General features: G+C 44.2%; 7 protein-coding genes, 1 non-coding gene and 1 pseudogene across 24 annotated transcripts; 7 read left to right on the forward strand and 2 right to left on the reverse strand.

Moving 5' to 3' along the window:
- The first annotated feature begins 30,382 nt into the window (after nucleotides 1-30,382).
- On the forward strand, nucleotides 30,383-148,113 carry DNAAF9 (dynein axonemal assembly factor 9). The gene is made up of 37 exons (XM_090286105.1): nucleotides 30,383-30,532; nucleotides 48,961-49,040; nucleotides 53,435-53,554; nucleotides 56,465-56,589; nucleotides 57,335-57,431; nucleotides 58,315-58,421; nucleotides 62,867-62,944; nucleotides 75,551-75,649; nucleotides 79,927-79,982; nucleotides 83,918-84,053; nucleotides 86,021-86,102; nucleotides 87,092-87,128; nucleotides 89,956-90,043; nucleotides 91,226-91,302; nucleotides 92,868-92,912; nucleotides 93,236-93,281; nucleotides 94,902-95,013; nucleotides 95,758-95,828; nucleotides 96,781-96,831; nucleotides 98,125-98,212; nucleotides 105,318-105,421; nucleotides 108,904-109,050; nucleotides 110,120-110,208; nucleotides 110,626-110,727; nucleotides 111,251-111,368; nucleotides 113,383-113,471; nucleotides 114,152-114,310; nucleotides 118,926-119,051; nucleotides 126,079-126,116; nucleotides 134,218-134,353; nucleotides 137,396-137,482; nucleotides 140,409-140,515; nucleotides 140,835-140,909; nucleotides 142,691-142,896; nucleotides 143,929-143,994; nucleotides 145,388-145,481; nucleotides 146,041-148,113. Exons 1-37 carry the CDS (start codon nucleotides 30,450-30,452, stop codon nucleotides 146,151-146,153), a joined length of 3,534 nt encoding a protein of 1,177 aa, XP_090142231.1. The 5' UTR covers nucleotides 30,383-30,449; the 3' UTR covers nucleotides 146,154-148,113.
- A 9,484-nt stretch (nucleotides 148,114-157,597) lies between these two features.
- Nucleotides 157,598-167,115, forward strand: SLC4A11 (solute carrier family 4 member 11). Of its 6 annotated transcripts, none has more exons than XM_090286109.1 (20): nucleotides 157,598-158,086; nucleotides 159,589-159,633; nucleotides 161,894-162,046; nucleotides 162,178-162,227; nucleotides 162,484-162,715; nucleotides 162,797-162,878; nucleotides 163,121-163,244; nucleotides 163,607-163,822; nucleotides 163,899-163,992; nucleotides 164,103-164,228; nucleotides 164,308-164,421; nucleotides 164,511-164,643; nucleotides 164,887-164,960; nucleotides 165,313-165,577; nucleotides 165,654-165,760; nucleotides 165,854-166,022; nucleotides 166,119-166,292; nucleotides 166,472-166,667; nucleotides 166,752-166,921; nucleotides 167,051-167,115. In XM_090286109.1, exons 2-20 carry the CDS (start codon nucleotides 159,603-159,605, stop codon nucleotides 167,112-167,114), a joined length of 2,574 nt encoding a protein of 857 aa, XP_090142235.1. In that variant the 5' UTR covers nucleotides 157,598-158,086; nucleotides 159,589-159,602; the 3' UTR covers nucleotide 167,115. The 6 variants fall into 6 exon arrangements, with proteins under 6 accessions (XP_090142235.1, XP_090142237.1, XP_090142234.1 ...); XM_090286111.1 differs by having other exon boundaries at nucleotides 158,004-158,172; XM_090286108.1 differs by lacking the exon at nucleotides 157,598-158,086 and adding an exon at nucleotides 158,106-158,668.
- A 2,664-nt stretch (nucleotides 167,116-169,779) lies between these two features.
- Nucleotides 169,780-179,691, reverse strand: ITPA (inosine triphosphatase). 2 transcript variants are annotated; one of them, XM_090286112.1, is made up of 9 exons: nucleotides 179,548-179,691; nucleotides 179,012-179,122; nucleotides 176,795-176,852; nucleotides 176,641-176,705; nucleotides 175,976-176,049; nucleotides 175,181-175,212; nucleotides 174,449-174,564; nucleotides 171,639-171,715; nucleotides 169,780-170,267 (listed from the first exon to the last, which is right to left on the reverse strand). In XM_090286112.1, exons 1-9 carry the CDS (start codon nucleotides 179,611-179,613, stop codon nucleotides 170,126-170,128), a joined length of 741 nt encoding a protein of 246 aa, XP_090142238.1. In that variant the 5' UTR covers nucleotides 179,614-179,691; the 3' UTR covers nucleotides 169,780-170,125. The 2 variants fall into 2 exon arrangements, with proteins under 2 accessions (XP_090142238.1, XP_090142239.1); XM_090286113.1 differs by lacking the exon at nucleotides 179,012-179,122 and having other exon boundaries at nucleotides 179,548-179,690.
- A 6,838-nt stretch (nucleotides 179,692-186,529) lies between these two features.
- Nucleotides 186,530-187,164, reverse strand: LOC150003305 (small ribosomal subunit protein eS8 pseudogene; annotated as a pseudogene).
- An 870-nt stretch (nucleotides 187,165-188,034) lies between these two features.
- DDRGK1 (DDRGK domain containing 1) lies at nucleotides 188,035-203,094 on the forward strand. The gene is made up of 9 exons (XM_090286114.1): nucleotides 188,035-188,195; nucleotides 189,417-189,620; nucleotides 192,662-192,771; nucleotides 193,021-193,122; nucleotides 196,959-197,081; nucleotides 197,451-197,489; nucleotides 200,065-200,121; nucleotides 200,663-200,711; nucleotides 201,074-203,094. The coding sequence occupies exons 1-9, from the start codon at nucleotides 188,105-188,107 to the stop codon at nucleotides 201,238-201,240; spliced, it is 942 nt and encodes a 313-aa protein (XP_090142240.1). The 5' UTR covers nucleotides 188,035-188,104; the 3' UTR covers nucleotides 201,241-203,094.
- Nucleotides 203,095-214,256: 11,162 nt separating this feature from the next.
- LZTS3 (leucine zipper tumor suppressor family member 3) lies at nucleotides 214,257-224,789 on the forward strand. 6 transcript variants are annotated; one of them, XM_090286118.1, is made up of 5 exons: nucleotides 214,257-214,432; nucleotides 219,506-219,667; nucleotides 220,267-220,743; nucleotides 221,069-221,935; nucleotides 222,262-224,789. In XM_090286118.1, exons 3-5 carry the CDS (start codon nucleotides 220,285-220,287, stop codon nucleotides 222,958-222,960), a joined length of 2,025 nt encoding a protein of 674 aa, XP_090142244.1. In that variant the 5' UTR covers nucleotides 214,257-214,432; nucleotides 219,506-219,667; nucleotides 220,267-220,284; the 3' UTR covers nucleotides 222,961-224,789. The 6 variants fall into 6 exon arrangements, with proteins under 6 accessions (XP_090142244.1, XP_090142243.1, XP_090142242.1 ...); XM_090286117.1 differs by lacking the exon at nucleotides 214,257-214,432 and adding an exon at nucleotides 215,033-215,145 and having other exon boundaries at nucleotides 219,506-219,692; XM_090286116.1 differs by lacking the exon at nucleotides 214,257-214,432 and adding an exon at nucleotides 215,033-215,145 and having other exon boundaries at nucleotides 219,506-219,689.
- A 2,132-nt stretch (nucleotides 224,790-226,921) lies between these two features.
- On the forward strand, nucleotides 226,922-239,651 carry FASTKD5 (FASTK mitochondrial RNA regulator 5). Of its 2 annotated transcripts, none has more exons than XM_090286121.1 (2): nucleotides 226,922-226,989; nucleotides 236,927-239,651. In XM_090286121.1, the coding sequence occupies exon 2, from the start codon at nucleotides 237,115-237,117 to the stop codon at nucleotides 239,410-239,412; it is 2,298 nt and encodes a 765-aa protein (XP_090142247.1). In that variant the 5' UTR covers nucleotides 226,922-226,989; nucleotides 236,927-237,114; the 3' UTR covers nucleotides 239,413-239,651. The 2 variants fall into 2 exon arrangements, with proteins under 2 accessions (XP_090142247.1, XP_090142248.1); XM_090286122.1 differs by lacking the exon at nucleotides 226,922-226,989 and adding an exon at nucleotides 229,063-229,125.
- UBOX5 (U-box domain containing 5) lies at nucleotides 226,925-261,109 on the forward strand. 5 transcript variants are annotated; one of them, XM_090286123.1, is made up of 5 exons: nucleotides 226,925-226,989; nucleotides 252,092-252,186; nucleotides 253,469-254,669; nucleotides 257,664-257,825; nucleotides 260,367-261,109. In XM_090286123.1, exons 2-5 carry the CDS (start codon nucleotides 252,133-252,135, stop codon nucleotides 260,573-260,575), a joined length of 1,626 nt encoding a protein of 541 aa, XP_090142249.1. In that variant the 5' UTR covers nucleotides 226,925-226,989; nucleotides 252,092-252,132; the 3' UTR covers nucleotides 260,576-261,109. The 5 variants fall into 5 exon arrangements, with proteins under 5 accessions (XP_090142249.1, XP_090142253.1, XP_090142252.1 ...); XM_090286127.1 differs by having other exon boundaries at nucleotides 260,372-260,565; XM_090286125.1 differs by lacking the exon at nucleotides 226,925-226,989 and adding an exon at nucleotides 229,065-229,125.
- On the forward strand, nucleotides 252,825-252,957 carry LOC150003310 (U11 spliceosomal RNA). The gene has a single exon (XR_016512890.1). It is a non-coding gene; the product is annotated as a U11 spliceosomal RNA (small nuclear RNA).
- Nucleotides 261,110-263,531: the final 2,422 nt, after the last annotated feature.

Consider the following 263,531-nt stretch of genomic DNA (forward strand, 5'->3'; position numbering starts at 1 on the left):
ATTCAATTCATTAATTTATGCAACAAATATTTATTGAGTGGCTACTGTATACCAGAAACTGACCTAGGCTCTGGAGAGGCAGCAGTAAAAAAGAATATGAAAGCCCCACTGTTATTCACATCTATTAGAATGGCTAGTATCAAATACAAACAAACAAACAAAGCAGAAAATAACAAATGGCAAGAATATGGAGAAATTAGAAACATTGTACACTGCTAGTGGAATGTAAGATGGTACAGCCACTATGGAAAACAGTTTGGCAGCTCCTCAAAACAGTAAGAATAGAATTACCATATGATCCAGCAATACCACTTGTGGGTATACATCGTCGGCAGCCGTCCGTCTCGAGAGACGATGGTGTAGCTTCTTAAGTGTCTATCTGCACCGCCGAAAATGGTTGTGCAGTCCGACTCGGGAGTGACACGGTATCTGTCTCCTCCCGTGTTGAATCGACATCTTACGATGACGCTGGAGTGTCCTCTCCAGTGAAGCTGAAGCTACAGAGCCTGGGCAGGGTGATATGGAGGGTCTGCTGTTGCCCATGCAGCAGACCCCCCCTCTCTTCGCAGCTGAGGGATCCAAGGGAAAGACGGAGTCAATACAGCTTGGCTTCAGGTGCGCCGCAGGAGTTGCCGGTGTTGACTACAACGTCAAACCGCCTTAGGGACTCCGGCTCCGGATTTTCTGTCGGGGTTTACTCCCTTAGCCTTTCCCCTGAAGAGGTATGCCGCAAGGCAGCGGAGGTTTTTTGGAATCAGAGTTTTCCTTCTCTGATGTGCCCTGACTGGAAGATCGAACCAGCGACACTTAGCTCGCAGGCCGACGCTCAATCCACTGAGCCAAACCATCATGGCTACCATATGGCCATGATATTTACCTTCTTCTTTGGAACTCCATGCCATATTCCATCTGTAACATTCTATATCAAAATCAATTGTCCTGTGAAGTGTTGCTAGTAATATCCTTCATGAACACCTGAAGAGTAGTCCTCAGTCTCTGCTTCCTGAACCTCATGGTGGTACTTAACCCTGTTAATCATCTCTTCATGTTTAAAGCTCTTTCCTTCCTACACCATACATTGTTCTTCTCTTCCTCTCCACAATGGATACTCCCCTGCTCTTCTTCTTCCTGCTTCCTATGCCCACCCAACACCCGCGGCTCTGCTCTCTATGACCTCAGACTCTGTATGTCCATTATTTGATGGGCACGTCCTCTCCTATGAGTTAACCTATCACTTCTGTGTATGTGACTCTAAAATTTACAATATCAAATCTGTCTTTTTGTCTGCAATCCCATTCTAACAAAACTGAAAGCCTTTGTTATTTGTATGAGCACCCAAAAATACAATTAATCCAAATTAAACTCAACATCTCTAACTTTGCTAAAGCTTCACACCAAGCCCTGTGCACCTGCCTCTTCTTTCAAACATCCTGGTTTGTTCTGTGGAATCATAAGTATCTTTGTAGTTTATAATTTTTTATTACTATGTACACCCATCAACATGACTAATTCTTGACATTTTACATCTGACTTAAGCAGTCATGTATTTCTTAAGCTCAGAAGTGCTTTTACTTATGACAAATCAAGTTCTAAACTATTGAATTTCCATAGGCCACTTCGCTGTAATTCCCTTGTCCACTCAGTCTATCTGCCAAATGCATTTAGAACTATACCAAAAAGTTCATGAGGTGATGTTAATTTCTCCAACCAGGACCTGGATAATTCAGCTTCCTCACTCCCAACAAATGTCCCACTTTAACCTAGCTAATGTGTAATCTCTAGAAAAGTTTTTGCCTACACCTTTCCTTATTGCTCTTAGCCTCATAGCATAGTCCGAACTATTCCCCCACCTGAATGCCCTCAGTTTATCCGTATACCATAAAATGCTTCTTGGCCCAGCACATGTTCCGTGTCTTCCATGGCACATTCTCTAACCATGCTCATCTCTCTTTTTCTTAATCCTTCTACCACACCATAACTGCTCTTCACTTGTTTTAAGCATAATGTTTCTATTCTTTTTTAAAACACTGTTCATGATATATATGTATTTTGTCTCCCCTTTATACTCTTTAGCAGAGTGCTAGCACAACGTATGTGCTCAATAATTACCTGTTATTTGTTTACCAAAAGAAATATTTTAAATGAAATCTATAAATGAAGAAGAAATGATACTGTTAGAATATATCATTTTGAAACACCTAATCATATAATGCATCCTCATTTATGGTCATCAATGGCTACTAAAAACACCACATTAATGGCTGTTAATGTGGTGTTTTTAGTAGCCATTGGCTGTGGGTATACATATCTGAAATAATTGAATGGATCTGGAAGAGATCTGTGTACATCCATGTTCACTGCAATATTATACACAATAATGGAAGCCAGATGTCTATTGATAAATGAATGGATAAACAAAATGTGGTATATCTTCAGACTTAAGAAAAGAAATTCTGACACATGCTACAGCACAGACAAACCTTGAGGACATTATGCTAAGTGAAATGAGTTAGTCACAAAAAGATAAATGCTGAATGGTTCTACTTATATGAGGTACCTAGAGTAGTCAAGTTCATAGAAACAAAGTAGAATGGTAGTTACCAGGGACTGGGGTGAGGGGAGAAGAAAATGGGCAGTGGTTGCTTAATGGGAATAGAAGTTCAGTTTTGCAAGATGAAAAGTTCTGGAGATCAATTGTACAGAGATGTAAATATACTTTACACAACTGAACTGTACACTTAAAATGGTTAAGATGGTAAACATACAATTAAGCATTTTAAAATCATGTTAAAAAGTTCCTACCCTCATGGAACAAAGGATTCAGTAGACTTTCTTTTTTTTTTTTTAACTCTCTGCTGAAGTTAACATACATACAGGAAAGTGAAGAGATCATACATTTACAGTTCAATGAATTTTCAAAGTAAACATAATCATATCTCCAGGTCCAGTATCAAGAAAGAGAACATTACAGGGCCTCTCCCAGTTACTTCCTCCACAAGGAAACCACTCTCCAGACTTCTTACAATATAGATTCTTTTTGCCAGTTTTTTATTTTATATAAATGGAACATTATGGTAGGGACTCTTTTGTGTCTGGCTTCTTTCACTCAGCATTATATTTGTGATATCTACCCATGTTGTATATTGTTGGTCATTTATTTTCATTTCTATCTTCCATTGCATAAATACTTATAATATAATATGACAATATTTATCTATGCTACTGCTGATGGACATTTTGGCGATTTCTAGTTTGAGGCTACCATGAATAATGATGCTCTGAGCAGTCTAAGAATCTAGCACAGCTCTCTTGGTGAACATATGTACACATTTCTGTTGGGTATATACCAGAGGTATGCTGATAAATATTTAACAACCAGCTCACAAGGGCAGGGGTTGTGGGGAGCCCTCATGTGTGGCATTTTTCATTTCTATGGTGTAAATACTCCCACCATGACCTATTTCAAGCTACCAATATGATGTCACTGAATGCAGAATTGGAAAGAAATTCACAGAATCTGCTGTCACAGGCCAGTAGGAACCAGCTCCAGCACTGTGCATGCCTGGAAGGTCTACCAAGAAACGGATGCCAAAACATAATTAGACACACAAGAGACTTATTAAGGGAATGTCTGTGAATGATAAAGGGGAAGGAAACAGAAAAAAGGCAGGGAGAGGGTTCAGACTGGAATAAAAATTGACAACTGTAAAGAAGAAGAGAGGAAGGATAGATTAAGAACAATCTCAGACTACAGTATAGCTCCAAGAAAGGCTTGTTCAGAACAATGAGGAGGGTTGGAACCAGAGTTGCCAGTTGGAGTAACCCTTCATCTCGCAGGAATAAGCCTATGTTAGCACAAATGTGGTGGCAGAGCCACAGGGACAGCAAATCATCCGCCAGTCAATTCCACTCTCCTTAGCAGGAGACCTGAGCGACACATTTTCATGGCTGTTGTACATGGCAATATTCCTTTGTGCCGCCTCCCTGGAAATGAGTGGGATGGCTTCTCAGTGTCCCCTCTAGACATCCTCCCTTTCACAAGTTAGATGCAGAGCCCTGGCTTGGCTGACTTGTTTGGAAGCTGGACTGGCAACTTCAGACTGAATAAGCTCCAGGTTTCTTGTGTAATTCACTGGAAAAGAAAGATGGATTCAGGAAGAAAACACTGGATTTCCTCCTAATTAGGTCAGATAAGTGTTCTAATTATTCATTAAAAAACAGAATTGAACTATACTATATCTTAACTGATGACTTTGTACATTATTGATTATATAAGCAAAAGAAATTTAGTCTGAAATAGAAGCTGGAAAAGACCTTATAATCCAAATTAGAGTTAGCTATTGAACTAGAAGTAATGTGGTACTTTTTAAAAATGTCCACAAATTCCTTGGTATGCCCTTTAAAAGTTGGAGTTTAATTCCCCTTCCTAGGCCAGATTTATTACTCACTTCTAACAAATAGAACATGATAGAATTATGCTATGTGACCTCTGTGGCTAGGTTGTACAAAGGATAATCTCTCTCTCCCTTTCCCTCTGTCCTCCACCTCCCCCTCTTTTCACTTGTTATGGAGGAAGCCAGCCATTATGTAATGAGGACTTCCCAGCAGCCTGTGGAGAAGCCCAAGTAGGGAGGAACTGAGGCCTCCCACTAAGAGCCAGCACGAACTTGCCAGATGTGTGAGCCATTTTGGAAGTAGATCCTTTAGCCTCAGTCAAGGCTTCAGATGATGGCAGCTCTGGCCAACATCTTTACTGTGACCTCATGAAAGACCTTGAGCTAGAATTGCGTGGTAAAGCTGCCCTTGAATTTCTGACTCACAGAAACTGTGAGGATAATATATTGTTGTTGCTATAAGTCACTAACTTTGGGGGGTACTTTGTCTCACAGCAATAGATAACTAATAAAGTCAGTTAGAGTTTGGAAGTTCATCTACATGCACCCAACCCCATGACAGAAGATACTAATACTGAGACAATATAGCAAACCCATAGACAATGTCCATTTCCTCCTTTCTTATTTTGGCTCATAGAGAAGCCAGCACTTCCTTGAGCTAACTTCCATCAAAGCCTGCTGGCCAGAATCACCATCTTTATTTCTAGTGTTTGCCCAAAGCCCCGATACAGACAGCTACAAGTGTTGTGATCAAGGCTTCTGATGCCCGCGCAGAAGTCCCCATCTCATGTTGCTGCCGAGCCGCTGGCACCAACTCCTATTATCTGAGAAGTCACTGGCAGCAACACAGCATTCATTACAGCAAAGTGGTTCTGTACTGTGACTAAGGCAGGAACCCCAAGGTGGGGGATGGTGGCAGGTAAGTCGGTGTGCAGAACCAGCTGACCAAAAGCCTGGGCTGTAGTCAGACAAGAGGTGTGGCCCAGATTGCAATGTTTACCAAGTTAAACAGGCTGAAGTCAGAGCAGTATATCAAAAATGGCTCAAGGCACAAGGAACATTTAGCTATGAACCCCAGCAAGTCGGGGCCAAGGGCATTAATTATGGACAAGGTTCATTAATTAAGAACAGAAAAAAAGCAAACCTGCAGGAAGTCCATGAATCACAGCCCTGAGCTTGCTCTGAAGTTTGTGCCTATTGCCAGTGGTCTTGCCCTCACCATCAAGACTAGCATGATGCCATCAGGCCCCTTCTTCCCTATGCATTTCAAGGGAGGTTATAGCTTTTGCATGTGGAGAGTACCCACAGAGTTGGCAGGGCTCAGACTCTGTCTCTTACTGGCAAGAAAGCTTCAACAATTTTATATTAGTTTACATGTCCCTAGAAGAAATTCCTGAGGCAAGGATTCAAAGGTTAATGTGGGTCTTAACCCCAGGAAGCAGGTGGGAGGTGGGGAAGTAAGACCTGGAAGGGAAGGAAAGTCAACACAGGCTACTTATGAAGCTAGTTACTAGTGTGAGCAATTGGAGCTTAATTCCACAGGGGAAACTCTGGGGAAGGTGTGGGACACATGTCTTAGAGACAAGGAGGTCGGAGTATTTAGGGGTGTTTTATATGCCAAACCCAGTCAGTCATTGTTGGTGGTTATTAGGAAAGTGGGTGTTCATTACCGTGGGGACCAATACAGACATGCAGATACTGTATGTTTATTGGTCATCTAGGTGTCCCCTTCTGTGAATCATGCATTCATAGCATTTGATCATTTTTCTGTTGTGTTGTTTAACTTTTTCTCATTGATTTGTAGGAGTTACTTATGCATTCAGATGCTAATCTTTTCTTCATTATGTCTGTGGCAAATATTTTCCAAATTGTAGTTCATCTTTTCACTTTCTTTAAGGGATAATTCAATTAATTGTTCTTATTTTTAATGTAAGCGAATTTAACCATCTTATCTTTAGAGTCTGTGCCTTTGTGTCTTGTTTAAGAAATTCTTTCCTACCTTGAGGTAACAAAGAGGATAATTTACTAGGCACTTTTGCTTTTTTACAGATAGTCTTTAATCCACCTAGAAATAATTTATATAATGATGCAATATAGGAATTCAATATTTAATTTTTATCATGGAAAACATCAAACATATACACAAACAGAATAATACAATGAACCCAACACCCAGTTTCAACAATTATTGACTTATTTTAGTCAACCATTGCTATGTAACAAATTATCCCAACCTCACAAATTAAAACAGTAATAAACATTTCTTATTTCACACAGTTTCTGCAGTTCAGGATGTCAAGTGACTTCACTGGCTCAGGCTCTGTCATGAGGCTGCAGTCATCTGAAGCCTTACTTAACTGGGGCTAAAGGATCTGTTCCAAGGTGACTGTCACCTATGGCTGGTAAGATGTTGGCAGAAGGCATCTGTTTCTTGCCACATGGACATTTCTATAGAGTTGCTGGAGTATCCTCATGACATGGTGGCTGACTTCCCCCAGAACAAATGACCTCAAAAAAGAGTAAGGTGGAAGTTTCCATGACTTTTATGATATAGCCTTTGGAGACACAAGATCACTTCCTCCACATTGTGTTCATTAGAAACAGGTCACTACATCCCTGTAGTGAGGGAAATTAGGCTCCACCTTTTGAAGAGAAGAATGTCCAAGCTAGTGAACATTTTAAAAATCAGCACATAACTCATGGGTAATCTAATTTCAGCTATGCTTCCATCCACTCTTCTGTACCAACAGGATTATTTTGAAGAAAATTGCAAATATCATGTTATTTCATGTATAAGAACTTCAGTATGAATTTCTAAAAGAAATGCCCTGAAGAAATTTCATAACCACTATACCATTATCACACAAAAAGTTAACACTGTAACAATAATTCCTTCATATCCTGTCAGCATTCACACTTCCCTAATTCTCCCTCTGTCTCTCTCGCCCCCTCCCTCTCTCTCTCTCCCTCTCTCAGACATCTCTACATCTCTGTACACACTTCCAGCTTAACCTTTCCCATCCCCTTATTAACGTTTTCCATATTTTTATAAACACTACTTATGTTCTTAAACATATTCTACACTCTTAAACCTATGTAACTTTAACAACATACGTATACAGTACCACAAAATCCCACGATATAGCAAAAAATCCGCAATAGATAATTAAATATATTTTTAAAAATCCCACAATACAGTGAGGCCGCGATAAGTGAACTGCGATATAGAGAGGGACTACTGTAGTGCTGTTTATCATGCTATCTGTTCCCTGTATTTCCCAAACTGGTAGTTAGATCTAGAATCTTCATCAGATTGAGCTTTGAATTTTTGGCAAGAATACTTTGTGAATGGTATTATATACCTCCTATTGCATCACAGCAGGAGATGCAATGTCTGTTTGTCTCTTTTGGTGATTTTAACATTGATCAGTAAGTTCAGGAGTAGTCATTCTAATCCACCCATTATAACCTCCCCACCAGTCTTTCACCTAATAATTTTAGCAGCCAGACATAATCATGCCTTAGAACTGTGTTGTCTAGTAGAAAAGCAATTAAGCACTTGTGGCTATTTAAATTTAATAAAAATTGGATAAAATTAAAAATTAAATTCCTGGGGCTTCTGGCCAAAATGGAGGCACAGATAGACATAATACATCTCCCTCCACAACTAAAAAGGAATACAGCTATCTCAAAACTAGAGACAAGCGGAAGTTTCAGAAAACCTAGCTATATGGAATCCAACAAACAAAGATATAAAGAAGAAATACTCATCCTGACAGACCCCCTACTACACATACAGGACCACAACATGATGAAATGGGTTGCCCTGTACTTATGAATACCTAAGAATCTGCCCCTTACAACATAAAAGGTGTGACAGCTCTACTTAAGACACAGAAGCAAACATAGGAGCCTGTCAAGTTGAGGAGACAGAGAAGTATGGCCCAAAAGAGGGAACGGATAAAGGTTCCAGTGGGAGAAATAAGTGACAAGGAGGTAGCCAACCTAACAGATGCAGAGGTCAAAACACTAGTGATAAAGATGCTCACAGACTTGACAGGCATGCTTGAGTATGGCAAACACATAATGGAAGAAGTGAAGGCTATGCTAAGTGAAACGAAGGAAAATCCACACAAAACTAATGGTGAAGGGAAGGAAACCAGGGTTCAAATCAATGATTTGGAACATAAGAAAGAAATAAACAGTCAACTAGTACAGAATGAGGAAGCAAGAATTTAAAAAAATGAGGAGAGTCTTAGGAACTTCTGGGACAACTTTAAACGTGCCAATATCTGAATCATAGGTGTGCCAGAAGGAAAAGAGGAAGAGCAAGAAATTGAAAACTTATGTGACGTCGGCATGCAAGTCAAGTGTTGCTGGTTCGATTCCCAGTCAGGGCACATGACTCAGTTGCACAAGTGAGAGGTCCCCAGTTGGGGGCACAAGTGAGAGGCAACCACACAGTGATGTTTCTCTCCCTCTCTTTCTCCTTTCCCCTCTCTCTAAAAATAAATAAATAAACAAAACAACAAATAAATTATTTTTTTAAAAAAGAAAACTTATGTGAAAAAATAATGAAGGAAAACTTTCCTAATTTGGCAAAGGAAATAGACATGGAAGTCCAGGAAGCACAGAGAGTCCTAAACAAGCTAGACCCAAAGAGGACCACACCAAGACACATCATAATTAAAATGCCAAAGGTTCATGATGAAGAGAGAATCTTAAAAGCAGCAAGAAAAAAGAAGAGCATTATCTACAAAGAGGTGCCTATAAAACTATCAGCTGACTTATCAAAAGAAACTTTGTAGGCAAGAAAGGACTGGCAAGAAGTATTAAAAGTGATGAAAAGCAAGGACCTACAACCAAGACTACTCTATCCAGCAAAGCTATCATTTAGAATGGAAGGGCAGATAAAGTGCTTCCCAGACAAGGTAAAGCTAAAGGAGTTCATCATCATCAAGCCATTATTATATAAAATGTCAAAGGAACTTATTTAAGAAAAAAAGATAAAAACTATGAACCTTAAAATGACAACAAACTCACAACTATCAACAGAATCTAAAAAATAAAAAAAATAAAAAAAACTAAGCAAACAACCAGAATAGGAACAGAATCATAGGTATGCGGATCATTTGGAAGGCTGTCAGCTTGAGGGGGAAGGGGGAGAAATGGTGTAGGGACTAAGAAGCATAATTGGTAGATACAAAATAGACAGGAGGAAGTTAAGAATAATATAGGAAAGATGAAGCCAAAGAACCTATATGCATGGCCCATGGACCTGAACTAAGTTTGGTGGGATTGCTGGAGGGAAGGGCGATACTCTGTGGAGGGAAGCAAAGGGAAAGTAACTGGGGTAACTGTAACAGCGTAATCAATAAAATATATATTTTTTTAATGAAATTCCTTAGTCAAAGTAGCCACATTTTAAGTGCTTCATAGCTAGTGGCTTCTGTATTGGACAATGCAAATATAAAATGTTTCCATTATCGCAGAAAGTTATATGAGATAGAGCTAGACCAGACCATTATTTTATTTAACTCTAATATTCATAATTTCTAGTATTTCATCTTAAATCTATCACCCTTTATACATTTATTAGCTACAATTGTTCAATAAAGAATAATATTCCTCCATCAACTGTTACCTTGAGGTATAGTTCATACAGTAAAAGCTGCGAAAGTGCTTATTTGCCTTTATTTACCAGTATTTAAAGCCCTGGCTGGTTTGGCTCAGTGGATTGAGCGTCAGCCTGCGAGCTAAGTGTCGCTGGTTCGATCTTCCAGTCAGGGCACATCAGAGAAGGAAAACTCTGACCCCAAAAAACCTCCGCTGCCTTGCGGCATACCTCTTCAGGGGAAAGGCTAAGGGAGTAAACCCCGACAGAAAATCCGGAGCCGGAGTCCCTAAGGCGGTTTGACGTTGTAGTCAACACCGGCAACTCCTGCGGCGCACCTGAAGCCAAGCTGTATTGACTCCGTCTTTCCCTTGGACCCTTCAGCTGCGAAGAGAGGGGGGGTCTGCTGCATGGGCAACAGCAGACCCTCCATATCACCCTGCCCAGGCTCTGTAGCTTCAGCTCCACTGGAGAGGACACTCCAGCGTCATCGCAAGATGTCGATTCAACACGGGAGGAGACAGATACCGTGTCACTCCCGAGTCGGACTGCACAACCATTCTCGGCGGTGCAGATAGACTCTTAGGAAGCTACACCATCGTCTCTCGAGACGGACGGCTGCCGACGACCAGTATTTAGAACAATGAGATGATTCCCTAGCATCCTTCAAAGTTGATTAAAGCCTTTTTTTTTATTGTTTTGAATATTATTATGAACTGAAGAGTAATAATGTATTTGATGTCTTTTAGTTCATGGCAGTTATTGTTCTTTTTTTTTAAAGATTTTATTTATTTTTAGAGAGAGAAGAAGGGAGGAAGAAAGAGAGGGAGACAAACATCGATGTGCAAGAGAACATCGATTGGCTGCTTCTCACATGCCCCCAACCAAGGACCCGGCCTGAAACCTGGGAATGTGCCCTGACCTGGAATCAAACCAGCAATCTTTTGGTTTGCAGGACAACGCTCAATCCACTGAGCCACACCAGCCAGGGCATTTACCATTCCTTCTGATGTTCAAATTTTCTCATATGATAGGGTGGTTCCTAGTATAATATTTTATAGTTTTTTAAAATTTCTAATATAAAATATATCAGGCTTTTTTTGGTTCATTTTCTGTCCCAGACTTGGAATGAGACATTTCTTCAAATGGGCCTTGTTCCTTTTAGAGAAAAATGGATACTTATTCCTAGCAATTTGGTGGTTGTTTTGATTTTAAAAATATATATGTATATACAGAACTAGAAAATAATCACTTTTATTTTGTTTTTAGAAGAAAATACATCTTAGCTTCAAACTGATATGCCAAATTCTAATTTAGGACTACAAAGTTTTGCTTACCTCTTTGACTTTATATCTCTTTTCTCCTGGACTGAGATTCTTGGTTCCTAAGATTATCAACACAAGTACTCATTTTCTTTGTCTTCTAACACCTATAATAATTTCTCATTCAGCTGTGCCCATAATGTATTGACTGTTAAATATCTTAAATATCAGCCCTTGCCCTATGACCTTCAAATTCTGTGAATTAATTTTTCTCTGCCTGTATTTCCTCGTGTTAAGGGAATTGCTATTCTCCTACCACCCATGAATTAGTGAACCTGTCAGACAAGGAACTTGGCCTCCTCTTCTGTAGGAGTGGAAAATATTCCCAGACTTTGGCCAGTGCAAGATAAGAGACAGAAAGAAACCCCCAAATAGTCTTTCTCTTTTACCCCTCAGTGGACCACTCCATGACCTGGCGGGTGTGCAGAACTTTTTTAGGAAGACTTCTGTGTAACTAAATAACCAGGTATGTTTTCTTGAAGCTGCAGTGAGCCCAGTAATATACCACCTTAAATTTGTTTTTTCCTTCCCCTGTCTCTAACATCTGTTGTTCTGGATTATACCTTCCATTAAGACCCTCTTGCTCTGTTCTCTAGGGAATCCAGGCAAAGGCGATTTCTCAGGATCTTCTCCTTCAGAAGGGTGAAGAGCAGTACTGTGAATTTATGCATTTAATAACCACTCCAAGTAAGTCTTCTGGTCAGGCAAGTATGGCTGAAACTACCTTAAAATAGCCTCAGGCCTCAGATTTTGTATCAGCGAGAAATAAACTTCTAAAGCTGTACAGAATTCAGCAGGGACTCCATCCCAGAAACCCTCTAGATATGACCATGGAGAACAATGAACAAGGGGTATCCACACAGAGAGCAGTCCAGAGGCAGCCAGATGGCTGATCAAGGAACATTGCTGCCAAAGCAGAGCACTGGGTGTTCCTGTATTATGGGGAAGTGATGTGTGCTGTGAATTGGTGATATTCTCTCTCTCTTTCTCACCTTTTCCAAATATGACTTCTTCTTTTTTTTTTTTTTTTTTTTAAGATTTTGCTTATTTATTTTTAGAGAGAGGGTAAGGGAGGGAGAAAGAGAAGGAGAGAAAAATCAATGTGTGGTTGCCTCTCGCGTGTCCCTGACTGGGGACCTGGCCTGCAACCCAGGCATGTGCCCCATCTGGGAATTGAACTGTTGACCATCTGGTCTGCAGGCCAGCGCTCAGTCCACTGAGCCAGGGCCCAAATATGACTTTTTATTGCATGAAGTTTTTTTATCCCTCTTCCAACAGTTGGATGCTCTGTTTTGTATTTCTTGAGAGTGTTATTTATGTTGTTGGACAATGGGGAGCCACATCTGGACCTAAATTAAAAGAATGCAGCTAGTTAGCTTACAACTAAAGGAAACCACTCCCCACACCTGTGACACACATATCCACCCACACCCACCCACATGCACACACACACACACATACGCCCTCCTGCAGCAGACATGGCATGACCTGAGCTCTTTCTGTTTAGGGAGGGGATATTTTAGTTTGGGTGCCCCCACAAGCATATTCTGAGACAAGGAATTGACTACAAGTAGTTTATTTGGGAGGTAAAGGAAAATACTGGTAGGAAAGTAAAGACATGAGACAGGGAATGTAAGGCAACTAATACAGGGTTTACGATCAAGTCAGTGAACATTGTGTACAGTCACAGCTTAATCCCATGGGAAACTTAGAGCCAAAACATGCACCATAGTGTAAATTCACTATAAGGAGTGGTTGAGAGCAGCTCCCAGGGAGGGAGAAACATCAATATTCCTCTGCACTTCTGGTCTGCTGTGTAGGTGGCAAAGTAGAGAACAATCGGAGAGAGCCCTTATGCAAGGTGCACATTCTGGCAGCTGGAAGTTGGGCCAGTAGGCACTAAAATAGTAAGAGCACTGGACTTGGGGCAAGGCAATAACAGCATCCAGTGAGAAGTGAAAAAGTTTTCTCTTCCATTGTGAGCTAGCCCCATAGTCTTACATGAGGACATTTTAAAACTTGTACTCATGTGTGTGAGCATTGGCCAGTTAAAGAAACAAATGTAGACAACATCTGATTCTGCTTTTCAGAATTGCCCTTATCCCATTCCATATGATTCTGGTGGGACTGTCCCTCAAAAGGACCATCTGCCCTGTCACAAATATTACAAATGACCCAAACAGGCCAATCATGCCAATTCACTGTAGTAGGTACTGTTGGATCCTCAGTTAAATCTCCTTTACTGGCCAGCACCTGCCCTCCACACCTCTGGGGGCCATTCCACACCAAAAGGCAAGGAAATACAAAAGACAGCTCCTTTGCCTGAAGGGAAGAGGGGAGACAGTGCTGCAGTGCAATGTATGCTTCAGAGCGCCCCCAAGATATCAGGCTAAACTTAGACTGCAGCTAGACCTTCACCTTTGCCTAGTTTCTGCCATGGCCCTATCCTGCTTCCCTCCCTTATAGGTTTTCCTGAGAGCATGCCTCAGTTAATCAAGTGCAGCTGAATTCTTGTCTCAGGCTCTGCTTTTAGAATGCTCACCCTAAGGCCCATTTAATGGGATACAATGATGGATTGGCCCAGGGCTACATGTAAAAATATTTTAGTAGATATATGTTTACTTCCTAACATATATTTCACTCTACTTCTGGTAACAGTATACTCCTTTCTCTTATTCTTGGCTCCTCAACTTGGGTGGAGCTGGCTTCTTTTTGACTCCATAGGTGGGCATATAATCCACACTGACCAATCACATTCCCATGACCACAGATTTTGTTTAGGTTGGTCATGTGACCCAGTCAAAGCCATTGAAATATGGGATTGTTAAGAGTATCAAGAATGAGGGGCCATCATGAGGAAATTGAATATAAAGTCAACACAACAAAAGATAGGATACTGTGGTGGGAGTAAAATGAGTCCTACCTAGTTAACATTGTTGGAGCTCTTGGTTCCAGCACCACTCAGGCATTTCTACCTTAGATTACACAGGCTAATGAGCTCTCTCTCTCTCTCTTTTGGTTTAAGCCATTTTGGGTTGGGTTTTATAACACTTACAACCCAAACAATTATGACAGATGCAATGATGGCAAGCCTGAAGCTGCAGGAAAATACACTGCTGTCATGTGAGGAGACCCTGAGTGACAGTGAAACCTATTCACAAGAAAGAAAGAATTAGAACTAAGAGATGGAGAAAGGGAAGCAGAGCAAGTGATTGCAATGAGCAATATTCCTGTACTAGGATCCTGTCATTCTTGTCACATAGAGCACCTTGAGTTCTCAATTATTTGAACTAACAAATTCCCTTTTTTTTGCTTAAAGGAGCAAGAATTAAGCTTTATTTCTTTTAAAGGAAAGAGTTCTGACTTACACAATACCTTTTTTTCATTTTTCTTTTGAGTCATTTTATTTTTTTTCTTCCTGAGTTGAAGGCAACCTTTATATTCTCTGAACATTGACATTTTTTGTCCATTGTTTGCTGTAAATAACTTATTCTACGACTTATATTTTCCTTTGTTTATACTATTTCTCAGTGTTGAAAAAGCTGGGATTTTATGGAGTCTAAGTCAACAAGTTTCATTTTTAACATTTTTGGAGTATTAGATATGGTTCTTTTATTTGAAAGTGATGGAAACCCAACACAATCTAGTTTAAGTTCAAATGCAATACATTGGGTAACAAAATTGGGAATTCCAGAGATATTTGGTCCTAAGATGCAACTAGAATCAACTCCAACTCTGTCATTAGGACCATTTCTCTCTCAGTCTATCATTCTCTGGGCTTCACTGAAGTTCTCTTCATCTCTTTTGAAATGGCCCATATTCTTATAGTTTATAGTTCCAAAGGGGGAAAAAAAGGCTCTCTTTATAATTGGGCATAGGAACCCCAGGACAGCCTGATGGCTATTATGAGCACTCTAACAGATATGCATTATATGTCCACTCTTATGTATGGTGGCTGTATCAGTCATTTCAAATTACTCAATGTGCTCCACATAGATTGAAAAAGTTTTGTTATGAAGGATGGAAGAAGGGAAAACCTAGTAAGCATTTAATAGCTAACATACTCATCTCTGTCATCTATATTTAGTTTATGAAAACATTTCTCTCCCCAAATTATATTTGTATATATTTATATATGTATGTATTTTTTAATCCTCTCATATTTTTTCTTTAAAAATTTGTATTTTCATTTTAGAGCTATATTTTTATCTAGAATGTATTTTTATTTATGGCATGAAGTAGAAATATAAGTTAATATTTTTCCCTTTTGTAAAACCTATTACCTTAAAAACATTTGTTGAATAATCTATCTCTTTCCTCTACAAGCTGGAAATGCCATATTCATTACAAACTAAATTTTACATTTATGTGGTTCTGTTTCTTTACTATGCATTGCTCCACTGACAGGGTCTTCAATTCCTGAAATAATTCCATATTGTTCAAATAACAGTTAACTTCACTGGGAAGCACTGCTTTTTCCTTGTTTCTAAACTTCTTTTATCAAGCCTAGTTTGGACTGTGATTCTCTGATTCTATCTTCATTAATCTGATTTTGTCAAATTTTTATTTATTCAGTAATTAAAATTTTTATTTTAAATTGTTAGTTTTTACCAAAGTAACAAATGAAAATGATTTAAAATCTTGTTTGACAGATATAACATTTTCTCTGATCTCTCTGGGAATAGTAATTATAGGACATTTTTATAAGTTTGTTTTGCTCCTGTCATTGTCTTTGTTTCAAGTTCCTTCTTTTTCTGTTTAGGTCTCAGATTTTCCTGTTAGCAGCTTTCCACAGTAGGTGACTTTCAGCCCTCTGTTGATATGCATATGAACTGGAGCTTAAGTCTGAAGGTGAAGTGTATTGATTGGGGCCTCATGGTAATAGGATGGGCAATTACCTGGAAGCTTCATTGGCAGACCCCTCCAAATGCCAGTTTCTGTAGGTATTTTTCTTTGGGCTGGCCAATTTCTTAAGAGAAGCCTCCTCCTATATCAGCCTGTGAGAAGGAGTGTATGCATGAGTGGAAGGAAGAGAGTGGATAGTGATGGTATCTGCCTGGCTCAGAGAGCAAATAATGCCAGAGCCCCATTCAGAATGCAAACTTCATTCAATTTCGCAGTTTCCACCTCACCTTCAACTGGGCCAGATCTCACTCAGTTGAGAACTGTGGAGTCCAGCATTTTCAGATGACAAGCTGTAAGTTTTCTGTCCTTGTAGAGGAGAGCCAAGATTTTCAACTATATCCTCCATTTCTAGAACCAACCCTCACTCCTGACTTCAAAGATATGTGGTATTTCCCATCTCTGAGCCTTTCTGAGCTACTGAAGCACAAATTGGTTTTCCTCTTATTGATTCACCCCCATCTCCTTAGCAGAAGTGAGGAAATTACCGGCAATTTCAGAGCAAAATTCTGAAACCAAAGTATTGTGAGCTGTGATCAAAATTTTATTTCACTCATCAAAGAAGGAACCAGCAGGTAGATCACACACACACACACACACACACACACACACACACACACACACACACACACACAAAGCTGGTTTGCCAGTACTTGAAAAACAGAGGGGTTAGTGTGTGCGTACAGAGTTAGAGCTAATGAAAGGAATTCCAAAGACGATTTCCTAGGTAAGAATCAAGGCTGGTTAGCTTTTTGCAGGGCAATAAAATCCTTGTGTTTAACCACACAACCAGGCTATAAAACCATAGAACCTACTGGTTTCTAAAGTTAAACTATAACTATGTAGGACCATAAAATTGTCTGTTTCTTCAATAGCTATGACTCAGATAGATACACTCTGACAATAGAATTGCATTCCCCAGGATACAAGGTTCTGCTTTTATTCAAACAGGGTTTGAGAAGATGTTACCTTGAGATATCAGGAATCAGTCAATCATAATTTTGCTTTTTTTCCAAGAGTGGAATCACTTTCTCTTTCTTCCCTAAAATATTACTGACATCACTAACTCAGTGTTACCTCAATGTCTGTTATTTTTTCCTTATGGGTTTTGTTTTTTTCCCAATTTACTGTATTCTAGTAAGGTTTGGGGAAGAATTCAGCATTAACGCATGAGCTCAATTATTCATTTTTGACCACACATTTCTTTCTGCTCTCTATCTTTCAGGATTCTCTTAAAATGCCTGGCTTCTTGGTTTTTTCAGTTTCCTGATGCTATTATAGACCTATTAGGTTCTCTCTTTCATGTCTTTTCTGGATTTCATTGGGTGTTTTCAGCAGGAATGACAGTATGTACTTTTCACCATCTTGATCCAGTCCTTTTCCTGATTATATCAATGTTTGATTCCAAATATCAATCTCACCTTGGGGGATGGAAGCAAATGCTTCCCATTAGATAAACATTGCTGTAACTTGGCAAGAAAGCAAGAATTAGTAGGTATCTTGTCTCTCCACCTCTCTACTTCGTATTAGTCCCTCTCCACCCCTATAAGACAAACACCCCCTAAGATAGTCCTTTGGAGGTGCTTCACCTTTGTTTTTCAAACTTTAATGGCATAAGTAGCACTATTAAAAATGTAGAACCCCAGACCCCACCCTTAGAAGATTGGGAAGGTGCCTTGGAATCTACACTTTTTAAGAAAGATTTTATTTATTTATTTTTAGAGGGAGGGGAAAGGAGGGAAACCATCAATGTGTGGTTGCCTCTTGTGCACCCCCAACTGGGGACCTGGCCTGCAACCCAGGCATGTGCCCTGACTAGGAATCAAACTGGTGACCCTTTGTTCGCAGGCCAGCACTCAATCCACTGAGCCACATCAGCTGGGGCTGCAAGCTATATTTTAAAGAGGACACCATGTCAAATCTTGGGCAATGCCAGCTTCGAATAAATGATGCATGGTTGGACTATAATATATTGAATAAAAAGGAATTCATTAATCTATACTGATATTAACACAAAACATTTTAAGGGAGATTGAAGAGAAAGTTTTTCATAGGAAAATGCCAATAGTCAATGTAAAAAGATGATACAAATGGAAAAATCGTCATTTTACAAACATTCTAGTAATAATTGATTCAGACGGGACTCATCAATGGAAGATAAACTCATTGCAAAGAATGAGTTTGGGAAAAGAGTTCTGAAAGCATCACCCTCAAAATATTTAGTAATTACAGAGAGGAAAGGTAGCTTTACCATGGAGAGATCTGGTGGTCACCATCTTGATCAAGGGATTACACTTAGCATAATTACTAACGTGACAAACTGACTGATGTGATGCACTGAGATGAACACTCTATCACCTGATAGCTCTACCAAAATTCTGAGCAGAGATTTATTTTTTAGAAAATCAGATGAAATAAGGGTCCTATGCATTATGATATCATAGCGATTTTTCAGCACAATGGCTTATTTATTGGACAGGGTCAATACTTTGAAACTTTCAGTTCCTTTCTACTAGACTCTCCTGCATTCTGGAAATGACCAGGGAACCCTTGTGTAGTCCTCTCTGAATCCTCCAGCCTCCCTCTGCAAATGTCACCGGTTGGGCCTCTATCCTATGAAAACAATGAGCATTGTGTCTGCCCTTCTGTTTCTTATATCTTTGTGAAATATATCTGATGCCAAGGTCACCCTGTGCTGAAACTGCTGAAATATACCTTGAGGCCACTTTCTTACATGATAGTCCTAAAGGGACAACTTTAGACTTCTAGCATCTCATTAAGATTTTATGTGGCAACCACTCAGTTTCCGCTCTCAACCTCTCTCTCCCTACGACTAAGAAATGGGTCCATGGGGGCTTACTGGAGGACAGTGGCGTAGTCAGTACTGTCTTGCCAGAGTTGCTCTCTGAGCAGAGGCTTCTCATTCCAACCACCCACCCAGTCATCCAGCTCACTCTCGACTCTCTCATCTCTTTGGGATATTATAACACAAGAAAGTGTTCCACAAGAGGACCCAGAGATGTATGGATGAAATGGCTGGCAAAGTAGAAGAGGGGGAGGTGAGAGATTTCGGGAACAGCAGCTTCCCTAATCCCCACTTCTCTTTGTTCTTCCAGCAGGAGCTTCCCTTGTTTCCCTGTTATCTTGAGAAATAAACCTTTCTGAAAAGCCTTGTTCCCCTTAGTTATTCAAACTATACCCTTCCTTTTTTGGTTACACTAATGATAACAAATAGGCACATCATTCCCCATTTATTTTTTTATTTTATTTTATTTTATTTAATGATGTTTTTGGAGGGTTCTTGTTTATCAATACCTGTAGATGTTTCTCATTCATCTTTCTGGCTCCATAATATTTTATTGTGTGAGTGTACTATCATTTATTTAGCTTGTCTACTATTAAGACATTCAGATTGTTTTCAATTTTATTGGTATTAACTAACAATGTGGCAATTGATATTACGATGAAAATCTTTTGAGTCAGTGAGGATTATATTTGGCTGAAGGTAAAAGAAAATTTAACTTAAAAATGAGTTATATATATTTTTCTCATAGAAAGGCGTTGGAGGAAGGAATTCCAGGACAGGGACAGTTGCTCAATACCATTTTAGGGAGCCAGACTCTTTCTACACACTTTGCCTTCCTTAGTGTGTGTGTGTGTGTATGTGTGTGTGTGTATTTCATCCTCATACTCACAAAATGGCTCTTGCTCCTCCAGACATTGCTTCTGCATTGCAGGCCAGGAAACAAGACAAAGGGCAAGAGCTGAACGGCATGTTCGTGGGTGCTCTCCTTTGACTTTTCTGTGAAGTCCAACCAATGTCTTTGGCTTTTATATTTAATTGGCCAGAACTGTGCCATGTGGCTACCCTGGCTTCAAAATGATAGGTTTTTATTGAGCTTATTGTCACCATTGACAAAAATCAAGTTCTTTTTATAAAGAAAGAAAAGAAAAATGGATATTGGTGGACAATTAGCAGTACTTGCCACATACTTAAACATATATAATTTCACATCTGTATGAAAAAATCTGTGGGATGAATTTCTAGAAGTGGAAGTTTTTAGGTCAAAAGACATGGCCAGTGTGTACATTTGTGATTTGGTTAGATATTGTCAAATTGTCCACCAAAGAAGTCATATCAATTTCCACATTACCAGCAAATGTAAAAATGCGTATTATTTTAACTTTGTTAATCTTAGTGAAAATTAAATTTTAATTAGCATTTCTATTGTGAAGACTGTAGAATATATATAACTGGTTTAGTTTCTCAGGAGAAACCTGACTAATACAGCTGTTATATTGCAAATATTCTTTTGTAGCTCATTGAATTCTGTGTTTCTAAATTTATCCTTATTATTTTAACTGCTGTATAACTTTGAATGAACATTTCACATTGGATTCATATTTCACATTTGATCCCTATTGACAGATATTAAATGCCCCCTCCCAAATCTTACTGTTACAAAAATGTGCCATAAACATCTTTGGACTCACTTCACATGTTTCCATATGAAAGAATTTCTTTAAAAGTGGAATTGCTGGATATAGGACATATAAGCATCTTTTATTTTTCCTGGATATTACTAAATTGCTGTCCCAATTTACACTCCTACCAGAAGCATATGAGAATTCCCTTTTTTTCCATATCCTGACAACACTAAATAATGGCAAGCTCTTAAATATTTTTTCCAAATTCATGGGTGTGATGCTATCTCATTATTTTAATTTTCTTTTCCCTCATTTCTAATGATGGTGAGAGTACTTACATTATGTTTACTGAGTTTCTTCATCTTTGAACTGCCAATTCTAATTCTTTGTGTATTTTTATGTTGGGTTTGCCATTTTTATTGCTTTACAGGATTCCTTGATATAATCTGTCAGTAATATTTATTGCAAATATCTTCTCCTCAGGGTGTGTCTTGCCTTTAAAAAAGTTTTGTTGAGAAATAATCCCCATACCATAAGATTCACTCATTTATAGTGTACAATTCACTGAATTTTAGTTATAGTCACAGAATTGTGCAACCATTACCACCATTAGAGCATGTTCATCAACTCCAAAAGAAATCCTGTACTTATAATCTATCACTCTTCATTCCTCCTCTCCTCCAAATCTCTGGCAACTATTAATCTACTTTCTTTCTCTATAGGTTTGCTAATTTTGGACCTTTCATAAAAGTGGAATCATGCAATTTTGGCTTCTTTCACTTAGCATAATGCTTTCAAGTTTTATCCATGTTACAACCAGGGCAGTTAACTTGGTTATACTCTGCATATTGTACATATGTTTTGAATTTTGATTTGGTCAAATATATCAGTTTTTAGATTTCTGATTTTTCTGTCCCATTTAAGAAATCCCTCCCTTTCCCTGAGTTAAAAAGATGTTCTCTGGATATAGGATATATAACTCTGATAACTTCAAATCTTTATTTTTTTATTTAAATTATCTGCTGTTTATTTTGCATACTATGTTACAGAGATTTAATTCTTTTCCACACGGGTAATCAGTTGTTCAGCATACTTACTGAATAGTTCATCAGTTTCCCCCACTGTTTTGCAATGCCATGTTTATTATACAACAAGGTATCATATACGTTTAGGTCTGTTTTCCTCTCCTGGTACCATTATGGTAGCTTTATAGTAAATCTTATTACTAATATAGCTTTATAATAAATCCCATTCGGTAAGGCAAGTTTCCTCTCCTTGTTCTTTTCCACAACCTACTTTGCTAATAATGACCCTAGGGATCGGTTTTTAAAGTTCCATTAAAAATATCCTGTTAGAATTTTGTTGGAAATTGCAATTAATTCACAATTTGGGAAGAATAAACATTTTAATGAGCATTTAAAAAAACATGGGTTATATTACCTCTTATTCCACCTGTTTTACTTTGTAGTCCTTTCTCCTTCCTCAGAAGTAAACCCTGAGGTAAATACCTTATTTGAGAGGTAATCCCAGGACAAACCAGCAGGCATGTTGGGAAGAGATTCTGGAAAGGGGAAGTAGCTGATAGAGTATTCTCAAGTAAGTTATCAGTGTGGGCAATATCTACTGAAGAACTCTGAGAAATGTTCTAGAAGATGTATCTCAGAGTTGTCCCTCCTGAGGAGTGGGAAGTGGGGTGTTTATTCAACTCTCTTCAGACATGAGTGAGGGCTTCCTGCAGTCATTAATCCCCCAGCACTTCCAGCTTGCTGACATGGAAGGTGAGCCAGCAGGCCAGGAAATGGTTAAGTGCCAAGGAGCACCAACTGGGTCTGCTAAACCACCAAAGGGTCTTTTGAAAACTCAAATATAAGCAAGTCTCTCCCCTGCCTAACATTTTTTACTGCAGAGAAATCCAAAATTGTTGGTATGGTCTATAGGTTTCTTCACACCAGCTACCAGCTCCTTTCCTGCCTCCTCCTGCCACCTCCTGTCCCAGTTTAATCTATGGTTGTTTGACCCACTGTCCATCTGTTCCTTCAGAAGCAGCTGGATTCAATCAAACCCTCACTTCTTTGCATTTGTTGTTTTCTCTGCCTCTAATGCCCTTCCCTTATTTTCTCCTTAAAAAACCCTTCTAGAAGGCAGAGTGGTTAGTAACATGAACAGTGAAGTAATATAGAGCTAGAATCAAAAGTCATTTCTAGCCCTGGCTGGTGTGGCTCAGTGAGTGCTGGCCTGTGAACTGAAAGGTCTCTGGTTTGATTCCTGGTCAGGTCTGCAATTGGGGGTGTGTGACAGGCAATTGATGGAATATCTGTGATTCTCTCCCTCTCTTTCTCCCTCCCTTTCACTTTCTCTGAAAGTAAATAAGTAAAAAAAATTTTTTACAAATAGCCCATATTTGCTTTGCTTGGTGGAAAATGCAAGATGACAGGATACAGGAAAGGGAATGTAAAGTTGAGCAGGTCTGCAGGGTTTTGAAAGAAGATGATGGAACATTGGGATAAGATAAGAGAGGTTCAAGGAGGGCTGAGGAAATTTCCTATGTGTGATGTGATGTTTTTCCTTATTGTTTCTCCCTGGAAATTGTAAAGAAAAAATTTTTTAAATAATTTGTCATGGGAAAAAAACCCTGCTCCAATACTAATTTGGTCAACTCAACATTTCTGACATTCAGTTTCCTTATTTATATAATAGAAATATACCTGATTGTCACCTTTTAGAATTATTGTGAGAATGTATTAGTTATCTATAGCTGCATAGCAAATTACCCCCCAACATAGTAACTTGTAACAAAAAAAATTTATTATCTTAAACAGTTTCTGTTCAGAAGCTTAGCTGATGGATTCTAGCTGAGGATCTCTCCATGTGGCTGAAGTCAAGATGTCAGCTGGGGCTGTAGTCATCTGAAGATTTGACTGGTGCTGGAAGATCTCCTTCGAAGACATGATGACAGTCACATAACTGGCAATCTGGTGCTGGTTTTAGGCAAGAGGTTTCAGTTTCTCATCACATAGTTCTCAATAGAGCTGTTTTAGTGTCTTCATAGAAAGGCAATTGCCTTTTTCTAGAGCAGGTGATCTCAGGAAGATGCTGGATATATCTTTTATGACCAATATTTAGAAGCTACACATTGTGACTTCTTCCACACTTTATTGGTCACCAGAAATGATTCAGTGTGGGTGGAGATTATACACAGGCATAAATATGGGAGGTAAGGATCATTGGTGCCCATCCTGGAATTTGGCTACCACAAAGGTTTACATCAAAGGTGCTAAGAACACAGTGTTTTCAAATTATAGCTTTTTACTATCACTCATCTTCTGGACCCCTTGCACAAACATCCCTCTTTGGAGAAGTCCTCAACCACCACAGGAAGTTATGAAATAGTCTTGGCAAAAAAAAAAAAATTAAATCTGTTCAGATTTTTTATTACTTTGCACTTCAAGATCATAATTTGAAGCATGGAGGGGAAGGAAATAATTATCTCAGGTAAGGTCTCTTAGCTGGTCTAGGCCTTCTTACTTTTCTCTGTTCCCATACCCCCAAACACCATAGCCAGCTACATTTACCTCTTAAATAAATGAAAGAAGTCCAAACTATGGAATACTACTCATCAGTAAAAAGGAATAAACTGCTAATATGTATACGAGGTAAATGAATCTCAAAATCATTATGCTGATTCCATTTATATAAATTTTAAGAGCAGACAATGCTAATCTGTGGTCATTAAAATCAAATCATGGTGGGGGATTTGATTACAATAGGCCCCAGGGAAATTTCTATGGCCATGGAAATGTTCCATATCCTGACTGGGGGGAGGGGGGGAGGGCAATGATTCTACAACTGTATACATTTGTCAAAAGTCATTGAACTTTATATTTTATTATCCATTTTATTGTAAGGAAATTATAGTTCCATTAAAAAAAAAAAAAAGACGACTCGTGAAAAACTTTTAAAAGACCTTCGTTAATTGGAGTACAAATAGTATCTCAGATCATCCATGAATAGGTTGCCAGATTTAGCAACGAAAAACGGGGGGCCCAGTTAAATTTGAATTATATCTAATTGCTTATGCATATGTATACATACATGTAAAAGAAAAATAATATGGAATATACATTTAAAAAGCATTTGTTACTTTTAGGAAATGTTATAATTATCTAAATTATATACTTTCTCCTTTAATTATATCTTTCTGACCATTTGGTTCTCCTTAATAGTTCCTTGTTTTATGAAATTTGCTTATAAAATTCCTTGAAGATACAATCTATGATCATATCTAACTAATTACATTTTTTGTCTTTTGAACATTCATTAATGAGAAAAAATGCTCAACATTAGTTTTATGAGCCAGTAGACCTAACATGTACTAGGATAAAGTTAACAACCCTGAAAATAGCTCTTACAAATTTGGTTTGTTGAAGCAAATACCATCTTTCATGGTATGACTTGTATTTCCTTTCTTCAGTATTACATTGCTTCCCTTGGTCAATAACTTTTTAAAATGTGGTCAGGCCACTGACAAAAAAGAACATTGTTATCAATATTTATTCCTTTCTACTTCAACACTACACATGATGATTCCACTTGTCCCATGCTGGAAAAGTCTTAGTAATATCCATGTAAAAGAATCAACAAAATTCTTCATGAGATGAAATCCCCTTCAAAAGGTAGTCATGACAAGAGCTGTAATAATCACTCACTTCAAGTCAGAATTTTATTTTCACGTTCATAAGTAATGGTCCTATTAACAACAGCCTTAATACTTAAATGAATACATTTTTCCTCATCAATCATTTCTTTAATGAATTCATCAGTTCCCTTAAGCAATGGACTCACTTCAATAACATTTTTCTCTTCTTTCAGTTTGCATAGTCCTATTCTAAAGAGATCATTGTAAACTATGAACAAGAAATAAATAGGGTTGCCTTAATAGATTATTTTAAAAGTCACTAAGAATTTCGGAGGCCTTTTCTTTAGCAGTAAATTATGATTTCAGTGCTTCCAATAAATTGAGGGTTCTCTCAACTCCATTTGTTGAAGAGAGCTAATAAGTTTTCGAAAGCAAAAGAAATGAAGAATGCTGAATGCTAACAAAATCATAAAAATCCCTTAATTGGTCAATTTGAACAGTATAAATGCTGGTGTAAGAGAATAATTTCATGACAATTATATCAAACTCAATAGGAAGGACGTCAGAGGCTATTTGAGCAGCATTATGCAGAATACAAGCAGAATAGCCTATAGCTTCTACAGAATTATTCATGCTTTACTGCAACTTTGAATAAATGTCTGTACATTATGCAAATATCTACCAACATTTATATTTGTATTATTTCCACCAAAAGAGTACCATTTTCCTCATTAACTACTAACTCAATGAGAAAGTCTCTGCAAAAAATTGTTCTGGTTTCTGAACTCTCATCTGGAAGGGATTTTATTCAAAACAGCCTTACAAGTGAGCCTTTTTACCAAGAGTAATTCACAAGCAAAGGGAAGATCTTTTTTTTTTTTTTTTTGCATTGCAATTACTTGCATCCATGGTGATGCCATACAAAGATGAGCCATTTAGAGCTTTGATAATCACTGCAACAGTAAATGGAGTTATTAAATTTTTAATTATTGCAGTAATTTTGTCCTGGAATTTGAAACTTTGCTTGCAATTTTGGAATTAGAAAATACTTCCAGTAGCAGTACAGTAGTAGTCCCTCTCTATATCGCGGTTCACTTATCACGGCCTCAGTGTATCACGGGATTTTTAAAAATATTATATTTAATTATTTATCATGGATTTTTTACTATATTGCAGGATTTTGCAGTACTGTATATGTATGTTGTTAAAGTTACGTAGGTTTAAGAGGGTAGAATATGTTTAAGAACATAAGTAGTGTTTATAAAAGTGTGGGAAAGGTTAATAAGGGACTGGGAACGGTTTATAAGTATGTGGGAAGGGTTTATAAAGCCTTGAAATATATATAAATACTAAAATAAATGTAAGGTTCCTACTTGGCGGATTTTCACCTATCGCGGGTGGTCTAGAATGTAATATCCGCGATAAGTGAGGGAATACTGTACATTCAAAGAATCATCTGAGCTGAAAGCCTAATGACAATAAACAGTGTGGAAGGTCATTACAGCTTCTGCTGTGATTATTTTATCTTCATCTAAATGTCTCTTAATCAAATTTTTGTTTTATTGTTTACTTTGATACAGGTTCAAAAAGTCACATAGCTCTTATTTTTAGCTCTTACTATATGCAGGCTTATATCTGGCTTTCTACCATTTTGAATATTGAATGAACACTTGCATACTGCACAAAGATCTTCAAAAGGACTTCTTTCTCATTTAATAAATGTCCAGTGTCTAGAAAATTCATCATGAAATTCACACTTCCATTTTTGCATTTTGGGATTCAAATGAAAAAGAGGTAATAATTTTCAACAAGGGTGCCAAGACAATTCAATGGAAAAAGAATAGTCTGTTCAAGAAATGGTGCTGAAACAACTGGATAGCCACATGCAGAAGAGTGAAGTTGGACTCTTACCTACACTGAATATAAAATTTAAATGAAAATGGCTCAAATATCTAAATGTAAGAGCCAAAACGATTAAACTCTTAGAAGAAAATGTAGAGGAAAATCCTTATGACCTTCATTTAGGCAATGGTTTCTTAAATAAGACACTATAGAAAAAAATACGTAAATGGGATATCATCAAAATGAAAAATGTTGTGCTTCAAAGGATACAAGAATGAGGAATGTAAAAAGGCAACCCACAGAACTCTGACTGGTGTAGCTCAGTTGGCTGGGCATTGTCCAGCAAGGTAAAAGGTCACTGGATAAGGGTTGCAGGTTCCGTCCTGGTCCAGGCAAGTAAGAGAGGCAACAGATCAATGTTTCTCTCCCTTTCTTTCCCCCTCCCTTTCCCTCTCTCTAAAAATAAATAAATAAAATCATTTTTAAAAAAGGCAACCCACAGAATGGAAGAAAATTTTTGCAAATCATATATCTGATAAGGGATTTGTATCTAGAATATATAAAAACTGTTACAACTTAATAAAAAGATAAATAATCCAACAAAAATGGGCAATAGAGCTGAACAGACATTTATCCAAAAGGATATACAAATGGCTAATATGTACATGACAATATGCTCAACATCATTAACTATCAAGGAAATGCAAATCAAAACCACAATGATGGTGGTAAGAGCATGATTTTATATATACAGATATCAAATTATGATGTACACCTGAAACTTATGTTATAAACCAATGTTATCTCAATAAAAATCAAATCTAAATCAAACTAACAAATATAAAAAATGAGATAACTACTCACACCCATTAGGGTGGATAATCCGTATTGGCAAGAATGTGGAGAAATTGAAACTTGAATATGTTGCTGGTGGGAATGTAAATGATGCAGCCACTTTGGGAAACAGTTTGTAAGTTTCTCAAAAGGTTAAACACAGAGTAACCATGTGATCCAGTGATTCCACTTCTAGGTTATATACCCAAGATTTTTGAAAACATATGTCCACACAAAAACCTGCATGAGAATGCTCATAGCATTAGCTAAAAAACATAGTAAAAAAGTGGAAATAACCCAAATGTTCATCAACTGACAAATGGAGAAGAAAGATGTAATATATCCACATAATGGAATATTATTAAATCATTAAAAAATTAAATTCTGATATATGCTACAACATGGGTGAGACTTGCAAAAAGTATGCTAAATTAAGTAAGTCAGTCACAAATGACCACATATTGTATGATACTGTTTATATGAAATGTTCAGAATAGGCAAACCCATATGTAGAGAGAAAAATGAGTAGTTTCCCAAGGCTGGGATGGTTTGGGAGGAAAGGGGGAATGACCGCTAAAAGGCATAGGGTTTCTGGCTGGGGTGATGGAAGTGTTCTAAAATTGTTTGTAGTGGTGATAGCACCATTTTGTGAACATACACAGAAGTGTTAAAAAAAAAAAAAAAAAAAGGTAATAGCAGCCATAACAATAATTGAAACAGTTGTCCTTGATAAATCTCATGTCTGTGACATGACATTTGTCACAATTCCAAACTCATAAGTATCGGCAAGAATTGAATCTTGGAAGGGTTGAGAACTTCGAATTTGGGGGAGGGGGCAGGAATGTTGAACTCAGTATCTGATACAAAAGGAAAAGTGAATTTCTCATTGGTCAGCAAAGGAAAGCTGTACTTGTAAGGCACAGTCTCCCTAAACAAAGCGAGAACTGATCTTACAGATTTTGGGAAGCCTAGCGTTTAGGGTTTGACGGTTTCAGAAACGGGAGTCTCCAGCGATTGATGGACTTGCAGCTCTGTTAGTGTGGTCACTGTTGGTAAGGCAACTGAAGACCGGCTAACATTCAGATGCCTTGTCCCTGGAGTGAGACTCTTGCTGATTGGCTGTTGTCAGGAAGCGTGGAGCTGTCAACGATTGGTTAACTTTCAGAAGCTAGGGACTGTAATTGATTTACTAACTTTCAGAAGCATGGTTACGGGAGTGAAGCTGTTGTTGACTGGCTGATTTTCATAAGTAGCCACTGGAGTGAGGTTGTCGCTGATTGGCTGATTTTCAGAGTCTGTGTACTGATGTGAAGTTATCTCTAAATATCTTGTACACGACTTTGAACTTGAGCCAAAAGTCTTTTCCTTCCTTGGATATAAAAAATAAGTACTTTTAATTTCTAGTTCCTTCTTTTGGTCTTCCTTCAGTTAAACCTGCTGGAAACACCATAAGGATTGTTCAGATTTTTAAATTGTGGTGGTAGGATTTTTCAGCTAGTATTCCAGTTAAGTGATTTAAGCGCCAATTACTTTGGTGGAAAAAATAGCTTTTGCTATTGATTTCAAAAAGATTAATACAGGACATTTAAGGCATCCTGACAGTCAATACATGACGCAGAACAAAATCATTAAATACGTTCTGTATATACAGGATCCGGGAAACCCTGTCAACGAGGTACTTTCATCGTTTTACACACGAAAAGACTGAGACTCGGTGGGATTAGGTTTCTTGATTGTGGCCCTGCAGTCAGAAACCGGTCAAATCAAGATCTGAACAAAAAAGAGCCGGGGTCTTCTGGGATCTTAGGAACCTCTAACTCCCGTGTCCCGAGCACAGTTGAGCACGCATTGCTAACCTGAGGTTGGCTTGATGGTTGAAGGGAGGGTGTGCAATTGATTAGCTGCGGGTTTGAAAACAGTAGCGAGGCACAGGCCTGGAAAACGGCGGGGAAAGAACAGGGAGCTAAGGCGGTGCTGGAGCCCGGGTGCCATCTGGGTACCCAGCTGCTGCAGAGGAAGTCTTTGCTGGAGGCCCAAGCCGGCTCAACGGGGTGGGGCGGAGCGAGGCTCCACCCCCGGCCGCGATCCTGTGCGTGCCTGGGGGCGCCACCGAGATTCCCACTCCACCATGCTGGGCCTGAGGACAAGGCAGAGCGACCGCAAGGCACGGTAACCCTCTTTCTCCCAGGATATAGGCGACCGTCAGATCCCACCAGAATACCTCGCAGTTTAAGGAGGGCGCGGCCCTGCATCGGTGCTCCCGCCCCCAGTCCCAGCCAGGCGCCACGCCCCCATCCTAGCTCCCAGCCGGCATCCGTCTCCGCCCCCGCCTCCAACGTGCCCCCGCGTGCCGCGCCCCCCGCCCACCCGACACGCCCGGCCGCCCCGCCCGGCCACAGAGGCCCTGGAGCCGCCCTGCGGGCCTGTGCGACCCTCGCAGCGGTTCAGTTCTCCTGCGTCACCCGCCGTCAGCGGCCATGGACATGTACTCCCCGCACCGTCTGGGCTTGCCCCGCGCGTGGTCCCCCGGCGGCCCCGGCCGCGGGTCGCCCTCGGTCAGGTACGTGAGGCCGAAGCTGTGGAAGGGCGTCCGGGCCCGGGATTGCGGGTTGTTGGGGTCCGGAGACGCCTCCGGCACAGGGCGTGGCCGGGCATGGCTTCCTTGCGGATGGTTTTTCCTTACACTGCTTTCTGAGGAACGTTTCCCCAGGAACGGTACTAGAGGCTCCCACAACGGCTCCCCTGTAAAGGACCCCCTACTGTGAAATCCCCACCCCATAGAATGTTTCCCTCAGCAAGGACTGCCCTGTAGAGAATCTCCATAGTGCCTTCTCTGTGCATAGGTCACTTGCCTGCCCATAGATTACTGCCCCCAGAAACCGCTAGAGAGACACCCCCCCATAATAGCTCTCCTGTATAGAACCCCCATACAGCTTACCTCGAATGACCCCTGTCGTAGATCTCTTCTAGAACCTTTCCGTTTGATAGAGGCTTCCCTAAAGAGTACCCCCCTCCGGACCCCTTCGTGCACATAAACACTTGACAGTATCTTATTGCGCATTTTCTCACCTCCCGCTGCCCCAGCCTGCATCGCGAAGCCCCCTCACTCCACAATGGGGAGCTCAGGTTGTGGGGAGTTGAAGGTCATTAGGGGCGAAGGAGGGAAAACCAATGGATGGATAGGAAAAAGAGGCCCAGGAACCCCGAAAGCGGCGGACCCCAAGGCCCCTGAGCCTAGAGATAGAACTCCCGGGTGCCCGGGTTCGGGGAGGGTGATCGTGGCGAGGGTCCCCGCCCCCTTTCGATAAAAGAAGATCCGTTTTTTGATTTCTGCTCCTTGTGCTGCCTTTGGGGCTGACCTTGATAGGCTGAGCATTGTTTGTGATGGAGCTGGTTTGGGACCGCCTGCGGAATGTGGAGGTTGGAATGATGGAGGGGTTGCGGCAGAGACCGTGAAGAGCGAGGCAGGGAGAGAGAAGGAAAAGGGCTCTGGTACTGCTAAACTGCCATTAAACCAGAAAAGGGGTTTTTCGGTTTGCTTTTTCTCTATTTCAGCCAGTTAGTGAAGCAAATACGGTATTGTTCCCTTGAAAGGAGCTGTGAACTTAGATGTTCGAACTGCTTTTCCTACATCCTTATTATGGAGATTAAGGCATTGTATTTTTAACTGTTTGCTCACCGATCTGTTTTTTGTTCTTGTTTTGTTTTAACTAAATCAAATTCAAGTAGAGCAAGAACTAAATCTTAGAATCCTCTTCTCTTCCTGGCATTCCTTCCCAGACCCCAGCAATTAATGCATGTTTGTTGAATGAATAAAGGATGGAGGAGGTGAGGCTAGATTCCCATGGTTACATTTGGGAGTCCTTATTTGCTTTTAATTTCACAGGTTACATTGTTTGAACTTCTTTGCCCTTCACTGGAATTCCTTGTGGACTTAATAGTTCCGAAGGGTTTAGCTGCTTATGATAACCATCTCCAATCCATCCAAACATCCTAACACTTCTGGCAACCAGTTTCATTGTTAGAAAATATTTGAACGTTATATAGAATGAAACTGCACAGAATACTTTAGAACTTGGAGCAGCTATCTGTTAAATCTAGGCTCTGTGTAGACTTGGGGTTCATCCCAGATCATCTTGAACTTAGGAATCTTGAGTCTTTGAGACATATGGGGGAAAAAAAAGAGCATCCCAGTAAAATTCTCTAAAATAACTACTGCCTTCTCTGTTTTTGAAAACATGGCAGCATGCAGCTTTTTTAAAAGTAGTGTCTTTATGTTAAAAAGATAAATGTTGGTTAGCCTTATTAATGAAACTCTGACTCTTCCACCGACTGGTTTGAGTGAAGCTTGTTAGTCTTAAAGGGGTAGTGCAAGGAACCCCAAGACCTGGCTATTTTGTACCTTTGGTAAAAGAAATTTGGTGCAGGTTCCCCTCCATTCCCCACCTCTACATAACGGAACATGCTTTTCATACCCATTCAAGCCTTTTCCCTGACTTTGACGTTGAACATTTCTAACAGGTTTGGGCTCAACATTTTCCTGTTACCCATACTTGGCTTCTTTGCTGTACTCTGACTCCTGAGTGATGAAGGAGGCAGGCCTAACTGGTGAAGTTACATTCCTAAAGACTCATAGATAGCACTTTGCAAGTCAGTGGTTTAGCAGTTGTGTTTATTTTCATAGATGAGGAATAGAGATCAGGAGTTAAAATCTTGTTGCTTAGAACTAGAAGCTTCTTTTTAAGGATATGGTAGTCATTAGTGATGTCCGTCAAATATTTTTGGTTTCTATCTCCTGGGCATGTGGTACAATTATACTTGCTTGCCCCCTTGAAGTTAGGTTTAGGTATGGCCTTGTGAGTTGCTTTTCAGTCAGTGTAATGTGTGCAGGAGTGATGCGTATACCTCCTGGTATGTAATTTACCACTCTCTTCCCCTCTGTTATGGTGACTATTGGTGCTTCAGATGATGGCTAGTTCATCCTTCTGGGACCCAGAACAAGCTTCCAGGTGATTTATGTTTGACATGTAGAGTAAGCAAGAAGAGAACCTTTGTTGTTTTAAGCCACTGAGATTTTGGACTTATTAGCAAGTAACTATCTTGACTTCTACTAAGGGACCAGTGGAAATAGCCAAAATATGCTTTCCTACTTCAAAATCTTTTTCTGCAGAGGGATCTGATCATACTTAGTATTTGTTTAATTTCACTGCCTCTTTATACAAACAGTCGAACATTCACTGCTAGGTGTTGTGGAGTCAAACAAATAAGGCAGGCCCCTGCCCTCAAAGAGCTCCTTTATAAGTGGAGAAAGACAAAAACAACAAAAATTGTAATACTGTGTGGTAATAAATAAGTAGGAAGAAATAGGGCTGATGGAAGAAGAATGTAAGAGGGCACAGTCAATTTTGGGCTCAGTTGGTAGAAGAATGGAGTTGCCATTTACTGATTTGGGAATACTGGAATAAGAGCAAGTTTGTGGAGAAAAGGTAGTTCAGTTTTGGCCTTGTTAATTTTGAGTTGCCTAATAGGTACCCAAGTGGAGATATTGGATACATAGTTGGATATATAAGTCCGGAGTTCAGGAGGCAGATCGGGACTGGACATACCACCCATATGCCAACATTGAAGCTCTGGGGTGTCCTCTGTAGAAAAGACAAGTATAGTAGTGTCTTCCAACTTCTGAGGGAAAGTAGTTTCCTACCTCTGAGATAGGAAATATTCAAGGACAGTCATGGAAAGCCAAGTGATAAGTATTGTTGGTGTACTGATGAGGACTAAGAATAGACAGTCAGATTTGGTAATGTGGAGGTCATTGGTGACTTTAACAAGAACAGTTTTGGTGCAGTGGGTTCAAGAGAAAATAGGAGGAGGGGAATTGATGACAGTATAGATAGTCATAGTAATTTTTTTTCGAGGATTGTTACAGGGAAAGCAGAGTAATTAATAGCGCTATGGCTGGAAGGGCATCAGTGTTAAGAGTTCTGTTTGTTTTAAGTGGACAGACATTGTCATTATAGCATGCTTGTAAGTTGATGGATAGAGGCAAACTGTAAAGAGAGAAAAGACAATTGCAGGGGTGAATTCCTTGAACAGGTAAGAGGAATGAGATCTAGAACATAAATGGGTATGTTGACTTCAGGCTAGATTAGTGCATGGACAGTCCATGATAGGGGCTCAAATGTGGGTGCAGTGGTAGCTTTGTGGTGGGAGAAAGTGGAAGTTCTCTTTTGATTAATTCTATGCTCTCAGCTAAATTAGAAGGAAGTCTGTCAGCTAAAAATGAAGAGTGGGGGAGGTGTTGGAAGTTTGAGAAGAAAGATGGTGTAGCATTCATCCAGGAGAGTTGGAGGAAATTGAGCTGATAAGAAAATACTTTAGGATTGCCAGGCAGCACCAAAAGTACCCATTTGGTGTTTGTTGCCATAAATTTAAGGTGAAACTCAGTTATTATGGTTGTATGCTTTCCTTCAGCTGTGTTGAGCTGCTTGGATGTGGGCACTGTGGAAAGGACTAGCTGAGGGGTAGGATAGAGGACATCATTAGAAGATGGGAGTAAAGGTACTGAGATGTAAGGATAGTGGGAAGAGTATCTGCATATCGAGATTACCATGAGTTAAGGTGACAGTGGTAATAACAAAAGAGACAATGATCCAGAACCTAAAAATCTTTAGGGAATGTTGAGGACTGAATGACCCAGAGGTTTGTAAATGTCTTTAACAAGGAGGGATAGATGATCGTTATTGATGGCATGAAGAAATCGTGCAAAATAAAATAAAATTTCTCAAAACCATAAGACATGAGTTTCCAAAGTAGTTTAAAAACAGCCAAACCAAGGCACATCATCGTGAAACTTTTGAACACTACAAAGACAAAAGAATATCTACAAATCACATAGACAGGGTCAAGAATTATAGGATTGATTGGAAACTAGAAGATAATGGAGCAAGCAGTGCCTTCTGAAGGAAAATGGATTCCCACCCAGAATTCTGGATCCAATCAGACTCAGGGAAGGATAAAGACATTTAACACATGTAGACTCCCAAAGTTTGACCTTCCATACAAGCTTTATTGAGAAGCCATTGGAGGATGTCCTCTAGCAGAACATTCTAATTAAGGGTTTCCTGGGACTTCTGGCCAGGAAGACATGCTACGTTTCCCTCCACAACTAAGAAGAAATACAACTACTTCAAAACTAGAGACAACCAGAAGTTCCAGAAAATTGAGCTGCGTGGAAGTCCAACAAATAAAGGTATAAAGAAGAAATACTCATCCAGACAGGTAGGAGGGGTGGAGCTGGGGCAGAGAGGATGTGATGTGGTGGCAGCAGGGGCAGCGGCAGGCTGTAGGAAAGCACAGTAACACATTTTAAAAAGTAGGGCAGGACACCTGGGGAGTGCTCCTAGCACTACACCAGACCACACAGCTCACGGTTCCAGTGCCGGGGAAAATAAAGCCTCATTGCTTCTGACTGTGCAAACCAGTGGGGGTTGGGACGGAAGAAGAAACTGCTGGTCTCTCAGCAGAGCCTGCTTGTTTAAAGGGCCCCCACGGTCCTAGAATGTCCGCAGACCCACCCACTCTGGGAACAATGGCCAGGGCAACAGCTGGAAAGGCGCCAGTCCCATACGGAAGTGGGAGAAGTGCCTGGATAAGGGGTGAGTGCTGAGCAGGCGGCATTGTTCCCTCTCAGACACCTCCCCCACACACAGTGCCACAATGTGAAATGGGTCACCCTCTACTGACTAAGTCTCCACCCCTTACAACATCACAGGTACAATAGCTCTACCTAAGACACAGAGGCAGACGATCACAGGAGCCTGTCAAGATGAGGAGACAGAGAAGTATGGCTTAAAAGAGGGAACGGATCAAGGTTCCAGTGGGAGAAATAAGTGACAAGGAGGTAGCCAACCTAACAGATGTAGAGGTCAAAACACTGGCGATAAAGATGCTCACAGACTTAATAGATATACTTGAGTATGGCAAACATAAGGAAAGAAGTGAAGGCTATGCTAAGTGAAGTGAAGGAAAATCCACATGGAACCAATGGTGAAGGGAAGGAAACCAGGGTTCAAATCAATGATTTGGAACATAAGGAAGAAAAAAACAATCAACCAGTACAAAATGAGGAAACAAGAATTGAAAAAAACAAGTAGAGGCTTAGGAACTTCTGGGGCAACTTTAAACATGCCAATATCTGAATCATAGGGGTGCCAGAAGGAAAAGAGGAAGGGCAAGAAATTGAAAGCTTATGTGAAAAAATAATAGAGGAAAACTTCCCTAATTTGGCAAAGGAAATAGACATGCAAGTCCAGGAAGCACAGAGAATCCCAAACAAGCTAGACCCAAAGAGGACCACACCAAGACACATCATAATTAAAATGCCAAAGATTCAAGATAAAGAGGGTATCTTACAAGGAGCAAGAGAAAAGCAGAGAGTTACCTACAAAGGGGTGCCTATAAAGAAAGAAACTTTGCAGGCAAGAAGGGACTGGCAAGAAGTATTAAAGTGATGAAAAGCAAGGACCTACAACCAAGACTACTCTATCCAGCAAAGCTATCATTTAGAATGGGAGAACAGACAAAGTGCTTCCCAGAAAAGGTAAAGCTAAAGGAGTTCATTATCATCAAGCCATTATTATATGAAATGTTAAAGGGACTTATTTAAGAAAAAAAATCAAAATTATGAACATTAAAATGACAACAAACTCAGAACTGTCAGCAACTGAATATAAAAAATAAAAACAAAATCCAACGAAGCAAAACAGAATAGGAACAGAATCATAGGTATGGGGATCATTTGGAGGGTTACCAGCTGGGAGGGGGAAGGGGGAGAAATGGGGAAATGGTGCAGGGACTAAGAAGCATAATTGGTTGGTACAAAATAGACAGGAGGAAGTTAAGAATAATATAGGAAAGGGTGAAGCCAAAGAACTTAGATGCATGACCCATGGACCTGAACTAAGGGGTGAGGGATTGTTGGAAGGAGGGGAGGTACTGGGCGGAGGGGAGCAAAGGGAAAAAAAAATTGGGCCTGCTGTAACAACATAATCAATAAAATATACTTTTTAAAAAAGGGGATTTCCTGTGTGGGAGTTTTCTATTCCATGTATAAGTTGGATTTCTTCCTTGTTAAGGGACTCATAAGGAAGGAACATCTTTGTTACCCTGGAAATTACCAATGGGATGGGACCATTAAAGAAATATTTTTTTTACTCTCTTTTAGAGAGCGGGGAAAGGAGGGGGAAAGAGAGAGGGGAAAATGTCAATGTGTGTAAGAAACATCCAGTGGTTGTTCCTCTCATGCCCCCAGCTGGGGACCTGGACTGCAGCCCAGGTATGTGCTCTGACTGGGAATCAAACCCTCAGCCTTTTGGTCCCCAGGCCAGTGCTCAATCCACTGAGCTGCACCAGCCAGGGTGGGATGGAACCTTTTTATTTTTTTTCACCATTTTGCACAGTGCTTGCCCTAGTGCTTAGATCAGTGTCTGGCAAATAGTCAGGACTCACTAAATAAGAACTGCTGTTGTTAGCTGTTATAAAACAGTGCTTGCAGTAATTATGTATTGAATGGGTAGAGAATAATTACATGTGAAGCTGTGGGCTAGTTCAATTTCATGGATGTTCAGAAAATGAAGAATCACAGTTGTAAGCTAAATGGTGAGAAGGTGGTTCATAATAGTGATGTTCTGCAGAGGTGACATAAGTAAAGTCTCACAGAGGCAGGTGAGGTTTATTGGCCAGTTACCAGTGCCCTTGTTTCTCTTGGGTTTTTGCTGATGTAATACAGATGGTCCCTGCCTAAAGAAAACTCAAGATGCAAAGCAAGACTGTGACCTTGTCTGTCTGAAAATGTGCAAGTTTCACCTCCAGTATACTTGCTTGAATGCTGGCCCGGGAGGCTTGGTGTGATGCCTGTAGAAGGAAAAAATGATTGCTGAGTTAAGCTTTTATGGCCTTATTTCTGGACCAGAGGTCTAAGTATCTGCCTTTTCACTTGTGAGGGAAAGTAAGTGTGGATGCTTTCTGAATGAAGACTTTGAAATGGACTTTACAAAAAGCAGATTGTGTGAGGAAATGCTTAGAGAAAGATGGAGAAAAGGAAGAAAATGGAAAATAAGATGCTACACTAGAATATAGCAAACCGACTTCCAGATAACACCTTCCATTTGTGGTGGGCAGCATTTTCTGAAGCTCTTGAATTTAGTTTGTAGAGTTTCTTGGTGTACACCAATTCGTGAAATATGTATAAGCATGAACTGCACTTGGGCACAAGTTTTAACCATTTTAGATGAAGTGGCCAATCAGTTAGGAGCTACATTTGGCATCTGGTAAAAGACAGTTATGTTATTGACTTCACTTTGGGGTGTAGTCTCTCTTGCAGAAGATGTTAGAGGAGGGCAGGCTAGTCCTGGTATAAAGTCCTCAGGGAACCAGGCCTCTTCTGTGTATGTATATTGCTGTCTGGAGCATGAGAATTCCATTTTCTCTGTAGCATCACAGTCACAAAATGGTTGTGGGCCCTCCAACTGTCCTATCAGGTCTGACAGGCAAGAGAAGGAAAGAGGAAGGACAGCTCCCAGGTGAGTCAGTTCCTTCCCTTCAGAGAGCTTCTTAGGAAACATCCACCTAATGACTTCTGCATGTCTCATTGGTCAGCTCTAGAACTAGTGAGAGTTTAGCAAGTTGTTTGAAAAGTGTAATGGACTCGAGATGACATTCAAAATGGGAACAAAATCTATAAAATACCTAGGAATCAACCTAGTAAGGAAAGTATAAGACCTCTATAAATAAAAATTTTAAACTTACAGAAGAGTATAAAACAGAAATGAATGGAGAGATACATCATGTTCTTGAGTGGGGTGCTCAGTATTATCCACACCCAATGTGATCACAAAACAGAATCTCAATGGGAATTTTTATGGATCTTAACAAGCCAATTTTACACTTTATCTTTAAGAGAAAATGTTCAATGAAAGCCATGGGATCTTTGAAACAATGATAAGAAGGACTTATTAAAAATAATCCATATACTAGGAAGTTCAAGAGATAACATACTTCAAAGCTCTTGATTATTTTTTTAAGTGTACTGTTTCTGTGAGACTAGATAAATGGATCAAATAAAGATAAAAAGGATCCAGCTATTTAACATATGCTAAAAGGGGCATTCCATATCAGAGTATTAAAAGGATCCAATGTATGGTCTTGGGACAGTCATATTTTGGGAGGAAAATACAGTTAGATATCTGCTTCACAAAGATAGAAAGCAGATTATAGAGGAGCAAAGAGCTAAATGATTAAAATACACACACATAATATTGGCATTTTTATAAAAGATTTTATTTATTTTTAGAGGGGAAGGGAGGAAGAAGGAGAGGGAGAGAAACATCTAAGTGAGAGAGAATCATTGATTGGTTGCCTTTCATACATTCCCTGACAGGGGATCGGACACAAAACCCAGGCATGTGCCCTGGCCCGAGAATCTAACTGGCGACCTTGCACTTTGTGGAACAACTCCCAACCAACTGAGCCACACTGGTCAGGGTGTTGGCATTTTATTACTATACTTTTATCATACTAAGTGGGAAAGACACAAAAGGGACATGTAAAACCTATAAGCTTAAATGTAAAATTAAAACAGATTTAATTATATAAAACTTTTAAACTTCTTTCTGAAAAAGATACCATAATAAAGTCTAGAAGTTTGAAGAAAATATTGGCAACATATAGCCAAAACAACCTTTAAATTGTGATGTAATAGACAAACTACTCAGGGACAAACCAAATAAATAACCAAGGAGAAAATGGACAAAGAACATGAATATGCATTCGGAGAAAAATATAGATGGTCAATAAACATTTGACAACCTCCTTAGTCATTAGGGAGAATATAATTTTTACCTATGAAAATTCTAACCACTAGATTAACATTAGTTGAAGAGTGATAACATGATTTAGAAAGTTGTGGGGAACTAGGTGCTCTAAGAAATTGTAGGTGAATGTTTTAAAAAACAATTTGGCAGGATCTATCAAAATTTTAAAGGCAGTTATCTCTTAACCTGTCACTGCTACTTTTAAGTCTCTACCTTCCAGAAACTTTTGTACTTGTACCAAAGGTGATTGTATTAGGTTGCCCACCGAAGCATTGTTTGCTCTTGCAAAGTAATACAAATCCTGAATGGTCAATCCTAGTAGCCGGTAAATAAAAATAGAAGCCCTGACTAGTGTGGCTCAGTTGGTTGGGTGTCATCCTGTAAGGCAAAAAGGTCTTGGGCTCGATTCCTCAGACACATGCCTGGGTTGCAGGCCCGGTCCTCGTCCCAATCCCTGTTCCAGTCCCACTTGGGGCATGTGCAAGAGGTAGCCAATTGATGTTTCCCTCTCACATTTGTGTTTCTCTCCCTCTCTCTCCCTCCCTTTCCCCATCTCTAATAATAAATACATAAAGTCTTTATTTAAAAAAGCACAAAAGAATACAGTACAGTAATAAGGAGTTCTTCATCACCAAACTGTTATTCGTCGTCGGCAGCCGTCCGTCTCGAGAGACGATGGTGTAGCTTAAGAGTCTATCTGCACCGCCGAGAATGGCTGTGCAGTCCGACTCGGGAGTAACATCGTATCTGTCTCCTCCCGTGTTGAATCGACATCTTGCGATGACGCTGAAGCTACAGAGCCTGGGCAGGGTGATATGGAGGGTCTGCTGTTGCCCATGCAGCAGACCCCCCCTCTCTTCGCAGCTGAAGGGTCCAAGGGAAAGACGGAGTCAATACAGCTTGGCTTCAGGTGCGCCGCAGGAGTTGCCGGTGTTGACTACAACGTCAAACCGCCTTAGGGACTCCGGCTCCGGATTTTCTGTCGGGGTTTACTCCCCTAGCCTTTCCCCTGAAGAGGTATGCCGCAAGGCAGCGGAGGTTTTTTGGAGTCAGAGTTTTCCTTCTCTGCAAACTGTTATTATATGAAGCGTTAAAGGGACTTATTTAAGAAAGAGAAGATCAAAACTGTAAACAATAAAAACGGCAACAAATACATATCTATCAACAATTAAATCTAAAAATCAAACTAAGCAAACAATAACAGATACAGAATCATGGATACAGAGAGCATTTTGATGGTTCCCAGCTGGGAATGGGATATGGAGGAATGGGTGAAGAGGTGAGGGGATTTAGAAGTACAAATAGGTAGTTACAGAATAGCCATGAGGATGTAAAGTACAGTGTAGGAAATGGAGTAGCTAAGGAACTTAAGTGCATGACCTACAGACAGAAACAATGGTGGGGGGATTGCCTGAGGGAAGTGGGGTGCTGGGTGGAGGGGGGCAAAGGGGAAAATATTGAGACAACTAATAGCATAATCAGTAGAATATAATTTAAAAAATACAGTACAGTAGTTTTTAAAATGAGGTTGAGTTCTAAGTACTAATTTGGAAAGATCTTAAGGTATAATGGTAAGTGAAAATGGCATGTTTCAGAACAGTTGCATATCTCATGATTATGATTTTATATAAAAACAACTCCCCCAAAGAAAAACTCACACTAGCTATATATTTTAGTGAGAGAGTTACACCAAATTGTTCACAGCAGTTTTCTATGATAAGATGAAATCAGATTGGTATGAAAATTCAAAATACAGGGCATACATACAAGGAGAACACATTTGTGTTTTAATTATTAAGGGTTTTTTTTTTTAAGTATATTTTATTGATTATGTTGTTACAGTAGTTCCAATTTTTTTTCCCTTTGCTCCCCTCTGCCCAGTACCCCCCTTCCCTCCAGCAGTCCCACCCCCCCTAATTATTTAGTTTTGAAAGTCAAAAGTTTAGCATAAAATTATGGAGGAAAATCAAGCAAAAATAAAATTTTCAAATTGAAATACAAACAAGAAAATAAACTTGGCTGTGTGTACAGTAATTGTTATGAAAGCAGTGAGCACCAAACTAACTGTTACATTATAAATCAGAAGCTGGGAAGAATAGAGATGATTGTTTAGAATTTAAAATGTTATATTTGTGGCTGACTTTATTGTCAGGAAATAAGTGAGGTGAGGTGTATCAGAAAGAAGAGGTTAAAGAGTCAGGGTAGCTGGTTGCTCAGGTTCTGGTGCTGTTAATCTTTACTCAGCCTTGTGATCTTGGCCAAAGTGCTTCTGTTTAGGTTTTGGTTTCTTCATCTTGTCTTCTGTCTACATCCTGAGTCTGCATCCAAGGAAAGTTAGAAATAGAGTATACAAGCAGCATATTTAACACAAACTGCATTATTGTGTCTGCTGAGTCTACAGGTACCGTAAAGGAGGAACTTTGTTAAATCATGGGTGACCAGAGGCCATCTACCCAGGATGTGCCAGCTGCACTCAGGTAGACCTGGAAGCTAGAGGGCAGTACTTGGTGTATGTGTGGAAGTTTCTATTAAAAAAAAAAAGTCTGGATGAATACACAACAAACTCATAATGGTGACCTCTGGGAGTGAGGAACAATGAAAACTTTAGTTTTATATGTATTACTTCTTTTTTTCATCAAAAAGTATAACAAATTAATATTTTATATGCATAATTGAGAAAGGCACTAATGTAGATTAAAGCAAATGTGCCAAGATACTAATCGTGGTTAATTCTGGGTGATGGCACTATGGGTGATTGTGGTTTTCTTCATGTCTACCCACCAGTTATTTGGGTTTTTTTTTAACAGGCAAATATTTCAGTGAGTGACAAGTTTAATGATTCAGTGACAAATAATAGACTATGAGACTATGTCTGGTTAAAAATTAAATTTGGGAAGCGAGAAAATGTACAGAGGAAAAGGAGAACTGAATTTAGCTCTACCCATTTGACAAGAAAGTAAGAGATACCAGTTAAAATAAAGTTTCACTCTTCCAGAGTAAAATATTTTACGCACCCACTTTACTTGGCCAGGATACTTGTAGAAAAGAGGCTCTTTTTGTTTCTGTGTTCAGCATTGTCTTGGCTTTCCACAGCAGCAGTGGAGGAGCTGCTTGTCTCCTGGTCACGTGATCTATTTATGCTTTTGTCATTGGCTTCTTCTAAGTTTGAAAACCAAAGGGTTCTTGGTAACCTTGGCAGTCAGTCAGCCTACTGTCCAGATGGGTTGGGAAATGGGCCAAAGGACCGATTTGATGAAGTATTGCTAGTGTAGAGAATGATTGCAAAGTCAATCTTACGTAACCACAAAAAAGTGGGGAGAAACAGATAACCACTTCCCAGGGAAAGAAGTTTTCTTACTTTAATCTTGATCATGTTGCAGTTTCTGTTCTGCCACTTCTAAAACCCTAAATTACTCCACATATTCTGCCTACCTCCAGCCCCAGATTTTTATGATGAAAATATTCAGACAATACAGAAAAAGGTAAAAGAATAGCACTATAAATGCTTGTTATACCCACCACTTAGATTCAACAACTTTTAACATTTTGCCATATATGCATTATTTTTATTATTTTCTTTTCCTCTTCTTTTCTCTAAAACCTTTTACAAGTGAGTTGCAGACATCAGGACACTTCACTCCTAAGTAATTCCTCATGCATCTGCTAAGAAAAAGTACCTTCTACTATCTAACCATAATATCATTATCTCACCCAAGAAAGTTAACAGTAATTGCTTAATATCATCAAATGCCCAATCCATATTCAAATTTTTCCAGATGTCTCATGGATGTTTCTGTTTTTTAAAAAATCATATTAATTTCATACATTGCATTTACATTAGCAGAGTTTTCCCTCTTTGTTCTTTTTGTTTTGTATGACATTAACTTTTTATAACTTAAAAAACATTTTAATTGTGATAAAATACACATTTAATTTGCCATTTTAACTATTTTTAAGTGTACGGTTTAATGGCATTAAGCACATTCACGTTGTTATGCTACAATCACCACTATCCATCCAACAGAACTCTTCATCTTACAAAACTGAAACTCTGTACCTGTTAAAGAATAACTCCCCATTTCTTCCCTCCAGCCCCTGGCAACTACCATTCTACTTTCTGTCTCTATGAATTTGACTATTCTAACAACCTCATAGAAATGGAATCAAAATATTTGTCCTTTGTGACTGGTTTATTTCACTTAGTATATAGTGTCCTAAAGGTTTATCCATATTTTTAGCATGTGTCAGAATTTGTCCTTTTTAAGATTGAATAATATTCTATTGTATACACTGTATATCCCACAGTTAATTTATCTATGGATAGACACTTGCATTGCTGCTATGAACATGGGTGTGCAAACATCTCTTTGAGTCCTTGCTTTTAATTATTTTTGGATATACATCCAAAGTGGAATTGCTGCATCATAATGGTAATTCTATTTTTAATTTTTTGAGGAACCTTATACTGGCTTTCACAGAGGCTGTACTGTTTTACATTCCTGCCAACAGTCCACAAAACTAAGTTTCTCCCCATCCTTGTTAATACTTGTTATTTTCTCTTTTGGGTTGTTTTGTATTTTTTTAATAGTAGCCATCTTCATTTTTGTGAGAGTAGTATCTTTTAGGTTTTGATTTTCAATTCCGTAATGATTATTTATGTTGAGCTTGTTTTCATATGCTTAGGCCATTTGAATATCTTCTTTGGAGACATAACCTATTCAATTTTGAATAGTTTTTTTTTGTTGAGTTTTAGGACTGTTTATATATTCTGGATATTAGCTACTTATTAGATATATGATTTGCAAATATTTTTCCCATTCTGTGGGTTGCCCTTTCATTCTGGTAGTTGTGTCCTTTTATGAGCATAAGTTTCTAATTTTGATGAAGTCTGATTTATATATTTTTCTTTTGTTGTCTGTGTTTTTGATGTCATAAACAGAAATCATTGCCAAATCCAATGTCATGAAGCTTTTTACTTATGTTTTCTTGTGAAAGTTTTATGGTTTTAGGTTTACATTTAGGTCTTTATTTTAAATTAAACTTTGTATACAGTGTAAGGTAAGGGTCCAAATTCATTCTTTGCATGTGGATATAGTTTTCTCAAAACCATATTTTGGGAAAACTGTCCTTTCTCAATGAATAGTCTTGGTACCCTTGTCAAAAATCACCAGTACCACGCTGCTTTGATTACTGTAGCTTTGTAGTAACTTTTGAAATCAGGGAGTGTGTCTTCCAACTTTGTCCTTCTTTTTCAATATTGTCTTGGCTATTCTGGGTTCTTTGAGATTTCATATGAATTTTAGGATGGACTTTTCGATTTCTGCAAAAACATCATTAGGATTTTGATAGGGGTTGCTGTAGATTTCTTTGTGTAGTACTGACAGCTTAACAATATTAAGTATTCTTATTCACAAACACAGATGTATTTCTGTTATTGCTATCTTTAATTGCTTTCAGAAATGTATTAATAATCCAGCTTCTCTGAATCTTCACCAGTGTTTGGTATTGTCATTATTTGTTATTTTAACTTTTCTAATAGATGTGAGGTAATGTTCTATTTTTAATTTGCATTTCCCTAATGGATAATGATCTTGAACATGTTTTCATGTTCCATCTCTATCATCTTTGAAGAAATGTTTCTTCATGCCTTTTACCCATTTTCTAATTGGATTGTTTTTTACTGTTGAGATTTGAGAGTTCTTAATTTATGTATTCTACTTTGTTAGACATGTGATTTGCAAACATGCTCTCCCAATCTGTAGCTTGTCTTTGTATTCTTTCAACAGGGTCTTTCACAAAGCAAAGTTTAAAAATTTAATGAAGTCTATTTATTATATTTTTCTCTTTTAGATCATATTTTTGGTATCAAGTCTAAGAACTTCATCAAACCCTAATTCCTAAATATTTTTTTGTTTTCTTCTAAAGATTGCATACTTCTACATTAAAAAAATTTAGACATATGGTCTGTCTTGAGTTAATTTTTATATAAGATGTTAGGTTTAGGTTGAGGTTGTTTTTGTCAATGGATACCCATTTGTTCCAGCACCATGTATTGAAAAGACTGTCCTTCTTTCATTGAATTGCTTTTGAACCTCTGTCAGAAAATAATTGACTGTATTTGTGTGGGTCCATTTATGGCTACTCTCTTTTTCTTTCATTAATCTACGTGTCTGTCTCTCAACCAGTATCACTCAGTCTTGATTACTGCAGCTGTGGAAGTCTTGACATCAGGTAGAGTAATCCCTCCTCTTTCCCCTCCCTCCCCAAAATTGTAGTTCTTTCACCTTTTCACATAACTTTTAGAGTAATCTTGTCTATAGCTACAAAAAAATCTTGGTGGGATTTTGAAGGAGTTGTGTTCTACCTATACATCAATTGGGGAAGAATGGGCATCTTCACTATGTTTTATTTTCCAATCCATGGACACAATATGTTTCTTCATTTACTTAAATATTTTTGATGTAATTTATCAGTGTTTTGTAGTTTTTCATGTATGTCTTTTGCATGTTCTGTTAGATTTATATTTAAATTGTATTGTACTTTTAATTTTTATTTTCATGAGTTCATTGCCTTTATATGGAAATGCAGTTGATTTTTAAATTTTTATTATTTTTTAAGATTTTATTTATATTTTTAGAGAGAAGGTAAGGGAGGAAGAGAAATATCAATATATGGTTGCCTCTTGCATGCCCCCAGCTGGAGACCTGACCCTCAACCCAGGCATATGCCCCAACTGGGAATTGAACCACCAATAATACTGGTTCGCAGGCCAGCACTCAATCCACTGAGCCACACCAGCCAGGGCACAGTTGATTTTTATATGTTGATCTTGCAAACTTGTTGGACTCACTTATGAGTTCTAGGGGACTTTTGTAGACTCTATGAGATTACCTACTTCATTTTCAACCTGTATGCCCTTTATTTTATTGCCTTATTGCGTTGGCTAGAACTTCCAGTATACTGTTGACTGGAGTGGTAAAAGCAGATATCCTTTCTTCTTTCTCATTTTAGAGGAAAAATTTGTAGTCTCACTATTAAGTATAATCCCAAGCTTGACTTTGAAGGTCTTTGTAGAAGTACTTTATCAAGTTGAGGAAACTTATCTAGTCCTAGTTTTCTGAGTGTTTTTATTGTGAATGGGTATTAAATTTTATCAAATGATTTTTCTGTGTCAGTTATATGGCTGTACTGGTTTTTTTTTTTTTTTTTTCCTTCTTTAGCCTGTCAGTATGATGGATTACATTGATTGATTTACCCATATGAACCACCTTGCATCACTGGGATAAACCCCATCTCGTTCATGGTTTCTATAGTAGGTCCTCATTTAACAACAATGATAGGTTCTTGGAAACTGCAACTTGATGGAAAACAGCATATAACAAAACTAATTTTACCATAGGCTGATAGAAACAAGTGTTAAGTTCCTTTGGTATACTTCTGATCACAAGAACATCACCAGACTTGTAAATAAAGACCTAAAACACCTCTGATAATAACATTGAAATAAATGTGAGCTATAAAAACATTTAAGAACGATTAATAAAAGCAAGTAAGGTAATTATTTTCCAACCCACTCATTCCAGTCCAGGGTTGCAGGTGGCTGGAACATCTCCCAGCAGCTCAGGGCAGGGACCAACCCTGGACAGGATGCCCTTCCATTATAGGATGCATTCACCCACACACCCACACTCACACCCGCACCTACACTCACTCAGACTGGGACAGTTTAGACACACTAATTCACCTAATGTGCACATCTTTGGGGTGTGGGAGGAAACTGGAGTACGTAGGAAAAAAACATGCAGACATGTGAGAACATGCAAACTCCACACACTCAGTGGCCCTGGCTGCAAATTGATTTTCTTTCCTCATCAACATAACAACATTATTCGAGGAACTGATGTAATTTTTTGTATGTTGTTAGTTCTGTTTGCTAATATTTTATTAAGGGTTTTTTCACCTGTGTTCATGATAGATATTGGTCTTTTGGTTTTTTGGCAGTTTTTTTGGTACTCTCTTTGTCTGGTTTTGGTATTAGATGAAAGATTGTGAAGATCTTGAGGGAAGACAGTGATAATGATCACTAAGTCATGGAGTAGATGACTTGAGTGTGACGATATCAGAAAGAATCCAGGGGAGAAAGGGAATCCAGGGAAGGGAAATAATGTTGTTGGTTGGAAATATTGTTTGTTGGGTGAGTGTAGGGTGGTGTACCAGATCAGATTCATTAAGGGTTGGGGATGAAGTCTGATTATGAAGGATAAAATAGTTAGGGTAGTTGGTTTGCAGAGAATTTTAGTTAATATTGATGTGGTAGAGCTGGAAATAGATTGACTATAAGGAAAAAATTAATTATAGGAGTGCTAGCGATTGAATAGTGGAGGGAGATCCTGGACTTGGAGGTGACTGGAGGAAACCCAGTGGAAGGAAAGATCAGCTTGAGGAGGAAATTGAGCACCTCTCTCTCAGACTGCTGGGAAGGAGAAAGGGTTGATGTAGAGAGCATGTGTTCCTTAAAAGTGGTATGAATGTCTGGGAATGCCTCTCCTTAGGCTTTGTTTAGGAGGAGCAGGATATTCCTGAGGCCAAAGGAATAATAGATCTGCACCAAAACGGGAGCAAGTACTCTGTGCTGACATCTCTATGGGCAGAATTGTGATGGTGATTCGGAGCTTCGTTTAGGTCCTTAGACCAGATTTTTTGGTTTTTATCTGTTTTTCTTTTTGTTTTTGTTTTTGACAGACTGGTGAGGACCACAGTTAGGGCAATCAGTGTGGAAACTCTTTGATCATCCTCAAAAATAAGAAGTCATTGTAGCTCTTTTCTGCTAAACTGCTGAGTCCCAGTATTGCCCAGCATTGACCATTCCTTTGGCTCTGTCGTCTGTGGAGCCGGAGAGCCACTGACCATCCAGTTCGTAATCAGCACTTCATACTTACTCTTCTGACCAATCCTGCATAATCACTTCTGGAAAATAGAAGAGAAGGGAACACTTCCCAATTCACTTTGTGGTTCTGACACCAAAACCAGACAAGGACTAGTTTCCATCCCCAGCAGTCGTTCCTCCCCATGCCTCATGTGCTCACACTCAGGGAGCTGATTTCTGTTCTTGTTGCAGCTGCAGCCGACTCCGCCAGGTTCAGAGCATCCTGACCCAGAGCAGCAAGTCTCGACCTGACGGGATTCTCTGCATCCTAGGTCAGTGTTTTTAACAAGGTGGGACTCAGAGCTGGGGCAATCTGGCTTCTGTTCAAGGAAGATATTGATTATAGTATCCTTGTGAGATAAGCTGTGGGTTAATGCCCCCAGCTCTTGTTCTTCTGAAATCGGTTGCTGTTTCAGTGAGGTTGTGTGACGTATCAATAATATAGGGAACTCCTACCGCAGAGCTGGCACTTATCAGATTGACTACTTAGATATAGAATACTACAATGTTGCAGAAATTAATGTGTTTTAGGTTGGGTGTGAAGATGGAGGTAAAAAGTTAATAAAACTTTAGCACAGAACTTTATGTGAAGGGAAGCAAGAAATCTGTGAGGGGACTTGTATATCCTTAAACAGCTTCTGAGGTTTCGTAGATTCTTCTTTTCTGGGTAATGGGAATTATCATAACATCTTATTGTTGGTTGATTGGCTGGATCTAGCTTTCTAACCCCTGAAAACCCCTAGAGCAATTCTATTCCAACTCACCTCCACTTTAGCATTTGTCATTTAGTTATTATTGTGTAGGAAATGTTCTAACTGATTTTTCTGCTAACTTTTTAAAAACAGCTTTATGGCACAATAATTGACGTATAGTAAACTGCATATATTTAAAGTTACAATGCGATAGGGTTTGACGTGTGTGAAACTATCACCACAATCAAGGTAGAGCACATATCCATTATCTCCATGTTTCCTTGTGCCCTTTTGTAAATTCTCCATTCTGCCCCTTCCCCCCTCCCAGACAACTACTGATATGCTTTCTGTCACTATACATTAGTTTGCATTTTCTTGAGTTATATAAATGGAATCATACAGTATGTACTCTTTTTATCTGATTTCTTTCACTTAGCATATTTATTTTGAGATTCATCCATATTGTAGCATGTATCATGTAGTAGTTTATTCCTTTTTTATTGGTGATTAGTATTTTATTGTATGTATATACCAGTTTTTTTACCCATTCAACTGTTGATGGGAATCGTTTCTCTTGTTTGCCTATTACAAATAAAACTGCTGTAGACATTTTTATACAGAGTGGTTGTACCATTTTATATTCTTACCAGCAGTTCATGAGAGTTCCATTTCTTGTATCCCCTCACCAACACTGGGCATGGTCAATCTTTTTTTTTTTTTTTTAACAGTTTTAGTTACTTGAAATTGTTCCAGCTTTGGCTATTTGGAGCTCTATCAATTGCAAAAATAGCACAGAGTTCCCATGTACTCCTTGCCCAGTTTTCCCTATTATTAGTATCTTAAATTAGTATGGTACATTTGTCACAATTAATGAATCAATGTTAATACATTATTAATTAAAATCCATGAATCTTCACATTTCCTTAGGTTTTACCTAAAGTTTTTTTTCTGTTTCAGGATCCCATCCAAGATACCACATTACATTAGTGGCCATGTTTTCTCGGGCTCCTATTGACTGTGACAGTTTCTCAGACTTTCCTTGTTTGTTGATGACTTTAACAGTTTTCAGGAATGCTAGTCAAGTAGTTTGTAGCATGTTCCTCTAATTGGGATTCTTATATTTCTCATACTTCTCATTATTAGACTGGGGTTAGGAGTTTTGAGGTAGTAGACTGGTGAAATAACATGCCATTTTCATCACGTATCAAGGGTACATACTATCAACATTACTTTTCACTGTTTATAGTGACGTTGATCACCTAAGATAGTGTTTTCAGGTTCCACACTGAAATACTCTCCCTACCTGACTTTTCATACTGTCCTATTTGGAAGGAAGTCACTATGTAGCCCACTCTTAAGGAGTTGGAAGTTATGCTCCATCACCTTGAGGAGAGGGGAGTGTTTACCTAAATTATATGAAATTCTTCTGCATCAGAGATTTGTCTCTTCTCATACATTTATTTATTCAATCATTTATATCAGTATTTTATAGTTTGAGTTTTAAATCTAGTACTACTTCATTTATACAGGGTGGGGAAGAAGTAGGTTTACAGTTGTGAGTATACAACACAATTTATTCTTGTATTATTATTTATTAATTATAGTAGTCCCTCACTATATCACAGTTCACTTATTGCAGCCTCACTGTATTGCGGGATTTTTAAAAATATTATATTTAATTATTTATCATGGATTTTTCACTATATCGCGGGATTTTGAGGTACTGTATATGTATGTTGTTAAAGTTACGTAGGTTTAAGAGTGTAGAATAAATGTAAGGTTCCTACTTCATGGGGGAGCGTCTGGAATGTAATACCTGTGATAAATGAGGGAATACTGTATTGTATTATTTTCCACATGAACAACTGTAAACCTACTTTCGCCCCCACCCTTTACATTGAGTTATAATCCACTACTATTTCAGATTGCTCCAGCTTTGGCCATTTGGAGCTTTTTTAATTGGCTCCTGTGTCTGTGTTCCTCCCTTTGATACACCCCATCAAAGATTTTTTGTTTGTTTGGTTAGCATCTTTGTACTTTCTGGCACTATAAGATGCTCCTGGCTTATTGTGCATATTTCCTGTTCCAGTTCTAAAATCAGCCATTTTTCTAGGGAGCCCTTGTTTCTTTAATAGGGAATAGGATTAGAAACCAAGATCTGGACACTGAGTGTGCTTATTGCTGCTGGGGTGCTATTGCTTCTAGGCCCTGTCAGCTGACAGAGTAAGGATATATATGTGTGTACATTAATTGGTATGTATACATACACATCTGTTAGTGTTATGTAACCATCTGTATCTATATTAAGTTAAACATGAAATCACATTAATGCCTTCAGCTCTAACCCATTACCATGTGGATCATTCTAGCCGCCGCCTCTTGCATATCTATAAACTCCCATTCCACCAGTGAGAAACGAGGCACCTACATTCTACCATCCATTTAATTGTTTAATTCCAGTATACATGTGTAGTAATATCAGATTCGTTGTCCATAATACCTCTGTGGAAATCAATTTGATGAACTAGAGCACAGTGCTTACATATAGTTTCTTTTGCCTTTAATAATTTACATGGCCAATTTAATGTTAGCCATTTATGTAGCAATTTATGTAGCTGGAACCCTTAGAAGAGGACAGGCTAAGACTAGGCCTGCCGTTTCAACCTTTGGCATTATGTAGGCCAGGCCATTCCTGCTTTTGGTTCTTTTTTACCCCTCCCTTCACTGAAATGTTGGTTGGGAAAGAACAGGGCTGTGCTGTTTTGATTTCAGCAGAGAAGGGAGTCCTCCCAAATTACAAGTCCCCTGACACAGGCAGTCCCTAGGCCTCTCTGGTCTGAATGACCATTGGCAGTCTTTTTTTTCCCAGGTTCCAGCCATATTTCCATTCATGGAGCTCCTTCTGCCCCACCTCCTTCCTCTTAGTCTCACATAGATAACTGACCCCTGCCCTTAACACATCTCTCTTGCCAGAGCTATAGCTGTGGGCCTTCACAGATACCCAGGAACTAGGTAGTATATATGTCTGTGGCATTGAAAGGCACTCACCCCCGTTTTCAGTCACTTCACTCACTTCCGGTATGCGATTGGCTTCCTTCAGCTGCTGCCCTGGGGTTTGCATATGTTCTTAGACCATGTGGGCCCTTTTAAGTGGTGAAGATCTGGCAGTTTCTTCCTCTGCCCCAACCCCCACTGGTTTTTAAAGCCAGAGGCAATGGGGGTTCATCTTCCCGGTGCAGGAACTCTGATCTGTGTGGTCTGGCCTGGGGCTGGGATCACTCACTCCCAGGGTATCCCTCCCAATTTTTACCTACCACATGTGAATGTGGGACCGTCTGTTTTGCCACTGCTTCTCTGCGCCACGCTGCCCTTCCGCCCCCTACCCATCTGGATGAATGTGGCTTGTTTAAACCCTTGGTTATTGGACTTCCGTATAGCTTGATATTCTGACAGTTCTGGTTGTTATTTGTTTCTGAGGTCTGGCTGTAATTCTTTCTGTGGTCATGTGAGGAGGTCAAGTGTGTCTACCTATGTGCCTCCATCTTGACCGGACTGTTTCAAACCATCTTAATCCTTTATTTAATCCCACATGTTTTGGTAAAGGTCTTTTTGAGAAGTGAATATTTTCCTGACACCAATTCCTATTCCAACTAAAATATTCCAAAACCTTTAACCAACCATGACAGGACTTGGATTATATTTTCTCATTCCTTCTATCCTCAAGAATTGCTTTTTGGCAATTAACTGTTTCAATAATCTGTGCTGTTTGACTGTCTCTTGATTTCAAGTTAGGGTACTTAATTCTGAGGCCTGCTTCTTTCACAGAAAGTTGCTTAGTTTGGTTTCTGGTACAAAACTGGTCTAAGCTGTCACCTTTTACTTAACTTCAGTGTTTGCAAGCAGGGGCAAACTGGGATCATTTGCTCCCCATCGTACATACAGTACAGCTGATCAGAGCCTTCTTTGCCTTGCAGGAATTGATAGCAGGTACAATGAAGGCTGCAGAGAGCTGGCAAATTATCTTCTGTTTGGTTTGTATAATCAGAATACCATTGATTTTGAGAAAACGGGGTTTTCCGAAGAAGTTCTAGATGGTAAGTATATTTTGGTAAACTCTGTGTGAAAGAGTAATAGGTAATTTATTTCTTCAGATCCTTATTTCATGGTCTTTTTATGGAAAAATATGATCAAATTTAAAATAGCCTGAAGCCCCAATAAATTTTTACTTTTTTATTAGTAAAAAACATTTCTTCTTTGCTGATATATCAAGTTATATGCTCTTGTAGGTCACCTGCTGGATGATAAGAGACTAGCAACAAGTAGTTTTCAGAATATATTTGTTGGGTAAATCAGCTTTAGAGGGAAAAAAGTAAATATCAGTGTTTGGCTTTATATCTTCTTGACAAGGTACTGGTTTTCCTCTAAATTGCCTTCCGCCTCCAAATGCATTGTTTTGTGAAACCATTTTCAGCTGCGAGTCAAGGATGAGCCTGCAGGATACTCCTACAAGGAAGACTTCATGTAGATCTTCAGCTTAGGAACAAAGGCTCTTTGTCCTGCTCTGTCTTTGGGAATTGTTTCCTGTGTGACTTTAATTCATGACGATGCCCATGACTACAATGAAGGCTTTCTGCTTACATTCCCCTTTCCTCAGCTCTGAGACACTCACCCTGTGTTGATGCTGCTGTGGCTGATGCCCAGGAGCTATCTCTGATATCACATACTTAGCATCATGACTTGTCTGCCAGACGGGTCAGGAGACACAGGAATAGACAAATCAAATTGGACGAGAGACAGAAAGCTCTTGTGAAGCAGCTAGGGGACGCTTGAAAGCGAACATCTGATGTTGATATAATCCTGCTGTGTGGATGTAGTACAGTGGTTCTCAGCTGGGGTTAGTTTTAGCCCCTGGGGAATATTTGCCAATATTTGAAGACATTTTTGATGGTCACGACTCATCAGAGTGAGTAGAGAGTCCAGGGATGCTGCTAAACATCCTACAAGGCACAGAACAGTCCCCCACAACAAACAATTATCTGATCCAAACCATCACTAGTGCCAAGGTTGAGAAACCCTTGTTTAGTGTACATGATAATTCTTCTATAGTAAAGTCCTTAATAGTATCTGCCCTTAGGGATTGATTAAAGATTTCTTATTTGAAAGTGCAGAAAGAAGCTGAAATTATTCCTTTCTTTAAATTCAAATTTAGTTTCAGATTTTGATTCAAAAAAATGTTTCCGTACATGGGTACAGCATCTACTGGTTTGAAAGGAATTCATCTTGGCAGCTCATTAGAGAGTTATAAAAAGACAGATGCTTATACCAGCCACACATTTCACAGCAGCCAAGGTTGCTCAGGACATTATAGTACTGAAAATAAGGAAATAGTTTAAATCCTCAAAGGTGTGCTTGCTTTTTTAAATTTTCTTTGTCTGTCCTGTCACCTGGCACAATGAGTGCTTATGAAATGATAATTTTCTTAATAAATTCATATTTTAAATTTAAGTAGTTGGAAAGCTGAGATCACCGGATTTATGCTTATACATTTCAGTCTCTAATTATGTGAGAGGAAAAGAGGCCAACATGAAGGATTCATTTTAAGAGAAACTTTTAAAGAAGTTTACATCTTTATCCAATTCTCTTACGGTTGTTGCTTCTTTTACCCCACTGTGTACTCTGTTCAGCATTTTTCATAGTGATGATGTCAGTCCTAAGAAATCCTGAGAGTGCTTAATTAGGTTTAGTAGTTATTGCAATATTCCTTTTATTAAATTCTTTGCGGTATTTACACATTAGAATATTTTCTACACAGAAAGCCTCAGACTCTCTTAAGTGACATCAGACTCTTCACTCCTCAGCAGGTGATCTACAAGTGACTCAGGGCAGGGCTCTTTTAGAGGGCGCCCCTTTTCTATCCCTTGCCACCTTTTGACTCCAGGGCTAACCTGAGACAACAGTGAAGCTGCTTCGTACTGTGCTTCCTAGAGCACCTTGGGTCTGACCAGGTGTGTAGCTCAAAGTGGCTTAAAAGGTCACCATCATGGAGCTTTATTTTAAGAGGCCACCCAGCTGTGTGGTCAGCTGCAGTCAGTGTTTATCGGGCTCATGTTTTTGTAGATTACGGTCTGTCCCAGTGTATTACCGGGTTGGTATTGCCCTAAACATGCTGCCTCAGCCGCCTCCTACAGCAGCTTCCCTAGAATCATCTTGTTAATGGCTCTGCTTTCTGAGGAGCCATGGAATGGAGCCTCTGTTTTTCTACTGGAAGTATGACTGCTTTCTTTCTCAGTATTCATACTGCTTCAATAGTCATGCCCCATTCCACGGCTCTTTTTTTAGTTTATCTAAGTTTATTTACTTTATTTATTTGACCCACCCTTAGATGGTTACTCCTTAAATTTGTGAGCTGCTGATCTATTTATAGAAGCCCTGTCCACCTGCCTGTACTTCCTTCCTCCAGGCCTTTCCTGTGTACAGAGTTCACCCCTGTACACGGTAGCCCTTCCCAGAGCCAACAGTGTCCCTTGAGTCAGATGAGGCAGCAGCCAACAGCCTTAGACACTGATGGCTGTAGAACTAGTCACTGGCTATATTCAGTGCTGTTTTCTTGCCTCACTTGCTTCAGGCTGTGGAGTTTCCATTTGGAATTTATCTCTGCAGTGAAGTACACAGCTGAGTTTGGTACTACAGATTCGACTGTGTTGCACTTCGCAAAAACACTCTGAAGGCTGTTCTTATTACTTATCCTGTGCCTGCATTGCCATCGCTAGAGGGCCACAGTAGTGGGAGCATCCATCACAAGGGGACAAGGAAATCGTTGCTGTCCACACTTGAGTGTCCCTCAGTCATTTTGAAGCACATTGTCAAATCAAAGAATTTTCAGTTTAGAGTTTTGTTACACTGTCTTTGAAGTAGTTCTAATGGTTTTACTAACTATGTGGGCAGAAAATGTCTAAAGAAAATGCTTTTGACAATCTTGTATTTTAATTTTGGTTTCCTTACAGATGTAATTATATTGATTAAGTCAGACAGTGTCCATCTGTACTGTAATCCTGTAAACTATCACTATCTCTTACCCTGTGTGGCACATTGGAGAAATCTGCATTTCCACTGCATGACGGAAAATGAGGTGAGAAGAAATTACAGAACAGGCACTTAGACACACTCTTAAGAATATTCTCCCAGGGAAATGTGGATCCGGAACAGGAGTTCCCTAAAAAAATCAGACAGAATGTGGTTACAAAAAAGAAAAAGGTTTTTGGTTTAAGTGGAACTTCTCATATTTCATTATACGGCTACCTTTTGGATAAATTCTATGCCTGAAGGAGACAGAAGGGACTCTTCAAATCGGCACCTAGTATAGACTTGTGAACATGCCTTCCTGCCCTGCTTCGGCACCAGCCGGCACATACTCTCTCAGGGGACTAGTGCCTATGTACTGCTCCAGGAGAACTGGATAAGCTTTGTTTGGATTTCTTAGTATCTGTTTCTCTTTCCCTTTGGGCTATTTCAAGGGTTTGGCTGGGAATCAAATTGGGATTTGAGATTTATGATTTTATGGAAAATGTGACCTGATAATGGGTCAAGAACCCTTCTTGCCTTCTGAGCATTTGTGGAATTTTTGAGGACAAGTTTTCTCTGTTTCTTGCATTTAGGTGTTTGGTCCATTTTGAGTTGATCTGTGTGTGGTATGAAATAAGCGAATGACAGTGTTTCTGACCAGCAAACATAAAATGTTGGTATTGGAAACACCCTCTTGGGTGCAATCTTTTATAAATGTTATTTGGGGCAACTCTGATAAAATGCAGAGAAAATAGGGGACTTTGCATGATGTCCTGTCAGAGCTTGTTTTCCTTTTCCCTTTTCCTCTTTAGTATGAAGATGAGGAAGCTGCAGAGGAATTTAAAATTGCCAGCTTTGTGGACATGGTTCGAGACTGTAGTAGAATTGGCATTCCTTATAGCTCCCAAGGTGAGTGAGTGGCATGAGTCATTTTAACCTTGCCTGGATGGTATGTGAATCACATGTCCCTACTTCTTTCATTGGAGGCATTCAGCTGGGGAACCCATTGATCTACTTTCACTGAGTCAGAGGCTGAAGCAGAAAGGAATTTGGGAACTTTCCTGTGCCAACTTGTATTTTTAACTGAAGTTTGTGCAGCGACAAAGTTGACCACCTGCAGTCAGATAGAACTGATAAGGCATTTACCACAGTTGCCATCTAGTCTGTACCCTCTACTGTATGTAGAGTGTAGACGTGAGGACTCTTGGTGATAAGAAATAATTGAGTAGCTGTTTAAAATATGCTGACAGTAAGGTTAAGAAATTATGGGTAAAAATATAGGAAAAAGAACCAACAAATTTAACAGTGCTTACATCTTATTTGGGGCCGGGGGTGCGGTGGGGAAACCCTAGCACATTGAAGATATTGTAAGAAAGGAAACATTTTGATTTGGTAATTTTCCTTTGAGGAAGTTGTTTGGGTATGTTCCTTAAGGGAGAGGAAACAAGTTTGGGTCTGTTAATAATTATATCCACTAACTGATGCAAGTCAGATGAAATAGGCCACTATTTAATTGTGTGTTTGTTTATTTATTTACAAAACCAGAATGTGAAAATATACTATAGAGAAATCTGAATTTATGTAACTTGCTTATGGTTTGAGTTTTCCTTGGCTTTCACTTGGTATTTCTAGTGTTAATATCTAACCATTTTATCTGTTTCAATTTTATTTTGCTAGATGAGTCTGAGGTGAACTTGTGAGAAATGAAGCCTGTCTGACCACATTAGATCAGGTTTAGACTGTTATATCCAGGGTGGTATTTGATACATGTTGTTCTATTTGATTCCTCTAGGTCACTTGCAGATATTCGATATGTTTGTAGTGGAGAAATGGCCAATTGTACAGGCCTTTGCACTTGAGGGCATTGGAGGGGATGGATTTTTTACCATGAAATATGAGGTATGTATAAAAGCAGTATGCTTGGTTTTTATGAAGGGCCCACAACATAGGTGTGCATCATTATAATACTCTGAAAAGCTGTCAGTGACCTCTTGGCCTGGGGCAAATTAAAAAACTATTAAGGATAGAGTAAGTGGCACCTTTGGAAGCAAGGCCCAGCGCTAATTCCTACCCTCCTGAGAAGTAGCCGCGTCCCTAGGAAATGCATGGAAGTTTGCCTTGCAGACTCTAATGTGGAGGAGCATTGGCTGTAGGGAAGTGCTGAAGAGAAGCATACCACTCCACTCCATTTTTCCTGCTCCAAAACCACAGTATTCTTACATTGACTTGTAGTCACAGAGCATCAATGAGCTATGGGACCTGCCCCTAATAGGGAGTTATGCTCTCTAATTTAGAAGAGTAGGGGCTGGAATGGAAACAGGCCATAGGAGATAGAGAGAGGCAGTTTAACATTTTTAGTAATAATGATAATATTTATTATTAATTAATTATGTAAACTGGGCATTTATGGAGTGCCTCTTATATGCCAGGCACTGTCCTAAGCACTTTATATGAATTGACTTTTAATTTTTACAGTAACCGTCTGAAAAAGGTACTGTTACCATCTGTGTTTTACAAAGAGGTTAAATGAACTTCCCAAAGTCACAGAGCTAGTAGCCAGTGAGTGGCAGGGTTGGGCTGCAGTCCAGAGAGTGGCATCAGAGCCTCTGCTCTTAATCCCTGGGCTGCTGCTAGGTTAGCATTGGAAAGCAGTGCACAGGGGGTTGCTCAGTTCATGCAGCCCAAATGAGGCAGCCCTCTGGCTGCTGCCTTAAGGTACATCACACCATGAAGTCATAACCCAAAGGAATAAAAACCCTTACAAGGCCGTGTAGCTCCTTACCGTAGGGTAGTGGTCGTAGGAGATGAGATGTGCAGTGAGGAGGAAATAGGACCCATCATATAGTAAAAGCAGGGGAGGTGGGACAGGAGGGGCAGGGAGGGTAGAAAAGGATCTCAAGAGCCCTTTCTCAGATCCTTTTCATTCTCTCACATACTTGCCTTTGTCTTCACCTCATTCCCCGCTGCAGTCCCCCACGTTCAGTTCCCCTTCTTACCCCATCCTTCCTAGTCCTTTGAAGTATGGAGCAGTTTGGCCTGCTGGTCAGCTTTGCCATTATATTCTCTGCCCCACTCTGATTTATCTACCAAAGACCTGATAAAAAGGTTCTTGCCTTCTTTGAAGACTAAGAAGGAGAACTACAGTTATTTATAATTTAAGTTTTTAAAACTTCTCTTTTATTGCGTGGCCACACCTAGAGGAAAGCTGTTAACTCAGAGGCTGTTCTGTCCCTGATGCGGTGGATGCCAGAATGAGAAAGGAAGCCCAGGCCCTCATGGCATTTACGTGGTACTTAGGCTGCGCCACACTGAGTCACGGCCATAGAGAACTCTTCCCAGGAAGCGGTCCCGGGAAATTGCTCTGCTAGGGCTTTCCCTGCCTCCAGCTTCTTTCTTCTTCTTCTCCAACTGTTGGAGCTGTGACCTGGTAATATAAATTTACTTCAACTAGCTCCCCAAGGGGAGGATTCTAATAGCAAACTTCTGAATAACGAGAGCAACCATAGGGTAAGCATTCATTCACCTTTTTTATGGGCAAACATAGATCTTTGTATTGAAAGGTAGAATAAGACTTATGAAAAGATTCAACAAACACAAGAAAGAGATCATAGCATATCAGAGGCAGGAATAGATCAGCATGTCTTTTTTAAAAGATTTCTCCAGAAAATAAAGTTAAAAATTGAGAAAAATATCTCTTTTGTATTTTTAAAGAATTGAGTTTGTAAAAAAGAGAAATAAGATATTATAGGTAGAGCAAGCAAATTAAAAAGGGAGATGGATGACATACAAGGAAAGATAGTAATAAGTCTCAGAATTCATTAGTAGAGTTAAAATTTGAATTTAAAAAGAGAAATCAAATCCAGAATCTCACAAAAATCTAATCAGTTGACATACTTGAAAAGCTGTTCCAGAATACAGAGGAGGGGGCCAAATAGATTAAATCAGTATAAAGGAAGAAGATAAAATGGGGGATAAAGAATGGAAATTGGTGGTATTAAAAACGAAGGGATTGATTGGAAGTTGTTATATAGGAGTTTGTGCCTTCCCCCACCCCCTCCCCCCACACTGTCCCCCAAGTGACAAGCAGCCAGGCATTTACCACTGCCACCTCCACCCTAGGAAAAACAAGGAACAGTGGTGAGTGGGTAGGGGTTCTCTAAAGAAACTGAAAAATAAGACAAAAATAATAGAACTCATTGGCTAGTGTAGCTTTTGTTGCCTCAGAGTAAAGCCCTCCACATTTTCACATTTAGACTATTAACTGAGTAGGGACCCTGGAGTATAACAGCGTTCTGCCTATTTGCTGTCTCTAAAAAAATCTTCTTGGTAGTTGACTAATTCTGTTGAAAGCATAAAGCTTCAAATCAGTCTTACCATTTGAAAATATAAGCAGGCCACCAAAGATTATGAGACATTTGATTAAATACCTGTAACTTAAAAGAAAAAAAAGTCATGATTAAAAAAAGAAGGACCAATTGAATAAGACCCAAAGGTAATTTAAGATGTACAGGAAAACTTGATACAAACTCTTTTTAGGGTGCCCAGAGAAATGTAAGTTTCTGGTGACCATAGAACAAGTGTTATGATAAACAAATGTAAGGAAAATAGCTCTGGAATATTATAATTGATAAAATCAGTAGAGGATTGGAAGGTAGAGTTATAGATATCTCTACAAATGTAGAATAATAAAATATAAGAGATAGAAAATATGAGAAAAAAGTTAAGACATGGAGGGCTGATACACAAAATCTGATATCAAACAAGTGTAAGTTCCAGAAAGCTAGAATAGAGATATTAGAAAAGAGGAAGAACTTTTTAAAGGAACAAACATTTCCAGTGATAAAGAAAAATAAATGCTTTTAAATTAAATCACTTAGCAACCATCAATGGGAGGAAAAAACTTAGATCTGTCTATGCCTTTTTTGAATACTAAAGATAATGCCATAAAATGCTTCCAGTAAGAAAAAAAATAAATCACCTACAATATTAGACAACAGGAACTGGATTTTCCTCCTTCCTCCAACAAAACAAACAACAAAGAAATAAGCATACACCAAACAAAATACGAGATGAAATGATTTCAAAATACTAGACATGAGGCAATGAGGAAAAGCAATTCCCTGAAAGAAATAAATGAAGTAAACCCTGTGATTGCCCTAGCTTACTACTTGGAGAAAATTTCCAGACCGTGTCAGAGGAAGGGGGGTACCTAGGTGGATCCCAGTGTACTTCCTGAGTTGAGAGTCTGGTGAGACCAAGGAAGTAAGAGTAATAGAGGAGAATTACCCAGAGACAGAACTTCCAAAATCTACCAAGATTCCCCCGCCTCCCACCCATTCCAGATATTCAGCAGAGTATTGATCACTACATTCAGGCATGAGGTAACTACCAAAGCTGGGGGTGGAGGGACATATGAAAGTATTCAAGAACAGTGCCTGCTGCATGCTGAGAGCTGGGAGTGCCTACTCTTACCAGTCAGACTGAAATAACACATAATTCACAGGGCACTGGGTAGAGTCCTCAGGAGGATTTTACGTTGGGGAAAAATCAACCCTAGACTAAGCACTGCTCTAGAACCTCTGAAGAGGTCATAAAAGCGAGAGACCTGAAAAGATCAAACTGTTGACAAGTAATTTAACTGCATCCCAGAAGAAAGCTCAAGAATATTTATAGGAATACAAAAATACCTAGCACCCAACAAGGTAAAATTCACAATGCCTGGCATCCAAAGATTATCAAGTTTACAAAGAAGAAGGAAAACATGACTGATACCAAGGAAATCAGTCAGTCAGAACTGACCTAGAATTTACAGATATATTAGAAGTAGCAGACAAGGACATTAAAACAGTTATTCCAGCTGTATTCCATATGTTCAAAAAGCTAAAGGAAAGATTGAACATGTTTAACAAAGACAGGAGAAAAATTTAAAAGACCCAAATTGAACTTTAGGATTGAATTTTTTTTTTTAATTACACAAGTGAAAAAAGTGAAGCTGTTGGTAGCTCTAGGAAAAACAAAATTTGTTTAAAAAGCAAATGGTACTATTAGTATGTAGTTGGCCTGGAATAAATAAGGTACATATGGTCTTAATGTTATAAATAACAATTACTGGCATAATAAAAAATCATATTATAGTATTAGATGATGTTAGTGTGTGTGTGTCTGTGTGTGTATAGAGGAAAAGTGTGGGAATGGATATGATTGTGGTATCTTTGCCATAAGTCAGTATTTAATTTCTATCACTTATTTTTCACCAAGATGGTCATTTCTGAATGTCAGAAAATAATTCCGATTGTCCTAATGATATTGACTCTATTATTTTAATTTTTGCCCTTGTGTTGCAGTTGCAGGATGTGAGTTTGAATCTATGGAATGTCTACAGTAAGATGGATCCTGTGTCTCTGGAGAGTTTGCTTTCAGAAGTAAGGAGCCAAACTGTATTTTACTTACAAGTAATAGACATCTCACTTATCTGCTAATTACATTTAACTTGAAGAAATGCAGGATATATTTAGTTTACTTTAGTCAAAGAATTGAGCAGTTTCTTCTCTGATTGTTGTCTTGAACTCCATGAGGGTAGAAGGGGACCTGGAAAAGTGATACTACCTCTTCCACAATAAGGAAACCTCACCTGAGGTGAGACCAAGGCCGCTGGCCCGGTCCAAGGTTTAGGTTTTCATCTAAAGACATTCTTTCTGTTGGGCTGGACTTTAGAAAAGCAGTACAGAGGGTGTCTTTTTGCATTCATTATCTGGCAGGAAAAGATTTTTAAAAGATGGGGTATGGCTTAAAGGAATCAAGGATTAAAGAACGGGTCAGCAAACTTTTTCTGTAAAACACTAGATAGTAATGTTTTAGGCTTTGTGTACCCTGAGAGCAGCCACAGACGATGCTTAAACAAATGGGTGTGTCTGTGATACAAGGAAATTTTATGAAAATACGTGGCCTGCCCATAGGCCATAACTTGCCAGCTCCTGGATTAGAGAGTCAGACATACATTGTTCATCTGAATTTTGAGGGAAACATTTAGTGTGGGAAGAGCAATTTGCAATGAGGAGCAATAAACAAACAAAACTAAGAAATAGTGCTTTGGCTAAACAGCTCACTAGTGTCTCTTAGTGGTCATGGACAGGTATGCATGGAAACAACAGTTTGGAGCCTTTAAATTAAATTAGTTGTAATATCAAGCCCCTCCCCCAAATAAAACTACACACCAGTTTCACTTACAGATATTAATGCCTGTATTTTAAGTAAAATATTAGCTAACAGAACCTAATATCATGTTAAAAGCATGTTCTTTGATGAAGAGCGTTTACTAAAGGTTTAATATTTAATACTAGGAAATCTATTAATGCAATCACTGTATTAATTTTTCTTTTTGGAGCCATTTATGACTCCATAGATGCCAAAAAGACATTTGACAAAATTTAACATCTATTTAAACGTTTCCAATAAAATATAAATTAACAGAAAAATAAAACCTGAACTTTTTGTGTTTTTTGAAAAGGTCTGATATCATCATCATCAACCACCCATGGCTAGCCTAATTATGGAAAAAAGTGAAAATTGCAAAAAATTACAACATTAATAGTGTAATAAGAATGATAGAGAAGCCCTGGCTGGATAGATCAGTTGGTTAGAGCATTGTCCCATTAGGCCAGGGTTGCTGGTTCAATCCCCAGTCAGGAAACATACAAGAATCAACCAATGGATATGTAAATGAATGGAACAACAAATCGATATTTCTCTCTTTCTCTCTCTTTCTCTCTCCCCCCTCCCTCCCTTCCTCTCTTCTTCAAATCAATAAGTAAAAAAAAAAAAAAAAAATTTAAGTGATAAGAAGGTTTAAGCACAGATAAAGAAGAGAGAGATAAGTAGTTTAGGTGTTTCTGAAAGTGTCTGAGACCCATGTCCCCCTTGCAGGCAGTGCCCTCAATGTGAAGAAGCTGCAGGTCTCACGGGAAAGCTAGACATAGTGTTATAGTTTTGAGAACATTGCGAGCATCTCTGGAGTCAATGGAGAGGGACCACTCAGGAGAACATCTTTAATTACAACATCTTCAGCTGCAACAGTGACAACCACCATGGGCTGAATATTAAGCCCCTTCTTGGCTTTCTAACTTCCCATGAGCTTGGTATTCTTAGGTGATATCATGAAGAAGTGGAAGGAAGCCCTTTTAGTGTCTAATAGTGTACTTCTTATCTATCTGGAAGAGTAAAGGCTCAGAGCCAGATTTAACTTTATTTAGGAATAATAAAGTAAGATGATATGTCTTGGACCAAAATGTGGCTGAGTACATTCATATCCACTACCTTATAGGGAGCTCTTACAAATCAACAAGAAAAATATAACAATGAGAACTGGGGGACAACAGAGTTGATTGTTCAAAAAATAAATAAAAATGACCATAGTTTTCCACTCCCAATTAGGGATATAGAAAGTCAAAAGAAATCATTGCTGTCACCCTAACAACCAAAACAGTCTGAATAAGCAACAAAATAATAGTTTAAAAATAAAATCATTAGCAAGCTGAAGATGAAAGAAAGTGGAAAGAACTTAGTTCTAGAAAATGTAGGGCCCTTTATAGAATGCTTTTCTAATTTTTGGTGGAGCAGCAGAAGAGGAATCCACCATATATACATAAGAATAGGTAGAAATCAGCTGACCTTTAAAAGAGCTGTTAATAGCTGTGTGGGGTGAGTCAGCACCTACCCATCAACTCTATCCCATTGGTCTTGACGAGTGCTCAGGGTAGTCATCAAAGGCTAAGGGCCAGGCAGAAAAGCTGAGAATCATCCCCTCTAAGGCACTTGACACTAAACTATCACCTGGATTAGAGCAAAGGAGTTGAGAACAACCCTCTGGAGACTTTGCAGGTATTTACAAAGCATAATAGCTGCCCTCTTCAGGCAGGGAGTGAGGCAGCAAGACAGCGAACCAAGGGGACTGGAGAGCTAAGAGAACTTAGCAACCCAAAAAACTGGTAGCCGCTTATAAAGTAGGGATAGATAGTCCATAATTCACAGAACTTGTGGCTCAGCTCAAAACACAGATTTCTAGAATCTTGCCATTGCTCTGAGCAAAGTTGCTATTGAAGTTCATACCCACCCTCAAAATATGTGAATTTAGTGATGAACAAAATCAAACTACAAATGCAATAATACCCTGACCCAGGTCAATTACATTTCAAATTGATTTAGATCCTTACTCTAGTGGACTAACAAAAGAAAAGGTGTGCCCTTTCCTAGAGGTAAATAGTATTTGCCTCAGTTTTTACTGTACTTTCATACCAAATATGTGCCATATGATTTTAAAAATTATAAAACATGAAGAAGCAAGAAAATTTGATCTATGGTCAAGAAAGGAAATAATCAATAGAAATAGACAGACCCAGATGTTGAAATTAACCAATGAATTTAAATAATGAAATGCCAAAGAATATGGAAGGAGACAATATGCATGAAGAGATGAGGAATTTCATCAGACCTGAAAACTAAATAGAAACACATGAGAAAGCTAGAAATTGAAAATACTTTGTGAGAAATGGAGAATGTATTAGATTGGCTTACTAGCAGACTAGATAGCAATGAAGAAAAGTTCAGTAAACTTGAAGATAGGTCAATAGAAAGTTTCTAAACTGAAAAACAAAGAGAAAGCAAAAGGAGTGGGAAAGAGCATCCAGTATCTGTCAAACAATGTCAGGTGATGTATCAAAGTATATTTGGAGTCACAACAAGAGAGTAAAGGGAAAATAGAGTGGGAAATTTTAGATGATAATGCCAATGAACTTTCCAAATTGATGAAGTACATCAATCCACAGATCCAAGAAGCTCAGCAAACCCCAATTAGGATAAAGTAAACATGTATAATAATGACTAAGAATTTGTTCAGGGACCTCTTGTGGTGAGTCTACAAATGTTAATAAAATCAAAATCCACCAAGACCAAAAGAAATTAAAATGCAATTCCCATCATTACTTGTGTCTCTAAAAATTATTTAAAAGGGAGCCATTCCATACCTTATTATTTCTTAAAATCTTTTGGTTTTGTCTTCCTTCTCTTGCTTCATAGCCTCCAAACTTCTCTAAAACCCCTTATTCTCTCCACCAGCTAAATAATTTTTCTGTTTATATGTATTTTTCCTTTGCCAGGATCTGTAAGTTTACAGCCAGAATTGACATCCAGGTTTTGATTCTTATTGGCCAATCACTGCTGGCTAGAGAACCTACAGCTGCATGCTTCCTTGTCAGATACCACTGAGTGAAAATGCAGTCTCCTCTGAGATTTGATTTAGAAACATGTTCAAAACACGTTTGGCGAGAAAAGTAAAAAAGCAGAGTATATTTTCATCTTTGTAAAACATTTTGTATTTCTGTATCTTAGAAATTTCAAGTGGTAGTCTTACTGGTCTTTTTATTACATATTTTCATTTTCTCGTCATTATTTCATTGTGTACTTCTTAAAAACAATTTTAAATATTGAAATTGAGCTTCCTTTTCCTTTTGAGCACCTGAGAGCTACTGCTGCCAGTGCCAGGCTAGTTCTAGCCAAGAGTTCTGTCTAAAGTTCAGTGTCCTTCCCCACTGGCCAAGGGCCAGGGCATACTGGGATGTTTCTTGGGGTTTTCAGACCTTTGCTGCTTATCTGACCTTGATATCTGTCTGGGCTTGTCTTCTGGATTTTACCTGGGAGAGTCGGAGGAGATAGACTTTCCGTTCTTCATCATGACATTCAACTAACCAGTTCCACGTACGTACACAGTATCCATTTCCACAAATGCACTGTTAGTGCTGGGCAAAAGTTACAGAATAGTGTGTCTGGCGGAAAACACACAGGCTCTGGGTATCTCTTACCTAGATATATTTCCACTTTTGCTGCTTGATAGTATTGCATCCTCAGACAGGTCCCTTTACTGTTCAGTGCCTCAGTCTCCTATCTGTAAAGTGGGCATAGAGAAGTACACAAGGATGTTAGGAAGAATATATATATATATATATATTATATATATGTGTGTGTATACCCTGGCTGGTTTAGCTCAGTGGATTGAGCGTCGGCCTGCGAGCTAAGTGTCGCTGGTTCGATCTTCCAGTCAGGGTACATCAGAGAAGGAAAACTCTGACTCCAAAAAACCTCCGCTGCCTTGCGGCATACCTCTTCAGGGGAAAGGCTAAGGGAGTAAACCCCGACAGAAAATCCGGAGCCGGAGTCCCTAAGGCGGTTTGACGTTGTAGTCAACACCGGCAACTCCTGCGGCGCACCTGAACCCAAGCTGTATCGACTCCGTCTTTCCCTTGGACCCTTCAGCTGCGAAGAGAGGGGGGGTCTGCTGCATGGGCAACAGCAGACCCTCCATATTACCCTGCCCAGGCTCTGTAGCTTCAGCGTCATCGCATGATGTCGATTCAACACGGGAGGAGACAGATACCATGTCACTCCCGAGTCGGACTGCACAGCCATTCTCGGCGGTGCGGATAGACTCTTAAGAAGCTACACCATCGTCTCTCGAGACGGACGGCTGCCGACGATGTGTGTGTATATATATATAATATGTTCGTGTGTATGTGTATATATATGAATCATTTATAATGCTAGTTATTTTTAGTATGAAAATTTTTACATCTTCCATTTTAGTCATAGCATGGAGCTGAACGTAGTATTTAACAGTTTCTTCTACCTTATACTATAATTAGTACTGACACATCCGCCTCCCTCAGGGAAGGTTTGAAGTTTGCTGGGAGCAAAGCGCCTATCTTCTGTGTATCCCCAAAGCACACAATGTTTTTCACATAAAATATAGTCAGAGAATGGCTACTACTTAACTCTATAACTGCTTCTTGTTACAGACCCCAACCCAGATGGGTATCACCATGTAGGCCATTAAAATGGAAACATACCTTTTGAGCTTGTTTCTGAGTACAATTAAAAAACGAAGTGTATTCTGTATTAATAGCTATATTGGTTCTTTTTGTTTTTCTAAGATTCACAAAGTGAAGCATTCTGGTATTATCCAAGAGTTTGGACAGAGCCAAGCAAGCAAAACACAGACACACACTGGGTTGGAAAGCCTCAGATGTGGCTTTCCCTGAGGCCAGTGATGTGTATTATGGGTGTTTGAGAGAGGAGACAAATGTCAGAATGTCAAGGGGGAGGCTCAGATGTTCTCAGCCAGCTTGGGTTGGCTGACAGTAAGGCATTCGAGGCTCAGAGAGGTTAAGTTCCTTGCAAGGTTACACAGCCAGTAAGAGGCAGAGCGAAGGTGCCAGCACAGGTCTTTCTGAATCCAAACATACTTTCAGTGCTAAGTTGTAGTGGCAGCCAGCTGGAAATGGGGAGTGAACCTGGGACTAGAAGAGTTGAACATTGAAGGTCTGTGGTTAAGTAGAGGGTTGGCAGGTGGCAAGTGTACTTTTTCGAGAGTCTAGGAAGGTATGTGGGAGTAATCCAGTGCCAAAGTGGGAAGACTGTCCTAGGTCTAGGATCAGGGCCCCTGATTAGACCTGATAGTTGTGGGTCTGGATCTTAAACCAGAGGTCTAGTTTACTGAGCCAAAGCACAGACATGGTATGGCAAGACAGTCTTACCTAAGTGACTGTAGATTATCATATATTTGTGTATATGAAATACGTATATAAAAGGATGAGAGAATATTTTCCAAAATGTTAATAATGATGTCTGTTCTTTATTTTCTGAATTTTCTGTAATGATTGTAAGTTGTTTTTTTTTGTTTTTAAAGACTTTATTCAAATAACACAAACTCAGAAAATAACATAAAACTAATATAACCTAGTAATTGTTATAAAATATAGCAACAGAAATGTACTAACAAACCTGTAAGTATCACTTCCTTACTCTTCCCCCAAGAATAACTGTCATGAATTATTTTTTCTTTGTAATCTTAACTTTTTTAAATTATATTTTATTAAGCTGTTACACTTGTCCCAGTTTTTCCCTTTGCCCACCTCCATCCAGCACCCACCACTCCCTCAGGCAGTCCCCACACTATGTGCAAAATTGCGCATAAGTTCATTTCCTATATTATACATCCCCATGGCTATTCTATAACTACATATTTGTACTTCTTAATCCCCTCACCTCTTCACCCAGTCCCCCATACCCTCTACCATCTGGGAACCATCAAAATGCTTTTCATATCCATGATTCTGTCTCTGTTCTCTTGTTTACTTAGTTTGTTTTTTAGATTCAATTGTTGATATGTATTTTCTACAATTTTATTGTTCATAGTTTTTATCTTCTTTTTCTTAAATAAGTCACTTTAACATTTAATATAATAATGGTTTGGTGATGATGAACTCCTTTAGTGTTTTTCTGTCTGGGACACTCTTTATCTGCCCTTCCATTCTAAATGATAGTTTTGCTGGACAGAGCAATCTTCACTCTAGATCTCTGCTTTTCATGACTTGGAATATTTCTAGCCAGTCCCTCTGGCCTGCAAAGTTTCTTTTGAGAAATTAGCTGACCACCTATGGGAACTCCCCTATAGGTAACTAACTACTTTTCTCTTGCTGATTTTAAGATTCTTTGTTTATCTTTAACCTTTGGCATTTTAATTATGATGTGTCTTGGTGTGGTCTTCTTTGGGTCCAACTTGTTTGGGACTCTCTGTGCTTCCTGGACTTGTATGTCCATTTCTTTCGCCAAATTAGAGAAGTTTTCTTTCATTATTTTTTCAAATAAGTTGTCAATCTCTTACTCTTCTTCTCCTTCTGGCACCCCTATGATTCAGATGTTGGTACATTTTAAGTTGTCCCAGCCGTGGCTGGTGTGGATCAGTGGATTGAGTACCAGCCTGCAAACCAAAGGGTCACTGGTTCGATTCCCAGTCAGGGCACATGCCTGGGTTGCAGGGCAGGTCCCCAGTTTGGGATACGTGAGAGGCAACCACACATTGATGTTTCTCTCGCTCTCTTTCTCCCTTCCCCTCTCTCTAAAAACAAATAAATAAATCTTTAAAAAAAAGTTGTCTCAGAAGTTCCTAAATCTCCCCTCGTTTTGTTTGTTTTGGTTTGGTTTTTAGTTTGTTTTTTTATATTCTTCTTTCTTCTTTCTGTTCTGGTTTAACGTTTATTTCTTCCTTATGTTCCAAATCGTTGATTTGAATTCCAGCTTCCTTCCTTTCACTGCTGGTTTCCTGTATGTATTTTTTTTATTTCACTTTGTGTAACCTTCATTTCTTCCTTTATTTTTTTGCTGTACTCTGTGAGTTCTCTGAGCATCCTTATCACCAGTGTTTTGAACTCTGCATCTGATAGTTTGGCTATCTTCATTTTGTTTAGTTCTTTTTCTGCGGTTTTGTTCTGTTCTTTCATTTGGGCCATATTTCTTGGTCTCCTCAATTTGGAAGCCTCCCTGTATTTGTTTCTGTGTATTAGGTAGAGCTGCTTTTAATTCCTTGTCTTAGTAGTATGGCTTATGTAGCAAAGGTACCTGTAAATTGTGTGGGGCAAAGCCTTAGGTAATTGCTGGGATGAGGCCACCGCTTTGTGGCTCTTTATGTGGTGAGGGTCTCAGAGAGGGGACAGTGCTGCTGCCCGGCTTCTGGCAATTTGCCTGACACTTGCCCCATTTCCAGTCACTTCACCAGCTTCCTGTATGCAATTGGCATCCTTCTAGTTGCAGCTGGCTTTTGTGTACATTCTAAGATCATGCAAGCCCTTTAAGCAGCAAAAATCCAGCAGTTTATTCTACTGCCAGTGCAGGCCCTTTAAGTGGTGAAAATCTGCCAGTTTCTTCCACTGCCCCAACCCCCACTGATTTTTACAACCAGAGGTAATGGGGGTTTATCTTCCCAGTGCCAGGACCCTGTGCTGTGTGGTCTGGCCTGGGGCTGGGGTTACTTACTCCCAGGGTGTCCCTCCTGACTTTTTATCCACCACATGTGAGTGTGGGACCATCTGTTTCACCTCTGCCACCACTGCCTCTCCAGGCCACCCCACCTCTGCCCATCGCCTTGATTCCACCCCTCCTGCCAGTCTTGATGAATGTGCCTTCTTTAAACCCTTGGTGTTGGACCCCCATATAGCTAGATTCTCTGACAGTTCTAGTTGTTGTTTTTGAGACCTGGTTGTAATTCTTTCTACGGTTGCACAAGGAGGCAAAGCGTGTCTACTTACGTCTCCGTCTCGACTGGAAGTGGAGATGTATCTTAAGCAAGTCATAACTGATATTTTTGTTTTTGTTTTTTGTTTAGCTGTTAATGCCTTAAAGAAAAATCAGGAGCACAAAGCAATGTGTGGTGGTTGTGAACAGAAATGAGGTTAGAGAGGAGGCTGAAAATCATCTAGGATGCAGGAGGGAAGTGACACATAGAAGAGAGTTGACTGGGAAAGGTACTGAGTTCCTCATACTCCTGCGACCACTGAAAGGAGGGTGTGAAGAAGAAGGCTTTGGGCCACCTCAGGATCCACTGAACTTACAACTAAAGTCAGCCAATTGGTCCTTGAACAAAGCTACACTGATATGACCCTTTTGGCACTAGATGTCATACCATCCTGTATGTACCTCATAAATAACTCCTGTTCCCACAAGGATTGCTAAAGTAAGGCACTTGGAAAATGTGGTACATGCATCCTTCCACAACCACATCTAAATTACAACTAAACTACAGAACAACCATCATTCAGAACAATCTGAAATCTAGCTGAACAGAAGTCCTACGACCAGAGATATAAAGAAAAAGCCATATCAAGACTGGTAGGTGGGAAGGAGCTGTGGAAGGGTCTGGACCCACACCCACATGTGACAGATTGAAATTGGGAGGGATATCGCCACATAAGAGGTTCCCCTGTCCTGAGGAATGAGGGATCCCAGCCCCACACCAGGCCCCTCCATCCAAGAGTTCAGTGCCAGGAAGAGAATTCCCCATAAGTTTTGGCTGTAAAAACCAGTGGGAATTGTGGCTGAGTGAGACAGGGCTTTAGGAGTCCCAGGCAGTTCTTAAAAGGCCTGTGCCTGGCCTTACTCAGACTCACTCCCTCTGAGCTCTAGTACTGGAGCAGCAGCTTGAAAGTCACCAGGGACATATGGGGAGGAACTGAAAAGACTGGCATCAGAGCTGGAGAGGCAGATTTCTCCCAGGCAGAAGTGGTGGCAGAGGCCATTGTTCCTTTTCTGAGCCATACGCCCAGAGAGTCTGCAGGCAGGTGCCACATCTGAATTTCCATCAACCTGGCTATCACAGTTCACCCACCCCAGTGATTCCCTGAGACCTTGCTCCACAAACTTGCAGGCCCACCCAAGCTGCCTCCAGTGGCTTTTCCATATGAATGGCCTGTCTTGACTCATGCTTCAGATTTTCCTAAAACTCAAACAAGCAGCATTTGGTATTAGCGTGCTCCATAACTCCCACCAAGTGGCCCCAGGCCCAGCATTAACAGCAGCCAGGCTTTGTTTGCAGCTTGGTCCTCTCTTGGGCACTCAAAGCCTAGCACAACTAGCAGCTATCTGCAGATCACTTTTCAGTTCATGCTGGGTGCTTCTGGGTAGAACCCAAGCAAAGGCTGACCTTGGGATGCACCTCCCAGGAGGCCCCAGAGCCAGCAAACTTGGTAGACAGCATCAGATCACATTGAAGCACCACCGTAACTATCTTCACAACTGACACACTCTAGGGTCAGACTTGGGAGGCACCAAAGCCCTGTTGAAGTCAGTCCTACTCTGTGGCAGTGCCCCTGCCCAGCTGGTCCTCCACCGTGGTCACAGCCAATCATTGCCTTTGATAGGCCTGGGGGTAAATTTCTCGCATTGATGTGCCATCAGCAATCAAAGCTTAACTACAATAGGAGGGTGTACAGGGTCCTCATGGAGACACTGAACAGAGATGCACATAGAGTGCTCAGCTTGGGTGAACCAGGAGTCTGTGCCACGATCACACAGGACACCTACTACATTATGCCACTCTACCAAGCCTGGGAGACATAGCATCTACCTAATACAAAGAAACAAACACAGGGAGGCTCCCAAAATGAGACAATGAGACAATGAAATGTTTCAAATGAAAGAACAGAACAAAATTCCATCAAAAGAACTAAACAAAATGGAAACAAGCAATCTACTAGATGCAGAGTTCAAAACACTAGTTATAAGGATGTTTAATGACCGTAGGAGAAGAGCAGATGAACTTAGAACTTCAACAGCATTAAAAAAGGTGTAGAGACCATTAAAAAATAAGAATGCACTAACTGAAATGAATAATTTACAGGCAATTAGCAGTAGAGTAGATGAAGATGAGAAACAAACAGTGATATGGAATATAAAGAAGCAAAAACCACCCAATCAGAACAGCAAAAAGAAAAAAATCCAAAAAAATTGATAGTGTAAGGAGCCTGTAGGACAGCTTCAAGTGTACCAGTAGTCACATCATGGGGGTGCTGGCAGGAGAAGAGAGAGAGCAAGAAATTGAAAACCTATTTGAAAAAATGGCAAAAACTTTCCAAACCTGGTGAAGGAAATAAACATACAAGTTCATGAAGCACAGAGTGCCCCGAACAAGATGAATTCAAAGAAGCCCACACCAAGAAACGTTGTAATTAAAATGCAGGAGGTTAAAGACAAATAATTTAAAAGTAGCAAGAAAAAAGCAGGTACCTACATGGGAGCTCTCATAAGACTGTCAGCTGATTTCCCAACAGGAACTTTGCAGGCAAGAAATATTCAAAGTGATGAAAAGCAAGGACCTACAACCAAGATTACTCTACCCAGCAAATCTATCATTTATAATCAAAGGATATAAGAAGAGCTTCCCAGATAACAAAAAGCCAAAGGAGTTCATCACCATCAAGCCAGTATTACATGAAATGTTAAAGGGTCTTCTTAAAGAAGAATAAGGGAAAAAATATAAAAAATATGAACAATAAGCAATAAATACATACCTATCAACAGTTGAATCTAAAAAGCAAAATGAATGAAGAAACAGAACAGAAACAGACTCATAGATACAGAGAACATTTTGATGTTTGCCAGATGGGAGGGACATAGAGGAGATGGGTGAAAAAGGTGAAGTGATTCAGAAGTACAAATTGGTAGTTACAGAACAGATATGGGGATGTAAAGTACAGCATAAGGAATACAGTCAATAATATTCTAATAAATATGTATGGTGTCAAGTGGGTATGAGATTTATTGGGTTGATCACTTAGCAAGTTATATAATATCTAATAACTGGTGTGTGGACCTGAAACTAATATAATATTGTATGACAATTGTAACTGAAAAACAAAAAATGATTAAAAAAAAGAATATTGAAGTAACAGAAACTTCACTTGAGCCTAGAATTACAATGTAAAATCAACTTTCTGAATTTGTTAAATTCTAAATTGAAATCATGTATTATTTCCCCACCAATTTACATTCCGCAAGAACTTTATATTTAAAGCATAAATTTGTACATATATGTGTATCTGTATGTACATACTCTTAGTGAACTTGTTTGAATGAAAAAAATCTATGTGATTATTATATAATAAAGAATAAAAACTAAGTTAATGATAAAAAATAAAATAAGCAGTTGGAGGCTATTACTGTCCTTTTTGTAAACTGCTTTATTAGAGTATAGTTTACACATCATAAAATTCACCCATTTTAAGTGTACAGTTCAGTGATTTTTTTTAAGTAAATGTAGAGTTGTGCAACCATCACCACAACTGAGTTTTAGAACATTTTCATCAACCCAGAAAGTTCCATCATGCTCACTTGCCGTCAGTCTTGATTCCCACTCCCAGCCCCATGCAAACCACTAATCTACTTTCTGCCTCTATAGATATGTCTTTTTTAGATATTTCATATAAATGGACCATATACAGTTGGCCTTTTATATCTGGCTTCTTTCACTTGACATGTATTTGAGGTTTATCCACGTGATAGCATGTATTAGTAGGTCACTACCATCTTTTAAAACAACATATATTTAAGCAATCAGGTATTTCAATGTCAGATGCAGTTTCATGATTCTGATTTTCTAAAGGATCACATTTAAATGACTAAATGCATTATCTTTTTCATTTTATTACTAGGATTTGGTGACTTTTGAACATCAGTGGACTAGCTTCTTTGCTAATTTTGACACAGAAATTCCTTTCCTGCTGGAGCTTTCTGAATCTCAGGCGGGTGAGGTATGTATGGGAAGAGTCAAAGGAAGAGGAGAAATTGGTTCATTTATTTATTGTTTTTACCTTTATTTAAACTTTTTTCAGCATACAACACTACCAATTGTAGTTTGTTTTGGTTATCATTTCCTTAAGCTTTGTCACATGCTGTAAAGTTTTTAATCCATGCCAATCCCTATATAAAAAGTTGGGTTCTTTTCTATGCTTTTCTACAAGAATACTCATTTTTTTAGTGTGGTAGTACCTCTGTCAGCCAAGAATTCTATTAAGGACTAATGAATAAGCCAACAATAATTTTCTATGGCTGAATAGTACATCTTTGTCAGTTAAATCTCCAGGTAATGCCAACCTTCCTTTCTCATCAAACAATAGTGAAGTTACTAGGTTCTGGCTAAGACCTGCTCTGTGAGTAAACTGAGGTATCTAAATTAAGCACCAAGCCACGGGACTGTCTTAAAAACTAGTCAACAGGAAGGTTCAGAATAGCAGTTCTCCTTTGCTTTATCCAGTGTGGCCCAGACTACATCCTACTCCTGATGTTGGGAACTGGACTTGGTCTTATTGTCATTATTTTACTTTTACATCATTTTGTAAACCTCACAATATATTGCTACTGTTTTTATTTAAATAGTTATCTTTTTAATCTTTAAAAAATGTTATTTTAAAGATTTAAATAATTTAAATTTTTCACTTATTTACCCACGTAGTTACTCTTCCTGACGCTCTTCATTTCTTTACGTAGATCCAGGTTTCCATTTGGTATGATTTCCTTCTACCCAAAGGATGTCCTTTAATATTTTTTGTGATGTGAATTATGTCTGAAAATTTTTTTTATTTCACCTGCATTTTTGAAAGATATTTTTGCCACGTATAGAATTCTAGGTTGACAGTTTTTTCTTTTCAGTACCTGAAAAATGTTCATTATGTTTCTTGCATTATTTCTGATGGGGTCCTTTTTTTTTAATTGAGTAATTTGATTATGATGTGTCTTGCTGTAATTTTCTCAATATTTTTTGTGCTTAGATTTTGTTGAGCTTCTTGGATCTATGGATTTATAATTTTCATCAAGTTTGAAAAGTTTTTGGCCATTCAAGTTTTGGTTTTTTTGGTCCTTCTTTTCTTTAAAGACTCAGTTATCTCTATATTAGGCCACATGAAGTTGTCCTACCTGTCATGATGCCCTTTTCAGTTTTTCAGGTTCTTTTTTCTACTCTCATTACTAGTTCTAAGAGTGAAAGATATTCTAAAAGGTCTACTCATTGACATGCCTCCTTGTGTCTTACTACCTCATTCTCTTCCTCTCTTTTTTACTCCTTTTTTTTTTTTTTTTTACCCCACTCACTTTACTACCAATTGGTAACAAATCTGCAGTTTCTGGTGTATCTTTTCTGTCACTTGCACAAATGATCATATGGATGTGTATTTCTTTTTTATCCTCACCCCAGGACATTTTTTTCATTGCTTTTACAGAGAGGAAGGAGAGAGGGAGAAAGAAACCTTAATATGAGAGAGAAACATCGATTGGTTGCCTTCTCAACCTGAGATAAACCTGCAGCTTGGGTATGTGCCCTGACTGGGAATCAAACCCGCGACCTTTCAGTCTACGGGACACTGCTCCAACCAACTGAGCCACACTGGCCAGGGCACATGTGTATTTTCTTATACCTATTTCTTTCATTTATTGAAGGGTAGCATACTATATGTAGTCATTTCCGCTTTGTTTTTTTCATTTAACAATATATCCTGGAACTCTCTCCAGGTCAGTTCTTTGAGATCTTCCTATTTTTTGTTGTAATTAATAGTACTCTCCTGTATGGATTTATCTTAATTTATGTATGCATATTTAGGTTGTTTTTGATATTTGCTCTTGCAAACAGTGCCATAGCAAAAAACTGTGCATATGTATTTTCATATTGTTGGAGGTTTGTATACCTAGTAATGGTATTGCTGGGGCAAACGGTAAGTGCTCATATAATATTGCCAAATTTCCCTTCAGGAGGGTTGTACAACTTGTATGCCCACCAGCATTAGATGCAAGTGTCTGTTCTACCACAGCCTCACCAATAGAATGTGTTGATGTACTTTCAATTTTTGACAGTCGCATAGTGAGAAATGCTATCTTGCTATTATTTTAATTTGCATTTTGTTTGAAGCCCATTTTATTTTTTATTTTCATGTGTTTTTCCCATTTTAACATTTGTATTGAATATATTAACCAAAGCATAGAGCATAAGTTATAGGCCTTTTCCCTCAGTTGTGGTTTTTTTTAAGATTTTATTTATTCATTTTTAGAGAGAGGAAAGGAGGGAGAACAAAGGGAGAGAAACATCAATGTGCGAGAGATATATCAGTCAGTTGCCTCTCGCACACCCCCAACCGGGGACCTGGCCCTCAACCCAGGGTGTGTGCCCACACCAGGAATTGAACCGCCAACCTTTCTGTTCACAGGCCGGCACTCAATCCACTGAGCCACACCAGCGAGGGCTCCTTTAGTTTTAAAGAGTTCCTTATATGTTTAGGCTTTGAACTTTTTGCCTGTGGTATATATTTCAGATATTTCCTCAGTGTTTATCAATAGCTTTTTCTTAATTTATATTTGTCATGCACCTTTTTGTCTTTATATAAATTTATATTGCCTCTAGATTTTGAGTCATTGTATAGGTAAAGGCTTTAATTTTAAGTTTAAAGAGAAATTCGCCTTTTTGGTACTTGATTGTTTGATTTTTAAAATTTAGGTCCCTAACTCATTTGGGGTTTTTCTGTGTGTATAATGTAATATATGGATCTAATTTTATCTTTTTTTCTCAATTGCCTACCAAATTGGAATCCCAGTTATTCAATTCACTAATTAACTTTCATTTCTTAGCCAACTCCTCTCTGGAGAGGGGATAATGATAGAATGAACTGCATAGGTTGTTATTTGGATTATTTGAGATAATACATTTAAATGTCTATCACAGTTCACATGCTAAACTGTCAGTAAGTTTTAGGTATTGTTATTTTAATATATAAAGAGGTTTTACAAATTCGTAAGGCAAACACCTAAACTCCAATTGGTAAACATCCAGAGGGTATAAATAATACTTAATTACCAAAAGGAAATCCATATCTATTGAACATATCTAAAATATTCTTCATTAAATATCAAAGGAAGGTAAAGTAAAACAGTGAATTACCATTTTTCATTTATCAACTTGGCAAATGTATTTTTAAATGGACATTTAATGGACAGTGTTTATGGGGATACCCTGAGGTAGGCATTGTTTTGTATTTTAAGTGGAACTGTATATTGATAAAACTTTTTTGAAAAACAATTTGGCAACATACTTCTACCTTTTACCCTATAATTTTAATTCTAGATCTGCATTAAGGAAATACTCAGAGCTGCAGATAAAATTTATGGAAAGTTCATTTACAGTATTATTTATTCTATGAGTTAGTAGCAATATAAATTTCTAGGACTAGAGGACTACTTAATAAACTTCAGTACAATCATATATATTATATGGATGTACCTTAGAAAAAAGATTTGAAGAAAATATGCCAGAGTGAATTGGAGTGTAGGTGGTTTTTATTATATTCCAAAGTAAATATGTATTAGTTATGTAATTGAGGGGAAAAAAGCCAATAGGTGTTGGTTAAGGGGATTAAAATTTTTTAGCCCTTTTGACATAAATTCTACATATGAATTTTTTTATTAGTTTTAAGCCTAGCACTATGCACAGCAAAGCTGAGAAGTATTTCTGTGATTTCCTGGGAAACATTTGTCAGTATACTTCTAAATTCTTTGGATTCTTCCTCATTGGGGCTTTTAAATTAGCTCAGTAGAATTGATATATATTCCTTTATTGAAAATGAAGGACAAATTTTAATACAAGAAAAAATTCCCACATGGTTAGTGACTTGGACCATAGATGGTGATTATTTCAATTTCCTTTCAGGAGTTAAAAACTATAAAAATTGACAAGAATTTCTTTCTTTACTTTCCTTTCCTTTTCTTTTGCAGCCTTTTGTCTTTGCTGGGTTTTTTTGTTTTCTGTTTTTTTTTTCCTCTTTTTTTTTTTTTTTGGTTACCTGTCCCCAATATTCATGTTGTTATCCACCACATATGTCCTTCCATATCCTTAGAACAATCTACAAACATACATCTCTCTCCACCCCCTCACACGCACACTGTATATGTGTATATATATTTATACATGCATACAAATATACATGAGAGGTTTTGTGATTGTTTTATAAAATTGTGATCTTAATATATATAATGTTGGCTTCTTTTTTAGCCATTCAGAAGTTATTTCAGTCATGGAATGATCTCCAGCCACATAACTGAAAACAGGTGAGGTTCTCGGGGAAGAAATGTGAATGGCAGAAGAGAAAATTAGGTTGACAAAGGAGGATGGATGTGGGGGAGCATCTAAGTCTAGAAGCTAGAATCAGGAAAATATGGGTTGACTTTAGTCATCACAGGGTAAGAAATCCATAGTCTGTAAAATTGTCTACTTCACTGCTTTTGTATTTTTAAAAAATATAGATTTATAGTAAACTAGCTTTTAAAACATTGTAGCTTGCTGAACTCTAAAGAAAAAGAATTTTTTATTCCATCCCTATCCCATGAAAGCAAAACGTCCAAGGGCTGGGCAGGGTCAACAGGGGCTTGTGGGGAGTAAGAGGAATCATCCACTTGTAAAGGTTCAGCCGCAGGAAGACAGGGAGCTCTGAGGGTACATGTGCATTTGTTTTCTTTGATGTGTTTTCTTCAGCAGCTCTAGTCCTGATAATCAGGTGAGCCCAGCAGTGGATAGTTCCTCTGATGGATAGATGAGAGGAGATCTTTCCTCTCTTCCCCAATTGCAATCCAATCTGATAGTGAGACACATTGCCCTAGCTGGGCTTCAGTCATCTTTTTCTGCCCAGTGTCACTTAACTTGAATTAAGCTTCAAAAGAAAAATCATCAAAAAATAAAAAAATTTAAAAAAAAAATAAAGAAAGAAAGAAAAGAAAAATCAGTCATGTTTACTGAAGCTTAAGGAAGTTTTATCTTTAAGATTTTATTTATTTATTTATTTATTTTTAGAGATTGGGGGAGAAAGGGAGAGAAACATCAATGTGCAAGAAAAACATCAATCGGTTGCCTCTCACATACCGGCAACCAGGGACCTGGCCCACAGTCGAGGTTGTGCCTGACTGGGTATCGAACCTGTAACCGTTCAGTTTGCAGGACAGTGCCCACCCAACCCACTGATCTACACCAGTAAGGGCAAGAAAGTATTTTTTTAAATAATGAAAAGAAATACAAAGAATTTTTCACATGATACAACACTAAGAGCAATTTAAGGAAAGGGTAAGAGGATAAAGGAAACTTTCAAACTGTTCTAGCTGCTATAATAAAAATGCCGTAAACTGGGACTTACACACACACACACACACACACATTTATCTCTCACAGCTCTGGAGGCTGGGAAGTCCAAGATCATAGTGCTGGCAGATTCGGGATCTGGTGATGTTACAGAATAGGGGTGTCCAAAAGTCTCCAGAGCCTGCGGGTTGGGGGATGGGAAAAGGAAACAGCTTTTAAGATGCCTTCACATGCCTGTGGCTAGTGGCTAGTGTCTTTGTTACACAGATAGCTTTGATACTTCCAAGGCCCCAAGATGGGAGGGGTTTTGGACCATGGGATGGTACAGAAAAAGCATACAGGGCCTGCGCTGGGTTCTGTAAATGGTCAGAACTGGTTATCGCACACACTGCGTCAGAGGACGCAGTCAGGGGGTTAAAAATAGGCGGCAGACATTTTAGCTAGGTTCTCCATGCAGTTTGCAAGGAGGGCAGAGGAGAACTCCATGCGATTTTGAGAAGAGAGAATACCATGTGGCTTTGAAAGGGCAAAGGGAGAACCATGGGTGATCCAGTGCAACATGACACATGTTTTCCTGAGTGTTATATGGAGGCTGATGACATCGTACCCCAGATCCTGAAGGAAACAGCTGACAGATGAGGGATGGGGAACTTCTGGGCATGTTTTTGGCTTCTACCCTTTTGGGGAGCAAGGAAAGTGCTGAGTCCCATGGGAGAACAGCGCTCTGAGCCGACGTGCTGACTGTCCTCCCAAGGTTGGAATACTGTAAATAAAGACCTGTTTTCCTCAACACTAATTGTTGAGTTTTACACCAAGGCGCCACGTGAAAGAACCCCCTTTCGCTCTGTAACAGTTTTGGCGATTCCAGATGGGACTAATGGAACCTGTAGACAGGTTCACTGTAACAGTGAGGGCCTAATTCCTCATAGATGGCTGTCATTTCTCTGTAACCTCACATGGCAGAAAGGGCTAGGGATCACTCTGGAACCTCTTTTAGAAGATCCTCTTTTATGATCCCATTAATGAGGGACCCACTCTTATGACCTAATCACCTCCGAAATGTCCATTCCTCCTAATAATGTCACTTTGCGGGTGAGGATTTTAACATGAATTTACGGGGATACAAACATTTGGTCCATAGCAGAACGATTTTTTAAAAATATCTAATAGTCATTGAATATTTATTGAGAATATGTGACATAATAAGCAGGAGCCACATGGTTAAAAAATAAACCAGACATGGCCTCTGCCTTGATGGAGTGTATAGTGTGGTGGAGAAATAAGACATTAATCAAACAACCTCACAGAGAAATATATAATTACAAACTCTGGTCGTCGTCGTCGGCAGCCGTCCGTCTCGAGAGACGATGGTGTAGCTTCTTAAGAGTCTGTCTGCACCGCCGAGAATGGCTGTGCAGTCCGACTCGGGAGTGACATGGTATCTGTCTCCTCCCGTGTTGAATCAAGTGCGATGACGCTGAAGCTACAGAGCCTGGGCAGGGTGATATGGAGGGTCTGCTGTTGCCTCTGGTGCCATGAAGGAAAAAGAACATGGTACTGTGAAGATCATAACTGGAGAGTGTGACCTCCTTTTGGGGAAAGAGCTGAATGATGAGTACAGATAGAAGGGAGAAAAGCAGTGGTCCTGAGATGAGAACATAAGAGAAGGTAAGTTAGGCTGAAGTACAGGAGTTGGGAGAGAATGGCCTTACATGGACCTAAAGAAGTTGGCCAGGTCAGACCATGCAAGTCTTTGTTGGCATATGAAAAGTTTTGTCCCTTCTGAAAATAATGTAAAGGCATGAAAGGTTTTGCATATTCAAAAGATCATCCTCTCTGCAACATGGAGAATAGACTGTAGGAGGACGAGTGGAAGCTGGAAACTACGTGAAAGCATTGCAGTTGTTGAGGGAAGAAACGATGGTGATATGGACTAGGCTCGTGGACATATAAATGGAGGGAAATGGAAACAGGAGTGAATTTGCATTGTCGATTGGATGTAGAGGTGAGGGAGCAGGAAAAGTAAAGGAGGCCTCTCAGGTCTGGCTCCGTCCCTAGAAGGATGATGATGCTGTTTATATGCTGCGAGGACCGGAAGGAGTGGATTATGAGAGGAGAAGAGAGAGCAAGCAGCTGAAGGTAAAATTCTAGGAATATACAGAGGCCAGATGGAGGAGGAGAACTGTGAGGAAGACTGAGAAGGAACAGCTTTTGCAGGGGGAGGGTGGCAGATGCTTCTAAAAGACCAAGGAAGGGTGGGCTAACGACCATCCATTGGGTTTGCTATATGCTACGTGAAAGATATTTGGTGACTTTTGCAAGAGCAGTTTGAGTGATATGGCTGAGGATGTGTATAGAAGAGGGTTGAGGTGTGAGCAGAAAGTGAAAACAAAAAACAGCAAGTCTAGCCAAGAGAGGAGGGAAGAAAGGAAAGGGCACAGGGACAGGTAGGTGTGGTGGTGAGAACACTTGCAATCCTACTTTCTTCCTTCCCTCCCAGAAGTTACTCAGGAATTGCTAACAGTTCTGTTGTAGTCTGTCTACAGTCTTGAGTATCACAACTGCTGTCATTCTTTAAAATTTGTATTTTTATTAAAATGCCATTTTACAAAACTAGGATTTTGCTTCATCACTGCAAATTTATAGGACTTCGTTATCAAGAACTAGGACAAGCTGAAAATTAAAACCTGGCTTGAGTTTAGTTATGACCCTAAATGACTAATTCGTATGAGTTAGGAGGAGTCCAAGACATTGGCATCCCTTCCCAACCAGCAAGGGGCATTAGATGGATGATACTGACCACTTTGCTTATACTGCGGGATAACACTTAGAGAAGCCTGAGAACTCACCTACTGGGAAGTTGCCCTGGCCAGGAATCTCTTTTTCTAATCACGTTTTTAATTTGCCACTCCAGCCCTAATAGGCAGCCATTTGTCCTCTTTGGTAATCACTCCACACGAGAAAACCTGAATGCTGGCAGTTTTAACTTCCCCTCTGAAGGACACCTGGTACGGAACACTGGTCCCAGTGGGAGCTTTGCCAAACACATGGTGAGTGGCTTGACTGCCAGGTGCTTAATTGGTTTCATTATAAAATAGGGAGGAGGGGAACTGGATAAAAGGAACCTTTCCCAGTTAGTGTGTTGATCTAACCTTGAACTTGAAGTTGTTTTGGAATGAAAAGAAGTGATTAGAAACTGGCTATTTTTATGTAAGTGCTAGGTATTATTTGAAAGCATCATATTTAATTGTTAGAAATTTGAAGAAAAAAGCTTAAATACTTTCACAAACCAAACTCCTTAAGTCATGAGAATAGTATTGTCAGTAGAATAAGAATTTCAAATTTACTTGAAAACAGACAGTCATTCCAGTCCAAGTTTATTATGTCTTGACTGTTACATTTCAGGACATAAACCTGGAGGATCACTGTCCCTTTACTGAGGGTGCCAGGGAGCAAGCAGGTTTTTGCATTTGATCGTATATTGTCTGCTACATTCTTTGTAAGGGAAACAATAGACTGAAATATGAGACTAATGATTATAAGTCTGTGCTACTGTAATGGAATTTTAAGTATTTTCAAAATGTCTCTGACAATCAAGAAAGCTGAGGAGTAAGCACTATTATTTTTAAATTTGGATTTGGAGAACATGAAACCCAGTTCTCTCTGCACTGAGACTCCAGATATGTCTCCAAGCCAGTAGGGCCACGTGAATGGATGTGCTGTCAGGATCTTGTTGCTTTATAAATGGAGGGCACAGACTCTAAGGAGGAGTTCTTAGGGAAACCCAAAGGCTATGGGGGAGACAAATACAATGACTCTAGGCTAGAGGAATTTGAAGCCCAAGTCAGCTGCAGCTACAGAAAACATTAAACCCAACCCAACTTCCTTTCAGATCAACATAAAACCTTATATCAAGACCTGTTTACCTCAGTTCCTGTTACCTGATATGCCATGTCTGGCCTTCAACAAAAAATAACAAGGCATGCTAAAAGGCAAGAAAAAGCACAGTCTACGGAATAAGACAACCATCAGAACTAGACTCAGACATGACTCATATTTTGGAATTATGATTAACATGTTAAGAGTTCTAATAAAAATAGAGGACAACATGTAAGAACAGATGGATAATGTAAGCAGAGAGATGGAAATGCTAAGAAAGAATTAAAGGAAATGCTAGAAATCAAAAATACTATAACTCATCAGTAGACTGGCAATAGTAATCATATTCACTGCAGCAAATTATATATTAGAATAAGTTCTTATCTCAAGTCTGTAACTTGGAATCACGATATTGGTAATATTACAGGGGAAAAAATGCCATGTATTCTCTCATTACTTCCTTTAAAAAATGGAGTAAAATAGAAAAAAACGAATATTTGTGTCACATTTAGCTAATGTTTATATATTGTGCTAATATCCTTTAGTGGTAGCATTTTTGTGTTTTGTACCTGCTCTCCTGGGAAGCCCTGATGAGAGAGATGTTGGATTTTCAAAAGACAAAAAGGTACCATTATATCTCTATAAATGAAGAACTAAACAGGGAAGAAGAAGAAGAATTTTAAAATCTGAGAGCTTAGCATTTTCTCTTTTGCAAGGCCTATGCACAGAGATGAAATGCAAATGAAGGTGGAAACCTGGGCAACGCCTGCCTTTCTTGAATTTGTAGCTGCCCCCATATCTGCCTTTCATGTTGGCCAAGGCCCTCACTGTGAAAGCTCTGGACTGAATATTAATGGCAGTAAGAACCCAAGCACATTTGCTCTTCTTTAGCATCGTGGGCTGAGTACCCAATAGCAACCTCACATATAGCCAAGGTTAAAAACAAACACATACACACAAGTTACCTTTGGAAAAACAACTATTAAAAGTGATCTTTTCCCCATGCCTTTAAAAAACATTAAATCAACTATTGGTCAAATAAAATTGATTTCCATTAACTAGGACAGTTTTTGTTTCTCTAGTCGTACATGCCTATATCCCTGCTCCTTTTTTATTTTTACTTTTTTCTGACATGCAGGTAGTACAGTGTGTCTCACCAAAGGGACCCCTTGCTTGTTCAAGAACATACTTTTTTGGAACTACTCACATTCCTTACTTGGGTAAGTACCTATAAGTAGTCTTCTCATCAACTTAATAAATAGTTCCTCCTGTGAACCAGTAATCAACTCACGATTTACTACTTTTGCTCAGAAGCTCATAATGCCCAATTTGTAGGCCTCTGAACTCCCTCTCTGTTTGCACATGGAGGGTTGATGTCCTTAACACATTTCTCACAGAATGTATTTCAGCAGGGAAAACTGTTGATTCAGTATATATCAGGTCTAACCACGTGTAAGACTGTGTGCTCAGTGTCAGAGGAAAGGCAAAGGTGAACAAGTCCTAGTTTGAGGTAGCAGGAGGTGTGGACTGCATTGGGAGTTTGGATGACCAGCCAGGTGCCCACCCAGCTCTTTGTGAGGAAAGTGAAGAAATCCACGGCAGAAGGTACCCAGGAACTGGGCACATTCACAGGAGCGAGGGCTCCATGCTTTGGGGCCATCTAAAAAGGCTAATTGGGGCTGCCCATCTTGCTGGGGTAACCAGAGCTGCAGACATCCAGAGAGACATTGAAAAGAACCTCTAGAATGAAAGAGGATCTCAGCACTGTTCCACAGTACATCAGAAACCAGGTTTTCTCCTGGATGTTGTTACATGTGCCAGGAAACTCTGAAAGAAGCATGATTTGGGTTGCATAACAAAGGAAATTAAGAAAGAGGCAGAACTGAGCCTGCTTACTTATACCTCCTACTTTAAAACATTAAAGTAAAAGCAAAAACATTCCAGAGCCTAAGATTCTGTGTCTTCTCTAGGATTTAGTGGTGATGCTGAGCGGGTTGTCAAAGTCAATGTCAGGGGTGAAGGACCAAGGAGGATACTGAGAGAAACTCAGTTTTGCTGTTGTTTGTGCTTCTAGAGTATTTAACTTAAAGGGGAAAAAAATGTAGTCCTTGACATCTCCTTTGAATTAAATTAAGAAATTCTAGCTTCCTTGTGAAGTGCTTGCATCTCCTGTGATCTTATCACATTCTTATTAGGTCCATTTTCACAGGTGATGACAAAAGGCCGCCCAAGAAAACTGAACAAATGTAAGTCTTCATTTCTATTTTAATTTTTCTTTTTCAAAGTTGAGTTACTCAGAAGTTGGGCTGCCCTGTACCTCCTTTTGAGACCAGCAGTGGGTAGAACATTTGCCTAATGAGGTGAGCAGAGCTGTGTAGCTCGCCAGGAGGTTCCCAGCCCCTTTCTATCAGCTGGGAGTCCAGCCTGGCCATCTGCTCCTCTCTACAGAACTCAGAGACTTCCTGCCCGCACATCCATGCATTTAAATGGTGTAACTCTTCTTCATATGTTTTCTGCATAGTGCATTTTTTATTGGGGGCTTTCCTAAAAATAAAACATCCTAAAACCTATTGGGAGAATCAGTGAGAAACCCGCTCTGATCTGAGAAGTGTTTACTCTCAATTTGACACTCATACTTATGCAACAGAACTCGGATCTGAACTCAGGCTCTGCAGCCTTAGAAAGGTCCTAGTGTTGACTTCTCTTCCTCCACAAATAGTTGGAAATCAAAAACAGGAAATTAGTTCATTAACTCTTACATTAGGCTGCCATAACAAAATATCACAGATTGGGTGGCTTAAACAGCTAGAACTTTATTTTCTCACAATTCTGGAGGCTCGAAGTCCAAGATCAAGGCGCCATCAGTGTTGGTTTCTGGTGGCCTCTCTCCTTGAGCTGCAGACCACTGCCTTCTCACTGTGTCCTCACATGGCCTTTCCTCTCTGCTCCTGTGAAGAGAGAGAGAGAGATCTCTGGTGTCTCTTCCTCTTCTCAGAGGGTAATATAATCACACTACAGAAAATTTGGAAAATAGAGGAAAGAAAATAAGATCCTCCATAATTCTTCCTCTCTGGCACTACTCAGTAGTATCTTAATGTGTATCTTTCTGGATTTTTAAAAAACTATACATTTAGTTTTTGTGTAGCTATAATTATAATGTATGTGCATTTTTGTGTGGGTTTTCTTTACTTTATTGATAAGTCAACCACATTCTGATCTATTGGTTGCTTTGTACCTGCTTGTGCTTCCTTGCCAGCTGTACTTAGCCACTGCACTGGGTCCTCATTCTAGACCCTTAGACATTTCACCTAACCCAAATCCATTGGTGCCAGCTTCAGGGACTGGTATTGAGGGGTACTGGGACCCACATTAGGGAATTTGCTGAATCACTGAGCTGGTGGAATTCTTGGGCCTTGTGGTGGCCCAATGAAGGAAACAGCAGCACCATCCAGGCACATAGAAGACTCTTCCCTTGCCATGGGTCTCAGGCCTCTCATCCAGGCCATGTTCTGAGTCAGTAGCCAGGTGGCTTTGTATGTCTGAGGGCCTGTATAGAAGGCCAGATGGGGGAAGGCCTGAACAGTGTTGGTACTGAGTGATGTTTGAATCAAGCTGGGTTGGGGAGGGAGGCAGGGCCCCTTTATGAATCTTTGGGGTTGGCCTTTCTGAAGCTTCATCCTTAGTATTGAGATGTGGAGGATTCTGGTTTTACCTGGAAGTGGTCAAACTCATTGGCAGTGTCCCTGGACCCACTCGTACCAGGACATACCCTTTTGCCATCGCCTGGCCAACAATCTTCAGGATCCATTGATTCTTGGAGCTGTCATTTTGTTATGTGTACTTTTTCTGTCCCTTTTCTTTCTACCCAACTCAAATCTTTGACCTACAGCGTTGGGGGTGTGGTGAGGGAGCCATGGAAGAAATTGGCAGTGTGAGGTATAACAGTCAAAAACCACCAGCCTGAGAGCAGACCTGGGTATGAATCTGCTTAGTCTTCTGTGGCCTTGGACAACTTACTCCATCTCCAAAGGCCCAGCTTGCTTCTTCTGTAACATGAGAGGGTTAGACCAGATCATTTCTGTGGTCATTCCTTCTTTCAAACTCCTGCCGCCTTCCTCTCCCTGTTTCAAGATTCTTAAGCTAAAAAATATATTTTTAGCTAAGGCTTTGTCACTTCTTTGCCAGTCACTTCCCTTACCTTTAAAAGCCTCATAGAGGAGCCTCTTTTCTTTGTAATTATCCTAATAAGATTCTGGGTCTCCTTCCCCTAAATCTGTGGCTCTCAACCAAGGGTAATTTTACCATACCACTCCCACCAGCCCCCTTGCCCCACCAGGACATCTGGCAGTGCCTGGAGAATTATCTGTCCCCAATGCTGAGACTGAGAAACCCCGCCCTAAAGACTGCCAGCCTTAACTCTCCTAGGGGCTTTGGTGGTACTCCCAGCCTGGCAAAGAAGAAAACTTTCTTATAATGACTTTGGGAAGTGTGAAGTCAGGGAGAAAGCAGGATTGGCGAGAGGGGTGCTCTAGGAAGGGAATGCTTTCCCTAAGAAGCCTTTGCTAGTCTAGATGAAGAAAGCTGCTTGGAAAGTGGTCTCCAACTGTTTGTTTGAATTGAAGTGCAGCCCATCTTCTCCCCAGAACAATCTCTTTTGCCCCCTGAGGTTCCAGTAGCAGCCAGCCTTTAGCAGTCCTGAGATGACCTGAAGGTGTGGTGTAGCTGGTCCCTGGAAAAGCAGCAAATCTGTATCACGACACTGAAGGGATTTAGGGCCCTTGGGTAGCTGCTCCCCAAGGACCCACATGGTTTTCTTCCATTGGATTACAAGGAGGGAAGATGGTCTTTTGAACAGAATTAAGAGGAGCTGGCTCTTCCTATGATTTAACAGAGAAGAGTATAAAATCCAATGGGGCAAGTGGCTTTTAAGAGGTTTAGAAATCAGTGAGTTCCATTTTTTCACTTCTCATTCTGGGTGAAAATCAGTCCCTTAGGGAATGTCATTTTTGTGCATGCAGCTTTTGATGAAACCTTGTAATACTGTAGTTAACCTATATTTTTTGTTTTTAAAAGTAGGCTCTTGTCCCAGGTATATGCTGCTGTTATTGAGGCTGTTTTGGCTGGCATTGCATGTTATGCTAAAACTTCCAGTCTAACAAAGGTAATTTAAATACCATCTTTCTCTTTCTTTAGAAGTTATTTTAATGTAAAACTTCTTACCCCTCCGTGTGGGAGTTGTTTTGTTTTGTTTTGTTTTGTTTTTGGACACTTTGTAGTACTCAGTTTTGCGTGAGCTTGGTCCTCCATGGAGCTGGCACCAGACAGAGACGCTTTTAAAGCGCTGAGCTTGCGCTGCCTGTACTGCCTTTGACCAAGCTGCCCTTCTCTGATGAATGACAACTAATCAGCACTTCTTTGTAGATATCTGGTTGTGTTAAGAAAAATCATTCTATAGCATATTATTTTACTTAATAGTTTCTTAAAGGCTTTTGGATGTTAAATATATATGTATATAGCTTATTCTACTGTGTATTTTAATAAAATTTGGTGTGGTTTTTTTTTTTTCTTTTTGAGCTACATAGTTTATTTCCTATAATTCAGTGTTTAAAAAAACAAAACTGAAGATGAGAAAATCTGACTTGCCTTTCCTAGACAAGCACATGTGTTCTCGTTCTCTGACCGTTATCTTCCTTGCTGTTTTGCGGTTAACCTGCCCTGCTGAGTTGGATTCCTATATCTGACCCAGTAAGGAGATGAGAAGAGTCGGCTTGATGCCCCCCAATGCCAATAGGACCTTTCCTGAAGGAAGCCATTTGACATTGGAAAGGTTGTGTATGATGTAGATAGCAGAGAGACTGTAGCGTAGTCACCAGCTCCTTGCCATCTCCCCTCCTCAGTCAACTTGAATTTGGTGCCGACCTCAGTTTCACACCTTTGTTTTTTAACTGATCTTTTGTAACTCTAGGTATTGGAATAGTCTTAGCATTGGGCAAACTCTCTGAGGGCCAGAGTCCCTCCCCCAGGGCCAGGGGAGAGGGGAGGAAAAAGCGCATTTCCAGACCTCACAATGGCACCTTCCCTGCTGGTTACAGCTCACTGGCACATCAGGTTCCAGTGCCCACCTGAATGAAGTATTTCCTGTGAACCCAGCCTGAAGAAGGCAGGCTCCTGTTTCCCTAACATGATGTTTTCAGTTTAATCTATTGATGTATACAAAATAGTCACGGAGAGGGGAGGGACACAGTGTTCTCCTGGCCAAATGTTAGAAGGGCTTTCTATCAGTGCTTTGTACGCTTTCCTGCTGTGAAAGCTAATTGTTTCTGGTTTGTTATTGGTTTTATAGGCCAAGGAGGTAGCTGAGCAGACCATGGGATCTGAGTTAGAGTCCTTCGAGTTGGTGCAGTTTAAGGCAGCCCTACGGTAAGCAATGGCTGACATTTTCTATAAGGACATTTTTTAAATGTGTTTTTGTAAAGACCCTTTCTCCCTTGATGTTCCATTTCCCTTTTGAGGGTATGAGAAAGCCATGTCCTGACACTGGAATGGGAGGCAGATCAATACTGGAACCATCGGACACCTGAAAAACATAGTTTAGAGGTTAGAAAGGTGAAGTTGGGAACATGAGTGCTGAGGTATGTCAGGGTCAGGGGCCCTGGGCATGTGAAGACAGTCACTGCTTAGAAGAGACTTGCCCGGGGCTTTATCTACCTCTCGGATGCAGAAACCCTGAGCCTGGCTATGTCTCAGGATCTAGACACTCTTGGGAATTTGGCTCCCTTGGCATTCTGCCATCACGTATCTCCTTCCACATCACAGTGGCTCTCTGTGGTCCAGTTCACTTGCCCACTGTCCTATGTGAGGACCACCTAGGCGCACCTTTAACAAAGGAGTCAAAAGACACCAGTGTTGGGAAGTCTTTCTAAGAACATTCCTATTCTGTGCCTGTGGTGCTGCAGCTCCGTGCCTCACATTTTCTTACATCTGCAACATTGGGTAATGAGAAGGAACATTTAGAAAGATAAGTCAGTCAATTACTCTGACAAGAATTCTATTTCTGCACCTCCAGGAGTGGAAGAAAGAGCCAGATTTCTTTGGTACAAGGTCTTAGACTTACTTCAGGTTTCCTTTCCTCTGGGGCTTCTGGATCTTGTAACTCTGGCCATGAGAGGGAAGGGAGAGAGTGAGTTTGTTCCCATAAGGCCTTGCACTGACCTGGACTCTCCTTTCCTGGTGACCTAAGTTTGAGGAAACTCTTTTGCGCCCCAGCTGTGTGACCTTGGACAAGATAGGGAGCTCTCTGTGCATCAATTTCCTCATCTCACCCGGTAGAGTGAGGAGGCAAGTTAATGTTAGCTGCTGTCGCAGTGGGGTTTTCTCTGTTACCTTTGGCATGGCTGATACAGTCATTTCATTCCTCTTTTCCTCGTGGCCTTGCCTAAGTCACTCAGCCTTTCCAGGGCAGGCCACCATGCAACACTAAGCTAAGGCCTGGGTCCACCACCCTAGTTGGAGAAAGGAACAAAGAGAAAACACCAGGCAGTGGGAGGAGAATCTTCCAGAGCCAATCCTCTACCTAGGGCCCCACTCCTATGTCTCCACAAGGTCACTGCACTGAGTACTCTCAAACTGCATCAAGTTAGCAAGTCATCTCCTGAGAGGAACATGGGACATGGCCTCTGCTCAGACCCCAAGCAGGGATGGCAGCTTGACCCAAAAGCAATGAAGGAGGAGGAGGATCAGGACATTATGTCAGGCTGTGGGGCAGGAGGCCCTGGGTCAGTAGAGGGTCACTTTCAGTCTGCAGTGGGCAACAGTCCTAGGGTTTTCTGCCCTAGACAGCCCTGAGAATCTGCCCAGGGGGCCATGACTGGTGTTAGCTGCAGGCCCTCTACAGGTGCACGGCAGCAGCGGGTGTTCGGGGAGGGCACCAGCCCTGGGGTCGGCAAGAGCCTGCTGACTGGGTTTGTTTTGTTTTGGGTCTACAGCTCCAAGATGGCTTTTAATATTCATGCTGTGAATAATCAGGGAAGGTAAGTATGTTTGTGATGCACCCTCATTTGGGTAAGTTTTAGAAGCAAAAAGAGAAGAAAGGCTACCTTGTAACTGCTGATAGGGGTTGTCTTCTCACAGTTCCACACCTAGCAGTAGCATCATTCCAGGGTTGAGTCTGGAACTGGCTGTGGTCAGCTGAGACCCTGTACCCTGAGTGTTTCCTATTCCTTCCAAGTGGCCTACATTTGAATTCTGCATACATGTAACCCAGTGTTTTGAAAATCCCTGAGAGAAATCTAGGTTGCTGCCAAGTTGAAAAAAATATTGTAACTGTAATAACTGTCTCCCATCTCTTTTCTAGAATTGTGCCTCTGGACAGTGGAGATAGCTTATACTTTGTGAAGACGGTAAGCAGAGCTCTTATCAGTCAGCTGGCCGGGAATGACTTGTAGAGGTGCATCTATGAGGGGTGAGGAAGAAGTGGGTGGGAGACTTAAGTAGCCCATCCCTTACCTGAGGAGACTGGTCTATTAGCACTGTTTCAGCTGCAGCAGGGGTGAGTCTGCGCTTTCTGAGGGTGCCCAAGCAGCTGTGCCAGGCCCACCACATCCATACTCCTTGGTGGTTGGACTTCCATACAGCTTGATTTTCTGACGGTTCTGAGTGTTATTTGTTTTGAGATCTGCTTGTAATTCTTCCTATGGTTGGGCGAGGAGGCGAGGAGGTGTCTACTTACACCTCCATCTTGACCGGAAGTCTCCATGTATTCTTTTTAATGTTCTCTCTCCCCTTCCTTAATACCAGAAGCCAAATATGAAAGTGAGAGATTAGAAATCCACAGAATTTATCTTCCTGATTGATCTGGAAACCAAAGAAGTGGGACTTCATTGTCACTTAAGAGCAACCATGTAGCTGGGAAGGTTCTGTATCTTCAGATGTTCAGAATTCTTTGAAACAAATTTAGATAAACCTTTCCATTGTTAAGCCTAATTAGAAAGTTAGCCCTAACTGGTGAAGCTCAGTGCATTGGGCTTCGTCCTGCATACCCAAAGGCCTCCAGGTCAGTTCCCAGTGAGGGCACGTGACTGGTTGCGGGCCAGGTTCCTGACTGGGGGCATGCAAGAGTCAGTCCATCGATGTTTCTCTCCCTCTCTTTCTCCCTCCCTTCCCCTCTCTCTAAATAAGTAAACAAAATCTTTAAAAAGAAAGAAAGACAGTTAAATAGGCCCTGGCCAGGTAGCTCAGTTGGTTAGAGCATTGTCCTGATACTCCAAGGTTGTGGGTTTGATCCCCAGTCAGGGCACATACAAGAATCAACCAGTGAATACATAAATAAGTAGAACAACAATTCTCTCTCTTCCTCCCTCCCTCCCTCTCCCCTCCGTCACCCCAACCCCTTAAACCAATACAGTATTCCCTCACTTATCGCGTGTATTACGTTCTAGACACACATACACACACCCCCGCGATAGGTGAAAATCCGCCAAGTAGGAACCTTACGTTTATTTTAGTATTTATATATTAAGGCTTTATAAACCCTTCTCACACACTTATAAACCATTCTCAGTCCCTTATTAACCTTTCCCACTCCCTTATTAACCTTTCCACACTTTTATAAACACTACTTATGTTCTTAAACATATTCTACACTCCTAAACCTACGTAACTTTAACAACATACATATACAGGACCGCAAAATCCCGAGATACAGCGAAAAATCTGCGATAAATAATTAAATATAATATTTTTTAAAATCCTGCATTACAGTGAGGCCGCAATAAGTGAACCGCGATATAGAGAGAGGGACTACTGTAAATTAAAAAAAAATTTTTTTAGGAAAGCCTGTGTTATCCTGAAGTTATCTCCCAGTTCTGAGACGTATTTCCAGATAACTTGAGTTTTTCTCAGAATCTCTCCAGTTTCTTTTTAAATGTACCTGAAAGCAATATTTTGTGATGTTTCTTATGGGTCTCTTCCTGGAGGTTTAAGAGTAACTACTGGTCTGACTGCACTCTAATTTGATACAGGCCTGTATGACTGTCTATGACATCCCTGACTTGCTGGGAGGAAGGGGATGCTTAGGATCTGTGGTCTTCTCAGAATCATTTTTGACATCTCAGATCTTGGTTAAAGAAAAGGGTAAGTGTATATGGTCCCTGGAAAGCAGAGCTTGAAACTTTAATTTTGGCAAAATAAACCATAAACAAAGTCAAAAGACCAGCAATAAACTGGCGAAAATATTTGAATATTAGTGATAAGTAAAAGGGTATATATCCTAATTTATGAAGAGCTCTTATGAATTAATAGGAAAAAGACAAGCTACCCAATAGTAGATGGGCAAAAAATATGAACAGACAGTTCACAGGAATGGAAAAACAAAACAGTTATGTATATATAAAACATATGTATTATCTTTACATATACATATATATGGATGTGTACAGCCTTACTAGTAGTCAAGAAAAAGCAGTTTGAAACAATAGATTCATTCTTTTACCCATTATATTGGTAAAAATTTCTAGAGAAGGATACTATCCAGTATTGGTAGGATGATTTGTTTGTTTGATTTTTAATATATTCACACCTGTACTATCTTGATAAAAATTAAAAGTATAGATAAAAAGGACTAATTTCCAGAATTCTTCATTTAAATGTGTTTCTATTTCTTGTAAATAATAATACAGTTAATCACATGGGGAACCTTTCATTAGTTTCCCTATCTCCTGATGAGGAAGTTTTCATTTCCTGAGGGCATCATACTCTATACTAAGAGGAGAAGTCTCCTACCCCCATCCTGAGAAGGGGGAGGGCATAGCTGTCTGAGGCCTGTAAGGTGGGCTCAGGTGGTGGGCAGTAACCTGCATGTCTGTGGTCTTCCTACAGATGGCACTGTTAACACAGAAACCAGCTTCATAGTCCTGACAGCCGCCATCCCCAGATTCTGCTCCTGGCTGGTTAGTGTCATTCTTCAGGTGAAAGGGATGTAAATGGGGAGAAATTGGGGATGTAAATAAGGAAGAGCCTTTTCCTTGGCTCCCTGGTGGATTGTCAGATCCTGAACTAGCTGCTGTTCAGGAATGGAAGTTTTTATCCCAGCTTTTTCTTTATACAAACGAATCTAGTTTATTTAATTCTCGTAATTTTGGAAAAGTTCGAAAAGAAATGAACTAAATTATCTGGGTCCCTATTAAATGTGGAAAAGGAAAAATATTAATACCCCCATTTTATAGATGAGGAGACTGAGGATTATCAATTGACCAACCTGTTCGGGGTCACACACAGATAGTGAGGAGTGGATTATGTAGCTCCATTCTTTGGTCAGAATGGTGGCTACTGAGTTCGTACAATGGTGTTTCTCTATGTGTGGAAAGGCCCCATTTTCATCAGTAGGACTTGGTCTGAAACTCCGTTGTCTTGGGACATAGATAGTATGACAGCAGTGAGTCTGGTAATGGTCTGAGTACCCATTTTAGGAGCTCTTTATATTCTGTTTCTACAGTTCTTGCACGGATAGAGAAGAGCAAGAGTTATCCTCAACATGAACATGTTTAAATGAGAATGCACTCAAAGTATTTTAATATGTTCTGTTTCCTTCATCCCCAATAATAGTTGCTTTTCTTTGAAGTGTAAGTGGAGACTAATATATCCTCTCCACATAGCATAGGCTCATTTAGCAGAACCTCAGGTCCTAGTGAGAGAGCCTGTCATGGCCTTGGGTTCTGAGCTTTGATGAACAGCAGCCAACTCTACCAGACATGAGGACCTGAGAGACTGGATTTGGTGGAGGGACTGCCCAGTCAGTCTCCTGGAAATATTCTAATCCGGGGATGGAGTGGGGGTGGAGACACCTAGCAGAATTTTGCCCTTGAAGTAGTAACTGAAAATCTGTACTCCTTTTGGACACAGGTAGAAGATAATGAAGTAAAATTATCTGAAAAAAACCAGCAAGCAGTGGAGGTAAATAGCCCTCTCAGTCTTTTTTTTTTTTTAAGTATATTTTATTGATTATGTTGTTACAACAATTCCAATTTTTTCCCCTTTGCTCCCCTCCACCCAGTACCCCCCTTCCCCCAGCAATACCACCCCCCTTAGTTCATGTCCATGAGTCATTCATATAAGTTCCTTGGCTTCACCTTTTCTTATATTCTTTTTTTTAAATTAATTAATTAATTTTTTATAACAAGAAAAAATAATAATTCCCCCCTCTCAGACTTAAGACCCTTTATAATCTTATAAAGGACAATGGGTGAAGGTCTTGTGCTTCTCTAGCTGCTTCAAGCTGGACATGGTCATCATCCTACCTACCCTTGGGTCCAGAAATCCCTAATAAGAGTGAGGGTGTGGAGGGGAGGGTGCCCTTCCCACATGGGGAAGGATCGTGCAGACTCCAGATCAGTTGGCTGTCCCTGAACCACAGCATGCTCAGTTCAACAGGCTGGCATCCTTGTTGTATTCTGGGGGCAACAGCTTTGGCAACAGGGTTAAAAGACATCATTCAATCCATAAGCACTAGATGACAAAAGGCAGGGATTAATTTTTCCATGTCCCACATTAGGGAGAAAAAGGCTTCTTTGGAGGAAGGTGTGCAACGCACGTCACACCTGTCCAAAACCCTTTTGCCTGCTATACTTAGTTTGGGCTGAGGGGAATATTTTAGGTTTCCCCCCAGCCTTATTCTTAATGTTAACATCATATCAAAATGAAATGTCAACAGTATATATAAAGATAATTGAAAGTGTCTCATTTTAGGACTAATCTAAAGGATGTGTACCTCTTTGTCTCAAAACCTGTTTCCCAGCAGAGCTCTAGAAATAACAATTTATGAGGTATACAATTAGAAGGATTCTTTCTGCCATTTCTGCCTTGCAGTGTTATTTTTTTAATCTCCCAATACTATTAAAAGCAGATCTCAGATTGACCTAGACATGCAGAGCTGAGAGGTTAAAGCTTTAGGCCAAGAAGAGCCACCTCCAGTAGTTAGAAATTTACTGGAACATGAACAGGCATTGCAAGCTTTGGTGCCTGGACTCACAGAGGACGTTACATTCTTTTTCTCAGCACAAGTCAAAGGATTCCAGTAACATGACAAAGATCCAAACAATGCCAAAGATGGTGGAGGAGATTGGATATATCTGAGGCTGACTCAGCAGCTTTTGTAGACAACCATGGCAAGAAGAATTTTGATTCTGTGTATGTTTATGCTATGAATCACTTGCTCCTTGTGTTTTGTTTTTGTTTTTGTTTTTAAAGGGGGATGAGTGTTTCCTGGGAACTTTGCTAACAGGAGGAGAGGAAGCATACCTTTATTCCAGTAATCCACAGTCCTGGCCTGAGGAAGGTGAGCTGTGTCTTGGTCCTTCTTTTGTAGGTATCAGCATATGTATTGTGATTAATAATACATCTGATACTTGAAAAGGCTTGTTGGGTACAAGTGTTTTCTTCCAGCTTTTCCCTTTGATCCACCCATTTTTCAGAAGAAGAACCATGTTCTAGGAAGGGCTGGCCCCAAAACTGCACCTGGTCCTCTTGTTGCTGGCCGAGAATTTCTCTCAGATCTGGCTAGAGCAGCAACATGTGCAGAAATAGAATCTGTAGACCTACACAAAATCTGGATGAGTTTTCTATTGCTCTGTAACAGATTACCACAAACTTCATAGCTTAAAAGAACACACATTTATTATCTCATAGTTCTGTAGGTCAGAAGTCCAGGCAAACTTCGCTAGATTCCTGTTTAGGGTCTCATAAGGTCAAAGTCAAGGTATCAGCCAGACTGGGCTCTCATCTGGAGGCTCTGGGGAAGAACCTGCACCCAAGCTCATCCGGATTACTAGCATATCCAGTTCCTTTAGGTTGTAGAATTGAGGTCCCATTTTATTGTTGGCTGTGAGCCAGGGCCACTCTTAGCTTCTCATTCCCATGGTCCTTGCCCTTTGACCTTTCTACCTCAGCAACAGAGAACCTCCCTTGCATTGTTGAATCTCTCATACTTTCATCTCTGAATTCCTCTTCTGCTACCACCAGAGAAAACTCTGCTTACAAAGGGCTCCTGTGACTAGAGGAGATGCACTCATATCATCTTTCTTTTACCCTATAAGGTCACTTGGACACAGGAGTAACACTAAGGGTGAAGGTTATGGGGGCCATCTTAAACTACTTCTTTCCACAGTCTACTCTCTGGCCCACGGTTCATGTCTCTGTCACGTGCAGAATATAGTCACCTCCTCTTAAGTCCTCATCCCATTATGGTAACAACTCAAAGTTCAAAGTCCTAAATCTCCTCAGCTCAAAAATCTAAAATTTCATCATCAAGATCATCTAAATCAGGTATAGATGAGGCCTTGGAGTGGAATCCATTGAGTACCACTCCTGAATGCAGTTGCTCTCCATTTGTGGCCTTGTGAAACTAAAGAGACAAGTTACCTGCCCCAGCCCTCCTAACACTCTGGATGGGACTGGCATAGGGTAACAGTTACAGACATTCTGGTTCAAAAGGGGATAAATTGAAGATAAAAAGGAGTCACCAGTCCACTGCAGCTTTGAAATCCAGCTGGGCAAAATCCGGTTTCTGGATTAGTTTTAAAGGCCTGGGAATAGTCCTTCAGTACTTTTAACTATGCCCTCTGAGTGTGCTCTGTCTCTCTCTCTTTTTTTTTTTTTTTCCTTTTTTAAAGGTTTTATTTATTTCAGGAGAGAGGGGAAAAGAGAGAAACATTGATGTAAGAGAGAAATATTGATCGGTTGCCTCTGGGACACTCCCCAACCAGAGACTGACCCCGCAACCCAGGCATGTACCCTGACCAAGAATAGAACTGGCGACCTTTTGCTTTGTGAGATGACACCCAACCAACTGAGCCACACCAGTCAGGGCCCAAGTAACATTTTTCAATGAGTTCTGTTCTTTCCCTGTTAAGATAGAGCCATTTTGTGGAAGAAGAGTTGTGACTTACTCCACAAATTTTCAACCTCCACTAAGCAAATCCCCTTTCTGGGTCATTTGTTCTTGAAAATAATTCTGTCCAGTGGCAAATTCATCTCCCTTTTTCTCAGATCACTGGTTCAGCTTCTGCTCTTCCACTCACATTGAAGACAAAGCACAAGGAGTTCTGGTGCTCCACAAAATGCTGGGTTAGTAAGAAATAGCATTTGTCACTGTTCCTGTGCTATAGCCCATGCATTTCTGTCTCTCCAGATGCTGCTGCAGAGGACCAGAGAGTCTGGAACATTTGCTGAAGGCAGGGAGAATGGGCCTGTGCTGCCCGCCTTGGGCGAGACGGCAGTGTCCTAAGGCAGGTTGTCGACGCTACTCAGAGCTGCTTGAGCTCTGTCATAGTTAAGCCAGTGATAATAGTTAGCAAGGATATTTGCCAAGTTAGTTTGTACCTTAGCAAAGGGCCTTGTTACAAAAATAATCTTGTATTGCGCTATCCAGCAAGATTCAGTGTATCCTGGGGTCTCTATACAAGAATAAAGGGCACAGCCAGGGATTTCTGGAGCCTTGTTGTCACACTCTTCTGAAAGCTTAGAATTTTCAGACTTTCTTAGTTCCTGAAGGAAATGTAGTTTAAATTAGGGAATGGTTTCATGAGGAGGAAAATTCAGAAGGAGCAGAAATTTTAAACAGGAGTTTCCTCTGGCTGTGTGTTAAATGTTTCACCATTTTGGGATTCAGGTCAGTGTTGTGCAGCTTGAAGTTGATATCAGTTAGGGGCTCTCTTGAAAAATAATACAAAATGGTTAGGGGCTCTTCTCAGGGGCTTGGGCAAGTGAGGGGTCCTGAAGCTTAAGTGCAATTAGTGTCTTAGTAAATATGCTTCTACTTGAGACTGTGGTGAGTTGAAATTTATCTGTCGCATCTTCTGAAGGCACTTAAAAGGCTCTTCAGCATGCATTATCTTGATTGATCATTATATACTGAGCCCCACTGAAGGTGAAGACTTGCCTGAGGTCTATAGTGCAAGTTAATGGTGGCATCTAAAGGTCAGTCTAGGTCTAATTCCCTTCCCTTGAAATGCTTTCAGCTCTGGAACCTTTTCTCTTCCTGGTTAGAGACTTCTCCTATCGTGAGACTTCTTGTTATGCAGCTTCCTGCTCATTGATGTCCTTCATGTGCCCTTCTCGTCTCCACTCTGCTGACCTTGGTCAGGCAAGCTACCCAGTAGCTGGTCCTCAGGAGCTCACTTTGGAGATTTACAACATATGCCTATATCCCTAAACAATGTCTTGTTTTTCAGTGTAATACAAATAGAATCATACTTTGGGTGTTCTTCTGGAACTTGCTTTTTTTCATCAATATTCTAGACCACCCCCCCCCCAACCCCCGTGATAGGTGAAAATCCGCTAAGTAGGAACCTTACATTTATTTTAGTATTTATATGTATTTTAAGGCTTCATAAACCCTTCCCACACACTTATAAACCGTTCCCAGTCCCTAATTATTAACCTTTCCCACTCCCTTATTAACCTTTTCCACACTTTTATAAACACTACTTATGTTCTTAAACATATTCTACACTCTTAAACTTACGTAACTTTAACAACATACATATACAGCACTGCAAAATCCCACGATATAGTGAAAAATCCACGATAAATAATTAAATAAAATATTTTTAAAAATCTTGCGATACAGTGAGGCCGCGATAAGTGAACCACGATATAGAAAGGGACTACTGTATTTGTTTATGACTCTGTAGACTATTATCTGAGACCTACGCTTGCACAAGAGGACTATTGTCAGTTAAAGGACCCTGTAGGCCACTTGGCCGAACAAAATGGACGCTGAAGCAACTGAGCTGTGGAATAGCTTAGTTCAGCTTTCAGCAGCTGTCTAATGTCATTTCCCTCATTCAGTGTATTTTTGTTTTCTGACATTGTATTTTTTTATGTCTAGAAATTAGATTTTAATTTTTTTTTACATCTTATATATCTCCAGTTAACATGATTCAGTCTTCTAGCTTCTTGAACATATGGGATAGTTATAATAATTGTTTTAATATAGTTTTTTATTTCTAATTCTATCATTTGGGTCTTGCCTTTAAGTTTATTGGGCAGATAGTAGAGCAGCATTTAATTTAGGGCTAATTTTACCCCACTACAGAGGCAGAATCCTTCTGAGTACTCTACCTGATATCCCTGCAAAATATGAGATTTTCCATGTGGCTGGTAGGAATGTGCAGACAGTCCAGTACAAGATATGGGTTGTTGTTCACTGTTGTACATAGCTGTATCCAGTTTTGTCAGGACCATTTGTTGAAAAGACTTCTTTCTCCTTTGAATTGCCTTTGCACCTTTGTTAAATATCACTTGATCATATATTTACTAATACTCCAGGCCTCAGTGGATGGTTAGCACTCAAGGAGCTTCTTCATTCTCCCTGTAGTTCTTTAGAGATTTTATTTATGTATTATTTTATTTTATTTTTTATTGATTGATTTTAGAGAGGGGGAAGAGAAAGAGAAACATTGATTTGTTGTTTCATTTATTTATGCATTCATTGGTTGATTCTTGTATGTGCCCTGACTGAGATCGAACCCACAACCTTGGCATATGGGACAAGGACCCGTGCTGCTTCTTGAGTGGTAATAGAGAGCATTCTCTCACCTTGGGTTTTCAGACTCACAGAATGGAAAAGGAATGACAGAGCCCATCCAGTAAGGGCACCAGAGATGAGACAATGAACCAGGAAGATCTCATCATGAGTTGGCCACTCCAGTCACTGAGAAACCCCAGCAAAGGCATGTCCCTTTAGACTGTTGCCTGACAGTCATGATTCACAGCAGATACCAGAAGTATTATTACCAAAAATTAGATAAGGATCTAAAAGACCAACCAGGGCACTGCACTGGGCCACCCAGTGAGTCACTCCAGTTATCTCATGTGTACTCTGAGAATAATGGCAGAATTTCTGCTCCCAGAGCCGGACTGAGGGGTAGCTGCACCAGTGTTAGAACCATTTCTTATTTACAGTCTCTCCTAGGCCAGGAGCCATAGTGAGTGCTCTTCCCGTGCTGCCTTGTGAGTTTTTGTCTTCCTCTTTAACATTTTATTTTGAGGCTTCAAAGTCTACAGGGAGAAGAAGTGCTGGAGATGACTTCCCTGTTCTACCTCTTTCCCAATTTTCCCAGTGAGTACTCAGAATGTGCTAACCCTCGGATCTGTGCTCTTTTCTGGAAGCTTTGGGAGGATTTTGAGGTTTGTCCGGGAGTGTGCTGGATTTATTTCTGAGAAACTTCACATTAGAGGCACATGGGTGGAGGGTAAGCCCAGGCTCTGGAAGGGTGCAAATACCAAGCAGTAGGTAGGGAAGCAGCTTCTACCTCCTGATGTTTATTGACCTGCTTTTTTCTGTAAACAGTAGGTAAAGGCATCTTGTGTTTGGAGAGTGTTGAAGGTCTTGGCTGTGCTGTGAGGGAGTTGGTAGAAAGGGTTGGGAGACAGCAGTGGACGGGCTGCTGGGCAGCACGTGGGCTTGTTGAAGTTGAGGAATGAGAGAAGGCCCATGGTCAGATTAGTCACGCGCGGGCTTTGGAGAGAACGAAAGTGAAGGGGAAAGGGGTGAGAGAATGGGAAGAGCCCAGCATAGTACAGTGCCTTGGCATCAGACAGACCTGTGTTTGTACCTGGCTCCACCATCAGGCACTTCTATGACTTTTGGGGAAATCTCTCTAAACTTAAGTTCCCCTATCAGTCCTATAAGAAGAAGAATACTTTCTTTTATAACTGTTACGAAACGGAAAACCATTATGCATATAACATGCTTGATGCATAGTAAAGTAAAATCTGTTTCCATACCTTCACCTGACAAAACAGAGCTTAAAAGTAGACCCTGTCCTGGGGGATCTGCCTTGGAAAGTCAGAGATTTCTGAGCAATTGGAGAAAATAGGAGGACTGGAGGCTTTGAAGGCTCAGTGACCTCAGAGAATGAAGTTTTAGGTGTGAGATATCAAAAGGATAAAGGGATAATAATTTCAGAGAGTAGGTTCGGGAGCTGAAGATTCCAGAGGTTGAGATGTTCCAGGTGCTGGTTTATTGCTGTGGAGTTGGGGTTGAGGAACAGGGAGGCTGGAATGTGACGTGGGCCCTGCCCTGGTCTCACAGAAGGAAAGGAAGTGTTGGCTTTGAAAGAGATGGCTGTGAATACATTCAGAAGTTGTTAGAGGTGTCGGGGAACAATTAGGAGGGAAGTAGACGTGAGCACTGAAGGACAGGAGGGGCTGTGTCTCTTAGGGAATGAAAGTATTATGCCAGCATGGAGGGAGATGGTCTGGGAACAGCAGTGAGGAACCTTGGTGTTGGTACAGGGTGAGTGAGGCTGGGCCATGAATAGCCACTACTCAAGAGGGCCTTAGGGCAAGGATGTATATAAAGGAGGCCTTGTTAGAGGCGGGAGGCTTACAGGGCTTGAACCTGGATGCCTTGAAGTGAGCTAGCTGGTCACTGGCTGCTGCCACCACAGATGGTAATGCTGGCATTAATTCCTTCGGGCTGATCATCTAGTTCTTTCATTAATATGCAGGCTCCAGACCTTCCTCCTTTACGTAAAACCGCCTCTATCTTAAACTCCAAGAAGTACTTCTCTATATGTGAGAACAGGGAAAGGAAGTCTGTTACAGGAACAGAAAGGATCTAGCTTGTACTAGCTCCAGGAAACAACTTCATCCAGGGGTCTTATTGATGTCCTAGGTGCTTCATTTGGGTCTCCAAAGCAAGCCCAGGCTCAGCCTTAACCCTGTTCTTCTTTTCCGCCATCTTTCTGTGGTCTGCCCCCTAGGTCCTATACCAAGCTATTCTGAATGACCTTGGCCATCCCAGAAACAACCGCTCTCGTTAAACCTTAATCCTTGTCCTGCCCACCCTACTTCCAATGTCCACATCTCACCCATTTTGCTCTGTGAACTACAGAGGAGCAGGCCTCTAGTGTTTGTAGAACCCGGTTATGCCTAGCTTAGATGTTCCTTTGCTGGAAACAGACCCTTAGGCTCCCTTCGCTAGTTCTTTAGCTGAGACCCTAGTGTTCCTTCTTGAGCCTTAAGTGAGGGATGTGGTCTCTTTAGAGCTGAGCCAGCTTCTGCCAAAATAGGAGAGAGGGGCACCTGTAAATTCAGTAATGGAGCAGACATATTGAGCCTTTTCTAGTGTTTCCCTGAAAGATACCCATACTTGAGTGTGAATTTTGCCTTTCCCCATCAGCTGATAACTTATTTGTTTTTTCTACTTCTTATGCAACGATTGTGTCTGATGCCTCATTTCTCTCTGAGGCTCTACGAGGGTACATTGGCTTCTCCAGAGCATAGGGCTCAAAATAAAAATCACGTAACTGAAACACTACAGATACTCTTCTCTAGTTACCACTCTGGCGTGCCATGGTATCTACAAGAAGGGCACTGAAATCTGGCCCCCAGGATCCAGCTCTCCAGCTCTGACCAGCTCTTTTTCCTTCCAGGGAAAGTGTATTTCTTCTCTAGTGGCCTTCTATTTTCTCATCGTCATCATGCAAGTATCATCATTTCCAAGGATCATGTGAATTCCATTTTGTTCTATGATGGGGTAGGTGTTCTACCACTTTATGGCTTTGGTGTTAAGAAAGGTACTCACTCTTCTGAGGGAAAAACCAAGTAACTACATGTCCTCACTCTACCACCATGGGACAGGATATCTGGAATCAGCACTGCCATTAAGACAGGCAGGCAGGGAGAGGCCCGCCCACTCTCAGGGCCCTAAGCCCTGTCAACCTTGCTGCTCTCTAAAGGGCTTAGCTAGAAAGGGCTTCTGGATCAGGAGGGCCAGCAGCTACCCTTGGGCAATTAACTCATACCAAAGAGGATCAGAAGGTAGGCTGAAGAAGGCCTCCAAAGGCCCCTAAGAGATGGCTTCCTGCCCAGGAACACAAACTCACCCAATTAAGATCTGGAAAGAAGCTGCTTCCTGGGGCATTGATGGGGCTCCACTCAGCCGTTAGCATGAGAAAGAATTATAAGTGAGGAAGAGAGGAAAAAAAGTGGCTAATTTTCCCCATGAGGACTTAGCCTTACCCCATTGTGCGTTCACCCCTAGAACCACCCTTTACCTTCCCCACTCTGCACCGACACTTCCCTTTTCCCCTTGGGGAAAGAGGGTAGTTATGAGTTTCCTCTAGGATCTACCTCCTGGCCAGAGCACAGCTTGTCTCTCAGTGTGACACTCAACTTCAGCTTTAAAACCAACTTGTTTGGAAGCCAAGACAGAGACTAGGTGGTGCAGTTTTGTCACATGGTCAGAAAATGAATCCTGTGAACAATTCTTGAAAGAACTCTTTCTCCCACATAGAACTTGCTGCCTTAAAGGCTATTTAAAAAGGCAGGCAGACCGATAAGACAGAACAGATAACCCTATAGATGAAAGCTTTGATATCACGTTAAAGAGTTCTACAACACCAGGGGAGAAAGAATGAATCAGTCAAGTACTAGGACTATAAATTAGCTAATTTAGGGAGAAAATGGAGTCTTACCTCGTGTCAAAAATCAAAATAAATTTCTGACAGATTAAAATTAAATACTTTAAAGTTTTACAAGTAGAAAGAATATAAAAATGAATATTTATTAAACCTCTAGGGACAGGAAGACTTCTAGCTTAGAAACTTCCTTAGGTACGTGAAACAATAAAGGTCTGTCAGATTTGACCACTTACAGATTTCTAAAATTTTTGCCGATAATTTATGAAAGGATACTTTAAATACAATTAACTGTATCCATTTCAAGTTTAGACAGATGTCTGCACTCATGACACCACCATCACAATCAAGATACAGAAGACTTTCATCACCCCCAAAAGGTTTTCTATTGCCCTTGTACAGTTCATCTTTCCCTCCTTCTAACTTCAGACAACCACTGATTAGCTGTCACTATAGATTAGTTTGAATTTTCTAAAGTGTTATATAAATAGACATTATACATTCTGTACCCTTTTGAGTGGCATTTTTCACTCAGCATAATGATTTTTAGATTCATCCATGTTGTGTGTAGCAGTAGTCAGTTCCTTTTAATTGCTTTATTGCTGAATAGTATTCCATTCCATGATATAGCACAAAATTTATCAAACTAATTAATAATTTAAAACTCTAAAAAGTATCTCAAAAAGAGAATTAAAAAACAAATGAAGCTGGGGAAACATTTTTGGTGATTAAAAAATGAGTTAATATTTCTTTTCTAAGGAGAGCTATATTTCTTAACACATTGCGTACGGGTGGCAAGAATTCTCGTTATTTCTAAAAGGCATTTAAATACCCCGGTACGCAACGTGTTAACATGGAAACACTGAGTCCCAAGTCAGGGGTGTTTGAAAACATGAGATTAGTTAACAGATACAGTCATACCTTGTTTTATTGCACCTCACAGTTGTTGCGTTTTTTACAAATTGAAGGTAAGTCCCTTCATCAGCAAAGATCACAACTCATTTTATTATGATACTCACTTTATTTTGGTGGCCTGGAATCGAACCTGCAATATCTCTGAGGTATGCCTGTATATGGAAGCCCATTAGAAACAGCCTCACGCTACCATGCATGACAATAAATTAGCAAAAAGTAAGTGAAAGGTACTGCTGGCAGAGGAGAAATGGAGTATTAGAAATGTCCAGCCATAGAGGTGACCTTAGAGGGAGGTGGGAGGCAGTCTCTGCAAATGTTTACAGCTCGTAACAACAACAACAAAAATACAGATAATTTGCAACAACATGAAAGATGCTAACATAAATTAAGTTTTAAAGTAAGACACAGAATTGTTAAAAAGAAAATGATTTCCCAGTGCCTAAAAAAGGTAATTCAATGGATGGATTTTTTAAAATGACTAGAAGGAAAAATATTAAAATGTTAGCTGTAGTTGGGTTTAGGTGATGGGACTTTGGATTATTTTTTTAAACCTTTCTTCTCTGTTTTACTTTTGTATTTTTAATTAATGAACATATTACTTTTATAATGAAAAATTAAGTGTTAAAAAAACCTTTCCCTCTAAGATCAGGAACAAGACAAGGATGCTGGCTTTTGCCACTTTTGTTCAACATAGTATTGGAAGGTCTAGCCAAAGCAATTAAGCAAGAAAAAGAAAAAAGGCATCTGAATTTGAAAGGAAGAAGTAAAATTATCTATTCACAGATTATATGAAAATCCTAAAGAGTCAACAAAAAAACCTGTTAGAATTAATAAACAAACTGAGAAAAGATGCAGGATACAAAATCAACCCACAAAAATTCAGTAGCATTTATATACCCTAGCAGTGAACAATTTGGAAGAAATTAAGAAAATGATTTCATTTATAATAGCATCAAAAAGAGTAAAATACTTAGGAATAAATATAACCAAAGAAGTGAAAGACTTGTACACCGAAAACTATAAAACATTGCTGAAAGAAATTAAAGACCTAAATAAATGGTAAGGCATCCCATGTTACAGATTAGAAGACTTAGTAGAATACAATATTATGCAAAATGATCTACAAATTTAAATGGTGCTGGGACAACTGGATATCCAAATGCAAAAAGATGAAGTTGTACCCTTACCTTATGCCACATACAAAAAGTTAACTCAAAATGGAGCATAGGCCTAAATGTAAGAGCCAAAACAATTAAACTCTTAGAAGAAAACATAGGAGTAAATCCTTGCGACTTTGGATTAGGCAGTGATTTCTTGGATATGGCACCAAAAGCAAAGACAACAAAAGAAAAAATATATAAATCGGACTTCATCAAAATTAAAAACTGCATCAAGGGACACTTATCAAGAAAGTGAAGACAACCCACAGAATGGGAGAAAATGTAAATCTGATAAAGGATTAATACCCTAGAAAGAATTTTGAGATGACATTTTTAGGAAAAACTTGTGCTTCCTATATCTTGCATACCTGGGTATTGGAAAGCACATCTATAATTGAACCCCAGTAAACCACAAAATATGAAAATAATTGCACTAAAGCTTGTTATATGTGTCTGACAGTAGCTGTGAGGACTGGTAACATGCAAATGGCTTTTCTCACTGGTGCTCCCTCTTTTTCTCTTAGGATTCCACCAGCGTTGTTGCTGCCCTTCTGATTGACTTCAGAAGCTCATTACTTCCCTATCTCCCAGTTCACTTCCATGGTTCAAGCAGTTTTCTGATGATTGCCCTTTTCCCCAGATCAAAGATATACCAAGCATTTTACTCAGAGGTAACATCAATCATTAGCAAAACTACTGGTAGCAGTTTTCCCTAGCAGTTCAGGTGGTAAGGTGGCCTCTCGGGGTTAACAGTGAGGTGATGAGGAGTGTGGGGAGGGCTGGTGAGGGTGGCTGCTTCTAATCCCTTTGGGTCCTGGAATGATGCCTTGCCATTGAGAGGTGAGAACATAAAGCAACTGGACAAAAGGCTTTTTAGCAGCTAAGAAAAATCTTCACTGTCCCTTTAAATCCTAATTAAACTCATTTTCCTTTTAGCTACGTGGTTGAATTGTTGGGCCCTACCTACTGTATCAGAGCTTTCTACCCCACCCCAAGTTCTTCCTCCCCCGGTTCACTGGCCCTGCCCTTGGGAGCAGTCCCACATGGCAGGCTGCATATTTAGGCACTCAGCACAGACTATGAGTGAGGGAGTTTGCTGAGAATTGTAAAACCCACTTAGAGACCAAGCAGTAATTAAAGTCAAACAGATGGCTGGCATTATGACGAGTGGCAATGCTTGGAATGGTGTGATTACAGCAGCTTGTGAGAGGACAGTGTCTCTCCCTCAGGACAGGTTCACAGAATGTGGAGGAGACAAGAGCTGATCTTGGCTGCAGGTGGTGTCTCAGGCCAGCTGTGTCTCCCTCTTACTGCCTGCTGGTCCTTCCTACCTTCCTGTGCTTATCCTTTCGACCAGGAACATGGAGGCAGCCCCCTAGATGCTTTTCAGCCATGTCTCTGCCTCCATTGCAGGGGTTGCTTGATCCACTTGTTCTGTCTGGCCCTATCACCAGCAAAGAACATGCCCCTTCTGCCAGAAAGTGTTACCTGACACCTTCTGCACTTCCTGGCCTCTGAAGGAGCAGAATCCCTGGGACAGGAACCCAGAAAGAAATTCTAGTTTAAAAAATTCAGAAGAAAATCGCTTCAAGCCTCTATTTTTGAAACAGACTTGTTTGTTATGATGAGTTGTCTCTGTACTGACAGCCTAGGTTTTCAACAACCATCAAATCCCCATGTGGGTTCCATATCCTGTTGTTGGGTTTAAAGTGTTCTTTGCTCAAATTCTGTTTTGTTTAGGTCTTCTCCCTCTGGCAACAGCAAGCTAAGTCAGGGCTGTCTTTAAAAGTGATCCAGGAAGATGGATTATCTGTGGAACAAAAGAGATTGTAAGTGTTCAGTGTTTATGTTTACTTCCGTAAGCTGTGCATGTCTGTTCTCTCTGCAGGGTGACTTGCATTACGTAACACAGGGGTCTTGGTTTCTAAAAGGACCGGCACAGTCATTTTCAGTGCTGCCAACTTAAAGGTAGCATGAGCCCTTAGGGAAATAAAAGTCAAGAAGGATGAAATCCACCAAGAATCAGAAATTCGTAGTATTACCAAGGGTTTCAGGCCGACCTTCCTATGTGGGTACACTAGTCATCATGCACTAATGCTATGTTTTATTTAAGTCAGTGAGATGCTTGTTTTAGAAGTGTTGACTTTTGTCACAGGACTCTGGCTTGAAAACATCAGAGCAAGTTATGTAAAGTACATGTGCTATAGGGAGATGTGGTTCTAATTTGTGTACTTTTGGTATTCCAGACATTCCAGTGCACAGAAGCTCTTCAATGTCCTGAGCCATTCTGCTGAGGAGAAACGAAGTCCTCTAAAGCTACTCTCAGCCAAACTCCCAGAGCTGGACTGGTGAGCTCTGGCTTTCTGTTCATAGATGTTTAATGTTCTGGCTTTTGAAATGTTTTTTGAAAGATCAGAAATGTCAGTGTTGGTCCATTTTTTTTCTTTTTTTAGATTGTCTTTATTTGTTTTTTAGAAAGAGAGAGAAAGAGAGGGAGGGAAACATCGATATGCAAGAGATATATCAATTGGTTGCCTCTCACACACCCCATTTGGAGACCTAGCCTGCAACTCAGGCATGTGCCCTGACCCAGGAATCGAACTGGTGACCTTTTGGTCCGCTGGCTGGTGCTCAATCCAGTGAGCCACACCAGCCAGGGCAATGTTGGTCCTTTCTAAGCTCCTTTTTCTTTATAACTTCTTAGGGATTATTGTAAAAGTTAATAGTGATACACCATATACAGTTTTATTCTCTAGAAAAAATCTCTCTAAGGTTTTTTTTATCAATTAATTATGGAGATTCTTATGTGAATGGGTGCATTCAGGCAAAACTGGTGGTGGTAACATTAGAGCATTGTCTTTGTTTTTGTAGGTTTCTCCAGCATTTCGCCATCAGCAGCATTAGTCGGGAGCCTGTGATGAGGACCCATCTCTCTGTCCTTCTCCAGCAAACTGAAATCAACCCTATTCACCAAGTAGAAAATGACAAGGTACAGCAGCTCACCTAATCTGCTGGGGGTTCATGGGAAGAGAATCCTGATAGCCTGCCTTTGGCTATTCCCTGTCAGTTAACAAAAGTAGCTCAGGCGGAGTCCCTTTCATAAGACTCTCCACCTACTTGGGTACTGATGTAATGATACACATGAAACCCGCACTATGCAATGACTGTACAGGCGTCTTCATGAACCCCGGCCAAGGCCCATGGCAGCGATGAAGCTCTGGCACCTTGCCATGCCCTTCTCTTCCTTCTCTAGGCCTTTCAAGTGCTTGCTCAGTGCTCTCATGCTGTCAGCTCTTTCTGGTTGTGACAGGACCTTACCTGGCATTGGGTGCCACATTCAACTTAATAAGGAGATGGCCTTGTTAGTTGTACCTTGCTGGCATCACCAGGGTAAGGTGATACTTTACAAACATTGCTTTCCCAAGAGTGGATTTTAATCTGCACTTGCCTCACACTCTCCTCCCTCCTCTTAGCCCCTCCCACCGTTTCTTTGGAACCATATGTCTTTATATGCTCAAAGAGGACATTTATTTCTGTGAAAATCTAGAAGACACTCAACTACAAAAGAAAATAGAAGCACTGAGCAATCAGAAACCTCATTTTTCCCTTAGACAAGAGTTTAAAAAATGAAAAATGCCTACTTATTATATTTTGTTAGAAAGGTGCTGTAGGACTGGCCTTAAAGTAAGAAGGTGCCTTGCTATAAGCACGTGTGCTGTGATTTGACAGACTGAGGCCTGGGCACTGAGGAATAGGCACCAAGATGGGGAAATTTGGTTGGAGGGAGGATAAACAAAAAGTAAGTTACACGGAGTACTCCCCACAGGGACAGAAGGGATACAGAGTAGGGGCCTGGTCAGAGGGGAGGTGGGAGAGCTTCTGGTTCCCAGAGAGAGGACGGGTCCATGGCCATCTCTCTGCGGGTGTGACCAGTTCAAGGGATGAGTGCCACCAAACTGAGCTTTAGTCTTAAATTATTTGTGGCCAGGCCTGTCCCAGTGAGTCTTGTGTATTGTGATACAGCACACACCTAGAGAGACCCTCGCCACACTGTGTCATTTATTATCTCTGTCCTTTAGCAGCTGCATGATTCCTTTCCTCCCCTTCTTGACCCCTTCTTTGTCAGGGAATTTCTCGAATTCCTTTGACCCTATCTGCCTGCAGAGGGCTCTGTTTTCATATGGCTGTGTAGTAAGGTTAGGACAGTGCAGTCTGGCTCTTCTTCTCCCCATCAAAATTCAAAGGACAAAAGGCCACCTCCAGCCTCTGCTTCCAGGAATTCAGCTCCTCCTCATGCTGGGCAACTTTAGTGTGTAAGCATTTCGCAAAACCCCTACATGTGGACATTTTGCTCTCCAGAGGCCAGTCTGAACATAGCAAAGAGGATTGGAACCAGCTCTGAGCTGAGTCGTAAGAAGCTGCACCTACATCCCAAGCCAGTTTAATACATAATATCCTGTATTCTCCTTGGCAGCAGTCAGGACCTCTCCCCACTAATCATTTTTATTAGGGTAAAGTATATTAAACAAAAAGCCTTTTTAAAAAAAGACTCAAATACTTCCTGCAGCAATCTGTTTCCTTAGCTCAGGCTGTGCAGCTTGGAGGGCAGGCAGCCAGACAGAGACACCTCCGGTGCCACCTCCGGTGCCACTCACCTCCTTGGCTGAGGTCACTGTGCCAATTGAGCCTATGGCATTTTTGTCCCAGACCTCCTTTCTGCCTAGTATTTTTGTTGTATTTTAGTTGATCTAGTCACGGGCTGCTCATGGAAATTGTAATAGTAACACAAAACTCAAAATGTGTTTGCTATGTTCCAGACATTTTACATATATTAACTCAGTTCATCATCACACTTACCTCGCCAAGGTGGGTTCTGTTGTTAGCCCAGAATCACGTAGCTAGTGAGTGCTGGTGCTGAAGTTCAAACTCACAGATCCTGGCTCTCTCACACACGCTGCCTCCCATCTCTTATCACAAACCCACGTGACTTTTCTTTCATGTAGGTCATTATCAGCATTGTAACTGGCCTCCCGGGATGTCATGCTAGTGAGCTCTGTGCTTTTCTGGTCACTCTGCATAAGGAATATGGCAGGTTAGTATGGCTGCTGCCTTTGCCTTGGGGAAAGGGATTCTGTGCCTGGGCCTGCCTGGGCGCTAGGGAACCTTAGACATGTACTGACTTTTGGTGTACTTGGTATCAGCAAAGTAGTCACATCTGTCCATTCATTTGACACACTTGTACTGAGCACTTCCTGTATGCCGGGCACTGTTCTAAGTGTGGAGCACATGTGAACAAAACAGACTAGAAAATCTCTGCCCCCGTGGAGCTTACATTCTAGTGTGGGAAGACAATTAACCAGATAAGGAAAATAGCGTGTTAGCTAGTACTAAATAGTTAACCAGTCCTTATCTCCCTGGCTTTTGTTCTGTAAACAATCTGAATTCTTCACTCTGCCCATTTCTTATTCTCAGCAAGTGTTTTACGGTGCAACAGACCGAAGCCATTGTATTAAGTGGTCCTTCAGGAAGTGATTGCCTGGTCAGGAGTCTTTCTCAGCTCTGTGGCAAGGGGTTGCCTATCAAAAGCTCCAATGGTTGCGGTTTCAAGATACCCACCCAGCAGTGTCTTCTGCCTGTCTCTGTGGTGTCAGGATTGCTCTCCTGTAGGGATTCCCTGGGCAGAATGTCTGGTTACATTTGAATCCACTGGCTGAGCCTAGAGGGCCAGGCCTTCAGGTGACAGCATACTGAGATTACCTTTGCCATTTCTAGGTGGATGGTGTACCGCCAAATCATGGATGGCTCTGAATGTTTTCATGCTGCCCACTTCCAGAGGTACCTTTCCAGTGCCCTGGAAGCCCAACGGAACCACTCTGCCCGCCAGTCAGTCTATATCCGCAAGAAGACCAGACTGCTGGTGGTGTTACAAGGGTGAGCATTGGAAGTCTTCTGGGGACAGTGGGGTAGGGTGATGACCTTACCACTACTGTTATTTAGTATGTGGCTGACCTGGGGCATAGAACAAATTCCACACCAGTATGAGCAGTGTCTGTGCTACACAGAGGCCTTAAGTGAGCACGGAGTCCTGTTGCCATGCTGTGGCCTAGAATAGCTGGTGTAGCTTACACATAAGTTTTAAGTTTGGCTTCAACATCATAATATCTCCAGAAGATGGAGAATTAGGGAGAGGGTTTTCTGGGTAAGTTTCTTTGATAATTCTTAAAACAGTAGTGGTCCCTAAGCCTCTTCCTTCACTGTGTAGGCAAGGGAACGCCATCTGTTTCAGTCCTGCCTCCCGTGCAATTGCCGAGATGGCCTCCACGCCCTGAGTCTCGAGCCCCACCATCCTGAGGATGGCTGGTCCAGGAAGGTTTCCTGAGACTCTCAGTGAGAAGGAGCTTGAATAGTCCAACTGAACAAGAAGTTCCTCAGGACAGGTTTGACAGTGTGTACCTCTGCTCCAAGCACCCTGGCTGCAGGGAGCTTTCCTTGACCTCTTGTAAGGCCTTCCAGGAAGGAGACCCATGCAGACCCATCATCCCCTTAGCCCAGAGGATAATGTGCCAGAAACACAGGCTATACTCTTCACTGGTGTCATTTTGTTTGGTAATAAAAGACTTGGCAGTTCTCACAAAGTGCTTTTGTGCTGTACTATATTTTATACTTGTAACAATGAGTATTTGCAATTGCCTGATTGTTTCCAGTAAAGAATAGGCACAGATGCAAATCCCTGTTTGGTCTCCTGGGTGTGATGGTGAGAACTGGAGAAAAGCCAGGTCAGTGGTCCTGAGGCAGGAAGTGGGCAGGGCTATGCACCACCAGGCCATCATTCCTCTTCAGGCCTCCTTCTCACCCCTGCCCTGGGCTTTCCTCTGTCGGCCCCTTTGTCCCACTTGTGGGCTGAGGTTGGAAGCCACAGAGCAAAACTCTCAGTTTGAAACCATTTATGTTCTTCTGGTTTGTTTCCATCGCTTCAAATGGTCAAAAGAATGGATTGGCCCCTGTCAGAGTTGAGAGTCAGTGGGGGTATGGATCTGGAGTCAGATTTGGCAGTTTAATATCCTGCAGCTGAGGTCATTTTCCTCCTCTGTCACTTCAGAGAACATTGTTGACTCCTTGTCTGTACAAGTCTGCAGAAGTGTCAGCTGTCCTAGCTGCTCCGGACTGCCGTGACAGTGTATGGCCAGCCCACTCATGTACCCTCAGACCCAGACTTTGCCCAGTCACAGCCCTGGGTTGCTAAGGACCTCAGATTTCCTAACAGACTCAAGCCAGGATATCAGCTAAACGCTGTGGCTTTCGCTAAGACACTGACCGTACAGGCTGGGCCCATTCTCCTGAGGATCAGTAGGGAACTTGTGGAACCTCCTTTTTAAATGTCTGTCTCCTTGGGGCTGGACCTTTGAGCCCAGTTTGAGGTTGCTGGTGAAGGGTGACCCCAGAGGCTCCTCAAATTGACAATTTATTTTTTAAATGTTACTTTAATCTTCATTTATAGGATTCTTTAGGGAAAACCTGTGGTTAGGGCAGAGTTTTCTTTTGCCCCTAGAGTGGCCTGGTGCCACTGGACTCACCGCATCAGTGGGGGCACTGGTGGACATCAAGTAGAGCTATTAGTTAATGCTATAAAAACTAATGTAATTTGAAATGATGAAATTTTTTTAAATGGGGGACAGAACAGTGGTTGCCAGATGTGAATGGGAGGCAGGAGGGAGGTAAGTGTAGTTATATAGAACTTAAAACATATAACACACAAATAAGTAACACTGGAGAAATGTTAATTTAAAAAAATTGATTTTAAGGAATTTGTTTACACTTTGGAAGGTTGTAGAATTGTTCTTTAAATTATCTACATTTAAAACAAAGCACCCCTCTCAAAACAAAAATTGAATTAATTTAAAACATGTGCCCAAAATTTTTTGTAGGCTTAAATAGCAAACATAAAACAGAGCCCAAAGGACACTTGAATGGAATATCTGTTATTTCAGAGGAAATAAAGTTCAAGTCCTGCTGGGCTTTTGTTTTTTTTGTTTCTTTTTTTTTGTTTTTTTTTATCTTTAATAAAGAGAGTACTGACAAGAAAGAGGCAAACATGAAGAACCAGTTTTTTGCCTTCATCATGCATTCGGGCAGTTTAGACAAAGTGGCCGGATACAGTCTGGCAGCTGGAATGACCTGCTTCCTTCTGTGGTGAGGGCTGCCTCCTCCTGTTTGGAGGCCACGCCCAGGCTGATTACTATAGGGCAGGAGCTGGAAAGGGGGGGAGGGTCTAGCAGGACCCCCTTAATCAGTATAGTTAATGACTCTTAGGGCCTCCTCTCTTGCCACAGTGGCTCTTGGCTGCAGTGTATAGATGTATCATGTAGATGCAGCAGATGCATCAGCCTCTCCAAGGAGCTTGGGGCCTGTTCTCACGCTTAACCTTTTATATTAAAATAAATGAACATTAATGGAATGCTCTGAAAACCTGGGAATTCCCCAGTCACCCTTCCTAAGGGTAAATCTGTTGTATTAGAATGACCAAAATCTGCAGGACTGGCTTCTAAGTCTTTTTTTTTTCTTTCCCCAGTTCTTTTTTACTCTAAGAAATGCGAGTCTCTACAGGTGCATATCAAACGTGGAAAATAAAAAGGCGCCAAACACTTTTTTTTCTTAAAACAGAATCAGGGAAAAGCTGATGCAGAGGAGCAAGGCCGGGACACTTAACCATGAGAGTTAAAATCTATTAAACGTGACCACAAAGAGATTTGAGGGCAGTGTGCAAGCATTGGTCCTGCTTACCATGTGTGCTTAAGGGACTGGCAGCGTAAGCAATGTGGGGGCTCTCCTGGCATCCAGTCCCACCCAGTCACTGTAGAACCCATGGGAAGAACCCTAAATGGTGTGCACACACCTGCCCAGGCATGGGGAGAAGCCTTTAAGAAAAACGGGTGAGCAGAGGGCTCTCTGGCTGCTGGGCCCTAATGGGGGATCTCTAGAACCTAGCACACCCTGTTCTTTTCTAAAGCACTGCTGGTTTGTAGGGACTGAGCAGACCTGCTGCGGGGGATGGGGGGGGTGCTAAAATTGTATACTGGGATAGAGCCAAATCCTGTTTTGTAGGTGAGTTGAGTGTAGTGCTCAGGAAACGGCACAGGCAGGCTGTACCTATCCTGTCACCCAGGCCCATCCCTCCACAGACACTAACCTGGTCCACAGGCTGGGCCAGGCAGGAACATGACCTCTCAAAGTGAAGAGGGCGTGTTCCCTCTTGGAGTGGCCATGTATCTGCCCGGGGTTGGATGTCCAGTTCATTCATCCACCCTGCTTTAGGCACCAGAGATGACAACACTCAACAGCTGCCTTCTGTTTTAACTGCAGAGATAGGCTATAAACAAATAACGTGTACAATACAGAGTATGGAGCTGACATTCAGAGATGGGGTGGCTGTATTCACATAGGCTGTGTGAAGTGAGAGGACACCTCTCTCATGAGGGAGAAAGAGAGTAAGCCCTGCAGACTTGTGGGTGAAAAGAGTGTTACAGGAGAGGGGACAGAGAGTACCCACAGGAAGTAGCCTGGAATGTTCAGGGGAGGCCAGGAGGCCAGAGTTGCTGGTTCGGGTGAGGAAAGGCATCATAGGAGATGAAACTCTTTTTTGCAGTGCAGGGGGCAGATCTTAGAGGGCTGTTGGGCCATTGTAAGGGCTTTGGCTTTCATACTGAGTAGGATGGAAGCCACTCAGTGGCTTAGCACGATGGGATAAGTATGATCCCTCTGGCTGCTGTGTTGAAAACCGGCTGGGGAGAGGCAAAGACAGAAGCAGGGAGGCCATTGAAGCAGCTGTGGGGCTGATCTAGGAAAGAGATGGGAGCAGTTCAGACTCCGTGGTAGTGTGGGACAGTGAGCAGTGATCTCAGTCTAGTTATATTTTGAAGATTGAGAAAAAATAGTCAGTGATGACTCTATAGACAAATCCCTCAGCCCAACAGCTGGAGGAGTGGCGTCTCCTCTGCTGAGGACAAGGCTTGGGGAGAAGCAGGCGTCGGAGAGTCGGATCATGAAAAAATTAACATGAAAATATCAAATTGGCTTTGGATATCTGGAGTTTGGAGGAGTTCCAGGCAGGAGCTACAATATTTGACATGTGTCCCTGATGATCCCCCTTTCTCTCTTGCACATTTGTTCTTTGAGGAAGAAGGAGAAGAAGGAGCTATTTTAAGAAAAATAGACCAACGCAGGAGCTTCTAATGTGATCAGAAAACAGGTTTAAAGACACTGAATCCCACCCTCTGAGTCCGAGTCACCTGTGCAGGCTTACCTTTAACCTGAGGATTGGGTTGTACTTCTACCCACTCTGGCACAGTTATGAGGACTAATGGAACTTAGAATGCAGAAATCCTGTGGACTCCAGCAGCTCTAAATCATGAATCCAGATGACGCCAAGAACCCAATCACGACTCCTCATTTTGGTTTTCCTTCCGCCCTTGCTCACTCAGCATTCTCCTCTTCCCCTGCGCCGCTCTCCAGCCCAGTCAGTAAACTAACCATTCCCTTTTCCCCACAGCTACACAGATGTTATCGATGTTGTCCAGGCCCTGCAGACGCATCCTGACTCAAATGTTAAGTCCTCCTTCATCATTGGTGCCATCACGGTGTGCGTGGAGCCCCTGAGCTGCTACATGGAGCACAGGTACTCACTTAGGACCACCTCCAGCCCACAGGACATGGTGTGCTTAGTGTACAGAAAGCGATTTTCTCCCACCCACTGGAAGGAGACATCTTTATGTGTGTTTGTCTTTTGGAACACATCAGTTTACCTTATATACAGTAAGTGACTCTTTCTACCATTCATATCTCTTCTTTTTCTCAATTTTTTAAAAAAGATGAATTAAATTAGAAAGAGGTCTAACATGGGACTAGATTACTACCATAAAAAGAAAAGTAGGAGCCCTGGCTGGTGTGGCTTAGTGGATTGAGCGCCAGCCTGCAAACCAAACCAAAAGGTTGCAGGTTCGATTCCCAGTCAGGGCACATGCCTGGGTTGCAGGCCAGGTCACTAGTTAGGGGCATACAAGAGGCAACTGATCAATGTATCTCTCACGCACTGATGTTTCTCTCCCTCTCTTTCTCCCTCCCTTCCCCTCTCCCTATAAATAAATAAATAAATAAATAATTTTTTTAAGTAGGAAAAGATAATAAATAAGGAAACAACAAATGGAGATTACACTTCAGAAAAATTAGCCCAGACAAGTACACTCCTACACCTGTCAAAAAAAAAAAAAAAAAAATTGAGACGTGGCGCTAACAGGTGGGATGGAAAGGGCTCAAGGAAGAGATATATAAGGTCTGGGGAGCCCTTGCTGCTGTGGCTCAGTGGATTGAGCATCGGCCTGCAAACCAAGTGTCACTGGTTTGATTCCCAGTCAGGGCACATGACTAGGTTGCACGTCAGGTCCCCAGTTGGGGGCGCAAGTGAGAGGCAACCATACAGTGATGTTTCTCTCCCTGTCTTTCTCCTTTCCCCTCTCTCTAAAAAATAAACAAACAAACAAATAAATAAATTATCTTTTTTTAAAAAGGTCTGGGGAAATGGGTAGGAGAGATCTTCTTGGAATGATGGAAATATTCTAAAATAATTGTGGTGCTGGTGGCACAACTTTATAAATTTACTTTAAAATCACTGAATTCTACACTTAAAAACAAATGAATTTTTTGATATGCAAGTTAAACCTTAATAAAGCTATTAAGCAGAAAAGATCAAGAGAGAAAAGGAGTTCAGCTAGCAAAAGCAGCCAGAAAGTGTTAAGAGGCCTAAAAAGAAAGATAGTAAAATCACTATGGTATGGAAAATCTCAATCAAAGGCAGGAGCAATGCTCAAACCTTGTAGAGCAGCCACTTCCATCACCAGAAAACAGGGTCTACTTAACATACATTCCTTTACCCGCTTACTGACTGCCAATGGGAGTCTTGGGTACATCTAGGTGGTAGAACTTAGGTCACATGCCAGCACCAGGCTGCAAGAAAGTCTGGAAAAGCAGTTTTCTGCCATTTACAAAGGGACAGACTTCCTAAGTCCAAGCCTAGGAAAAGTGTTTGGAAGGTACTGGGCAGTCTAAAATATGACAGATGTGCTCTGCAATGGTCAAAATAACACTTCACAATATAGAAGAATTGGAAATAATTCAAATGCTAACTAGAGACCAGTTAAATTTGGGAATATCCATGTAACAGAATACTATTGCAGGCATTTAAAAAAATCAAGTCAGTTTTTATGTTCTGTCATGGAAAAATGTCTACAATGTATTGTGAAGTGAGAAAAGCAAATTGCCAAAACAGTATGTATTTTTAAAATGTTTATTTGTATATGTATAGGAAATATTTACAAGTATATATACCAAACTGTTAATAGTGATTTGTTCTGGAAAATGGCCACTTCTTTGGGGACAAGTGTTGGAAAGTTAGGGAAACCATTTGATATGTTATAGTATGTATGTATATTGCTGTTAAAAAATATAAGAGCTTTACTGAAATATAATTCACATACCAAAAAATTCTCTTTTTAAGTCACTCACCATTTCTTTGTCCTCCCAACCCTTGGCAGTTACTAGTCTTCTTTTTCTGTGGATTTGCTTATTCTGAACATTTCATATAAATGGAGTCATATAATATGTGGTCTCTTGTGTGTGGCTTCTTTCACTTAGCATAATGTTTTCAGGTTTCATCCAATTTTTAGCATGTGTCAGTACTTCATTCTTTTTCTAGCCAAGTTATATTCCATTGTATGGACATACTGCATCTTACTTATTCATTCATCCACTAATGGACATTTAAATTGTTTACACATTTTGCTATTATACATTATACTGCTATGAACATTTATGTGCAAGTTTTCATGTGATCATGTTTTCTGTTTTTTTGGATATATATACCCAAGGGTAGAATTGCTGGATCATATGGTAACTACATTTAATTTTTTGAGAAGCTATGCCATTTACAGTCCTGCCAACAATGTATGAGTATTCCAGTTTCTCCACATCTTCACCAATACTTGTTATTGTGTGTCTTTTTTACTTTAGCCATTTTAGAGTGGAGTGGTTTCTCCTTGCAGTTTTGATTTGCATTTCTCTAATATATTGAGAATTTTTCATTTGCTTATTGGCCATTTATGTATCTTTTTTGGAGAAATGTCTATTCATATCCTTTGCCCATTTTTAAATTGGGTTTATTTGTCTCTTTTTATTGAGTTGGAAGAGTTCTTTATATATTATGAATCCAAGTCCTTTATCAGATTTGCAGAAATTTTCTATCTTTGTTTTCTTAATGGTATCCTTTGAATCACAAAAGTCTTTAATTTTAATGAAGTCCAATTTATTTTTTTGTTGTTGCTTGTGAGTATAGTGTCATATCTAAAAAATCTATTGTATAATCCAAGGTAAGAAAAATTAACCCCTATATATTTTTTAAGTGTTTTATAGTTTTGGCTCTTACATTTAGAGCAGTGCTCCATTTTGAGTTAATTTTGTATAAGGTGCAAGGTGAGGGTCCAGCTTCATTATTTTGCACATGGATATCCAGTTGTCCCAGCACCATTTGTTGAAAAGATTTATTCTTTCCCCATTGAATTGTCTTGGCACACTTGTCAAAAACAAGTTGACTATAAATGTAAAGGTTTAATTCTGGATTCTCTGTTGTATTCCGGTGATCTATATGTCTATCCTTATGCCATTATCACAGTTTTTGATTACTGTGTCTTTGCAGTAAGGTGTGAAATTGAGAAGTGAGAGTCTTTCAGTGTTGTTATTGTTTTGGCTAGTCTGAGTCCCTTGCATTTCTGTGTATATTTAAGGATCAGCTTGTCAGTATCTACAAAAAAAAAGATAGCTTGAATTTTGATAGGGATTACATTGAATTTATAGGTACATTTGAGAATTATTGCCGTCTTAAAAATATTAGGTCTTCTCCTCTGGCTGGGTAGCTCAGTTGGTTGAAGCATCATCCCAATGCACTGGGGTTGTACATTCAATCCCTGGTCAGGGCGCATGTGGGAATCAACCAATGGGGGTACGTTGGTGGGTGGAGCAGTGGGTCAATGTCTGTCTGTCTGCCTCTCTCCCTCTCTCTCTTTCTCTTAGCCTCTGTCTCTCTGAAATCACTAAGTTAAGTCTTCCAATCCATGAATGTGGATATGTCTTTTTTTTTATTTAGGTCTTTAATTTTTTTTTAATTTTTTATTGATTTTTAGAGTGAGAGAGAGAGAGAGATACCAATTTGTTGTTCCACTTAATTATGCATTCATTGATTGATTCTTGTATATGTCCCGACCAGGTCCAGACAACGCTCAGACCAACTAAGCTATCCAGCCAGAGCTAGGTCTTTTAATTTTTTCAGCATTGTTTTGTAGTTTGAAGTGTCCAAGTCTTGTGCTTTTTTTAAAAAAGATTTTATTTATTTTCAGAGAGAGAAGGGAGGGAGAAAGAGAGGAAGAGAAACATTGATTGGTTGTTCATTGCTAATGTATAGACATGCAATTGATTTTATATCCTGCAACCTTGCTGAACTTACTTCTTAGTTCTATTAGTTTGTTTGCTTTTTTGTTTGTGTGTGTGTATGTGTGTGTGTGTGTGTGTGTGTGTGTGTGTGTGGACTCCTTAGGACTTTATGTATACAAGTGTGTGTGACAAGTGAATAAAGATAGTTTTATTTTTCCATTTCTGATCTAAGATGCCTTTTATTTCTTCTTCTTGCCTAATTGCCCTAAATAGAACCTCCAGTATAATGGTGATTACAAGGAGCAAGCACATCCATCCTGTCTTGTTCCTGAACTGAAGGGGAAAATACATAGTCTTTACCCACTTAGTACAATGTTAGCTATAGATTGTATATTACTTTTATTATAAGAAAACATTTTTTTAGAAGTAAGTTTTTTAAACCCTTAATTCAGTGTTTTTGGGGTTTTTTGTAAAAAGGCTACCTTAGCAAAAATAAAATTTGTGTCATTGCTTCTAGATCATTTTTTTAAAAAACAGTCCTGATGGTGTGGCTCAGTTGGTTGAGTGTCATCCCACAAAGTAAAAGGTCACCAATTTGATTCCTGCTCAGGGCACATGCCTGGGTTGCAGGGTTCGGTGCCCATTTGGGGTATGTACAAGAGGCAGCCAATCGATGGAGATGTTTCTTTTCCTCTCTTTCTCCCTCCCATTCCCTCTCTAAAAAAAAATAAATAAATGAATAATTTTAAAAAATTAAAATTAAAAACATATGGGAATAGAGCATAGTAGTGCTTGTTTTTTCTTTTTGTGAGGTGGGGTTAGTGTGGCTTCTTTAATCTAGGAGGTGGACTCAGTTTAGATTCAGGATGGACCTATGTCAGATTTGCCTGATGTCTTTGTTCTAGTGGTGTTTGTTCAATGAATTTCTATTGAGTGTTTTATGCAAGGACCATTCTAATCATTGAAGGGGTAGCAATAAACAAGTTAGTCCAGGTGTCTACATTTTTGTAGATATGCATGTGGGAATTTTGAGACCTGTGTTTTGGGGCAGATTAGAACAGTATCATTTATTAACTGACTAAAATTTTATATAAATTAGGTACTTGGTTGAAACACAGTAAAATGCATGATACCATACCTGTCTAAAACTTAGGAAAATATTATTACCACAGCTGTTTTGTTATTTGTAGTAAGAGTTAGTCAGTAATCACTATACTATATCCATTATTTTAATGTTTGCTCATGTAAGACTTGTCTGCTGTGTAAGACTCCTAAGCCAGGCGTTCTTTAATATTACAGTTTAGTAGGGAGGGTGATATGTAGAGAAGGAGAGAAGTGAGCCAACATTTATTTTGCACTGTTCTATCTGGTACTGTGTTGCTTTACCCCTCTTAATTCTCAAAATCCTCCTTTAAGGTAGTCTTCATTATCATATTTTACCATGAAAGAGCCACTCAGAAAAATTAAGTAGTTTTCCAAAGGCCCCACAGCAGTGGCATGTACATAATTAATCGTGATATAGGGTAGGAAGTAAAATAATAAAATATTAGTGCAATTTTATACAAATTATAAAGAAGCAATGATAACCCCTATTTGGATTAGGAAAGAAAGCCAGCATATGAATTTAAAGGACCAGAATGCCGAAGATGCCAAGATATGATAAATTGTACTCCAATTTTAGGGAATCATATGTATGTGCAAGTCCATGTGTTCTGAGTATTTTCTTTGCGGCCCCGGTCAGAGGTTTAAACCATGAGCATCCAGCCTGTAATTGGATAAGATTCTTTGAGGGGAACCTTTGCTCAGCCTTCTCTAATACGCCTCTGGTGTGAATCTCTGTGGGCTGCTGTGAGGAGCAAGCAGGGTGCTAAAAAGGGCCTTTAAAGGGCATGTACTCTGAAGTCACAAGCACCTGATGGAGACAGATACTTTCAAAGAGTACACTTGCTGTGGGCAAGCAGGGCATTCATTGAACTGTAAGTGCAGTGACGTCAGCGAGTTGTTTTCTTGGGAGACTGGTGTGGATGTTCCAGGGTTCTTGACCTTGCTCAGAGTACATTGGGGGTCCCTCCTTGGAATTCTGTAGAAACAGTGAGGGAGTCAGACCTAAGAGACTAGATCAGCAGCCCCAAAAGTGCTATTCATCTAGCTTCCTCATCCACCAAATTTGGTTCCAATGATGTGTGTCTGGATGTTTTAGAAATCAAATAGAAGAATGAAGACTTGCCACCACCAAGAAAATTGCAGAAGAGAAATCCCCTCAGAGTCTGAACAACATTAATGCCTGCCACTTAGACCAGAAACTATTCAGAAGTATGGCATCTCACTTTCAGGGAAAGAAATCACAGGGGCTCTTTGGTGCCAAACAGACCTAGGTCCCTGCAGAAGCCCTCCCACTTTCTCGCTTCATGTGAGGCCTTGGGCAAAGTGCTTAGACTGCTCAGTCATCCTAAAGCCTTTCTTCTCGACTTTTGAGTACCCAAGGCACAGGGTGGGTGTGAGGACAAAACAAGATTGTGTATGTGAACTGCTTGCATGATGCCCAGCCCCATAGTAAGATAAAAGGCAGCTGTTCTCATTAGTGTTACCTTTCTTCCCTGAGATCACTGAGAGTATGAGCTTTTCTTTGGAGTTTCCTAGAGCTAGTTACTAATTAACTCACACTTTGGATCGGTCACCCTTACCTGCTTCAGTTATAACCCAGTCAGTTTCCTGTTTTTCATTCACTGTTAGAGCTCAGAATGGGATTAAAGGGTAACCAGGATTCCAGTGTGCACAGAAAGGGAAGCACAGCAGCTTTGGTATTGAAAGCCCCTGGCAGAGTTAGGTGAATTTAAGTCTTCTCATTTTCCCTTGAGTTTTCCCTTTATGAGGACAGTATCTCTTTAAAAACAAACAAACAAACACTACCCCCCACCACGCACAAAAAACAGCTTTCTTTCTTTGTTTCCTATAGTTTAGAGATTGGCCATGCCCAAGTATCCCCTCTTCAACATTCCATGAGTTGGCCACATAGGGACTTTTATGGGGTCTCTGGCTTAAGGAGCTTTGTTCTGGTTCAAACCTCTTGCATAGCCATGGTTATCCTTCACGCTCAGTGCTGCCTGCCCACTTGCCCCGTTGAGTAAGTCATTTTGGATAGCAGTGATAGGCACATTTTTGTGGGAAATAATCAATGACAACTCTAAAATTAATGGTTTTAAAATATTTTTCTTTTTCCTCCCTAGATTTCTCTTTCCTAAATGTCTTGACCAGTGTTCACAAGGTAAGCTATGTGCTTTACTCCCTGCTTGCATGCCTTTCAGATTCTGTTTAGCTGCAGCAGACTTTTCTTCATGCACCTACCTTTCTAAAATCTAAAACAAGCAAAATTGGTGCAGGGAAAACACTGACATCTTCTATTTTTTTCATACTTGATAGGCAGTTTTCTTCCAGAGTTTGTCTCTTGATGACAAGTTGCCATGGCAACACCTCTCCTGAGCTGGGCTTAGATCTGCCCTGACCCTCCAACTAATATCAGTGGATTGAATAAGTATTCCTAGCCTCTGGATCATCAAGACCTTGTATTTTTCCTGTCCCATGAGTGCGAAGTATGGCCCAGTAGGACTTTCTCCCTTAATATTTCCCCTACATATGCTGGGATTTTCCACACCTCCTTGGTGACATTTAGAAAAATCCATCCGTCCTGTAGATTACACTCAACTTCGCATTGTCCTACCATCTGGCAACCCTGGAAGCAGCACTTTTTAATCGTATTAGCTGTGGTGCCTGGAGACCCAGAATAAATTCCAAATTTCCTGCAGTGGTGATAAAATGCTCATTGTTGTCAGAAGACCTGGGCTCTGGGCTTCCTGAGCCAGCCCAGCAAGTAGAAATCAGACGGAAGAAAATAACTCGGTGTCCCCAGCACAGTTTTGCCCCGCTGAGCCCACTGCCAGTCCACGGGGAGCGGAGACAGCAGAGCATACCAGAGGTCCAGAGATGTTGTCTTGGGAAACAGCTGAGCTGGGTGTTGCACAGAGGAGGAGGCCAGGTCACTAGGGGAGGAATGTGTGTGTTGGACTAATGCACTAGGAGTCTCAACTCCAGCTTTTAGAGGCCCCAAAGGCTTTCCAGCCACTGTACCCCAGAAGCAGAGTGGAATGGAGGTTGCCTGAGTCCACCCCAGGTAGAGATTAAGGAGATTTTATGGAGATTGGGTCAGTGGGCTATGATGACAGGTTAGATGCGGGGAAAGAAGGTATCTAGGATGACTGCTAGGTTTCTAGCTTAAGAGATTGGGAAGGTTGGTGGTACCTGCCCTTGAAATAGAAAGCATAAGGAAAAACACAGGGCCAGGGGATAACCAGGGAGAGCTGTCTGGTCCTCAGATACATAGTTGGTAGTCATGGTCAAAGCCAAGGGTGTGGGCTGCAGTCAGCTCCGGTCACATTATTTTCACCCTGGTGTACGTCGGTTCTTTGACACTTTCTCCCTCACCACCCCTCTGCTTTTTTGGTACGTAAAGTACAGATGGTTGGGCTGCCCTGGCACAGAGCCTTGGGGACGTGCTCTGACTTCACTGTCCATGAACCTGGACAATATTACAGGACAGACTGCATTCTCTCTGGCACTTAGTGGGACTATTTCATTAATATTGCATCCTAACTCAGTGTTCAAAGGTAACTCATGTCAAATTTTGTGCTTATATAATGCTAGGGATGTGATCAGATATGGGCAGTTGACCTTGAGGCCATTTATGCTGTTTTCTGAACTCCAAGGGGCTTGTGGAGTGACAGTGCCTTAATAACTATCTTCCCCTTTTGTCTGGGCCTAGGGGACCATATGGACTGGTCTCACATGGCTCACTATGGGCATGGGCTGCCTGGGAGCGGGGAGTTAAAAGGCAAGTACAATTGGCTGTTGAACAACACAGTTTAAACTGCACAGGTATGCTTATATGCAGATTTTTTTCAATAAATACTGTAAATCTATTTTCTCCTCTCTATGATTTTTAAGAACATTTTCTCTTGCTTACTTTATAAGAATACAGTATATAACACACAAAATATATGTTAATCGACTGTTGGTTAGAGGTAAGGCTTCCAGTCAACAGTAGGCTATTAGTAGTTAAGTTTTGGGGAAGTCAAAAGTTATATGCAGATTTTTTACTATAATGCCTCTAACCCTGAGGTGTTCAAGGACCAACTGTATTTTTCTCTTTAGTGGTGGTATGATCTGACACCAGTAGACAAACACTTCATGTCCCAAGGGAGCATATTGCCTCCCTTTGCCTCCTGTTCGTAAGTCAGGCTCCCTGATTCATTGCTTGTACAGCAGAGGATTATTTTACAATGAGAAAAAGCCTGTATTACAGCCCCAAGATAATGTGCTTTACAGACATACAAGGGTTAGGAAACAATCTGTGCCTTAAAAGCTAGCAGGGCTCATTCTGATGTTGCTGGAACGTGGAACATTTTACCACCATGCCCTGCTTTTAAAAATATCTATAGATAGATCAAAGAGGTGACTTTTGTTTTCTCCTGGGCTGCTGGAACCCTTGAGCCCAGATTAGGATAGTCAGACCTCAGAGATGTTTCTCCACTGCTGGGAACGGGCCAGACTGGTGAGACCTTGGCCAAATCTGGGTATCCACTCCTTGATACAAAGCAGAGGAAGCTCCTGGCCCAAGCAAAATGGAAATGCTCACCATGGCCTCTCCACCCTGTGCTCCAGATAACTGCTCTACCTGCCTCACAGATGGCATTTCCTCTTGGCAGGTGGCGGTTTGCATAGCTGGCCTAAGGAATGCTAGGCATAATCCTTTTGCTTGTTTCCCTGTAAAGCCAAGCCCCTTTTCTATGTCCAGTTCTTGACTTAGAATCCCAAGCCCACGGGGTTTGTCTACACGGTACTTGTGAGGCAGACAGTACTTTGGGCAAGGAGTCTCTCACCTTTTTCTGGCCAGGCCAGGCCCGTGTTTGTATACTACCCTGGTAGTATACACCAATTAGGTTGGCATGTTCGCACTGGTCTGACCCCAGTTTCTTTTGCCCAAGAAGGTACTAAACAGAATCCTAGGGCCATTATACATCTTTACTCAGCCTTTCCTGGCTCCTCACTGCAAGATCCACCACAGCTCTTCTTGTCTTCCACCCTTGGGAATCTCATGGGCCTCTTGCAGGATCCGGCTCCCATATCTGCTGTCTCCGGAATGTGCTGAGTCTTCGAGAAGTTGCCTGCTTCCCCACTGTGCCACATTCTGAGCCTGGCCTCCTCACCTTGCCTCACTCAATTTCCAGAGGCCCCAGTTACTTCCTGTGGCTGCACCAGGACGTGGGGTTCTGGCATCAGGCTCACCAGGCTGTCCTTCCTGTCTCCCCCGCAACCTCCAGAGTGACCTTCCTAAATGGGAATGAGAGCACAGGCCCCACAGTGTCACCTTCATTGGGAGGCTTCCCTGACACACTATTTGAGGGTGGTCCATCTCAATGTTAAAGCTTCTGAACAGAAAGGGCACGTGAGGAACCTTTCTAAATGGAATAAACAAAATGCTAATATATTCACCATTTGAATTTCTAATCATGTGCTGTTACCAAAACTGAGTCTTACATGGAGACCTTGACGATAGAGGTTTTAAAAAAATGTGATTCTATATATTCCCATATACTTGTGTATGCACAGACTGCCCAAAGTCATTGGTGCTTGCTTCTGGGGAGGGAAGCTAGGCAGGGCTCAGTGTGCAGAAGAAGAAGGAGGAAGAAACTGTGTACTGAATACCTTTTTGTACTTTATGAATTTTATACCAAAAATACATACAAAGCAATAAGCATTAGAAGCTCAGACTCTCATGTGGGCGGTATTTTGTCATATGAATGCCTAAAACATAGCTGCTATGGCATCTGCCTTCGGAGGTCAAGTAGCATGTGCCTTTTCTTACACCATTCATTTATTCAACAACTATCCAGTGCTGGCTCTGATTAAGGAAGGCTTCCGGAAGAGGTACTATTCAAATTGTCTATGTTGTGAAGGAGGAGTTGGGCCAACCAAAAGGAGGGGAAACATGGATTGAGGCATAAAGAACAGCTGGAATGAAGGGCCTGATGGTGACTAGAGCACGCCTAGGGCACTGAGGATGTGCCGCAGGGCAGCTAGGTCAGGCCAAGAAGTTAAGATGTTAGCCGAACAGTAATTGGAATGCATTGAAATATTTTTAAGTAGAGAGGTGATATAGTAAGATTTACTCTGCTACACTAGGAAGAATGAATTGCTCTAAAGTGGAGGGGATGAGCAGCGACCTAGTGAAGAGAGTGGTGGTCTGAGCTAGGTCAGTGGTACCAGGGATCAGAGTGCATGATGGATCCAAGAGCTGTTTAGCACTCACCAGGCCAAGAGGAGGACTCAGGTGCCTCCACAGTCTAGGTTTAGGGAATTGGGCAGTCAGTGTGCCTTTTACCAAGTGACCGGAGGAGGAAGAAGAGCCTAAGTTTGACTTACACTGAGTCGAAGACCAACAGATTCCTGAAAAGAGTAGGACCTGTGTCTCAGAACAAAGGAACGGGTAGATCCCAAAATGGTCCATAAGCTCTTAGGAAGCAGGCTCCATGCTCAGCAGGTGAGCTCTAACTCCCGACCTCTGTTCCCAGGCGCACTCTAGTTTTTGTGTGTGCCCTGTCCCCATTGTAATATGTGACCATTGGTATGAAGCTGCTAGTCCCTCTTCCCTGGTCATGAATGGACTACATCCATATGACTTATGAGGTTAGATTCAGTCCTTAGCATTTTGGAACACTTTTCACTTAAGTATGAGTAGTGAGGAGAAAGAAGTATCACTAACTTCTGCCTCAGATTAGAAGCAGGGGCCAGGATTCCTAGAAGTTGCCCTGAACTAGTGATGGGCACTCATCTGAACCATGGACTCGGCAGCCTAGGCTGGTGGAAGTCACATGACTTGGCTTCCTGCTGGTGTATATGGCTGGTTTATGTGAGAAGTTCCACCTCACGCTGGTGCTCAGCTGACAGTGGCAGTGGTGGGGATGTTTTATTTAGTGAGTTCTCACTATCTGTAGACCCTCTGATAAACGTTTTACTGATAATCTGGAGGTACGTGTTACTGTTTCCATCTAATAGGGAAGGAAATTTGGGCAGTTGAGCAGAGGAGGAAAGTTGAACAGTTTGCCTGTCAACTCATTCTTTAGCAATTAGTGGAGCCCCAAGTTCACACTCAGGTTTGCCTGGGTCTAAAATCCATGCTTTAATCTTTGCGTTATGCTATCTTTTTACATATGAAGAAGATAAAAAAGAATTTACGTCCTGCCCTGACTGGTGTGGCTCAGTTGGTTGGAATGCCGTGCTGTGCACCAAAAGGTTGTGGATTTGATTCCCTGTCAGGGCACATGCCTGGGTTGCAGGTTCAGGCCCCAGTTGGGTGCTTGCAGGAGGCAGCTGATCAATGTTTCTCACGTCAATATTTCTCCCTCTCTCCCTCCCTCCGTCCCCCACCTAAAAATAATGAAAAAATGTCCTTAGGTGAGGATTTAAAAAAGAAAAGAATATAAGTCCTGTATTTTAACACCACCTATGTTATTCAAAGGATCTTTTCTAGTTCAGAGAAGGGAAGAGAGCAGGGTGGCATGAGGGAAGGCCTGAGAATGTAGGATATTAGGGAAGGTTTTAAGGAAGAAGTAAGCTTTACCAAAATTAAAAGGTAAAGAGCTTAAGTGAAAAAAAAAAAGGTGCAGAACAGTCACTGTTTACACACACACACATTTGCTTGTATGCACTCTGCGCATCTCTGGAAGAAGACCCAAGATGCTGATAACTGTGGTTGCCTCCAGGGAAGGGACCGAAGTGGCTGGGAAGAGGAAATTTCTCTGTGAACCCTCTGTACAGTGTTTGAGTTTTGCCCTCAAAAACTAAATACAGCTAATTTTTTAAAAACTAAACACTGAACTGAAGTCAATTGTATTAGTACAGAGTGTTCTGTACTGAATAGTCATTATTCAGGACCCTACAGTTACAAGGTTACTTAGGAAAACTGAACGAAGTCCCCCTAATTTAGAGATGTTCACTTATGAACTAATCATTTATAAAGCTAGTCTTTACTAGTAAAAAGATTGATATTGAGCACTGAATCTTTTTAGGTACAGAATTAATGATAACACCTGTGGGGATTCTATTACAAAGTAGAGTATAAATGTTGAAAACCTATAAATGAAGTTATATTTAACAAAAATTAGGAGGCAGCAGGAGATACTCTCTACATCTTCCGAAGTGTGAGATCAATAAAATTTAAAGCTGTTTAATCAACTTACAAAAAGAAACTTGATATAAAAGAATCCACTAGAGGAACTAAAATTATTAATGTAATCAACCAGAATGATGTTGGAGAATTGGGAAGAATTTAAGGATATACCAATTTCCCCATCTGTTATATTGAGAAGTCAATAGGTATTGTCTAAAGGTGACATTATAGGAAATAATGATTTAAATTTATTATTTAAAAAAGATAGGATAGCTATCATAAGAACTAAAACAGATTGTAAGCCCACTACTTATCAAAGAATGCAAAGAGCATACTTCTAAAGGTAAAAAAAAAAAAAAGTTAAACAGAATCCAATATAAACAAGGTGACAGAACAAGAGTGTCAATAATATAAATGGGATAAACATGTAAAAGGAAAACATCTCAGATTAAACCAAAAAACAAAACCTAATTATACAATGTTCTATAAAGAGAAACTTCTAACACTAAGTAAGGGTGGTGATCAAAAGTGGGCAAAGACAAAAGACAAATGCATACAAAAACAAGGCAATGTTATTTAACAGCAAGGTTGAATTCAAGGCAAAAAGAAAAAAGCCAAAAAAGGCAATTTTTTAAAGATTTTATTTATTTATTTTCAGAGAGAGTAAAGGGCAGAAGGAGAGGCAGAGAAACGTCAAGGTGCAAGAGAAACATCGGATGCCTCTCGCAGGCCCCCGATTGGGGACCCAGCCCGCAACTCAGGCATGTGCCCTGATGGGCAATCGACCTTTCAGTTTGCAGGATGACGCCCAACCCACTGAGCCACACCAGAGAGGGCTAAAAAGGGCAATTTTTAATGACAAAGGATACCATCTACAACCTGTCATAAATGCTTCTATACCAAAGCAAAAGAAAGTGTATATCCTTAAGTTACTGCATTACTAAACAAGAAATAACATTTTAAAATAATAAATACTCAAGAAGTTAGAAAAAGAACAAGAAAAAGTTTAAACTAGCTTATAATAAAAAAGATTGAATCAATAAAAGAGATCCAGCTAGTGTGTTAAGTAACACGATGGGGATGCGATCAGCAAAATTCAGACTGGGAGAAATTTACATGATACAATTTTTCAACAAATTTCAAGAAAATGAGAAACTGTCGATTGAAAGGGAATTATGAGATGTAACAGTGAAATATGTGTGGACTTTGGTTCCTGGTTCAAAAAAATTAAGAAAACATTCATGAGACAGAAATTCGAACACAGACTATACTTACTATATTAAAATATTTATTGTTAATCAGTTTTTAAAAAGTTCTTAAGAGGTCTGGAAACGGCCCGAGTGCCCAGTAGATCAGTGGATAAAAAAAAGCCGCAGTGCATTTACACATTGGAATTAAACGCAGCTGTTAAAAATGGCTGAATAACAAAAACACAAATGTTCTTTATAGCAGAAATGGTATATATGCTATGATCATAATTATGTAAAAATAGGAATAAGCATGGAAAGGTATAATTTTGTTGGTGTGGTGGAATGTGGTAACTTCCCTGATTTTCCAGTTCTCTTTGGTGTTACGGATTTTACGTGTGTATTTTCACAGGATAGTTTGGAGTAATCGTGCCCACTCTACAGCCTCTCATTACATGGGCCACTCTTCCTTACTGTATCATTATGTGAATATTTGTGTTAGCACTTACCTTGCAATTGCAGATTTATGTGTGCGACTCCTTCTTTACTCTCTGGTCTACTGGTTAGCACGTGACTTATGGTTAGTGCCTGGTAAATGTCTGTGTTCTAAACCAGTGAAGGTCGTTGGCACCAGTTCCTGAGGAGGTTAGGTACAGGGGATGCAGAACGGACCCTTTGATGAAGAAGCTCAGGGTCTCACCTAGAAAGCAGAATTAAAAAGATAGGAGGTTAGGAAGTGAGGCAGCTACAGTGTTGAGGCCATTCACTCCAGGAGGTGGCAGGGGAACAGAATGATGGCTGTATCTGTTGGTGTTGGTGCTGGGGTTCAGGGGTGTCCATGCAAACGGGCTACTGGAAGAGACGGTCAGGGGAGGGAACACAGGCCCAAGATTGTGTGAGCCCTCTGCCTCAGTCAGGACTCTGAAGGCAGAACTGTTTTCGGTTTTATTCCCCAGGCCTGGTGAGTAATGTGGTGTTCACCAGTCACACTACAGAGCAGAGGCACCCTCTCCTTGTTCAGCTGCAGAACCTCATCAGGGCTGCCAATCCTACCGCAGCCTTCATTCTTGCAGAAAATGGGATCGTCACCAGGTACATTTATTAAGTTCACCTCTCCCCTTGGACCAGGCACTTTCTCAGATACAGCAGATACCCTCTGGTCATGCACCACAGGGTCTTTTCACTGTATCTAAGACCTGAGCATTCATAGACATGCTCTTGATGCTGTGTAAAGCACCAGAAGGGACCCTATGTGTCAGTATCCTGTACTGTTTGGAGATATTTTGTTTTGATGCATTCACATTTTCATTCTTTAAGGAATGGAAATCAAGAATTTCTCAAAGTTCCTGTGTTAATGTGTAAGAAAAATGGCAGAGAGAACATAAAGAAATTATCTTTTTACTTCATGGGCTTGGGTTCAAATTACAAACTAAAAGAAGAGAATTGGTGACTTTGTATGTGTGTATATGAAAACATCTGGTTGTATAGCAGTTTTGTTTACTCAGGATACTAAAAGATGTTTATTTTTATAGTTTTGACTTTTGAACAATGCAGATATTTTATACAAAAATTAAATGAAATCAACAAGGATGGGAACAAAAAGTGATTCCACCTGTATGTTAAAGTAATAACTGTGTACACATAAAGTAATTCAGGTAACTTTTGAACAAAAGCCTCTGTTGGAGTCCTGATTCCAAATAACATCACTGATTAGAGAGGGTTGATTATAAATATGAAATGGGAAAGGTGAAAAAAAAACCCTGCAAATGTTGGGTTTGAATTTGGGGGGACTCAAAGTAAATTTATTATTTCAAAAAATGTATATTTATGATCTCTCTCCATTGAAAGGGACCAGTAATACTAATACCACAGTAGTAATAAACACTCCTACCTCTAGATCTTGGTTTCTATGCACTAATCCACTGTAAGTTATCAGGACTCCTTGGAGAGTTGGTTGATTGCAGGTCTAGGGCAGGGAAAGTACAAGGTGAGCCTGGTACATTTTATGCCAGAAAAGCAAAGATTTGTGTGGATATGTCGAAAGGTTACGGGAGCTAGCTTAAGAAGCTCTCACTAACCAAATTTGGGACAACTTGAGCATAAGAGAAAGCAATGATAATAATGGATTATAGCACATGTAATAAAATGAGTCTGTGGTGATACTAAAAAAATGGGGAGGGACAGGACAGTAAATCTCTTTTAACAGAAGAATGCTAACAAGTAAATAAGGCTTTCTAGAACTAGACAGTCACCATCTTGTAACCATTAGTCTAATACTTGATTTAGGCAAGAATCATCAATGGATACTAAAAGAAGTGGGTAACACATTGTTGAGGAAAAGGATATTCACTAGTCTGAGAGTACATCACTACTTATTAGTTACAAAGAGAGAAAATACATTCACAATTGGGGGGAGGGGCGGGTCTTGTAGGCATGACATTGTCCAAATGATTAAACTTAGTAACGCCACTAATGGGACAAATGGGTATCGTGGGCCTCCTTCGTGTGCTGCTAGGGGAAGGTCACAACATCACCTGGGTATTAACTTACCAAAAATGTTTAATTGAACCTAATCATGAGGAAACAGCCAGACAAATCCAGGTTATGGGACGCAAGACAGTTGGCATGTACTCTTCAAAAATGTCAACGCCATGAGAAACAAAAACAAAATGTTGGAAGAATTGTTCTAGATTAAAGGAAAATAACCCTAGCTGGTGTGACTCAGTGGATCGAGCACCAGACTGCAAAATGAATAAATAAAATATTTTTACAAAGAAATAAAGACTGTAAGTTTGATTAGTGATCCTTGATTGGATCCTGGGTCCCCTATACCCCAAAAAGGCAAAAATTTGAAAATGAATGTATACCAAATCAATAGTTCTCCAACTTTTTTTTTAAATTTATTTTTAGAGAGAGAGGAGGGCAGGAGAAAGGGAGAGAAACATTGCTGTGCAAGAGAAACATCAATTGGCTGCCTCTTGCGTGTCCTCAACTGGGGACCTGGCCTGCAACCCAGGCATGTGCCCTGACTGGGAATCAATCCCGCAACCCTCCAATTTTCATGATGATGCCCAGCCCACTGAGTCACACTAGCCAGGGCTACTTCTCCGACTTTTAATGTGCATGTGAATCTCTTGGGGATCTTACTGAAATGAATGTTTTGATTCAGGAGGTCTGGAATGAGTCCTGAGAATCTGCATTTCTTATGAGCTTCCAGGTGATACCTGTGCTGCTGATCCACAGTATTTAATTCCTTGGTGTGATAATAGTGTTGTGGTTCTGTAAGAGAATGTCCTTGTTCTTAGGAAATGCATACTGAAATGTTTAAGGGTGACATGACAGGAAAAAATGGATGCATATCTGCTTACAAGGTCTGTCCAGAAACTATCCAGCCATGTACTATGAAAAAGACATTTATTGAAGAAGATACAGGAAACATTTTACATAGGTCATTGATGCCTCAGTCCCCTTCAAAGCAGGCACCTTGGGACCTCACACAGTTCTCAGAATTGCCATCAGCTGCCCCATCGTATTTTCCTGAATCTCATCGATAGTCTGAAGTTTCTTCCCTTTCAAAGGTGACTTTAGTTTTGGGAAAAGCCAGAAGTTGCAGGGTGCTAAACCTGAGCTATAGAGGGGCTGAGTCACCTGGGTGATTTAATGTTTCACCAAAAAATTCTGCACAAGACGTGATACATGAGTAGGGCTATTGTGCTGAAACTGCCAATCACCAGTTTCCAACAGCTGCAACCTTCTGATTCATCCAAATAGTTTCCATGAAGGAATGTTCAAACTTAACACAAAATCTGATGCAGATTTATTGCTCTACTCATTCATTCATTTTGAATGCGATGGTCACACAGTACACATGCTCGCTCAGTGACGTCTATCACCCTCACTGACTAGTACAGTGAAGTCATCATTGTTCACACATGTGCATTCCAGTCCCCTCTCCTTGGCTGCCAGTTGCATCAATGTCACACAGATCGTTCTCATATATTAACAATGGCTGGACATTTTCCCGGACAGTCCTTGAATGTGTGTGTATGGGGACAGTGGCAAAAGAGAGCAAAACGTGCAGGTTAATATTGATAGTCCTAATTAATCTTTTTTTTTTTCTGTATGTTTTCAAAGGAATGAAGACATTGAACTAATTCTGTCAGAAAACAGTTTTTCAAGTCCTCAGATGACACGATCTCGATATTTAATGTACCCTGGCTGGCAAGTATCATCACTGAAAAGTAGCTAAGATTTCTTTATAAACCCAGTGATTAGTGTATTTACAGAAAACAAAACAAAACAAGAGAGAGAGGCAAAGAGAAAATACCAGGTGTGCTATATGAGGTGTGACAATGGCAGCTGGAACAACTCTCGATGTCCCAATAGCTGCTGGCTTTGCCAGGAGCCCAGTGCTCCCTATCTTGGGCTCCAAATTGATAGCCTTGCTGGATGTTGAGAGTTAGCAAGACATCCTGTGGTCTCCAGGCACAACCTCTAGTGAGGTTAAAGTGGCTGGCACAGAACCAAGAAGTTGTAACCTTCCCAGGTGAGACAGTTGCCTCTGAGAATACAGTCTGTCCTCCAGGGTTGTTCCCACCTGACCGGTAAGTTCCCTGCCCATGGGGCCCAGGACATGTTTCTTCTCTGCTGGCCGCCTCCCAGCCTGTGAACCTCTCCTCAAGAACGGAGAGGAGAAAGAAAGAGGCTGCAAGGTGCCATGTAGTCATACTAGTACCAACAGCTCGTGAGCACTTACACACATTGTTCTGAGACTACACACTCCAGTACAGTAACTACCAGCCACATTTGGCTAGTTAATAAGATGTAAATGAATAAAAATTATACAAAATGGGGGAAGGGAGATGCTGGGTGGAGGGGAGTAAAGGGGAGAAAATTGGAACTATTGTAACAATATAATCAATAAAGAAAAGCTGGGAAGAAAAAAAAAAGAAAATCTAAAGGTTAGTGTTCGAATTAAAAAAAAAATTATACAAAATGTAAAATTTAGTGTTTCAGTCATATACTTGATTTGAGTCACATTATCCTTACTTAAACAGTAGGTAAGTAGATCATCCCTTTTGCTGGAACAAGACAATTACATCTTAGCTAAAAAGAAACACTCTGGGGTGAAACCCTCCTCTCTGGTGGCTGCAGATACTGACCCTTTTGCTGCCCATATCTATGGGCCTGGGCCTGAGACTTCTACTCTCTGTGTCTGGTGCCTCCAGTCCATACTGACTCATTGTGGGCACATGCACTGAGCTCAGGAACAGACTTCCTAGAGGCATGCTGGTCCAGGATAGATCTGGGTATGAGGGGTTCATGAGAAGGCTCTGTGAGTCTGAGATCTGGAACCTTCTCTTTATTAGGAAAGTCAATCCTTGTAGAGAATCAGAGATGGAGGGGCCTTAATTTGTTCCTTGGATTCAGATAATTTAGTCTTTTAACAAGATGGCAGGTGTGTAAATGAGTGAGTTGTATGATATGTGAATTATATCTCATAAAACTGTGAAAAATAAAAATTTTTTAAATGTTAAAAAATAAAAAAAGATGGCAGGTGTTAGACCCCTGCTTATCCCTCTACAATACTCCTCTCCCTCCTTGGGTCAGTGGTTGAGGGCCACCATCTCTTGTGATTGGGCATTAGCTCCTGGATATGCTCAGTTCTGTGCTGTGCAGGTTCTCAGCCATTCTCCTTTCACAGTCCTCTCTGTTCTCATCGGCCTCGCCCCGACCTCCCTGGTAGAAGGGCTTGTTTCTGGTCTGGGAAGAAACCTTTTGCTCTTCCCTCAGCCCCTCCACATTCCTCTAAGGATTTGGGCTCTGAGCACAGAAGCCGGAGAAACCCATGGTCTCCAGTTGACTGTTTGGGTTGGGGAGGGGGAAAAAGAACATGATGGTCTTGTAAAAATGTTATGCCAACACATGACTTTTAAGGAATCACAAAGAGTAAGATGCTTTCAACAATAGAAAGTTCATAACCACAGTGCTATTTTAAAACAAAGGAAACTAATGTGAAAATACAATAGACCAGAGGAAAATGTTTGCATCAAATGTGGCAATGGGTTAATAAAATATTTGAGAAGTTTGTTTCGCTAAAGTGATATCTCACTATTATTTTGATTGGTGCTATTACATTTAACCAAAACTACTATAGTAACCATTGCTGGGGGAATTGTTGTGAAACGAATACTCATCTACTGCTGGGGGTGTTATAAACTATTACCCGTGAGATGGTTACACCTTTTCCTAGACTGATTTCAATCATGGGCGTTCATCTGAAGGAAATAATTCAAAAGGAGAAATGACGTCTTCATCACTTTGAAAGCTAGGTGATGGGGGTTTATTACACTACTCTTCTATCTTTGCATATGTTTGAAATTTTCCATAATAGAAAGTTAAGTTTTTTAAATGCTCTGAATGTGGCCATATTCTTAATGAGTCTGTGGCAAGCATTATGTCTGCTGAATTCAAAACTGAGAAAATAGAGCAGAGATGCCCCAGCCCTTTAGTTCCTTCTGGAAAGAGAATATACAACCAAATATACAGTCTGTTCAGCTGCCCTCAACAATAGTGGGAGATAGTTAGAGCCCTTGAAAGAGGGGAAGGGCCCTGCCTGATGTGGTTCAGTGGACTGAGCACCGGTCTGCAAACCAAAGGGTTACGGGTTTGATACCCAGTCAGGGCACATGCCTGGGTTGAAGGCCAGGTCCCCAGTTGGGGGCGCAGGAGAGACAACCAAACATTGATATTTCTATCCATCTCTCCTTCTCTTCCCCTCTCTCTAAAAATAAATAAATAATATCTTTGGAGGAAAAAGAAAGGAGTGGGAGGGGATTCTGAAGAAGAGCTCCAAGGGTACCAGGAAGAACAGAAAGGAACCACAGTCTCAGGTGGGACACTGGCAGGCTTCAAAGGTAGAATAAATAGGTCTTTGACTTCAGGAAGCTGCTAGCTTAATAGAAATAAAACCTCCCTGTTCAAATGAAGCAACCATTCTTCTAATCTCAAGATGAAAGAGACATACAAAATTACATACAAAAAAGAGAATTCAAATAGTGTGGGATAAATATGTAGTTCATGCCAAAGTAATATATAACACCAAGGCCACAATTACTTGTACATAAAATTTTTTAAACCTTTTAAGGTATGAAGGTAAATTTGATGCTGGATCAGTCTTTCCACTAATGGTTCAGATTTGCGTATGGTTTGGTCGTCCATTGGAGAAGACTCGTTTTGTGGCCAAATGTAAAGGTAAGCCTTGGCTGGCACATAAAGGAATGTCCAGAGTTGTCCTTGCTTCCTGGCACCATTTTAATATTATTAGTATTCTGTGTGCTGTCTCTTCTCTTCATTTGGGTCCAAAAACAGGCAGAGGGATTTGAGAATGCAGGAATTCCCCCTCCCCTGGAAACAATGGCACAGCCACTGGGGTAACAGGTGGGGATAGAATCCATGAACCTCAAATCCTAGAGTGAGACCCCTCCCCAGTCCCTAACCCTCCCAACTGTGCCACCCTGAAGTTGGCTTCCACCCCAAGGCAGGTGACAATTCTGTTCTCTTCTTCCACCAGCAATTCAGGCCTCCATCAAGCCAAGTCCCTACTCTGGAAACATCTACCACATCCTGGGCAAAGTGAAGTTTTCAGGTAACTGGGAGTTGGATTTGGGAGCCCTGTGCTATGGAGTTCATAGCCTCTGCCTCCACAGGTGTTCTGCAGACCACTGATGCTTCTCAGACTCTTGTCAAAAACCCTCCCCTGCAGGCCTTACACCGTTGGGCTCTTCCAATCACTCCTCTTGACCAAGGACACACCTTTCTTCGGGTCCTCTGCCCCACGGTGGAGGATCTGTCTTCTTTCCCCTGGATGGTCTGTCCAGGGCCTCTCCTCATAGCTCTGTGACTTCCTTGTTCCAGAGATTCAAACCATCATGCATGGCTTCTTTGTAGACCTATCACCAGGAGCTATCCCAACACTGAGCTCTCCAGCTCCTCATCTGTTTGTCAGAGTCACTTGCCTTCTCCCTTCTGTCCCGTAGGCCTGTTTATTAGCCTGATACCTTTGGAGCCCTTGAAACCTGAATTCTGTCTTTCCTGAGCTGGGGGTCAGGGAAGGCCACAAAACAAGGAGGAGTTGCTCAGCTCAACATTGAGGAAGGGGAAACTGTTCCAGAGAAAAGCATAGCATGTGCTGTGGACCCGAGTTACACAAGGCACACTTCAGGAACCAAAAAGGGTCCACTGCAGCTGGTGCCTAGGGCGAGGGAGGGATTGTGTCTGTTGGTGTGTCTTTGGCCCTTACAACAGAAAATCCCAACTCAATTAGCAAGTGTTAGCTACACAGCAAGAAGTTGAGAGGTCAGGCTGCCTAGCAAGGCCACTGAGGACCCAGGTAATGTGTGTCTCTGGGCTCTTCTATTTTTGCTGTCTGGTTGTCCTCAGGCACCCAGCCCTCATGGTTGCCACATAGTGCTGCAGGTCTAGGTGTCAAAGCCAGACAGGATATCCAGCTGACGGAGGGGCTGGCTCTTCCTGTGGCTGTCTTGATCACTACCCTTCCTGAAGTGCCTCCTCCCAGTTCTTCAGCAGACATCTGCTCTCAGTGGCCAGGATTGAGTCACTATTCTTTCCAGGACTCATGAAAATGGGGGATTGGTATTGGAGGAAGAGGGGGGTACTCCAGGGAGCCACTGAGAGTTGTAAGCATGGAACCATTTGGGTCTTCAGATGGAAGAATTAGATAACATAACCTGTAAAAAAGAATCTCTCAAGGTCCTTAATCCCTGCCATGGGCCTAACTTACCTTACTGAACCTGAAACCTTGGCCCTCTCCTCAAGCCCCTGCTCAAGCCCACTTCCCTCAGGCACCAACAGACAACCCCTGCCTGCTGTGGAGATCTTAATGCCATACTGCCTTCCTCTTCCCTCTTCCCCCATCATCCGCTCCTTTTCTTTATTCATACCCATTCTGGATCCCTTTCTCATCCTGTGTTTTAGGGGTACCCTGACCTTTTCTCATGTCTCCAGTCAGTCCTAGCCCAGCTCCTCAGCCTGTCAACCCAGCCACATCTTTCCTGTTCCCATCCAGGTGACCCGCCTCAGCACTCATACTGCTGACATGCCCTCCTGCCTTGGCCTCTCAGGCCTCTGCTGAGACCAACCCCTTCCACCTCTACCAAGGAGAAGGGGGTTTCTCTTTACAGTTCCCTTCTGGGTTAATTGTGTCCATCTGATCACTGAATCAGCCAACCTAGAAATTTACATTGCTCCTCCCTCTCTTATTTCATCCTTTCTAACTTGCCACCAATCATGTCAGTTCTGCACATGTCTCTGGAATCTGTCCCCGAACATCAGCCCTGCGTCAGTTCTCAGTGTAGCCTTAGCCTTTTGGGACATGGTCTCCAGGGCTGACATTTGTACTCCTTGCAGACTCTGAGAAGACCATGGAGGTCTGCCACAACACTCTGGCCAATTCCTTCAGCATCGTGCCAGTTTTAGAGGGACCCACACCACCACCCAACTCCAGGGGCACGCCTCTAGACAGCAGTGGGCAGCAAGAGTGCTACCTGGTGTTCATCGGCTGCTCCCTGAAGGAAGAAAGCGTCAAAGACTGGCTGCGGCAGACGGCGAAGCAGGTAGTTTTTGAAACCCAGACAAACCTGGCACAGATGTGACTAGCACACTTCCACTGTCTCCCTGGTGTCTCCCCACTGGCCCACCCCTCAGGCTCAGCCAGCACTTTTCGGGACACTTAAGAGAGCGGGAGGCCGCCACTTGGGACAAACTCAAGGCAGCCTTGTTCTCAGAGCCATTTTTACTTCCAAAGACAGGCTGGAGTTATGAGATGGGTGAAACCTAGTTATTCCCTGTGGACCCTGGGTCAAACTGGTGTTCCAAACCCAATGTCGTTTCTTAGCTGAACCTAATTCAGAGGCTCTCCTGTGTTCTGAGCCCATAATCTATTCTTGGGCTTTCTCTCTAGAAAGGAATGAACAGCAAAGATATATTTAGAGCCTTTTGCACACCGAGACTCCAAGCATGGATAACAGTGACCCTAGGGCCCTGGAGACAGGTGCAGGGGAAAAGGAGGCTTGCCTGTAGGAACAGCATCCTTAGCCCAATCCTACAACAACAACCAAAATACACCCAGACTAGAGTTAAAATCCTTCAGTACCCTGCTAAGCCTCTTAGCGCAGCTTCAGGGGTTCAGCTCATCCTAGAACGCTGGAAATAATAGAGTTGGCTGGGCCCTGTGGCCTTTGTAGATGCTCATTTGGGACCTGTGTTTTATACTGAGGAATGGCTGCTGGTAGGCTGTGTCTTTCTCAGACTTACCTTGATAAGCTAGGATGATGGGACCTTGTCCCTTTGTCTGCACGTCTGTTACCGGTGGGCCTTAGTTTTGAGAATCTGCAGGGCAGGAACATGCCTATTTGCAAAAGCACTGGTCTCTCCTCTGTTACTGTTCTGCCAGCACACAAGGCTCTGTAGCAGAAAAGCTGTCTTCTCAAGGGACAGACAGGCAGACTATTGTGTCCAGGCTATGGCACCGCTTGCTTTCCCCTCCACTGGGATCTTAGTCATATAACTGGCCACTTGAGCCCTCACCCGCCCAGGCAGACCCTCAGCTCTGCTGTGACCTGACCCTTCCCTCCATGTCTGCACAGAAGCCTCCGAGGAAAGCCCTGAAGACCAGGGGGATGCTGACACAGCAGGAAATCAGGAACATCCACGTGAGTACCCTGCCCTAGGGGCTTAAGCCCCCTCAACATCCCAAGGCTCTCCTTCTAGGCTTGTGTAGGTTCAGCCTTCAGGGTTTTCTGGTGTTACCTGGGCATGAGAGCTGGGAGAACCAATTCCTGTGGGAGAGACCTGGAGCCCTGTTTTGTTGCAGAGTTCAAACAGCTGAAGAAGTTTTTCTCCTTTCCATCCCTTTGTCCCAGATAAACTCACACAGGCCCGGGAAAAACTGTCTGGATTCTGAAGCTGTTCATGGGCAGGGTGTGGAGACCTGAGGCCAGGCTACGAGGCCCCTTGAAGAACCCTCCCATCCTCCAGGCTGACTCCCAGCCTCTGCCCCAGTCCCTACCCCCACAGGGTCTTTTCCTGATAGGTTTGGGGGAAAAACCTGAAAGGAATACAGGGGTTAGCCCTAGCTGGGTTGCTCAATTGGTTGAAGCATTGTCTCCTGCACCAGAAGTTTTCAGGTTCAGTCCCTAGTCAGGGCATGTACAGCAGGCAACCGATTGATGTAATATCTCCACCACCACCACCACCACCACCACCACCCCCTGCAATGAAACATGTCCTCAGGTGAGGATTTAAATAATAACAAAATAAATAAATAAAGGAGCCTAGGGTATAGGCCCCAGCATGGACTACATCACCAGCCCCAGTAATGAGCAGGTGGGGCAGGAGTGTGCTCTGGGACTGCAGGAGCCCCCACTTTGGACTTGAGGACGGTCCCTTCATATCCAGGCCCTACAGGACCTGGGCAACTGTGTGTGCTCCTGGGGAGGACACCATGGGCACCTCAGAAGGCATTCCTCCTAGCGTGTGTTCCCTAGAGGCGACCTGGAAGGACTTGAGTGCAGGTAGTTTATTTTGGACATGATTCTAGGAGACACCAGTAGAGAAATGGGCAAGTAAGAGAGGGGAGGAATGGGAGACAACCAACGCTGGATAACTGGAGCTTAATCTTGTTAGGGCCTCCCAGAGTTCCTCCCTAAGACCTGGGATACCCTCCATCAACCATGGCCTGAGGGCTGCCGAGGGGAAGTATTAATTACCTGGCACATAGCCTTCCATGGCTGATTAGGTCATCTTGCTAGGGTAATAGGTTTGTTTTTGTTTTTAGTGAATGAGTGAATAATAAAAAGTGGTCAAGCCCTGGCTGCTGTGGCTCAGTGGATTGAGCACCAGTGTGTGAACCAAAGGGTCGCAGGTTGATTCCCAGTCAGGGCACATGCCTGGGTTGCTGGCCAGGTCCCCAGTTGGGGGTGTGCAAGAGGCAACCACACATGGATGTTTCTTTACCTTTCTTTCTCCTTCCCTTCCCCTCTTTAAAATAAAAAGAAAGAAAGTGGTCAGATAATTCTAACAGGACTCTTTTTTTTTTTCCTAAAGGTGAAACGCCACCTGGACCCCCTACCTGCAGGCTACTTTTATAATGGCACCCAGTTTGTCAATTTCTTTGGTGACAAGACTGATTTCCACCCACGTATCCTTGGAATCTGGGGCAGCAAGACTGGGGGTGTGGAAGCCTGTCTAAGAGAGTATCTGCTGGAGACGCAGCAGCCCAACCTCTGGAGCAGGCGGGGTTCTGGGAACACAGCAAGTGACAGAGGCAGATTCTATTTTGACCTCTTTAAGTCCTTACAGTTGAATTTCTCCTCCATTCAGTGATTGCCCTGTAACTCTGTGGGGGGTGGTTTAAATGCAGCTGCCGTGAGTAGTCAGGGTGGAAATTTACATGTTGGAGACTGGACCTGGTTACAGTCGTTAATCTGTGAAAAGGTGGACGGGGTGCTTCTGTGTGCTAATGAAAGCTGAAGAGCTCAGTTCTCAGACTTCACGAAGGGTCTTGTGCCAGCCTCTGTCACGATCTTTGTAGCTTTGGTGCTGCCAGTATATAACAGAGCCCATCAGGCCCCCTCTGTGCAGGCTGGGCCCTCACCACCTCCGAGTCCCCTCCTCACCTGCCCACAGGCCCCTCTGGGCCAGGGCAGGCTATTCTGTCCTCAAGGTTCACGAACGACTCTTCCTTAATGAGATGCCAGTCATGGACCAGTTCATGAATGACTATGTGGAAGAAGCCAACCGGGAAATTGAGAAGTATAACCGTGAGCTGGAGCAGCAGGAGTATCACGACCTCTTTGAGCAGAAGCCTTAGAGGAGGCTGCAGCATGTCCACTCTGGAGATGGACAAAACGAGGGTGTCTTAACCCCAGTGCCACTGAGGCCCCTCCCTTTGAGGGGGCCCTTTGTTCTCCTTGGCCTCTGAGTGCTGGCTTGAGTGCATGTTGTCTTTCTTCTCTCTACAGCGCTGAAGAGCATCACCTGCACCACTGATGGAGGGGAGGGATTCCTCACGGAGGGCGGACAGTGACTGCACTGTGTGTGTGGCTGGCCATCCAGGACCTCTGGGTCTCTGATAACAGTGTCTCCTTTGGGTTGTTGAGGCACTGTGAGAGGGTGGGGGCGGGGGGAGCATTGGGATGCAGAAGGAAACCTTGCTACCCAAATTGGGGCCACCCTGGGGGAGGGCCAGGCCACCATAGACCTCAAGTCTCAAGAAAGTAACCCAGAAGAACCCTATCCCCAGTGCCTGCCTCCTGGTCAGGCCCCTTCCATTGAGGGAGCTGGCCTTCTGGCCCTGGGCCCGGTCAGGGGGGGAGCAGCATAAGTCCTTCCCCAGCCCGACCCACAGAGTCAGCAACTTGGGCTGAGATTCAGTAGCTTGTTTTAAAATGAGGGCATTTTCCTTATGGACTAAACGGGAAAGGCACGCTGCTTTCCAGAAGTGTGTGGCTTTTGAATTGACACGAGCAGCCCCCCCTCCCACCCTCTTTGGGTTGGTTTTGAGTTCCTCTTTTAGTATAACTCCAGTTTGCCTAATTCAGGGACCAGAGCAGACCTGCTGCTGAAACCTCCCTGGTGATGCCTTGCCTCTCTGTTGAGGGGAGCATCCCTCAACTGCGTCGTCTTAAGCACTGATCACCTTTGGGGTGTCCTTGAAGGAGGTCCATTCTCCAGCACCCAACCCTCCCCTCCCCTCAGCCTTGCGACAGAAGGCCTGATTTTTTTTTTAACATTTTATTTATTTATTTTTAGAGGGGAAGGGAGGGAGAAAGAAGGAGAGAAACCATAATGTGCAAGAGATGGTTGATCAGTTGCCTCTCACACACCCTTCACTGGGGACCTGGCCTGGAACCCAGGCATGTGCCCTGACTGGGAACCGAACTGGTGACCTTTCAGTTCACAGGCCGGCACCCAATCCACCGAGCCACACCAGGAAGGCCTGGTTTTTGGCCACAAGCTTCAGGAAACTCATCCCCCCAAGCATTGTTCCTGGCCCTAGATTTTTTGGGCTCTGAAGGACCAGGAATTTCAAAGAATTCCAGTTTCCAAATTAGAATTCCTTCCAGTGGCTTTGTTTTCAGACAGACCATAAAGCAGAGGGGAATTACAAGTGTGTCCCATGCCTGACCTCCAGAATTAGTATGGAAGAAGGGGAGGTCACAAGCATGGATATTTAGGTGGTGTCTGTTAGGACTTCAGCGCCTCAGCTGCCTAGATTGTAAATGCTTTCTGAAGTTCACTTTTTTTTTTTTTTTGCATGCCTTAGGAACAACCACATAGGCGAAACCAGCAGTTTCCAGTAATGTAGTGGGGTTTTTGAGAAAGGCGCCTGGTGCAGAGGATGGAGCACATGTGGTCTGTGTGTCTGGTCACACAGAGGCCTGCATGCAAGTCCTAACGCAGTTGTTACTGGGGCTTGTTGGTAACATGTACTTGTACTAGAAAAAAAGTTTTGTATTTGAAGCCAAATGAACAAAACTCTAATACCCTTGAATAAGAAATCTTGCATGCAGAAAAGCTTCTGTAAAGGCCCACATGTTCCAGTCCCAGCTCCCAAAGCTGCTGGTGACACGATCCCAGGTGCGGAGCCCAAGTCTGGGAGCCCCTGATGTCTGGCTGGCCAGGGCTTGGGGTCCACAACAGGCCTGCCTCTGCTCCAGAATCAATAACATAGATCTTAAGTGCAATTGATTAAATAAGCAATGAATTACTGTAGCTTCCTTTAACTCTACTGAGCTCTTTTTAAAAACTCAAACTTGAGCAGCCTTAGAAAAGGGTGAGGTGGGTGGGTGGGGTGGGTGGGACCATTGGCCATTTCCTCCAGGTGGGTTGCTGTGAAGTTTTAAATGAAAGCTCCAGATCTTGGAGTTCGAGCCGTTTCCTGGCTGCTGCACAAAAGAGTTTTTAAAGAGGGGTCGGAACCCGCCCCTAACAGCGGGTCTTCCCACTGCGTGGGGCTGTACTTCCGCGGTGGTCTTGGTTTCTGACCATTGCCCATAGAAATGCTCTCTCACCAACTTGCCCCACTGTCCCAATTCCTCTCCCAGAGGGAAGACTGATTACCTCAACTTGAATGTGAAACTGTGATTGAAAAAAAGGCAAAACATTAAGTCTAAAAGGCAAAACTGGCGAAGGCCTCCTTAGACACTCCTCAGCCTGCTCAGGAGTGTGAAGGGCACATAGGTGAAAGGGCATTTCATTCCTTGGGGCACACTTCCTGTGCCCCCAACGAAGAGGCACACTAGCAGTGCACAGCGTGAGCTCTTCGGGGACCGAGGCCAGGAGGACGCACCCTCCCGCACTGCCCCTTCCAGGCCTGCGGGCCTCTGGGTTCTGCCTGTGATGCTCACTATCCACTTGATCCCTCCAGGTGGAGGTCGGGGCTTAGCGGCCTCCGGAGGAAGGGCCATGACACTGTGTTCTAGATTTTGACCTGAGTGGATACCAAGGACCCAGCGAAGACGTCGGGGTGGGTTCCGAGGGACAGGCAGAAGTCCTCCAGGGGCTTACATGCTTTTTGCCAACTTTCCTGTTAGCAGCTTCAGTTTTATATCACCCAGAGTGAGTGTGATAATGTTAAAATCGCTGAAGTTATGGGTCATTTCACGTTTTGATGTGGGATTTTTCTTTTTCTTTTAACTTTATTATTATTATTATTTGATTGGAAGGAGGAAGCAGAAATTGGAGAAAGGGATTACCCTAGGAAGGTGCCGCTGATGAGGAGTCACATTGGCTCCCCTCAGCCCTGGGGGCTCTCCGACCTGAGGCCTGGACACTGGGGCCTGCAGGTCACAAGAAAACGTTCCCTCCTGAATTCAATTAGGATTTTGGAGAATTTTTGCACAGTAATAAGCTCTGAGTTGCTCTTCAGGCTTCTCAAAAGGGAAAAGTTAACTCAAAGATTGTAAACTATTAAGTATTCGTTCCAGCCATGTCGCTGACCTAGTTGGATAGTTGTACCTCAAAAAGTAGGTGAGAAATGGCTTCCTCGTTGTCTTAGGTTGTCAAATACTAATGACAGAAGAAGAGCTCACTTACGTGCCAAAATTCACTTTTATACTAGTTTTTCAGTGCTTTAATATTTGTAACTTAAATTTTACAACTCATTTACAAACACTACTGTAACTTCAGTGAAACTGAATTGTGTGATTGAAGCTTTTTGCTTATAGTATTTATTACACTACTTAATTCAGTAAATATATCAAAGTAGTCTTCAATTTATTTTTATATTATTTTACATGTTTTTACCTGCAGTTGTGTATTTGAATTTACCTTGGTAACTGAGACGTAATGCTAAGGATCAATAAACTCACTGCACAAGCAAGGCCTCCCTTAGTTACCTGTCCCTGTAGAGTCGGTCCCAAGGTGTCCCTGGGTGAGGTTGAGGAAATGGCCCACAGCCTGGGGTTGGGGACTTCCCCCCTCAGCTTCCCCAGGAAGCCTCCTTGCTGGGGCTCCCACTCCCCTCCCCAGGCCCCAGAGTGGCCCACAGAGGATAAAATTCTATGTGGCAACCACACTAGCTTAGGTGTGGGCACTCCTGGGATCCCAGAGAAAAGCCATCCCACCCTCACAGGTCCCTATGAGAAGTCACATCTGTTCACGCCCCCGCCCTCACCTGGGAGGGCAGGACAGAGCTGTGGGTTCTGTGTTCTAGCTGCATCAGGAACCATTGCTTCAGAGCCTAGTCAGTTCCTCTAATCCCAGTCTGCGCTCTCGAGAGGTGGCCACTCCGCCCTACTGTACAACTGGGGGACGACCAAAACACAAAGGTTGCAGTAACTGTCCTGGGTGGCAGAACCAGAGCCACAGTCCTTGCCCGCCTTGGAGCTGAGACCCCCTCCCCCATCTCCCAGGCACAAGGGCCTTGGAATCCACATTCTAAGGCAGAGAGCACCGAAGCCCCAGGGAACTCCAGAGCAGCAATTTGTAACTGGTGTGCCACAAGAATTTGTAAAACATGCAGTACCTGTTTAGATTGTCAAATTAAAAAATGACAACAGCCAACACAACAGTAGCCATGCAGTGTGAGTGAATCAAAATTAGACTTTTTTTTTTTAACAGATCAGCCAAAAAATATAGTTTTTGGTGTGCACATAACTTTAGAAATTAGTTTGTGTGCCATGAGATGAAAAAGGTCGAAAATCCTTTTCTAAAGGAACAAAACCCAAATGCCCAACTTTCCTCTTGCAGGCACCCACCTCATCTGCCCAGTGGTTCCCTGCCCAGGGCCGTGATGGGCGCTTCCCACCACAGGGGGCCTCACTGGGCGCCAATCACACCCCGACTGAGCAGGGAGGAGGAGCCTCTGCCCTTTCCAGAAAAGAGCTGACTAGGGAGGGGCACCACCTCAAGGCAGCACGTCCACAGAGACCCTGCTTCCTGCCCCACCCTCCAAGCAGGGGCCTCCGGACAAAGGAAGTGCCCACTGGGAAGCTTTGGAAGCTGGCCGGCAGGGGAGGGTGTAGCCTCCTAGATAGTGCGGGGTGTTGGGTCTGGAGGTTCTGTGTGATCAGTTAGGTACAACCAAATGCAAAACTGCCTGAGAGAAGCCAAGAGATTTGGGGGAGCAGGTTGGCAGCAATATAATGTACCCCAAAGCTCTTTCTCCAGCACCTCTGGCCTCCCATCTACAGTGCCAAATTTGAACCTTGCACTTCTCAGAACCCACCAGGGTTTGGGTATGACCCATAAAGAATTGCCAGGGAGGTTGGGGAGAGAGTAAATGAAGAAGGGGTCCTGGGCTGGATGAGCTTTGAAGGCTTGGATGACTTAGAGGCCAAGAAGCCTGGAACCAAGAAAGGGGCCCATTCCCAACCTGGAGTCCACAGGCGACTACTGGGTATTCTTGATAGTGGGAGCCCCAGAATCAAGAAATCCTGGTAGGGAAGACATGTGGAAAGTGTACTTTGGAGTAGAGCGCCTCAGGTGAAGCTGCTGAAAATCACAGGGCACTCTTGAGGAGCTCGTGGTGTATTAATTTCTATTGTACAAAACAATCTAGAGAACTGTCATGCCCCAAGAAAATGACCATATGCCCCTCTTCTGGGCCATGATGGAAAGGGAATGATTTGGTTCCTGTAAGGGGAACCCAGGGTAAGTACCAGCTTCAAGTTCAGATGGGCCCAAACACTTCGATCCCATCAGAACCTTCTCCATTCACATTCCCCCTTGGCATTAAGCTTCCTCTATGCCACCAGCAGCCTAACACCCGAAAGACAAGATCCAACCTTCCTCTCCAGAGGTAGCCCCAAAGTCTGGGGTACCATTCCCATCCCTGAACCAGTCATAGTGGTCAGGAGTATTTTGGTTGGCCTGGCCAAGGGTCACTGTACTTTTGATAGGAGAACTCAAGTTAGATTTTACCCTTATTTGAAAGGCTTAAGTGAGGTTACAACAATTCAGCCATTCAACCTTTGTGCCCTAGGAGGTCTGCAAGCATTGGAGATGGATTGGAGTTGGTATCTGAGCCATTGTGTTCCAAGGAGGTAACCTCAGATAAGGAATTGTTGATCAACAGATAAAGAAGTACTAGGAAAATTCAGCTGTACTGCAACTCTTATCCAATAAACCTTTTCTCCAAACTCCTTACCTACCCTTTCTTCTCCTTATAAAAAGATTGGCTTCAAATGAGATGTTAAGACAGTTTTTGAGAATACGTAACCCACCATCTTCTTAGATTGCTGGCCATCTGAATAAAGTGCCCATAAAGATTCAATCCTTGTCTCTCCTTATTGGTTCTGGTAGTGACGGGCAGCACGAAGACCAGCTTTTCTGGTTTCACTTTCAAGAACGCCGCCTAAGACCAGGCTCACTGAAGAGCTGAGTCCCCCAAAGAAGGGCTTGCTCCTCAAACCAGCATTGCACATCCCCATTGTAGGCCACCTCTGAGCTTTTCTGTTAAAATCAGAATCCTTGATTTTTTAAATTTTGCTTTCTGCTTGTCTTTCCTAGTACAAGCGCAAAGTTGTTCTATTGTGATGGTGGTGATTTTTAACCAAGAGAAGAAAAAAATTTAATTGGGAACATTCTATCCACTAAGATCATTTCCCCCTGCAACTGAGAGGCGGCCACCATTATTTGGTTCTGTAGTTCCTCCGCACACAGGGACACCAGTGTTCCACTGGAACCTGTTTAAGAATTATTTTTCCCAAACAAAAGGAAAATCGTGTAATGGTAGAGTGGACTGCTGCTCTACATTGGTGAGGGTCAGAAGTGGACTAGCTAGAGAGTGATTTTGAAGGAACAATTGACAAGATAAAGTGACTAATACGACAAGAGTGAAGGGGGTGACCTCAAGGTAGAAGTGGAAAAAGCCAAAGTGGAAAAAAACCCAACACTGAAACAATTCCAAAAACTTTTTGTTTCATGCTCCAAAAATGTGAAGAAAAATAAATTTGTTTATTCACAAATTATTACTGTTTTTCCCAGGCTTCTGCATTGCTAAATTGACCACCCAAAATAACTTGCTTAAAAAAAAAAAAATTGCATCAAGGTTTGTAAATTTTATGTCAAACTAATAAATGACTATAAATCTGTTTTAAAATGCTAACCAAATAAAGTGAACTTATTTCCATTTTATCCTACAATTATTACTGCCTTTCCCATTTTAGTACAGAAGTTTGTTTCCCTCTCAGGGCTTCAAATACTTAAGAAACTTTACATCCCTACTCTGAAATTTCATGCCTGGATGAATTTACAAATAATAGCAATATAAGGACAACAGGAAGAGGAAAGATGGTTAGATAATCAAAAAGTCATGGAATTTTCTAGCTAAAAAGACTCCATTTCAAGCTCTTTGTTTTATAGATAAAAATTATCAAGAGACTCAAGAAGGCCTGAGGGTGTTACCCTGCGTCTTCCTGCTGACTTTCCCTATGCTGTGCATCCAGTTTCCTGCAGGGAGCTGGACAGAGCTTGCGGAAAGGGTGGTCTGAAGTGGTGCTGAGGGCAGTGTCAGCCCTGAGTGGCTGACTCGAAGCAGGACCTTGGCCAGCCCCTTGACACGGGACCAGTGAGAATGAGAGCCATGGATGGGGAGGACATGAGGTGCACAGAGTGGCCAAGGAGGGCAATGGTGGCCAGCAGGGTAATAGTCTGCCCAAGCACAGGAGGCTTCAGGTGGTGGGTGTTGTGGTCAAAAGGAGTGGGGCCTGGGGGTAGATGAGGGTGGGGGGACGGGAGTCATCCCTGTGACTTTTGTCTTTAGGTGTGCCCAGTGAAGCTTGTTGTCATGCACAGTTCTGGTCTCTTCAGAGGGCCCATCAGTGAGAATCCAGGGTCCAGCTAGGACTTGGTGGGTGGAATTCTGATGTGAGGATCTTGCTAGGGGAAGTCACGGGACATCAACACACACTGTAGGGTGGGGCATGGTTATCTCCTGCAGCTGTTGGGGAAGCGGGGACAATCGCAGGTCAGTGTTTGGTGGTGTCTGCTCTCTAGGAGCTTTTTGGCTGAGATGCTAGGCTGTGGAACTGGAACCCAGGTCAGAGGGCAGAAGGGCCCGACAGGAGGGCAGTGGAGCAGTTCCGGGATCTTCCTGCCCAACAATCTGCTGGCCAGATAGAATCAGTGAGCAGTGCCACCACAACTCTATCCAGTGCTAAATTCTGACTGTGAGTACAGATGGGGGTTGGGCGTGAGAACTCAGAAGAATGTCATCGCGAGGGAAGCAGATCCTTGGTGGCCCTCTGCAGAGCTCCTTGCCCTCCCAGCTGCCCTTATAGGAGCCTGGATCTCTCAGTAGGGGCAGATGACAACGGGCAGAGGGCTTAATGCTGTTAGTTGGGTACCAAAGGGTCTTCCACCCACCTTTAGGGCCTGCAGATGTTCCCCCAGGAGAGAGGGGAGGCCACATTCCCTTCCCCAGCCCCCACCAGCATCACCAGAGGGATAGTGTGAGAACAGCATCTCTTCTTTGACACAGGGCTGCCAGCTCTGGGCAGTGGGAGCCCCAAGAAGCTTGTAAAATCAGAGTGACTCCAGGAAAAGCTGATGACTGCAAGATGCGGGAAGCTACATTTGCCAAGGATCCAAGGAGGGCAAGGGCAGAGGGGAGGAGCAGACTGGAAGTGGAAATAGAGGGGCTTGGTAATGGCTGTGGAGGCAAGGTGGAAGGAAGGGGGCAGAGGCGCTCAAGAGCACCTGGCTGGAAAACCCTGGTGGGAATTGGAGGGTGGAGGATGATGAGGTCATCTGGAGGCCTTCATTGGCTTGAAAGCCTCTAGGACTATCCATGGAACAATGATGACGCATTCAATCTGGCACAGGTTTATTGAGCACCTACATACACTAGGAGCTGCGTTGGTGAAAGACATACACACAGCCCCACTCTTAGGGAGCTCCAGTCTATCCAGGGGGATGGGGCCCAGGCAGTAGAGTAAGAATGAGGGAGGCTGTGCTATATTAGGGGCCATGACAGTCTTCGATGGAGGGCACAGGCACCTACTTTTGATGGTGTGTCCAGGGAAGCCTCTCTGAGAGACGAAGGATGACATGAGCCATGGTAAAAGCTGTGCACATGTCCTCCAGGCACCAGACTACCAAGGCCTTGGGCAGATGGGCTGGTTGTATTGGAGGAACAGCTGGCAGCCACTGTGGCTGGAGCAGCACTCCCTGGAGCAGGGGGTGTAGGATGCAGTGGGAGATAGGCAACTGCCAGGTTGTACAGTACCCCCTACCCACCCACCCTCACTCCCCTAGGCCACAGCAGGGAGTTTGGGTTGTTTCTAACTGCCAGGAGAAGCCATCGGAGGTGGAGAATGGATTATGGGGGCAAGTCAGAAGATGGACCAGTTCAGATAATGGGCAATTCCAGAGGCTGGACCAGGCTGGAGGTACCAGTGGGCAAAACTGCTTTATTTTGAAGGTAAGCCTCACAGAACTTGCTCATGGGTCAGATGTGGATGGGTAGGGTGACTCCCAGGTCCAGAGCCACCAAGTGGATGGTGGGGCTCTATTTTTCCTGAATTTAATTTGAATGCCTATTAGCTATCCAGGCTGGGGTCGGGGTGGAGGGACATGTAGGCTGCAGCTCAGTGACCATCAGCTATGGCTGGTTGACAGCTGTGGATTCAGGGAAAGATTGGTGTAGGCCAATATGGAGAGCTAGGTCAGAGGAGGTGGGAGGGGAAGTAAATCTTGCAAGAAGAAGGAGGTATTGATGGTGCTGGGTGCTGCTGGTGGTGGGGGAGGGGCTGGCAAGAGAGCTGAGGCAGGTGACCTTGACAAGAGGAGTTTCAGTGGAGTGGTGAGGATAAAAGATGGGTGTTGTGAGCGGGTTGAAGATAAGCAGAGAGAGGGCATGGAGACCAAGGAGTAGGGATAACTAATTTGCCCTGAAGCACAGCTGAGGAATTGGATGGTATCTGGAACAAGGAGTTAAGGAAGTGTTTTGTTTTTTTTCAGTGAGATACTATAGAATTACTTCTCACTCCAGACCCTAAAATCGACAGACACAAGGGGAAAAGTGAGTTGGAAAGCTGTTACATGGTTTACGGAACCCAGTGCTCATGGTTGTGTCCGCAGCCCAGTGAAGTCTGAGGCCCCAAGGAAGGGAATGAGAGTAATGTGTGTGCTTAAGTCTGGGTCCCAAAAGCGCCTGTCTGTGTAAGGACCCAGTTGGGCACAGGTGGGGAGACAGAAGACAGGTGGTGGTGGGTGGTGGGGCTCCAGGAAACAGTTTTGCACACTGCAGCAGGGTCAGAACCCTCGAGGCTGCATGAGGTTACTAAGGATCAGTGTCATTTCCTCTGAGTCAGGTCCCAGGCTGATGGACCACTGGGAGAGGCCTAGGCTGTGGGGCTCCTATTTCCTCAGGTGCCAGAGGAGGTAAGGCTGCCGAAGAATGAGATGTTGCCCCTCCATTCCAGACTGGCTTCCTGGAACAGTTGTGTTGGAAGGTCCAGTTGCTGGACCTCCAGGGAGCTGCTGGTGACGCAAGGAGGCTGATCCAGACCTAGACATCACCACAGAAGGGGCTGGGGATAAAACTGGTCACTTTTCAAGGGTCTAGCCCCTGCACACACGTATCCCCAATCCAGCATTGTTCCCTGGGCAGGCAGCCTATTCGTTCTTCAGCTCCCCCTCAACCTCCATCCCTCACCCATGACTTCAGGAGTCTGTGCCATAGGCTGGGGGTTTTGCTAGAGGGTGGAGTAGAGGGGGTACCCAGGATGAACCGATGTCTCCTCCAGGGCCCTGCTCACCCCAGGAAAAGAAGCAGGGCAGCCAGTCCCTGTTCAGTCGACCCAGGCAGGCAGCTATCTTCCCCAGCGTCTGCTGAAGTAGCAGGAAGCAGGGTGCTCAAAGGCCATCCCAACACCCAAGCCATTGATCTGCCAAGAGGGGCTCTTCATGGCTTCATTCCTAATGCATTCATAACTTTCTGCAAAGGAATACCAGATCAGTCTCACCATGCCAGTGCATGGGGCTCCCCTAACACTCCAGGAGACCTTGGGGGCTGCAGGACAGCCACTCCGCAGAGGTGCCTCACCCTCTGCTTGCCTGGCCAGCCATCTCCCATGCCTGGGGAATTGAGGCTCTAGACTCGGTCCCAGCAAGATGTGAGGGCGGAGGGGGGTCGGCGGATCGCTGCCAGTCCTAGGGCTGGCGGCCAGTGTGGAAGTGATGAGGGGGTTAACACTTGGCAGTGGGGCAGAATCGGGGTCAATCCAGGGACCGACGGTTAAGGAATCATTTGCTGAGAAGCCACCGAAGGCCAGGTCAAGGGTTTATCGCATGGGCTGGATTGGCAGGACCCCAAAGCAGCGCGCCCACCTGCCCGCGCGCTCCACCACCTCCCTACACAGAGGCTCTCCCGCGCGCGCGCATTCACACTCACGTCCTCGACTAGCAGAAGACCAAGAGCCAGAGAAGGCTCGTCCCAGGCTGGGATCCCGCCTGTTTGAAAAGGAAAACCGGCCGCTGGGGCCATCTTGGGAAGGAAAGAAGCCACGAGCCAAGACCTTGACCCAACCAAGAGAAAACCGAGGATGCAACAAGGCCAGGGGGGAAACTGCGAGACGCGCTGCGGGCATACTCGACGCCGCAGAGTCAGAAGGGCGGCTAGCTCCGCAGGCTAGGGCGTAGCCCAAGGAAGGCGCGCCGGCTAGTCTAGTTAGTCCAGGCGCGCTTCCTGGAGGGGTAAGAAGGTTTACCGCCCATGCAGCCGGGATAGATGGAAGGGGGGAAGCAGGCGGAGGGCTGGGCCGAGCGGAGGCCCCCTGCCAAGAAGAGGGGGCGGCGGCCAACAGCCCGCTTAAAGCAGTCTGTGAGGAAGCCCTTCCTCGACCCGGTGCAGTGGCTTGACTCCATGGGTCCCTGAGCCCAACGAGTTTCTTCCCAGAAACTTAACAGCCCCGCCCCAGCCCCTAACCCGGCGACGCCTGGGCGGGCACGCGGGCCAGAGGAAGCCTGGTCTACACATTCTGGTTAAGTCCCCACGGTCTTCCGGGAGCAGCCCGCCCGAAGCTGACCCGGGCGCTGGTGGGCGGGCGGGACCCAGTCCTGGGCCCCACGGTTCCACGCGCTGGGACGGGCGTCTGAGCGGCTTTAGGACCCAGGCGCAGCCGGGGGTGTGTCGCCAGCTGCCTCTTCTAGTCCGCCCGGGAAGCCAAGTTTGGGGTGCCGAAGCGCGGAGTGAGGATCCCGGGGCTGCGTGCGTGCATGTGCAGCCGTCCGGCAGCCGATCGCCAGGACCACAGCCGCGGCCACCAAAGCGAGTGTTCCATTTCTAGCCTTGCGGTGGGTGACTGAGCCGGCTGACGCAGTGGAAAGGCCGTCCGCTCTCCGCAGGGAAGGCGTGCTTGCTGGGACGCGGAGCCATCGGGGTACTGGGGGGAATCGCGGATGCTGCCCCTGCAAGGGCTCCGGAGGGTCGTGGGGCTTCCCAGCCAGGGGAAGAGTATGGGGATGAGTTCAGTCTCGAGGAAATGGTTGTCCTGGCGGGTAGACGAGTGGTGGAGGGAGACCCAGGGAGGGCATCGTGGACAATGATCGCTGCATTAATGTTCTGCGTCGCCGTCTTTCTTAAGTTTTTGAACCAATGAGGTAGCCGGTGGAGACCTGGGGGCTTGGAAGTGGGCGGGACGGAGCTGTGGGTTCACTAGCACCTCGAGCGTCCGGCTTGTGAGAGCCGGAACGCTGATGCCTACGGAAGCCTCATTTTACGTTCTGAGCGGAAGCCTGGCGGCTGGTGGTGGTCCACGGACTTCTGACTGTCCCCTGCGCGGCTGTAGCAGTCTCCAACGCGGTTCGGACCCCGAGAGCCAGCGCGGAGTTTGTACAACATTTACTTGCACGTGGGGCGCCCGGGATGGGAATAGGGTGTGCACCATCGCAACCCTTCCAGACCCCTGTCACCCTGGGCTGCTAGCCTTACTTTCGCTGCTCCTTCCTTCCTTCTGGATGCAGCGCGGGTTCCCACCCGCTCGTCTGTAGGCATCCTGCCTCCCCCTTCCGCCGACTCCCAGGGTCTTCTCGAGTCTAGAGGCGCTTTCCTCTCGTGCACGCGGCCCCTCCTGTGGCTTCCTTCCTTGCACAGCGCGGCACCAACAACTGGGCCCATCCGGGGCCCGAGGTAGGGAGCGCGCACAGCTCCCCCTTCCTACCCCCCTTGAGGACCAACGGCTCCGCCTCCCAGGAGGCCCGGGACGTGGCTTTGGCGCGAATGGAAGAAGGCAACAAGGGGGAAACCGTTGCCGCTTTGCCCCCGTGCGGGGGCGCGTGAAGTTGGGGCGGCTGCACGTGTGATGGGTGTTGATGGCCGCCAGCACCGACGTGAGAGTCAGAGGATCCATGTGCGGGGAGAAGGGCCCCAGACCAGGTGCTGGGCTTGGCAGCAAAGGAACAGCCAAGGAAGGTGATCGGCTACTACAGGGAGGGTGGAGGCGGCTTCCTTCCACCAGTCCCGGCCGCTGAGTGCTGCAGCCAGTGAATCCTTCTCACGGGGTACTGTTAATTACTCTTGGAGAAAACATGCTGAGAACGTCTCTCCACTTTCTCACCGGGGCAGCCCCTAGCAGATGGGCTAAAGAATTACAGGCTTGACTTCCTCTGGCTTCTCAAGAGGGCCCTGCCTACTACTGTCCCCTGCTCCTTTTTCTTGGAAGATGGCCTGGGTTGGGTGTCTGGGAAGGGTAAGAAGAAATCAGCGGGGTTGGTCTGCGGTGGAGAGCAGATGGGCACCAGAGACTGCCCAGGGCTGGCCCTTGGAGCCGGTAACAGTTCTTTGGCTTCTCTTGCAGGAAACTCTTCCATCATGTCGCAGAATGGATACCCTGAGGACTCAGGTGAGTACACGCAGGTGTGGGTATGTGTATAGAGGGAGCTCCTTGGTCAAAAGTCTGTAGGGGAGCTAGGCCATCCACCTTGGTGCCCATGGCATTGGCCACCTGTCTGTGGTCCTCTGCTGGTGCTCGGATGCCTTTGGATCCTACCCTTCAGAAGGTCATGGTGTGGTCAGAGAGGCAGCTGAAACTGCCCTGGGTACTAGCGGGTCTCTGTTGATCCTGTGGTCCCTCTCCTGGGCTATATAGACCGCCTGGTGATCTCCCATGGTTCACTTTTCCAATGCTCTGGTTATCTGACCAGCCTTAGGCCAAGTGTTTAGATGCCCACATCCCTCAGTCCTTGCCCAGCCTTGTGAGGGAGAGACTGCCATTGTCCCTCTACAGAAATGTAATTCTTCTGCATTCTCTGCTGTGTGTGATCTAACTGTCCATTCCGCATGTCTCTGGACTGGCTCTGTGCTGCTTTTCCTGTGCCCAGACCCAGGAGTTGGCATGGCCATCAGAGTGTTGCCTGGTGGGACAGTGCTTGGACAGAGTAGTAATGTGCTCTTACCCAGGGTCCCTAGGGCACGATGGCTGCATGTACCAGACTACTGGCAGGGGCGTTAGGTATGTGACTGGGCTATAGGATGGAGGCGGGGACATGGCGTCCCAGGAGCCTTGTGGGGACCTGGTAGTGTTAGCTGGGCAGGTCCTGAGGAGAAAAGGACAGTGTGAGGGGCAGCACAGGGGAATAGTGGGTGCTTTGGGTGACAGGGGAGGCTGGAGCAGGTTGGGGCTGGAGAACCAGGTTGTCAAAGCAAAGCAGGCCTGGAATTGGGCAGGAAGGAGTTTTTCATGGATAAGAGCTCCATGATAAAAGTCAGAAGGACCCCTTTTGACCTAATAGATCTGCTCTGGGCTCTGGGTGCACCGAAGACCTGGGACGAGGATTCACTGGTCCACAGGGGCCTTAATAGGGGAGGCCTAGCACCTCCTGTCCAGAAAGGGCCCAGGCTGCGCACAGGACGACATGGGGGTAACAGCCTGGGATGTGCAGAGGAAGCCAGCGGGCAGGAGTGGAAGTGAGTCAGGGTGAGTCACTGCCTGGCAGGTGTCGGCGAGCTGCCGACCCGTCCCTGTCCATGCATAGGTGTTGGGCATTGGTGGAGTCTGGGTTACCAGGGCCCCTTTCCTGGGATCGCCCACAAGTGGTGAACCATAGGGGGCCCAGAGTCAGGAAGAGGTGCCAGCAGGAACCTAGGAGGCCTTGCCAGAGAAGAAGGGTTCCATAAGCCTTGAAGAAGGCTCCCCGGGTCTTCCACTCAGCACAGGAGCTGGCATGCCTGTTATGCTGGCCAACTGGCCTGAATTGTGAGAGATTGAGGTAGGGAGTGAGACTGAGTCTGGGGGGCTAAAGTCAGCACAGCGGTAGCAGGGCTGGCTCAGTCTGGGACCCCAGAGGCTACAGGGAGTCCCATCAGGCCTTAGGGAAGATCAGGACATTTGCACCTCACCAGGGAGCCTTCCTATAGCGGATAAGCCTATGCCATGGGGCAGCTACAGGAACTGAGAGGCAGACCAAGGGGTCGATGCTCTGGGAGTCCCAAGGTTCCACGGCATGCTCCTCTCGGGGATGGGCACCATGAGGACAGGGCCTGTCCCATCCCGTCAGTCCCTGGCTGTATTTCTCTGGCTATCCTGTTTCCTGGGCCTTGTCTGATGTCTGGACTGTGTCTCTCAGCCTTGATGCTTTGCCCACAGGCCCTCCCTGGGAGAAAGCACTCTTAAGACCCTGTGCCAAGGAGGTGGGGAGGGAGGGCTCTGGATACTGCAGTGGCTCTGGCTTGCCTTGGATCCCATCTGGGTAGCCAGGCAGGACTGGGTCCTGTAACCAGGAGGTTCTGGGAGGGCAGGGTTAGGCAATCCTGTGACATTATAACATGTTCCTGGCTCAAAGTTTGTAGAATGAACATTTTTTCCTAGCGGAAGGCTGTGTGTGGGTCAGAACAGGGCAAGGCCCTGGTTCTTGCAGCTGAAGAATGTTGGAGAAAGTTGTTGGGTGGGGGCTAAGGGGCAGGGCCAAGACTTACATACTCTCTACCTGGGCCTGAGGCTGCCCTCCTGGCCTACGAGAGGCCTCTGTGACCACTCCCTGAGAATGCACCAAGTAGGACAGCCCAGGATCCCTGCTCTTTGGTCTTGAAGTCCTTCCTGGGGTGCAGCGCTAACAGCCAGGCCCTCTTGGGGGGTTCTCTCTTGGTGGTGGTGGGGTCTCCAGGCTACCTCAAGTGTGACACAGATGCTGCCTCTGAAACCCATGAGGAGAGCCTGGGGGAAGAGGCCTTCGACACGGTCAACTCCTCCATTGTGTCTGGCGAGAGCATCCGTTTTTTTGTCAACGTCAACCTCGAGGTGCAGCCCACCCAGGCTGGTATGGCGGTTGTAACAGGGACAGACTGTGGGGAGGGCAGGGTACTAGGGACTGGGCAGGTATGGCCCCAGTCCACCAAGAGAGACCTGAAGAGGTAGGTTGGCACCCTGAACCCTCTCCCTTTTTTCTAGCTGAGAGTGAATTGCCTGGTGGCTGCGGGCTCCTCCACACCTCCCGCAAGGTGGGTGACCCATCTGAAAAACAGGAGATATTTGGTTCTGGGCCACTAGTTGGGGATAGGGGTGGAGGTGGCTGCACCCCTGAGATAGCTCATGCAATTCCCCTCTTGCACTAGCCCAAGGATGATCCTCTAGGGCCATCCCTCCTGGAAGGGGATGCTTGTCCTGGTGGGAAGGGGCAGCCAGGGGCCACCATGGAGGGGAGGCCCAGGTAGTGACAGCATGTCTCACTCATGGGCCTTTGTGGGGTCCCCACAGTACCTGAATTTAAAGAACTTCGAGGAAGAGATCCGCGCGCATCGGGACATTGATGGCTTCCTGGCACGGGCCAGCATCATCCTGGATGAGACAGCCACCTCGCTGGATGACGTGCTGCGGGCCATGTTGCTCCGTATAGCCCATGACCCCAACAACACTGAGCCTGACTGCAACCTGGACCTGCTCATGTCTATGCTCTTCACTGATGCTGGGGCCCCCATGGAGGGTAAAGGTCAGGCCCACTCCCCTGTGGGTGGGTAGATCAGAGAGGAGGGCCAGCTGACCTTCCTATCCCTGTGTAACCTGTCCTCAGCCCACCTGCTGTCGGATACCATCCAAGGAGTCACAGCCACGGTCACAGGGGTACAATACCAGCAGTCATGGCTCTGTATCATGTGAGTTGCCAGGCCACCACATTTGGTCTCCCTGTTTCACATTGGAGGCAGGTGTCCCATATCCTTGCAAAGGCTGGCCCACCCAGTTTTGGTGGAGAGGATGTGAGCACTTCCATCCCATTTGGTCACCTTTTTTTGTCCCTAGCAGAAGTCACTGGGGGTTAAAATTGTGTACTCTGGGTGGTGTCCCCCCACTGAGTATGGTAATCATGTGCTGTTTGCCGTTCCCCTGTCTCTTCCAGCTGCATCTCTAAGTCCCTACAGAAGCGGCACGTGTGCATCAGCCGCCTGGTTCGTCCACAGAACTGGGGGGAGAATTCCTGTGAGGTTCGGTTCGTCATCCTGGTGCTGGCCCCACCCAGGATGGTGAGGAGAGGCCCTGGGGAGGCTTCCTTTCCTGGGGAGGAGGGTTCCAGTTCACCTTGCTGTCCTCTTGGAGGCATCTCTTCCATGTGCTGGCGTACCCCACACATGGCCTCTGAAGGTCTCATTCCCATCTTGTCCCTTCATCTCGGGCCTCCTGGGTTTCTCTGAAGCATCCTTGCTAGGTCCTCCTCAAGCCCTAACATACTCAGAGATTGCCTGAAAGATTGTATTTCCTTTCTGACTGAAAAGAGATACTTATAAAAATTATTATTCAGGCATAGGGGCCTTTCTTTGGCCTGCCCGACCTAACCCTTCTTCTAGTTGGCTGATGATTTACAGATGTGATTCCCCCCCCCCCCCAGAAAAGCACCAAGACTGCGACAGAGGTGGGGCGCACCTTTGCCACCATGTTCTTGGACATCACCTTCCGCCAGAAGCTCCTGAAGACCCGCACTGCGGAAGAATTCAAGGAGGCCCTGGTGCATCAGAGACAACTGCTCACCATGATGAGCCAGGTTCCAACCTCCAACATGAAAAACTACAACCTAAGCTCCCTCTGCCTTCCGAGGTCCCAGCAGGTACGGGGCGAAGCAGGCTTGGGCGGGTGGTGCCAGGCTCTGGCTGCAGAGCTAACAGGCACCCTGCTGTATGTAGCACCTGCAGCGCAAAGATTTTCTCCCTGTGGGGAAGGGCATTCGGGAGGACCTCGCCCGCAGGTTCCCTGTGTATCCACTGGACTTCACTGATGGTATGTGGCCTTGTGGTTCCCCCAGAGCTTGGCCTGTGGCTCAGATCATGGGATAACAGGTATACCTGTCTAGCATCCCCAACACACTCTGTCCTATCTCCCATTCCTAGGCATTATCGGGAAAAACAAGGCTGTGGGCAAATATATCACCACCACCCTGTTCCTCTACTTCGCCTGCCTCCTGCCCACGATCGCTTTTGGGTCCCTCAATGATGAGAACACTGATGGGGCCATTGGTGAGGGGCTGGAGGTCAGTGGGGAGTGCCGGGTGGGGCCCAGGACTGTGGTGCCTGCCTCACCAGCCCACTTCCTCAGATATGCAGAAGACCATAGCTGGGCAGAGCATCGGAGGCCTCTTGTACGCGCTCTTCTCTGGGCAGCCGCTGGTGGTGCTGCTGACAACGGCGCCCTTGGCCCTCTACACCCACGGTGCAGTGGGGGCTGCGGTGGGGAGGGGGGTGCCTGTGGTCCCCAGCCCTAACCCAGCCCTGACTGCCCACCCACCCTGCTGCCTGCAGTGATCCGTGGCATCTGTGATGACTACCATCTGGACTTCAACACCTTCTATGCATGGACAGGCCTGTGGAACAGTTTCTTCCTTGCTCTTTATGCCATCTTCAACCTCAGCCTGATCATGAGTCTCTTCAAGAGGTGACAGGGCCTTCCCTGAACTGCTGGGGCCTTAGAGCAGGAGGGAGACCAAGGCCAGGGATGTGGGTTAGCCTCCATGCCAGCTTCTGAGGTTCTGTAACCCTAGAAGGGTTGGGGTTCCCCTACGGGGAAAGCTTAGGACTAATCCTCTTCATGGCAGTAGGAGGTGAGGGACACCAAGGCTCAGAGAAGCCTCTTCCCACAACAGTTCACCTCCATTTTATGAGGCCTATCACCTGACAGGTCGACAGAAGAGATCATTGCCTTGTTTATTTCCATGACATTCATGCTGGATGCTGTCAAGGGCACGGTCAAAAGTGAGTATGTAGCCAGTCACTGCTTGTGTAGAGGAATCTGAGTTAAGATGGGGTTATGGGCTGTGGCTGGGGCAGTCAAGCAGCATGCAAGCTATGGTTGTCCCCATGCTCCAGGGTGCCCTGGGGAGCAGCTGCCTCACGTGTCGGAGGGTGACAGGGCTGCTCCAGGCAGGATCAGAGGCATTGGGCCAGGCTGATGTGCTATCAGAGACAGGGTAGAGAGAGAAACAGCAAGGGGTAGGAATGCTGGGTGGACGGGCAAGTCCATGGGATCCTGGCTGATGGAGAAGACCAGCTTCCCCCAAGCCTCCCAGAACCCAGATGGCTGAGGCCTATTGGCCTGTATCCACAGTCTTCCAGAAGTACTACCATGGCGACAACCATGGGAACCATAACATAGAGCACAATTCCCTGGTGAGCCTGATGGGCCTCGGCACCAGCCTCAACACCAGCTTCCACACTGCCCTCAACACCAGCCTCCCGGCCAGCTCGCCAGAGCTGACCTCAGTGAGCAGCCATTCCGCTGAGCACCCGAGCCGGGATACTGCCGTACTCAGCCTCCTTATCATGCTGGGCACGCTCTGGCTAGGCTACACCCTCTACCAGTTCAAGAAGAGGTGAGGGGCGCCTAGAGGTGAGGGTAAGGGAGCACAAGCCCCTGGACCATGCTGATACACCCACCTGTGTCCCCAGCCCCTACCTGCACCCTTGCATGCGGGAGATCCTGTCGGACTGTGCCCTGCCCATCTCCGTGCTCACTTTCTCCCTCATTTGCTCCTACGGCTTCCGGGAAATTAAGAGTGAGTTGGGACTGTACTGGAACAGGGGTGGGGTGGGGTCAGGGGCTCCCATGGGAGCTGCAGGCTGGAGCAGAGGTCTGTACTTTGCTGCAGTGAGCAAGTTCCGCTACAACCCCAGTGAGAGCCTGTTTAAGATAGCGGAGATGCACTCGTTGTCCCTGGGGGCCATCGGCAGCGCCATGGGCCTCGGCTTCCTGCTCTCCATGCTCTTCTTCATCGAGCAGAACCTGGTGGCTGCCTTGGCGAATGCACCAGAGAACAGGTTCATGGGGCTGGGCAGGGAGGGCTGAGCAGGGTGCCCCACCCTCCAAGGGGCCAGCAGGGGTTCTATCCACATGTCCCTGCCTGTCTGCTGCAGACTAGTGAAGGGCACAGCCTACCACTGGGACCTCCTGCTCGTCGCCATAATCAACACGGGACTGTCTCTGTTTGGGATGCCCTGGATCCATGCTGCCTACCCCCACTCGCCGCTGCATGTGCGAGCACTGGCTCTGGTGGAGGATCGTGTGGAAAATGGGCACATTTATGAGACGTGAGTGTGAGAGGCACCTTGAGGCAAGAATCATGTGGGCCCTGAGGTGAAGTAGCCCAGAGCCACATGTGACCTAGGGAGGGATGTGACCCTGAAGTGTCCTGGCCTGGGAACCATGCGACCTGAGGTGAGGTGTGGCCCTGTGGCTGGAGGTGATCCCGTGCTCTGGGACCATGCAGGATTGTAAGCGTGAAGGAGACTCGACTGACCTCCCTGGGTGCCAGCATCCTGGTGGGCTTCTCCCTCCTGCTGCTGCCCTTCCCGCTGCAGTGGATCCCCAAGCCTGTGCTCTACGGCCTCTTCCTCTACATCGCCCTCACCTCCATTGATGCCAGCCAGCTCTGCGAGCGCCTGGCTCTGTTGCTCAAGGACCAGGTGAGCCTCTGGCCTTGAGCAGGGCTGTGGGTGGGAGATACAGCAGCACCAGACTTGCCCACACCTGGTCCCTACCACCCGCAGGCCTCGTACCCACCCACCCATTATGTCCGGAGGGTGCCCCAGAGGAAGATACACTACTTCACAGGCCTGCAGGTCCTGCAGCTGCTGCTGCTCTGTGCCTTTGGCATGAGCCCCCTGCCCTACATGAAGATGATCTTTCCCCTCATCATGATTGCCATGATCCCCATCCGGTACGGGAGGGGTGGCAGAGGGCAGGTGGGGCCAGCTGAGTGGAAGTTGGTGGTGGGGGCGGGTGCCCTCTGCCTTCTCCCCGATTCAATATTCATCTTCCTGCCTATTCTCTCTTCTCCCTCCCCCAGCTACAAGCTGCTGCCCCAAATCATTGAGGCCAAATACCTGGATGCCATGGATGCTGAGCACTGAGGCCCTGGCACACCCCGCTCATCTGCTCCTCCGGCCTCCCTAGCCTGGCTGTGACTGCATGGGGGTCTTGGAGTGCTGCTCTACGCTGCACCCCTCACAGCTGTCCCAGAGCATCTGTGCAGGGTGGGGCTTCCGCGGTGTGTGCCTGCACTTCCCACTGCCTTTTGCTCTGGGTGAAAACACTGCTCAGGACAGCTTCTGCTCGGGGTGGGACTAAGCAGGATGGATTTTCTTTTGATAAAAGAGTCAGATGCCTGAAAGAGAAACCATTTCCTTGATTGTGTAAGGAATTTGCTGTACGCACATTAGAATAAAGCTCCTGTTTCTATGCTTCCATGTGCTGCCTCCATCCCTGAAGCCCTGCCCCAGCCTCTGGAGGCCACCTGAGGGCCCTGGGGAGAAGGAATGAAAGGGATTCACCTGTGTTGAGTGCCATCTGTGTTCTGTCACCTCCAGCTCAGCACAGTGGACATTGGCCCACCAGGGAAACATGGAAGATCCAGGAGGCCTTTGTGCTGCCGTGAACCTACAGAAGTGTCTGGGAACAGCATGTATGAGGACACTTGAGTATAGGGCTTGGGGTCAGTGAAGGGCATGACTGGTGTGGAGAGATCAGCAGGGCTGAGAGCAAAGGGCCTAATACTCAGAGGCAGCTGCAGAGCAGCCTGACCTGAGACTGAAAATAGGCACGTGTAGGTGAGACTAGCAGTTCTGACCTGTATCTGGTCTGTTGGGTAGATTCTAGAATTTATAGGTAGGAGGTGTGGGGTTGGGGCAGTAGCTGTACCCCGCACCAGTGCAGTGCTGGTGGGGATGGAGGGAAGTGGATGAAACCAGATGGTGGGGATTGGTTTGACGGAGGTGAGAAGGTGCCATGTTTCTGGCTTGGTCATCTGGTAGTTGGCCAAGGTCAATGATGGTGGCAGCAGGCAGCAGGGACTACACATCTGAGGCTCAGGGGAGACCCCCTGTATGTACCTAGGAGCAGCAGCAGCAGTGGTAGGCAGAGCACCTGCCTCACAGACACTCCATCACATCGCCTTTTAGGACTTTGGCTTGACAAATATTTATACCACAGACCAAGGGAGCGGACAAGACATCTGCTACATCAAAAACTGCAAAAGAACTAAGATCTAGGTATACAAAGAATTCTTGTAAACCACGCAGTGACAGAAAAGAAGCGAAGGCTGTGAACAGGGAAAGATTAGGGATGGAGAAAAGGCATGCCTTTCTTTTGTAAAGTGTGAGAATGCTATTGTTTAAGTGGAGATGTGCAAGGGGAACCCACCTGTGGAAGAGGTACATTCATGGGCAGATTGATGGTAACAGGGATGGCAGGAGATGCTCAGACATTGCGGAAATGTAAGAAATGCAACCCAGCAGCAAGGTGGCACCTTCTGCTGGGTAGACGGGCAAAAGTCAGGCTGGATGGATGACCATGCACTGATGGAAGGAGTGGGGACTGGGGCACAATCAAGACAACTCCTCCAACCGAGCAATGTTGTCTGTGGGGATGGGTAGCTCATTCCAAAGGGAGGCACAGAAAGTGTACTTTGTGTCAGGACAGAACTCTGGGGAATAAGTTGAGTTTCCAAAGGGATGCCTTGCCTCACGCTGCATACACCTGCCCCACCCATATGGCATGTGAGCCTTCGGGGCCCCCTCTCCAGTAGCCTGGGTGTCCCTGAGGGTGGGGTCATGTCTAGAATCACTAGGCAGGCCCCCAGCACTCCACATCCCCCCAGCCAGACATCACCTGCCACCAAGGAGACAACACAGAGGAGGCTCAGCCACTGGTGCTTCCTGGGGAAACAACCCAGCTGGGCCTTGCAGGCAAGGGGGTGGGGCAAAGAATGATATTCTGGCCTCCATTGCATGCACAAGGGGAAGAAACAAGGGTTAAACCCAGGTGCCAGGCCTGCTGCCAGGACTAAAGAAAAGGGCCTGGAGTGGCCTTCTCCAGAGCTGCCTGTGAGCAGAGTTAAGCCTGGGAGTGACCCACCAGCACTGAGGACACCCCCCCCCACCCCCGCAAGCCTGCTGCATACAACAGGCTTTTCTGAACATTCTCAGAGCTAGGCACCTCCTCCTCCTCACCAAACACCTGCAGGAAAGGCAAGAGAACCATCCCAGGCCCCCAAAGTCCCTCCCAGAGAATGGCTTCACCAGGGCACAGTGATGTTCTAGGGCGGCTGAGCTGGGCCTCCAGAGGGCCCTGAAAGCTCCAGGAGAATGTGGCACGTCAGCCCAAGTGGGGCCAAAGACTCATCCCTGTCCCTGCCATAAAAATGAACTTGGCATTATAATCGTAAGCCGACATTTGAGCTCCTCTAATGTATATAACCCTGCAAAGCAAAGGCACTAGACATCCCCAACGGCCCACCTCCAACCCAGCAAACACCATGGAGATCTGCTGGGCAATGGCATCACTTAATGGGTGGGCGGTCAGCAAGGATCTGGCATGGAGAGATCAACCCTCGATATGAGACTTAAAGAACGAAAGGAAAGCTGTAACACTCCAGCTAGAGGGCATGCAAACATCCTGGACACAGCGCTGTCCTTGTCCCACCAACATACTCCGCCTACAGAAGTTTCCTGCTCCTACCAAAGGGGACTCAGGAGACAGACACCTGCCTGGGGCAGGTTTCAAAGCAGATACATCCAGTTTATTTTGGAGTGCCTTCCAAAATGTTTATTTGCCACATTTAAAAAATACTAAGACTGTTTTTGTGGTTCTTCCCCAAATCTTCAATCCTGCCAAGGCCAGTTTAACACCTGATCCAAGGCCTGGAGGCTTTGGAGAAACCACTGAATTCCCAAGAGCAAGAGAATGGTGTCCCTTGCCCAAAGTTTCTCCAAACAGAGCCACCTGCTCCTCCAGACTGGGGAAGCTGGTCTGGTGAGGCTGTCAGGTCTCAATACCCCCAGGAAGTAACCTTGAAGGACATACTTGGCAGTGGGGGGTGGGGGTGGAGGTGGGGGTGTGCCTGGCTCACAGGGGAGGTTTCAGGCTAGCCTTCCCCAGATCCCTGGTGAGCATGCTCATCACTGGCCCCAAGAGAAGTCAGGCCACCAAAGTATTCCTGCAGCTCATGCAGGGCCCGGAAGCGATGAGAGATGGTGTTCTTCTCAGCTTTAGGCATCTCTGCGTACCTAAGAGGCAAGAGCAACAGCTCAGAGCAGGGAGCCTATATCAGGGAGGGTGGGTATTTCCCCCACCCCATTCCAGAGCCCAGAGCTCAAGGAGTCCCCAAGAAAGGGTAGCGGGGCCACCAGCTCCTGGAGCCAGTTAATTTCTTATAAATCGGAAAGTTTTAAATTCCCGTATAGGTAGAAACCCACATTAATGAATGTGGAAGTCATTAAGGGAAGCTGGGGACAGGAGGATGAGCTGCATGTTTGGTCAGCTTTGTCATCTGTTGACAGGAAGCAGTGGGGCCTGACAGAGCAAACACGGCAGTCCGCTCTGCTGCACTGTGGGGGCAGGGGGCAGTGGGGGACAGCACACCAGTGGCCTGTCCTCCATGCCAAGACTCCAGTGAGGTGAGAATCCCACACCCCAGTGGTGGGCTTCAGATCTGTGCTGTCCAGTATGTGACCACTAGCCACATGTGACCATTTAAATTTAAACCAATTGCAACAGAATAAAAAAAAAAATTCATTTCCTCAGTCGCCCTAAACACATTTTGTTACATTGTTTTATAGGCTCTTTTTTTTTTTTTTAAAGAGAGTGAGAGAGAAACAATGGTTTCTTGTTCCACTTATTTACGCATTCACTGGTTGACTCTTGTATGTGTCCTGACCAGAGATCGAACCCACAACCTTGGCATCAGATGATGCTCTAACCAACTGAGCGACCCAGCCAGGGACACCCTCACATTTTAAATGCTCCACAGCCACTTGTGGCTAATTGCTACTGGACTGGACAGCACAGCTATAGAACATTTCTGCCACCAAAGAGCATTCTTGGACAGTGCTCTTTCATGTTGTCCTCAGCCCTGTCTGGCTTTTGTGAGGCCTCAGGCCATGCTCCCAAAGGGCCCCTACAGCCCGGAAAACCTGGCTCCAGTAAAGCCAACATGCCTCATGTAAATAAGAGGGGAAATTAATATGAAATAATGAGATCACTCAGCACTGTGGGGGTTTGATGTTATACCCATCAAAGGCTGCAAAAGTGTTAACATTTTTCCAACCTAAATGAGGAGGTCAGAAGATCATCCCACAAAACTGTCAGATTTATACATGACAAGCCAAGGTCAGAGAGGGGAAGCCACTGAAGTCACACAGCTGCTCTGCTGTGAGCTGGAGTCCGAGCTCAGGCCTCTCCCAGCTACGCCTGGCTGCCCTCCCCACCTGGGACTGGGTCACCCAGATTCCTCGCGTCCACCCCAGCAGAGATGCTCTCAGCTGGAACAGCACCCTCAGAGCCTGCCCCGCCCATATCTGCATGCCTGCACACTTGGGCGGGGCGCTGACCCAACACAGACCATGGCCAGTCTGACCCCAAGAAACTAGGCTCCTTACGTTTGCTCATATCCATCAGGCTGAAAGCAGGGGTCCCAGCCAAAGTCCCGGCAGCCTCGGGGTGCCACAATCCGGCCCTGCCAGAGGAAAGGGGGACAGGCATGTCACTGGGCTTGGAGGAGATGCACATGGAGGAAAGAAGCAGCTGGTCTGAGTTTAGTTTATGGATTTGGTTAATCCTACTTACTAAATAGTTTCAAGAGGTCCATGGTACCTGTAAATGTTTGCTAAACGCATAAATAAAATGCACAGCAAGATAGCTCTCCCCTCACGTACAGGCATGAGCCATGTACTAGATATACCTGGATTCCCCCCTCCTTCTCTACAGTTGTGACAAGTTGTGACCTATTGAAGGCCTGACAGAAAACATTTTCTCCTAAATATGAAGTTAAAGGCCCTGAACTTTGCAGACAAGCCCTATGCCTGCTTCTATATTACTGCGTTTCTCAAAATGCAAGGAAGGCTCTAACAGTTAGGTAAAAATGTAATAGAAATTACTTAGCACAATGTTCAACATATAAATGAGCTCAATACTAGCTCTTAATAGGCAAATCCCAAAAGGAAAATGTTACAAAAATAACTAATTATAGTCCAGTGTCATGAAACGTCACGTTGCCAGGAAAGCAATAAAAGAAAAAAATAATTTAAAAAGTAAAAGAGAAGTAGCAGAGTGCGGGGATTAGCCACATAAATGTCAAGTCATTCAGACCAAAGGCAAATTCTGCTTCTGTTAGCAGGGAGCTGTGTGTCTGAGGCCAGTTACTGAACTACTCTGAACCATACCCAAGTAACACCTGTTTTCTGAACATCTGCAGTGAGCCAAGTAGGTTTGTCAGCACTGGGGTTACAGTAGGCCCTGCCTTGACCTCACAAAATGATCTTAAGCAAAACAGGCATCAAACCAGTAAACAAATTACCAAATGCAAAATGTCTTAAAGGGAACAAACAGGGAGATGGACTCAAAAACAGGATGGAATGACTTGGGAAGGTCTCCAGGCTGGAGCACGAACATTCCAGGCAGAAGATACAGCTGAAGCCAAGGCCCTCAGATGGGGAAGGGCTTGGCATATGTGTTGCTGAAAGGACAATGTAATTGGGTTCACAGGGCTCAGATGAGAACAGAAGATGAAGAAATGGGGCCACCTCATGTAAACTGGGGGATAGGAAGCAACAAAGTACATGAAGTAGCCAAAGCTGTGGAGACAATAGGAAATGGTGGGGAAAGCAGTGATTGGGCCCTGTCAGTAAGGCTTATGGGTGTTCAAACTTCTGATTTTTGAGAGAACATTCCTGCATTCAAAACATTATTCACAACAGCCAAATGTGGAAGCAATAAATGTCCATCAATTGTTAATGGATAAAGAAAATGTGGTATGAACATACAATGGGAATATTATTCAGACTTAAAAAACAAATGAAGCCCTGGCCGGGGGGCTCAGTTAGCTAGAGCACTGTCCCATGCACCAACATGTTGAGGGTTCGATCCCTGGTTGGGGCACATATGGAAGGCAACTGATTGATGTTTCTCTCTCCCTTCTCCTCACTAGGATCAATGGATATGTCCTCAGGTGAGGATAAAAAAAAAAAAAGGCATGAAATTCTATGCTACAACATGGATGATCCTTAGGACATTATAGTAAGTGAAATAAGCTAGTCACAAAAAGACAAACACTACAGGATTTTATAGTGTCTAAAGTTGCCAGTCTTAAGAAATAAAAAGTAGAATGGTGGTTGGCAGGGACTAGGGGGAGGAGGGAAAAGGGGAGTCGTTCTACGGGTAGTTTCAGTTTTGTAAGATGATAAAGTTCTAGGCCCTGGCCAGGGAGCTCAGTTGGCTAGAGCATTGTCCTAATACGCCAAGGTTGTAGGTTTGATCTCCAGTCAGGGCACATACAAGAACCAACCAATGAATGCATAACTAAGTAGAACAACAAAATTCACATTTCTCTCTTGCTAGTTCTCCCTCCTCTTCTCTAAAACCAATTAAAAAAAAAGTTCTAGAGAGCTGTTGTACGATAGTGTGCGTATAGTTAACACTATTGTACTGTACACTTAAAAATGGCGAAAACTTTGTTTTTAAAACACACACAGCTAACCAGGTAGGGCAAACAGGACACCTCTGTGGTCAGCCCTTGGTGGAGTCTCTGGCAGAGGGCTTTGTGGGATACAGCGGGACACTGGATTTTATCCTGAGCAGAGGGACAGAGCAGGAGTGAAATGCCAGGAGGCACATTCCTATCATCCTGCTGGAAGAACAGAAAACAGGGTCTGGGGGTGGGGTGTGGGGGCCAGCTCAGGGGGTGGTGTAGACTCTGTGAGAAGCAGGTGAACCTCACAGGTAAGAAAGAGGTGTTGAAGGGCAGCTGGGGAAGGAATGAGTTGGGGGAGGAAGTCTATATAAACATGAAAAGTTGGAAAGCCTGTGAGATATTCAAAGGAAGCCTCAGTAGCTGATAAGGAGATTGGAACTTGCAGAACTCTGAGCTGTAGATGTAGCCCTGGGAGTTGTCCTCTTCAGTTTCCACGTCTGCTTCTCAGGAGGGCATATAGTGCAGAGCTCTGGGTGCACAGGGCCTCAACAGCTGTGAGTCACAAGCGTTTCCCTCAAAACAGCAGCCTTAGGGATCACACAGATTTTGGGACTGACAGCACTTCTACTTGTGGTGCCCAGGGGCAGACCTGGGCCAAGTCATGGAAACTAACTCTGGCCTGGGCACCTTCCCCACTACCTTCCTGCAGAAGACCCTGGGCGGCTGGCTGGAGTCGCAGCGCCCTCTAGCGGCCTGTGGGGGAGCATCATGGGTACGCACCGAAGTCCGGCCCCTGAACAGGCGCACTGGCTCACTTGGGTCCCCAGTGCTTAATGCGAATGTGCAGAGCGCATAGGCTGACTTGTCCTCGAACCCGGCCAGGAGCTGGTGGAGACCTGCGGGCAGGTGCAGTGAGGGCTCAGTGTAGTCTGTGCCACCCAGCCCCCATTCCTCACCCCAAAGCCCTGGACTGGGGAACACGTGCCAGATGGGGGTTTATACACATTATCAGATAGGCTTCGTGCTGGTAAACCTGGAAGTTGGGTCATGGGGTTCATTATTCTATTCTATTGTGCATGTTTAAATGCTCATTAATATAAAGTGTTTTTAGAAGCACCTAAAGAGGGAACATTCTGGCTTGCAACTGTAGGTGAAAAGCCCAGGAGGGGAAGACCCCAACCCCCAGGTCAGGCCCTGGCTGGGGCAAGGACAGGCAAGCAGTCAGTAGGGCCAGTCCTCTCGGCCAAAATCAACTGCAGTCACTTTATCCATCAAATTCACAGCTCCCACCACCCTTTTCCCACACACTCCTCCCACATCTCAGTGCTCCCTGGAGCCAGGTGTGCAGGAAAGTGCGAGCTTCAGGTCATAGATGGGGAAACTGAGGTGAACAGAGGCTCCATGGTGGGACTGGAACCTGAGAGTCCTGATTACTACTTGGGGCCCTCCCCTAGATCACCATCAGATTCTCAATTCCCAACAGATCAAAGGGAGAAATAAATGGGGTAATACCTTCAGGTTTTAACTTCTCCAGAAACCACTTTCTGCAAGACAAATAAAGGCAAGTCAGACACCAGGAGAAGATGGATCTTCTCTGGGGTGCACCCCACCTCCCCCGAGGAATCATAGCCCCAGGACAGCCAAGGGGCTGGCATGATAAAGAATCTCTCAACTCAAAATGAGGACAAATCATCCAGTAGGAAAAAGAAAATGGAAGCAAATTGATAATGCATAGGAGAACCAGTAATTCAGTGAAGGCCTCAAGCTGACTGGTAATTAGGGAAATGCAAAATATAGAGCAATGCATACTGTAAGTGAACATGGGTGCTGCTGCCTTGGCAAACACATTGGCACCCCAAATGTTAAAGCTAAACATAACCAAGATCCAGCAACAGCACCACTAAGCATCTGCTCTCCAACCCCAGAGAGGGGTATTCAAATTGGGGTATTTGTATCCTAGAGATACATAAAGACCTTCTGATGGGGTTTAGGGCACTGGATATTTTAAGAAAATCCATTTTCAGATCTTGACTTCCTTATTTTCTCTTTCCTGAAATCAATCTGCCTATGAATGTACCTCTTCAACAGGTGAGTTCCCCTTGCACATCTCCACTTACACAATAACATTCTCACACTTTACAAAAGAAAGCATGCCTTTTCTCCATCCCTAATCCTTCCTCAGAACAATTTGAAATATTGGTGTTGATGCCAAGACAGTGAATGAACTGCGATATCAGTTAACCAATCATTTCCAAGTTCAGGTGGTTTTGTGGGCAGAACTCTGCAAGGGGGTGAGGGAGCACTCACATGTAAGGGCCAGGAAGGCCCCCAAGGGCATTGAAGCACAGACAGGTGTCTTCTACCAGTACAGGTCCCTGCACCTGCAGCACAAGGGAATGCAGCCCTGAGACCTACCACCAGCAGCAGGCCCTGCCACAGCCCTGAATTTCCAGGCCATCCAAGCTGGGGTCAGGCTCACATATAGTTGGGATCTGCAGCAGAAGCAGAAGACAGAGATCCATCTGCTACTGGTATTAGCCCTTGGCTAATCTCTCATATTCCTTTTAAGAGTTAGGAACACCAAAGCCTTGGCAGGTTGTAAAGCCTGCTGCAGGCACAGCAACAGAAAAGATGGGATTCATGCTCAGGCAGCCTGACCCTTCAGAAAGTGCTCTTTCTCAGTGCCACAGAGATAAGTGAGGGCAGGGGTTGGATGTGTGTGGGGAAAATATTGGGACTGGAATGTATGTATCTGAGAATTAGGGAGAAATAATTATGTATGTGGTGGTCTGGGGAGATACTGTGCAGTCAAGCTTGAGAAAGGCAGTATTCCAGGGCCAACGGGAACTGACCCCAGAACAGCAAGGCCTGGGAAGGTCCTTCAAGTTATAACAAATTATGCCCAGTAGGCACAGGTCCCAGGAGCCACCAGGACAAGAGAAGAGCGTAGAGCACACATGTGGAGCAAGCACCTGGCGAGCTGCCTCCCGACACTTCTGTATGGAAATCTCATCAGGCTCTCCCTGGTACTCCGGCACTTATGGGGGAAAAGACACACAGTGGATCAGGTCACCAGCAGAGAAATCAAACTGCCTTTTTAAAAAATAAAACAAAACAGATACATACGGTCAATTTTCTGTGCCACCAAAGTACACGGAAACTTGTCTCCTAGAATCTGAATGACCTGTTACAAAATGAAAGAACGTTTAACACCATCTGTTAACAATTTGCCATTATTACACAAGCTGCCATCCACCATTCTCATAAGGTAACTCTCCTGCCTGTCCCCTAAAGCTTATCAAGTCAGGCCCATGAGGCTCACCCCAGCCTTCAGGTTCCACCCCAGCAAGTCAGCTCCCTCATTTCCTCAATCTCCTACTTCAGGTCTCTGTTCATGCTAATCACCCATCTAGAACACCCTCTTTCCTTCCCAGTGTTCCCAGAAACCCTATATTCCAAGGTCAGGAAATCTCTATAGGGCCATTACCCAGAATCGAGGAGGCCTGTGAACCTGGATGGGGGAAAAATACCTATTTCAAAAAATTAATTAATTAATGTTTTATTATATTTATTGGGATGACATTGGTTTTAAAATACCTCTTTATTTTCAGTAATCCCTAGCTGACACTTAGCAACTTTTTCAATTGTGACTATGGAAAACCAAAGTAGCATTAGCAGTTCTGGTGACCTTTAAATCTATTAAAATCATGGATGTCCCCATATCCCCTTATAGTTATAGCGGATATCTCAAAATAGCATTTATAATTCTCATTATTTTAAAATTATGGTAACTACACACACTACTTGATTGAATCCTTTAATATGGTAATAAGTAGATGTAACTGACCACAAATATTTGTAATATTTTGAGAAATGTACCTCAATAATTTCCTTTGTAATTCTATGTATTTTACTTTGTATATTTAAAAATATTTTCCTGCCCTGGCTGGTGTGGCTCAGTGGAGTGAGCGCCGGTCTGTGAACCAAGGGGTTGCCGGTTTGGTTCCCGGTCGGGTCCCCAGTTGGGGGCATGTGAGAGGCAGCCCACTGGTGTTTCCCTCCCGGTCTTTCTCCATCCCTTCCCTTCTCTCTACAAATAAATTAAAATATTAAAAAATAAAAAATAAATAAAAATAAAAATATTTTCCTGCCCTGGCTGGTGTGGCTCAGTGGATTGAGCGCTGGCCTACAACCCAAAGGATCGCTGGTTTGATTCCCAGTCAGGGCACATGCCTGGGCTGTGAGCCAGGTCCCCGGTTGGGGGCACACGAGAGACGACCACATATTAATGTTTTTCTCCCTCTCTTACTCCTTTCCTTCCCCCTCTCTCTAAAAATAAAAATAAAAATAAATCCAGAAAGAGTCCAGAAGCTTCATTAGTCTGCCAGTGGGGTACCATGGCATAATAAGGAGTTAAGACTTCCTGTTTTATTAGCTGTGGCCAGGAAGCTCAATTGATTAGAGCATCATCTCAGTAAGCCAAGGTTGCGGGTTTGATCTCTGGACAGGGTACATACAAGAAACCAATGAATGCATAAATAAGTGGAACAACAAATCGATGTTTCTTTTTCTCTCTTCCCCTCGCTCTCTGAAATCAATAAATAAAAATTTTTTTAATAAAATTAAAAAGGAGCACCTTGATTTAAGAAAAGAAAAAAAAAAAAAAGGCTCTCTGTTTTACGCCAGAAGACTCCATCTTCTCCAGTGAGCTTCCTCTGGCCACTCAAGCCCCTTCTTTTAAATGTGATAAGGCCATGTTCTCAGTTGGAGGCTGAGCCAGGCTTGGGGTTTGGCACCCCATCTTGCATGGGGCTCTCTATTGAGGGTGGTGTTGCCTGTTGCTTGACTGGTCTAACCTCAGGATCTCAAACTTTTTATTAGCAGAGGCCTCTGCCTCCTGAGAAGGCCATCATGTCCTGGCACAGAAGTGTCATCAGTCCCTATGCTGTGGACAAATGAAGGGTCCCTAATGACTGCACCCCATTGGTCTGCTTCAGACACAACTAGTGGGTATCATCCTGATTCCCCACACAGGATCCCACCTGCTTAGCCATAACAGACTGAGCAGGGTTACGTAAACCCTTAACCCAAGCAAGGCCAATCAGAGCTAGTGTATGGCAGAGGCCTCACTGTCCTTCTATTAAGAGAAAAGAAAGCAGAAAGACCCAAATAGGAAAAGAGATGATCATCCAGCGAGGACTACAAAGACAGGACAGCCCTTCAAGAGACACCTGTTAAGGGACACTATAACAGGGTACTTCCACAAGTCAGGTGGTTTATATGAGCTCCCTGATGTCTCTTATTTGCAGCCAAAGACGTTTCATCAACCCCTAGAATACTCACAGCTAGCCTAAAGTATCCAGGAGCTTTGGGTCCACTGCTTCCTTCACTCTTCTCATCAACCCCCGTTTCACAGATGTCAAAAGACGCTGGGAGAGGCTGAGGACCACATTTCTGGATCATGGTAGGACGTGGAGGGTTCAGTTTGGATGTCTGTCCTATATTCTGTCCGGTCCCTGCCACCCCCGAGCCAGCAACGAGTTCTGCATCAGCTCCACATGGGTGTCGGGATCCCGGTTTGACGTCTAGCTCAATAAGTGACCTTTGAGACAGGTGCTAAGGACCCCGCCACTTCTACGGATCCCACAATCTGAGCTCACATGCTCTGTTTTCCGCTCCGTCCCACTCCGCGCGGTCCAGCCCCTTCCACACCCGGGACAGACACATCCCTGCGGGTCTCTCTACTCCCCCTCCGTGACTCCTCCCGCGTGCTTCCTCCCCGTGGAAGCTCCTTCTCCGCCCTGTTCCCAGCACACCTGGCCACACGCTACCCCCCAACCCAGCTGCTTCCTGAACGGCCTCCCACACCCTCCTGGTACCTCCTCCAGCTTCTTGGCGTTGCCCGTGACAAACACAAGCTTCTTCCCGGCCAAAGAGGCCGCCATGGTGACCCTCGGTTACCTCGCAGTCCCACCGGAAGCCCCTCTACCTCGGGTTGCCGGCACTTCCGGCTGGCGGCGGAAGTGGGTGGCTGTGCGTCCAGCCGGTAGTCCAGGGGAAGGCACTCTTGGGATCCCGTTACAAGCATAGGGCGGCAGCGACAGCCTAACCACCTTAGCGGGGTAAAGCCGTCCTGAGCACCTGGAGTCCTTGCTCAGACACCCAGCGAGTAGAATGCCGTTTTTCCCAATGAGCAGGCTGGAGCGCCGGGCGCTAGAAAAGGGGGAAGTGGCGCGGCTCCCCTGCGCCCTAATGCAACAGTCTTCCCGAGTGGAGGTTGAGGTTTCCAAGACCAGTCTCTCCCACCAAGGGACGCTGCCTTCAAGGACCAGAAGAGACTACTCCAGCCACCCGCGCCACTGCTGCTTTCGCCCCTCTCTGGGACTTGGTCACCAAGAGAAGGAAAAAAAACCAAAAACCACTGGTCGCAGCCCCGAGGCCATTAATAAGCAGTACCTCCAAGGCTCTTTCTGGGCCAGGGTTGCCAAGCCCCTGTCTTTAATCCTGACCTCACTTTCAGTTCCTCCTTGCCTGCCAGCTCTGAACTACCTGACTGTAAACTTAAACTTGGCATACTCTAAAGCAAGCCTTGTCTTTTTACCCACCTCTCAGGCTTGGTACCTGAGTATTTTGATTTCCTCATCCCTCCAACCTCCCAGTGTCATCATCCTTTCTCCATACCAGCGCCTTAGCCAGATCGCTGCACCCCGAACACAGCAAAGAATAGACTGTGCCCCCAGCAGACCTACCTGGGTAATAGGCCTTGAACTACTGCCGACTCCCCCATTGGGCAAGTCACTTGTCTCCCTCCTACAGGGACTCAATAATCAAGGCTTAACAGCAAGGGCAGATTCAGGGCCAGCTCTACTCCTGGTGAGTCAACTTCTGTCAGAGGAGTATCAGTACTCTGGATGTCTATCAGTATGTGGAAGAGTTATTTTGCTTAATGTTAATGACCCCTGATAATCTCAATTTTTTTTTTTTAGACCCCAGAATTTGTCCTTAGGAAATATTTAAAACTTCATGCTCTCTAAAAACTGCTCAATGGCCATATCATTACTGTCGTATGGGGCTAAAAGTCATTACTGTGTTCTGGGGCAGGTCTTAAGGTTTCTGGGTCAGTACCCTTTCCACAATGTGAGTTGTGAAGCTCCTTGGAGTTGATTTCGGAAGTAGTGGGTTAGAATCAGGGAGTGGGTAGCCCCCCCCCCCGTGTCATCTATTTCCCTTCTTCATGAAGTAACAGAGAATCCTCAGGGAGGTGGAGGGGCAGAGGAGGTTTCCCTGATCAAAGCTGACCTCCTGGCTGTTGAAAGCTTCAGCTACACCCTTAGGCTAGGAGGAGCTTTCCAGAGACTGGGTACAGGCATCTGGTGTACCACAGACAAGTACCATGTTTTATAGTCATTGCAAATGACCCTGGGAGTATTGGATGCTGAGAGAACCACCTAGGTCACCGTGGCTGATCAGTCACAGCTAGATGTGGGAGCTCACACAGGGCTATAAGTAGGGAGTATTGTGAATGGCTACTCACTTTCTATAGACATCACTCTAAATCTGAAGGCCTTGGAGCCCAAGAGATTGAGGGAAGGGAGAAGATATATGAATACACACAATTGTATATAAAAGTTTGGGTATGTGTGATCTGTAGTCAAGACTTTTGGTTGCAAGTGTCAGAAAATCCTCTTAGGCAACAAAACCAAAAAAGAAATTGACTAATTGGTTCACTTAACTGATGAGTCAACCTATAAAGAGATAGTCAAGTTCTTACTTGCTCTGGGCAGAAAGGAAGGAGATTGCATCATTCATTCATTAAATAAACTATGACAAAATTAAAATGTGTGAATTTTTACCCCCATTAATAAGAAATATGACTGAGAATCTCATTAGAATTGCACTCCCCTCAATTGAGAAGCCCAGTTAAGCAAAGAAGGATGATCCTTGCCTTGAAAGGAGCTCATCAAGTCCTTTCAGTTCTACCTCTGAAATAGTTCTTTTTTTTTTTACTTACATTTATTGACTATGCTATTATAGTTGTCCTGATTTTTTTCCCCCTTTGCCCCCTTCCACCCAACACCCACCTCCATCAGGCACCCCCCCCCACCATTGTTCATGTCCATGGGTTATGTGTGTAAGATCTTTGGCTACTCCATTTCCCATACTGTACTTTATATCCTGTATGGCTATTCTGTAATTACCTATTTGTACTTCTTAATCCCATCACCTCTTCACCCATTCCCTCCCCCACCCCTCCCTTCTGGCAGCCATCAAAATGCTCTCCATATTCATGATTCTGTCTCTTGTTTGCTTAGTTTGTTTTTTAGACTCAATTGTTGATATGTATTTTTGCCATTTTATTGTTCATAGTTTTGATCTTCTTTTCTTAAATAAGTCCCTTTAACATTTCATATAATAGTGGTTTAGTGATGATGAACTCCTTTAGTTTTTCCTTGTCTGGGAAGTTCTTTATTTTCCCTTCAATTCTAAATGATAGCTTTGCTGGGTAGAGCAATCTTGGTTGTAGGTCCCTGCTTTTCATGACTTTGGATATTTCTTGCCAATCCTTTCTTGCCTGCAAAGTTTCTTTGGAGAAATCAGCTGACAGTCTTATGGGTACTCCCCTGTAGGTAACTAACTTCTTTTCTCTTGCTGCTTTTAAGATTCTCTCTTTGTCTTCAATCTTTGGCATTTTAATTGTGATGTGTCTTGGAGTGGACCTCTTTGCATCCATCTTGGCTGGGACTCTCTGTGCTTCCTGGACTTGCATGTCTATTTCTTTCACCAAATTAGGGAAGTTTTTTCAAATAGATTTCCAGTTTCTTGCTGTTTCTCTTCTCCTGGCACCCCTATGGTGCAACTGTTGGAACATTTGAAGTTGTCCCAGAGGCTACTTACACTATCCTTGCTTTTTTGGTTTCTTTTTTTTTCTTGTTGTTCTTATTGTTTGTTTTTTTCTTCCTTATGTTCCAAATCATTGATTTGATTCTCAGCTTCATCTGCAGTACTGTTGTTTCCCTGTAAATTGTTCTTTATTTCAATGAGTGTATCCTTCCTTTCTGACTGGTTCTTTTTTATGCTGCTGATCTCATCAGAAATTTCCTTGAGCATCCTTATAACTAATGTTTTGAACTCTGCTGTTACAGCTACATAGGCGAGATTGAACACTCTGAAGCGGTGTATAAAGTTAAGCAAAGGATTTTAATAATGGCCAGGAGTTGGGCAGACCCTGAGCTGGTCTTTAACATGCTCCAACCTACAATGGAGTCTAAATGCCGGGTTTTTATACTCGTGCAGTCTCTTTGTTTCTTCTTTGGCGGGAAACAGCCTTAGGAAGAGGGGGCTGGGCAGGACTGCAGGAGTGTCTTGGCAGTAACAGGAACAGAAATTCACGAGGCTATAAGGTTATCTCTGGTGGCGGCATAGCTCTTCAGCCAGGGATGAACTCCCTGCGAAGCAATCTATTTTCAAAGGGCTAGACATTCTGCAAAGCACAACCTTCACAAATGTTATAAACCAGACACAAGTAAATAGAAGGTGATAGAAGCTGAGGTGCTTTTAGCTTGTAAATCACTAATTGCTATAACACTCCTTCTTACATTCCTTTTTCCAAGGCCTTCTAGCAAGTCCTTGCTACTTCTTACAAAGAACATTTAAAGCCCTTACATACTTACATATTGAAACTTTTTACAGGGAATATTTGGTGCCCCTACACTGCATCTGATAGATTGCTTATCTCCATTTCATTTAGCTCTTTCTCTGGAGTTTTGAGCTGTTCTTTCATTCGCACCATGTTTCTTATCTTCTCGTTTTGGCAGCCTCCCTGTGTTTGTTTCTATGTATTAGGTAGAGAAGCTTTGATGCTGTGTCTTGATAGTGTGGCCTAATGTAGTAGGTGTCCTGTAGGGTTCAATGGCAGAGCCTCTCCTATCATCCAAGCTGGGTACTCAAGGTGCACCCTTTGTACAGGGCTGGGTACAACCTCCTCTTATAGTTGAGCTTTGGTTGCTGTTGGCAGATCAATGGGATTTACCCAGGCCAGTCAGCTGCAAGGATTGGCTATGATCACCAACATTTTCCCTCTCTGGAGGATCACCTGTGTAGAGACAGGGTGTTGGTGCTAAAACGTGGTCTGTAGTTGTCCACTGGGTGCACTGGCCCTGGAGTTTCCCGGGTGGTGCAGGCCAAAGTCAGGCCCCACCTGTATTTTTTTCCCAGGCCACCCTGCCAGAGCTATAAAGCAATCTGGGTTGGCTGATATTTGTGCTGGACTTGGAGATTCCCAGGCAAAGCCAAGCTATGAATCTAGGCTGGCTGCTGCTAGTGCTGGGCCTGGGGTTCACTGAGGCCATCTGTTGCTTGTTTGAGAGGATTTAGGAAGTTGTGCAGAGGCTAGCCATTTATACTGAAAAGTGGCTTGGGTGGACCTGTAAGTTTGGGGGAGGGGTGGAGTCTCTGGGGATCTCAAAGGGGGTCAAACAGTGTTAGCCAGGTTGATGGAGACTCAGATATGGCACCAGCCTGCCAGCTCCATGGCTCTGCAGGGGGAGGGCTCAGAAATGGGACAATGGCCTCTGCTTACCCCAATGCCAGACACTTCAGCCTCTCCCACTATGCCCCTGGTGCCCTTCAAGTTGCCACCCCAGTGCTGGAGCTCAGAGAGCATGAATCTGAGTAGGTGAATTGTGTGTGGGTTCTTTAAGAGGAACTCTTTGAGACTCCAGCAGTTTCTTTTACAGACTCAATCCCTGATGGTTTTAAAATATATATTATTTATTTATTTATTTTTAGAGAGAGGGGAAATGAGGGAGAAAGAGAGGGAGAGAAACATCAATTGGTTGTTTCTTGCACATCCCAGCTGGGGACCTGGCCTGCAACCCAGGCATGTGCCATGACTGGGAATCGAACCAACAACCTTTGAGTCCACAGGCCAGTGCTCAATCCACTGAGCCACACTAGTCAGGGCTCCCCAATGGTTTTTGCAGCCAGAAGTTTTGGAGGCTTATCTTCCTGACTCTGGAACCCTGGGCTTGGGGACCTGGTGTGGGGCTGGGACTTCTCATTCCCAAGATATATCCCTCCTGGTTTTTATCCACCACATGTGCATGTGGGACTAGGTCATTCTGCATCTGCTCCCCTCCTACCAGTCTGGATAGATGTGGTTTCTTTAATTCCGTAGTTGTCAGACTTCTATTAAACTCAGTTTCTGATGGTTATGAATGAATGATGGTTCTATATTTTAACTGTAATTTTGATGTGGTTGTGCGAATAGGCAAGCCATGTCTGCCTACACTGCCATCTTGACCAGAAGTTCTGCATCGGTTTCTGATGTAGTTCTTGAATCACTCCCCTCTTTTTCAACCCCATTGCTACTGTTTTAAGTCCAATGCTGTTCTGTTCTTACCTGGACCAGGAAAATGGCTCTCCCTGCTGTTTTCCACCCCCTCCTGTCTGCCCACACACCTTAATTGATATGCTTGTGGTCCAGGACTCTGAGAACCTGAGAACTACAAATGAAAGCTATAAAAATGATATCTGTTTGAGGCAACAGGGAGAGCTATCTCTACTGACAGTTTATTGTTTTGCCCTTCCAGGTAACTTTCTGAGCTCATGCAAATTATGAAAATGTATAAAGTTTTTTAAAAATTGTTTTATTTATTGATTTTGGAGAGAGAGGTAGGGTTGGGGAGACAGAGAAGAGAAGACAGAGAGAGAGAAACATCAATTTGCTGTTCTACTTATTTATGCATTCATTGGTTGATTCTTATATGTGCCCTGACCGAGGATTGAACCTGCAACCTTAGCTTATTGGGATGATTCTAACTAAATGAGATACTCAGCTAGGGCTAACTTTTACTTTTTTTTTCTTTATTGATTTTAGAGACAAAGATAGAAGGAGAGAGAGAGAAAGACATGGATCAGTCATCTCCTGCAAACTCCCCAACCAAGGATTGAACCTGCAACTCAGGCAACGTGCCCCAACTGGGAATTGAACCTGCAACCTTTTGGTGTACAGGACCATGCTCCCACCAACTGAGCCACCCAGCCAGGGCTAACTTTTACTTTTTTCATAAAACATTTTATTATGGAAAGGTTCATACTTATACAAAATATCAAACTTACAAAAAAAAGGGAAAAGAGTAGTATAATGAGCTCCTATATATCCATCACCAAACTTTAATAATTATCAACTTTAGCTATTTTTATTAAATCTGTCCTGCCCATTTTACTTGTTTAAAATTTAATTTAAAATGCAAATTATCAAATATTCCAAACTTACAGAAAATAATAAAATTGATGCTCGATCCCACAATTCCAATTTAACAATGTGATACTGTTCAGTGCTTATGTTTTTTTAAGATTGTATTTATTTATTTTTAGAGAGATAGGAAGGGAGGGGGAAAGAGAGGGAGAAAAACATCGATGTGTGAGAGAGAGATTGACCAGTTGCCTCTCACACACCCACTACCGGGGACCTGGCCCACAACCCAGGCATGTGCCCTGACTGGGAATTGAGCTGACGATCCTTTGGTTTGCAGGCCTATGCTCAATTCACTGAGTCACACCAGCCAGGGCTGTTTAGTGCTTTTAAAAGAAACATATATGTTGTCACACTGCACATAACCATTTGTAATAATTTCCAGTTAACAGATATTAACATGTCATATTTTTTCAAATCTCCCTTCCCTCTTCCTTGCCATTCACACCATTGGTCCTGGAATCTTTGTGTTATCAAACACACAAAAGGCTTTATACTACTAAAGCAAATTCCCACTAGTTATTTGCTTTTTAAAAAAAAACTAGAGTTTACATTCTGTCCCCAGTTTTTTTGTTTGTTTAGAATAAACACCTTTATTACATGCGCTAAGACAGGAGGGAGGAGGATTTATTTGCTCTTCGGTCCTTGGTTTTCCTCGGATGGAACTCCAGCTCCTTGCCCTCTACCACATCACCATCTGCTTGGCCACACTGGCCTGGTCTTGAAGTGATGCATGCAAGAAGTTTGCCCTGCTGGAACTGCTCCTCTAGAAACTGCTGATTTGGGCATTCTTTTTCCTTTCATCATATTTCTTCTGAGTTTTCTTTTACCTTTTTTTTTGTTGAAATATCTGCCTCCTCAGGAGTCAGCTTGGCTCCCTTCTTGAGAACCAGGGGCTTAGTGGGACTCGTACCACTCTTGGTATGGTGTGCTGTCAATGAGCATGATGCAGTTCTTTACTAGGGTCTTGGTACTGACCAGTTTGTTGTTGGATGCATTGCAGACAACACCAATAATCCTTGTTTTGTGCATACAATATTCCAAGCCCCAGGAGAAGTTGCCCATGTCCAGCCTCAAGGCTCAGTACTTCTTGTTTTACATGGACTGTGTGTACGTGGCAGAGGCCAATTCTACTGTTGGCAACAGGGCACGCCAGCTCATACTTTTGCTTCTTGTGGTAGGGCTTTCTCTTACCACTGGTCCTGTGGCGCTTGTGCCAGTTGTCCTAAGAGATGCCCATGGCTTGGCACTGGCTGGAAAGAGCCTGTCTGCAGTTTCTTTTAAAACAACTTTATTGAAGTACAATTTACCCATGATTTTCTTTATAGATTCTTAAGATTTAAAGGGGGATATACATTTTCTGTGGGTATTTAATTTCCAAGAGTTCACTAGGGGAAACTAGATCACTAATTTTTGTAAAATCTAATAAAGCTAACTTTACTTTAAGAAACGTATAAAATTGGCAGGTCTTAATACAAAAACATATCCCTATTTAAATGGACGATTTGGTCTCTCCCCCTCAGCCTTTCAACAAAATCAAATGCCACAGATACACGCAAAGTTCTGCCCTTAACTTCATCCATCTTCTTATCTCCCCAAAGGTAATTGTTGTCCTGAGTTTGGTGTGTATTATTCCCAAGTACTTTTTGTACTTTTTCCACATTGTGTGTATGTTTCCATAAACACTACATGGTATTGTTCAGTGCTCTAAAGACATATATTAATGTTGTCACACTGCATATAACTGTTTGTAATAACTTCCACTTAATATGTTTTTTTATGGCCCCAAAATTAATTTTTTAAAAGATTTTATTCATTTATTTTTAGCGAGAGGGGAAGGGAGGTAGAAAGAGTGAGAGTAACATCGTGTGAGAGAGACACCACGCCCCCAACTGGGGACCTGGCCCGCAACCCAGGCGTGTGCACTGACTGGGAATCGAACATACGATTCTTCAGTTTGCAGGCCGGCATTCAGACCACTGAGCCACACCAACCAGGCTCCAAATTTTATTTTAAAATAAAAAATTAAGGTCTCTGTGAAACGTGCGGCCTGGGCGGGGTCCAGACTGGTGGGCGGGGTCTACAATAGGAAACGGGAGGAGTCACAGGGGCGTTGGGCGGGGCCTGGGAGATCTCGGGCCTCAGGGTGGACGAGCAGGTACCATCTGGAAGCCGTCGTTATGGTGGCCCCCGTGGTGTACGTAGTGGCGGCTGCTCTGCTTGTCGGCCTTATTCTCTTCCTGACTCGCAGACAGGGCCGAGTGGCAGCAGGTAGGGGATGCCGCCGCGCCAGGGCTGGTGGGGCCCCGCTCTCTGACCTGAGCCGTGGTAGGCCGTGGCGTCGCGACTCCTGCGCATGCGCAGTGACGCCCTGCGGCGCTGACGAAGAGCTAGCCGCTGAGCTAGTTCGAGTTCTTGAACTTACGTGCGCGACTGGGGACCGGTTGGGAGCAGGAGCCTCAGTGTCGGCACCCGCGACTGCATGGCTGCGTGCTACACCTTACTCCCCGGCCCGAAAGACACCCTCACCCCACCCCTCACCTTGCCCCTTAGTAATGCAGATGTACACACGCAAAGAGGCTAGGCTCTGGCGGACACACGCCGCCATCTCTTTTTGGGGCGACCCCCGTCCGAGCCCATTGGAAAGAAGTCGCAGGAATTTCCATCCCACCCAGGCTGGCTCCAGAGCCGGTGCCAAGAAGGGAGCACTAGAGTATCTTCTGCCTACCCATGAGCTGGAGAGAGCACGAGGCAGCTCCAGGGAACTGCCTGAAGCTCTCTCCTTTCCACCCAAGGAGACACCCGTGCACCCTTCTCCCTGTTCTGCACCCTGATCAGAAGGCTATGTCTTTCATCTGCCAGGACATAGAACAGATAGACCCGTTATTCCCCACCCCACCCCCTTTTCTTGTCAGCATATGGCTTTGTATATAATGTCCTTCCCCCTCTCTGGGCACACAAGCTACTTGAGAGCACCTGCATGCTCTAAGGGCAGGAGAGAGAAACTGAGGTAAGGCAGATAGCCATCAAATCTTCCTGGGAGGAAAGACAGCCCCCAGGTGGGCTCTCTGGTTGCAATGCCAGATAAAACCATGGTAGATGGTATTAGGCAAGAAAGAAATGCAGTCCTGCAGTGGGGCATTTGCGTGAGGTCTGGAGAGGTCAGAGTGGGCTTCCTGGAGGAGTTCGAGCTTCAGCGCCATCTTGCTCCATCAAGGTAGCAATCTCTTGACGGGTCAGCTAGAAAGGTAGGACCTTCAAGGGAAAGGTATCAACACAGGCAGGAGGGAAAGAGTGATCTTGCTGCATAGGGTCAAGGTGTGAGTCTGGGTTGTAAAGGCCTCAATGGTCTGAGGAGTTGGGATTTGTGCTGTGTCCATCAGGAGCCTGGAGGAAGTTGAGTAGAGGAGGATGAGGCTTCTAGGATGTTGCTCCCTTGCCATCAGGTAGGTGGGCTGCTGGACTACATTATGGTTCCTCTCTTCCCTACAGACACCCAAGAGTCACTGCACGATGAAGAGCTGGTCATAGCAGGCCGAGCGGCCCAGCCTCGGCCCCTGGAGCCTGAGGAGCAGAGGGCTGGAGTTAGACCCCGGCGCCGCAGGGACTTGGGCAGTCGTCTGCAGGCCCAGCGTCAAGCCCAGCGATTGGCCAGGTCTGAGGTGGATGAAAATGAAGAGGAGGCCGTCATCCCAGGTGAGCAGGTCCACATCCTAGAGGGGAAGAGAACTGGGTTAGGGAATGAGAGGACCCCAAAAGCTTGTTGGAAGAGCAAGGTGTGAAGCCACAGTGTGGGAGGAATGTCTGGGAGCCATAGGATGGAGGATGGCCAGACTTAGGAACCGGTCTTTGGTCCTAGGGACCAGAAGTTCTGGATCCTGACCCTATTCCATTGAACCAACACCCTCTTCCTTCATCTTGGTTCTCAGTGTCCAAGCAGGAAGGCAGGGGTCTTTAGATTGACTGGGGGAGTTCCTTAGTTCACTCATTATATCCCAGCACTCTTCCTGTGGGCATACTCATTCCTGGCTGAGAGCTTCTGCAGTCCCTGGAGTGGGGTTGCCCAAAAGAAGAGTTTGAGGATAAAGATATTCTTTTTTTTTTTTTAATATGTTTTATTGATTATGTTGTTACAGTTGTCCCAATTTCTTTTCCCTCTGCTCCCCTCCACCCAGTGACCCCCCCCCTCCCGTTGTCCCTCACCCCTTGGTCCATGCCTATTGGTGTGCATATAGTTCTTCTCAACTTCGTCCTGTCTACTCTACTCCCTCCTACTATGCTTCTTAATTCCTGTACCATCTCCCTCCCTTTCCTCCCTTCCCCGTCCCCACTTACCTCCCCCCCCATAATGTTCCCCATACCTATAATTCCTTTTCCACTCTCATTGCCTACTTAGCTTGCCTTTGTTTTGATTCCCTAGCTTCTGTTGTTGGTTGTTGTGATACCGTTTTCATTTTAATGTTCATAGTTTTGCTCCTCCTTCTTCTAAACAAGTCCCTTTTACATTTCATATAACAGTGGTTTGGATCTAACGAACTCCTTCAGTTTTATTTTGTCCTGGAAGCACTTTCTCTGCCCTTCTATCCTGAATGACAGCTTCGCTGGATAGAGTAATCGTGGCTGTAGGTTTTTGCTTTTCATTACTTTGAATATTTCTTGCCAGTCCCTTCTTGCCTGCAGAGTCTCCTTTGAGAAATCAGCTGATAGTCTAATTGGGACCCCTTTGTACATAATTCTCTTCTTCTCTCTTGCTGCTTTTAAGATTCTCTCTTTATCTTTAATTTTTGACATTTTGATTATAATGTGTCTTGGAGTGGTTCTCCCTGGGTCCAGTTTTTCTGGAACTCTCTGTGCTTCCTGGACCTGTAAGTCTATTTCCTTCCCCAAGTTAGGGAAGTTCTGCTTCATTATTTTTTCACATAATTTTTCAATTTCTAGTTTTCACCTTCTGATAACCCTATAATTAGGATGTTCGCTCTTTTATAGTTATCACAGAGGTTTCTGAGCTTCTCCTCATTTTCCCCACTTTTTGTTTTTTCTTTCTGCACTGGTTGACTGTTTGTTCCTTCCCTGTGTTCCAATTTGTTGATTTGATCCCTGGTTTTCCTTCCCTCACCACTTCATTCATATGTGTTTTCGTTCATTTCAACAGGACTAGTCTTCATTCCTTTCCTGTCTTGATTAAGTCCCGCTGTTATTTCTGTAAGCTGTCTTATAACTATAGCTCTGAACTGAGCCTCAGAAAGATTACCTGTTTGTCTGTTAATTCATGTATTTGCTTTCTGGTCAGCTGCATGATTGGGATCTTTATCATTATTCCTGCCATCCTGGCAGTTTTTTGCTTTCTGGGTGGGGCTGTCACACTTCCTACACTATAGGGGACAGAGCCCTGTGCACTCATCACTACTGGGCTACCCTTCTCACTGCGCTGTGGCGTTTTTTGTGGGGGCAGAGGTCCAAGATGGATTCCTGCCTTTCACTCTCCGCTGAGAGACTGGGAGCCTCCTCCTCCATCCCCATCCCCTCCAGCCCTCATAGTCTGAGGCAATGGGGGTCTGCCTTCCCTGGTGTTGGAATCATGAGCTGACGGGTTTGGTCTGCAGCTGGGACTGCTCCCCAGGCACTTCTCGCCTCCCCTTAAATATGGGTGTCTGTGCTTACCACAGTCCCGCCGCCGGTCACTGCTGCTGCTGCTGCCAGCACAGCTTGACCTCTCTGCCCCGGCTTCGCCTCTCCTACCCGTCCGGATGAGCACCACTTGTTTATAACTTCATACGTTGGACTTCCATGTAGCTTTATTGTCTGGGACTTCTGGTTATTTCTGGTTTTGTGGTAGTTGTAGGCCTTCTTAGTTGTGGAGGAAGATGGAGCGTGTCAGTCTAGGCCTCCATCTTGGCCGAAAATCTAAAGATATTCTTTTGACAGAGGCCTTTATTTCCCTGGTACTGGGAGACCAACAGAGCCCTTGGGATCAATCATAAGAAAGAATATCTCCTCTCCAGTGCTCCATAGCTGTCTTGAGGCTGAGGAAGAGGCATTTGGGGCTTTTACCCTTGTACCCTTGGAAATCAGCCCCTTTGGCTCAAAAGAGAGGCCCTCTGTTGCACCATCCCTCCTGTCTCAGACTTGGAATCTAACATCCTTGCTGCTAAGGAATCAGCAGGTCTTTATAACTTTAAGAGTTTTTGGCCCTAGGGTAATCCTGGGTTTTGGGCTGTCTTATTGCCTTGAGTCTGGTGGGTCAAAGGGATAATCCTGGCCAGGGATTGAGTCCAGAACCCTCAGCAGTTCCAGACCACAGTGAGGATGATTTGAGATTTGAGGGGGAGGGAGACCTGTGGATAAAATTCCCCTGGGGCTATTCTTCCCTGGAGCTTTGGCTTAGATACAGAAAGCAGAGAACTGCAAGCCCAGACAGCCCTGTCTGTGATTTGCAGACATTCAGATACTAGAACTTGGCGCCTCGCTCTATGGCTATGCGGCATCTGTAGTTGTCATCTCTCCCCTTGTCCCGTGGTCCCCTTACCCCACCACCGCCTCTAACACATGCACACTTAGGGTTTGAATTTCTTCATTCATGGCACATGCCTCTGGAGGGCAGAGCTGAGCTGATGATATTTGCAGGTGGGTAGAAGGGGAACCACCCATGAGGGCACAGAGATAAGGGGTAGAGTGGATCCATCACCATTGGTCGTCTCTAGCCAGGACCTGAAGTTTCCTTCTCTGATCACACTCAGCTCATGAGGAAGAAAGCGAGAAGCCAGCAGAAACTCACCTGTCAGGGAAAATTGGAGCCAAGAAACTACGGAAGCTGGAGGAAAAACAAGCACGAAAAGCCCAGCGTGAGGCAAGCAGGAGTGGGCTGCAGCTCTGGGAAGTGGGAAAGGGCCCTGCCTTCCCTGTCCCATAGGGAACACCCTCCCATTGAGGCTCTTTGCATGCTGGGCTGGTGTTCGCTGCTTCCCTAGCTTTGTCTCCCGCAGCCTTGGTCTGTGGCCTGGTCCAGGCATTGCCTGTTCTTCACCCTGGCCTGTTTGGGAGGTGGGCAAGCTCTAGCTGGGTGTAGGGATGTGTGCCTATGAAGGCCTCTCCTCAGGCAGAGGAGGCTGAGCGTGAGGAGCGGAAACGCCTTGAGTCCCAGCGTGAGGCAGAGTGGAAGAAGGAGGAGGAGCGGCTTCGGCTAGAGGAGGAACAGAAGGTAAGACTCACCCCAGATCCTGACTTCTGACACCTGACCAGGCAGCCTTGTTTCCCATGCAGCTCCCCAACTCCTTGAACCCAGAAGATGGGCCATAGACCAGGTGCAGGGACAGGCCCTAGTTTACTTGGTCCCTGGGCTTTCGGTGCAGCCTGTGTAGAGCTGCCACTGAACAGCAGAGCCTGAGATGGGAGTTTCATGTATGTGATATATTGAACATACCTGGAGTACTTGAAAAACATTGAGTTAGTGAGAGTGGCCAGAGCAGGATAAGCAAGGAGAGGGTCATAGAGGTAAGGGGAGACCCGGGCTGGTGTGGCCCAGTGGATTGAGTGCCAGCCTGCGAACCAAAAGGTCACTGGTTTGATTCCCAGTCAGGGCACATGCCTGCGTTGCAGGCCAGGTCCCTGGTTGGGGGCGTGCGAGAGGAAACCAGTCCCTCGAACATCGATGTTTCTCTCCTTTCTTTCTCCCTCCCTTCCCCTCTCTCTGAAAATAAGTAAATAAAATCTTAAAAAAAAAAAAAAAAAAAAGGAGGTGGGGGGGTGTCTGGATCCTGAGAGCCTTGAGGCTGTTATAGGTCATTGTGTGAGATGGTGGCCTCTGCCTGAACCAGGTCCTTCTTCAGGGCCTGGCATAGAGGAGATGCTCAGGGATGGGGGCCACCCACTGCAATAAAAGTGGTTAATGAGCATTTGTTTGCCAGATACTTCCTTTCTTCTGAGAACCAGGTGCCTAAGAAAGGGCCCAAAGATGTGATGTGATATAGGGTGAGAGCCTGGGCTGCCCCAGCTGGGAAGACCCCAGGGCTTGGTGCCTTTGGGCTCTGACTGGCCTATTGTCCAGGGGTGCTGGATGGGAGAAAGCCTCACTATGGGTGCTCTAGCAAATGGACCAGAACACAGCAGAGGGGAGGCATTAGCAGAGAGCGTTTTGCACCTTTATGAATATTGACTCTGCCTAATGCACCTTCGGTATCCTGGGGCTCTTCGCCCCCTCAGTTTCCTCTGTTATTAACACCTTACCTTATTGTGGCATATTTCTTGCAACTAATGTAGATGCATTATTATTAAGTAAACCCCACAAATTATTCAGATTTTACTACTTTTCCCCCAATATCCTTTTTATAATTAATTAATTTTTTAAAAATTGATTTTAGAGAGAGAATGAGTAAGAGAGAGAGACAGAGACAGAGACATTGATTTGTTGTTCCACTTTTTAAGTATTCATTGATTGATCCTTGTATGTTCCCTGATTGGGGATTGAACCCACAACCTTGGTGTATCAGGATGATGCTCCAACCAACTGAGCTACCCAGCCAGGGGCCCAGTATCCTTTTTCTTTTCCAGGATACCGCATTACGCTTAGTTGTCATGTCTTTTCAGCCTCCTCTGGGCTGTGACAGTTTCTCAGATTTGCTTTTGATGATCTTGATTGTTGTGAGGAATAGTGGAAAAGTATTTTTTATATAATATTTTTTAAAGATTTTATTTATTTTTAGAGAGAGAGGAAGGAAGGGAGAAAGAGAGGGAGAGAAACATTGATACGTAAGAGATACATTGATTGGTTGCCTCTTGTACTCCCCCAACCGGGGACCTAGCCCACAACCCAGGCATGTACCCTGACTGGGAATCGAACTGGTGACCTTTTGGTTTGCAGGCTGGTGCTCAATTCACTGAGCCACACCAGCCAGGACTTGGGAAAGTATTTTGTAGAATGTTCCTCAGTTTGTGCTTGGCTGATGTTTTCCTCATGGTGAGACTGGGGTTATGGATTTCTGGGAGGAAGGTCACATGTGAAGTGCCATCTTCAACACAGTGTATCAGTGGTACATGTTATCAACTTGACTTGTCACTAGTGATGTTATCCTAGATCACCTAGGGTGTTTGTCAATTTCCTACTGTAGTGTTACTCCCCCCTTTTCATACTTCTTCAGAAACAAGTCACTCCACAGCCCACACTTCAGGGGTGGGGAGTTATATCTACCTCCTCGAGAGGAGAGCATTTACAAAAGTATTTGGAATTCTTTTCTGCAGAAGATTTATCTTCTCTATTTATATATGCAATTGTTTATTTTTATCTACATGGATTTATGACTTTATTTTGTACTTTGTCTTATAATCTAATACTATTTTATTTTGTTGCTGAGGTTGTTCCAACCTTGGCCATTAGGAGCTCTTTGGCCATTAGGAGCTGGCTCCTGTATACCTTTGACATATTTCATTGTTTTCTTACTCTTGGTACTGAGAGATGCTCTGGCTCGTCCTGTATATTCCCTGTCCCTGCTTGAGCTTCATGTTTTAAAAATACCTTTCTGAGAGCTCTGGAAAATGGGTTAGGTTGTGGGGAGGTTGTTGTACCAGGTGGTGATGGAGTGACATGGATGGACTGAGAAGCTTTCTGGAAGTTAATGAAATAAGTGTTACATGGGACCTCATTTCTGACTGGGGCAGCTGGCCAGGTGGCTGTGTGACTCACTGAGCTAGGGACTCAGGAGGAGGACCAGACATGTGGGGAGTAGATCACAAGGTCTTTCTGGAACATCAGTCAATTTGAGGGGCCTGTGTGATGGCCCAGTGGGTGTGTCACGTGGGCTACTGTGTGCCTGGGAATAGAGATTTGGGCAGGGATACAGCTGTGGCAGTCACTGGCGAGGAAGTGCTTGTTGATTATGTGGGCATGGAGAGGGAATGGAAGAGGGGGAAGGGACAGGGCTGAGTGATGGAGGAGGTGGAAAGAATGGCCTGAGGAGCTGGAGGAAGTTCGGGAGAGGGTAGTCTGGAAGCCAAGGGAAGGAAGAGGGAGTGGTCAGCTCTGCCCAATGCCACTGGGAGGACCGGGATGTGAGGCCTGCTGGTTGTGCCTAGGATTTGGTGGGATTAAGGGCATGGATGAGACTGGAGCAGGAGTTGTTTCAGAGGAGCTGGGTATGCAGAAGCCAGATTAGAATGGGCCAGAGGGATGAATGGATGGATAGTGAGGAAGTGGACCGTGGGTGTTTGTTTGAACATGACAGGAGAGAGAGGGAGGGGTCACTGGAGGTTATTGTGGGTGGGGCTATGGTGGGGCTTCAAGGAGAGGGAGGCCAAGCAACATTTGTCTGGGGAGTGATGAACTGATGATTTTGCCCTGGCTGGTTTAGCTCAGTGGATTGAGCGTCGGCCTGCGAGCTAAGTGTCGCTGGTTCGATCTTCCAGTCAGGGTACATCAGAGAAGGAAAACTCTGACTCCAAAAAACCTCCGCTGCCTTGCGGCATACCTCTTCAGGGGAAAGGCTAAGGGAGTAAACCCCGACAGAAAATCCGGAGCCGGAGTCCCTAAGGCGGTTTGACGTTGTAGTCAACACCGGCAACTCCTGCGGCGCACCTGAACCCAAGCTGTATCGACTCCGTCTTTCCCTTGGACCCTTCAGCTGCGAAGAGAGGGGGGGTCTGCTGCATGGGCAACAGCAGACCCTCCATATTACCCTGCCCAGGCTCTGTAGCTTCAGCGTCATCGCAAGATGTCGATTCAACACGGGAGGAGACAGATACCATGTCACTCCCGAGTCGGACTGCACAGCCATTCTCGGCGGTGCAGATAGACTCTTAAGAAGCTACACCATCGTCTCTCGAGACGGACAGCTGCCGACGACGACGGATGAACTGATGAGGAGTGGATCCTCTGCCTTCTGTTCAGCATGGGGGCCAGAGAGATGAGGTCTTAAAGGAGCTCTGTCCCCAAGAAAGGGCTGAGCTGTGTGACCTGGTGCCCTGCTGGGGCAGCAGGGATCAGGACAGGGATGGGGTGGGCACCTGTGCCCAGGTACCTGACTCTTGCCCACTCTGTGTCCACAGGAGGAGGAGGAGAGGAAAGCCCGGGAGGAGCAGGCCCAGCGAGAGCATGAGGAGTACCTGAAACTGAAGGAGGCCTTCGTGGTGGAGGAGGAGGGTGTGGGCGAGACCATGACTGAGGAGCAGGTGGGCCTGCCACTCCTACAAAACCCTCCCTGCACCCACCAAGGCGGGCCCTGTGGCAGACCAGACATCCTGCTGCTCCTCCCTGCCTCCCTAGTCAGGCAGTGAGAGATGGGTGGGCATGATGCCCAGCAGGCTTCAGCATTGGGGGGCCTTGGCCTTGGGAGAGGCAACTCCAACACCCTCACTGTGGGGGCTGTGCTGCTTGCCAAAGCAGGTGGCACATGCATGTGGTTGGGTGGGCACCCAAGGAGGCACATAAGCAGGTGGCACTCAGCCAGGCAGGTGGCATTCAGCTGGGCAGGTGGGTAGGCACAGTCCCCTGCAGCCTCCACATGGGGGACACTCACTCTGGTTTCTCTGCTCCTCTAGTCCCACAGTTTCCTGACGGAGTTCATCAACTACATTAAGGTAAGAAGCCAAAGAGCAGAGCCTGGTATCAGCTTCCTGCCTCGTGTGTGTGTGTGTGTGTGTGTGTGTGTGTGTGTGTGTGTGTGTGTGAGATCCATGTTCTTAGGGCCTAGAGAGAGCAGAGCGAAGTAGGGGCTGTAGGAGCTTCACTCCAGGATGAGCAGGAGTGGGCAGCAGGACCAAGAGGGGCTGAACTGCCGGGGTCCTGGCCAGAAGAGTCTCTTCTCCTGGCCCCGGAGGTGGAGAAAGACCTGGGTCCATGTGGGAGGTGTGAGCCTTTGATTCCTTCCTCACACTCAGGGTTTGACAGTTTCCCTGCTCTTCAGACCCCACGCTCAGTGAGTCATTGTGTTTTCAAGTTTCTTCACATGTATTCTCGGTCAGTTCTGTCACACTGAGGCTCTGCTGACATGAAACAAGCATCCCCTGCCATGTGTTCCTGACCTGGAACTTGGGTCTTGGGGGGCGAGGGGGAATAATGCTATTTCCTTTGGAACCTAGGGCGTGGTGGCAGGTGTGTCCCCCTCTGTCTGCGGGTGCTGTGCCAGGTTGCATAAGTATAAGCACTGTCCTGCTCCGCTTTGCTGCTAAGCAACTTCTCGTCTCCCACGAAGGATGTGAGCAGGTTTCAAGAGGAGCGCAGAGGTGCAGAGGCGGCTGAGGGAAAGAGTACAGAGGTAGCGGGGGTGGGGGTGATACTAGGGGGTGCCAAGGAGCCAGGGCTTGCATAATCGTACCCCCACCTTCTGAAAGAAAGCAAAGTTTAGATGCCTCCCAGCAAGGCTGGGCTCACAGCCTGGGGACCAGGGTTTCCCAGGAGGAAGAACGCTTCCTCAGGCTGTGCCCGTTCCCCTCAACGGAGCCCATTCTCCACCCTGGCACACAGGAGTGAGGGCTGCAGCCAGGTGGGACCTCTCACACTTCCCTGCTGCCGTTTGGGACTTTCTGTCCCCATCCACCCAGTGGGCAGCAACATGGTCATGTGTGTCTCCTCCAGGGAGCCCTCCTCCATCAGCTTTAGCTCCCCTTGTCCTCTACAGCAACTGGAGAAAAAGCCCCTTGCTTTCAGTGGCTCTGGAGGAGCCATTTTCTGGTGGTTCTCCAAACTCTTCTGGACCTCAGAGGTCTTTCCAGCCTGTCCTGTCTGATTTTCCCAGAGCTCCTGTCTGCAGGAAAAAGGAGGACTTCCAAAATTTAGCCCACCCGCCTTCCAGGCTCCAAGGGGGTGGACCCTTTTATAGGGTTTCAGAACTGGTGGCACATTTCTGTGTGCAGCAGGGTTTATGTGAAGCGTAGGTCTGACTGTTGTTGTTGGTCGGCCCACTCTCCTTTCTGATCAGGGCTTGGTTGGTTCATTTGTTTTTCCAAGCACATTTTTGGCCTCAGCACCCCTCAGTCTAGGTCAAAAGGGACCACCTGGGGTGATTTCATGCTCCCACTTTGAGCTGTCTATGAGAACCCAGCACCGCCCCTGCTTTGTAGATAGAGGCCAGCTGGCCAGGTCACCTTGGGCTTGCCCATTTCCTGGTTCAACTGCCGCTCCCTCGCCTCGCTGCTTGCACATTCAGTTTGACATTTAGAACAGTCACATGTCATCTCAGCCCAGGTGGTGTCACCATGTCATTCCTCCCCCAGCTCACTTGCTATGAAAGAATCACAGAAACATAAAAGACTGCCTTCTTTCGAGTCCTGTGCTGTCTGTAGGGGAGGCAGGGGCAGGTACTTATGCAGGGCCCAGCAGTGGGCCCTCAGCTGCACCCCCCTGAACTAAACTTTGCTGAGGATTTCAGGAAGCACATGGAATATGACTGTGTACGGAAAGCTCTAAGAGCGAGAACGACAGTTATTTTAAGGGTGGGCCCAGTGCCTTGGATAGTGTGAAGAGGATGGTAAAAAGAAGTGTGGAGATTTCTGGGCCAGGGGCAGTAAGCAAAAGCAAAGTGGGAATGAGCCCTACCGCCTCTGCAGAGGCCCCTGCTTACGGGGCCCTTTTATCTGCTCTCTCCTTGTTCACATTCTTGCCTGTTTCTCCTGCCTGACCATGACCTGGGGGCGGGAGCTGTTTTGGTCACCATTGCATACCCCACACCTTCTCAGTGCATTGTCCTGGCAGGTCCTGAGCAAACACAAATTCTGGTGACAGTTTTTTAAAATAACTTTTGGTGACTATCACCCCCTCCCTTTGTCTTCTGGTGCTTCCCTTTCCAACCTGTCCATGATGTTAAAAATATACAGCTGGCTACACAGAAGGCGGTGGCAGCTGTGCTCAGCTCTCCATGTGTGTGTCTGTGTCAGTGTGGGTGCCAGTCCGGAATGGGGCCTGCGGGCCAGGTGGCGGTTTTAGCTGGATGCCTCCCGCACGCGGGAAGGAGAATTTAGGAGTGTGTGTGTCTTTATATATGGGTGGTTAGGAGAGTGTGTGAGTGAGGGTGTGAGGGGCTCGAGGCTCTTCCCTAGGAATCTGTACAGTGTTGCCCAGCCACCCAAAGCAGACAGAGCAGATCAGATTGCAAACCTGTTTATGCTGAGAGGGATTTGCCCACTCAGCCTCTCTCCCTTTCCTCCCTCTTTGTAGCAGTCCAAGGTTGTGCTCTTGGAGGACCTGGCTTCCCAGGTGGGCCTACGGACTCAGGTAAGCCCTGGCAGGTAGCCTTTTGTTTTGAGTGTGGCCGTGGGATCTGTGTGGCTGTCAGAGGGGGCCTGCGCTGAAGATGGAGAGTTTTGATGCTCCCTCCACCCTGCCTGCAACCAGGTTGGAGCAGAGAGTAGGACTCTCGTAGCATTCCAAGAATCCTGTCTTTCTACTAGATGGGAGAACAAGCAGGGAAGGAAAGAAAAAGTCCCATCTCTCCAGCAGTCCCTGTAACTAATGCAACCAAAACCCAGTTACCTTGACAACTCTTGCAAACAAGCTGTGCCAGCCTTCATGGCCAAATGTCACTGCTGCTCTTCTTCTGGTTGGAAAGGCACTTCTCTTGGGGGTCTTGTAGGGCCCCAGGACCAGAGCCCCTTATTTTCTTCTCCCCTCCAGAGGAGCACAGAGTCACATTGGGTGGGTGAGCAGCCATGGGAGTGGGGAGGAGAAGATTTGGCTGTGGTGGCATGAAGGTTGCAGGTGCCTTTTCTGGGGATGGCAGCACCCGTCTCTGCTCTGAGAATTGTTCTCCTCACAGGACACCATAAACCGAATTCAGGACCTACTGGCTGAAGGGACTCTGACAGGTGAGATAATAAGACTCAATCATTACAGGCCTTGGCCTTGGGGAGTGTCTAGCCACAGGGGGCTCCAGGGACTTGTTGCAGAGGCAGGATGATAACCGAGGGTGGGGCGAACAGTGTGCAATGAGGGACACTGAGCAGGGGGACACAGTTACAAAGAGGACATGCCAAGGCCTGGGGATGGCTCAGGGTGACCAGGGCAGGCATGAAAGCCTGACTTGACACCTAGCTAGATTGGATGCAGCCAGGAAAGGCCAGACACACTTGCAGGGCTCGGAGCCAATTGTGAAGGGGTGGGAGGGCATTCTCAGGCCAGATGGGGAAGGTCCAGAAGAATCAGCTCCACAATCTGTGTGTTCCCACAGGTGTGATTGACGACAGGGGCAAGTTCATCTACATAACCCCGGAGGAACTGGCTGCTGTGGCCAACTTCATCCGACAGCGGGGCCGGGTGTCCATCACCGAGCTTGCCCAGGCCAGCAACTCTCTCATCTCCTGGGGCCAGGAACCCCCTGCCCAGGCTCCCGCCTGACCTAGCCCACCCCTCTTGGACTCAGAGCTGGCATGGCCTACCTGACCATACATCTTTATCCCTCTCCACCATCCTAGGGCAGTGATGTAGTGTGGCCAGGCAGTTCTGGATTAAAGGCCTGTGAGTACTTCTGAGTTTGGTGTGGCATAAGGCCTGGCCTGGGATCCCAGATGAGGGGGTGAAATCTAAGCCTCAGACAATACTGGAGGTGGAGGTCAGGGGGAGGGTGGAGTATCTTACCAAAGGAGATGGAAGCTTCCTTTTTATCAAGCATTCATTCGTTTATTTTTAAAAATATATACCAATAGTCTTTATTATATTCCTTTATACCCTGCAAGCCAGACTCGCAAGGCCTGGAGGAGGTCTTCCCGTCCTTCCTTCTTCCCAGAGTAGAAGTGAGGAATGTCTTGGACCACATGTACCCTAAATGGAGTGGGAGGTCTCACCATTTTTTATATGGATTCAGGAGCCCTAATGAAGACTGAGAGCCCTTAGGGAGACAGTGAATGAGCCGTGCCAAGGAAAGAACCCTAGGGCACCATAACTTCCATTAAGAGGGAGGGAAGGGAGGTCGTGGAGGGTGAGAGGCTGGGCCAGCTGCTTGTGGGGCAGGTGGAAGGAAGAGGAGGACCTACTTGAGCTGGATGGATTGTGCCATGGAGGGGCATTGCTCCATGCATCACATCACATGAATTCAGCTCTACATTTTAGACAAAAATTCTAGATGGTGTGGGCGATTCCACCCACCAGTGGATGTGAGGACCATATGCTCAGGAGTGGGTGTGAGATGGGAGAGATGTGTCTCCTGTAGGGTCAGTCACTCCGGTTCCTGTGGGCTGTTCATGACACAAGCGTACTGCTGTGCTGAGGGTGAGGCATGTGTTTCAGTGTGCATTTCTTAGGCAAGGTGGCTCCTAAACATAAACCACCCATTTCCTCTGATCCCTGGTGGTGGAGGCAGCAGCCTTCTGTTCTGCCCAGGAGGAAGTTCGATGGGGATTGGGAGACAGGACATCAGGTTCCAGGGCAGGGCCTTCCTGAGGGGTTGTCGAGAGTGATTTTGACTCATTTAGTGTCATAAGCATTAACTGTAGAACCTAAATTCCAAGTAAGGTGTGACTTAGCTACTTCTGTCAGCAATGGGCACTTGGAGTGACCCAGAACTAGGAAGGGCCAAATGCATTGTTTGGAAGGCCAGCTGGGAGCCCACAGTCTAGGAGGAGAGGGAAGGAACAGACGTAGGTACCCACAATCTGAGCTAGAAACATAAACTTCCAAAGGGAGAAGAGATGACTTCCTTAGAGCAGTGGTTCTCAGCCCTGTTTGCTCATTAGCATCACATGGGGAGCTTTCAGCAGTCTCCTACCATGTTGTACCTCAAACTCATTTGCTCAGAATCTTGAGGTGGAACCCAGGGAGCATCACTAGGAGATTTAATGTGCAGCCATGGTTGAGAGCCAGTGGAGGAGGTGGGGGTGGGGTGCAGAAGCAGGCCATAAGGTTGCAAATAATTAAAATCCCCATTGGAAGGGGCTTCTTACAGACAAGACATGGCTCCACAGGTCTCTTCTACACTTGATCTTAGCCAAAAGGCCAAGAAACGATTCCACAGGTCTTTTCTATCCATTCCTTCAACCATCCTCAGCCAGGACCGTCCAGTTAGCAAGACAGTCATGTCAGCCTCTTCAGGACACTGCCCACAGGCCAGCAGTGGGGAAAAGGCACATCGATTCCTCACATGCCCTAAGATTCTTTATGTCCCAAGGGCTTAGCATGGAGGGAAAAACCTATAACGCTTTGTGCATTATTTAGTGATCCATCTACTTATTAATAAATCTATCAAATGAGCAATTATTCCAGTAGTAATAAATTAGCATTTTTCTAAATATGTACAAACTGCTTTCATAACTAATAAATGAAAACTTTCAGGTTTAACCACTTACAATTTTTCAAGCATTTAAACATTAATTATTATTTAAATACTTGTAAGCATTTAAAATGTCCAAAGTCAATATATTAACCCTTTGAGTGCCATGTGTAATTGAAATTTGGATCAACATGAGAAAAAAATTATATCAATATATAACCTGAGGTACAAAAAAAGAGAATAAAACATAAAATACAAATTATTCCATCGTTATTTACATTCATAGCCATCAAAAAAAGAGTCACTGGCAGCGATGTTGGCACTTTTGGGAAAATTTGTCAGCGTTGCTCACAGCGACGTTGGCACTCAAAGGGTTAAATTTATTTTAAATGCTTTTGTACCCTAAAATGTAGACCTCTCAGTGTCATCCCATAACTGAAAAGGTGCAGGTTCAGTTTCAGTCAGGGGAAATGCCTAGGTTGTGGGTTAAATCCCCAGTCTGGGCATAGAAGTGTGTGACCCACAGTCCAGATGTGCATGTTTCCTGGCCCAGGTGCAGATCCCCTATCTGGGTGCCTATGATATTTCTCTCTAAAAGCAATGAAAAAATTGCCGTGACCAGTGTGGCTCAGTTGGTTGGGCATCATCCCAGAAAGCTAAAGGTCCCTGGTTCAATTTCCAGTCAGGGCACATGTCTGGGTTGTGGGTTTGGTCCCTGGTTGGGGCATGTATGAAAGGCAACAGATTGATGTTTCTGTCTCACATTGGTTTGCTCTCTCTCTTCCTCCCTTCCCTTCGCTCTAAAAATAAAATAAATAGCCCTGGCTGGTGTGGCTCAGTGTATTGAGCACTGGCCTGCATTGCTGGTTTGATTCCTAGTCAAGGTACATGTCTGGGTTGCAGGCCAGCCAGGTCTCCATTTGGGGGCCTACAAGAGGCAACCAACCAATGGATGTTTCTCACATTGATGTTTCTCTTCCTCTCTTTCTCCCTCCATTCCCCTCTCTCTAAAAATAATTAAATAAAATCTTTTAAAAATAAAATAAGATATTTAAAAAAAAAAAAAGCCCTGGCTGGTGTGGCTCAGTGAATTGAGCTCTGGCCTGCATACCAAAGGGTTGCCAGTTTGATTCCCAGTTGGGGCACATGCCTTGGTTGTGGGCCAGGTCCCCAATTGGGGGTGCATGAGAGACAACCACACATTGACGTTTCTCTCCCTCTCTTTCTCCCTCCTCCTCTCTCTAAAAATAAATAAATAAAATCTTAAAAAAATAAAAATAAAAACAGTGAAAAAAAATGAATGTTCTCAAATAAGGATTAAAAAATAATAAAAGTAGACCAGACCTACACAGAATTAAAATGATTGCATTACTGATCTGTACATATATAATACTAAAACTGATTATAAACGCTTCAATGCTATGGGTTTATATTTGCTTATTCACTAGCTCTATTTTTATTTCTTCCCGAGAATACAGTTTTCACTTGTCCTGGAGCCCCAGGGTGATTATCTGGTGGTTGAAGATGTAGCTATAACTGAAGGGTGGTGATTCAGAACTAGGGATCCAGCACTTCACTGTGATCCTGTCTGAGTCCTATACCCATTTTGTGGCTCCTCTTTCATAGTTAGATTTCCCCCCTGCATCAGGAACTCTAGGCCAGAGGTCCCCAACCTCTGGGCCATGGACCAGGGACCGGGCCGCACAGTAGGAGGTGACCTTGAATGTAATGTGCTTGAATCATCCTGAAACCATCCCCCTGCACCCAGCCCCTTGGTCCGTGGGAAAACTCTTCCACGAAACTGGTCCCTGGTGCCAAAAAGTTTGGGGACTGCTGCCTAGACCGCTGACTGCAGCCAGTCAAATAAGTTTTGATTTTTGTAACTCCCAAGTTGTAAAATGCTGTTTTTCATACCTGATCTTTACAGCCCAGCCCAACAGGTCTCTTGATACCACTTGCTCCCAGTGGAGTCCAGTCTAGCTGAGATTGTCACAACTTCTTTTTTATGTACCTTTGAGACCTATTATTGACAAGTCTGTGGTTGGGGAGCTATATAAGGCAACTTGTCTTTTTAAAAATGTTTATTTTCAAGATTGGCCATGAGTTGAAAAGTTATTAAAACTGCATGGATGTTATTCTCATCTATTTTGATACATGTTTAAAATTCCCCATAACAAAACTTAAATAACAAAGAGATCTAGATGGCCTCATGTATCCTTGACTCAGCCTGAGCCTTAGAAAAGGGACAGATGCCCTGGCTGATGTGGCTCGGTTGGTTAGAACATCACCCCATAACTGAAGGATTGCGGATTTAATTCCTGGTCAGGGCACATACCTAGATTGTGGGTTCAATCCCTGGTCTGGGTACACACGATCCCCTATATGAGAGGCACCCAGTCGATGCTTCTCTCTTGCATTGATACTTCTTACCCTGCCTCTCTCCCTTCCTCTGTCTCTAAAGGCAATAAGTAGTCACTCCACTCATCCAACAATTGAGTGACTCCCCACAGCTGCCACAGTGACACTGGTGTAGGATGCATGTTGGACCTTTATAACACGAATATTTAAACATCTGGAATGCGTATTTAATAAAAACTAACAAGCTACGGGGAGCCTACGGAATGCAAGGCAGGATGCTAAGCATGCCAGGCAGCTCCATCCGTAAGTGGGGAGGAGGCAGTGGTATTAATCTCACAGGGAGACACCCATCATTCAGCCAGCAGGTGCATGGCCAAGTGCTGTAGTATTCATAAGGCAAGGTCTTCCAGGTCAAGGAGAAGACAGGTTCAGAGGGTGTAAAGACTGTTGATTTCACAATGGGGTATAGTATGTTGGGTGGAGGAAGGGGAAAGGCCAGGGCAAAGAAGAGGTGGGGTGGAAAGGGAGGTTGCAATCTGGCTGGGAAGGGTGGTGTATGCTGAGCCCAGAGATTTGGGCTATGTTTGTGTGTGTGTTTGGGGGGGGGGGCTGTTTGTCACTTTGCATTAGTAACTCATTTCTTAAACCTTCTTAGTAATCATTGTATCCCACAAATTGTCATTACTTCATCAATTCCTTCCTCCACATCCCTATGTACTGTTTGCCAGTACCACCAGCCTTCACAAGTGCATGCCCCAGATACCTCTAGTCCCAAGTCCTGACTCCAAGATTGGAGACTATTCCAATAAGACTGTGTTTTTCAAACTTTTTTGACAGTATCACTTAGTAAGAAGTCCATGGTACATCAAGGACTTAGTATATATGTGTGCCTACATACAGATAACAAGTAAAGCTTTATGGCAGTCGCTTATAATTTGGTGCATGTTAATATTTCCTTCTTTGTTCTGTCTCATTGCTGATGGTGGCTAAATTGATTTTATAACCCACTAACCGATCTCAGCCTACAGTTTGAAAAACAGGGTTCTAAGGACCCTGTTCCTTCTATATTGAGGACAAGGCTGAGGATCAGCACCTGGGTGAAGAGTTGTGTATCATATATAACTTGATAGTCACAGAGTTGTACTGAAAGCAGTTTAGATTACAGCAGTGACATTGAAAGATAGTTTTTCTTGGTTTATTCTGATATCATACATAATTTTTGGTTGGTTAATACATTATTTGATTGATACAGCAAAATGTATGAGGGAATCTTCTAAGAGAACTTACAATATACTGTCACTTTAAATTTATTTAAATCCCTGGCTGGTGTGGCTCAGTGGATTGAGTTCCAGCCTGTGAACCTAAGTGTCACTGGTTCGATTCCCAGTCAGGGCACATGCCTGGGATGCAAGCCAGGTCCCCATTTGGGGCCGTGCAAGAGGCAACCACACAGTGATGTTTCTCTCCCTCTCTCCCTCCCTTCCCCCCTCTCTAAAAATAAATAAAATTTATTTTTTTATTTAAAAATAAATAAAATTTTAAAAAACGTATTTACATATAATCTTTTGCATGTAATCTGCTAGATTTTCTCTGACTGGTTTTAGTCATTTTAACTTTCTTATATGATTTTATAATTTGACTTACATTTCCAACATGAAACAAAAGACATTCATAATAATAATAATAATAATAATACCCAAACTAAAACTAATAATGTTCCAACTGTACCCTGAGTAGCTGAGATTTAATAACTCTGCTGATTAGAAATGGTTAATCAACTTTATAATCAACAAGGTAAGTCAAGTCAGTTTGTTGTTGAGCTAATAAACCGTACTGTTTACATAACAGGGTAGTTGTATGGACACATGCTTGATGTTTAGTTTGGCAGTTGTCTTAAAGCCTTTTTAGTTGGTGCATATTGCCTCATATCAAAAGAGACCATAGTAGCAAATATGAATAGATGAGAAGTTATTGAACGTATAATATGTTATTGTTGGGAAATTGTCATTTTTCCATATCTCAGCTCATTTCCCTGCTGGGTGATAGCAACACAGAAGAGAAAAGTGGGAAAATGGTAAGTAAAGGATACATGGGAAGTTCAGACCCCAAAGGCAAGTAATAAAGTTTTATTTAGTCATCACCATGTCTATCTGCAATAGTAATGTAAAAAGATTACAAAGAAAGCTTTCTGCTGGGCAACTCTACTCTAGCTTTTTATTTATTTATTTATTTTTAATATTTTATTTTCAGAGAGAGGGGAAGGGAGAGAGAAAGAGAGGGAGAGAAAGTTTGACATGCCAGAGATACATTGATCGCCTCAGGGAATAGAACTGGCCACCTTTCAGTTCGCAGGCTGGTGCTCAATCGCTAAGCCACACCAGCCAAGGCCACCCTAGCTTTAAAAAAAATTAAATCCGGTAACATTTTTGGAGTTTGCACATTTCCATAAAATTGGTTAAAGATTTGGGCATGACCATAATTTTTCTGATGCAATAATCACTTTTTTATTATTCTGCTTGGGGCTTTAAGAAGAACCAACATGCTTCACAAATAGATGTGAATATGAAACTCGCTTGGGGTGGTGGGTGGAGTGATGGCTTGTATTCCTTTTTACTTTTTTTTTAATATTAATTTTTTTAGATTTTATTTGCTTATTTTTAGAGAGGGGAAGGGAGGGAGAAAGAGAGGAAAAGAAACAGCGAGCAATGTGCAATGGGCCATCTATAAATCAGTTGCCTTTCTACACCCCCAGATGGGGACCTGGCCCACAACTCAGGCATGTGCCCTGGCGGGGAATTGAACCACTGGCTTTTTGGTTTGCAGTCCCACAGAGCCACACCAGCAAGGCAACTTTGTTTCTTAATATCTTTCAATGAGGTTTACACTGTGTAGGTACAGATAAGTCTCTTTGTTAGTGTTTACATAAAGCATCAATTATGTAAAAATAGAAAAAATTAAATGTTACAGAGGAACCATGGGGAACATAAAAACATAAACCATCTATGGTAAAATGTGCAACTAGTAAAGAACAGTGGTATAAAAGAGAATATAATTAATTTTTTGTATTTTTTTCCCTTTAACTTTTTTCATGGAACATGTGTGTGCATATGTGCGTGTAAACATCAGCTAGCTAGCTTAGAAACCAGCTTGTAAAAAGACTCTGGCATACTTGGATCATAAATGTTTCAGTTACAGTTTTATATTAATTTAGATAAGCTCCAAGACCTTTACTGGTTATTCCCAGGAATTTTTACCCAATTACAGAGGTTTTTATTTCCTCATAAAGCAAGCACAGCTATAAAAAGCTTTAACATGGATTAAAATGCCTTGTTTGCCCCCAGTTTGGTGTTTAGAGGTCACTGGGGTTGCCTAATCACCCCAGAAAAGAAACCCCAAGCTCTCTTCTGGGTGACTTGGTGGGTAGGATTCCAAAGAGTCACAATAGTCTGCTTATTTGATTTTGATCTGGATCTCTTCAGTACCAGTGGGGCTGATGATGTTTTCAACTGCTTGTTGACTATTTTTATCTTTTTACCCAATATCTATAGACAAAGGGATTTTGCAGTTTCATCATTCAGCAAATGAATGCTGAGTGTCTTATTTTGTGCTCGCATTAGTTTTCTACTGTTGCTGTAACAAATTCCCACAAATTTAACGGTATAAAACAACACAAATTTATTATCTTATAGTTCTGTAGGTTAGAAGTTCAACATGGATCTTACTGGGCTAAAATCAAGATGGGGCTATGATCCTTTTGGAAGCTATTTTCCATCTTCAAGAGGCTACCACATTCCTTGGCTCATGGCCCCCTCCCTCCATCTATAAAGCTAGATATGTTGTATTTCTCTAACCAGTCTTCCATAATGAGATCTCTCCCTTGCTTTCTTCTGCCTTTCTGTTCCACTTTTAAGGACTCTGATTACATTGGACTTGCATTGATAATTCAGAATAATCTCCCTATTTTAAGGTTATCTGATTAAAAACCTTATTCTCTCTACAACTTTAATTCTTCTTTGCCATGTAACCTAACATAGTCACAGGTTCTGAGTATTAGGGCTTGGACATCTTCGGGGGCTGTTATTCTGCTTACTAGAGTATTTAAGATGGTAATGTGAAAATTTTTAAAAGGATCCTGTCTACACGGATGCTGCAGACTAGTGAGGAAGACAGATGATTAACTAATCACAATTTTCTTTTTTAAAGAAAGATTTTATTTATTTTTCAGAGAGAGAGGGGCAGGGAGGGAGAAAGGGAGAGAAACATCAATGTGAAAGAGAAACATCAGTTGATTGTCTCTTGTATGCACCTTGCACAGGGACCAGACCCTCAACCCAGGCTTGTGTCCTGACTGGGAATCGAAAAGGTGACCCTTTGCTTTGAAAAACAATGCCCAACTGAGTCACCCCAGTCAGGGTACAATTTTCTGCCTTTATATAATTTGTCAGATGTTGGCATTAAGATAATTCTACCTTTATAAAGTGAATTTGAGAGATACTCATCTTTTCCTGTGATTTGGAATGATCTCTTTATAGGTTGGGTAGAACTCAGCCATAAAAGTCTAGTGCTAGTGACATTTTAAAAAGTAGATCTTCGATTCCTTTTGTAGTTATTGATCTTATAAAAATTGTAATTAAAGTAATGTTTAAGTAGCTTTTTTTTCCTGTTTGAAAGCTTTAGTGCAGCAACACAAAAAAATATTGAAAAAGAAGAGCCCATTATTTTAATAGATAAAAGGATTTCATTGTAGAAACCTCTAGATTACAGTTGGCTTGCTCCCTCCCCTCAAAGTCTGTAACCTGAAGGTTACCTTCTCAGTGAGGTCTTCCACCTTATCCAAAATTGTGATTTCCCCAGTAATCTCAGCCTCTTTGCATTTACCATCTTCTAATCCACTATACATTTTACTTATTGCCTCCTCCCTCTGGAATGCAAATTCCATTGCGGCAGGAGTTTTTGAGCAAATATTTAATATCTTAATAGTCTGCTGTTACCAGATTTTCAGAGCTTACCTTTTTATTCTTTTAAACACTTCTTTGTCTTAGTCTTTGTTTTTATAAAAGTAATACATGCTTAACTGAACTAACAAGCAAAAAGGAGACAGACTCAGAGCAGGCTGACAGCTCTGGGGGTTGGGGGCTTAGGGGGTAGAACGATCAAGCATAAAGGAAAAAGGACTCATGGACATAGACAACAGTGTGGTGACTGAGTGGGGAGGGGACATAAGGGGAACAAATAGTAATGGAAAAAATACAATAAGAAAAGTAATACATGCTTATTATAAAAAATATAAGCATTATTTATAGAAATGCCTTGAGTCCTATCTTCGCCATACCCCCTGCAAGCCCACCATCTCAAGGTAGTCACAGTTAATAATTTGATGTGTATCCTTCCAGATTTCTCCATACATTATATATATTCATTTAAAAATAATAGACAAATTAGGTCACAGTATGCATACATATAATTCTGCCACTTGCTTTTTTCCCTTAATATAGTCAATCTTTCTATGTCAATACACAGACATCCGTGTTATTCTTTTAAATAGCTTTCTATTGTTACATTGCACTGGTCACATTGTGATTCATTTAATCTTCTATTTGTATATTGATGTATTTATTTATTTTTGCTATTACAATCAATACATCAGTGACTTTGTATATGTCATATCACTTGTGAGGCTTTTCTTCCCCAAAACGGAATGGCTAGGTCTAAGAACATACACATTTTACATTTTTGTGTATTACCCAGTTATTCTCCCAAAAGGTTGTACCAATTTATGCTGTCAAAAACACTGAGTTTGTTTCCCTACACCTTCACCAAATTGAGGTATCAGTCTTTTAAGTTTTTGTCAGTCTAATAGACTTGCTTCTTATTTTTTATTTTCCCAGCTTTATTGAGAAGATAGATTCTTGTTTTAATCACCACCCTTTTACTCCATTGGTGAGGGAGGAGTTCCCACCCTAGGATTATGGGGATGTCCGGACACAATACCTGACACTGGACAAATGAGTTTGACAGCAGTTTATTAGTTATGTCTTCACAGCTCAGGGGAGGAGGACACCATAAGCCACACAGGACTACACACGTGTTCCACTTGGGACTGTAGTGAACAACCAGAGATTTGGGGGGCAGACTTTGTAGCAGTAAGAAGGTGAGGTGACCCTTGGTTCCTGCAGGAGATGTGATTGGCTTGTTTGAGTAATTCTGCAGGCTGGCAAAGAACTGAAACCTGCTACTCGGAGATAAGCAGGAGCTGCACCTGGTTCATTCGATAAAGATTGTTTGGCTAGGGCAGCTTTCAGTTAGGCCATTTGAGGCCCTCCTGCTTTGACCAGATGTCAAGGTAGCACAACCAATGAATCTTAATTTCAACTGCCCTGATTAATTACAAGGGTTGTTTGTGGATACTGATTTTTGAATAACTTATTGGCATCTACGATTGTTTTCTTTTTTTATTCAAGAAACTCATGGATCATTCATTTCATATACAATGACATTTAATTTTATTTCCTTGAGTTTATTTAGGAAATCCACCCCACCCCCCAAATTATGCTATCTTTATTTGGAATTGGTGTAAGGGGAAGTGTGGCTTCATAACCTGAAATAGCATTCTTACCTTTCTGGCTCTTACAAATTTACAGAGTGAGGATTATCTATTTATGGAAAGTTTGAAATAATTCTTTCATTAAACTATCTGAGCCCCGAGTCCTTTTTGGACTTATTTCTTGGATAATGTTTTCCACCTCTTTCTTATTTTATTTCCCAGAAAATGGTCTGCTTTATCAAGATTTTCATATACATTAGAACAGAGTCAGTTATGGTATTCTCTTATTTTCCTGGTATTCCTAAGATGCAAAGCCACATTCTCTAAAAATGTATCCTCTCAGAGCTAGGAGCAGGAAACTATAAAGAGAGGCTGAGATCAAGCTTGGTGGGTTGGAAACTGACTAAGATGAAAGGAAAATAAGCAGAATTGAATATATTATTGGAGAAAAAAGTATTTTTGATGACTCTAAAGAAAATTAAGTCTATGATGATGAAGAAAAACTTGAGATCATCTCCTAGGATGCAGAGAAAAAGGACAAAGATTTAATTGACAATGGTGACCCAATGTGATGATTATAGAGGAGAAAAAAACAAAAACAAAATCTGTTCACAGAATAGACAGGAACATATTAGAAGAAAACTTTTCTAAGCTCAAAAGACCTTTTATTTCTGGAAAATTAATAGAAAATGGCCTGCACTGGGACTTACACTAGCAAAATGTTTGATTTTGAGAGTACTAAAAAGTCTCAAAAAGCATCAGGCAAATTGCTCACCTAAAACAGACCAGCCCAGCTTTGCTACTATTTGTTTTGAGATATAATTGACATATAAATTACAGTTAACCCTTGAACAATGGAGGGAGGGGGATTGGGGTGCCAACCCCCATGCAGTTGAAAATCCTTGTATAACTTTTGACTCCCCCAAAACGTAATTACTAGTAGCCTGCAGTTGACCAGAAGCCTTATTGATAAACAGTAGATTAGTATATATTTTGTATGTTATACATATATACCTCATCTTTACATTTATTTACATTTCTCTCAACTGTGAATGGTACCATGTATAGTCTGTGTTTGTGTACCTAAGTTCTGAGAAATTTTAACTCATGGATTTGTGTATATTTTATGATAGTAAATTTAAAATAGATTGGTAGCTACATATATTTTATGCATTTGTGATATACCTTTTTCTTAATTTTTTGATATTTCTAGACAACAAGGTTCATCTGTAGGTTTTTACAAATTGTCACAAATCTTCAAAAAATTTTCCAATATAGTTATTGAAAAAAATCCACATTTAAGTGGACCTGAGTAGTTCAAACCCAGGTTGTTCAAGGGTTGACTGTATATAGTTTCAGGTGTACTTGCTACTACTTTAAAAGCCAAAAGGTAATGGGATAAGGACAAAAGAGTCTTGAGGAGAAAAGTTTAAGACTCACAGTCAAGCCACTATTTATGTGTACAGCAGGAAGCATTTTCACCTAGGACAAAGGCTTAGAAAAACATAACTTTCAGGAGTCCTCCCTGAAATCACCGGTCAAGTGAGAGATGGGTCTGAGCAAGGAAAAAAAATATGAATATGAAGAACTGGCAGTGACATTGATACCAATTAAACAAAGGGCTGGCAAATGCCAAAAATGATAGAAATGAGGATTTAGAGGCTTAAAAAAGTGTAAACAAAAGCCGGGTCTATCATCCTGGATTAAGTGGACAAATACAAGTAGGTGTGAGTGTAGCAGGCCAGGAGATGGGAAGGCACATTACATTTTTCCTTACATAAAGAGGAAAATAAAATGATTTGTCATTGACTAATAATTTGAAATATAAACTGTATTTTTATTTAGTAAGCTTACAGGCAACCACCACCAGGAGAATTAAAAAAAAAAACTGGCTTTCTACCTTGCAAAACACTATAGAAGATAAAAGCAAATATGGAAAGATTCAGAATACAAGAGATAGCAGAAGTAAAAACTGTAAAATAGGATGACATAACCAAAATAATCAGCTATAACAGCAGAGATACAATGGGTTGAATCTCAGCCAGAGTAGAAGCACTGAGGATTTTTCGGGCAAACCCCTGGTACCTTCAGGCTTTTGTAAATGCTGAACCTTAGGTCTGGCTTACTTTCACGCCCTATTTAAGGCTAAGACCCCAGTTCCAGGCAGACCTCTTCCTCCAGGCAGTCCTCCCGAGCCACCAGAGGTGGAATGAGCACTCTCCGCATAGAACGCCGCACGTGCATGCGAAGCTGATGCTGCGGGTTGGGGAGGAAGTCTCCACCTCACTCTCTCACCCCAGGGTGCAGCGTGCGGGACGGAGCCGGGCCTGGTCCCAGGTGCGGGGCACAAGGTGAAATCGCTGAAACCCTGCCGGACTGTAATGTGTATCTTTTTCCTCGTCGCCTGCCTTTTCCTCCAGACGGTGAGTATTCCCGAGCAGCAAATTTCAGATCGGCTCGGTTTGCTGACGGCTGCAGTCACGGCCTCTGGAAGCCTCCCACACACCCGCCTGTCGTGCCGTCGCCCGGGTGGGTCTTCCCACTGCGGAGTCGGATCCACCCGTGACAGCTCGCCCCGCCCCCACCTTGCAGACTTTCAGGGTCTCAAGGTGTCCACTGGCAGGCCGCGTCAGAAGAGCAGGAGCTGGAGAGAAATGGGGCTCCGGGCTCGGCGTCGGGAGCCCCTTCCCCAAACCAGAGAGACTCCTCCCTGTCGCCAAAGATGCGGGGTTCAGGGAGGGCGTGGTACCACTGAATTTGCTGGAGGGACTGGGGGCTGATTCCAAGGGGCTTGGCGGGTAACAGGTGACGAGCAGGGAAGCTCGAGGCTGACTTGCGGCGCGCTGGATGGGTGAAACAGAGGGGTCCCAAGTGCGGGCTGGGACGCAGCGACCAAAGGGTTAAAGCACTGTGCCCCGCCCCAGCCCAGGATTGGCGGCCCTGGGGGGCGTGGCCGGAGGGCGGGCCCGCGTTTGCCGCAGCTGCGGGTGGGCGGGGCCTGGGCGGGGAGCGGGAGGGGCGCGGAGCGCAGCCGGGCCCGCGCCGCGCGCCCCGGCGGGCGGGCTTCGGGCTGCGCCAGCGAGCCGGGCCGGTGGCGTCGGTTCCGAAGACCCTGCTCCGGACCTTGAAGCAGCGAGTAAGTGAGGCAGGCCCACGCGCGGCGCCCCTCCCGGCTCCGACCTATCGCTGTGCCCTCTGCACCGCGAGGCTGGTCCAGCTGAACCTGGAGCTGGGGAGGGGGCGCGTCCCGCTGCTGGGGTCCCGAGGGGGAGGGGAGTGGAGATGAGGCCGATGATGTCATGGATGCTTCGTCGGGCCTGGGGAGAGGTGGAGGCCAGAGGGGGTGCGGCCCGGATTATGTCACCTCTTCCCTCTGCGCCCCGCCCCCCGGGGCCACACGCGTTGGTGGGGAGGTGCGGGCGGGATTTCCCCCACCGCAGAGACCCCCGGGCACCTTCTCGGGACGGCCTGTGTTCGGAGTCTCTTATCTGTGGCGCTGCGGGCCGTGGGCTGTTGGTGAATGGCGAACACCCCCAACCCCTCAGCGCGGAGACTCGTGTGTGCGCGCGTGTGTGCTGGGGGGGGGCGCTGTCAGCCCCCACAGTCTTGAAACACGAGCTTCATCAGAACCAGGATCTAGGGGATGGGCCCCCTTCCCTCATTGTCGCCAAGGAAAGATGGATCTCCCCTCACACATCCCAAACAAGAAGTTCTGGAGACCTCTGCACCCCCCAAAAGATTTACAGTACCCCCAAGCTCTTTTCTCCCTTAGCCCTTCTTTCCAGAATACCTTCCTGTTTTTTTTGTCCAGATTCATTGCCTCTTTGCATTGCTCATCACTAGCAATCCCACATATATTTTCTCTGCATCTCCTCAGTGCCAGAGCCCAGAGACCCCCAGGACTTTGCCATCTGTGCCCCCCCTGGGCACCCACTGGCCAACGCTGGGGAAGCCTCAGAGTGAAATCTGCCTGCAGTAGCCTGAGCCAAGTGCTCAGAGCAATCAGGGATGCTGTCCTGGGAGCTAGCATTTGGATTGGGCCCTGAAAGATGCAGGATGGGTACAGAGATCTGGGAAGAGGTAGTGTGTGGAGTGGAGAGGGGCTCAGGTCAGGGGAAATAGAATGGGCAGTGGGAGAGGCTTCTGAGTACCTGCTGCAAGCTCTGCTCTGGTTCTGGGGCTAAGAGGAATGCCAGGTATTTTACCCATAATACATATACTTCTTAAGATTCCTGTAAGGTAGGTGTGAGAAGCTGAAGTCAAGTAACCTGCACGCAATTCCATCTCTAACTTATACTTGGAGCTGATGCCTCCAGAACTCAATCTAGTCTATTGCACTTGGTGCTGCTCATGGAAGAATTTGGGCAGAGAAGGGACAAGATCAGCTTTGCCCTTTAGAAAGAGGCCCCTGGCAGTTGCGTGGGGGAGGGAGTATAGGGGAAGAAAAGTCAGTGAGGAGCTCCCAGCAAAGGTGCTGGCAGGAGGGGCTGCTGAGATCTTTAGGAGGTAAGTGGACAGGGCTTGGGACCTTTGAAACCCCAAGAGAAGGTGGAGGGCTCCTAGCTTTGGGAGGGACACAGGTAGGGAGAGGCTAGGTGGTCACTGTAGGTTGGAGGGACCTGCCCAGGTAACCCACAGGTAGAGTCTATTTGGTCTCTTTGTGACTGCTAATACTGTAAGTAATGTCCCAGGCACTGAGGGTTGATCGGACAGAAATAGCAGTAGAGTTAGGCAACAGGCTGTCCTCCAGGTTTTGAGCTGATGCCATGAGGCTGCCATTGCAGACCACACTCAGCTGTGAGGCCAGTTCAGGACTCAGACCCATAGACAAAGCTCAACTCAAGCATATGTCCCTCTTTGTCCTGCCAGCTCCCTGCTGGGGTTTTAAGGAAGCAAACTTGGAATTGGCAAGAGGTAGGGAATGCTTGCATGGGGTTAACCATGACAGATTAGAATGGCAAGAAACTCTTTGAGGATCGAAGATTGAGGTCAAGCTGCTTTGAGTTGGCCGTAAAAGATTCCCAGGTAAAGCACAAGTATAAGAGGCTTAGGACACACTCCTGCGACCTCATCTTCATCCAGGACTCTGGGTATCTGAGCCTGGATGGGGACCAGCCTAAACCTATGGTCATATTCTTTTTTCCTGGATCTCAGAGAAGGTACTAGTATTGCGTGCTTTACGTATTGCACCTTATAGTTTACAAAGCACTTTCCCAAACATTATTATCCCCTGTCACTCTCATGATCAACACAATCACTTCTGAGGTTTGCTCATGCCCATACCCAGGCCTCGGGCACAGCCCCCTTGCCTAGATCTCAGTCTCACTGTTGGCACCTTCCTTAGGCACATCAACACACTCAGGTTTCTACCATGTTTAATTTAAAATTAGAAAAAAAGCCTTTGGATCCCAAACTACTTAACCGACTGCCTTTGGTGGCCTTCTTTTAGCAGGGACCTCCCATCTTTCCTTCCAGACCCCTCTACTCCTGTAGAATTTCACCCACATTCTTGAAGACCCCATCTTGATCGGTGAGGCCTGCCTTCTCCTGGCCTTTTCCTAGTCCTACAATGCCTCCCAGGCTTCTGGGGCTCCGTAACCCTAGCTAGTTGCTCGGCCCCACCCACAATACCCTTGAATGCTGATGATTCCAGTCTCTATCCAGTATGTGAGAGATACCTTTCTCTGGTCTTCCCCAATGCACCTTTTTTCCCGACATTCTCCCCGTATCATGTTAAATGTGTCACACCCACCCTTTTGCCCCAGCCCAGATCCTCCCTTGCCCCCACCGCCTGAAACCCATCTGTATGAAGTTTGTCGGTTCTTCCTCCTAAATCCTGCCCAGACCTTCCCACTGGTTCCCAGCCTAGGCCACTTAGCCTCCATCCTCCCAGTCCTCAGCTGCTCCCTACACTGCACTAGGGATGATGAGAAAAGGGGGTCATGGTTAGGATGGGAGGGGGATTTCTGAGCTGAGTGGTATGCTGGGAGTGGAGGCAAAGGCATGAAACTAGGGACTAGGGCGAGGCATGAGAGGCAGGCACCTAGGGCACCAAAGTAAAGAGGTCCTCACTATTGCTGGATCTGCACTTCTCTTGCTACGGGAGGTAGGTGGTAAAGTGCTGTTCTTCACACCGAGGAAGCAGGTGCTGAGAAATGGAATTTCACAAAGGCAGTGTGGACAGGCTTGGTGTGAACTTCCAACTACCTAGGACTGTAATTCCAGGTGTGGTGGCCAGAAGACTCCTGAAGAGCAATAGTTCTGTCTGGCTCCCCTGGTCTGGTACCTGACAGGATGGACACATTAGAATTGGGCATTTGGGTAGAAGACAGTCTGAGGAGTGCTCAAGGGGCTGTGGGGTGCCACCTTGACTCCTTCACCTAAGTGGAGGAAGGCTTCCTGCCTGGTTTCTTTCTTTCTTTCTTTTTTATTTTTAGAAAGAGGGAAAGGGAGGTAGAAAGAGAGGGAGAGAATCAATGTGTGAAAGATACATTGACCGGGTGCCTTTCGCGCACCCCCAACTGGGGACCTGGCCCATAACCCAGGCATGTGCCCTGACTGGGAATTGAACCAGCGACCCTTTGGTTCGCAGGCTGGCACTCAATCCACTCAGCCACACCAACCAGGGCCCTGCCTGGTTTCTGATGGGAGCAGGAGGTAAGGGCCTGAAGGGCACCCCTGCCAGCTCTGGCACATGTATCTGAGCATCTACACCAGTGGTAGGCACTGCCTGCTGCCCCTGTCAGGCTGGATTATTCGGATGTCAGGGGCAGGCATTCCCAGGTGCAGACCTGAGACAAAGAAACCAGGAAGCACGGCCTCCTTGAGCACAGGTAACCCGAGGCTCTGCTCGCCTTTCTGGCCCTGTTCCTGTAGGCTGGCCTTAGGGGGTGGGGGTGCACGCCCACTGAGGGGCGCCAGGGACGTCTTGGTGCACTGAGAAGGGTCAAGGTCCACAGGGAGCGGGAACGGGGAGTAATCCAGGGAGTCTTCCCGGAGGCAGTGAATTCTCAGCGGGGGGCGGGGGGCGGTGAGAGGTTGGTGGAGTTAGGCAGCGCAGAATCTTCCCCCTGCGCCGCTGGGTGCGCAGGCCCCGCCCATCCCCGCCCACCTGTGGGAAAGGCAGGCCCCGAGGGAGGCTCGGCAGGCACCGGCTGCCAGCGGCATTGCGTCCTCTGCCGGGGCTTTGGGTCCTCAGCGGCCTGGGGGCCTCTGCCGAGGTACTGGACGCAGGGAGGGGGCCCTTCGTGCCAGGCCCCTGTGCAGCCCACTTGGGAAGACCTCCAGGAGGGCTCCTTGGTCACGCGCTGCAGCTGCGGTCCCCAGCGGGTTGCGGAGACTGAGGCGTGCCCGAGGTGGCCCTGAGGCACGCTGCAAAGGCACCTCCTGCCCCTGTCCCTCAAGACACCCAATCCGCTGCTCAGCACCCTTCGCCTCAGAGTGCCTGTCACGTGGCAGCTCCGCAAGGTAGGTCTTTCATTCCTCCCATTTCACAGGGAAGAAAACTACAATCCGAGATGGCTCTGTCTACCCTTCCAAAGTCTCGAAGCTGGTTCGGGCCGAGCCCCGACTACGAGAGTGAGGCACATGGCCCCTGCAGACCAGGTCCCGGAGGGTCCCAGGCTTGAGGACCTGTCGGTCCCCCACCTCTCTGACAGGCAAGGAGAGGAGCCTGCGCTGGTAGTGAGCCTCCACTTCTGCCCTTGACTGCAACACCCTAGGTTAGGGCACTGGGAAGGACCCCACCCACAGTTTTTGGATAGGGTTGGTTTCTCTCCCCACTTTAACTTCTAAGGGTCCTTCTTGGATTCAGATGCTGCTATGCCCTTCTAACTCCATCTCCCTGCCCAAGAGGTTGGAATGTAGGGGCCCAGACTCAGGGTAAAGAACCCTAAGTTCGGGAGATTGCAGTGAAGAATTGATGGGGCCACTGAGTCTGGGAGACTCACGGGGGAGGTGGTGCTGAGGAGTGGAATACAGAGCTGAGCAAAGCTGGGAGGGTATGATGTGCATGATGTCCTGGGCTTAGGCTTTGTCAGGTGGGCACAGGCAGCCCCCATTACCAAGTTATCCCTTTTACCTAGCCCCATTCCTTCACTGTGGGTGTCTGGAAATTAATTCTTGTACCTGTTTTGGGGATGGGGACACTGAGAGGTAGGGCACAGGTGTTGCTGGGCTGACTTGCCTGGTGTGATGTGGTGGGCTGTGGGGGTGGGTCTGACCGATCTGATCTCTGCTTTTCCACCTATGCCCACAGTGACCCCCTGGCTTAGTCATGGCGAAGCTGGAGACACTGCCTGTGCGCGCTGACTCAGGGCGCGACCCCCTCCTGGCCTTTGCCCCGCGGCCCTCTGAGCTCGGACCCCCTGACCCTCGCCTGGCCATGGGCAGTGTGGGCAGTGGGGTGGCCCATGCCCAGGAGTTTGCCATGAAGAGCGTGGGCACACGCACAGTGGGTGGGGGCAGCCAGGGCAGTTTTCCCGGCCCCCGAGCTGGTGGCAGTGGGACCAGCAGGGAGAGGCCAGGCCGCTACCCCTCTGAGGACAAAGCTCTCGCCAACTCCCTCTACCTCAATGGCGAGCTGCGCGGCAGTGACCACACAGATGTCTGTGGCAATGTGGTAGGCAGCAGTGGTGGCAGCAGCAGTAGTGGCGGCAGTGACAAAGCCCCACCCCAGTATCGTGAGCCCAGCCACCCACCTAAGCTCCTGGCCACTTCTGGCAAGCTAGACCAGGTCAGTCCCCAGGGCCTTTTTCTGGGGATGGGAAATAGCCCAGAGAGGAGGGTGAAGTGGACCTTTTTGGAATTTGGGTTGTAGCTACCAGGATAGAGGCTGAGATTGGAGGGTGGAGCCTTGGGGGCAAGTCCAGCTGGTGGGTCCAGGACAAAGACTTGGCTTGGGTGGGCCATGAGGTAGAGATCATGCCCTGAGTGACTCCTGGGATGGAGATCAAGGAGGGTAGAAGGTGGGACTGAAACATCTTCGCCAAAGGAAAGAGGCTGGGGTCTAGGCTAAGGCCTCTCCTGATGTCCATTTCCCCTTCCTTGCTTTTACATAGTGCTCAGAGCCACTAGTTCGGCCTTCAGCCTTCAAGCCTGTTGTACCCAAGAACTTCCACTCCATGCAGAATTTGTGTCCCCCACAGACCAGCGGGACTCCTGAGGGACGACAGGGACCTGGTGGCCTCAAGGGCGGACTGGACAAGTCTCGGACCATGACCCCAGCGGGCGGGGGTGGGGGTGGCCTCTCAGACTCAGGCCGGAACTCACTCACAAGCCTGCCTACCTACAGCTCTAGCTATAGCCAGCACCTGGCGCCCCTCAGTGCCTCCACCAGCCACATCAACCGCATTGGCACTGCCAGCTATGGTAGTGGTAGTGGCAGTGGCAGCAGCGGTGGTGGGTCTGGTTACCAGGACCTGGCAACCTCTGACAGTGGGCGGGCCTCCAGCAAGAGCGGGTCATCCTCGTCCATGGGGCGGCCTGGCCACCTGGGATCGGGAGAGGGCGGAGGTGGAGGCCTGCCTTTTGCGGCCTGCTCACCACCTTCGCCTAGTGCTCTGATCCAGGATCTAGAGGAGCGGCTGTGGGAGAAAGAGCAGGAGGTGGCAGCTTTGCGACGGAGCCTGGAGCAGAGTGAGGTGGCGGTGGCCCAGGTGCTGGAGGAGAGGCAGAAGGCATGGGAGCGAGAGCTGGCCGAGCTGCGGCAGGGCTGCAGCGGGAAGCTGCAGCAGGTGGCTCGCCGCGCCCAGCGTGCCCAGCAGGGCCTGCAGCTGCAAGTGCTGCGGCTGCAGCAGGACAAGAAGCAGCTGCAGGAGGAGGCAGCCAGGCTGATGAGACAGCGGGAAGAGCTCGAGGACAAGGTGGCCGCCTGCCAGAAGGAGCAGGCCGACTTTCTGCCCCGGATGGAGGAAACAAAGTGGGAGGTGCGGGTTAGGGGTTTGGGCCTCCCCTCCCTGTCTCCTCTTCCTTCTGTCCCTCTGGAGAAACCCAGAGCAGTAGGCCACCAAGATCACAAGGGGAGTGAAAGTTGGGGGTTGGGGCGTAAGGCACAAGATTGATTAGAAATGTCTGTGAGGACTAGAGCTGCCCCTGGGCTGGGACTGGGTCTGAGGAGAGGGCTCTGTGTGTCACTTCTGCCCAGTCTGATGCCATGGAGAAGCTTGGTACCTCTGGAACTGGATATGGGGGCTGGGGTGGGGTGAGCAGAGCTCTGCCTTCACTCTGCCTTCTCCCACCCAACCTCGCCCAGGTGTGCCAGAAGGCTGGGGAGATTTCCCTCCTGAAGCAGCAGCTGAAGGACTCGCAGGCTGACGTGTCCCAGAAGCTGAGTGAGATTGTGGGGCTGCGCTCCCAGCTGCGGGAGGGCCGGGCCTCACTGCGAGAGAAAGAAGAGCAGCTGCTTAGCCTAAGGGACTCCTTCAGCAGCAAGCAGGCCAGCCTGGAGCTGGCCGAGGGCGAGTTGCCAGCTCCCTGCCTCAAGCCGGCACTGACCCCCGTGGACCCCACCGAGCCACAGGATGCTCTGGCCACCTGTGAGAGCGATGAGGCCAAGATGCGCCGGCAGGCCGGGGTGGCTGCTGCTGCCTCCTTGGTCTCCTTGGATGGGGAGGTGGATGCTGGCGGGGAGAGCGGGACAAGGGCCCTGCGGCGGGAGGTGGGGCGGCTGCAGGCTGAGCTAGCCGCAGAGCGGCGAGCTCGGGAGCGCCAGGGGGCCAGCTTCGCAGAGGAGCGCCGCGTGTGGCTGGAGGAGAAGGAGAAGGTCATAGAGTACCAGAAGCAGCTGCAGCTGAGCTATGTGGAGATGTACCAGCGCAACCAGCAGCTGGAGCGCCGGCTGCGGGAGCGTGGGGCCGCGGGGGGTGCCAGCACACCCACCCCCCAACATGGCGAGGAAAAGAAAGCCTGGACCCCCTCCCGCCTTGAGCGCATTGAGTCCACAGAAATCTGAGCCCTAAACTGGGCATTTGGACTTTTGACAAATGCCCTGTCAAAGGCCAGAGTCCCCATATTCCCTCCCGCCATCTCTCTTCCCCTCCGCTTCCATATCCCCAGACCAAAGAGGTTCTCAAAGCAGCTGTGACCAGGTCCCTACCCTCCCTGCACTGAGTGCCCTCCTAACTTTATCACTGCCCCTCGGGGCAGCCCACTCCAACCCTCCTCCCAGGAGGGAATGGGGAGGACAGAGCGAGTGGGGACTAGGGGCCCAGGTTCCCTTTGTTGGCACTCCCTTGTTGGAGATGGAGGCAGCAGACCTGCAGTGCCATGAGGCGCCCCAGCCCCTCAATGAGTCTGGGCTGTTACTGTTGGCTACCCTGTGTCCAGTGATGCTCTCTGTGCTCACCTCCTAGGCCATGTAGCCTGAGGGGGCCTGCGTGGAGTCTGCTGAAATGGATAGACCTTGGGCTCTTGGCCTCTCTCCTTCCTGCACTATTCTCCCTCCCTGGGCAGATTGGCAGGACAAGTGGGAGCAGATGGCCTGCCTGTGGTTGAGAGGGCTACCTGCCTAGCCCCTCCCCCCCAAGGTCTCTTGGGCTCAGGCCTCAGAGCCTGGCTTGCTCCTGAGTGTGTGTCCATATGTGTGTGTTGGGGGAAGGAGGGGCTGGGGCTGGAGGCTCAGTGCCCAGGGAAGATTTGCCCTCCTGTTTCTAGGAAGGGTCACCTGGAGGCTTCTAAGCTCCCCCCCAAACACAAACACCCTCTTTTCTGGCCAGGATCCAAGGGCAGTAGCCTCACCCGCCTGGCTGACCCCACTCCCAGGGCCACTATCTGGTTCTAACTACAGCTATTAAGTGCTACCTGCCTCTCAGGCACTCCCCTCACCCAGTTCCTGAGGTCATGAGTGTCTGTGATGTCTTCCCCCCTCCATTCTCCCAGCCTCCTGCTTTCAGCTCATTGTCCCAGGCCACCTCTTCCCCCAAACCTCACCTTTTCTTCCAGTAGAAAATTCTGCTTGATATTTGGTGCACTGCCCACTTCCAAGCTCCACTGGACCCAAGCCTGAGCCTGAGGCCCTTGTTTTGGGGGGTTGGGAGGGGTTTTGTGATTGCCTTTGAAGTACAAGGCTGACCTGAGAGGAACACTGACTCTTGGGTTCCCAGGGCCCTAAGGTAGGCTTAGGGTAGGCCTGGCATGGCCATCAGTGGGGGTTGGGACAGCCAATGTGACTCTCTCCTCTGTGGGTCCTCTCAGAGCCCATCTCCCCAAGATAGGAAGGGAAAGGAAAATTTCTAAATCACCAGCAATAAAAATTGGAGGAGGCTTGGCCCTTAGTCCTCATATTTCTCTCTTTTTCACTCTCTTCCTCCCACCCCCAAGACTAGGTTTGGGGGCAGGGTGGAGAGAGCTGGCAACTACTGTGAGCAAGTCCCCTAGCCCCTGACCAGCCTCCTCCCATGACTGGTGACTGTTTAACAAGCTGTGCGTCCCCCATGAAAACAGAAGTGTCCCTCTGTGTGGCCTCTATATCTTTGCACAGTCCCTTCTGGTGGCCCTCACCAGATCTCTGACCTGGGTTTGGGGGCCATCCTGGCAATCACTGCCCATTCCACTAACCCCTCAGTGCACCTGCCCCAGAACCTGGGCCTGGGCCAGAGGGGCAGGGGGAAGAGAAGGCATTAGTAGGAAAAAAAAAAAAAAAAAAAATGAACAGACTCAGCTTTGGGACTTCCAACCACAAAAGAAATTATATATAAATATATATAAATATATATCTCTACCATATGTGATGGAAAGACTTTGTTTTCTTTTCCCAAAGAAATAAAATTGAGAAAGCCTCTTGAGTGGCATTCTTTGGCCTGTTTGTGTCTTTGCAGGTGAGGGGGGCGTGGAGGGCAAAGCTGGAGTAAACAGAATTCCCAGAAGAGGCATGAGACTGGAGGTGCTCATTGGGCCATGCCAGGAGGTTGGCTCAAAGCCCAAGCTTCATGTTGCCCAGGAGGAGTCATGGTTCCACATCTCTGCCTAGTGGGGCCTTCCTTTCTGAATGTCACCCAAAGTGTTTCAAGCTGGTTCCAGCTTAGAATCTGGACACCAGGCTGCTGGCCGGAACGCAGATGATGCAGGATGCTAGACACAACCTGCAGTGGCCTGAGCCACCTTACAGCAATGGGCTGATGTTTGTGGGAAGAATATATAGTAACGAAGGCTGAGAACTGGTTTGTAATTAGTGGTGAGGCCAAAAAGGCAGAAGGGACCCAAGTGTGCTGCAAGCAGGGAGCCATCATATGGGTGTAAGTGCTGTCCTTTATGAGAATTTCTTCTGTCATCCTTACAAAACCCCCAATCAAGAATGTATTCTGCTACAAGTAACACAACTTGATTTATGGGACCTTAAAGAGTGGTTTAGTTTTTCTCACCTGACAAGTCTGGTAGGCATCCTAAGTGTCATAGAAGTTGGTTCATCATGGACCTAGACTGTTAATCCTCCTATTTTCCCATTCTTAGCATGTTATTCCCATCACACCGCAAAGTGGCTGCCACAGCTCCATGAAGACATTGAGGCAGCACTACTTTATCATGAAAGTAAACACTTTCCCAGAACCCTAGCAGCACATTTCCCTTTACATTTTGTTGGCCAGAACTGCCACATGCCCTACCCACTTCAAGGAAGGCTAGGACATTGAGTATCTGGCAAAGAAGAACAGGATTGCCATGGCTGCCTAGGAGCAATGTGGTTCAGCCCCTGGGGATGGGCCCTCTGCTCTCTCTAGGTTCTGCTGGCACAGACAGAGTCATAATCAACAACTAAGTGTGCCCAGGGCTGGCCCGAGTCAGAGAACCCTCTCTGAGCAGTGGTGTCAGTGGCCTGGGACCCCCAGTGTTCACACCCAGGCAGACAGTGCCCTCTGCAGAGCTCAGAAGTTGGAATGGCAGGCTTGACCCCCTCGAAGTATCCTGCCTACATTGATTTTGTCTCCCTGACGAGACGGTGCTGCAGAAGAAGTACCAATTCTCAGGTCTCCTAATAGCCCTTAAGATGAGTGAACCTGCACCCAAGGCGCTGACAAGGCATGATGACCCTGACCAGCAGCTCTCCAGTGACCCCAGGAAAGGCAGTCTGGGGCCAGGCCCTCCTGGAAGATCTCGGTGGATCCTGTTCCTTGCCTAGTTTTGCCCATACCGAATCAGGCGTGAGCCCCTACCTAGGGAGGTGGAGGATCATCCTGGCCCTATCCATCACTAACTTCTCTTGGCTGCACTTTATGATTACCTCTCTCTCTCTCCCTCTCTCCTCTCTCTCTCTCTCTCTCTCTCTCTCTCTCTCTCTCTCTCTCTCTCTCTCTCTCTCTCTCTCTCTCTCCACACACACACACACATATACATATATTTATTTATTTATGTTTTACATGTTTTATTTATTTACTTTTAGACGGAGGGAAAGGGAGGGAGAGAGGGAGGGCAAGAAACATTGATGGTCGAGAGAAACATCCATCGGTTGCCTCTCGCACGTCCCCCACTGGGGACCTGGCCCACAACCCAGTGTCCTGATTGGGAATTGAACCAGCAACCTTTCGGATAGGTTCGCAGGCCGGCGCTCAATCAACTGAGCCACACCAGCCTGGGCACATCTCGGTTTTTAAATGCTGATTACTTTTATTATACAGATGAGAAACTAGGCTTAGAGAGTTTATGTGACTTCCCAAGACCATACACCCCCCTAAATGGTGGTTGAGATTCGAACCTGTGGTTTCGCTGTTCAATTACTTCGAGTGCGGTGTGTCCATGGCGGTGCTTTACCTCCGCAGGTCCTAGATTCCCCCTGATTCCTCAATATCGTCTTTCAGTAGAAAACGTCCTTGAAAAACGCTCACAGTGTTTTTGAGCCTCGGCCGCACCCGTCATTAGCGCAGCAGCCGGAAGTAGCCGGCAGTTGGCCGGAACGGGGCCGTAAGCCCCTGGTGTAGCTGGAATTGTGCTGGTCCGACAGTCCGCGATAACGGGGGTCGGTGGTTGCGGTGCCCACGCTGGCCTGGCTCAGGTGAGTGGCAGCAGCCGGGGAGAAGGTCGCGCCGGGCGCTCCGTGCTGACCCGAGCTGTGGCCTATGCCTTCTGGCCGGCTCAGGGCCCGCACGCACCGTGGCCCGGCTCTGCGCTTTCCGGCCCGAGGGGCGGGGAACGCTCTAGGGAGAACCTCGGAGACCCCACTCAGGAGTTCTGTCACCTTGGGCGAGCGGCTTACCTGAAGCTTGATTTTTCAGCTGTGAAACAGACAGCTGTCGTGAGAATGTAGTGAGATGCACCTCTTATCATACATTAATGTGCCTGTGGATTACTTGGGAATCTTGGAGATTCCGATTCTGTAGGTCTGGGGTGAGGCCTGGTATTTTTCGTTTTCTAACCAGCTTCTAGGTCAGGCCGATGCCGCTGCTCCTCAGGCCACAGTTTGAGCAGCAAGGCCCTACAGTGTTTTGCTTAGTGCCTGGGACGGGGTGAGTCTTAAGTAGACGTTAATACTATATATATATTTTAAGAGGCTGGTTTCATAGGCCTAAGGGTAGTATTGATGTCCCGCTCCTATTTTTCTCTCCAGGAATAAGACGAAGAATTTCGTTTTCTCTTTATGTACAAAGCATGACACAGCTCTTCTGTCCTGACTCAGGAAGGTTTGGGTCCTCTTTATACCAGCTAGGTTAATCGATCTCCTGAGGTAATACTTCATTGCTCGCTCACTTGTAGACCCTTGGACAATGCTTCATCCTGTGGAGCTGGTGGGCAAGTGTGTTAGCACCAAATGGCTCCTGTTTCGTGCTTCAGTAATTTGTTGCTGTGATAATCCAAATTCATGTTTCTGCATTTTGGCCACACTTTGAGTAGTTAGAACAGCTGCCTTTCCAGAACTAGATCCTTCAACTCACTGCTCTGAATGGCTTCGGGAAAGCTCTGGGATGAATTTACTACTGTCTGATAGACCAAAATAAAACCTGAAGACTCAGTGTCGTATAATACAGCTGAGAAAGTGAGGCCTTTGGCAGTTATGCAGGTCTAATTTGTTAGTTTGGGTTTCTTCCCCATTCATTGTTTTATTTTTCTGTTCCCCATTAAGGCCTTGCTTGTCATTCATCATGCAAATAAGTCAGCTTTGATGTCAAAAGAATTTTGAAGTTCCCCCTTCACTTGTCTGAAATACTATATTGTGTGGCCTTGCAAATCTAGGAAAACAGATTTAAAACCAAGTTTTTCATGGAGTTAACAGTGATAGGTACTTGGACCATTTTGGAGGGAATTTTTACACATAACTGTGGGTACAGATACATCTCTTTACCTGCCTGGATTTTGTCAGTCCTTTAGTAGTCCCATTTAGATGGGCTAAGAGAATATGAGTTTTTGCTCTTTGTCGTAGTCAGAAATTTTCTAACAACTGAGTCTTATCAGACCCTTTAAGGAAAGTGGCTGTAACAGAATCATCTGTGGTGCCTTATCAGACCCTTCTTGCCATTTTGATAGCAGAAAAGCAAGAGGGCTATGAAAGCTAAAAAAAATTTTTACAGGTGATTGTAACATGCTGTTATCTCTCCGATACACATGGAAACGAGAACGAAGTAAAGGGGATGGGCCGTTAGACTTAATTTTGGTTTGACTTAGCTCTGTGGGTAATACTTCTCTTGACCTAAACATCTTTACACTAGTGCTTTACCTTCATAGTAGTTGACCCCCGTCTTTGTAGGCAGTGCTCCTGTGTGGGAATAAACGCAGAAGAGTCTAGCCCAGTTGGCATCTGCATTAACATCTAAGGGTTCATACTATCAGCCTCTAAACCCTCAACATGGGCTTTAAAGCTTTGAGACTCTTGTCAGGAGACTCCAGCACCTAGAAAAAGTTAGTTTTTTAAATTCTTTGGGTTGCCCAATAAATTATTTGCTAAGATAAGAATGGGTTCTGAAGTATCCATTTATTTGTGGTAATTTTGTCAGGACACAAGAGGGTTAAACCTTTCTAGCAGAAAGATCAGAAATCAGAATTAAGGGATGAGATCTGGTAACTGGTAAATTGAATATGCTGAGGGTGTTATATACTTAATCTACAGTTAGCATGGCTTCCTTCCTCCACCTGACTCTTCTAACTTCTGGACTGTAGGTTAAAACAAAGCTCAGACCTGTGCCTGGAAGGTAGAAAGGTAAGATTCCCGCTTCTATGAAGTCACTTGATTCAGGGTGCTTTGGGCAGTTCCTTTCAGAACAGCCAAGCACCAGGGGTCTCTGAGGTTCCACTCTGGTTCATAAGGACCCCTAAATAGGAGGTGGGGAGCAGGGTGTACTTGGGTACTTAAACTAGGGAGGGGAAGCCTGGCTGGTGTGGCTTAGTGGACTGAGCGCTGGCCTGCGAACCAAAAGGTCACTGTTTCAATTCTTGGTCAAGGCACATACCCAGGTTTGTGGGCCAGGTTCCCGGTTAGGAGTGAACAAGAGCCAATTGATTGCTGTATCTCTCGCACATTGAGGTTTCTCTCCCTCTCTTTCCCTTCCCCCATCTCTCTAAAAATAAAAATAAATAAAAAAAATAAAACTAGGAAATGACTTTGTGAAATGATGCCACATATCTTTCAACCTTAATAGAAGGCATCAGGAGTTACTGGGCATCTCACTGTTCTCAGCTTTCTTATGGATTCTCTGGGTGTCCTTAACTAAGGAGGAACTGTCTCTCTCAGCTGTGTTTTCTCTACGTGGGCAACACATCCTTGCCTCCTTTTCTTCCCACATTTCGCTCTGTTGGCTGTGTATCTTGTGTTTCTTTCCTTTCCTTTTCTGCAGTATTTGAGACCCAGCTTCTGAAGTGGTTATATTTCATGGTATGGTTGTATTTACTTAACACTAAAAATTCCATGATGGCAAAGTAAGTAGCTGTTGTTAGCTATTTTCAGATTGGTTCTGCATGTTTCTAAGATTTATTTTTGTCATAATTTTGCCTATTCTGTGGGCATCTATAAAGAAGTTATAATACAGTAGGAAGTGCTTGCACTGGAAATAACTTTTCAAAATTTTCCTTGAATATTTTTTAAGTATATTTTATTAATTATGTAGTTACAGTAGTTACAATTTTTTCCCCTTTTCTCCGCCCAGTACCCCCCTTCCCTCCAGCAATCCCACCCCCCTTAGTTCATGTCCATGGGTTGTGCATGTAAGTTCTTTGGCTTCACCCTTTCCTATGTTATTCTTAACTTCCCCCTGTCTATTTTGTACCAACCAATTATGCTTCTTAATCCCTGCACCATTTCCCCATTTCTCCACCTCCCCACTACCAGCTGATAACCCTCCAAATGATCCCCATACCTATGATTCTGTTTCTACTCTGGTTTGCTTAGTTGGATTTTGTTTTTATTTTTTAGATTCAGTTGTTGATAGTTGTGAGTTTCTTGTCATTTTAGTGTTCATAGTTTTGATCTTCTTGTTCTTAAATAAGTCCCTTTAACATTTCATATAATAATGGCTTGATGATGATGAACTCCTTTAGCGCTACCTTGTGTGGGAAGCTCTTCATCTGCCCATTCCAAATGATAGCTTTGCTGGATAAGAGTAATCCTGGTTGCAGGTTGCCTTTCATCACATTGAATACTGCTTGCTAGTCCCTTCCTGCCTGCAAAGTGTCCTCTGAGAAATCAGCTGATAGTCCTATAGGCAACCCCCTGTAGGCAACTCTCCACCTCTCTCTTGCTGCCTCCAGGACTCTCTCTTTTATCTTTCACCTTTGGCATCTCAATCATGGTGTGTCCTGGTGTGGTCCCCTCTGAGTCCAGCTTGCCGGGGACCCTCCGTGCTTCCCGGACCTGTATGTCCATCTCCTTCGCAAAATTTGGGAAGTTTTTCTCATTTTTTCAATTCTTGCTTCCTCATTCTGCACTGGTTGACTGTTTTTTTTTTCTTCCTATATTCCAAATCATTGATTTGAACCCCGGTTTCCTTCCCTTCACCATTGGTTTTGTGTGAATTTTCCTTCGTTTCACTTAGCATAACCTTCATTTCTTCTCTTATGCGTTTGCCGTACTCAAGCATATCCATCAAGCCTGTGAGCATCTTCATCACCAGTGTTTTAAATTCTGCGTCTGTTAGGTTGGCTATCTCCTCATCTGTTAGGTTGGTTATCTCCTCATTGCTTAGTTTTCCCACAGGAACCTTGATCTGTTCCCCGTGTTGGGCCATACTTCTCTGTCTCCTCCTTCTGACAGGTCCTCTGTTTGTCCCCACGTCCCAGGTAAAGCTGTTGCTCCTGTTATGTTGTAAGAGGCGGAACCTTAGGGATTCATCAGTACAGGGCGACCTGTTTCACCAGGTTGTGGCGCTGTATGTGGGGGAGGGGTCCGAGAGGGAACAATGCTGCCTGCCCAGCACTCGCCCCTTTTCCAGACACATCTCCCACTTCCGCACCGGACTGGCGCCCCTCTAGCTGCTGCCCTGTCCGTCGTTCCTAGAGTGGGCGGATCTACGGATGTTCTAGGACCTTGGGGGCCCTTTTAAACAAGCAGACTCTGCTGAGAGACCAGCAGTTTCTGCCTTCACCCCAACCCCCACTAGTCTGCACAGTCAGAAGCAGTGAGGCTTGATTTTCCCCAGTGCTGGGACTGTGAGCCGCGAGGGCCGGTGAGGAGCTGGGATAGTTCCCCAGGTGTCCCTCCTGACTTTTTAAAATGTGTGACTGCGCTTTCTGCCGGCCTGCTGCTGCCGCCACCACACCGTGTCCTCTCTGCCCCCGCTCCGCTCTTCCTACCTGTCTGGATGAGTATTTCTTCTTTTTATCTTTGTTTGCTGGATTTCCATGCAGTTTGATTTTCTGGAACTTTTGGTTGTTTCTAGTTTTGAGGTAGTTGTATTTCTTCTTAGTTGTGGAGGGAGATGCAGCGTGTCTGTCTACACCTCCATCTTGGTTGGAAGTCCATTTTCCTTCAATATTAAGGTTACTTTCTCTGTCCACTGATTGTCTTCTTGAAGAACACTTAAATTTCGTGTTAGCTCATATATTTTGTAAATTTAATTTTTGTCAAAGGTATACACAGATATGGTTGATTGACCCCTGCATGTGCCCTGACTAGAGATTGAACCCACAACACTGGTGCATTTGGGTGATGCGCCAACCAACTGAGCTTCCTGACCAGAGCTAAACTGGTTACTCCTTACGTCTGCTCACAGCTCTAGTTCTGGGACCTTCTGTCATCATTGTCCTGAGGTTTCCCTTTGCTTCTCTCATAGGTTGAACCCTAAATTCTGAATCCCATCTCTCTCTTCCCAACTTTCAGGTTTTCAAATGTGATAGCTCTCTTTACTTTGATACTGGGGCACCCACTCCTTTATGTAGATCTCCCTCTTTCAGGTCTTCTCTTTGTTTGTTTGTTTTTTTGTAAGTAGTATAAAATAACCGTTGTGATCATTAGGATCCCAGACTGTTAGAGGTAGGTGGGACTTTTGACTTCATCAGGCTCTAACCCTCCAGCTCCCTGGCACCCTTAGATTGTTCACTATCTTCCCCATTTCCCTGTCTGGAATCTGACTCCTGCCTCTCCAGTATACCAGCAATGTTAGTTTTGGAATGAATCAGACAATGCTTGATGTCAAACCCCACTGTGTGCCTTGGCTGTGTAACCTTCAGCAGATTTTGTAATCTTGTGAAGTCCTCTTTTCCTCGTCAGCAGATAAAACCTACTTTACAGGAACGTTGTAAGGATTGGAACGAATACAGATAAAATAGCTCATACTAGGCTTAGAACAGAGAAGGCCCTAAGACAGTTGTAGCTCTTGTTATTTCCATTTTGGGACTTAGCCTGCATTTTTACAAATGAAAAAGAGCCACATTAATTAAAAACATGGGTTCTACACCAGTCTGGCATTGATTTTCTCAGAAATGATTTTTGTTAATTTTAAGACCATGCATAGTAAATTTAGTAACTATTGTTAGGTAGTATTAATTGAAGTAATTTAAATGCACTCTTAAAATTATATAATTTATAAAGGTTTTTGTTAATTAATCCATATAGTCTCTGTATTAACACTTTTAACCCCAATAAAAAGGGTAGAAAAGTTAATTTATCAAAGATACAACAAAGCCTCCCCCACAAAGAAGCTGTACAGCTACCTTCCTTTTATATAAGTGTATTTTAGGTGATGGCACTCACCTGTGTTCTATTTGTTCCACTGATATTTGTATGTATGTTGTCATGCGTTGGTGCCTGCTACTCACTTAATCTGTAAACCAGCCTCCTTCTGAGTGAACATTTGTTTTGGTGTTTTTTTCCCCCCAGTTTTTTTGTTTAGCTAGCACAGCTGTTTTTATAAACACGTATTTTTGTCTTTATTTTTTATTGAGGTTATTTCTTCAGATCTAGTTCCCCAAGATGAGATGAAGGACTACAGATTTGAATAGTCTGTCTTTAGTTGCACATTGTATTGGACTAAATTTACATTCCAGAGTCCAAAATAGGTCTTAAAAGCTCTGTTCTGTCAACTGGAGAGTCCCATTATTTGATCTCTCTTTTGTTCCCAACATGCCTGTGCTACAGTATTGAGAGTCCTAGTGACTATTTTGAGGCATAAATCTTCAATCATCATCTAAATATTAAAAAAAAAATTAAGTATTATTTTTCTAGCGTTTTCTAATTTTAAAAAAGTTGGCCATCTGCATTCATAGGAATAAACAAATGGTCTATAATAAACTTTCTGTAAAGGGCGAGATAGTAAGTATTTGATGTTTTGCAGGCCAGATTTTTTCTGCCACAATTGCTCAATTTTGCACCTCTAGCAAGAAAGCAGCTAAAAAGAGCATAATGAATGGCCTATGTTCACATAATACTTTCTTACAAAAACAGGTTGGAGGGCTAGATTTGGGCCACAGTTTGCTGATACCTGGTCTGTGGCATCTGGACCTATAGATCAAAGCTTGGTGTGCAGAATGGATCCACAGGCCATAGTGGAGAACCAAGTGTATAATGATTTTATGTGAAAAAAATCTGCTCTGGTTCACAAAGAAATTGGAGCACACATTCTGCCATCGAAGAAGCCTTTCTAGCTGAGTTACCAGAACAAATCCACTAACCTGTCCTGTGGTCCCCTGGTTCTTATGCTATGGGCTCTGGAAGGAAGGGGCTGATGGGAGGCGGGCAGGCATTTCAGAAAGTCATTCTGCTTCCCTCAGAACCCTCAAGGGATTTTCTGCCGCACCAGCCCTATCTGGTTCATATCTCGGCAGCTCAAGTCTCCCTGGATTTTGCTTGTCAGATTTTGGCATTTCTCAAGTGGAAGGAAAGACAAAAAGCATTTCAAGAAAGCAAGGGTACAGCAGAGCCTGTTTAATAACCTCTCCTGCTTTCTATCATGGGAGAAAAATGGGACTTGGGCTTCTCACAGGCCGGATAATCAACACCTGACTCACTGGAAGCGTTGCTAATCCACTGCCTCCAGCTTGCATGTCAGCAGGGCAGTGATGAGCATTGGTATTCCCTGCACCTTGAGCCCAGCCTTGAGAACCATTTTGCTTTCCACCCATGAATTGACAGTGAACAGGACCTTGGCATTCTGCCCTCTTACACCAAAATGAGTGAGTTTTTGAGTATACTTCCCAATGGCATGACTACTCTGCAGTTGTGTTTCAAACTCTGTTATAAGCCTCCTGGAGAGGAGAATAGTCATCTTCTAACAGGTACAGGAACAGCATTAGGGACACAATTCTGTAATCAAAGTTTTGTATTTTGGGAATAGGGAGGATTATTTTGAGTGTAATTAATTAAACTTTACACCAAATCCCACGTTTTAGGGTTTTTTAAAAGTATATTTTATTGAGTATGTTGTTACAGTAGTTCCAATTTTTTTCCCCTTTGCTCCCCTCTGCCCAGTAGCCCCCTTCCCTCCAGCAGTCCCACCCCCCCTTAGTTCATGTCCATGGGTCGTGCATATAAGTTCTTTGGCTTCATCCTTTCCTATATTATTCTTAACACCCCCCTGTCTATTTTGTACCAACTGATTATGCTTAATCCCTGCACCATTTCCCCATTTCTCCCCCTCCCCCCTTCCTGCTGATAACCCCCCAAATGATCCCCATACCTATGATTCTGTTTCTATTCTGGTTTGCTTAGTTGGATTTTGTCTTTACTTTTTAGATTCAGTTGTTGATCGTGAGTTTGTTGTCATTTTAGTGTTTATAGTTTTGATCTTCTTTTTCTTAAGTCCCTTTGATATTTCATATAATAATGGCTTGGTGATGATGAACTCTTTTACCTTTCCCTTGTCTGGGAAGCACTTTATCTGCCCTTCCATCTAAATGATAGCTTTGCTGGATAGAGTAATCTTGGTTGTAGGTCCTTGCTTTTCATCACATTGAATACTGCTTGCCAGTCCCTTCTTGCCTGCAAAGTGTCTTTTGAGAAATCAGCTAATAGTCTTTTTTTTTTTCTTAGCTAATAGTCTTATAGGCACCCCTTTGTAGGCAACTCTCCACTCTCTCTTGCTGCTTTTAGGATTCTCTCTTTATCTTTCACCTTTGGCATTTTAATCATGATGTGTCTTGGTGTGGTCCCCTCTGGGTCCAGCTCGCCCGGGACTTTTCATGCTTCCTGGACTTGTATGTCTGTTTCCTTCACAAAATTTGGGAAGCTTTCCTCCATTATTTTTCACATGAGTTTTCAATTTCTTGCTCTTCCTCTTCTCCTTCTGGCACCCCCATGATTCAGATGTTGTCACTTTTAAAGTTGTCCCAGAGGTTCCCAAGCCTCTCCTCATTTTTTTCAATTCTTCTTTCCTCATTCTGTACTGGTTGACTTTTTTTCTTCCTTATGTTTCATCCTTGATTTCAACCCCATTTTTCTTCCCTTCACCAGTGGTTTTGTGTGAATTTTCCTTTGTTTCACTTCACATAGCCTTCACTTCTTCTCTTATGCGTTTGCTGTACTCAAGCATATCTGTTAAGCCTGTGAGCATGATTGTCACCAGTGTTTGGAATTCTGCGTCTGTTAGGTTGGCTATCTCCTCGTCACTTAGTTCTCCCATTTGGCGCCTTGATCTGTTCCCTCTTTTGGGCCATACTTCTTTGTCTCCTCATCTTGACAGGCTCCTGTGTTTGTTTTCCACTTTTTAGTTTTGATGTCAGCATTGCAGCTTTTACCTGCTTTCTCATTCTCCACTTGGACCTTTATGCGTAGGTCAGAGATAGAATAGGCTGCTCACTTTTGTTTCTAGCTTTCTTTTTTTCTTTTTTAAATTTTTTTTTATTTATTGATTTTGGAGATGGGAAAGGAGAGAAAAAGAGAGAGAAAAACGTTGATTTGTACCAGTTATTTATGCATTCATTGGTGGATTTTTTTTTTAAAAAAATTTATTTATTTGTTTGTTTATTTATTTATTTATTTATTTTTAGAGGGGAAAGGAGAAAAAGAGGGAGAGAAACATCACTGTGTGGTTGCCTCTCACTTGTGCCCCAACTGGGGACTTGACGTGCAACCTAGTCATGTGCCCTGACTGGGAATTGAACCAGCAACACTTGGCTCGCAGGCTGACGCTCAGTCCACTGAGCCACAGCAGCCAGGGCTCATTGGTGCATTCTTGTATAAATTCGCAACCTCGGTGTATTAGGACAACCCTTGAACCAACTGAGCTACCTAGCCAGGGCTTCAGCTTTCTTTGTGAAAATCCCCCGTCTTTTCCTGTTGGAAGTTAGCAGAGCAACCGTTTCTTCTCTAACATCAATACTTTCCTTCTACCATAAAGGAAGTTTGTCTAGAGGTTAGAGGAAATCCAGAAAGAAATCTGGTTTTGAGGTTTTCTTGTGTCTTTATGCAAGTCACATGGAGTTTATCCTTGATGTATGTGGTCTGTGGTTGGGGCATTCACTAGTGTTGAACTTAATTAAGTGGAGAGCAAAGTTTTAATCCATTTCTTAAAATGTGTAAATTTTGGTATTGTGATAGGTGGAAGCCACTTATTCTTCATCTACCCTTTTTTCAGTATCTGGCACCAATTCTGACCCAGTCATTTGTGATCCATGACTCTTGTGATATGCCGAAGATTTCCAGGCAGTTTCTGTGGAACGCCTCCCCGTCCAGCTCTAATCAAGCACCATCTAAACAAGAAATTGCCTGGTCAGACCTGTGAGGACTGTTCTGATTGCCAGAACGATCAGTACTGACACCAGGATGGCAGCAACTCTCAAGTTACTAAAATCTTTAGGATATCGAGCATTTTGCAATCCTTTTGCCTACAGTGCAACCCAAAGTGTGGCATATTGGAATGTGGGAAGCTGCACACAGCACAGGGGACAAGACCCTCCAGAACACAGTGGTCTCTGCCATCCTGCCAAAGAAGTTGAGAACATTCGTTGCACCTCCTCTTCTCGGAGGATCCTGACAACCAGTGGCGCCCTCCTGAGTTTGAAATTCAACAGAGCTTCTGCCTCTAAGGCCAGCACGTTGAAGCCAGGCTCACCCAGGGCCATGAAAGTTGATGAAGAGGATCTAGAAGTTTTTGATTCCTTTGAAGACCCCCGAGCTTTCCTACAGCTAAGACCAGAGTACCAACTTCACAGCTATAACAGATCTCAGCCTTGTCAGCCCCTGTCAGTTTCAGAAGGTAAACTGATTTTGCACAAAGTCACAGTTTATCAAGATAATCTCCAGCCTCAGATCATTGCCGATTATTTCTGGAAGCTGAGCTCTCTGCCTGCAGAGCAGCATCCTATTTTGCTTTCCAGTGCCAGTTTTGCTATGCTCTGCCAGCTGAGTGTGAAAAACATACAGCTCTTTGATACCCCAGATCTGATCAATATTTTGAAAGCCTTTGTCAGTTTAGGAATCCCTCATTCCCATTCAATGCTAGATGTGTATGAAACCAGATTTTGCCATATGGTATGGGATATGAGTCTGGATCAACTACTATTGGTGGCTGACCTCTGGCGGTACTTGGGCCACAGAGTACCTCGGTTTTTAAAAATCTTTTTTAGTTATCTTAATTTGCACTGGAAAGACCTATCCTTGTCCCAACTGATTCACTTGATTTATATTATAGGTGAAAGTCGTCAGGTACCCCAGGACCTAATGCAAAAACTGGAATCATTGATCCTCAAGTATATAGATTTTATCACTTTAGAGGAAGCTGGTACAATCTGTTTGGGGTTCTTTAAATCAAGTAGTAGTCTCTCAGAATTTGTCATGCGGAAAATTGGGGACTTGGCATGTGCTGACATGCAGCATCTGAGTAGTTATGCCTTAGTGAATATTCTTAAAATGTTCCGTTTCACTCACGTGGATCATGTAAATTTCATGAAGCAATTTGGGCAGATTGCTCCTCAGCGAATTCCTTCCCTGGGAGTTCAAGGTGTCATGCACCTGACTCTTGCCTGCTCTGCCTTACGCATCCTGGATGAAGGGGTAATGAATGCTGTGGCTGCTTCTTTGCCTCCTAGAGTAGCATACTGTCGAAGTAAAGATATTGCCAAGTTTCTGTGGTCATTTGGAACTCTGAATTATAAGCCACCCAATGCAGAAGAGTTTTATTCTAGCCTGATAAATGAGATTCACAGAAAGATGCCTGAGTTCAACCGATACCCAGAACACCTGCTCACTTGCCTACTGGGTCTGGCATTTTCTGAGTACTTTCCAACAGAGCTCATCAATTTCGCTTTAAGTCCACAGTTTGTCAGGTTAGCTCAGCAGAGTAGTAAGTTTGAACTCACTAAGGAGCTGTATACACTTGATGGTTCAGTTGGCATTGAGTGTCCAGAATACAGAGGCAATCGTCTTAATTCTCACCTTCAGCAAGAGGGGTCAGAATTACTGTGGAATTTAGCTAGGAAGGATATGACCTCAAAGCCTGAATTCCTGGAAGCTCTCTTTTTACTTGAGACCATGTTGGGTGGGCCTCAGTACATCAAACACCATATGATTTTGCCTCATACCCGATCTTCTGACTTAGAGGTCCAGCTTGATGTTAATATGAAGCCATTACCATTTAACAGAGAAGCCACACCCACTGAAGATGTAGCCAAATTAAGGCTCATGCATGTGGGAGTCAGTCTTACAGATGATTTGATGAATCAGCTACTAAAGGGGAAATCAGGAGGGCATTTCCAGGGGGAAATTGAGTCAAAGACTGGACAGCAGCCCATGGAATTAGAGAAGAAGGCAGCCATACCCTTGGGGGCCTCCCTTTGCAATGTGGCAGACAGATTGGGGGCCATGGAGATGGCTGACCTGCACCGGCCAGCCTGCATGCAGGCACCACAAGTGAAGCTGGCTATTCAGTTGACAAACAGGAACCAGTATTGCTATGGCTCCAGGGATCTGCTTGGCCTGCACAATATGAAGAGGCGGCAGCTGACTCGGCTTGGGTACCGTGTGGTTGAATTATCCTATTGGGAATGGCTCCCACTACTGAAACGAACTCGCTTAGAAAAGCTTGCATTCCTCCATGAGAAAGTATTCACCTCTGCCCTCTGAAGGGCCTTGGGCATTTCTGCTCATAAATGCTATAGGTATGCACTGTAGTAGGTGTTATGAAACAGTTATAAAAGCCAGAATGTAGGTTTGTGATGAAGTGATCTGTTGGAGACTTAATTGTACTCTTGTTTGTGGCAGATTGAAAGTAGTGTGTGCTATTGCAAATTAATTGTAACCTGGTGCAGTTGTACAAGTTGCTGCTAATTTGTACAGGTAAATAATAAACATCTTAAAATGTCCTATTTTCAAATAATTTCTCAATTTTTTCTCTGTTTACCAGCCTTATCTCACAGTTATTCTGAATTTTTAGGATAAAAATATAGTCAGACTTTGTCTAAAGCCAATTTTTAAAAATTTGTTTTTATTTACTTTGTTATAAAATAAGAATCTTATACAACTTCACTTACATTTCAGGATTTTCCCCCGTGAATGTTTTTTCTTCACACTTCCAAAATTAAAGTCCTTCTTAATCTTTGTTTTTTAATCCTTATCCAAGGACATGCTTATTGATTTGAGAGAGAGAGAGAGAGAGAGAGAGAGAGAGAGAGAAACATCCATTGGTTGCCTCTTGTACACACCCCGATTGGGGACCAAACCTATAACCTAGGCATGGGAATTGAACCTGCAACCCTTCTCCAACCAAGTGGACCACACCGGCTAGGGCAGGTCCTTCTTACTCTTGTAGATTTGGTTAGTTGTTCTTAGTTGCTGATGCTTCCTGCTTTAAAAAGTCATTTCAGAATTAGTGAGCTTAATATCTTCCCCATGGCCCCCCTCTCTTCTTCATTTATACTTCTTTTGCACCTCCTGGAATATTTTCTCCCTAAAATTGAACTTAGAGAAGTATAATTATATGAGTGCCTGTTGGATCAGTGGTTCTTAAAAATACGATGACCAGGCAGAATATTTTTCATGGCAAGTAGTTCAGGTGAAAAGGAAACTTATTACTGCGCATAACAGGAGGTCTAGTGGGCTTCAGGTTTGGTTGTATTAGAGCCACAGGTATAAGGAGATTGTCTATATGTGACTTAATACAAGTAGCATTAAATATTTGAGGTCTGTGAGAATTTTTTTTAAAAAGGTTCCCTCCCATCACTATCTAGGTCTACTCTCAAAGATCACTTTTTAAGAGAGGACTTCCCCATCCATTGCTAACTAAAACAGTACCCTGTTGGCCTTTGATCATGCTCTGTCACTTTCTCCAGCTTCATTCTCTTCACTGTCCTCAGCAGTATCAGAAATTATTCCTTATTTGTTTACTTATTGGTTTCTCTTTTGGAAAGTAGCTTTTTGAGTTAACTTTGTCTATTTTCAGTGCCTAGAATGTGTCCCATAACATAGAGAATAATGTTTAGTGAGGGTGGTTGGACATTGCTGGAGAGTTGGGAGTGGAAGGAAGGCAAAGGGTGGTTCTAGAGAGGTAGAGTATCTGGGTCACAAAGACCAAGGGCCTTGCTTAACAGCTTAAGTCTGTAGCGGCTGGGGAGTTTCTAAATGGATCTAAGTCAGGGACTAATGGGGCAGAGTGATGTTTTAGAATCGTGAGGTAAAAAGCAGGGTAGAACTAGATTGGGAGGTGGGCGTGTGTGGGGGCACACCCCAGCTCGGTGGAAACTGTCCTGCAGAGGTTTCAGGATCAGGGATGAGGAGAAATGAGTTAACCTGGACACTGATTTCTCTCTGGGAGGAAGAGAGAGGGGTGGCAGTTCTCTCTAGAGCCCCGAACTCCCTTTTACCATGCCTTTTATTGAAAGGGGTATGTGTAGGGGTATATAGTCAGGGTACATAAATCACCAATGAACCCCAAATGCTTCGGTTACTATTAACTTCTAGGGATACAGATAACAATGAAAGGAGCACAGTGGTCACTTTAGGTCAAGGTCCGCTGGATTCTCTGGCACTAAAGGATCAGCAGGTGAGGGCAGAGCAAACTTCAAAGCATAGTATACATTCCTTAAGCCTGATTTCCCACAGGGACCCCTGGTGCAGAAATCAGGTCATGCCTGCCTTCTAGCTTTCCCGGTTTTCTGGTCAAGACTTACAGGCCTTTTGCAAGGCCTAGCTTGCGGTGAAGCTGCAGTTCCCAAAACCACACAAAGCGGTCCCCTACCAGGGGTGCATGAGATGAATTGGAGAATATTTCACAGATACAGTAGTCCCTCGCTATATCACGGTTCACTTATTGCGGCCTCACTGTATCGCAGGATTTTAAAAAACACTGTATTTAATTATTCCTCCCCAATTTTTCCCTATATCGCGGGATTTTGTGTTACTGTATATCTATGTTGTTAGTTACGTAGGTTTAAGAGTGTAAAATAAATGTAAGGTTCCTACTTCGCGGGGGTGGTCCGGAATGTAATACCCGCGATAAGTGAGGGAATACTGTATATGCAAAAGCTCAGGTGAGAGATGCGGGCCAGAACTATGGGGATGGAAAGTTTGAATTCTAGAGACATTTTGAAGGAGGGAAAAGACAGGAGTTGGCAACTGATTCAATTGGGGAATGAAGATTTTGGTCCCTATATTGACAGAAGTCAGCAACTAAAATTGGAATCAAAGCAGAAAGGAATTTTGGGTAAAGTGTTAATGAATATGTATGCTTGGGTCATGCTGAGATGGACTTCCAGGCAGAAAGGTTCAGGCTGGGTCTCAAATGGGGATAAGGACAGGTGGTGGTTCCAGTTTTGCTAACACTTGTTATTTTCTGTGTGTATGTGTGTGTGTGTGTGTGTGTGTGTTTTAATAGCCATCCCAGTGGATGTGAAGTGGTTTTGATTTGCATTTCCCTAATGACTAATGGTATTTAGCATCTTTCAATTATTATAATAATATTAAGCCACCAGTTCATGAACACAGGATGTCTTTCCATAGTTTTAGGTCTTTAATTTTTTCCAGCAACATTTTGTAGTCTTTAGTGTCCAAGTCTTAGACCTCTTCGGTTAAATTTATTCCTAAGTATTTTATTCTTTTTTTAAAAATGTTTTATTTATTTACTTTTAGGGAGCGGGGAAGGGAGGGAGAAAGAAAGGTAGAGAGAAACATCAATGTGATAGAGAAACATCAGTTGGTTGCCTCTCACACACCCCCAGCTGGGGACCTGGCCCACAGCCGAGGCATGTGCCCTGATGGGGAATTAAACCAGTGACCTTTGGATTCACAGGCTCATGCTTAGTCCACTGAGCCACACTGGCCAGGATGTATTTTATTCTTTTTGATGCTATTGTAAATGAAATAGTCTTAATTTTCTTTACAGTTTTCTCTTTGTTAATGTATAGAAATAAAACATTAATCCTACACTTTTGCTAATTCTTTTATTCTAATTGTTTTTTGTATGTATGTGTATTCTTTAAGATTTTTTATGTATAAGATCATGTCATTTGTGGATAGTCTTACTTCTGTTCTACTTTAGGTACCCTTTTATTTATTTTTCTTCCCTAATTGCTCTGGCTAGAACATCTAGTATGGAATTGCATAGAAGTGGTGAAAGTAGGCATCCTTGTTTTGTGCCTGATCTTAGGGGGAATGCTTTCAGTCTCTCACCATTGAGTTTTTTAGCTGTGCGTTTTTTATAAATGCTCTTTACTGTGTTGAGGAAGTTCCTTTCTATTCCTAGTTTACTGAATGCAATCAGTAATATTTTTAGTGTATATCCCAAAGGGTACCTGGGGCATTCTTATACTAAATAAAAAGTCTATTGTTTATCCAATTTTCAGATGTAAGTGGGCATTAAAATTTTTATTTGCTAAGTTGACGACCCTAAAAAAGACACAGCACCAAGGCAGTGTTTTTTGACAGGGCCGGTGAGGGCAGAAGAGACTTGAATGTTGTTCCATGTTAAGGAAAGTGTCCAGTAGTCAAATAAGTTCAGGATTCAGGAGAGCGGCCAGAGCAGATAGAATAAGGCCTGAGGAGAGGGATGGAGTTAAGGTCAGGTTTACACATGGAGAGCCTAGCTGCCTCAGCTGGGTTCCCATAGACTTTTGCTGACGGTGCTATTAAGGCACTGATTAGATGGTATTAGAACTCTGTCCATGTCTTTATTTTGAGTCTCTAGGTCTCTTAAAAGTAAAAATTATTCCCATAAATGTCTTGCTCTGAGTATGAGTTTTTAAGACATCTGTTTGTGCCTAGCATAGTGCCTTGCACATATTAAGCGCTTGAAAGGTAAGTTGGTTCCAGGTGTGTGAGGTTGCGAGCTTCTTTGGAGTCCACACCTATGTTCTGGTCCCTTGTACTCCTCTTACTGAGGATGGGCTGGGACAACTGTCTTTTCATTTAACCAGCTCTAAGAAGAAGGCACATAAGTCAATTTTTTTTTTCATGGGTGGACAAGTAACTCAATTTAGAAATTATAAGAAATATTGTACTTATTTAAAAGCTGAAGTGCCCAATTTATAAAATTGCTCAGTGCATTGGTATTCCACCCACTCTTTGAGGTTAAATGCTTTTCTCTTATTTGACAGGTAATCTTTTCTTCTTCTCCCCCCCCCCCCCTGTAACCTGTTTAAGCCTAGTCTTTAAATTAGGTGTAACTGCCAGAATTGCTTTCCATTACATTTTCCTGAGTCTCAAAATGAGGTTGTACAACTCAGTTATGGCAACTTCTTTGTAGCCCAAACGAAGATGGATGCTCAGGTGTTAAGAAAGTGTTATGGTCACCTTATTCTCTCCTGCTTTCAGCACTGAGAGTTCCACATTCCAGAAAATACCCCAGTCCTGGGTAGACCACATGGCTGGGCACCCTATCTTTGAATTTCTTCTTAGCCCTTCTCTTGCACTTGTCTTTACTCAGCCTTAGTACAGGGAGGCAAAGGAGAAAGGTCTGTCTCTGTCTGGACATCCAATTCTGTAGGGGCTGTCAGCTGCGAGAAATACTATGGGCGTGCATCCAGAGCCTCATTCCTCTCTGACATCATCCTTAGACCTCAGGAACCCATCCAGTTGTTTAACTACCTTTATCAACTGTGAACATATGGAAGGAAAAAAACAACTTATCCCACTACTCTTAATACATTGCATATTTTAAGATTTTATTTATTTATTTTTAGAAGGAGGGGAAGGGAGAAAGGGAGAGAAATGTCAATGTGTGGATGCCTCTCGCTCGCCCCCAACTGGAGACCTGGCCAGCAACAAGCATGTGCCCTGACTGGGAATTGAACCGGCAACCCCGCTGGTTTGCAGACCAGCGCTCAATCCACTGATCCACACTAGTTAGGGTACATTGTATATTTTAAATTTCTGTTTGTCCACTATTACCTCCCAAACTCTTCATGTATACATATTCCTAATACAGATTTTTAACAAATTGTGTCATCATAATTCTTTAATTTTATGTTTATGTATTCTTTTGCATTTTTTTACATAGTCATGTTATTTAAGTGGCAGATAAACCAAGAATAAACATGGTACTCAGGTTCTTTTCTTACAGTGAGGGTAGTGGAATTAACTGGAGTGTTCATCTGAGGGCTTAGAACTTCAAGACTTCTGTGGTAATACAATATTTGGACTTATAAAAGGCTTCTTAAAGGCAGTACAATGCATCCTTGTGAGAGAACTTCTTGACTATGGTAGTGATTACACAAATCTATGCATAGAATAAAATTGCAAAGAACTAAATACATAGGCACACCCAAATGAGATTCAAAACTTACAAATTTGAATAAGGTTTGTGATTTGTACCACTGCCAATTTCCTGGTTGTGATAGTATACTATAACATGCAAGATGATGACGTTGAGGGAAACTGGTTAAGTGTACCTGGAATCTCTGTATTGTTTCTTATGACTGCACAGGAACCTACAATGATCTTAAAAAGTTAATTAAAATTTTGAAAAATAAAAGTTTTTATAAGGTAGCTTTGAAATTCTTGTGAGATACTCAGTACTATGTTATACATAGTCCATTTTTCTCCTTTCTCATCTTAAAAAAATATTAATGGAAGAAAATTCAAGGGAAAAACTGAGACTTAGTTTATTTCTAAGTAGTTTGTACTTTTGATTCGCATTTGCTGTCTTCAGGAAGCCATTTGCAAAGATAACCCGTCTTGTAGTGCAAAAAAAAAGGTGGTAGGGAACACATCAGCTTAGGAAAGGGAAACCCCTTGAAGGTTTGCAAATTGCCTCTAAGTGGTTCAAAATTGCTGTTGTTATCTAGGAGGTTAATGGCAGACTTTTTGGTAGTGTCATTTCTTTTCCTGGTTATAAGCCTTCTGTGACTTCCCTCCGACCAGTAGCTTTCAACATTTTTTTTTTAGTACAACCCTTAATAAGAAAGACCTTTTACATCAAAGCCCAGGAAGGAAGGGAGGAAGAAAGATTCAGATAGCTATAACTATCTGAAACGAAAGTTTCGTAAAACGTTGTTCATTCTCATGTGTGCTGCACTCTGACATTTTCTTTCTACTTTTAATTTTTTTAAAATGCTGATTATGGCTCAGTAATTTGAGTTCATGATCCTTGATCTGTGGTTTGGAAGTCCCCCCCCTCAGCCCGCCGCCCTCAGCCCGCCGCATACAGTGGCCTGAAGCCCCACGGCATAACTTTCAGGGCCCTCCCCATCTGGTTTCATCTGCCTTCCAAGCCCTGCCTCCTCCTTCCCCCTCCAGCTAAGTGCATATTCGGCATTTCCTGAACCTGCCTCACACTGTCCCTTGACTCTTACTGTCCCTCTCCCTAGTATCCTTCCCCTGTTCTTTCTTGGGTCTTGGCTCCTATACTCAAACATATATTGTCCATTGTACCATTAGTATGTAATATTTGTCACTTCACAATTGCCCATGAAGTCAGGCATGTGTCCTGGTTGTCCCCAGTTCAAATGTTACTTCTGTAATTCTTCCCTGACTTCTGGGTATACTTCTGGCCAGTGTTTTTTAAATTTTTTCATCAAGAGTCATAATAAGAAGTACCTATGATATTGGATCTAGTATATACATTTGTTTACATACTTGTATGAAACAGAAACAAGAGTTTCATTATATGGTGCTGTGTGTAATTTGATATTTTGTATTCTCTTTCAGTTACTTCTTTTCTTTAACCCATAACATGATTTCAAAACCACAAATTGAAAAACATTGATTTAAACCATCCTTACTCACTCTGAATGTCGTCTGCAGAAAGCTCCATTACAAACCTTTATATTCCATAATTCTGGTGAGAAGGAAGACTGTAATACCTCAAGACTTTAGAACAGGACCATGAAGACATTAAAATGATTAAACTAGATATACACATTTCAACATAGAAAACCTTAAAATAATAATGCTTAATAGAAAAGCAAGTTACAAAATTATGGTATAGTATCATTAAGGTGCATTAAAAATGCATAAAACGACTGCGTGTTGTTTATGGATATATACAAACCTATACTGATTTGAATAAGAGACAAACTTCAGATATTTGCTTCTTGGTAAAAAGGGAGAAGAAATAGAATTAGTGGTGGTTTTTATATCTTACACATTTTGCTCAACACTGAAATGAGAAGCAAACATGGCAAAACGTTAACATTTGCTAAATCTAGGTGGTGGATGTGAGAGTATCTACCATATTATAATCTTGACTTTTATCTGAAATATTTTGTAATAAAATTTCTGTAATGAAAAATTTTTAAAGGTTTTATTTATTTTTAGAAAGAGGGGGAAGGGAGGGACAGAGAGAGGGAGAGAGACATCAGTCGGTTGCCTCTTGCACACCCCCAACTGAGGACCTAGCCCACACCCCAGGCATGTGCCCTGACTGGGAATTGAACCTAATGAAAAAAGCACCCAACTTTATAGAGATGTTTCTTATTAAATTTCTTACTAATGGGCTACTCAGAACCAGTGAACGGTTTGGTAAAGAGTATTTGCGGTGGATCAAGGAGTGTGTGATGACTGTGGCTGGAATAAACACGAGGGTGGTTTAGTGCACTACTCTGAGGGGCAGCTCTACGGAATAACGCACTTTAGAGACTAAAATTGTGGTTCTCAGCTGAGGTGTCACCCTGGTGTCCTGTGAATCTTCACAGAATGACCGCTGCATTTTAGCAATGTGTTACATTTATTTTTGCCACAGCCGAGGATCCATACTGCTAAGAAGGGTGTCCTGTGGTGGTATGGGATATGAATGCAGCAGCCACCAGGGGTGCCACGCAAGGAGGCGTGAGGTGCCACGTAGGCTGGCGTCTTTAAAAAGAACTTAACGTGGATGGACTGAACATTGTAAATATTCACTCAAATTAGGTTTGGTAAGTGCTGTGAAGAACAAGTAGGCTGTTTCTGTCAGATAAAGGCCCATATACTTTAATAGTTGACTAATGGAATTAACCTCTGATGAGGTGAGATGCTAGAAGGCTAGCTTACCTAAAGGTTTTCCTCAAAAAACAGCTTGAGGTTTGATATACATATTGGAAAGGGCAGTCAAGGTTTCCAAATTTCTTCATAGTAAAGCATAGCCACATTAATTGTAAGTTTGGAATAATTGATTTTTAAGAAATGAATAATACCAAACCTTGACCTAAGTAACAGGGAAAAAACAAGTTGTAAGGTATTCATATAATTTCCTGGTAAGTCCTTCAAGGTAAATGGTGACCAAGTAGACAGGAACCAGGGTGGTTTGGGAAGGTTTGGACTATGAAGTCCAGCTTAACCCCTCTTGGAGCCTCAACTTCTTCATCTGCAAAATAAGGATATTAGTACCCACTTTAGGGCTAACCAGTTGGTAAGGTTTAAATCGAGTAAAATTCCTGGTAGCCTCCTCTAAGCCATTTTGTGTATGTGCCTCCCTGGCCGGTGGTATGTTCTTTTTAACAACTAGAGGGTCCTTGTCTAATGACTCACTAGAAGAGTGAGCCCTGTGTTTGCTGAGACACCGGTGGATAAGACCTTTTAAATTATCACATTGATTAGTGGGACAACCAGAGTCTTTGCTTTCAAGTATCTGAAGTGGAATTTTTAAAAGTTATGAGATAACAGAAGTCTGAAAGCCCTTTGTTCAGCCTTGCCTCCCTCATCCTGGTCATCTCTCAAGTCCAGCCACAGAAGCAGGTGTCTGAGCCAGGGGTGAAAGGCAAAGGGCTGAGGGCAGTCACATCTGGGCAACTCCATCTCAGGCTGCCATTTACTATTGAGTTGGGTATTCAGATAAATTTTAAAGACTTTTCCAGTTGACTTTATACTCACAGGAAAGCTCTTTGTCATGGCTCCAAGAAGACCCTGCCCAACTTGCTCTGGTCTTGGAATTTAGGTTCTCAGAGGAATTAATTTCATGACATGTAGAATAAATTAAAGTTAAAAAACCACAGTGTGAAATGTCTAAGAAAACAGCAAGAAGATTGGAAGAATGTAAATATTGGTGAAGTCAGTACTTACCACTAGGAAATCAAATCAATACTTCAAGGAATTGGCATTGTTACCTCTGCCAGATTTTTTTCCTGAAAAAGGCCTAAGATATGGACTGTGGGGATAGAGATGATTGCGGACTAGTGGAACTTTTTTTTACTAATATTAAGCACTTCTCAGAATTTTGATATTGTAACAAAGTTTGTATCTTTTTTTTCTGACCAAAGTCCTACCCCTCAAGGCAAAGAGGGGAAGAGAGAACTCCCTGTAACAGTGTATACACACACATGCAGGGTGGGGCAAAAGTAGGTTTACAAGTTGTGAGTATGCAAAACACAGTTTATTCTTGTATTAATTATTTGTTATTTGTATTATTTTCCATATGAACAACTGTAAACCTACTTCTACCCCCCCAAACACAAATGCCATAATAGTACTATAAGGGAGAAATTTTAAATTGTGATAATAAAATTTATTTTTATGTCTAAATGTTTGTATATGACCAAACTGGGAAGTATAAAGTAATCAGAAGCTTTTACCAACATGTAACATCACCTAGAATGTAGGTAGACAGACTGGCAAATGTATTAGCATTACTCTGGGTGATGCAGTTTTCAGAAATGGCAAAGAGCCCTGGCTGGTATGTCTCAGTGGATTGAGCTCCAGCCTGCAAACCAAAGAGTCGCTGGTTCGATTCCCAGTCAGGGCACATGCCTGGGTTGCAGGCCAGGTCCCCAGTTGGGGGAGCACAAGAGGCAACCACACATTGATGTTTTTCTGCCTCTCTTCTTCCCTTTCCCCTCTCTTTAAAAAAATAAATAAAATCTTGAAAAAAATTTTTTTTTATATCTGTGTTATAAAAAAGAAATGGTAAACACCTCTTGGTAAAGATCTGAACAAAACAAAGTACAGTCTTTTTTCCCTTCCTAGAGAATTTAGCATATGTTAAAACCATGTTATTTTACTTTGTGTTTATAGGTAAAACTGTGTTAGGGACTAGGCTGAAATAATAAATATTTAAAGGCCTCAAGGCAGGTCTTCACTGTGCAGAAACTGCTCACTAAAATGTTACAGGCCACCCAGCATGCCTGACCTCTGCAAGTGGCACCTACTGATCATGACAACAAAGATCTCAGAAGATGGCCCTGTACCTGTCGGGCTAACAGTTTTTTAATGCTCTTGTTGGCCAGATGGAAAAGCACAAAATGGCTGGCTGGCCTCACCCAAGGACTTCAGATCCATTGCACAGGGCTGCCACTGAGCAGGATATTTGCAGTGGCTTTCCTACATCTCTACAGAGAGCACCAAAGGCTACTGGACATTGGTCATTTTTTTGTTCCAGTTTTATTGCACTGTAATGACATATAACATTGTAAAAGTTTAAGATATACAACAGTGCTTTGATTTATGTATACTCATATACTGCAAAATGATTACTGTAATAAATTAGTTAAGATCCATCACCTCATGTAGTTTTTTTCTGGAGATGAGAACTTTTAAGATCTACACTCTCAGCAGTTTTCAAATATATAGTACAGTATTGTTAACTAGTCACCATACTGCACATTATATCTTTTTAAAAGTATATTTCATTGATTACGCTATCACAGTTGTCCCATTTTTTCCCCTTTGGCCCCCTCCACCCAGTGCCCCCCTTCCCTCCAGCAGTCCCACCCCCTTAGTTCATGTCCATGGTTTGTGCATATAAGTTCTTTGGCTTCACCCTTTCCTATATTATTCTTAACTTCCCCCCGTCTATTTTGTACCAACCAATTATGCTTCTTAGTCCCTGCACCATTTCCCCCATTCTCCCCCTTCCTCCTCCCAGCTGATAACCCTCCAAATGATCCCCATACCGATGATTCTGTTCCTATTCTGGTTGTTTGCTTAGCTTGTTTTTATTTTTAATTTTTAGATTCAGTTGTTGATAGTTGTGAGTTTGTTGTCATTTTAGTGTTCATAGTTCTGATCTTCTTTTTCTTAAATAAGTCCCTTCAACATTTCGTATAATAATGGCTTGGTGATGATGAACTCCTTTAGCTTTACCTTGTCTGGGAAGCACTCTACCCCCACTGGTTTTCACAGTTAGAAGCAATGAGGCTTTATTTTCCCCCGTGCTAGAACTGTGAGCTGCACAGTCTGGTCTGGGGCTGGGATTGCTCCCCAAGTGTCCCTCCCGATCTTTATGTGTGACTGCTCTTTCCACTGGCCGGCCACGGCCACTGCCGTGCTGCCACCGCTGTCACTGCTGCCATAGCAACCACTGCCTCCTCACCGAATTCTCTCCACCTTGGCTCGGCCCCTCCTTCCTGTCTGGATGAATATTACTTCTTTATACCTTTGTTTGTTGGACTTCCATGCAGTTCAGTTTTTTGGTAGTTCGGTTGTTTTCCTTTTGAGATAGATGTAATCCTTCTTTACGGTCATGGTAGGAGACAAAGCGTGTCTACCTATGCCTCCATCTTGGCTGGGGTCCTGTCCATTATATGTTTAGAACTTATTTCTCTTATGACTGGAAGTTTGTACCTTTTGACCACCTTTACTTGTTCCCCCTGCCCTGGACAATCATTAAAATGACTATTTGGATTAGAAGTCCTTTTAAGGTGCTTCCCAACCCTAAGAGTTTCTTTTTCTCAGGAATGTTGTTTTTGATTTTCTTTGTTTTTTTAATAAGAAAATAATTGCATTGACAAGTATTAAATAAAAAAGAAGCTTAGTACCACTATGATTATTTTCTGTATGATCCTTCCCATTCTAAACCCTCCAGGTAAGAAGGCCTGTTCTTTCTCTGAGCTCAGCCACTTCTGGCCCTCCCTTTCCTGTGGGGAGCCCCCTGCAGAGCGAACTCCTTGCTGCTACTGGGTCTTTAGAACAGCTGCCAGCCAGAGAACTAGTAGTCTTTGCCATCCCGCGCAGTCAGCAATAGAAGTCTCCTCTGCAATTCTTCAGTGACTGATTTTTTCCCAGCATTACATGTAAGATAAAGAGAGTGAGGTTAGGCCATGAAAGTGTGTATGTAAATTTTGGGGTTTTTTTAATCCTCATTTGAGGATATGCTTATTGATTTGAGAGAGGGAGAGAGAGAGGGAGAGAAACATCGATTCAAGAGAGAAACATTGGTCCAGTGCCTGTCATACGCATCCCAAACCGGGGACTGAACCCGCAACTTAGGCATGTGCCCTGATTGGAAATTGAACCCAAGACCCTTCAATTTATGGGATGATGCTCCAACCAGGCGACCCACTCTGGCCAGGGCTGAGAGTTTTTGTTGTTACCCTGTTTGATTCTCTTCTCTTAGGAATCAACTCCTAAAAGTTTAGAATGGAATTTTAACTTGTCTAATACCAAGTTTTATTTTTTATTTAAGGCTGGTTCTGATGCTTGGAAGCTATCCCTTCAGCCACAAAGATGGTAATAAATCTTTGCCTCCCACAGTTCAGACCAAGAATTTACTGCAACAAGGTAAACAAACAAGCACATACACATAAATTAAGTATACTATGTCTATGTCTATTTTCATGTTTTTCCCCACTTCCTGCCTTGTATAGTAAACACAAGCCAGGTTTAATGTGCTTTCACCCTGGTTGTTTTAGGTTCCACCAGATAAGCGTGGGTCAAGCTGCAACCCTAGAGTCAGCTCCACTACAGGGTGGGCTGTGACTCACTTTGTGCAAGGTCGTCTTCATTGTGCTTTCCCTCTGATGGTCAATTTTAATTTCACTCAAAGTCATAGTGAAGATGGAAACACTCTTTCTCTCCCTAGTTCTTGTAATTTCAAATGCTAGGAATAAATATTTGTTATTTGTATTCCTTCTCCTCTATATGAATTAAGCTGCCACCCCTTTTGTGCAAGGAGGGTGTCTGTCTACACCTCAGAGCAGGGAATAAGAAAGCTCTAAGGGGAGAGTTGAACCTCTCTCCTAATCTGGAGTTTCTGCACTCAGCTTACTATTTCAGGTTCCTAGATTGTTAAACTGACTACTTCAAAGATATCTTAAAATTTCCATTGGTTATAACAAATATTAGAAACATGAAAAGGAGAAGACGTTATTTACAATCCCATCTTCTAGCCCATTCACTTTTAAATTTCCCATCATTCAGAAAAGGACTATGTCATGAGTGGCACACATAGGGTAGCTTGGTTGCTCTGCATGTGGAATCGACATCAAGAGATTTCGGAAGCATCATTTTTCGGTACCTGGGTAGCTAGTGATCGTTGGTTCTGGTGCGAATGAATGAATGAATGAACAAACTTATTTATTTCCCATTATTTTTTGTGATCCTTACACACATTAAAAAAAAAAAAAACAGCTCTCATCATTCATAGATTTACAAGCTTGTTATGCTTTCTTAGGGAACTTGTTAGTCCAAATACAAAATTGAAAACTTTAATGAACATCCTTTTTTTTTCCCTAAATATGCATGTTTTCATCATCTGAAATAAAAAACCACCAGTATATCTGCCCTTTTTCCACAGAGATGTGTTGGGGAAAGCTTTGTTGTTCATATTTTTAAAGAGTGGACAGTACTTGGGGACACCGTTGTCCTCAGCTTTTGACCTGTTCTTGGGCACCTGCAAAACAAAACAGAACTAGGAAAATTTGAGGTAATAGAGGAAATTTTAAATGAGATACTTCAGATTTTCTTTAAAGAATTTTCTTAGAAGTGGCAAATTCTTGAATACTAGATGTCTTCATTTGTCTTTCATCAAATCAATTTGTCTCATATTTGTCATTAAATCTAGATATCGGCTGATGGCTATGAAGTAGAAAATCTCATCTCTGAAGATCTCACGAAGAGAAGTTGTGGATTTAGGACAGAGTATTTTATTAAGCCACCAGTCTATGTGACACTTTCCTTTCCCTTCAACGTGGAAATCTGTAGAATTAACATAGACCTCACAGCTCGGGGAGGCCACAATGTCACTGGCTTGGAACTGTACACGTCCACCTTATCCAGCAGAGCGTCTTGGGACACCCCCGAGCACCGGACCCCAGGGCCAGCTGAGCCATCTGTCCCCGACAAGGAGGCATTCACCTTGGTAGGCAAAGTCTTGTTGAAAAATCAGAGCCAAGCGGTGTTTAGCCACAGGGGCTTCAAGGCCAGGCCACCGTTTACTCCGATGGAAGCCACACTCCCCTCTCCTGCTGTTGTGGCCCAGGAGCTCTGGAATAAAGGGACTCTTTCCCTTAACCACGTGGCCCATCTCAAGATCTGTATCACCCATGTGACAGGCAGTGGTATCCCTTGCATCAAGCGGTTGGAAGTGTGGGGTCAGCCAGCCAAAAGCTGCTCTCAGGAGTTGATAGACAGTGTCTTGCTGCTTGCCTCAGAGAGCCTCCCTCAGGACTTGGCTCTGCAGGCTCCAGCCTTGCCTATGGAGAGTGACTGTGACCCTGGGGGCCAGTCAGAGGTCCAGCAGGTCTCCTCCAGCCTGCAGGAGCTGGCTGAGGTAATTCCAGATGTGCCTGAGGAGTTCCTGGATCCCATCACCCTGGAGATCATGCCTTGCCCCATGCTGCTGCCCTCAGGCAAGGTCATCGACCAGAGCACGTTGGAGAAGTGTAACCGCAGTGAAGCCACGTGGGGCCGAGTGCCCAGTGACCCCTTCACAGGGGTGGCCTTCACTCCTCACTCCCAGCCCCTGCCGCACCCTTCCCTGAAGGCCCGGATCGATCATTTCCTGCTCCAGCACTCCATCCCTGGCTGCCATCTGCTTGGGAGAGCACAGACTGCACTGGCAGTGACCCCTTCTTCCGTTGCTCTGCCATCTCGGAAAAGGAAGATGGAGCAGGCTGAACATGCCCCGGACAGTAGCCTCGGTGTAAATGCTTCCTGTTTTCCTACCACAAACCTTCCGGTCTCACCCACTACCTCAGGGCACACCCCTAAGAAAATGAAAGCTGCCAGTGAGCTCGGTCTGACACACATGGACTGCTCAGCAGGTAACCCGTCGTCCTCTGTCCTGGCCTGGCGTCATCGTTGCTCCTCCCAGGCGGCACTCGGCACCGCTGCCCTTTGTTTTGTGCTTTGCCAGCTTAAATCGCTCCGAAACTTCCTGGCTTAATGCACCACGCATTCATTACCTTGTAGCTTCTCTAGTCGGGAATGGAGCTGTTGCTTGGATGGACCATCTGCTTCAGGCTCTTCCAAGGCTGCGGTCCAAGTTGCGGTGGGGCTGCGGGCATCCCCGGGCTTGCCTGGGGAAGGCTGCACTCCCAGGCTTGCTCAGTGGTTGTTGCAAGCTTCAGTTTCTTGCTGAATTGTTGAACTGGAGGCTTCATTTCCTTGGTGGTTGGTGGCCAGAGTCTGGACTCAATTCCTTGCCACATGCGCCCCTCAGGGGCAGAGCACAGCATGGTAACTGTGCACAGAGCATGAAAACGAGGTGGAAGCCGGCTTTGTGTAATCTCGTCGTGGAAATGGCGGCCCATCGCTGTTGCTGTATTCTGTGGGAAGCACATCACTGCAGTCCAGCCCACTCTTAAGGGGAGGGGCACTCAGGGCACAAGTATCAGGAGGAGGGGTTCATTGGGACCTATTTCAGATGCCTTCACACACCATTTATTCCTGTTTTAGTCACTGTGTTTATCCAAGATTGGTGGTTGAATTTCATCTAATGCCTTTTCAGTATCAATGGAAAATGATTTTTCATCCTTAGGTCTTTTTTTTTTTAAGATTTTACTTATTTATTTTTTAGAGAGAGGGGAATTGAGGGAGAAAGGGAGAAAAACATCACTGTGTGGTTGCCTCTTGCACACCCCCAACTGGGGACCTGGCCTGCAGCCCAGGCATGTGCCCTGACTGGGAATCGAACCAATGACCCTCTGCTTTGCAGGCTGGTGCTCAATCCACTGAGCTACACCTGCCAGGGCTTCATCCTTAGGTCTTAATGTGGGAAAGTACATTAATAGACTTCTTCATGTTGAACCATTATTACATTCCTGGAATAAACTCCATTTGGTCATGCTTCTTTTAATGGGCTTCTTGATTCTGTGTGCTAGCATTTTATTTAGGAGTTTTGCATTCTTCAGTGGGATTAAACTAGTGTGTGTGTGTGCACCCACCATATTTGGTCAGGTTTGGTATGGAAGATTTATTTGCTTGATAAGACAAATTAGAAAGTATCTTTTTCTAAACTCTGAAACAATTTAACAGTATTAGCATCAGTCACTCTTTATAAGTTTGGTATTATTCCCTGTCACTGTCAGTGCCTGGTGCTTTCGGAGCTAGCTCTTGGAAACCAGAAACGTCAGCGTTTGTGCTGCCTGTCACTACCAGAACCAATAAGTAGAGACAAGGATTGAATCGATATGGGTGCTTTATTCACATGCCAGGAATCTGAGAAGATGGCAGGTTATGTACCCTAGAAATCCGTCCTCACATATCTCAAGCTAACCTTTTTTATAAGGAGAAGAGGGTATTAAGGGGTTTGGAATTCAGGAAAAAAGTAGGTGAGGGGTTTGGAATTCACGGAAAAAGGTTATCAGATAAAAGTTGCAGTCCAGCGGTTTTTCTAGCATCCCTTCATCTGCTGACCAGCAATTCTTTAATACAATCTTAATTGCTTGCAGCCCTGCTGGGGCACAAAGGTTGAATTGCTTGAGTGTCTCCTGGAGTCAGGGTAGGTCTGGTCATGCGTTCCAGTTCCCAAAACAACAGCTTTCTATGTGCATTGATCACTAAGCCTATAACTATAACTTAAAGCTAAAACATTTTTAATTCTTGAGTTCTCCATCACTTTGGCAACTCTTTTTTCTTTATGAACACTCATCTGTTTAGAGTATATTCTTTTAATTTCCTCTCTTAAGGCCTATGTAAGTAGTGTGCTTAGAAATTTTACATCTGCGCTTTCTGTGGTTTTGAGTGTAAATTATAGTTAACATGACCCCCAGAAACTCCTGGAAGGATCTGAGGTACAATGGGTGAGACCAGGAGAGAGGTTCTTAGACCTGGATGTCTAGGGAGGTCTTCATTGGTGTTGGCCTTGACAGATTTGTTGGTGACACAGGACCATGCTGACCAGTCCAAGCTAATGTCCTGTGTCCTATAGACTGTATACAAAATTCCACTCCCCACTTTAGACATTTTTGTGAACCAGGCAGGTCGCTGGGTCCTTCCTTGGGTAGCTACCCCCCTCCCCCATTGTCTTCATCCTGAGTGCATTGGGTGGAGTGAGTTATTTTTTAAGATTTTATTTATTTTTTTAGAGAGGAGAAGGAGAGGGAAAGAAACATCAATGTGTGACTACCCCCACACATGCAGGACCTGGCCTGTAACCCAGGCATGTGCCCCGACTGGGAATTGAACCTGTGACCCTTTGTTTTGCAGGCAGGTGCTCAATCCACTGAGCCACACCAGGCAGGGCTGAAGTGAAGTGAGGTCTTCATCGTTCCACTCAGTAGTAACTGCTTTGCTTTACCCAACAGGAGAGGACACAAACGCCTAGAGTGCAGGCCATCAGCCCTGCACAGTGGTGGGGTCTCCAGAAGGGAGGAGATGGAAAGCGCAAACTAAGGCTGCTGGGGAGGGAATGGGGACGGGGATCAGGGGCACAAGGCTGGATATTTGCCTGCAAGCAAGTCATTTCCTTGGCAGGCAAGGAGGCCTTCAGAAAGCAGGGTGCAGTTCTGCAGGTGAGCCACAAGGTGGCTCCTGCCCGCCCAGTAGTTCCCAGGAGGAGGAAAGCTAGTGCAGAGCCCAGGAACCCAGAAAGTGGTATGGATGGGATGGGGAGCAACTGCCAGCGTCCCCAGCCTTTAACGCTGGTATTCTGTCATCACAATCCACTAGTAGACATCAGGGAGGACTTTCTTTACATTTGTGTTTATTTAAAGTTGGAAGTGCCGTTTTTGTATTGCTCAATGGACTTGGTGGTTTCGTTTTTCCTTTTGTTGAAAATTCTCTCTGGATATTGTTGTCTGTGCATCTCTTGACAGGTCCAGTGTCCCATGAGCAGAAGCTGTCACAAAGCTTGGAAATTGCCTTGACATCGACCCTTGGCTCCTTGCCCTCCTTCACAGCACAGCTGACCAGGGGACAGCTCCAGCACCTGGGCACAAGAGGGACCAGCTCTTCCTGGAGGGCAGGCACTGGCTCGGGTAACATGGGTCCCACGGCCTCCTTGGAGCCCTTGAAATGGGATGCTGGGCCATGCCTCTGGGGCCCTCTGGACCTTTGTGCCCAGCTCCTTTAGCTCCAATACCCAGGCCTGCAGGGGGAACCTGGTCTCTTTCCTTTTCCGAGGGGAGCTGAGGAGCTGCCTGGGAAGTGGGACTTCACAGGGAAGGCTTTATTTAGTCAGCGCTTAGTAATTCTGTGGACTTCGGGCTGGGCTGTCTTCCCTGCTGTGTTTTTTTGCTAAGACCTAATGTTATTTGTTCTGTCCTGAGGACTTTGGTTTTTCGTCTTTAGTATATTTTTCTTACCTAGTCTGTCTCCCATCTGACATCTGGGGTACTTTAAGTGTGAAGTTTGGGGTTGAGCATGTCATCTTCATCCATTCCTATTGTTTCCTTAGTCCTAGAAAAGAACAGTGGTGGCGTACTGAGCCAATTTTTTCCTAAAATGAACTTGGGGCTACAGTGGCTGACAGAACCGATTAGGATACAAAGTGAGAGAACCTGCCTAGAAAGCTGGACGACTTCACCAAGATGAAACCTGGTGGAGCTAATGATAGGCATACATGTCTTCCCCCCGCCTGGCCAGGCCGAGCCACAGGTCGTCCCCACCCCTTTGTCTCTCTGATTGTTTCCATCCTGACCATTCCCAAGACCTTGTCCTGTCCAAATGGCCAGCAGTTTCCGTGACCATAAATACAACGGGCACTTCCTCTCTCTGCGGCGTCTGACGTGACTGACCAGCCCCTCCTTCCTGAAACACCTTCTCTTTTGGCCTTTCAGATGTTATGTTTTCTCCCCTTCCAAGGGCCCCTTAGCAGTTTCCTTTGCTAGCTCTTTCTTCTACACTCTGGTCCTGGACCCTCTTCTCTCTGTCCTCTGTCATGTCACCCAAGCGAGACCCTACTTGGCCAGTGACTGCCCACGTTCACCTGCAGCTTCCACCTCTCCCTGGAACTCAGACCCTGACCTCCCTGACAGCTGCTTGGCACCTCCACATGGAAAATGCGTGGGTATCTTGAGTGAACTTTCTAACTCAGAACTGCTCCAAAGGTTCCCCCATCACCCCTTATCACACCACTGAGACTAAAGAGCAGCATCTACCATTTGGTCAGACCTGTAACATGCAGGTCGTCCTTCGTTTTCCTTAGGTGTCCTCACATGAACATTCTGTTTATCATCAAGCCTTGCTCATGCTCCTCCAGAGCAGATAAAAGAGTGCTCCTCTGCCCCACTGCCCTTCCTGCTGCGCTCCCCAGACTCCCGTCCTAACAGCCACGACTTCCGATTACGGTAGCCCATTCTCCTCACAGAAGTCGCAAAAAACCTTACCATGCAAACTAGCTCACAGTCCGCCACTTCTTAGAATTCCTCCATCACGTCCCATTGAACTTGGGATAAAATTGCAACTCCTGTTGCCTGTGAGGTCCTGCAGCTCCAGCCCCTGCCCTCCCTCTGCTGTGTCATCTGGAGCCGCACTGTTGTATGTCATACCTCTGTGCCTTCTTTCTCTAATGAACCAGCCGTTCTTTGTTCTTGCTGTCCCTTTCAATCTTTGCATGGCTGGTCCCTTTTCATTCTTAGAGCTCTTCCCTAAGAGGCTATCGTTGACCTCTCCAGCGGGGTATAGATTGGAAGAGAAAGCAGCCTTCGCAGGCAAGGGCCATGAGAGAAGGAAGAGCAGGTGCAGCTCGGGGGGGACAGGACCTGCCCATCGTGGCCCTTATTCAGGAGGCCCTTTGGGAAGTGTGGAACGAGAGAAAAGCTGGCAGCACAGGCAGGGGACTGACAGCTGGGGAGGGGAGCTGCTGGGGCTGCAGGCTAAAGAGAAGCGGGCCCCAGGCTTGGCCAGCAGGTCTGCCACAGGAGCCCTGCCCCTCTAGTGACCCCCCTGCCCCCTTGACCTGCCCAACCTTGATACACCAGACCATTTTCTGCTTTTCTTTTAAAATTTAATTGTATTTATTTATTTACTTTTAGAGGGAAAGGGAGAGAGAGAAACAGCAATATATGAGATACACATTGATTGGTTGCCACTCGCATGCCCCCAACTAGGGACTTGGCCTGCAACCCAGGCATGTGCCCTGACTGGGAATTAAATCTGTGACCTTTCAGTTCACAGGCTGGCGCTCAATCCACTGAGCCACACCAGCCAGGGCTGCTTTTCCTTTTCTTGTTGCATCTCACCTTTCTTGAAACTTATCAAGGTTGTCAGGGTGAGCCTGTGCCTTGCTCTGGCCTTGGGAGCCTGTTCCAGAGGAAGGTACATCTTGTTGGGAGACTGGGAGGAAGGGCCCACTGCTCTCCACTGCCTTCTAAACAGGCTTTTTTTTAGCATTCATGGGAGCACTGAGATTTGATGATGGAGAGGAGGCCTCCCAGGTTCCCAGGCTCCCTGGTACCCCTGCTCCCAGATCAGCCAGAGGTGGTCTAGGGGGTGATGTAGCTGAGCTGCTGCAGGGGTAGAGGGTGGGGCAGCTTTCCCTAACTCTGGCCTATTTTCTTTCCTCCCTGATTTACCAGAGCAGCCTGGGTGTATCCTGGGCCCCGAGTGCACCTCCTGCAAAAGAGTATTTTCTTCCTACTTCAAAAAGGAGCCTGTGTACCAGCTTCCCTGTGGCCACCTCCTCTGCCGGCCCTGCCTGGGTGAGAAGCAGCGCTCCCTGCCCATGACGTGCACAGCCTGCCAGCAGCCATTCACCAGCCCGGACGTGCTGCGGGTCCACTTCTGAGGGACTGGCCTGAACCTGAGAAGACCTGTTGTTGGGAGGAGCAGAAGTGGGGGATCATGGCTCCCGAAGGTCTGGCCAGGTCCCAGGCACAGAGGGGCTTCTTTCCCAAGGGCTTTCCCTTCATTGCCTCCCACAGTGTAGCACAGACCAGGAGGGAGGGGTGAGGGAGGGGGCACTCCGCACTGGCTCAAGTGGCAATAGGATAACAAAGCCATAGTTTGGGCTGGGAGGGATGGGGGTGAGTCCCTGTCCCCCCATACCTCCCTGCCACCCCCACCCCAGCCCTGCCAGAGCCCAGGGCCTGCTAGAGCCAGCCGCAGTCTGCTGAGGGCCCCCAAGTTTCCTGAGTAACCCCACACCCCCAGCCTGCAGGGTGGATATGTGTGGTGCATGATAGACTGTGGCTCCGGGTCTCGGGGGGAGCCTCTGCCTGCAGGGTCACCCCAGAGTGGGCCAAGGCGGGGGTCTGAGGGGTGAGTGACTCAGACCCGGCTGGCGAGCCTTAATAAAGCGATGGCTGACGTCTGCTGTTGACTTCCTCCTGACGGACTGCCTTTCTGTCGTCACTCTCCTGTCCCCCACCCGCACCCATACAAAGTGGCACTGCCACGGGGCAGCCGTCACGCTGTAATGCGGGTCAGATGCATGCTGTGTGCAGTTTGCAGATGGGTGGGTGGCTGGGGGCTGAGGAGGAGCGCCCTCCTTGGCTGGCAGCGCAGGCTGTTTCTGCCTGGGGCCCATTTCAGGAAAGCTACTTGTTTGTAGATTGCATTTTTTTTCTGTTCAAAATTTAGTTTTACAGAGCCCCAGAGGGAAAATATCTGTTCTTATAATTGTTTACTGTGTGGAATAGATTCTAATCACTAGAAGAACGTTAGTGAGAAACTGCACCATGGTTTTCCCTCTAACCTTCTGAGCACATCTGGGAAGGAGCATCCCAGAGAGGCTTCATGTCTTATCTTTGCGATTCCATCACAGGCCCCAGTGGACAGGCCATGGGGACCCTCTAGCCACCGAGGGCTCTGAGCTGCCTGCTCTCCCTCTCCGCCCACAGCCTGCTGCCTTGCTCCTGAGGGGTCCCTTGGGGTTGGCAACTGGTGTTCTCTCTGGTCTTCAAGCTTTGCACACAGGCCAGAGAGAAGTCCAGTCATTACACTGAACTTTATTAAAAATTCAGCTGCTTGGATTCTAGTCCAGACCCAAGAATTGAGACACCTGGGGCTGGGATTTGGGAATCTGCATTTTAAAGAGTTCCTAGGAGATCTGTATGTCCCAAAGGTGGCCGTGTCCTTCCCTCTGCCTCCTGGTGGCACTTCCCAGGATGCAGCCTCACAAGAGACTTTGGGGTCTGCACTGGTGGGCTTTTCTCTTGGCTGATGAGGCTCCCATGTGCCTTTGGCTTTAAATGTCTAGGCCATTCCAGATTCTTGCGTTAACCTCCTTGCATGCTTATGCTCTAGGAAAATCCCCAGCAGTTGTAGCAAAATCACTGAGGGTGGGGTGGGGAGGATTCCTAGCTTCATCTTGTCGTGGTCTCAAGGTAACAGCCCAGTTCCCACCAGCAGGTTGACAGCCTCAGGGAGCCCTTCTCCCTGGGGTTGCCGTTTGCCCCACCCCGGGGGACCAGAGCAGCCACGAGCATGGGGTCAGCGTAAAGCACACCCAGATGAGGGCAGAGCTGCCTCCCCTCCTGCAGGCGGCCTGGTGATCTGCATTTCGGACAGGTTCCTGCCCCCTAGGTGTCGCTGGCGGGAAGTCAGCCATGGGAGCCACTAGGGTTCCAGTTCTCTGACCAGTAGAGCCACCGCTACCTCCTTGACGATGCCTCCATCCTTACCTCATTGTAAAAAGCCCCCCAAAAGGAAGTGGTTGTTGCACCACCCTTGTCAGAACATGCTAAGTACTGCTGGGCTCAATTTCTCTTGCTTAGGAAAGGGGAGTAACATTTCTCTTGCTGCCAACGAGGTTCAGATACAGTTTGTTTCTCGCTAGAGCCCAGAGCCAGGCACAAAGCAGTAAACACATGGACTCCACTGATGGAGAGACTCAGGAATGCAAAGGCTTGATGTGACACTGTTCCCTCATCCACCAGGTTCTGCGGGGACACTTGTCTTTTCCTTTCCTGTATCATTTACTCCTCATGATGCCTGTTGGGGGCATGCAGCCCTGGACCCTCCAAGAGCAGGAGGCTGGGCTGTGGCACCCGCAGCTCTGTGAGGCAGGGCCCTGGTGCTCATCTTCAAGGTGCAGAGTGAGACCCCACCTGGGTCCTGGCCGTCTTCTGTTGGGCAGAGGCTCCAGCCTTTGACCACCACCTGCCCTCATTAGCGGGCTGGGCCACGCTCACTCATGCCCTGCTGTCGCTCTCCAGCCTGAAGCAGGCGGGAGGGAGGGCTGCTCAGAGTAGTCCTGGAGGCAGGAGACATGAAAGAGCCACATCGCTAGGAAGAAGAGCAGCTGCCCAGTGTTCAGAGAGCGTTCCACCTCCTGGTGGTCAGGCCACCGGGCCCTGCAGCACCCGGTCCCTGGGGCTGGCTGGCCGTCCCCAAGCCTTCCCTGCCTCCTGTGGGGCTCCAGTTTGATGCTGCTCAGCAGCTAGGTGCTTCTTCATTCCCCAGGAACCGGCCCTTTGCCGCCTGGGTTGCTGTAAGTAGGTCTGCAGACAAAGAGACCTGCCCCTGGAGGAAACCGCCTGCCAGGCCACTGCTGCCTCCTGCCTGTGGTATTGTGATGCTGGGCTGGCGGCCTTTGTGATGGCCACTGGGTGGGGTGGGGCTGCCTCAGGCTGACCCCTCCTGCAGAGCTGGCCCCTCTGCCCATCTCAGCTTCCTGCCCTGGCCTCTCCTCCGCCCACTCGCACCTCAGCCCTGCTCTCCCAGTTCTAGGAAGGGGAATAGCTGGGTTGGGAATTAGCCCAAGATGCGCTATTTCATATAGTAACCTCATGTGGCCTCAT

Source organism: Furipterus horrens, unplaced genomic scaffold (assembly GCF_987537825.1).
Source record: "Furipterus horrens unplaced genomic scaffold, mFurHor1.1.pri manual_scaffold_8, whole genome shotgun sequence".
NCBI classification, from domain to species: domain Eukaryota; kingdom Metazoa; phylum Chordata; class Mammalia; order Chiroptera; family Furipteridae; genus Furipterus; species Furipterus horrens.

Coding starts and splice junctions, on each gene's coding strand:
- LZTS3 (XM_090286118.1), top strand. CDS start 220,285: ATGGCGAAGCTGGAGACACTGCCTGTGCGCGCTGACTCAGGGCGCGAC. Junction 220,744..221,068: donor CTTCTGGCAAGCTAGACCAG/GTCAGTCCCCAG, acceptor GCTTTTACATAG/TGCTCAGAGCCACTAGTTCG. Junction 221,936..222,261: donor TGGAGGAAACAAAGTGGGAG/GTGCGGGTTAGG, acceptor AACCTCGCCCAG/GTGTGCCAGAAGGCTGGGGA.
- FASTKD5 (XM_090286121.1), top strand. CDS start 237,115: ATGGCAGCAACTCTCAAGTTACTAAAATCTTTAGGATATCGAGCATTT.
- UBOX5 (XM_090286123.1), top strand. CDS start 252,133: ATGGTAATAAATCTTTGCCTCCCACAGTTCAGACCAAGAATTTACTGC. Junction 252,187..253,468: donor CAAGAATTTACTGCAACAAG/GTAAACAAACAA, acceptor CATTAAATCTAG/ATATCGGCTGATGGCTATGA. Junction 257,826..260,366: donor GAGGGCAGGCACTGGCTCGG/GTAACATGGGTC, acceptor CTGATTTACCAG/AGCAGCCTGGGTGTATCCTG.
- ITPA (XM_090286112.1), bottom strand. CDS start 179,613: ATGGCGGCCTCTTTGGCCGGGAAGAAGCTTGTGTTTGTCACGGGCAAC. Junction 176,706..176,794: donor GGTGGCACAGAAAATTGACC/GTATGTATCTGT, acceptor TTCCCCCATAAG/TGCCGGAGTACCAGGGAGAG. Junction 170,268..171,638: donor CCTGATGGATATGAGCAAAC/GTAAGGAGCCTA, acceptor CTTGCCTCTTAG/GTACGCAGAGATGCCTAAAG.
- DDRGK1 (XM_090286114.1), top strand. CDS start 188,105: ATGGTGGCCCCCGTGGTGTACGTAGTGGCGGCTGCTCTGCTTGTCGGC. Junction 197,082..197,450: donor AGACCATGACTGAGGAGCAG/GTGGGCCTGCCA, acceptor CTGCTCCTCTAG/TCCCACAGTTTCCTGACGGA. Junction 200,712..201,073: donor GGCTGAAGGGACTCTGACAG/GTGAGATAATAA, acceptor GTGTTCCCACAG/GTGTGATTGACGACAGGGGC.
- DNAAF9 (XM_090286105.1), top strand. CDS start 30,450: ATGGACATGTACTCCCCGCACCGTCTGGGCTTGCCCCGCGCGTGGTCC. Junction 87,129..89,955: donor CCCAAGAAAACTGAACAAAT/GTAAGTCTTCAT, acceptor TGTTTTTAAAAG/TAGGCTCTTGTCCCAGGTAT. Junction 140,910..142,690: donor GGGCAAAGTGAAGTTTTCAG/GTAACTGGGAGT, acceptor TACTCCTTGCAG/ACTCTGAGAAGACCATGGAG.
- SLC4A11 (XM_090286106.1), top strand. CDS start 159,522: ATGGGCACCAGAGACTGCCCAGGGCTGGCCCTTGGAGCCGGTAACAGT. Junction 162,879..163,120: donor CAGTCATGGCTCTGTATCAT/GTGAGTTGCCAG, acceptor TGTCTCTTCCAG/CTGCATCTCTAAGTCCCTAC. Junction 164,422..164,510: donor CTTGGCCCTCTACACCCACG/GTGCAGTGGGGG, acceptor TGCTGCCTGCAG/TGATCCGTGGCATCTGTGAT.